The sequence below is a fragment of the Chlorocebus sabaeus genome, chromosome 16, assembly GCF_047675955.1.
Source record: "Chlorocebus sabaeus isolate Y175 chromosome 16, mChlSab1.0.hap1, whole genome shotgun sequence".
Taxonomy (NCBI): Eukaryota; Metazoa; Chordata; class Mammalia; order Primates; family Cercopithecidae; genus Chlorocebus; species Chlorocebus sabaeus.
Window position 1 is genome coordinate 63,852,994 of NC_132919.1, and position 242,236 is coordinate 64,095,229.

Below are 242,236 nucleotides of genomic sequence, written 5' to 3' on the forward strand. Positions count from 1 at the left end.
GAGCCTAGGAGGTCAAGGTTGCAGTGAGCCATGATCACACCACTGCACTGCAGCCTTGTAGACAGGGCTACAAGACTCTGTCTGAAATAATAGTAATGATAATAAAAGATGGAGGGGACAAACTATGGTACATGCAAAAACGTTATGCTAAGTGAGAGAAGCCAGACAGCAAAGACTACGTAGTACATGATTTATACAATTTCTAGAAAAGGCAAAACTACGGAGACAGCAAGCAGATCAGTAGTTGCTGGGGGCTGGGAAAGAGGCAGGAATTGACTGCAAATAGGGTCCAGGAGACTTTTGGGGGTGAGGGAGGTGTTATAAAGCTGCTTTGTGGCAACGTTTACACAACTGGATAAATTTGCTGAGGCTCATTGCCTCTACAGATTAAAAATGGAGGGAGGGACAGAAAAAGGGCTGAGAGAGGAGGACGAGAGAGAAAGATGAAATGAAGAGGAGGTGGCACTTCTCCCCCCTGCCTTTAAGACTTCTCAGACCAGGAGAGGCCCCTGCTTCCCCGACCCACCCTCTCCTGGGGGTCTCAAAGGGTGAGATTTTGCTGCAAAGGGGTGCCCTGAGCTGAATTAAGGAGTCAGTAGGGTTTTAGGAAGGCTAGGCTTGAATCACCTTAAAATCTGGTCCCACTCTTCTGATATGTTCCAGTTAAAGTGATGCAACTCTTGAAAACCAGTAGGTTCACCAGGCACAGCGGCTCACGCCTGTAATCCTGGCACTGGGAGGCGGAGGTGGGTGGATCACCTGAGGTCGGGAGTTTGAGACCAGCCTGACCAACATGGCGAAAACCCAACTCTACTAAATGCAAAAAAAATTAGCCAGGCATGGTGGCACATGCCTGTAAACCCAGCTACTTGGGAGGCTGAGGCAGGAGAATTGCTTGAACCCAGGAGGCAGAGGTTGCAGTGTGCCGAGATTGCGCCATTGCAGTCCAGCCTGGGCAACACAGCAAAACTCCGTCTCAAAAAGAAAAAAAAGAAAAAGAAAAAGAAAACCAGTAGTAGGTTCAACCAGGCAGCCTAGACCCAAAATCAAAGTTAAGAGCCATTCGAGTTGAAAATATCTCCATGATCTAAATAAAATTCCTAAAACCTCAAGTTCCTCCACTCAACAAACATAGCCTCAAGCTCTATGAGAAAATGAGCCATTTGAACTGAACTTTAAGGTTGACTAAAGATTTGTCCAGGATCCAGTACTGAGGAATGTATAAGAAGGGACAGTGCACATCTAAAAATAAGTTTTGTAGAGAGCTGAATGGAATTGGAGGTGGCCATGTAAACATCCTGACAGCTCGAATCCACAGTAGGATGTGACAGTGTTTGAGGCAGCTGAGAAGACCATCACAGGTTTACATCAGAAAATCATTAGGTTTTTGAAAACTGTACTCTTTTTTTTGTTTTTTTTTTTGAGATGGAGTCTCACTCTGTCGCCAGGCTGAAGTGCAGTGGCATGGTCTTAGCTCACTGCAACCTCTGTCTCCTGGGTTCAAGTGATTCTCATGCCTCAGCCTCCCGAGTAGCTGGGATTATAGGCACTCGCCACCATACCCAGATAATTTTTGTGTTTTTAGTAGAGACGGGGTTTCACCATGTTGGCCAGGATGGTCTCGATCCCCTGACCTCATGATCCTCCCACCTTGGCCTTCCAAAGTGCTGGGATTACAGGTGTGAGCCACGGCGCCTAGCCAAAACTGTACTCTCTCTACGAAACACTGTTTCAGGGGTTTAACCCAACCAGGAATGCTTTCCATGAGGTCCAGGGTGGGGTAGACATTGCAGGGCTGGTGACTAACCACGCTATCAATTTGATTTCCTGGCAGGAGTCTGCCTGCCATATGGAGCTTTTCATGGCTTGAGATTCCAAGAGGACAGCCTCATTTATTAAAAGGCAGTGATGAGGCCAGGTGCGGTGGCTCACGCCTATAATCCTAGCACTTTGGGAGGCCGAGGCAGGGGTATCACTTGAGGACAGGAGTTCACGACCAGCCTGGTCAACGTGGTCAAACCTGGTCTCTACTAAAAACAAAAAAAAATTAGCCAAGCCTGGTGGAGGGTGCCTGTAATCTCAGCTACTCAGGGAGCTGACGCAGGAGAATCACTTAAGCCTGGGAGGCAGTGAGCTGAGATCGAGCCACTGCACTCCAGCCTGGGTGACGGAGGAAGACTCCGTCTCAAAAAATAAAAAATAAAAATAAATATTAATAAAATAGAAAATAAAGCATTTCCCAATGGTATAAATGTCTAATACATCAGCCAAGCCCCACTTTAATCTACGCATTGTACCCCACAACCCAGGAGACCCAGGTGTCCCTCCACTGCTTTGGGAAGGGAGGCCGTGGAGGCTCAGAAGGAAAGAGGTCATTATTAGCCCTCAAGTCTCAAAATAGCCCTAGAACTCTCCACAGAGATGAGAGGTTGAGACAACGTTCTTCAGTCCCCAAGCCTGACTGCAAGATCTCGAGGGGCTCTCTGCAACCCTGTTGCCCACCCCACAACATTTTCTCTAGTGCAGGGAGGAGAGCTGGCATGGCAAGTTCTTCACCTTTGTGCCTCAGACTTCTCATCTGTAAAGGGGGGACAGTGGCACCTACCTGATGTCGTATTGGGAAGACTGAGTTAATACGTGTTAAGCAGTTAGAACAGGGCGTGTACTTAGTAAATAACACATATTTTGTTGTTATCATTGTCATGGAGGAATAGCGGGACAGAGGCAGTGTCCTGAGCCCCCTGCAGCCCCAGTATGAAGAAAGACACCATCCAAGGTTCCCCAAGTCCCTGAGGGAGATGCAGAAGGGCAGGACACCCCTGCATAAGCCAGCATGGACATAGATGATCGGGGACCAGATGCCCCTCCCCCAGCTGCGAAACCTGGACGCTCCATAGGACCTCAGAGGCACCTGGAAATATAGGCAAAAATCCCAACTGCACTAGAAAACCTTAACTGACCAGGATTTCCCTGAAATGGCTATAACTAAAGCTCTGCCATCAGCCGATGCAAGGAGACAGTTAAGGTTTTGCACTCCTCACTGTGTGGCCTTGAACCTTAGTGCCCCCAGTGTGTCCACCTCCATCAGGAAAGGCCTGCCCACCGTTCCTCCTCCTCCCCTTTCTCCAGCGCTGGCATCCTGCCTGCTTGCCTGGACAAGGAAGGATTAAGATATGCCCCTCAAATGGTGCTGGTTCTGGTGGGAGTGAAGCCTACAGTCTTTTCCCGGGGCCTCTTGGCAGTCCCAGCCCCTAAGATAAAGAAAATCAGGCCCGTCCTGAACATCTCAGTACTTTCATCTGGTGCTGGTCTTTCACAGCCCCCTTCATTTCCCTGCTGTCCTTTCCCCACCCTCCCTTCCGCCTGCCTTCCTCCGGGCCCTCCCTCAAGACACAATTCTTTGCCTTGTGCCTGCAATGGACTCCAGCCCTGGTGCTCAAGGCAGCTTGGCCAGGCTCAGGCAACTCTGTTCCAGGAAAGCCATGTGGTATGGCTGGCGGCTCCTCGCCCCTGTGGCCTCACAGGGCTGCCCACTGGGCCAGGCCAGCTCTGCCAGCACGCCTTCGAGGAGGCCATCTCTGGTGCGACAAGAAGAGGTTGAGAGAATGCTGTTCTCTGGAGATCAGCCGTATTCTCCCATTCATTCAAGGATCCAGGTGGCCAGAGCGGGGCGGGTTAACCCTGGAAGTGAAGGCTGGGCCCAGCGCCTGGCATACAGTGCTCATTGCTCAGGCCCGCCAGGATAGGCTTGGGGGCATCTGCCACCCAGCAAAGAGCCTGGTATGTAGAGGAGGTGCTTGATGTATTGAAATGAAATGAGCAGAAAGGAAGGAAACTGCCACCAGGGCTGTCCTGAGGCAGAGGGCCAGTGGCCAGCGCCCAGAGCCTGCTTCCTGCCTCTTCAGAGAGATACAGGAGTGTCCCTTAGTCATCTCTGGGCAGGCTTAGAACGAGGTTTAGGGGTAGCCTCCAGGCACCCGTGACGCTGTCTGAAATGCTTGCAGGTGGGTGCAGGGCCCTCGGGAGACTCGTCACCTGAGGAAGGCAGAGAGACGTGAGGACAGCAGGCACCAGCCACTGACGAGGGCAGCTCTGGCCACTTAGGTCCTCAGTCCCTCCGCTGCTCCCTCCCACCTGTCAAGCTAGTGACCCTGACCTCACCCCTCGACCTTTCTTCTCTCCCAAGGTTAGAGTCACTAGGGTCTGGGGGGGCCTCTCCCCCAATGTTTCTTGTGGTGTTGTGTCTGGAGTTGGTTCCTTCCAGTGGGTTCGTGGTGTCACTGACCTCAAGAATGAAGCCACAGACCTTCATGGTGAGTGTTACAACTCTTTTTTTTTTCTTTTTCTTTTTTTTTTTTTTTTTTTTTGAGATGGAGTCTGACTTTGTCACCCAGGCTGGAGTGCAGTGGCGTGATCTCGGCTCACCGCAAGCTCCATGTTTGCCAGGATGGTCTTGATCTCCTGACCTGGTGATCCACCTGTCTTGGCCTCCCAAAGTGCTGGGATTACAGGCGTAAGCCACCACGCCCAGCCTAGTGTTACAGCTCTTAAAGGTGGCACAGACCCAAAGAGTGAGGAGCAGCAGCAAGATTTCTTGTGAAGAATGAAAGAACAAAGCTTCTACAGAGTGGAAGAGGACCTGACTGGGTTGCCGCAGGGGGTTGGGTGTGTGTGTGGGCAGAGGAGACATAACTTTTATTCCCTTATTTGTCCCCGCCCATGTCCTGCTGATTGGTCCACTTAACAGAGTGCTGATTGGTCCATTTTAGAAACCTCTAACCAGCTACAGAGTGCTGACTGGTGCGTTTTTACAGAGCACTGATTCGTGCAGTTTACAAACCTCTAGCTAGCTACAGAGCACCAACTGGTACGTTTTTACAGAGTGCTGATTGGAGTATTTTACAAACCTCTTGAAAGAAAAGTTCTCCAAGTCCCTGCTTCACCCAGGAAGTTCAGCTGGCTTCACCTCTTACTGTGGCCAGTGGCAGGGCACTTAACTCACAAAGGGAGCTGTTCGGGCTGCAGGGTTAAACAGCGACTCACTCCAGGGTGAACCTCCCACAGGACTGGGGCTCCCTCCCCTGAGTGACTAGGCCCCCTCCATGGGTCCTGCCACTACTGGCAGAGAGGATTGCTGGAGGGATCCTGGGCTCCCTGGAGGAGGGATCCCTGGGCTCCACCGTAGTCCTGGACTCAGGCCAGCAGCTCATGGGCTCTCCCTAGGGCTCCTGTCTCAGGAAAGGGCATCCCATTAACCCTGCAGTCCAGGCAGGAAGCTTGGAGTGCTTCTTGACTCCCACTGCCTTTCCCCAGGCAGATCCCATCCCCAGCAAGGGCATCCGCCATCCCTTCAGTAAAATCTGGCATTCGTTTGCTTTCACAAAGAAACACTGGAAAGACAGGAAACTGACAGGGAAGGAGGGTACAGGCTGGAGGGGGATAGGCAGGGGCGGGACTTGCTCAACATCTATCTTGGAATATCATTTAGGTTTGAACTGCGTGACTGCCATTCATTGTCCACTCATAAAAGTGGAAACTTATTTTAAATATGAACAGGGCAACACACACACACACACACACACACACACACACACACATACACACAGAATCTGACCACTGCTGCAGTCCTGATCCCAACAAACCACCGTCTTGTTGTGCCTGATTTATTACAAGAGCTTCCGCACCAGCCTTCCTGCTTTCACTCCCCCATTTCCCATCCATTGTCTGTTTCTCATCTCCTAGCCAGAATGATCTTGTTAAAAGGTCAGCCCGATTAGCCATTCCCACTGACTTCCCACTATCCTGAAAATAATGCTATATTCTACCACTGCCTTCAAGGCCTTGGACAATCCGGCCCTGCCTCTGACTCCTTTCAGCCCCAGCCCATCTCGCCTCCTTGCTGGTCCCCTAAAGCACCAGGGACGCCCCCCTAGCCCTGGCCCAGATTTTTTTTGTTTTTGTTTTTGAGACGGAGTCTTGCTCTGTCGCCGAGGCTGGAGTGGAGTGGCATGATCTCAGCTCACTGCAAGCTCCGCCTACTGGGTTCACACCATTCTCCTGCCTCAACCTCCTGAATAGCTGGGACTACCGGCGCCCGCCACCACGCCCAGCTAATTTTTTTGTATTTTTAGTAGAGACGGGGTTTCACCGTGTTAGCCAGGATGGTCTCGATCTCCTGACTTCGTGATCCGCCCGCCTCAGCCTCCCAAAGTGCTGGGATTACAGGCGTGAGCCACCGCACCCAGTCTGGCCCAGATATTTTTATTGCTCACTGCCCCACCTCCTTCAGGCTGCGGTCAATCACAGTCCCTCTAATGAGACTCTCCCCAGCCACACAGGCCACACCAGCAGCTTCCCCCTGGTTCGCCCAACTGGCGTTGGTTAACCTTCCTTTGTTGGCATCTGCAGCTCAAATACCAGCTGAATGACCCAGCAGATGAGTAAAGGTCCTGCTGTCGATTCCGCCTCCTGTGGTTTCAGAGCCCAGGCTCCCTAAGGACACATGTGAACTTTCAGGCCATTAGAGGGCAGTTGTGATGGCTGCCTTGTAAGGACAGTGATGTGGAGCCCCCACCCAGGGCCAGCCTGGAGACATCAAGTGTTCACAGCCTAGAAACGTCGGTAACGCCTAGCGCTTACAGAGCCCAGAGACACTGTTCTAAGTGCTCTGCACAGATGACCTCCCTTGATCCTCACATATCCTTAAAACAACCCTAGGAGGTGGGTCCGGTTCTCCCCACTGTGCACATGTTGAGAGGTGTGCTAAGTTGCCCAAGCTTGCACGGCTGGCTGCTCAACAGCAGATGGCCTGGCTCCTGAGTTCTCATCCACATTCGAGCCCCCAGGAACAGAGAGAGGGAGGCGCAGGCCCAGAGGGGTGAGCTCCTGAAGATCGGCGGGGGGGTGGGGGGGGCCGTGAGAGTGTCCCCTAGAGGCCCAGAGACAGAAGCAAAATGGCCAGCTGCAGAAAACACCTGTGGTACAAGCTCCAAAATGACAGTTATCTCTGAAGGGACGGACGTAAAGAAGCAGGCTCACGACAGGACAAGGCAGAACCTTCTCTTTCAAGCCTCTTAAAGGTGTTTTATTTGTTTGCTTTTCTTTTTCCCTTTTAAAAACAATAATGGCACATTGAAAAAATCAACTACAGAGAAAGGGCCATGTCTTCGAGTCCATGTTCACATTGTCCCACGCTGTCGCACCAGGATGGGCTGCACACTTCGTCCTGGCTGGGACTGTGGCCTCTTGGAAGGGTGCTGGGCCACTCCAGGGCTCGGCTGCTGCTCCTCCTGGATCCACTAGAGGGTGGGAACTCCGGGCCCTCCCAGACTCCTGCTCCTCTGGGACCCCAGGACTCTGGCAACCCCTTCCCTTGCTCCAAACCAGAGCCAGGAGCTGGAGATGTTAGGGAACTTATTTTGGTCCCCACAGGGGACTCTTCCTGGGCAGAGCCCTCCCCCGCCCTGCAGGAGATGACACCCCAGCCCAGCCCGGCTCCCACCCTGGGAGGTTGGGGTGTCTCTCCCCAGTCTCGTCTCCAGCCCAGCAGACACCACACCTGTGCCCTGGTTCTCAGGCCCGACCCACCTAGGCCCCTCCTGCCAGGCCCCACAGCCACCCCAGCAGGAACAGGAGTGACGGATGCTCAGCCCCTTCAGCTGACCCTCACCAGGAACAAGAGGGCTCCCCAGTCCCCAGGGCCCGGCTCAGAAGGAAGGGGTGGGGGAGAAGGAGTGAGAGGGGGCAGGGTGAGGGGCAGAGCTGAGGCTGCCAGGTGGGAAGAGATGCAACAGATCTGCCCAAGGGGACAGGGGAGGCTCCTCAGGCTCTGCAAAGAAGGGGGTCCTGGGGCGCATATCAACAGGCCTGGGCCGGGGGCTCTGGGGAGAAAGAGGCTCTCGTTCTCCCTCCCATCCTACCTCTGGTTACTGTGGGGGCACAGGCCCAGGTGACAAGACCTCAGGCCCCCCCAGAAAGGGAAACGCCACACTGCACTCAGCTGGGTCTCAGCCCAGCCCTCATGGGAGGGTGGCACCCCACCAGTCCAGGCCCTGCCCAGCTCGGGTTCCCAACAGCGACTCCCAAGGGCACCCTTCCATAGGCCAACTGGACAGGCAGCTGGTGGGGGGCCAGACTGACCTAGGGCCCCAGCTCCCGAGCTCCTCCCGCCCTGGCCCTGCCCACGCGCCTGGCTCTATTCTTGCTGCTCATTCATTTCCATGTCTGACACCAGGATGTTCTTCTCAGTGGCCTCGGTGGGGCTGGAGCTGCTGCGGCTGTAGCGGGCACCCTCAAAGGCCCCGCGTTCGATGCTCTGGCGCCTCCGGTAAAGGATGAGGGCCGCAGTCAGCAAGGCCAGGAGCAGCAGCACCGCCATCAGCACCACCACCAGGGCCGCTGGGTTCTCTGGAAGCGCTGCCAAGGCGAGTGGGTGTGAAAGGTCAGATGGGTGTTAGGCCCGGCAGCGCTTCCTGCCTGCCCACCCGGGGGTATTGCCTTTCACTCACCTGATGGGGAGAAGCTGCTCTGCTCAGCTGTGGGCAAGAGGAGGGGGCCAGTTAAGAACAGCAGTGATCACCGTAATAATCACTTAAGTAAACATAGAAAGCACATAGGCCTGGGCCGGGAGGTCTGGGGACAAAGAGGCTCTAGTTCTCCCTCCTATCCTACCTCTGGTTACTGTGGGGACGCAGGCCCAAGTGACAGGACTTCAGGTTCCCCCAGAAAGCGAAAACGCCACGCTGTACTCAGCTGGGTCTCAGCCCAGCCCTCGTGGGAGGCCTAGATGTCAGCCCCTTCCCTAACTCACCTCATCTTCACTAGTACTCTAGGAGGTCAGGACTTTTTTCTTCTTTTTTGTGAGACAGGTCTCGCTCTGTTGCCCAGGCTGGAGTGCAGTGGTGCGATCTCGGCTCACTGCAGCCTTCGCCTCCAGGGTTCAAGCCTGCCTCAACCTCCCAAGTAGCTGGGACTACAGGCATGTGCTACCACGCCCGGCTAATTTTTATACTTTTTGGTAGAGACGGGGTTTCATCATGTTGACCAGGCTGGTCTTGAACTGCTTGACCTCAAGTGACCCGCCCACCTCAGCCTCCCAAAGTGCTGGGATTACAGGCGTGAGCCACTGCACCAGTCTGGGACTACTATTCTTCCCATTTTACATACGAGGAAACTGAGGCCACAGATTCTGCCCACGGTCACGCCACTGATAAGTGACATGGCCAGGACTTGAACTCCATCCATGCCCTTGACCATTGCAAAGTGACAGGGGGTTGCTGACCCCCTGAGCCTTGTGGTCTGGTTTGGATGATAAGCTTCAGGTCCAGTCCGTCCCACAGACTAATTTATCCTGGGGGGTCCCAGCTGCCCCCAGTCTGGTCTGTTCAGGCCTTCCCATCGGCTGTGTCCCCTGCAGATTGTGTGGCAGCCCCCAGCCCCAGCCCAGGACCCTCGGCACGGGGCGGAAGGAGGCTGAGCGTGGGCCTGCCCGGCGCTCACCACGAGCAAGCTTGCAGACGACGCCCATGGTGACGTTGGAGCAAGCACCGGGGCGCCACAGCCCGCTGTTGCTCTGGATCCAGTAGCAGCTGTTGTGGCTCAGCATGCTGGGGCCTAAGCCCGGGGGCCCCCAGTTGGAGTAGTTCACAGCTGTGTTGTCCTGCCAGACCAGGGTGCCTCCTGCGGGAAAGAAGGCGCTGAGGGAGCAGGGACAAAGTAGGGCAGGAGTAGGTGGCGGAGAGCAGGCCTGTTCTAGAACCAACTCCCCCTCCCCTGACAAGCCCCAGGGCAAGGCTCAGGGCAGAGTGGAGGGCAGCCCCCTATAGCCTGAGGCCTGATCTCCCCACCCCACACACAGGGCACCCACCTTTAGGGTTGAAGTTCATGCCCAGCCAGGCGCCCCGACTCTGGCCCTCATAGCTCTGCAGGTGCTCCCAGACAAACACGTTCTCCATCTCATCCAGAATAGACAGGACTGCCCCGCCCGCTGGAGGCAAGGAAGGCCCACATCAGGGCGGATGGGTCTCCGGGGCACAGAGCACCCCCCAGAGCTGCCCCAGCCCTCTTCTCTGCAGCCTGAGTGGAGGATGGTGTGGAGTCTGTGGATTCATGCGTGCGTGTGCACATGTGCGAGTGCGTGGGGGGCAGCATACGCACATAGTGTCATGTATGGTCTCTGCATGCGAGAACACGAGGGCGTCTTCTGCAAGTGCTGATGGGGAGAAAGCAGCGTGGGGATGTACTCATGGATCTGAGTGCCCACGAGAGGAGGTGCCACTGCCTGCCACGTGTGGGCTCTGGCCTGGTCACCCACCTCTCTGGCAGCGCTGTCGCGCCTCCTTGTGGCCCAGCAGCAGCTCCATGTGGAAGGAGTAGCAGTGCTCCCGGAAGGGGATCCACGCGGAGTCTGCCAGCCCCTGGGGACAGCTGCCATGGTAGCTTATTCTTCGGGGAGGAGGTGGCCCTGTGGGGGTACAGGATTAGGAAGTGGCCCAGCACCCTCCCCGGGGCCACCAACACCTTGCCCACACCCCGCCCTGGCAGGTGTTAGCAGCACTCACCACTGCTAACCCCGCACACAGCCCCCTGCAGCTTGGTGTCACAGCTGGTGGTGTGCCAGGCCCCGTCCACATCCACGTAGGTACAGCCCCCCAGCTGCTGGGGCTCCCCGTCCTGCCAGCCCACATAGTTCAGCGGCTCCTCTGAGACCCAGGAGTACCGCCGAGAGCCCTGGGCATGGGGGGCCATGGGGTGGGAGGAAGGGAATAGTCAGAATGGGATGCGGATAAGGCGGGGGGCAGGAAGGGGCGGGGAGGGGAACCCGGGCAAGGCGGGGGCCCAGGGCAAGAGTGTCAGGAGCCCACCTCCTCGCCAGCCAGCCCGATCCAGAGTGGTGTGCGCAGCCCTCGGGCAGCCTGCGTGAGGAAGGCCTGGGTGTAGGGGTCAGGCACGTAGGCCAGGCTGGCATTGCGGCTCTCGCACAGCAGGAGGGCATCGTGCCAGCGCAGCGGCTTCTGAAGCAGCCGGAAGGTGCCGTTGAGGTAGGAGAGTTCAGTGCCCGGGGCGGGGGGCAGCGCTGCTGGGGACGGGCTCAGGGAGGGGTCTACAGGGAAGGGGTCAGGATTCAGGCTGAGCTCTGCTTCCCTCACCCCATTCCCAGGCACAAGGCCAGGAGAAGGCCAGACACCAGGCAAAGACCAGGTCTCCACCAGGCTCGGTGCTTGGCCCAGACCAAGGCTCAGTAGATGTCAGCCCCGTTATTATTAATAATACTTGTTTGCTAACAAATGGACAGGGAGGCGAGGGCCTTGACCTCCTTCTACCCAAGGAACCCGGGGCAGAGGCCACCTACGCATGGAGCTAGAGGTGTCTTGGACCTGCAACGTCAGGGTCCTTGACGTCAGACATGCCAGCACTTCATGCAGCCCAGCACCTAGCTCTCCCCGTGACCCAACGAGCCCTCCATACCCCCAAATCTCCCTTCTGAGACCCGTGGGTGCTACTGCCTTTCCATCGTATTGGCACCTTGCTTTTCTGCCCATCTGCTTCCAAAGCAGAGCCCCGCTCTGCCAGGGACCATGATTCCTTCATCCTGGCATGGCCCCAGCATCCAGCCCAGTGCCAGGGCCCCCCTGGGGTTTCCCAGGTAACTGATGACACATACCCGTGCCCTTCTGGCAGATGAACCCATGGGTCTCCTCCGTGCAGCTCCGATCGTCCCAGCGGCCAGTGAAGTGGGCTGAGGGACTGTGCAGGACCACTGCGCAGCTGGTCTGAGGGGAGGGAGCTGCTCAGGGGAGCCCCAGCAGCTGCCCCCCTGTGCTACTGCCCCCAAAAGGCTGCAGTGTGAGCAAAGAGGCTGGAAGAAGGGAGACCCCAGGGCAAGGGGAGACACTGGGGCAAAGGCAGCCCCACAGGCTTAGGGCAGCGGGGTGCGGAGCAGAACACGGAGGGCATCCTCACCGGTTTGTTGCCGCTGGGAGCAGGGCTAGGGCCAGAGGGCTCCCCAGGTGCCCAGTTGGCATACATCAGAGGCTCCTGCTCCACCCACTGGAAGTCCCTCTGCGAGGCATGGAGGCCAATCCAAAGGTCAAAGGTCACATTGGGCAGGCTGGCTGTGATGAATGCTACAGTCCCCAGAAGACAGTTGTGAGTGACTCTGCTATAGCTATTTGTGGGGACAGTGTCAGAGGATACTGGGGGCTCCCCATAGGCTGGTCCTACCTTGCTCTAAGGGGTTTGTGATGGTGACCAGCTGGGCCTCTTGCTGTTCACAGGAGAACTGTGCCTCTGACCACTTCACTCGGCTCTGGGGGTCCTGGCCCTGGACCTGGAAACACTGTGGGGCAGAGGTGGGGATGTAATGGCCAGCCCCACCCTCCCATCCACAAACCCAGAAAGGCCACTGTGTGCCCCTCAGCAGCAGGTCCTGGGGGGTCTTCAAGGGCCAGGAGAGAACAGTATCTGAGAACCAGGACAGCTGGCTCTCCTTGGAGCAGCATCCAGCACCCTCCCAGCTTGGCACTGCAGATTCACACACACCTGCCCACACTCCAGGGGATCTTTAAATGGGAAGATTTCTTTGGGCCATCAAAGCCTATGACAACAGTGCCTGGGCCAAGCACTGAGAAGACGGGGACAAGGATTTGTCTTGCTTTCTGCTAAACACCCTTCCGAGTGTTGCTGACATCCATTGTCTTGCCCTTTGAACTTACATGATCATCTCTAGGATACTTTTTTTTTTTTTTGAGACGGAGTCTTGCTCTGTCGCCCAGGCTGGAGTGCAGTGGCGCCATCTCTGCTCACTGCAAGCTCCGCCTCCTGAGTTCATGCCATTCTCCTGCCTCAGTCTCCCGAGTAACTGGGACTACAGGCGCCTGCCACCACACTCGGCTAGTTTTTTGTATTTTTAGTAGAGATGGGCTTTCAGGGTGTTAGCCAGGGTTGGTCTCGATCTCCTGACCTCGTGATCCGCCCACCTCGGCCTCCCAAAGTGCTGGGATTATGGGCGTGAGCCACCATGCCTGGCTCTAGGACATTTTTATCTTTATTGTTGAATGATCTATTAGCGGCAGCTTCTAACTCTGTAATTTTACATTTCTTTTTTCCCACTTTCATTAGCTCCATAAGGTTTCAAAACAAACAAACAAAAAAACCCTAGGTAGGAAATCTTTCACCAAGTGAAGACTCTTTCTTAGAAAATGAATGATATCTAATGATTTTCTGCTCAGGGGCAGTGTGATGGAAAATAAAGGGTGTTGCCTGTAATCGCAGCACTTTGGGAGGCCAAGGCGGGCGAATCACCTGAGGTCGGGAGTTTGAGACTAGCCTGATGAACATAGAGAAACCCTATCTCTACTAAAAACATAAAATTAGCCGGGCGTGGTGGCGCATGCCTGTAATCCCAGCTACTCGGGAGGCTGAGGCAGGAGAATCGCTGGAACCCAGGAGGCAGAAGTTGCAGTGAGCCAAGATTGCACCACTGCACTCCAGCCTGGGCAACAAGAGTGAAACTCCATCTCAAAAAAAGAAAAAAAAAAAGAAAAAAGAAAAGAAAGGGTGTAGGGAAGCTTTGGAGTCATAAAGACAGGGGTGGGATTCAGGCAAGGGGGAGATGTCAGATTCCAGCTCTGATAACCTTCTGGCCTCCACTTGCTCTACTGTAAAGTGGTAATACAAAGCCTGTCTTTGGGGGTCATTTTAAGGATTAAAGATAACAGTACATGACACAGTAGGCACTTAACCACTGAGAGCTCTGACTATTAATAATTAGCTCCAGCACCAGCCTTATTGATGGAGATGGCAGATTTGGGGTAAAAAATTGTAAGCCCAGAAATAATGCAGATTTTGAGAGGGTCTGTCACAAGAAGTCTTTCAAGGATTTGGTTTCACAGAAGTAGTTTCAGAGCTATGCTGAGGCCCAACTTAAATAGCAAGTAGAATTCATCATGCACGTGGAAGCAGCAAGGTCACACCAGTACTAGCAAGAAGTGACAGCTAAAGGGAGAGGGTATTCAGTTCAGTCCAGCCGACACTCAGGACGTCCCTGCCATGTGCAAATGTATTAAAGGGTACGGCAGATGCTAGTGGCCCTGCCCTCCAGGAGCTTAAAGCTAGTGGAAGAGGCTGTCCCACAAACCAGGGGTCCCCGGCCTGTTAAGAGGTGAGCGGCGGGCCAACGGAGCATTATGACCTGAGCTCCGCCTCCTGTCGGAGCAGGGGCATTAGATTCTTTTTTTTTTTTTTTAGACAGAGTCTCGCTTTGTTACCCAGGCTGGAGTGCAGTGGTACGATCTTGGCTCACTGCAACCTCCGCCTCCTGGGTTCAAGCGATTCTCCTGCCTCAGCCTCCCGAGTAGCTGGGATTACAGGCACCCGCCACCACGCCCGGCTAATTTTTGTATTTTCAGTAGAGACAGGGTTTCACCATGTTGGCCAGGCTGGTTTCAAACTTCTGACCTCAGGAAATCTGCCCACCTAGCCCTCCCAAAGTGCTGTGATTATACCCAGCGCCCAGTCAAGATTCTCATAGGACTGCGAACCCTACCGTGAACTGCACATGCGAGGGATCTAGGTTGCGTGCTCCTGATGAGAATCTAATGCCTGATGATCTGAGGTGGAACAGTCTCATCCCAAAACTATCCCTCCCCTCCCCCAGTACATGGAAAAATTGTCTTCCAAGAACCCAGTCCCCAGTGCCAAAAAGGTTGGGGATGGCTGCCAGAAATGCTTTACCTCCATCCAAATGCTATAGGGACACAAAGAAGTGCACAGAACTAGTAAAGCCAGATGTGTGAGGGCAGGCAGTGAAGGAGTGAACACCCTAGCATACTTCCAGAGCTTTCCATAGGCCAGGCACAGTGGCGCACAACTGTAACCCCTGCCCTTTGGAAGGCCAAGGCAGGAGGATTGCTTGAGCCCAGAAGTTCAAAACCAGCCTGGACAACATGGGAAAATCCTACCTCTACAAAAAAATAGAAAAATTAGCTGGGCATGGTGACATGAGCCTGTAGTCCCAGCTATTCAGGAGGCTGACGCAGGAGGATCACTTGAGCCCAGGAGGTCGAGGCTACAGTAAGTAAGCCACGATCGTACCACCGTACTCCAGCAGTTTCTGAGACCAAGCAAGACCCTGTCTCAAAAACAAAAACAAATAAACTTTCCACATGGCAGGAGAGTAACTGGTATCTTGACAATGATGCATTACGAAAGCGACCTATTACATATATAAAATACATTGTTTAAAAAGTGAGTGGAAAAAGAACAAGTTTTTGGAAAAACTTTATAACATGAGAGATGCTCAAAAATATGATACAGAGGAAGAAGGGCTGGCTAGGAAATTATATTATTTAGTATGAGCTCAATTCCATGGAAAAAGGCAGGAAGGAGAATAACAAATATTGACAGCTGTGATCTCTGGATTATGTTGGGTGAGTTTTGGTTTCTCTTGTGTATTTTCCAAAGTTTTAGTAATACACATGCCTTAATTTTTTAAGGTAGAAGAGGTGTAATTTGTTTTTTTGTTTTTGAGAGTCTCACTCTCTCGCCCAGGCTGGAGTGCAGTGGCACGATCTCAGCTCACTGCAACCTCCTCCTCCAGGGTTCAAGTGATTCTCCTGCCTCAGCCTCCCAAGTAGCTGAGATTACAGGCGTCTACCACCACGCCCAGATAATTTTTTTGTATTTTTAGTAGAGACAGGATTTCGCCATGTTGCCCTGGTTGGTCTCAAACTCCTGACCTCAGGTGATCCACCCGCCTCAGCCTCCCAAAGTGCTGGGATTACAGGCATGAGCCACCGTGCCTGGCCATGTAATGTTCTTTTGAATATTCTGAGGAGGGCAGGAGATCCATGACACTAAGAGGCTAGCTGCTTTCCTCAGTACGACAAGGATTTTTGGATTATATTATTCAGTGTTAACTAATCTAATCTTCACAATTTAAGTGTTCTTAAAATGTCCTGCAAAGAAGCCATGGCTGGTTAATACCTATGACCCTGGCACATAACAAGGAAAATGACAACCTTCTCTTCCTGGTATAAACTCTTTGTCAAACGCTAGGCAAAAACAATGAAGGACTTATCAGTCCTAATAAATCAGTCTGTGCATGAAGAAATAACCACTGTGGGGAAGAAACTCACACTACGGAGGGAGTGTTTTGAAAACATGCTTAGAAATGCATCCATAGTGACTAATTTTAGTGCCCCAAGCTTTCCTACCTGCACACTCAAAACACTTGGAAAAAGAATTTTCTAGATGGGGTCTTGCTACATTGCCCAGGCTGGTCTCCAACTCCTGGATTCAAGTGATCCTCCCAGTGCTCAGCCTACCAGCCTACTAGCCAATTTTTAAACGAAAATGTTTAATTGGTAGAAGGACTAAAAATGGGGAGAATTATTTAGCAAGTCCGGCCAATGATGGATGAACTTTTTTCACTTCAATCTATTTGTCTTTGCGAGGCATCTTTAACCTATAGCAACCATGAAATGCATGTTTTGAAATAACTTGGATTTCCAACACGTTAGACCTGTGAGTCATGAGTCATAAAGTGTCAGACTAAGATTTTCTAAAAGCATGAAGTATATGCAATCACATTGCTCTTATTAAAATTATTTAAACAATAATTTTTTTGTTGAACAACCTTCGACTTTCATGAACTACGCAAAATATGGAACCCTTCAGGAATTTGCATAGCATCCTTTTGCAGGGCCATGCTAATCTTTTCTGTACTGTTCCACTTTTCATACATGTGCTGCCAAAATGAGCATATTAAATAATAATTATTATAATTGATCTTTTTTTTTTTTTTTTGAGAAAGGGTCTCACTCCATTGCCCAGGCTGATATATACAGTGGCACAATCACGGCTCATTGCAGCTTCCACCTCCCTGGTTCGGGGGATCCTCCCACCTCCCACCTCCTGGGTAGCTGGGACTACAGGTGCACACCATCACACCTGGTTAATTTTTCTATTTTTTGTAGAGACAGGGTCTCTCTATGTTGCCCAGACTGGTCTGAACTGTTGGGCTCAAGTCATCCTCCTGCCTCAGCCTCTCAAATTGCTGGGATTACAGGTGTGAGCGACCTCTCCCAGCCAATTAATCGCTTTTGAGTAAGCATTTAAAAAATGTTTTCATACCACTAGTAAAAAAAAAAAAAAAAAAAAAAAAAAAAAAAAGGTTTTTTTGTTGGTTTTTTATGGGGGGTTTTTTTGAGACAGAGTTTCACTTTTGTTGCCCAGGCTGGAGTGCAATGGCACGATCTTGACTCACCGCAACTTCCACCTCCCGGGTTCAAGCGATTCTCCTGCCTCAGCCTCCAAGTAGCTGGGATTACAGGCATGCACCACCACACCCAGCTAATTTTGTATTTTTAGTAGAGATGGGGTTTCTCCATGTTGGTCAGGCTGGTATTGAACTCCTGACCTCAGGCGAGTCACCCGCCTCGGCCTTCCAAAGTGTTGGGATTACAGGCGTGACCCACCACGCCCAGCCAAAAAGATGTTTTAAACTTAAAAGTATTTTAGGCCGGGTGCGGTGGCTCAAGCCTGTAATCCCAGCACTTTGGGAGGCCGAGATGGGCAGATCACGAGGTCAGGAGATCAAGACCAACCTGGCTAACACGGTGAAACCCCATTTCTACTAAAAAATACAAAAGAAACTAGCTGGGCAAGGTGGCGGGCGCCTATAGTTCCAGCTACTCGGGAAGCTGAGGCAGGAGAATGGTGTAAACCCGGGAGGCAGAGCTTGCAGTGAGCTGAGATCCGGCCACTGCACTCCAGCCTGGGTGACAGAGCGAGACTCCGTCTCAAAAAAAAAAGTATTTTAAAATCTTTAGCTAATGTTTTATACTCTTTTGTTCTTATACATATTTTACTATATATAATCTTAGTCATATTAGTATGGAAGTAGGTTTTATTTACACACACCTATTATACATATATAAGTTAAATGCACACACATATAGTTTGGTTATGTAAGCTCAATATTTTGTTTTACTAGTACGAGTTCATTATCAAAATCTTTGGCAATCAGGCCGGGCGCAGTGGCTTACATCTGTAATCCCAGCACTTTGGGAGGCTGAGGCAGGTGATCACCTGAGTTCAGGGATTCGAGACTAGCCTGGCCAATATTGTGAAACCCTGTCTCTACTAAAAATATAAAAATTAGCCAGGCGTGGTGGCAGGTACCTGTAATCCCAGCTACTCGGGAGGCTGAAGCAGGAGAACTGCTTGAACCCGGGAGGCGGAGGTTGCAGTGAGCCGAGATCGCACCACTGCACTCCAGCCTGGGTGACAAGAGCAAAACTGCTTCCCAAAAAAAAAAAAAAATCTTTGGCAATCACTGATCTAGAAAACTCACCAAAGTATTTGGACAACCTTGCTTCCCAGAGGTTTGGAAGGTGCTACTACACTGAGTCATTTTCCAAGGAGCCTGGCCCTGGTACTGGGGCCAGATGAAAGAGAAGTTGGTGGGTACAGGCAAGAGGCCATGAGTTTGGTGCTGCCAAAAGGCCAGGACTCCTGAGGCTCAGCCTTTCCCTGTTCACATCCTCTCCCCTGACTCCCTTGGGTGCCCCCTTGCCACCTCCTACCTTGTTGAGGAACTGGATCCAGCCAGAGGGGCAGCCCCCCAGAGCTGTAGTTGGCAGGTCTGGGAGCTGCGTTTCTTTGGTGACGTTGCTGCGCTTGCAGATGTAGGGCAAGGCTGTCAGGCACCTCTGGTCCCCCCAGTCCTCTGCGGAAAGGGGAGGGGAGGGCAGTCACTCCCAGGGCAGAGCAGGGCAGGGCATGGCTGGCAGCACACTCAGCCTCATGCCCTGAGAGGAGGCTGGGCAGAGGCTCAGGGCCTGTGTCCAGTTCCGAACTCAAGTCTTCTGGACCATGGAGACAGGCCCACCCCTCCTGGGTCCAGCCTTTATTGGGTTGTGGGAACAAAGAGAATGAGACTAATGACTTCTGCCCAGGCTCTCCCAACATCAACCCTCTGCACAGCTGACTGCGCACTCTGCCCCCACCTTGCCCTCACCTCGGCTGGCTGTCATGTACACGCACTTCTTGTCCTTGCCGACAGGCCGAGGTTTGCCCGGTGCCCAGGAGATGAAGTTTATAATGGAACCATCTGTCCATCTGCAATGGCATGGAGCAGAGGTAACTCCAGCACCGGCCCGGGCTGGGCCTCCACTGGATGCAGCAATGAAGGCCGCAGGAATGGGGGCAGGGAAGGGCCCAGGTTCTGGGGTTTAGTGGCTGTAGGCTGAGGAGTGGGGCTACTGAGCTCAGGGCAGTCAGAGACCCAAGGACCTGGTGCCTCCAGATAAGGCCCCAGCTGTCCCTGGACACTTGCTGCTCCAGAAAAGAAGCCTGAGGACTCCAGGGCAGGAAGCCCAAGGGCAAAGACAAGCTCAAATTCTGATTCCCAGGTGCTCCTGGTCCTTCCTGCCTCAAGCCCTGCAATGCATGATAAGTAGGCACCAAAGACAAAGAGGCCCCTGGATCATACGTTCTGCCCACTTCCCAAGAAGGCCTTAGTCATGATGAATGACCCCAGACGTAATAGGAGCTGCCATTATTTAGTAACTAATGTGCTGGATGCTGCATAAGAACTTCACATATGTTATTTCTAATCTTCACAAAAATCTTACCGGCAGGCCTCATATTCCCATTTTCAGATAAGAAAACCAAGCCAGGAAAGGTTAAGTCGCTTGCTCAAGGCCACACAGTCAGCAAGGGGCAGGGCTGGATTCAAATGCAAGTTTGTCTCTGTGCTGTGTGTGTGGACAGCCAGCCCCCTTCCACATCTGCTGCCTGCCTGGGTTCCTACCTGAAGCGCCCATCGCTCTCAGAGGTGTGCAGGCCGATCCACCAGTGCTGCTCCTGAGCCCGGGAGAACTGGAGAAGCCAGGCGGGCAAGTGTGGGTAGGCAGCCGCCTGTCCTCATCCCGGGCCTGCCCTCCCCCAGCCCGCAGCCCCCTGCTCCATCCAATGCCCACCTTCTGCAGGTTATGGCCCAGGAACTCTAGCTCCGCCTGGCTGTGTACGGAGGTCAGCTCAGCCTGGAACCACGTGCAGATGCGCTGCGCCTGCGCCCACGTGGAGTGGTGCTCAAAGAACTTGTACTCGGCCTCCTGGAAGCGCAGCCATTCCCGTCGGCCTGCAGGAGCAGCGCGGGCGTGGGAGCGGCGGCCAGGCTGAGGCTGCACGCCAGGCCCGGGAGGCTGCACGCCAGGCCGGGGCAGAGCCAGGTGGCAGCAGGCAAGCCTGCAGGCACACCGGACCCAGGCAGGCACCGCGCCAGGCCCCAAGCTTGCCTCGCCTCCCAGACGGAAGCAAACAGGGCTGCGGCTGCCTCCATCCAAGCCGACCCAGTCCCCCTTCTCTCGACCGGAACTCCTCATCCCCTCCGTTTCATTCAGGCCTGCTGGGCCTCACCCCAGAGTTGACACCCGCCCCCCTACGCGATGGGTAGTGGGATGGGCTGGGGGGGCCTCACCTTGAGAGCTGTCGTCGGGCTCCCGCACGTCTGTACCTAGGGGACAAGGACAAAGACACTGTGGAAAGGAGACCCTCCTTCTAATTCCTGGCCCCGCCACCCTTCGCTCCATCCCGTGTCCCCCAGCGCCACCCCAGCCAACCTCTGGGAATCTTGCATATCCAGTCCAGCTGTGTGTCGCACTGCATGGCCACCCACTGTAGGGAGGCCAGGTCCAGCACTGCGCAGCCCCGGATGTCGTCGTCGTCGTGCCGGCTCCGGTCAAAATTGTGGTAAGAGAACTGCAGGAGGCGGGTGGAGGGAAGAGAAATGTGAGGCGCAAGGTGCAGGCCGCCCCCATGCCCAGAACAGGTGAACAAGAGGCCTGGCCTGAGCTGGGATTTCTCACCTGGAGCTGGGTGCCCACTCTCGGACCTGCTTTCCTGAAGCTGGCTCCGACCAGGGGCCAGGCCCCCAGGAAAACCCGCCCACCTCCAGGCCCTGCCCCAAACAGACCCCGCCCACCAATCCCCTCCCACCTCACTGTCCCAATTACCCCAGGCCCCCTCACCCCTAGGCCATCGCTCCAGCGCCAACTCTGACCCCCTCTGGGATCCCGACGGTTCAGGCCGATCCAGAACCAGTGCTGCTCGTGGATCTCGGGTTCTGATTCACTTCAGCACAACCCAGGAGTGGGGACGGAAGAGATGGGAAGTGAGAGGGGCAGGGACTCGAATGTGCCTCCTGTCCCTTGCAGCTGTGACCGGGGCAGCCCCCAGGGCCTGGGGCCTCTCCATCTGGGCTTCACATTGACCCCCATCGATACACCGCTGAGGCCACTTCGATAAAGTTCTCCCCACAGACAGAGCTGGAGAGAGTTGCACTAAGCTGTCCACTCAGAGGGCAGTGGCCCCTCCCCTTCGTTTGGGTTCCTTTTGGGTGAGGGTGCCCTGCCCAGCAAGATTCTGCAGGCTTTTACTTTACAGAGTTTAGGGAGTTCAGATGAGGAGGTAGCAGGGATCTACCACTCTGGAGTTAAATAAACCTGGATTCAAGTATCGGTTCACCCATGAACTTGGGCAAATAACTTATCAACTCACAAGGGTCAGGGATTGACATCTATGGGTTGTCGGGAGGCTTGAGTGAGGATTATGTTTAGCACAGTGCCTGGTACGTGGTGAGAAGTGATGACCATGAGCTATTGTAATTATGAGTCAAATAATGTAATCTTGATGTTTGCTGAGAGGAGAGATCCCTTCAATTAAGCTATCAGGAAGCCTGGATCTGTCTGGATTTTCCCAGTGCTAGGGGATTCCAGGTGCTGATGCTCAGAGCCCAGGACAGAGACGGTGTCTCAGAGGGATGCCCATGGGTACATCCTCACAGCTGCGGCCTTTCTCCTCCTATCTCTCAGGAAAAACTGTTGATTGAGGAGTGTGGGTCATTGTGGGATGGTGTAAGGTGAGGGGAAACAGTTGCCAGGACCAGCTGGTAGGAGATTTTGCAATGGGGTGGGGGGTACATATGTAAGCTTGTGAGTCTGTTGGGATGTTGCTGGGGGGGTGATGATGAGCAATACACAGTCTCCTATGAGTGTGTGGCTCACACAAGCATGTTCTCCCAAGACGCCAGGGCACCATGGCTACTTGAGTGGGGACAAGATGGTCCTGGCACCAGCAGCAGATATAGGCCTCCCTGGGGTCACCCACACTCTGCCATCCCCACCCCACGCCCAATGAAACCACGGGTCTGTCGGCCACGCCTGCTCCTACATGTGCACAGGTGCCCTCCTACCACGCCTCAGCCCAGCTCAGTACCCGAAGATCTTGTTGAGCATGTTGGCCACAAAGTGCTCCTCCTCATAGCTGGCCAGGCTCAGCAGCTGGGCCCCCAGCTCCTGGCAGGCCCCCTGGGCCTGGACCCAGCTCTTCTTGTCCTGCAGCCGCTCGGAGCTGAACACCTGCAGGGGCAGAGTCCAGCTGTCTAAGCTGTCCCCACTGGCCCACCCTTCAGGGGGCACCTACTGTCTTTCCCACCATGGCAGAGGAAGGGGCTGGAGCCTCACTGGACAGGGGGCTCAGGCTAGCTAAGGACAATCCTGTTCATCTGCAGATGAGGTCCGGAGAGGGGAGCTGGCACAGTCACCTCCTCATGAGTGCCCCTGAGCCCCATCCCCTGACCAGCAGGGAGATCCGGGCTCTAATCCCAGTAGAGCCACAGCTTAATGTGGGTAAGTCCCTTCTTCTCCCTAGACTTCAGTTTCTGTGCATAATAAAAGACCTTGGACTCTGCCAGTGGCTCCCAAACCTAGCAGGATTAGAAATACAGACTACCAGGCCCAATCCAGACCTAATGAATCTAAATCTCCATCGTGACGCCTAGATTTTATTTTTATCAGGTTCCCCAAGCAATTCTTAAGAGCAGCTAGACTGGCCCCAACATTTGGGAACCTCTGAAATCAATGATCTGTGGTTCCCTCAATTCCTCAAATGGTTATTGAGCACCAGGCCTCCAGATTCCATGGACAAGTCCTCACCAGAAATCACCTGTCCACAGGCTGGTGTGTCTCTGGATTGTGGCTGGACCCACTGGGACCTCCACCCAAACGGTCTCTTTGCTCCTGTCCTCCCCCTGCCCCCCACCCTGCCAACAGGCCGCCCTACCTTATAGCAATACCGGAGTTTGGGGTCCGAGGCCCAGCCCTGGGGACAGGAGCCAGTGAGGCTGGGCGTGGGATCTGGCCCAGGCAGCTCCGGCGTCACTGGAGTGCCCAGGCTCTGCCGGCAGATGTAGCGGGCCCGGAAAGAGGTACAGTTCTTCACCTCCCACAGCCCCATGGCGCTGCCAGTGGCCAGGGCCACGCAGCCCCCACGGCTGTACCCTGAAGGAGAGGGAAGGGAGACCCAGGCTCTGAGAAGGATTCATAGTCCGGTCCTCCCTCACATCCCAGCAGGGCACCAGCACAGCCCTCACACTGGGAACGTTTGGCCACCTCTTCAGAGACATGCTCTCTGGGGTTGGGGCCAGGAGGGAGGAAGGGAATGGAGGCAGAGCCCTGGCTCTGGGTTCAATCACTGTGAGGACTCAGGCAAGCTGCTTAACCTCGCCGAGCCTGCTTCATCATCTACCTCATCAGGTTATTGAAAGTGTTAGAAAGATAATAAATGTGAAATGATAGTAATAACAAGCACTCATATTGCGCTCAGTATTCTAAACACTTTTTTAAATGAGCCCAGATACAGAATTTTTTTCTTTTTCTTTTTTGTGAGCCCAGATAGAGAAGTAATCTAGACACTTTACACACATTATCTCTTTACACCTATTAGCACTTTACACATATTTAAGACTGATGTCATCCCTATGAGAAAAGGATCATTATCCCCTTTGGACAGATGAGAAAACTGAGGCTCAGAGGATGCACAGCTAATAGACAGCAGAGTCAGGATCAGAGCCAGGCAGTTTGGTTTCAGAGCTCGTGCTCATAGCCACTACACCACACTGCACCAATGATCCATTTATGGGGCTGCCCTGGGGCTCGGTGCTAGCAGGGCCAGTCCACCCCCAACTCCCTCCTCACTTCACCAAGGCACGTTAAAGAAGGGGCTCACCGGGCTGGTCCCGGTTCCAGTGGGTGTACATGACTTCATCCCCACTGAGCCAGCGGAAGGAGCCGGTGCTGTTGAGGTCCTGCAAGGCCGTCCAGAAGTACTCGCCCTCCCAGTTGTAGATGAGGCTGCTGACGAAGGCCTGCTCGAACCTTCGGGAGACGGGCTGGTCAGGGCAGGGATCTCCCCCTATCCCAATCCCCCACCCACAGGCCAGACACCCTGCCCCGGAAGCTCGGGTGCTGCACCTGACCAGTAACTTGCTCAAGAAAGCAGGGACCCTTGGGAGCCCTGCAGCTGACTGATGGAACCCCCCCAGCTGCCCCTTCTACTCTCTGCACCCCTTGCCTTGCTGAAAAGAAAGTCGAGAAAATCAGACACAGCCAAGGCCTATCTTTCTCAGGTAACCAGCCCACACCTGTGCCTGCCCGGGCCCTGCTCAGGCCCCGCCCTACACTGGGATCACTTAACAAGTGAGAGTCATTCTTCTGACAAGATTTAAAAACACCCTGGAGCCCACTGAGGTTCAAAGGACTCCAGGTGCCTCTGGGCATGATGGCGGGATGCTACCCCGTTTGCTGGAGGGGCCACATTAGGCCCAGACATGGGCGAGGGCTAGTCCGGGCACCTGCCCCTCCTATACCTGTTGGTGATGGTGACCAGCTGAGAGCCGTGGTCGGTGCACAGGCGGCGGGCCTCACTGTAGGTCACTTGGTCTTCTCCCAGCCAGTAGCAGGATGGGCTGTGCCATGTCCAACCCTGGCTCAAGAGTGGACAGAAGAGGGGTGTCTGTAGGGAAGATGGCTCTCCACCCTCACCCATAAATCCTGTGGTGGGAGATGCCGTCAGGGACATCACTGAACGTGCTCAGGACAGAGGGGACTGGTTTGAGTCCTCTGCTGTGTTCTGCACCTCATTTCTCCACACTCCCCCTCCTACCATCACCCACAGCTGTGGAAGCTGGGGTGGAGGCCCAGCCCCAGCGTGACTGATCGGCAGGCCGCCAGCGACCGGCCAGTGACCTGGCTCGGGAAGATGAATGGCCCTTCAGGCTCCTCTCTTGGGCATTTAAACCAAGAGACACAGTGGGGAAATGACTGTTGGCTGGGAAACCACAGCTAAAAGCTGGGGAGAGCTACCAGGATGGGAGGGGATGGGCAGTCCTCGGGAGCCTGGCAAAGCTGGAGTTGGTGCAGGATGCTCCTGGCCTGTGGGTGGCAGAAGGGGCTCAGAGACAAGACCTTGGCAGGTAAGGCCAGCAGGAGGCAGGGCAGAAGAGAAGCAGATGTGGTATGTGTGGTGGGGGTCCCATCTGCCAGCAGGGGCTGTGCCAAGGCCCCTGGTGATCCTGGGGGGTTAACCGTGGACCCTCAATACTCCCCACACAAATTCCAGGCTGGCCTTTGGTGCCAGAGAAGTTGGTAATTCCTCTCTACCCCTCCCTTCACCTCTTCCCGGCCATGACACAGCCCCTGGGCCAAGCACTGTCCTTGCCAGTCCCCAGACTCTGCAGCTGGGCTCTGCTCTCCCCTCTGCTTCCACCCCACGGGGCCATGTCTGTTAGTGTTTCCTGTTCACTCTCTGGGGGAGGCTTTGGGGTCCAGGTGGGTGTGGTAGGGGCTTAATCCAAAGGAAAACAGAGTGAGGAGCCAGCCTGGCTGCCAGGGGCTGCTGGGAGGGGCCAAGGGCCAAGCAGTGTCTTTTAGAAGCAAGCTCCCCACACCCATCACAGCATTCGCACCCCTGAGGGTCTGTCACCCCCTCACACCCTCAGTCACTCACTTACCCCCCACTCACTTATACAGCTTTCATTCCTTGACCCGCCCCCCACCACCTCCCTGAACATCCTCTAGAAGCCCAATGGGGTTGGAAACACAAGGATGGGGAAGGTGCAGCCCCAGCCTGAGTAGCCTCTCTCCTCCAGGGGAGACAGACCAGCACACGCCCTGTGTCAGACTGCAGAGGAGGGGGAAGGCAGGACTGGGGGTGCACAGGGGCTACACTTCACTTCGGCAGCCACTGCTCGACATGACTAGGCTGGACTCTGAGGGGGCACTTGGAGGTAGACCAGCCCCCACCTCCCTGTTCTCTGCTATCTCAAGGAAGTGGCTTCCCTGATGGGGAGGGACTCAGGACTGGGCTGGGGGTGGGGAGCTCTGCTTCCTCCCAACAGCCCCCACCCACCCCATCCCATCCAGTATCACTCCTTCAAGAAAGGAGCAGTTCGGAGAGCTCAGGGAAGGGGGTGCCAACGAGGGGGCGATGCCATGTGAGGCAGCAGGAGTTCATCCACCCCTCCCTCCCCTGGTAGCCCCTCTGACTGGTGGCCCCACTCAGGGCAGCTGCAGAAACACCCTCACCTTCCGGCAGCCATGGTCCTCCTCGGCAGCGCCCTGGCTCAGCTGGCCTGCCTTCTTGCAGATGGACGGCAAGGACTGGTTACAGGGACTGTCATTCCAGCGGCCTTCCTAGGGACAGAGGGTGAGGAAGAATCTCAACCCCCACCTCCCCATAAATCTCCCAAATCCTTCTTGGAATCTGGTTCCTACAGCTAGACCTGTCTCTGACTCGCTGTGTGATTCCGACGTCTCTGTGTCCCAGCTGTGCAATGGGGAAGGCAGGATGAACCCACAAGCCTCACAGGGTGGATGAGAGCACAAGCAGTTCATGTGCAAACGCCTTGAAACTTAACAAGCATTGTCTAAATGGGAAAGGCATCCTGGCCTGTTGCGGTGGCTCAGGCCTGTAATCCCAGCATTTTGGGTGGCCAAGGTGGGTGGATCACTTGGGGTCAGGAGTTCAAGACCAGCCTGGCCAACATGGTGAAACCCCGCCTCTACTGAAAATACAAAAAATTAGCCAGTCATGGTGGCGCATGCCTGTAATCCCAGCTATTTGAGAGGCTCAGGCAGGAGAAGCGTTTGAACCTGGGAGGCAGAGGTTCCAGTAAGCCAAGATCGTGCCATTGCACTCCAGCCTGGGCAACAGAGTGAAACTCCATCTCAAAAAATAAAAAATAAAAATAAAAAAAGGAAAAGTATCCTTTTAAATTGATAGCTCATTTTATAAACATCAAAAACAAACTGGCTAAGATTGTTAGAGTATCTGATGGCAGGGGAGACAGCTGGGATTCCCAAGGCATCTAGGTAGTGCCTGCAGGGCCAGGGTGAGCAGAGGCCAGTGTGCCCAGACCAGAATCTCAGCTGATGAAGCTGAGGAGGAATTTAGTCCTCGGCCCCTGCTTCCGTCTTCGCCCTCCCCAGTATCCACAGGCCCCCAGTCAGCAGTATGTCTGCCTCTAAACTCCATCCTGAGGGCAGGCGTGTTTGTGTATCCCAGCACCCAGAAACATGCCTGGCACATAGTAGATACTCAATACGTAATTGTTTTAAAATCCTTAAATAGCATCCCCTAAGGCAAATGACTGCCACTACAGCATAACATCCTGTCTGTCCCTAGGAAGGGTGGTCTGTGTCTCTACGGCTTTCTCCATTTTTTTTTTTTGAGACAGGGTCTTGCTCTGTCACCCAGGCTGGAGTGCAGTGGTGTAATATCAGCTCACTGCAGCATCTGCCTCCCAGGTTCAAGCGATTCTCTTGCCTCAGCCTCTGGAGTAGCTGGGATTACAGGCATCTGCCACCATGCCTGGCTAATTTTTGTATTTTTAGTAGAGACAGGGTTTCACCATGTTGGCCAGGCTGGTCTTGAACTCCTGACCTCAAGTGATCCACCTGCCTCAGCCTCCCAAAGTGCTGGGATTACAGGTGTGAGCCACCGCACTCAACTGGCTGTGTCCCTTTTTAAAGGGTCTTTCTCCTCTGCTTGAAGCCCTGCATCAATTCCTTCACTTCCACCACATCTAAGCCCAAACCATGGCAAATTGTCATAACCCAACAATTTCTTGAGATGACAGGACCCTGGACTGGGTAGAGCACCGGGGGTGAAGGCTGGCAGAGAGCAGCCCTGCTTGCAAAGTATCTGCACATAATGTGGGTTCTGATGCCACCTTCTGGCAGGGAAGGGCAGCTGGGAGGAGACCAAGAATACGCCAGGCACTGCGCCTAAGGTTTCCCGAGAATTAACTCCTCTAATCTCACCAATGACCCTCTAGTAACTTGCCCGGGGTGACTTGGCTAACTGGAGGTGGATTCAAGTCCCAGCAGTCTCTCATGTGGAAGGGAAGGCATTGGTGGGGAGGAGGGGGACTGCTGAGAGGTAAGAGGTTCCAGGCAGGTACTGATAATAACTAGGATGTCCTTCAGCTGGGGTAGCAACTGGAGGTTGGGGGTGTATTTTGTGGCCCTGTGATAGGGAGAGGGAGGTCTCACCGGGCCCCAGATGGTGACACAGTCCTCCAGACTGTCCCGGAAGTTGTTGGGCTCAAAGGGGTGCCAGTGGGTGAAGCTCACAAGGCTCCCGTCAGACCACTCAAAATTCATCTGCAGTTTCAAATCGTTGAGGCCGATCCACAGCTCCTCCACCTCTGGGGGTGCAGCAGGAGAGGAGGGGAGAGAAGACATTGAGAGGTCAGCCTCAGCCACCAGTAGGGAGGAAGGAACATTTTCTGAGGCTCCTGGGCAGGATGGGTGGGGCAGTGGGAGGCCCTGCCCTCCACCCAGACACGTGGGCGGGCAGCTCCTCACCTTGCTTGATCTGCTTGGTGATGAATTCCAGCTCTGCCATGCTGTGGATGCTGACCAGGTCACCACCGCCCCGTAGACACGCCTTCTTGGACTCCTGCCAGCTGCGCTTCTCAGCCTGCAGGCGGTAGCAGTGGCCCTGGAAGGGCTGCCAGCTCGGCTCACACTCCACCTTCACATTGGCCCACCTGTCTGCAGAGACCCATGAGGCCGCTGCTCAGAGACCGAGCCAGCCAGTCTGGGCACCAACCCACTGGGTTGATGTCAACACAGTCGAGGCCTTCAAGTCACCTCCTCTTCGAACTCTCCCAGGTCAATCCCGGTCCCAACCACAGGTCTTGGAAATGCTAAAAGAGTAAAATCTTACAGGGCTGCTGGAGCCCCAGGGGCAGAGACCCAAGTAGTGGTGGCAGATTCCACCCAGGACAGAACAGTTCCTCTGACTGTATCTCAGAATACAACCGGTGGGCCAGGCATGGTGGCTCAGGCCTGTAATCTCAGCACTTTGGAAGGCTGAGGCTGGAGGATTGCTTGAGCCCAGGAGTTCAGGAACAGACTGGGCAACAAAGGGGAGACCCTATCTCTATAAACAATAAAAAATTAGCCAGGCATGGTGATGTGTGCCTGTGATCCCGCTACTCAGGAGGCTGAGGTGGGAGGATCACTTGACCAGGGAGGTCAAGGCTGCAGTTAGCCATGATTGCACCACTGCACCCCAGCCTTGGCGACACAGCAAGACCTTATCTCAATCAATGCATCAATCAGTCAATAAACAATGGGTAGAAAGTCAGGACAAACCAGCCCCATGAGCCTCAGTTTCTTCCTCTGTAAATGGGGTTTCCAGCTATGAGATTCAAGCTTGGCTTGTGGCCACCCTGCCTAGTAAATGGAACCACTGTTATTCTCTCAAATAACATTTATTGAGCACCCACTCTGTGCAGGTCTGGGCAGCCCAGGAGGGAGAAAATTGGGAAACGGGGCCTTGAGCCACTAATGGGGCCCAGGCAGGCCCAGCAGGAATCTGAGGTCTTGGTGGGTGGGCAGCCGAGAACATTAGAAGGTGCTCAAAGTCACTGCAGATCGGCCCCATCCCCCAGCTGGGGCTCCTTCTCCTGCTCCTTTCCCCCTCCAAACTCCTAACCCTGAACCCCAGGGCTGAGAAACCCACCCGTCCCAGGCCCTCCCTTGCCCCGACTTCCGTGCCTTTCAGGTTCACCTTCTAGGGGTTGGGGTCCGAGGGTAGCTGAGGCAAACGAGCTCTTACTTGGTCTTGGCAAGAGAAAACAGGACTTCACCAAACCACCCACAGTGTCAGGCTCGGGCAGGATTCTGCCTAGCCGGGCAGGAAAGCGCGCGCCCACTAGAACACGGCCTCAGACTGGGATTCCAGTGGTCCAGCCACACCTGCTCCTGGAGACCCGGCAAAGCTGGGCGGGCTGAGAGCCCGATTGGGCTCGCTCTCTGGCTCAGGACCTGTCAATCATCTCTTGTTAGCCAATGAGCTAAGACCTGAGGCTGGCGCCCCAGACAAGCGGATTTTAGTGGCTGCTGAGACCCCATGGGCCTCAGGACCCGGAAGGGAGCTTGGGAAATGTGGATGCTTTGGGGACGCGACGGCGCCTGCCTTCGAAATGACAGGACTTTAAGTGATGAGACCGGGAAAGCAGAACCCGCCTAGAATATGCCTCGTGCAGAGAGATATGGGCTGGGGAGAGGGGCGGAAATCCGAGGTCTTAGATCTGTCTGCAGTTCCGGGAAAACCCAGAGGACAGAGGACTTGGTGGGGGCCACAGATAGGCTAGGCATGCCCACACCCGGGCCTCCCAGCGGGTCCCTTCCTTCAGAAAGCTGCTTCTGGGAGGACTGGGCTAGGGCCCAAGGCTCCCTCCAGCTAGAGATGGGGGTGCCTTAGATCGGGCTGCTGACGTTTCAAGCTTCTGCTCCTGGCCCCTTAGGGAATGAGAGAGAAAGCAGTGGTCAACAGTCCTGAATCAGGCCAGAGCCGTGGCTCACACCTGTAATCCCAGCACTTTGGGAGGCCGAGGCAGGTGAATCACTTGAAGACAGGAGTTCGAAATCAGCCTGGGCAACATGGTGAAACCCCATCTCTAAAAATACAAAAAAACAAAACAAAACTAGCCGGGCGTGGTGGTGCACGCATGCCTATAATCCCAGGTACTCGGGAGGCTGAGGCGTGAGAATCGCTTGAACCTGGGAATGAGAATCGCTTGAACCCGGGAGGTGGAGGTTGCAGTGAGCGGAGATTGTGCCATTGCACTCCAGCCTGGGCAACAGAGTGAGACTCTGTTTCAAAAAATAAATAAATAAAAATAAAAAAGCTGGATGCAGTGGCTCACGCCTGTAATCCCAGCACGTTGGGAGGCCAAGATGGGCAGATCACCTGAGGTCAGGAGTTTGAGACCAGCCTGGCCAACATGGTGAAACCCTGTCTCTACTAAAAATACAAAAGTTAGCCGGGAGGTAATGATGCCTGCCTGTAATCCCAGCTACTCAGGAGGCTGAGGTATGAGAATCCCTTGAGCCTAGAAGGCAGAGGTTGTGGTGAGCCGAGATGGCACCACTACACTCCAGCCTGGGTGACAGAGTGAGACCTTGTCTCAAATAAACAAAAAACAAACAAACAAACAAACAAAAAAACAGTCCTGAGTTGATCATTGGCAAGACTTCCATGGTCAGGAGCAGAAATTTTGATCTGTAAGCTCTTTACTGTCTGTGGTTAGTGTTTTGTTTGTTTGTTTTGTTTTGTTCATTTGTTTGTTGTGTGTGTGTGTTGCCATGTTTTCTTTGTAAAAGTCTCCTCACCACCCCACAGCTTCCCAGGCAACTGCACAGCCCCTAACAATCTACACCATAGTAAACATCCACAGCCAACTACAGAAAAACTCCTTTGTGCCAGGCCGGATCTCCAGCCTTCCTCACAACAACCTTGCAAGGGGGTTGGCTTTATTCTCCATTTACAATGAGGACTCTGCACCCCAGAGACTAAGCTGTTTGCCCAGGGCCACACAGCAGTAAGGGGCAGAATCCCCAAAGCAGGCCCTGACCATTGCCCCAACTCCTCCACAAGGCCCCTAAAGCTGTTTCTGATCACAAACGAGAACCAGACACTCCCTGGCTTAAACACCTGTAAACTCTCCCCGAAGCCTACCCGGCCCCACCCAAACTTGGCCCAGCAGCCAAGACCCTGCAGAGACTGGCTGCAACCTGCCTTTTCTTCACCATGCCCTTTAAGCCAGGGCTTCCCAAACTGTACCTGTACATGAATCATCTGGGGATCTTGTTAAATGCAGGTTCTGATTCAATTACTCTGGGGCTGGCCTGACTGCGCATTTCTAACAAGCCCTCGGGGGATGCTGCCCCGCTGGTTGGAGGACCATACTTGAAGTGGTTAGAATCTACTCCACCCAAACTGCAACAGGCACCATCCATTTGTTTTTCTTTTTCTTTCTTTCTTTCTTTTCATTTTCTTTTTTTTTTTTTGAGGTAGGGTCTCATCTTGCTCTGTTGCCCAGGCTGGAGTACAGTGGTGCAAGCACGGCTCACTGCAGTCTCAACCTTGCAGGCTCAAGCAATCCTCCCACCTCGACCTCCCTAGTAGACAGGCATGCATCGCCATACTCAGCTAATTTTTAAAAAATATTTTGCAGAGACAAGGTCTCGCTATGTTGCCCAGGCTGGTCTCGAACTACTGAGCTCAAGTGATCCTCCTGCCTTGGCCTCCCAAAGTGCTAGGATTATAGGTGTGAGCCACTGTGCCTGGCCATCACTCACCATCCCTTAAAGCTGCAGTGTATTTTTTTTTTTTTTAATTGAGACGGAGTCTCGCTCTGTCGCCCAGGCTGGAGTGCAGTGACGCCATCTCCACTCACGCTGCAGTGTATTTCTAAGCCTCCATACCTTTGCATATGCTGTTCCCTCTGCCAGGAATGCCCTTCCCCCACACCTCTTTATATCTTTTAAACCTACACTCAATTTGAAAGGCCCAAATCAAATATTATTTCCATAAACCCCTCCTTAACTCTCAGAAACTGAATCAGTTTCTTCTCTATGCTCCTCTAACACTTATCCATATTTCTATAATCACTCATGACCTGGGATAGTCTAATTGTGCATTGAGATGTCTGTCACCTCCAGCAGACTGTGGTCTCTATGAGGGAACAGTATTGCCAGCATTTAACACAGATCTCAGCACATGTTCCCCAAATGAATTAATGACATATTCCAATTTGCTCAGACTTTAACTGAACAATGAAATAAGAGTCAGAGGATCAGAGTCCCCTTGTGCGGCGGTGGTAACCGGAGGAGAGGCTGGGCCTGCCACAGCTCTGTGGCTGTGTCCCTGGCCCTGGGAGCCCCTCCCCACCCTGTGGCGCAGTCCCTGGCTCACCTGGAGGGGTGGGCTCGGCTGTGGCATTGGGCTTCTTCTTGCACACATAGGGCAGGGCGATGCTGCAGTCGCGGTTCTGCCAGCCGCCCGAGGACTCAGTGCGGATCACTCCACAGTTCTCCTCACTGGGGTTGTCCGGCTGGTCTGTGGGGAGGGCAGGGCGCCAGCACCCCGGGAGAGAGAAGCTCACACGGTGGCTCCTGGGGCCCTGCTCAGAACCTCCTACCTCCCTCTGCTCCCTCGGAAGCCTGAGCCAGTTCGGGAAGCTTGGTGCTCAGCTCCGGAAGCCTGGGGCTCAGCTCCAGCTCCGCCCCAGACCACCGGGTCCTCCTCGCTTTTTAACCTCGGTGCAAATCGCCTTGAACCTTCTACCCAGCAACCAGTACCAGCCCCGCCCCCGCCTCCCCGGCCAGGCTGCTGGGTGCGCTGGCGCCCGCTGCCCACAGTGGTGGCTAAAGAGGTGAGTGGAGGCTGGCACCAAGACTTGCGGCCTGGAGCAGCGCCGCTCTGGATGGGCTAGGGGGGCGCAATCCAGGGAGGCGGGTGGAGGTCCGTACTTCCCCCATCCACAATGCCCCTCTGCAGGAGGACACGAGGAGAGGAGTCCATGGGAGGCCAAGAGTCCCCGGGGCCCCTAGGCTGCCCCACGCCCCCAACCTTGTGCCTCACCACTCTCCCAGTTGAGGTATTTGAGGGGCGAGTTGTCCGACCACTGCCAGCCTCCACTCGTGTCCAAGTCATTCAGGCCGATCCACAGGGTGGAGCTGTACCCAGTGAGGAGGCCTGACAGCAAGGGGGTACACTGAACAGAGGACTCCCAGCCCCAGCCTCCCGCCCTCCCCATCGCCCTGTCCTCAGCCCCCAAGCTGAAAGGACCACCGGGGCCCTCCAGAGGCGCAAGCAGGCAATCAGACTCACCGTTAATGTAGGTCTGCTCGTGGATCTCCGTGATGCTCAGCAGATCCGCACCCTGCTGCTCGCAGCTGGCCCAGGCCTCCCTCCACGACAGCGTGGACTGGAAGTTAAACTGGTAGCAGCTGTCAGTCAGCTGGTCCTTGTCCCAGAAGGTCTCGCAGTCGTTACCTGCCACCACGACAGCCCTCTCCTTCAGGGCCCTCCGGGATCCCTCCCCCACCAAAAGGCTGCACTAGTAGGGGAGGGAGCATTGTCTCATCCTGGGCCCGGGCCCTCAGCAGCAGCCTCCCTCCGGGATCCCTCCCCCACCAAAAGGCTGCACTAGTAGGGGAGGGAGCAGTGTCTCATCCTGGGCCTGGGCCCTCAGCAGCAGCCTCCCTCCAGGATCCTCCACCCCCGACTCCAACCGCTCTCACTCTTGATGGGACAGAAGCCCCAGCGCTCATCTTTGCCGTAGTCCTGGGTGGTGGCACACCACAGGTGACCGTCCTCGCGGCCTGTGCTGGTGCAACCGTGGAACCACTGGTTGTCATATTTGAAGGGGATGGTGCACGGCTTTCCGTGGGAGTTCCCCTGGATGGTGTAGACCTCTGCAGGGGGTGGAGAAGGGCCAGGCCCTTGGCATCTGTACACCAGAGGCTGCCCCGCCCCTCCAGCCTCAGGAGAAATCCCCTAAAACCCAGGGAGCTGGGTGTGCGCAGGGGTCGGCAGAACGTGGGAGGGGCAATGGCACCCCATAATGGCTTTAAGGCTCCTTCTGCTGTTGAGTCAGCCCAGGAACCAGAGAGAGGTCTTACCGCACACCTCATAGGGCTGGGAAGGGGCTCCCCAGTACCCCTAATGCCCGTCCAAACTCCAGCTGGGCGAGGGAGCCTCCAAGTCATCCACGGAGGGTTGAGCCCGATGGACTCTCTGCTCAGCTACCCAGCCCATGGGCTCTGTGTCTCCACAAAGTTCTATCTTGGAACTCAGGGAGTCTCCCAGGAAAGGCCCCCCAGGATGGGGCTGTCCACTACAAGAGGCCAGCCCCTCACTGGGTGACTCTGGCCCCATTCACCACATGCAAGACAGGCATGAAGACCCCATGGGGGCTACAATGGGGTTTCACCTGGAGAGTGGGCCTGGAGGAAGGACATTTTCATGTAATTTTATGTTATATACTTGTATACTATTTGAAGACTTTACAAGCGTGTATTTTGCAATTTTTACAAAAGTAAATTAAATGCTTTGAAGTTTTTCTTTTTTTTTTTTCTTTTCTTTTCTTTTTTTTTTTGGAGACAAAGTCTTGCTCTGTCACCCAGGCTGCAGTGCAGTGGCACAATCTCAGCTCATTGCAACCTCTGCCTCCTGCGTTCAAGTGATTCTCCTTTCTCAGCCTCCCAAGTAGCTGGGACTGTGGGCATGCTCCACCATGCCTGGCTAATTTTTGTATTTTTAGTACAGACGGGGTTTTTCCATGTTGGCCAGGCTGGTCTTGAACTCCTGACCTCAAGTGATCCACCCACCTTGGCCTCCCAAAGTGCCAGGATTACAGGCATGTACCACCACACCTGGCCTGAAGTTAATTTTCTTAATTATTAAAAAATGCTTCGTATTATAATTAAAGATGTGACTGCCAAGGGTCCACAGAAGCCAAAGGCCTTGTCACCAGGAATCTGTCCTTCATGGCTCCAGTCCCCTGGGCACTGGGGACCCCACCCTCTCGCCTGCAAGCAGCCCCTCACCATGGTAGGGCAGAGCACATAGGTCCTCCTCGCTGCCATAGATGCGCCACTGGCCACTGCGGGTCTGGTCACCACGCTCAAGGGTGCCAGGCTTGGATATGTTGCTGGTGCGGGCCCCCAGGAGCAAGGACAGCTGGTCACCCAGTGTACGACAATGCCAGCGAAGATTCAGTGCCTCCCGGTCACACTCGTACATGCCCAGAGAGGCCGTGGTGTTGGTGCCTGGCCAGCCTGTGCCCAGGCATTGCATGGTACCCAGGTTGAAGAGCCGATTTCGGGAGACCCACTTCCAGCGCTGGGCAGGGAGACTGGTATTGCAAGCTGGGGTGACTCTGACCTGCCCGCCCTGGGCCTCCAGGCAGCCCTGCAGTCCATGGCTGAAGATGAGGAAGATGTTGGGTTCTGGAAGGGAAGGCAGGACACGAAGGCATCACAGGGGCTCTCCTGGTTGGCCCTTGATGACCAGTGTGGCTGACAGGCACCTACCATGAGCCTTCACTCATCCGTTAAATCACTCAGTCCTCACTACCAGCCCTCTGAGGTGGAAATGAGTGGCAGTGCTATGCCCCTGTAGCCAGATGAGGCAGAGGCCTGCAGGACCACCTTTGTTCTAGCCCCTGCTCACCTGGAGGGAGGACCCAGGTGTCCCACCCCACATGTCCCCTGTATACTTTTCTGAAGATTTTATGAGGAGCGGTGGAGGCATTTACACCACACACCACACTCCACATTGCAACTTCAATCTCAATCTCTATTATGTGGTGTGGTTTTTCTGCCAAAATTCTTCTTTGGTCCAGAGGCATTTTGTCTCACCCTTCCCCCTGCCCCTTGCACTGGTGCCATCCTTTCCTCCTTCTTTGAGTCTTCCCAAACCACTCACTGCACCCCTGAACTATTTCACGCCTTAATTTTTAGGCAGCAATTTAACTCTTTGGCTTCCTCAACTTCTCCTCTTTCCACCTATCTCTTGGCTGAGCAGGCGCCCTCTGTAGAGGTCACTGGGGAAATCCGACCTGCCCCCGCACCACCACAGCACACCCACTTTACAGACTAAGAAATGAGGCTTCAATGCATAGAGACAGAAAGCAAATTAGTGGTTGCCTGTGGGTGACGAGAATGGGGAGTGGCTGCTAAAGGGCACAGTGCTTCTTTCGGGGGTATGATGAAAATGTTCTAAAATTAGATTGTCATGATAGTTACACAACTCTGTGAATAAACTAAATCCCAATTAAATATATGTTTTAATGAGTATATGAGTTAAATGGGTAAATTCTATATGTGAGTTATGTTTCAGTGAAGAAAAAGAAAGGAAGGAGCAAGGGAGGGTAGGAAGGAGGAAAGAGAAAGAAAGGAAGAAAGTAGGGAGGAAGGAGGGAGGGAGGGATGGATGGATGGAAGGAAGGAGGGAAGGAGGGAGGGAGGAAGGGAGGGAAGGAAGGAAGGAAGGTAAGAAAAGACAGACAGACTGAGTCTTAGAGACATGAAGTGACCTACTCCCAGTGTCACACAGCCAGTAAGCAAACCCAGATCTGTGGGACATCCACATGTTATCACCTTCCTCTTGTTCCCTGGCTGCCACTTACGTACACAACACACATATGGAGTATATCCAATCTCCAAAGAACTTTTGCATCCACTAGTCACTAGCTCCCCAGGATACTTTTCATGTCTTAAAATGATGAATCTGACTGCTAGTGTTTCTTTTCTTTTCTTCTTGGTTTTTTTTTTTTTTTTTTTTGAGACGGAGTCTTGCTCTTGTTGCCCAGGCTGGAGTGCAGTGGTGCGATCTCAGCTCACCGCAGCCTCTGCCTCCTGGGTTCAAGCAATTCTGCCTCCGCCTCCTGAGTAGCTGGGATTACAGGCGTGCACCACCACACCTAGCTAATTTTTTGTATTTTTAGTAGAGACAAGATTTCTCCATGTTGGTCAGGCTGGTCTCAAACTCCCAACCTCAGGTGATCCGCCCACCTCAGTCTCCCAAAGTGCTAGGATTATAGGCATGAGCCACCGTGCCCACCAGCTAGTATTTCGATTCTAGCTCTGCCACTGAATATGGGACTCGGGCAAAGTGCTTCACCTCTCTATACTGTTTCCTCATCTTAAGACTCTGGTAATGATGAAATGAGATAATATGTGTAAAGCATTTGGAACAGGGTCTGGCACAGTGAGAAGACTATAAATGGTCAGCATTATGCTATGTTATTGGTAAAGAAATTGGCTGAGGGTGGTGAAGGAATTTGATGACAAGAGTCATAAGACTGTTAAAGGAAGGAGCTGAAATGTGACCCTAGTCTCCTGGGTCCAAATCTCAAGTTCTTTCTCTTCCCCCATGCTGATCTTATCATCCTTCTATAGTCCATTCTCCAAAGAAGACAGTCAGAATAATCTTTTTGTTGTTGTTGTGTGTGTGTTTTTTTTTTTTTTTTGAGACAGAGTCCGGCTCTGTCGCCCAGGCTAGAGTGCAGTGGCGCAATCTCGGCTCACTGCAACCTCTGCCTCCCAGGTTCAAGCAATTCTCCTGTCTCAGCCTCCCGAGTAGCTGGGACTGCAGGCACACACCACCATGCCCAGCTAATTTTTTTGTATTTTTGAAAGAGACAGTGTTTTGCCATGTTGCCCAGGCTGGTCCTGAACTCCTGAGCTCAGGGAATCTGCCTGTCTCAGACTCCCAAAGTGCTAGGATTACAGGCATGAGCCACCGCACCTGGCCTAGAATAATCTTTTAAAGATATAAATCAGTCCTAGAAAAAAATTTCAAAATATTATTGGAGTGTTGAAGGTCATAGACAACAGTGATGAATTCAATGGCATAAGAACTTTTTTCCCAAAAAAAGATTTTTTTCATGGCAACATATAATGCCATCAGCAAGGTCAAAATTCAAATAAATGACAAAAATATATGTACCTTATTAGAGGCAAACAGTTAAGTCCACAATATTAAAAGAGCTTCTGGCTGGTCCAAAGGTGGTGAGTTATCTCAATTGGTTGTTCACATTCAGTTACAGACCAAACTCTTTGTTCTACTCTTTCCTCCTTTCTGACTTTACTAGTCTTAAAGAAAAGAAAAGAGAGAGAAAGAAAGGGAGAGAGAGAGAAAGAAAGAGAAAAGAAAAGCAGAGCTTCCACCAAAAAACTAGATACATGAAATTTAAGGAAAGTATCAACAATGCAGTAGAAAATGAAGAAGAGATATGAATAGAAAGCAAAAAAAGAAAGTGCAATTGCCGGCCGGGCGCGGTGGCTCAAGCCTGTAATCCCAGCACTTTGGGAGGCCGAGACGGGCGGATCACGAGGTCAGGAGATCGAGACCATCCTGGCTAACACAGTGAAACCCCGTCTCTACTAAAAAATACAAAAAAAAAATAGCCGGGCGAGGTGGCGGGCGCCTGTAGTCCCAGCTACTTGGGAGGCTGAGGCAGGAGAATGGCGAAAACCCGGGAGGCGGAGCTTGCAGTGAGCTGAGATCCGGCCACTGCACTCCAGCCTGGGCGACAGAGCAAGACCCCGTCTCAAAAAAAAAAAAAAAAAAAAAAAGAAAGTGCAATTGCCTTTTAAATATTTGAAATGATGGCCGGGCACGGCGGCTCACGCCTGTAATCCCAGCACTTTGGGAGGCCGAGGCAGGCGGATCACGAGGTCAGGAGATTGAGACCATCCTGGCCAACATGGTGAAACCCCATCACTACTAAAAATACAAAAAATTAACTGGGCATGGTGGCGGGCGCCTGTAGTCCCAGCTACTCTGGAGGCATGAATGAACGAATTTCATGCCTAGATAATAACCACAACCAGCCTATCTTTCTGCTCCTTGTTCCAACAGCCTGGAGCACAGCTCCTGTCACTGATGCTCAAAACACCAGCATGGGAGTGTAGGCTGGGGCAGGGACCCTGTCCCTCTGTCCCCTAACAGCACTGGGATGGGGTTCCTCTCTGGGCAGGACAAAGTGATCTTCCTAAAGTACCCCTAGGACAACTGCCACAGCTAATCTCTGGGTCCTCTGCCCTTAACCTGCTCCTTCCCTCCTGCAGTGAACTGAATTTAATTGTGAACCCGGGAGGCGGAGCTTGCAGTGAGCCGAGATCGCGCCACAGCACTACAGCCTGGATGACAGAGCAAGACTCCATCTCAAAAAAAATAAATAAAAAACAAACAAACAAAAATTTGAAATGACAGCCTCACTCATAGTAAAAGGGAAACAACAACAACAACAGGAGGCAGGTAAGTCTTCCTCCGGCTTGAATTACTTCAAAGATGATTCATCATTCTTCAAGTAAGATTCAGCTTCTTACTATGAGCCACAATTTAACATGATCTGGTCCTGTCTAATGGTCTGATCTCAAATCTTGTTACTCCACCTTGCTCAAGTCCCTTTGACCTCCTTGTTCTTCCTTGAACAAGCCTGGCTCTTTCCCGCCTCTGGGGCTATGCATTATTTCTTCTACTGGCATTTCACATTTCAAACAACAAAAAAGGGTAACATCTTTAGAGAGACTCTCCTGGCCTCCCAATCTTAAAGTGACCACAGTGACTCTCTATCATATCACTTGATTATACTGCTCTTCATGGCATTTATTATCTGATTTTTTTCAACATCTGTGTTTTCTGTGAGTCTGCATCTATTGACTGTTTTTTCTTTTGATTATGGGTCATCTTCTGCTGCTGCCTACTATCTGCAAATTTTTATTATATGCTGGACATTGTGGATAACATCATAAGGAGTCTGGACTTTTTTGTTGTATACCAAACGTCAGGGATGATATGTTAAAGGGAATCTGGATTTAAAAAAAAATCTTCCTATAAAGAATGCTGGGTTTTGTTATGGCAGGCAGTTAAATTACTAGTGGATTACCTTGCTCCTGTGGAGGTTTGGTTTTAAGCTTTGCTAGGGCGGGGTTGTTTAAGTCTTGCTTTTAGTCTTCAGATGTGGCTCTTAACCTTGGATTTAATCATAAGGTGAGGCCCTTCTGGGATTTCGAAAGAAAACCTTAGGTGATTACTAAGCCCCTCAAACTTGGTGGAACTTAAATTTTAAAGTCTGTTTCCTCAGCACCAAGTAGCAACTGAAACCTCTGCCTCACAGCTTCTGTTTCTTGCTGGGCTGCTTAGAGCCCTACCCTGCAAAATGCACAGTTCAGGAGTCACCAAGGATTTAAGGAGAATCTGTAGAAGGAATTTCTATGGCTCCTTCCTTTCCAGGATTTTCCCTCTCAGTGTTAGCCTTTCTAGTGGCCCCAAGCTCTAACCAGTAAAACTGCCACTTTCTGTGTTAGCTCCTCAAACCAGGCAGTATGCTCAGGGAAAAGCTGGTTAAATGTGCCAGGTTTACTTTTTACTTTCAAGGACTTTTTCCTCTCTATATCTGTCTGGTTTTAATTGCTGTCCAGTGCCTTCAAATCACCGTAATCACCATATTTTATGTTTTTCCCTTAGTCTATAAGCATTCTTGGCCAGAGAGTTAGACTGACAAAAGCTACTCTGCCAATTCCAGAACCAGAACTCGCTATCTGACATGCTCTTGTTTTCTGTCTTCTCCACTACTGTATCCCCAGCACCTACAGCTCTACCTGACACAGAGTAATGCTTAAATACTGAAGGAACAAATGAACACATGCACGAATGAACGAATTTCATGCCTAGATAATAACCACAACCAGCCTATCTTTCTGCTCCTTGTTCCAACAGCCTGGAGCACAGCTCCTGTCACTGATGCTCAAAACACCAGCATGGGAGTGTAGGCTGGGGCAGGGACCCTGTCCCTCTGTCCCCTAACAGCACTGGGATGGGGTTCCTCTCTGGGCAGGACAAAGTGATCTTCCTAAAGTACCCCTAGGACAACTGCCACAGCTAATCTCTGGGTCCTCTGCCCTTAACCTGCTCCTTCCCTCCTGCAGTGAACTGAATGTGTTAACCTCCAAAAATTCATGTGCTGAAATCTTTTTTTTTTTTTTCAGATGGAGTCTCGCTCTGTTGCCCCAGCTGGAGTGCAGTGGCACGATCTCTGCTCATTGCTGCAACCTCTGCCTCCCGAGTTCAAGTGATTCTTCTGCCTCCGCAGCCTCCCAAGTAGCTGGGACTACAGGCCTGCGCCACCACACTCAGAAAATTTTTGTATTTTTAGCAGAGTCACAGTTTCACCATGTTGGCCAGGCTAGGCTCAAACTCCTGACCTCAGGTGAGCCTCCCACCTTGGCCTCCCAGAGTACTGGGATTACAGGAGTGAGCCACCACGCCTGGCCTGTGTTGAAATCTTAACCCCTCAAGGTGATGGCATTAGGATGTGAGGTCCTTGGGAGGTGCTTAGGTCATTAGCAAACAGCCTTCATGAATAGGATGAATGTCCTAATAAAAGACACCCCAGAGAGACCCTCACCTATTCTACCATGTGAGGGTACAGTGAAAAGATAGCTGTCCACGAGGAAGTGGCCCTCACCAGACACTGAATCTGCAGGGACCTTGATCTTGGACTTCTCAGACTCTAAAGCCGTGAGAAATACATTTCTATTGTTTACAAGTCATCTGTTTATGGTCTTATGTTATAACAGCCCAAACAGACTAGGTCATCTTTCAGCCACTCACCAGAAACCAGAAACCAGCTCCAGGACTTGATCCATGCCTGCCCAAGCTTCCTTTAAGGAGTAGGTATCTGGTTCTCAGAAACTCTACTCCAGGCAGTACTAACAGAAAATGGCCCTTGGCAGGAGGTAGCTAAAGGAGGCTGGGGCCGGAAAAGGAAAAAATTATTGCTTGTTTTGTAGATGTTTCTCAGAGATAGGACAGGAGAATGAAGCTCAAAGCTTCACGTGAGCCCACAACAGCCCAAGAGGATGTTATGTTCCTCTCCTCCCCAGCCAGAAAATCCACAAGTGTGCTAAATCAATGCCAGGTGGGCTGTAGCAATTGTAGCAAACGGTGAATGAAGAGTCCAAAAGAGGCCCAGGTGAGTCGAGAGGGCCGCTTCCAGGGTCAGGCCAACCTCCCCTCACTTGACAGAGGAAACTGAAGCCCAGAAAGGGGATGGGATTAGAATGTCCAACAGAAGTAACTTTCAGGTCTCAGTTTCCCCCTTTGTCACATGAGGCACAACTTCGAGGCCCCTCCTCCCTCTGACATCCTAGGCTCTGGGTTCAAATCCACCCAACTTTCTGCTAGGTGCACGGCATGTTCCAGGCAATACTGGGACCACGAGGAAACTCGCAGCACCCTCCCTCCCCTCACAGGATTTGTAATCCAGTTAGAGGAGAACTGCTGGGCATAAGAGCAAACAAGCCTTTAAAATCCCAGGTGTCTGGGGGCGTTGCAAGGAGCTCTGTGCCTCCCAAGGGCCAAGAGACTCCGCTGGGCAGAGATCTGAAGACTGCAATGTGGAGGAGGCACTGAGTGAAGAACGCAGGTCACATTTTCTCATTTGGCAGCAAAAGAGGACAAAGGCACCCTCTTGCATTTTCTCATTTGGCAGCAAATGAGAAAAGGCTGAGGAATCAGAAAGCAGAGGAGAGGCGTGCAGGAGCTCTGCAAAGCAAAGGAGAGGCTGAGGGGGATTCCTGTAGGTGGATCAGGGGGACTCTGCCAAGCCAGGATCACGGGTCACTTGGGAGAGCATTTTCCACCCGAAGTGGCCGGTGGGCCTGGGCCCTCACTGAAAAGAGGCTCTTTCTCCAAGGCCTAGTGGAGGGGGAGTGCACGCTCAGGCTGGGCTGGAACTGCTGGGGAAAGAGAAAAGGCATGCTGAGAGCTGGCTCTGTGTTCTTTGTACCCGTGCTTCATCAAGCACATACAAAGCGGGCAGAGGGAGCTCAGAGTGCAGAGGCCTGATGCTCCCTCCCACCCCCACCTCCAGAGAGGGCCCCTCCAGCCTCACCCCCTCCCAGCCTCATCCATATGCATGGGAGCATCAGGTGTCAGTGCAGGGAGCAAAAGTGCCCCCCACAGAAGGTGCAGGGCCCCTCACAAGGATCTTGGGATTCTTCTCCCCAAGGACAAAGACCACTTTTATATTTTGTAGAATATCAACCCATGCCTAGCCCAGTGCTACGCATCAAGCTGTGGCTCAATATGTTCTTACGGAGTAAATGAAGAAATGAATGAACCTAGGCAGGGAGCTGTACACTGAGCACTGGCTGGGTGTGATTCATTCATTTATTCATTCATTCATCCAGCAATGATGTATTGAGAATTTCATAGATGCCAGCAGGGCATTAGGCATTGAGGGTACTGTGAACAATACAGACATGATCCCAGCCCTTATCACCATATGGTCTGGCAGGGCACTGGGCTCTACAACGAAGACATGGCAACGATAACAATCTGTGACCTCACTGAGCTGCCTTTATCTGCCCAGGAAACTTCCCATCCCCTTCTTGTTCTCCTTGTATCGTGTACCTCTGGCTATGTGGATGTGTGGGTGGGCACAAGGCTCACTCTTGAGCTGATGACAGTGTCTATCCCCTTGGCCATAGTGATGGGGCATATAACTCAAACAGGGCTGATCAAAGAACTCCCCTGGAACACATAAAGCTTTCTCTTTTTATTAAGATTGCTAGGTTGGGGCTGCCAATGGCCATGCTTCCTACAATGAGGCGATAATATATAAAGAGAAGCAGAGTGAAACAGGACAAAGAGATGGAAAGAGAAGGAAGTGAGCCCTAGAGATGCTGGATGTCCTGTCCCTGAATCCCTGAGGCTTTTTCCTCTATTCTGTGAATCACTTAAGATCATCTGCAGCCAGCTGGGCTCCTGCATTCCCTTTCTTAATGAGCTTGTCTGCATTTGGTTTCTGTCCCATTCTCCTTATCTCCTGGGAGGCTACTGCTCTAGGACCTCCTCTGACCTGTCAGACCAGCCTCTTGGGTTGGCTGCAGCACCAAGGCCATCTCAGAGGAGGTGCCTGGAGGCTGGACCCTCAGCCCATTCTCCTAATCATCCTTCTGGCTGCTCCCTCAGGTGCTTTCTTATCCCATACGGATGATAATCATTTATGAAGCACTGTAAGGGAAATTAAAAATGAACCAGATGCTGGGCACAGTGGCCCATGCCTATAATCCCTGCACTTTGAAAGGGTAAGGTGGGAAGACTGTTTGAGCCCAGGAGTTCAAGACAAGCCTAGGCAACATGGTGAGATCCCATGTCTACAACGAATTTAAAAATTAGCCAGGTGTAGGCTGAGAGCGGTGGCTCACGCCTGTAATCCCAACACTTTGGGAGGCCGAGGCGGGTGGATCACAAGGTCAGGAGTTCAAGACCAGCCTGGCCAACATGGTGAAACTTTACTAAAAATACAAAAGCTAGCAGGGCGTGGTGGCGCACACACCTGTAATCCCAACTACTCGGGAGGCTGAGGCACTTGAACCCGGGAGGTGGAGGTTGCAGTGAGCTGAGATTGCACCACTGTACTCCAACCTGGCAACAGAGTGATGCTCCATCTCAAAAAAAAAAAATAGCCAAGTGTGGTGGCATGTGTCTGTGATCCCAGCTACTTGGGAGGCTGAGGCAGGAGGATTGACTGAGCCGAGGAGTCTGAGGCAGTAGTAAGCTATAATCACGCCACTGCAATCCAGCCTAGGAATCAAGAAGATACGGCCTCTGCCCTCATGCGTTTATAATGAAGCTGGAGAGGCTGATCTCATGAAGCAATCCATGGAAAAGTTTAAGCCTGCACAGTTGGGGTGAAGGTGATAGATAGAAATGAACTTTCCAGATAAATGAAGTGTGATAGAAATATTTCTTTCTTTCTTTTTCTTTTCTTTTTTTTTCAAAGAGACAGTTTCACTCTGTTGTCCAGGCTGTAGTGCAGTGGCATGATCATAGCTCACTGCAGCCTTGAATTCCTGGGCTAAAGTGATCCTCCCACCTAAGCCCCCAGAGTAGCTGGGACTATAGGCATGCACCCCACCATGCCCAGCTAATTGTTTTTTATTTGTTTGTTTGTTTGAGATGGAGTCTTGCTCTTTCACCCAGGCTGCAGTGCAGTGGTGCGATCTTGGCTCTCTGGAAGCTCCGCTTTCCGGGTTCACGCCATTCTCCTGCTTCAGCCTCCCTGGTAGCTGTGACTACAGGCGCCCGCCACCATGCCCAGCTAATTTATTTGTATTTTTAGTAGAGACAGGGTTTCACCGTGTTAGCCAGGATGGTCTCGATCTCCTGACCTCATGATCCACCCGCCTCAGCCTCCCAAAGTGCTGGGATTACACGCGTGAGCCACCGTGCCCGGCCCCAGCTAATTGTTTTTACTTTTTGTAGAGATGGGGTCTTGCTTTGTTGCCCAGGCTGATCTTGATCTCCTGGCCCCAACCTCCTGATCCTCCTTCCTTGGACTTCCAAAGTGCAGGGAGGGTTTCTAGGTGTGAGCCACCGTGTCTACTTTGATAGGAATATTTCTGATGTAGGCCACACTTCTTGCTTCTCAGACATCCAGGTCATCACCTGGGAAACATGCCTGTGCTCATGGGCAACTGGGTTTTAAAGCAACTTGCCCTACACTGAGTAACCCATCTCCTCCCTCCCTGCTGATGGTCACTGAGGCCTCCTCTCCCATCCTGTCTGCTTCAAGGCACACAATGCTTTTGTGAAGTCGCGAGACTGAGTGCAAAGGCTGGACAACAGTTTGTGTCTCTGGAGCAAAACCCTCAGCTGTTTCTGCAGTTTCCCCGGACTCAGCCCATCCACAGAGGCAGCCAGAGGTCTGACCTCAGATAAGACGGCTGCTCTCAAGACATCACAGATGAAGGAGACAGATGAGAAGTTAATTCTAGCATGGTGCCTGGCATGCAGTGGCCTCTCAACAAATATGTGTTGAATGAGAGGCATGTCACATAAAACCCTGAAAGTTGCAAGCAGAGACAAGGACAAGGAAGGCATTCCAAGGACAAGGAAGGCGGTCCAAGCTGCCGAACCGCAGGAGCAAAAGCTGCAGGCAGGAACGCAGGCCCCAGCGACCACCTGGCTTAGCTCCTGGAAAGCTGGGGGCTGGAGGCCAGCTGGCCAGCCCTGGAGGGGACTCAGTTCCATCCCTGAGGGCATGGCAGGGTGGCCTCCAGCCTCTGAGCCTCTCTCCCTTCACTGCCCCTCCCCAGGCCACTCAGAGGCGAGGGGTCATCCCAGGGAGAGCCAGAGGCCGCCTGAAAGGGCCGCCAGCCAAGAGGAGCAGCTGTTTTCAATGAGCTGCTTAACCTCGAGGCCAGGCCTGGAAATGTCCCTGAATCAGCAGAAGCTGCCAGCCCCACCCTGCTAAGGGGCCAACTCTGGGGACCCAGCACCCCACCCTGCACCACGCCTGGCTAGAGACTGTGTCCACGTACATGCACGCACATTCGATTCCGGGCTGGACCAGGGGTGCATCGCTTCCATGGAGGAGGGAGGTTCACATGACATCGAAGCCCAATACCCTGCCCAACTGTGCCACATCCCCACGGACATGCTGAACTATGGCGGGTTTCCCTCTACCGGCCACTTTCCACTTTTCACACCCTCCTCCCTCCTCCCCAACAGCCCTTCCATCCCATCCAGGCCAAACTGCTTTCCTCCCACAGCTTAAAGTGCTTGTGCCTAAACCTACACACACAGCCCCAGTGGATGCGCTGTTGCTGTCACAGGCCACCCTTTGTAGAGCAGTGGCCGGCTTCCCACACCAGTCATTTCCAGAGATGCTTTTCTCCCCGCTTCAAATCTCTGTTGCAGACTGTGTATCCTGTGTTCCAGGAAGACATTAAACCACACTCTGGCAGGGAATGGGTGGAGAGGTGGGACTGTCCCTCCACCTACTAAATGCAGGGGGTGGTGGGGAAGGAGACTGTCACCTTTCCCGCGGTTTTGCTGATCCCCCCAGACTCCGCCCCGGGGGTGGGGGCGGGGTGGGGGTAATGCGGGCTGGGTGGAAGCCAGCCCCTGGGGTTCTCTGGGAAGGCAAATGCTGGCCCGCGCTGGCCTTCCCCTTCGCAATGTCATGGTGTTTGATCTCATCGCCTGATGGCTTTTGACTTCAGACCAAAGCATCACAATATTTTCGGCCAGTCCTCCCCCAGGCCCCCCTTGCCGGAAGAACTGGAGAGCGGCCGCGCGACAGCAAGCAGCGATCGCTCTCGCCTCCAACCTCTGCTCCAGGCAGCGCCCGGCCCTTTCCTCCCACTGGCTCTTCCTCACTGGGGGTCACTAGGCCTGGATCCTCAGAGCCGGAGCATCCCGGGGACGGGCACACCTTTCTCCCCCAACCCAGTGCCCAGGATCTGGGGCTCCCAGATCCACCTGCCCTTGGAGTTCTGAGTCTTCTCTGCTTCTGCTCCCCGAGGGGCACCCCTGCCCCCGGCATCGTGCGCCCCCAACTCCACGGAGTGCCCCTCCCCAAGCCGCCATTCGCTCTCAATCTGCGGTACTCCCCTCCCCTCGCCACCGTTAACCCCTTCCTCCACGAAGCACCCCTCCCCCCGACATCCTGCACCCCCCAAGGGGCGCCACTTCCTCCGTCACCGTGCGCCCCCCTCTCCACTGGGCGCTCCTCCCTCCACCGCCGTGCGCCCCTCAATCTGTGGCGCGCCCCGCTCCGCCGCCTCCCAGCCCAGCTAGACAAATGCCCCGTCTGCGTGGCCGCTGCCCCCGGCGCCGTCTGCGAGCCCGCAGCCAAAATAAACAGCCCAAGAGCCACTTCCTTCCCCGTGGGGGGAGCTTTCACGACGGCTGGCTCCAGTCGCGGCAGGAAGTGGCTTTCTGGGCCAGCACGATCCAACCTCATTGACCAGGCCGCTAAAGGCAGAATTCGGGAATGGGACCCGGAGCGCGGGGGCTGAAGCAGAGCCTCACCATGGCCACGCGATCTCTCGTGCCCTCGCGGGGACCCCATCGCCGACAGCGGCCACCACTCCATAAGGCAGGTCCGGAAAGCCTCTGCCGAGCCACACCTCTGTGCGGGGGTGTCGTGCGCCTGTCCCTTCTTAAAATCGTGGACAGGTTAGGACCTCCGTGCAGGGGTGTCGTGCGCCTGTCCCTTCTTAAAATCATGGACAGGTTAGGACTGCGCGCCTGGCTGATTGAGGACGAACCAGTGAGTGAGTGAGTGACTTTATTAGGAAACATTCACAGGAATTTGGGGGAAAGCACTTTTTTAAAATGTGGTTTTGACAGTGTCTACAAGGTGTGTGTGGGAGGAGTAACCGAAAGCTGAAATATTACAGGTGCTGCTCCAGTTCATTGCAGAGTCAACAAAAATGAAAATCTTTGGACCTTTCTGTAATTCACAATTTTCCATAGTGAAAATTTATGTTTTCTGAATTAAAAAAAAAAAAAAAAAAACTTAGATACCCCCACACATATAAAAGAAATGTGTAGAGAAATGTATTCAACCGGAATTATTAGTTCATGAGAAACTGAGGTTTAAAATATTAACAGGTAGGGCGCGGTGGCTCACGCCTTTAGTTCCAGCATTTTGGGAAGCCGAGGCAGGTGGATCACTTAAGGCCAGGAGTTCAAGACTAGCCTGGTCAACATGGTGAAACTCCCATCTCTAATAAAAATACAAAAATTTGCCAGGTGTGGTGGCGGATGTGGTGGTGCACGCCGGAGGAGACTGAGGCAGAAGAATCGCTTGAAGCCAGGAGGAGGAGGTTACAGTGAGCCCAGATCACACCACTGCACTCTAGCCTGGGGGACAGAGTGAGACTCCGTCTCCATGAAAAAGAAAAAAAAATTAACATTGCATTCAATTTCTTGATAATGGTCTTTCAAGTAACACTTGACAAAAAAGGTAGAGATTCCCAACAACCTGCACTGGAGGTCCTCACTGGCCAAGCACCCACTGAGGACCCAGGCTCTGCCCCTGGCCTCTCCATGCCCTGGACCTTTGCTTGCCATGAGTCTGAGCTTGTGAAAGATGTTTGTCGGTTGGGCGCGGTGGCTCACACCTGTAATCCCAGCACTTTGGGAGGCCGAGGCGGGCGGATCATGAGCTCAAGAGATCGAGATGATTCTGGCCAACATGGTGAAACATCATCTCTACTAAAAGTACAAAAATTAGCTGGGCGTGGTGGCGCTCGCCTGTAGTCCCAGCTACTCAGGAGGCTGAGGCAGGAGAATTGCTTGAACCCGGGAAGCGGAGCTTGCAGTGAGCCGAGATCGCGCCAATGCACTCCAGCCTGGGCAACAGAGCGAGACTCCGTCTCAAAAAAAAAAAAAAAAAGATGTTTGTCAAATGACAGAATGACCGTGAACAGGGGGATCTTAGAATTCATCTTGCCAATCCTTTAGAATGGGGAAACTGAACACAGAAAGATTAGGTGACTTGCCTAGGGATGTTCAAGGAACCCGGACCATGGCCTTTTTATTAGGTCTAAACCTCATCAGAGTCCTAAACAGCACTATGCCAGTATTTGCTTCTCTAGGCAAACCATATCATTTATGTCAATACCGAGAATGAAATGGCAAGTTAGTGATCATTACACCAGCACCACAAGCATGAACCAGGCCTGCCCCCAGCAAACTGGGACCTGTGGTCACCCTGAGCTTGTGAAAAGAGACACAAAGAATGCCAGGCATTAACCATGCGCTTCCAGGCACCAGACACTGGGTTCCAAGGCTTTTCATTAATCCTTATAACAACCCTCAGATGTAGGTAAAATTCTGATCTGCACTCAACAGATAAGGAAACTGAGGTATTAAATAACTAAGAGATTAACATCTTGATAACACAGTTAATAAGGGGAAGAGCTGGGAAGGATGGCCAGGCAGGCTTATTCCAGAATGGACTCCAGCTAGCCTCCGTATTTTAAATTATAGCCCACAGGCAAGCTGTGTTTGGCTTCAGGGTGTGTGAGAGAGATTACACATAAAAATGTGAATTTCCAGTCGGAGGCAGCATGCCTGCAGGGTGCCAGCCACAACAGCTGGTGCAGCTGCCCACCTGGAAGGGGTGTGGGCTCACCAGCTTGCCACAGTCTCCACCCATCCCTTTTGTGCCCCTACCATACACACATACTGAAGTGGAATGAGAGTGGCCATATATAGTATCACGCTTGTACCCTTGTTTTTCTGAGTGGCAAAGCATTCTTCAGTATCCTGGTGTCTATTAAGAATGATGGCCAAGCATGGTGGATCATGCCTGTAATCCCAGCCTTTTGGGAGGCTAAGGCAGGCAGATCACTTGAGGCCAAGAGTTCGAGGCCAGCCCGGCCAACATGGTGAGACACCTTCTCTACTAAAAATACAAAACTCAGCCGGGCGTGGTGGCGTGTGCCTGTAGTCCCAGCTACTCAGGAGGCTGAGGCAGGAGAATCACTTGAACCCTGGAGGCGGAGGTTGCAGTGAGCCGAGATAGTGGCACTCCAACCTCGGCGACAGAGTAACACTCTTGTCTCAAAAAAATTAAAAAATTAAAAAAAAAAAAAGAATGACAAGAGGGCTACATCTATTTCAAAATAAAACAAAACAAAAAATGTGCGTATTGGTGGAGTGGGGTCTGCTGCCCTGCAGACATGACTGATGTCAAATGACACTGTGACATGCTGCATAGGAGGCATGAGACACGTTTGAAACACAGCACAATATGACTGAGAAATCAAGGCACGTTTCCTAATGAGCTATTGCTCCACCCATTGGCGATTCCCTGCCCTCCTGACGTGGCAACATTCAAGGATCACTTGTTTGGTTCTAAAAGCAAAGCACGGCACTCTTTTTGAGACAGAGTCTCTCTCTGTTGCCCAGGCTGGATTGCAGTGATGAAATTTCGGCTCACTGCAACCTCCACCTCCTGGGTTCAAGGGATTTTCCTGCCTCAGTCACCCAAGTAGCTGGGATTACAGGCGCCCACCACCATGCCCGGCTAATTTTTGTACTTTTAGTAGAGACAGGGTTTTGCCACGTTGGCCAGATTGGTCTTGAACTCCTGACCTCAGGTGATCCACCCACCTTGGCCTCCCAAAGTGCTGGGATTACAGGCATGAGCCACCACACCCAAATGGCACTCTTTAAAGTCAAGTGAGTTTAGAATCGTTCTTGCTTGGGAACCTTCAAGATCTCCCTTTAAAATTCTAGCCAAAGATTAAACACTTGTCAACTTCTGCGATGACAGATCAGCCAGACCTTGCCCCCACCTCCAGGAGGCACCATGGTGGAGGGTTTGGGAGGGCAGCTCTAGAATCTGGACCTACCCAGGTTCACACCTCTGCTTGGATGCTTGCGCCCTGGGATTGGTTGCCTCATTTCCACGAGCCTCGATTTGGGAAGGACACGAATAAGACCTGTCTTGTGGGCTTCTGGGAAGACAAAGGGAGAGAAGGCTTCCTGTCCCTCTGTACCTGGGGAGCATGGAGTAATGGAAGGCCATTACTGCTTTTGATATTTAAGCAAGCGCCTCTGCCCAGTTTTGGGCAGTGAGCTCAAGAATCTGTTTGTGTTTCACAGCAGAGAGCCTGGGAACTAGGCTTAGCAGACAGTGCAATCTGGATAAGAAGAAACGATAAGAGGAAATACGGCCAAGCACTCCAGTGTGTAAGCTGCTCTTCAGAAGAATTAAAAGAAAAATAAACCCATGGTCCAGATGCAAAGTCCTCTCCCGACCCCAATTCCCATGGGTGCCCAATCCCTTGCAACCACCATTTGTTGCTGTCTTTGAACTCTGGACCCCTCCTCAGGTCTCCCAGGAGGGAGATGCAAGGAGAAGAGGAGGGTGTGTCAGGGAAAAGTACGGGCTCTCTGGAACGGCCAGGGCAGATGGGGTGTGTGCTCTTTCAGCCACATTCTGGTTCTGCAGAAATAAACTCCAAGGGCAGCTGTAAAGGGAAAATGAGGTCACTCGCAACGCAGCTGGAAGGGAAAGTGTGGAAAGAGGTGGGGCAGCGTCCACACCCCTTGGCCTGGCAGACACTGGGACAGGAGGAGTTGGCCTGGGACCCTCGCTAGGACCCTCGCGCAGTCACGCAACCTCCGCCTCCCGGGTTCAAGCGATTCTCCTGTCTCAGCCTCCCGAGTAGCTGGGATTACAGGCGTGTGCCATCACACCCAGCTAATTTTTGTATTTTTAGTAGAGACAGGGTTTCACCGTGTTGGCCAGGCTGGTTTCGAACTCCTGACCTCAAGTGATCCGCCCACCTGGGCCTCTCAAAGTGCTGGGATCAGAGGCGTGAGCCACCACGCCTGACCTGTTCTTCCCTCTCTAATATCAATAAAAAATTAATGGGGTTGTGAAGAGAACTCAGGCTCTAGATTCAAAGCTGGGTTTGAGTCCCGGTTCCTAAGCGAGTCATTGACCCCTGCACTCTCGGTGTCCTCCTCTGGTCAGTGGAGAAAACACGCCTCATGTCCACTGCATAGACCAATGACTGAGCACTGAGCAGGTACACTGAGCAGGTACCTTGTACTGCCCACAGGGTGGTTGGCAGGGCTGGCTGAGATCATGGATGGGACGGTCTCACCTTATGGCTCCTCACAAAGGGAGCTCATGGGTGTAGTCGCCCCAGTGGGGCAACCTTTTTGCTGGAAAAATTGGCAGCATCTATCAAAAACCTTCAAAAGAACGAACACTTTGACCCCAGATTTCATTTCCTAGGAATTTAACTTAAAGAAAGAATTAAGAATGTATACAAAGATTTAGCTACACAGCATTATTTATAAGAGCAATGATGGGAGAGCAACTAATGTCCAACAATCTAGTGTTGACTAAGTAAATGGAAATGTATTCATCTAATGGAATACTATGCACACAATAGAAACATATAAAGAGTATTTAGACACAGAAACACTTTGGGAGGCCGAGGCGGGTGGATCATCTGAGGTCAGGAGTTCGAGACCAGCCTGACAAACATAGTGAAACCTCTTCTCTACCAAAAAGACAAAAAATCAGCCAGGCATGGTGGCATGTGCCTGTAATGCCAGCTACGCAGGAGACTGAGGCAGGAGAATCACTTGAACCCAAGAGGTGGAGATTGCAGTGAGCTGAGATCACGCCACTACACCCCAGCATGGGCAATAGAACAAGACTCTGTCTCAAAAAAAAAAAAAAAAAAGCAAAAATGAATATATAGTATAACTTCATTTTTATTTTCTTTTAAATCAAGTAATGTCTAGAAAGACGCTTTTGCATTCTTGTTCTTAAAGGTGGGTGTCGAAATCGCCTGGGGAGCTTATTGACAATGCCAGTATGTGGGCCCTAGAGCAGGTCTACTGAACTAGAATCTTGGAGTGATGGAATATCTAGATTGTAAACAAGAGTCCCAAGCAATTCTGGGGTACACCAGGGTTCCAGAAGAACTGTACATACCCAGGTGTTAATAGTGGTTATGACTGACTTATGAGATCGCTGTTGATTTTTATTTTCTTCTCTTCGTATTTTCTACAATTAATGTATTTGGTAATTAAAAAGAGATGGAGGATATATGTGTGCATCTGTCCTTTGTTTCAAACATAACCCTGCGGGACTTGAACTCATATATGCAGAGTTGGACACTAAACCCAGCACATTTGGAGAGGATGAGCAAAGGAGTAAACCAAACAAGATCCTTCTGGGAGAGCCTCTAGATGGGTAAGACCAACCACCTGATCCTGGTGCCAAGGGGCAGACACTGCTGACAACGAAGAAGTGGGTACCTTCAGAGGCATCAAGTTGGCATAGGTCAAAAGCCACCTTTTCACCCTCACAGGGATCCACATTAGGCTTCAGGTCTGAGCAAGGAGTCCGTGTGCTATGATGCACACAGGGACACTTCTATCAGTGAAAATGAGAAATGACCTGCCCAGCATGGTTTCATCGCATCTATAAACCCAGAACTTTGGGGCTGAGGCGGGAGGATTGCTTGAGCCCAGGAGTTCAAGACCAGCCTGGGCAACATAATGAGACCCTGTCTCTTAAAAAAAAGAGAGAGGGACAGAGGAATGACCTAAATGTCCAATAGGGGATAAGTTATGGTTCATTCACACAACAGAATCCTATGTAGCCAACAGAAGTGTTGGGCAGAAATACATTGATGACATATTGCTGAATGAAAGAAGAACATTATGAAACAACATGAAAGCATCTCTATAAAGTTTTATATAGGGAAAGCCGGGTGCGGTGGCTCACGCCTGTAATCCCAGCACTTTGGGAGGCCGAGGCAGGTGGATTGCTTGAGCTCAGGAGTTTACGACCAGTCTGGGCAACATGGCAAAACCCCATCTCTACATAAACTACAGAAAAAAAAAATTAGCAGCTGTTGGTGGTGCACACCTGTGGTCCTGCTTACTCAGGAGTCTGAGATGGGAGGATTGCTTGAGCCCAGAAGATTGAGGCTGCAGTGAGCCAAGATCATGCCACTGCACTCCAGCCTGGGCAACAGAGCAAGACTCCATCTCAAAAATATATATATATTATATATACACACACATACATATTATATATATAAAATATATATAGTGTGTATATAAATAATATCTCCAGCCTGGGTGACAGAGCAAGACTCCATCTCAAAATATATATATATATATTATATATACACACGTATAATATATAGTGTATATATACATACAGATTATATATATGTGTGTGTATATATAATATATATATTTTTGAGATGAATGTATATAATGTTTCTAGAGGACCATTCAAAGGAACCAGACCTGGCATTCCTTGCTCATGTGATCCTGTCTCTTAGCCTCTCGGGCTCAATTTCTTTATCTGTGAAATGCAGGAATGTGAAGGTTTAAAATATGGGCTATATGGAATTATCTGATGCTGACCCTGGCTTACTTTACGTAAATGTAAATTTACTTACTTTATGTAAATTTACTGTCAATAAATGATAATGGGGTCTCCCATTTCTCATTTGTTGCACAAACATTATATGGAAACATTATAGTTTCTAAAAAGAAGGAAGCCTTCCAAAGGCCAATTCCCGAACTTACTGGCACCCTTCAGAGTTGCAGTCGAGTCACTTACCAGGTACTGTCATTTCATGTTCATAGAATTTTGTGTCCCGTTGTTTTTCGAAAAGCAAACGTGTACGACAGCGTTTGAACCCTCCACTCCTGCCTCTTCTGTGAACACTTGGCTAAGTCATAAAGATAAAGAGGAGAAAACTCGCGATAGCGGGCTATTAATGGAGACAGCACCAGGTGGTTCCCTGTAGACACAGAACCAGCTCCAGCTGGTGCCCCTTGAGAGTCTCTAGCAGAATCTCGGAGGCTGATCCTCGCCCGCAAGCACAAGCGGGGAGGAGTCCTACGCCCTGGCCTAACTCCCAAAGGAGGATCTGCGGGCTGTGCTGGAAACCACCACCAGAGGGCCCCCTTACCCTCCCAGGGAGGCTCTGACTGGCTGTGAGGAGTCACATGCTCATCCTTGGACCAATGACAGGACGGTACTGGGAACAGGACGTGAGTGCTGCTGGGATCACGTGACTGATCATAGGTTAAAGATGCCCACTGCCACTCCATGGCCCCAGGATACCAACCTGTTTATTTTTTACTTTTACTTTTTGTAAAGATGGGGTGTTGCTATGTTGCCCAAAGTGGTCTTCAACTCCTGGCCTCCCAAAGTGCTGGGATTACAGGCGTGAGCCGCGGCATCCCGGCTCCAGACATGTTTTTTTATTTTTCCAGACGGAGTCTTTCTCTGTTGTCCAGGGTGGAGAGCAGTGGCACAATCTCAGCCCACTGCAACCTCCATCTTCTGGGTTCAAGCAGTTCTCCTGCCTCAGCCTCTTAAGGAACTGGGATTACAGGTGCCCATCACCACACCTGACTAATTTTTGTATTTTTAGTAGAGACCGGGTTTCACCATGTTGGCCAGGCTGGTCTCAAACTCCTGACCTCAAGTGATCCACTTTCCTCAGCCTCCCAAAGTGCTGGGATTACAGACAGGAGTCACCACGCCCAGCCTCCAGACATGTTTGAAACAGAAAAATTTCATCTACAATCACCCCTGTTAAATAATATATTATGTAGTATATAGCATAGTACGTAAAAGAATCTCTTTTAATTCTGCTGTGATTTTTCTACCAATTTTATCTATACATCCAAAATATTTCCATTCATATATATACACACATGTAATACACGTATATAAACATAAATATACATGCACATATCCACACACAAACATTTTTGGATCTTTTTTCACTTAGTATTTCAGCAAAGGGATTTTTCTGTCCTTAAAAATATTCGTAAAAATCATCTTAATGATTGTATATTATTCCATGATATTACGTTTCATTTCATCATTTCCTAGCTATTACTTTTACTTACAAACATAATTTCCTAATTATAATGTTATGTTTAACATATTATTATGTCAATCTTTCCTGGCACTGTTGTGAGAGGTGAAATTGTTTTCCTAGTGATTTTAAACATTTTCCATTGGCTTATTAGACACAGGCATTTCCTCTTGGTGAGCTCTGTTCAGATCTTTTACAGTCTTATCTATTTTGACCTTAATTGCCTTAAAACTATTGCAGGTTCCTGCGTTTTTCTCATGGTTTTATAAGAGCTAGTTGCCATGTTTGTTACAGATCCCTTCCCTGTTTGTTGTTCTTTTTAAATTTTATTTGAAACCCTCACTGGTCACTGAGTACCCCTCTCCCACACTAAAGGTAACCACTCTTCTGACTACAAACAGCACAGATGCGTTGTACCTTTTACTTTGGTGTTTTTTTTTTTTTAGACGGAGTTTCACCCTTGTCACCCAGCTGGAGTGCAATAGTGTGATCTCAGTTCACTGCAACCTCCACTTCCCAGGTTCAAGTGATTCTCTTGCCTCAGTTTCCTCAGTAACGTGAGATTACAGGCACCTGCCACCATGCCCAGATAATTTTTGTATTTTTAGTAGAGACGGGGTTTCATCACGCTGGCCAGGCTGGTCTCGAACTCCTGATCTCAGGTGATCCACCTGCCTTGGCCTCCCAAAGTGCTGGGATTACAGGCGTGAGCAACTGCGTCCGGCTATTTTGGTGTTTTCTGTACATTGGGTCATACGGTATGAAGTAACGTCTGGCTCAGTTTGTGAACTCCATCCATGCTGTGGCATGCAACTGGAGCTTGTTCATTCTCATCGCTAATATTCAATTTTGTGAAGCTGCCACAATTCATTCTTTTTTTTTTTTTTTTTTTTTTTTTGAGACGGAGTCTTGCTCTGTCGCCCAGGCTGGAGTGCAGTGGCTGGATCTCAGCTCACTGCAAGCTCCACCTCCCGGGTTCACGCCATTCTCTTGCCTCAGCCTCCTGAGTAGCTGGGACTACAGGCACCCGCCGCCTCGCCCGGCTAGTTTTTTGTAGTTTTAGTAGAGACAGGGTTTCACCGGGTTAGCCAGGATGGTCTCGATCTCCTGACCTCGTGATCCGCCCGTTTCGGCCTCCCAAAGTGCTGGGATTACAGGCTTGAGCCACCGTGCCCGGCCAATTCATTCTATTGTTGGTGGACATTTGGGTGGTTTTCAGTTTGGCACTAGTTTTTAGTTTTTGGCTATTATGAATAAGGCTACTATGAACAACTTTTCTTTTTTAAGACTATGGTTAAAATTCCTTAGGTTATCTACTAAATACAAAGGGGAGGCCAGGCGCGGTGGTTCACGCATGTAATCTCAGCACTTTGGGAGGCCAAGGCAGGTGGATCACTTGAGCTCAGGGGTTCACAACCCGCCTGGCCAACATAGTGGAACTCCATCTCTACTAAAAATACAAAAATTAGCCAGGCATGGTGGCAGGCACCTGTAATCCCAGCTACTTGGGAGGATGAGGCAGAATAATTGCTTGAACGTGGGAGGTGGAGGTTGCAGTGAGCCAAGATCGCACTGCTGCAGTCCAGCCTGGGTGACAGAGTGAGACTTTGTCTCAGAAAAAGGGAAAGGGTACTTTTTTAGTGGAGAGATCTGGTAGACACCAGCTGAAACAAATGGTCAAAGTTAGCGTAAGGGAACAAACTGACATTGGTGTGATGGAATGGAAGGACACAACATCACCCGTGAATTCCCTTTCCAAAAACGTTTAATATGAATCCAGGAACGAGTAAACAATCAGACAAATTTAGACTGTGGGACGTTTTACAAAACAACTGGCCTGGGATCCTCAAAAATGCAATGCCATAAAAGACAACAAGGCCAAGCAACTATTCTAGATTAAGGGAGATTAAAGAGACATGATACCTAATTGAATCCTGAATTTTAAAACAGCTATAGGCCAGGCGCGGTGGCTCACGCCTGTAATCCCAGTACTTTGGGAGGCCAAGGCGGGCGGATCACAAAGTCAGGAGATCGAGACCATCCTGGCTAACACATGAAACCCCGTCTCCACTAAAAAAAATACAAAAAATTAGCCAGGCATGGTGGCGGGTGCCTGTAGTCCCAGCTACTCAGGAGGCTGAGGCAAGAGAATGGCGTGAACCCGGGAGGTGGAGCTTGCAGTGAGCTGAGATCCAGCCACTGCACTCCAGCCTGGGCAACAGAGCAAGACTCTGTCTCAAAAAAAAAAAAAAAAAAAAAAAAAAAAACAGCTATAAAGGACATTATTGGGACAAATGCAGAAATCCGAACATGGACTGGACTGCATATGAGAAAAAAAATTTGCATCGGCTCTATTTCTTGGGTGTGAGTAGATATTATGGTTACATAGTAGCATGTCTTTTAGTTGTTACAAGTATTTAGGTATGAAATGTCATGTCTGCAACTAACTTTTAAAGTTTCACCAAACAGACCCAACACACACACACACACAGAGAGTGAGGTAAGCAAATGTGGCAAAACGTTAACAAGTGGTGCTTCTAGGTGAAGAGTATATGGGTGCCCACTGTATTATTTTTTCAATTTTTCCCGTGGTTTGAGAGAGTATTGTACCATATGCAGTCCTCTAGGACCTTTTCTCCCCACTCAACATTATGTCTCTAATATTCACCCATGTTGTTGCAAATAGCTGGGGTCACTACCGTGTTACATTTCATTGTGTCTACTCTATAATTTATCCATATTTCTTTCCAAGTACGTTTTTGTTTTTGCTATTATAAACAGTGCTTCCAAGCTGTTTACAAATGATCAATGCCCTTACATACTTAGACCCTTCAGGAATGAGGTGAGGTTTTTATGGGGTAATACCAGAATCCCCTTTCCTTGGGGACCAAGGTGACTGCAAAGCTGCTTCCTCTTGAGTCCTTCCATTCAGCCAGGCTAGTTTGTCTGGGAGTCATTCTCCCCACTGTCAGACAGGTTCCTGTTCCTAGGTCTAAGGTTTTAGAGCAGTCGATTGCCTTCATCTTTCTTTTCTTTTTTTTTTTTTTTTTGAGACGAAGTCTCGGTCTGTTGCCCAGGCTGGAGTGCAATGGTGCCATCTCAGCTCACTGCACCCTCCACCTTCCGGATCCACCCACCTCGGCCTCCCAAAGTGCTGAGATTACAGGCATGAGCCATCACCCCCAGCTCATCTTTCTCTTAATGAACTTAAAAATTGCACCTACAGGCCAGGCACGGTGACTTACGCCTGTAACTCCAGCACTTTGAGAGGCTGAGGTGGATCACTTGAGGCCAGGAGTTTGAGACCAGCCTGGGCAACATTGTGAAACTCCGGCTCTACTAAAAATACAAAAATTAGCAAGACCTTGTTGCTATAAAAAAAAAAAAAAGAAAAGAAAAGAAAAGAAAATTAGGCCGGGCATAGTGGCTCACGCCTGTAATCCCAGCACTTTGGGAGGCTGAGGCAGGCGGATCATGAGGTCAGGAGATCGAGACCATCCTGGCTAACACAGTGAAACCCCAACTCTACTAAAAAAAAAAAAAATTAGCAAGGCTTGGCGGTGGACGCCTGTAGTCCCAGCTACCAGGGAGGCTGAGGCAGGAGAATGGTGTGAACCCGGGAGGCGGAGCTTACAGTGAGCCGAGATCGCACCACTGCACTCCAGCCTGGGCGACAGAGCGAGACTCTGTCTCAAAAAAAAAAAGAAAAGAAAAAAGAAAAAAAAGATTCATTAGCCATGTATTTGTCACTTAAAGTTATGTAAATCATCCATCATGTGGTTTCCAATTTGTTTTGCTACTAAAGGGTGTGGCTTAAGCATATAGTCCCAACTCAGGCGGCTTAGGCGGGAGCATTGCTTAAGCTCTGCCAATACTAGCTTTTCTGTTTTTGCTAGTGTAAAAAGAAAGCTAATTTCCCTTATTTCTAGTGATCTTTGCACTTTGTTTATTTATTTATTTGAGACAAAGTCTCACTCTGTTGCCTAAGCTGGAGTGCAGTGGCACAATCTCAGCTCACCACAACCTCTGCCTCCTGGGTTCAAGTGATTCTCCTGCCTCAGCAGCCCCCACTCTGCCCCGCCCAAGTAGCTGGGATTGCAGGCATGCGCCACCACGCCCGGCTCCTTTTTGTATTTTTAGTAGAGATGGGGTTTCACCATGTTGGCCAGGATGATCTCAAATTCCTGGCCTCAGGTGATCCGCCTGCCTCAGCCTCCCAAAGTGCTGGGATTACAGGCATGAGCCACTGCGCCCGGCCCAATCCTTGCACTTTCTAGGTGAAAGCTTGCTATCTGAATTTCCTCAAGTGTAATCAACTATAAACTGAAATTAAAGTTTCTAATTGTAATCCAGGTGTCCTCATAACATTTGTTTTTATTTTGCTTTTGAGACAGAGAGAGTCTTCTCACTTTTTCACGGAGGCTGGAGTGCAGTGGCACGATCTCAGCTCACTGCAACCTCTGCCTCCAGGGTTAAGAGTTCAAGACCAGCCTCAACCTCCCAAGTAGCTGGGATTACAGGTGCCCACTGCCACCCCTGGCTAATTTTTTTCTTTTCTTTTTTTTTTTTTTTTTGAGACAGGGCTTCACTCTGTCACACAGGCTGAAGTGCAATGGCACCACCTCGGCTGACTGCAACCTCTACCTCCCAGGTTCAACCAATACTCCTACCTCAGCCTCGTAAGTAGCTGGGATTACAGGCACATGCCACCACGCCCAACTAATTTTTGTATTTTTAGTAGAGACAGGGTTTCACCATGTTGTCCAGGCTGGTCTCAAACTCCTGACCTCGTGATCTGCCCACCTTGGCCTCCCAAAGTGCTGGGATTACATGCGTGAGCCACTGTGCCCGGCCGTCCTCATAACATTTAAAAGTAAAAATTCCTTTTCCTATTAGTGTGTTTTTTCTGGCGTGTCTCACATTAAGTTCTTATAACAGTTTAAATCCACTTCTGGAATTTTTTTCTAGTACATTGGACGACTTTTTTTTAATTCAAAACCGTATGTTTTTCATGACCATGACATCATGTAAAATTCTAGAAGGGTAACTCTCATTGCCTTACCATAAAAAAAAAAAAAAAAGTTCTTTGGAACACTTGTCTGCTTTCTTTTTTCATTTTCAACAAATATTTACTAAATAATACCAAATGCCAACCTCGAAGCTGCTCACACCTGTAATCCCAATACCTTGGGATTGGGAGGCTGGGGCAGGAGGAGCCCTTGAGCTCAGGAGTTCGAGACCAGCCTGGGCAACATAGGAAGACCCCCTACTAAAATAGTAGCAACAAAATAGAGTGGTGGTGCCGCCTGTCATCCCAGCTATTGGGAAGCTAAGGCAGAAGAATTGCTTGAGCCCAGGAGGTTGAGTCTCCCGTGAGTGCCACTGCACTCCAGCCTGGGCAACAGAGCAAGACCCCGTTTTAAACAAACCAGCAAACAAATAAAAACAAATGCCACCGTGGCCAAGGTACTGTGCAGGAACCTGTGCAGCAACAAAAAGGCCCTGCTCTGGAGGTGTTTGAGGGACGACAGCAGTAAAATGCTAGAACAGCTGTGGAAAGAAAGGCTCCTTCCAGCTGAGGGCAACCAGAAGGCCACAGGTGTGAGTTGGGACTCAGAGACAGCCCCCTGGGAAGCTGGTGCTCCTGGCAGGAAAAAAAGCCTGAGCAGAGTCCCAGTTGGGCAGTACTGAGAGCTATGGGTAATGGCAAGGAGCTCAGCTTGGCTTGCACAAGTGCTGAGAACCTGACCATGGAAGGCCAGGAATTCTCTTTCTTTTCTTTTTTTTTTTGAGACAGAATCTTGCTCTGTTACCAAGGCTGGTGCAATGGCATGATCTCAGCTCACTGCAACCTCCACCTCCCGGGTTCAAGTTAATCTCCTGCCTCAGCCTCCCGAGCTGCTGGGATTACAGGCATGCACCACCATGCCCAGCTAATTTTTGTATTTTTAGGAGAGACCGGGTTTCACCATGTTGGCCAGACTAGTCTTGAACCCCTGACCTCAAGTGATCCACCCGCCTCAGCCTCCCAAAGTGCTGCGATTACAAGCATGCACCACCACACCTGGCTAATTTTTGTATTGTTAGTAGAGATGGGGTTTCACCATTTTGTATTTTTGTATTTTTAATGGAGACGGGTTACCATGTTCGCCAGGCTGGTCTTGAACTCCTGACTTCAGGTGATCCGCCTGCCTTGGCCTCCCACAGTGCTGGGATTATAGGCATGAGTCACCGCGCCTGGCGGGAATTCTAAATTCAGAAAGTTTACATTGATTCAAGCTGTCCCTTAGCAGCACTAACATGGCAGCACTGCCAGCTCTGGACTGAGGGTGGAGGGGAGGACCCTGAGGGAGGAAACTGTGGATGTAAATTACATCACAAAGGCCGGGGGAAGAGAGTTTTCAAAAGTGTCCGTCGGTCCAGGTGCAGTGGTTTGTGCCCGTAATCCCAGCACTTTGGGAGGCCAAGGCAGAAAAATCGCATGCGCCCAGTTCAAGGCCAGGTCTGGGCAACATAGTAAGACTCTGTCTTTAATTAAAAAACAACAGGCTGGGCATGGTGGCTCACACCTGTAATTCCAGCACTTTGGGAGGCCAAGGGTGGATCAGAGGCCAGGAGATTGAGACCATCCTGGCTAACACGGTGAAACCCCGTCTCTACTAAAAAATACAAAAAACTAGCCGGGCGAGGTGGCGGGCGCCTGTAGCCCCAGCTACTCCGGAGGCTGAGGCAGGAGAATAGCGTGAACCCGGGAGGCGGAGCTTGCAGTGAGCTGAGATCCGGCCACTGCACTCCAGCCTGGGCGACAGAGCAACACTCCGTCTCAAAAAAAACAAAAATAAACAAAAATAAACTTAGCCGGGCATGGTGGCGGGCGCCTGTAGTTCCAGCTACTCGGGAGACTGATGCGGAAGAATGGCGTGAACCCGGGAGGCGGAGCTTGCAGTGAGCTGAGATCCGGCCACTGCACTCCAGCCTGGACGACAGAGCCGAGACTCCGTCTAACAAAACAAACAAAAAAACAAACAACAACAATAAAAAACCCAGAAAACAGTCCATCATAGGGAAGCAATTTTGTTTTGTTTGAACCAAGTACATCCTAACAATGAAATATTGAGTACCGTTAATGAGGCAGCTCTGTAGACAGCTATGACAAGATCGCTAAGAATACATAAAATAAAAATTATTTTGCAGAAGAGTTTAAAATATGGGCCTATTTGGTTAAAAGGAGTATTTACGTGTGTGCATATGCATAAAAAAATCAGAAGATTACCCAATGAACTACTACTAATCTTCACTAGAGAATCTTGGTTGGGAAGATTACCCATAGAATCTGCTAGTGATAGACTGTGGCTTGTGCTAGGGTGTGATCAGTGTAGGGGAGTGGACTTCACATTTTTTCACACTTACTTGTGTATGGTTTGAATGTTTTCCACTGAGCATGCATTTTTACTTTCCTTTTTTTGAGACAGGGTCTCACTGTGTTGTCCAGGTTGTGCAGTGGTACAATCATAGCTCACTGCAGCTTCCAACTCCTGGGCTCAAGTAATCTTCCTGCCTCAGCCTCTTGAGTAGCTGAGACTACAGGCATGCACCACTGTGCCCAGCTAATTAAAAAAAAAAAAAATTGTAGACATGGGGTCTTGCTATGTTGCCCTGGCTGGTCTCAAACTCCTGACTTCAAGCAATCTCTCCTCCCTTGGCCTCCAAAAGCACTGGGATAATAGGCATGAGCCACTACGCCTGGCCCATTCTTACAATTGAGGCTAATGAACAGCATCCATGCTGCAAGGTGAGGCCTAAGAAAGGTCACTTAATTTAGTAATTAGGGAGCCTCATTAGTGTGACCCTTGGGGGCAGTCTCTTAGACAGTAGGCTAAAGGCAACTAAAGGCAAAAAGGGGAGAGGTATGCCCAACCACCCCAGTGTTCCCTAGTCTGTCTTGGTTTTATTCCAGAGTCCCAGGAAGTTCCTTATCCTTCCCTAAGTGAAGATTAAATAGAGAAGTGTAAGGATGAAGAGGAAGGTGATAAAGAGGATGACAACAAATTGAGGGGTTTTGGGGGATAGGACCGTTGAGGATGGGATTTTTTTTTCTTTGGTGTCTCAATTTACTTGCAGAAAAACTATGATTACTTTTTGGCACTTACAGTAGTTAGCAAAGTGTCACGAAGAAGTAATGCCTCTGACTGAGGCTATTTCTGAAAAAGAAAAAGAAAAAAAGAGTAATAATGAAGTTACGGGTTTAGACCTGCTTCAATTTAAAAAAATAAAATGGGGCTGGGCATGGTGGTACACTTCGGGAAGCTAAGGCAAGAGAATCGCTTGAACTCAGGAGGCAGAAGTTGTAGTGAGCCAAGATCGCGCCACTGCACTCCAGCCTGGGTGACAGAAGGAGACTGTCTAAAAAAAAAAAAAAAAGTTGTGTCAGAGGTGTTTGAACCAGAGCAACTCCATCTTTAATAGAGGCTGGGTAAAATGAGGTTGGGAACTCCTGGGCTGCATTCCCAAGAGGTTAGGCATTCTAAGGCACAGGATGACATAGGAGGTCAGCACAAGACACAGGTCACAGAGACCTTGCCGAAAAAACAGCATGCAGTATAGAAGTCACCCAAATCCCACCAAAACTAAGAGGTGACAAAAGTGACCTCTGAGCCGGGCATGGTGGCTCACACCTGTAATCCCAGCACTTTGGGAGGCTGAGGTGGGCAGATCATGAGGTCAGGAGTTCAAGACCAGTCTGGTCAACATGGTAAAATCCCATCTCTACTAAAAGTACAAAAATTAGCCAGGTGTGGTGGCACATGCCTCTAGTCCCAGCTACTTGGGAGGCTGAGGCAGGAGAATTGCTTGAACCTAGGAGGCAGAGGTTGCAGTGAGCCAAGGTGGTACCATTGCACTCCAGCCTGGGTGACAGAGTGAAACCCTGTCTAAAAAAAAATAAAGAAAAAGAAAAAAAAAAAATAGGAGGTTGTAGTGAGCCAAGATCATGCCATGGCACTGCAGCCTGGGCAACAGAGTGAGACTCCGTCTCAAAAAAAAAAAGTGACCTCTGGTCATCCTCACTGCCCATTTTTTATACACTAATTATAATGCATTGGCATGCTAAAAGATACTCCTATCAGTGCCATGACAGTTTACAAATGCCATGGCAATGTCAAGAAGTTACCTTATAGGGTCTAAAAAAGGGAGGACTCCCTTAGTTCTGGGAATTGCCCACCCCTTTCCCAGAAAACTCATGAATAATCCACCCCTTGTTTAGCATATCATCAAGAAGTAACAATTGTATAAGCAGCTGAGCCATCCATGCTACTTCTCTGTCTATGGAGTAGCCATTCTTTATTCCTTTCCTTTCCTAATAAGCCTGCTTTCACTTTTCCCTATGGATTCGCCTCAAATTCTTCTTACATGAGTTCCCTCTCTTGGGGTCTGGATTGGACCCCCTTTCTGGTAACAGTTGCAGTTAGGATTTTTTTTTTTTTTTTTTTTGAGACAGGGTCTCATTGTGTCACCCAGGCTGGAATGCGATGATGCAATCACGGCTTACTACAGCCTCAACCTCCTGTGCTCGAGCGATCCTCCCATCTCAGCCTCCCCAGTAGCTGGGAGTACAGGCATGAGCCAGGACACCTGGCTAATTTTTTTCTTTTTTCTTTTTTTTTTTTTTTGTAGTGACTGGGTTTCATCATGTTGCCCAAGCTGGTCTTAAAACTCCTGGCCCTCCTCAGCCTCCCAAAGTGCTGGGATTACAGGCATGGGCCATCGTGTCCAGCAGGATTTTGTATATTGAAGACTGTGTTTTATCATATTTGGAAAATTGATAGTCATAGTCACGTTTTCTCTTCTTTTTTTTGCGGGGGGGGGGCTCTGTCGTCCAGGCTGCAGTGCAATGGCATGATCTCGGCTCACTGCAACCTCTGCCTCCTGGGTTCAAACGATTCTCCTGCCTCAGCCTCCAGAATAGGGACTACAGGCACCCGCCAACACGCCTGGCTAATTTTTTGTATTTTTAGTAGAGATGGGGTTTCACCATGTTAGCCAGGATGATCTCGATCTCCTGACCTCATGATCCGCCCACCTCAGCCTCCCAAAGTGCTGGGATTACAGGCGTGAGCCACCATACCCGGCCAATTTTTGTATTTTCAGTAGAGATGGGGTTTCACCACGTTGGTCAGGCTGGTCTTGAACTCCTGACCTCAAGCAATCCACCTGCCTCGGCCTCCCAAAGTGCTGGGATTACAGGTGTGAGCCACCTCACCCAGCCTTTCTCCTCTTAATAAAAATAGCAATAATTGAGGATTGTTTGCTAAGGAATTATTCTGTGCCCAGTAGTGTACCAGGCACATATCTCATACATTCAGGATCTCCTTTGTATGTAATTCTTATAATACCTCTACAAGAGGTATTGATTTTTCCCATCTTATACATGAAGACACTTGAGCCTCTGACTGAGGTCACATAGCTGGTGAGTGGCATCAATCCTGGTCCCACCTATCCTGTCCCTATCTACATTTCCAGAGGACGGAGGTGGGGATACACTGCGGACCATGCCCACATTCCTGCCTCATGTACAGGGGGAGGGGCCACTTCTCAGCCCCGCACCTGGCTGCCTTCAGGGAAGGCTGGGGAAGGCTAAGGCACGCTGGCTCTAGTGTTCCCTACATGTGTCCTCCTGAGGTGGCCCCTGGGAAGGAGATAAACAGAGAGGCCACCCATCGGATCTGGGATCTGTCACTGTGGGCCATGTCTGTGTGCTTGTCTCTCGTCTGCTGAGGTCATTCCAAGAGGCAGGGACCAGTCTCCCTCAGTGTCCTCCCCAGGATCCATGAGTCTCGAAGGAAGGGTCATTGGAAGGTGGGAAAGAAGAGGGGAGGGGAGGGGAGGCACGCCAGGCAAAGGGATCGCACGTGGGCAGAGGCCTGGAGGTGGAGAAGGCTGGGGCAGGACAACAGAGCAGAGGCACGGGGGGCCGAGATAACTAGGAAGAAGTTGGTCCTTCTGCTACCAACAAAAGCCAGAGCAGAATGCACAGTCGGAGAAAGAGAAACCGGGGGAGGGGGAGGCTGAAGGGAGCAGAGTGCAGGTGGAAGGGTCTGCGCTTCGAGAGTGCAGAGCCAAGAGGCTGGTGCCTGGGGGCCAGGAGGGCAGGGGGAAGTGCGAGAAAGGAACCAACTGGTAGAATTCCACAAGGGGCCACAGTGTGCAGTTGAGGGGGTCAACCCAATCTGTTTCCTAAAGGGCTGCAGCTGGTGGACCCCGGCAGTCCCCCAGTGTCACAGGTGCCACTGGACAGCCCTCATCCAGCTGCCGTTTACTGGTACAATCCCTAGCCGAGGAGTGACAGATCTTCAGGGCCCAGGGTGAGCTCCAGGAGCGCATCACCACCCCACTGGCCCACCCCACTCAGATTCACAGGACGCAGGCGTGGGAAAGCGGCCCCCTCCCACCTCACATAGGCCTAAACAGGAAGACACGCTTCCTATCAGCAGTGCTCAGGCCCTCCAAGTCCAGGGACTCCCACTGGAGACATGCTGGGGAGGTCTCAAATAAAGTACAGGCCAATGCCATCTCTGCTTCAGCTCTGCAGGGGCTCAGCAGACACCCACTGAATGAATGAATGAATGAATGAATGAATGAATGAATGAACAACCATGTGAATCCTTGACCTCAGGGAAGCTGGAATGCCAGGCTGGGGCACCTTGAGTCACTCACTTATCTATGACTTCTTGGAGGGAGTCCCTCAGAGATCCTGAGGACACTGAAGGCGGCTCGGTCCAGGTCTCCTGGACCCACAAGGAAGTGGGCAACCCAGGCACCCAGACCACTGACACGTGACAGAGGGCTGCTTGCTCCACCCTCCTCCTCAGGAGTCCTCCCAGTGGGACACATCGAGAGGTGTCCTAGAGGGCTTGGAGTTATGGGGGCGGGGGGAACCCACAAGGCAGAATTTTCCAGGCTTTCCTAACACACACACACTGACGGTGCTTCACGCGATGGAAGCGCTGTATGGTACTGGAGCATTCAGGCTCTGTAACCACTCCTGGGTTTGAACCTCACTGGTACCACCTTCTAGTGGTGTGGTGGCACAGCCTTGAGTGACTCCCTTAACATCTTTAACATTTTCACGCCAGGTGTGTGCAAGAGTGACACCTGCTCAGAGACAGGAGGTGTCCAAGAGCTGCTGCCAGCACAGCAGCCGGCACGGCACCCACCACATGCACAGCGCAGCCGTGGATGCCATCGCTCCATCCCTCCGGGGGTGTGAACAGTGCAACAGGATTCCTCCTCGATGCTTACACGGATGAGGAACTCAAATGAATATCCGCCTGAGAACTGCACGGCACTTCTGAAATCATCTCATCGGGCCAAGCCACAGTGCCCTGCGTGCATCAGAAGGCCAGGATTTCTCTGGTGTGAAAAACGGGGGCCCAAACCCAGGGTTCTTCCTCCCCTCCGTGTACCCTCACCTTGCCCAGGCAAACCCAGAAGAGAGCCAGGATCCCAGCACCAGACACAGCTCGAGTGGGCACCTCCTGGGCCCTGATGGCACACAGAAAGCCAGAGGGTTGGAGCAAGGAAAAGTGAGTTTTGCGTGGGGGAACAGTAAGAAGTTTCTGAACCCCACGACTCAGCAGGAACTGGGCCAGAAGTGTGGGGAGCTGGTCTGGCTGACTCTGGTCAGAGCCCCAAGCACCCGATGCTTCTGTCCCTGTCCTTTGGGGAGCAGCGACCTTCGCCACAGGAAGATTTCCTGAGGTCTCCTCACCCCATGACCTTGAGACTTGATCCCTGGAGCTCCTAGAAGCCCTTTTCCCTGCAACTAGCCCCTCATTCCTCTGCTCGGAAACCTCCAAGTGTCCCCTGGGGTTCCTCACAGCCAGTGTGCAGGTCCCTTCCCCATTTTGGCCTCTCAGACACCTCTTTCACCCAACCTTCTCCTCGGCCCAGCCAGCAAGCTTCCACATCATCCCCAGAAAAGCCCAGCCCGGTGGCCCCTTCCTGCCTCTCTCCAGACAGCCTTGGACACCCTTTGGTCCACATGGTCTCTCCTGCCTCCAGTCTCCAGACAGGAAGCATCCACACTCCAGCCTTTCACTTACTAGGTGTGTGACCAATGTAAATGATCAGACCCCTCTTAGCCTTCATTTCCTCAACTGCAAAAATGGTCCAACAATAGCCATCTCCTTGGATTGTTATCAGAATGAAATGGGAACTTGCACATGAAGCATTTGGCGTGGCTCTGGGCAGGCAGGCATCCCACCAATGGCATCCTGCCCCCCACGCAGTTCACTGTTCCACGTTTCATTCTCCCACAAGGTATTTTTTCCAGAAGATGCATCTTACACTCTTCTCTACCTTCTCTCCTCCCAAGAACTTGGCTCAAGGCTGAGCAAACTGAATGCTCCAGAAATGCAGTAATATGGCAACCAACAAAGAGGACTTCTTCCAGTGACAGGCTCCGTGGGCCACTCCACCAAAGTGAAGAAAAGATGGCTTCCACCATCACGCACCAAGAAGGCAGCGCCGCCTCGCTGTCCCCGCCCCGTGATCTGGGCACACAGGACTCCCCCCATGGTGGTCAGGAAATTTCCCACACGCAGCCCCTGACCTGCCTGGCATAAGCCTCACCCCCAGTAGCTCTGGCCTGCCACACCCTACCACCCACACACATTTCCTGGGGCCATTTGGTCCCTGGTGCTGGTGAATTCCTCCCAATGACAACGTAATTCACCAGGTACTAAGGGCTGCCAGCTCTTTGGGCAAGGACTTCAGCCCAGAGGCTCTGAACAGGCTTCCCAGGGGAGGGCCCAGTGGAATCTGACAGGGCAGGAGCAGGCACTCTCTGGGCAGAGGGCACAGTGGGAACCTGCAGCAGGTCCATCCTCCTCCTGCCCAGCTGCTTCTGGAAGACCTCACACTGCCTGCCACCCAGATCCAAGCCTCCTCAGGGTGTGGTCAATGCAGTGCCACCATGAAGGGGACCTCTGAGGCTACTCATCCCTGGACAGAGCCCCAGGGAGGGCGGGGCACAGAGACCAGGAGGAGAAGGGACACTCCAGGAGTCCTTGTCCTCCCTAACCGGGCCTCTCACCAGGCGCTTCCAGCTCTTTCTATGAAAAGCTCCAGGGGGAAAGGCCGAGTCAGCACTCTGGCCACAACTCTCTCCCAGGGCCTGGCTTTAAAGTGCGCTCTGGAGCTCTGGGAACCGCCATCCTCTCCAACCCTCCCCACTGCCTGCCTCCTGAGGCCCTGCACAGAGGAGCAGAGGAAGACAGGAGTGCGAGGAGGCAGGGGAACTGCCTATGAGGCCATCCTGCAGTGGCTTAGGGGGTTACCCGGCCTGGTTTCTGTCTGTCCGACATTCAATGCCCGGTGGGTGCAGAATTACCCCGGGGGCTCTGGTTGGTGTGAATGTGGGTCACCGTGGCCCCCACCTTTCCCATCTGGCAGATACGTGTCTTGTGCCTACGTCACGCCAGGCCAAGACAGCAAGCACGGGCCAGGCTAGAGGCCCCAGACTCTCCAGGGGGCTGGCTGTCTGGTCCTTGCACAAAACTGCAGACACCGCACGGACTGTCCCCATCCCCCAATTACACAGCCAGCAGGACCAAGCTGGGCCAGGAATGGGGCTGCAATCACCACCCTCCTGGGCGATTCCCGCGTTCACTCCAGCCGCCCCCACCCCCACTCCCCCAGGAAGTGGATCTTTCCTTTTAATGCTCAGATTCTTGGCGCGGGATCTGTCTGCCCCCACACTTCACTGTTACCCCTGAATAAGGAGCAGGAAGAGAATGGCACAGTTTCAGGGTTTTCTGATTTGTGTTTCGTTTTCTTTTGGTTGGGTTTTTAAATCTTTAGCAGCTCTTTTGCCGCTCAAGATCTGTCCCCTCTGGAGGTCCACCAGAGTGCTCAGGGCTGCCCACGCTACGCAACATCACAGCACGGCAGCGCCCAGCCTGTCGCTGCGTCCTGGTGGCAGAAGCCTCCTCACAGGGCTGCTGAGCTCACACGGGGCGGATGCCGCGCGCCACAAGCCTCCTCGAAGACTAAGTGTGGAAAAGAAAATATCAACGCCCACGAGATGCAGGGGGCGGGGGGAAGGTGGGGGAAACGAACCCTCGCGGATAGTTGGAAAGCCGTCCTAACGCATCAGTGCTGGGGCAGAGCGAGGAGACCGGGCCCGGGAACTCCCGGACAGAGCCCTGGCTCCCCGGGCGCGCCCTGCAGGTCCCCTGCCGAGGACGGGCCAGCGCCGGGTGGTCCGGGAGCGCCGTGCGCGGGGGTCCTCACGAGCCCACCCGCTTCCTCCGAGGCTGCTGGAGTCCCCCGGGCTCCCCTCCCCCCGCCGCCCGCCACATCTGGTTCCACTCAGGTCCTCCCCCACCTCTAGGCGCGCTCCTCCTCCCCTCTCCTCTCCCGCTTTCAGAAAAGCGGAGACGAGTTTTAAAAACCCAGTCACACACACACGCACACGCACACACGCTTCTGGAGAAAAGAGGGGGGAAAAGGAGGGAAAAGTCGAGAGCGGCCCGCGCCCCGGCGCTCCCCCAGCCCCGGCCCCGAAGTTGGCCAAGTTGGCAGCGCCTTACCCGGGAGGGCGGCGTCCCCAGGGGCGCCGGGACGGCCGAAGTGCAGGCCCCCGAGGAGCAGGACGCAGCGCAGCAGGTGACGAGACCAAGGCGCGGGGGCCGGCCGGCCGGGCCCCATCCCCGGGCGCAACGCTCAGTGGACGCGGGGACCGAGGGCGCACGGGCGCAACGCGCGGTGGCAGCCCCGAGGCTGGGCTGTGATGACCGCCCGCAAGGGGCTCGCGTCCTCCTCCGGGTCGGGACGAAGTGATGCCTCCCTGGGAGGAGGAGGGAGGAGGCAGCCCGGGCGGAGGGAGGGCGGAGGGAGGAGCGCAGAACCGGGGAGGAGGGTTTGAGGGGTAGAGGGAAAGGGAAGCGGGCAGCGTGGGAGGGGAAGGGGAGGAGGTGCGGGGCTGGGGCGAGAGCGTCGGGAGCGAAAGGGGTGGCGGAGAGGTGGATAGGCCGGGTCCAGGAGGACCCCAGCGTGCGCCCTTTCTCTTGCTGCTCTGTTTCCCAGTCTCCCCACCTCGCCTTCCCTCTCTTCGGTCCCGGCCAGGAGCCCCAGACGCTGCGTCACAACTCCCCGGCTGGCGCGGGCGGGGAAGCAACTGCAAAACTTTCCGCAAACTTCACGGCGTGGTGGGACCTGGGCTACGAGGTCGGGCCAGCCCGGGGCGGGGGCGTGCGGCTGACCCAGGTGGCCAGACCCGGGCCGCCAGCATCCGCCCCGCCGCCCAGCCATCCCGCCTCTTTCTGCCGACGTCTCCACAGCCCAGCATCCACTACCTCCATGCCGAGGAGGACCCCTCCCCCGGTCTGGTGGGGAAGGGGCGGAGCCCAGGGCCTGGCCACCAGGGCGAAGATTGGGGGAGGGGGAGGCAGGGCCCTTGTTCCGTGTGCGGAGCGTGAACAATTCTTGCACGTCTTGTTTTAGCATTTTCGTGACCTCTGTGTCAGTGTCCCCGGTGCAGGAGTGTAGCACTTTTGCTAGTTGGGGCTGCATCCAGAAACCTGGGGAAAATCTGTCCACTGGACGTCCCAGAAGACCGACATCATCACTCCCACCAACTGGACTGCTGGCCGGTAGCAAAAGACCAACTGGAAATTTCATAAAAGGTTAGACAATCCACAGTTACTTAGTGTTACGCAACAGGTCTCTGCCGCACAGAGCACGGACTGCGGAGTCAGGATGCTGGAGTCCAGCCCTGCCTCTCTGCGGATTCCCTGCGTGACCTTGGGAAAGCCTCTTGGGGTCTCAGGACATAGGGCAGGACTGAGACATTGAGACCCCAAGTGCAAGGAAGACACATTTCTCCTACCACGAGTCCTCAAAAACACTATGAAACTGTAATATGGGCCAGAAGCGGTGGCTCACGCTGTAATCCCAGCACTTTGGGAGGCCAAGGAGAGAGGATCGATTGACCCCAGGAGTTCAAGACCAGCCTGGGCAACATAGGCAGATCCCATCTCGTTTTAATATAAATTTCTTAAATAATAATAAAACTGTAATATAAATTTTATTATTTCCTGTCTTGCCCACATTGGTATGTCTTTTGGAAATAAATCTTTTTTCCTTTTCATTCCTCCTATCTTGGCTAAATGTTTCCCCGACTGCAGTGGGGGTGTTGGGTCAGAGATGCTCATTCGTCTCTTCCCATCTCTGCCAGGCCGAGGCTCTTGGCATACAGTCCAGTGGTAACAGAGCCTCGAAGCAGGCCCCCACTGAAATCCCCTAGAGGCCCCTGGAAAGGGTCCCATTAGCCACCCTTTGGTTAGCAGCTGGACCAACAAAGTCCCTGCACTCCATGGCTAGCTTCAGCAGGTCTGACAGGGCCAGGTCCCTTCTGGTGGCTGTGGCTCCACTGCCCCTTGGGACATGTCTTCTTGGTATGGCATGTTCTGGGATCTCAGTGCTCTGCACACAACAGGCCATGCTGGAGCTGCATCAGAGGTCCCCCTCTTGGCCTTCCCTCTTGCACAACCCTGTAATCTCCGAAGGATTTGAGGATTTGCCGGCTTCAGCTAAGCTGCTCTCTTGCTCTATCTGAACAGCCAGAACACAGGATACTCCTTCCCCTGAAACAGGGCTGGATTCCCCCTTCTCCAGCAGCTTGAGTAGGTTTCGGCATTTCCTGCCGGTCATCCCCACCCTCCTACTACCAGTGGCAGGACAGGAGCCCACTTCCTGACGTCACCAGTGCACAGCATGGGGCCAGAGTGTCCACCACTTGCCAGCACCCGGTCCCACCATGCCCAGCACACAGGAGGTGTGCTCTCATCTCTTCACCCACGGGTTCAACAAGCACCAACTGCTAGCCCTGTGCTAGCTGCTAGAGAAACACAGATGGGCAAACACAGTTGCAGCCCTAGAGGAGCCTCATTAAGTGGGGAAAATAAATGTTTTGCCATATTCCAGGCAAAGAAGACTCAATGGCTGAGGAGCACGAAAGTGTGCTGCACTCGCAGGGACAGAGGTTGGTTCAAGCCTCTAAGGCCCAGTTCTAGTCTCTGTCAAGGGTGAGACTTCCTCCTCCAGCATGACACGGTTCCACACTGTGTTCCACCGACTGTTCTGCTGATGTCTGCAGCCACCAACTGCTTTTGATCTTGACTTTGGGGTAGAAAGCAGGGACACATCTGGGAGATTCTCCTGTGGAGAATCCAGGCCGGTTCCCTACTGCGTAAAGATCCTGTGCAGGCTCAGTTGTCAACAGAACATGGTCACAGTCCATAGGAGTGTTGGGTGTTTCGAGCAGCATGGGGCTTTTGAGGAGCCCCTCATCAGCATCCAGACCTTCATCTGCTTCCAAAGAAGGGCTCGCATCCTCTGTGCCCACAGCCTCCTCACCATTCCTGTGCCCACAGTTGAACAGCTGTTTATTGAGGGCCAGTACGTGTCAGGCATCAGGCTAGATGCTGGAGACTTAGTGAGGTCTGCAGTCAGAGATTTTTGCCAAGGGGATTTTTGCCAAGATGGTATTCGCTATCGTGGAACTGAAACTGAGAATAGTTCTCCCCTAGACACTGACCAACTGTCAGCCAGCAACAGGTACGGGGGGTGATATGGTTTGGATCTGTATTCCCGTGCAAATATCATGTCAAATTGTAATCCCCAGTGTTGGAGATGGGCCGTGGTGGGAGGTGATTGGATCACGGGGGTGGATTTCTCATGAATGGTTTAGCACCATCCCCTTGGTGCTGTTCTCATGATAGTGAGTGAGTTCTCACGAGAACCAGTCATTTAAAAGTGTGCAGCACCTCTCCACACTCACTCTCTCACTCGCTCACTCCTGCTCCACCCATGTGAACTGCTGCATCCTTGCCGCCATGATTGTAAGTTTCCTGAGGCCTCCCTAGAAACCGAGCAGATGCCAGCATCATGCTTCCTGTACAACCTGTGGAACCATGAGCAAATTAAACCTCTTTTCTTTATAAATTACCCAATCTCAGATATTTCTTTTTTTTGAGACCAAGTCTCACTCCATTGCCCAGGCTGGAGTGCAGTGGTGCAGTCTTGGCTCACTGCAACCTCCACCTCCCAGGTTCAAGTGATTCTGCCTCAGCCTCCTCAGTAGCTGGGATTACAGGCGCCCGCCACCACACCTGGCTAATTTTTTTTGTATTTTTAGTAGAGGTGGGGTTTCACCATGTTAGCCCAGCTGGTCTCGAACTCCTGACCTCAGGTGATCCACCTTCCTCAGCCTCCTAAAGTGCTGGGATTACACGCGTAAGCCACCTTGCCCAGCCTGGTCTCAGGTATTTCTGAGAGAATGGTCTATTTCTATATTAGCATTACTCATTGGCAGACCCCCTGTGGGTCTGCTAATTTCATCAAAACCAGTTTACGCCAGGTGTGATGGTTCAGGCCTTGTAATCCCAGCTCTGTGAGAGGCCAAGGTGGGAGGATCACTTGAGGCCAGGAGTTAACAATCAGCCTGGGCAACATAGCAAGACCACATTTCTACAAAAATTTTTAAAATTAGCTGGGCGTTGTCATGGTGGTATGAACCTGTAGTCCTAGCTACTTGGGAGGCTAAGACGAGAAGTACTTGAGCCCAGGGATTTGAGACTGGAGTGAGCTATAATCACACCACTGGACTCCAGTCTAAGCGACAGAGTGAGATCCTGTCTCCAATCAATCAAACAGTTTAGTGGAAGGAGTATAGACTTTGGAGCCAGAGAAACCAGAGTTCAAATCCTGGCTTCCCCATTTCCCAGCTTTGTGACCTGCAGCAAGTTATTAATACTTTAACTCTGAGCTCACAATAATTCTTATTTGTAAATGGGGCAACTTGAGATGTTTCCTACCTTGTTAAATGTTAAGCGTAAAGCAATGGCATGGCCCCTGGATCAATGCGGATGTTCAGGGAATGTGGTCCCCTCCCTATTTCCCATCTTCCTTTGCCATTTGGACATCAGGGCGTCTCCCTTATTCCCTACCCTTCACCCTGCCTGTCTCTCCCCTACCCTCCCACTCTACCCCCCCCATGAGATCTGTAGAGATCAGTTTTATCGGATTGTAACATTGAGTTTTACTTTGCCTGGGAAAACAATACAACATCCTTGCATTTTCTGAACATCTCCATATTTAATTGTGTACAAAAATGGTACCCTAAAGTGTAAACTAATCTAGTTAGAAGCATGCTCACTTTGGCTAATAAATGTGTGTCCACAAACAGCTCAGCATGGGGCAATGGGGTGAGTCTAGGCCTGGGGAGTGGAGGTAAGTTGGAGTTCCAGCTCTGCCATTCACTAGCCACATGTCCTCAAGCAAGTCACTTCCCTTCCCTAGTCTCAGGTGCCCTGTGAGGTGTAAGTTTCCGTGTCATTACTCACTGTGCTTAGGGTTCCTCTGGGATTACTCTCCTCTTCTCTGGTTCTGTGGCTCAGCAGCCTCTCCAGCCAGAGGGTGCCCAGGGCAGCAGAGCACCCCAGCAGGCCAGGTCTACAACAGAAGCTTAGGAAAGGAGAACTCAAGACAGGGAGGGAAAATGCAGCTGGATGGCTAGGTAAGGTACGAGGCTATAAAGAAAGACTTGGGCCAGGCACAGTGGCTCACACCTGTCGTCCCAGCACTTTGGGAGGCTGAGACGGGCGGATCACAAGGTCAGGAGTTTGAGATCAGCCTGGCCAATATGGTAAAACCCCTTCTCTACTAAAAATACAAAAATTAGCCGGGCATGGTGGCGGGCGCCTGTAGTCCCAACTACTCAGAGGCTGAGGCAGAAGAATCGCTTGAACCTAGGAGGCAGGGGCTGCAGTGAGCTGAGATTGCGCCATTGTACTCCAACCTGGGTAACAGAGCAAGACTCTGTCTCAAAAAAACAACAAAAAACAAAAAACAACAACAAAAAAGACTTGGCCAGTCCTTGCCTTGCCTGAGGCAACTAGAAAAGAGGCAGTGACCCCAAAGGGTTCTGTATGACCTGCCCCACCCTGCACCTTCTCCAAGCCAGGGAAGAGGACTGGCCAAATGTGGGGCTGGCCCAAGTGGGTCTCACCCTCTCTTCTCCCTCGCTTCTGCATCTCAGATACCCAGGGCTCCACTCAGGCAATCCACTCCATCTGGCTACACCCTCATCTACACCACCAAGGATCGGAGAGGGGACTGGGCTAAAGAGGGAAGGAAGAAGGCAAGCTCAGGATTCAGAAAGACCCACAGTTCAAGATCTGGTTCAACCTCTTCCAAGGGGAACTTAAAGGAACTATTTTTTTTCCACATCCACATGACTGGGGAACTTTACGGTTGGTCTGTCTTCTCTTGACTGGTCCATCCCATTACAGCCCCAGCCCTCCTCACCCTTCATCCAGCCACAGTTACAACCTGACAAAAATTCCGCCCACTTTCTCTAGGTTCTTTCCCTTCTCCCTTCTGTGGAGAACACCTAGAAGGGCTCCCTGATCCCAGGAAAGCCTCTGAGTTTATATCCACTCACTTCCAACTCAAGGCCTGTATTAGAAGAGGAATTCTTAGGCCAGGTGTGGTGGTTCACACCTGTAATCCCAGCACTTTGGGAGGCTGAAGTGGGTGGATCACCTGAGGTCAGGTGTTCGAGACCAGCCTGGCCGACATGGTGAAACCCCATCTCTACTAAAAATACAAAAAATTAGCCAGGTATGGTGGCGGATGCCTGTAATCTCAGCTACTCAGGAGGCTGAGGCAGGAGAATTGCTTGAACCCAGGAGGCGGAGGTTGCAGTGAGCCGAGATGGTGCCACTGCACTCCAGCCTGGGCAACAAGAGCAAAATCCTGTCTAAAAAAGAAGAGGGATCCTTTAAAGGGACCCCAAATCCCAGCCTTTTCTCTTCCAAGGGCTAAGAGATAGTTACCTCACAGGAAGTACAGATTTCCTTTCCATGAGCCTAGGAATCTGGACATCGACTCTCACTTGGAGGAGCCACCATGAAAACATTGTAAGCTGTCAGCAGGGCCCTGGAGTAAGCTCAAAGCAGCTGGGCTCAGGGCTTCGAACCCCGGCTGCAACAGGGGTCACAAAGCAAATGCCTCTCAGATCCGCGATGGCTCCTGTCTCCATTGGGGAGGCTTGAGCGGGTCAGGAGCAAGCTAAGGGGAGCTCAGAGAGGGACAGAGGTTACCCTGAGGCACCACAGTAAGGAAAAGAGGGCATCGCAGAGCTGAGCTGAAGAACCAGCTATGCATGAGTGAGACTGAGTCCCCAGAACTTTCTACTGCCCTCCCCAGCTGGGGAGGCGGGGAGGAAAGGGAGTCACTGAGATGGAGCAGGATGCCACTTAGGGTTCTGCTGGGCCTCCTAAGCATGGAAATAAAGGAAAAGTCTTGAGTCCCTTTTAAAGGACATCCCAGGCACTTAGCTAGCCTTAAAAAGTCAATGAGAAGCTGGACACAGGGGCTCACGCCTGTAATCCCAACACTTTGGAAGGCCGAGGTGGGGTGATTACTTGAGGCCAGGAGTTGGAGACCAGCCTGAGCAACATAGTGAGACCGGGTCTCTACAAAAATAAAATAGCAATCTGATAAATATGAAGCTAAGTAACAGTCGTCTCACAAGCAAGTCACTTACAAGGTGTTTTGATTCCCCATATAAACTAAAAGATAACATCTTAACATATCTTCTTGAGATGTTTCCAGAAACCTCCACCAGATGGAAAATGCCTCTATTATTATACAGACCTTAGATAAAGGGGAGCTGGGGACTAAACTCTGACCACTGTTCTTTGCCACCAGCTAGACCAGTGTATAGCCTCCATGTATTTCTTGGTTTAAAATTTTGCCTGCAGCTTCTGCTATCCTGAAATGTAACCCCATCTTTAAAAACTCTTGCTTGTAAGCCACTAGGGAGTTCGGGTCTTTTTTTTTCTCTCTCTTTTTTTTTTTTTTTTTTTTGAGATAGAGTCTTGCTCTGTTGCCCAGGCTGGAGTGCAGTGGTACAATCTCGGCTCACTGCAACCTCCACCTCTCAGGTTCAGGCAATTCTCCTGCCTCAGCCTCCCAAGTAGCTGGGATTACAGGCATGTGCCACCACGCCCGACTGATTTTTGTATTGTTAGTACAGACAGGGTTTCACCATGTTGGCCAGGATGGTCTTGAACTCCTGACCTCAGGTGATCCACCTGCCTCAGCCTCCCAAAGTGCTAGGATTCCAGGCATGAGCCACCACGCCTGGGCTTAGGGAGTTCGGGTCTTAAGCACTAGCTATCTGTCCTCCTTGCTAAGCACCTAACAATAAATATGCTTTTTCCCGCTGCAAATCTCAGCATCAGTGCCTGACTTTCCTGCAGTGAGCAAAAGCAGACCCCAGGTGAAGTCGGTGATGGTGTCACCCTGACTACTCTACAACGGCCTCCCTGCCCTGGAACCGCAATGCCTCTGGGCCTGTCCCTGCACTGAGGACGAGGCTGAGCCCGGAGTCCAGGCCGCCTCTGAGCCACAGCTGTGGTTGGGCTGGCAACCCTGCATCTTCATAATGTCATCCAGGATGCTCCCTGACCTTTCCTTCTGTCTCCCCAACTCAGGAAGGACAGGCAGGGTGAGGTGTCCTCTAGTCTCAGTATCTGAGCCTTCTAAGCAAGGCCCAGTCCCTGCCAACAGCCTTCTGGGGCTCTCACTGATCCTGGCCCAGAGGAAGGCCAGGCTTCGCAGATGCAGAGCCTCCCCTGATCCATCCCTTCCAGCCCAGGCCTCTGGCAGAATAGAGCCTGGACCAGAACAGGAGCCAGGAGGCTTCATCCAGCTGGCCCACCACCTCCACCCTGTCCCAGGAGGCTGGCCCCACCTCCCACAACCCTCAGTGGAGCAGCAAATAGGAAACAGGGGCACCTGGGAGGCACTGCAGTGTTTTCCAGCTGTTTAGTGGGTGGTGATCAGCATTTTCAAAGTGCAGTAAAACACTTAAATGTCACAGTGCATTGCACATGAGTTAAGCCCTATGCTGGGGGATATGTTCCGGGTTAAGATGTTATCAAACAAATTTGAAAAACACTGCTGCTGAGGGCCTGGCCTGAGCCCCCTAAGCTCTATCCTGGCCCAGCTCTGGTCTGCTCACCTGACTGAGGAACTGCACCTGACACACTGCCTGGAGCTCCTCTTGGGTCTCACACCTAAGCTCCCTCACTCCACCTGTCTGGCTCTACTTCCCCTGCAGAGACATGGGCTGAACTACTTGGCCCCAGACTTCCTGAGGGGCAGCTCATGCTGCAACAACACGATATGGCATTTGGAGCAAGGGAGAGATGCACAAGGCGCTGTGAGAGCCCAGAGGAAGGCCGGAGGTGACGCCTAAACTGAGTTCTCCAAGATGCTCAGGCGGCCAAAGCAATGGAACGGCACTGGCAGAGGCCTGGATGTGTGAGATCATAGGGGCCCTGCAATGACACACATGGTTTGTGAAGCTTCTAAGGACCCTTTGCTGCTACGTTCCCCTCCTCATCCTAGTGAACTCTGCTTCTCTCTCAAGGCCCAGCTCAGTGCCCTCTCTCCATCCCCAGGGTCTCATCTCGCTCTTACGCAACTCCCCACCTCCCAGCTCCCACTCAGCTTCTCACCTGTAAGCTTCCTTAAGGCAGGAGCCAAGCTGAGGGGCCTTTTTATCGCCCACAAATCCCGGCCCAGTGCATTAACAGAAGGGCCCAACAGGTATGTCCGAGTGGATACATGAAGTTCATAGATGTGGCAGTTGTAGCTCAGAGTGGGAGTGCCTGGCTCAAGGTCACACAGCAAGTTGTGGAGTTGTGGTGTAAGGCACAGTCCTCACTCAGGGCTGTACTGTGATCTTGTTCTACGATGCCAAATCTGGGCACTTTTGTCCAGCTGACGTGGCAGAGAATGCTGGAAGAGGAGTATTGGTGTGAAGGTTGTGGGGAGGGTTGAGAGGGTCACAGATGCAAAGGAGCAAGGCCTTCCTGGATGTGCTGCCCAGAGGCAAGCCCTACTCTTAGGGCATGTGAGCCAGGCTGAAGGGCTTAGGTCTGACACTATGACAAGCCAAGGCCCTCGCCAGGGGGACAGCTATATCCTCTGGACATCTCTCCTGGGGTCTCCTGGGGCCACTGTGACATGGAAGTGGCCACCAGCCTCACCCTCTGTTTTATCCCACAACCCCTTTACGCCTTACAGCAACCTTAAGGAAGCCAAGGAAGAGGGTCCCATTCTCACCCACCCAATTAGGACACTCAGGAGCAGGAAGATGCAGTTTCTAGGGACAGGACAGGCTTATGGCTTCCTAATCTATGAGCGCGACAGGAGCATAGAGGGCTTACGAAATCGGCAGCACTGACATTCTGCAAAGCCACGCCTCCATTTCCCCATCTAAGTTCGCTTCCAGCCCAGGACTGCAGAGCCAGGACTGCTGCCCATGCTGGCTGGGTCTCCAAGTAGATTTCTTCTGAGGGCCATAAGCCATGAGGCAAGGGAGGGACAAAGTAAAGGGAGTCTGGGGGAGGGGAGCTGAAGCGCAGCCCTTACCCACAGCAGCCTCTTCCCAAAAGATTGGCACTCATAGAATCCACCTCACCCAATGTTCAAGCCTGTAGGCCCTTCCTCCCCAGTCACTCCTGCTCCACCACTGCTTGTACCAAACCTCTCTAGGCCTAAATTTCCACATGTAAAAGCAGAGAGTGGCTGGGCGTAGTGCCACAATGCCTGTAATCCCAGCAATTCAGAAGGCTGAGGTAGAAGAATCACTTGAGTCCAGGAGTTCAACACCAGCTTGGGTAACATAACAAGAGCCTGCCTCCAAAAAAAAAAAAAGAAGAAGAAAAAAACCTATCAAGTTGCCCCTTCTTTGCATATGCCTAGGTTGTGAGGCAACATGGCCGAGTAACTTCTTTGCAAAGCACAAGTGCTAGAGCCCCTTCTCTCTGCTACTGACCTCTGCTCCCTCTCCAAGCAGCCTTCAGGGTGAAAAGGCTTGGACGGCACATGGGGAGGCCACCACAGCTGCAGACTGCTTGCAAGGCTGGGGATACCACAGCTCTCTAGCTGGGCACTTCCCTCCACACCCAGGAGTCAGTCAACCAGCTGCTCTCTGACCCCCTCACCACCGGGTCTCCTGCCCAGCGCCTCACACATGTACACACACACCCCTTCACTGACTCCAGCCTGTCTCGCACCCCTGCTGGGCTCCCCCAGCACAATAGTCCTCTTGTATTCCCTGCCCCCACAAGGTCCCAGACCTGCTCTCAGGCCTGCCTGTTTTCCCAGCCTCTGGCAGGTTCCCCCCACCCAACCACAGAACTCAACAGCAACGTGAGTCCCTAGCCACTCCCCGCCCTTTTAACCCTCCTCGTCTTCTCTCCCAGCCTTCCAAGGAGTTGCAGTCCAGCCCTGGCCCTCCTCACCCCTCCTTCATCCATTGGGCCAGGGTGGAATCATATGCAGACCCAGGTCTTGGCCAGCTCCTCCTGCAGCCCTGGACCCCTCAGGTGAAAGGAAAATGTTAGAGTTGTTTTATGTTTTAAGAGAAGCCAAAGGGTGAGAAGCTTTGCCTGAAGGAGTGAATGTTTCTTGAGTGTATTGTTAGGTACTTGGGCAAGGGATATGTTGTAGGGGCCCTCCAGGTGCTCCCCATAAAGGCAGCATACGTATGACATCATATGCTGTCATCATATGCTGTCGGAGAGCCGACAGCCTTGTAGTTTTTTTCCCAGTGTAGAAAATAATAGTCCTGTCTTCCAAGTAGGTGAGTTCAGAAGAGGCCTGATAGCCACCCTCTCCAATGACCCCACCCTTATTGCGGTAGCTGGCTGGCAGGAAGGTTGGCAGGACTGTGTTCATCCTTCAGTGTTCATCCCGCCTGGGAGTCAGGTAGCCTACAGCGGTGTTCTCAAACTGGAGCCTGCATCAGCAACACCTGGAGGATGAAACAGCCTGTTAGGCCCCTCCCCTTCTGTTTCGGATGCAGTGGGAATGGGTGGGACCTGAGAGTGTGCACTTCTATAAGCTCCCAGGTGATGCTGACGCTGCTGAACACTTTCATCCATAGAGATGCTTCTCCCCAGCTCAGCCAGAAGCAGTTCTGGAGCCAGGGGAAGAGGAGACTGCTGACCTTGTAAGATAGGGGTTGATACTGAACCTCAAGCCAAAGGGGCAGTCTCTTCAAAGGTCTGCATGTGGTGAGTAGAAGGCTCTGAACCTCACATTAGTGAACTTGGGGTTCCACTACTGGATCTTGTGATCTTTTTTTAAACCACATTTTCTGATTCCCCTCTTATGAGCAAGCCAGGCACTTTACATATCTTATCTCTACTCTTTACTCCCACTATGCAAGGAGATATCCCTGAAGCTTGCAGAGGTGGGATGTGAACCCAGACCTGATGTTAAAGTCTAGGCTCTTAACCTTTCTGTGATTCTGCCTTAAGAAATGAGGCAAATAGCTTGGGCAATGAGAATGATGAAGGGAGGGAAGGAAATAGAACCCTTTTTTAGATAGCTGACATGTCCAGGTCTGCCACAGAAGTGGTGACATACAGGTTTTCCTGCTCTCCATCTAAAGCTACCCATCTCATACTGCAAGAGCCCAGTTCCTTCCCTCCTAGGGCCTTACTCCTGGATTGCCAGGCCTTCCCTGTCCTGTTCACTGCTGTATTCCCACCAACAAGCATCATTCCTGGCACACTTCAAGGTACCAAAGGTGTTGCATGAATCAACACATTCCCATGCCTGCAATGCCCCAAGACTCAGCCAGTTGCCAGGATTCTCCCATCTACACCTTAGGTGGTCAGGTCCCTGTGTGAAGTTGGAGAACTACAGTCAAATCAAGAGGCTGGGAAATATACTTCTTAAAACTGATTTTAATATCCTTCTTCCCTCCCCCACCCCACTGGGAAAAGGCTAAAACAATCTGGATGGGTTTAATTACAAATTAATACATACTGTCATTGTGTAAAGTAAATCAACATTGGGGCAACAAGGGACTATTGGAAAAAGTGAAACCCATATTAACAAAATATGTCATGGAAGAACCCCACTTAGTGATTTCACTGGCTGCTTGAAAGACAGTCAACGGAAAGGTCAATGTTCTGCATGTTCTCTGGGGCCTGCCTGTTCATGCAACGAAAGGAGGTCTTGCCCAGACTCAGCCAAGCCTAGTTAGCTCCAACCAGGCCCTAGACCAAAAGCAAGGGAAGAGGGCATCCTTTCAATAGGATAAGGGTAGAAAGGGCAGATTGACAGATAAAATCCTGCAGCTTCACTTAAAAGCCCACGGGGAAAAAGAAAGCAGGAAGTTACTGGGAAGCCTTAAAGAAAGATGCAGCATTTTCTCAACATTAAAAAAAAATGTTAAAAAATTAAAAAACAAACAGAAATCAACTACAAGGTCATTGGAGAGGGAGAAAAAAAGGAATAGAACTTCACTGTTTTCAGTAAGTTTGAACATGGTCTCGGCTTCATCCATGTCTTCATTATGCAGACACCATCCTCTCAGCACTGTGCTCAACCTGTGAGACCCTTTGCTTAGCAGCTTGAAGGAAATGTTTTTTTAAAAAGGTACTATACACTCATATATAAGTGCACACGTTTATATGTGCATGTGTATATACATATAAATTGCAATAAAGTAGTTTTAGAAAGCTGGGGGCACCAAGGCCTCTGGGGCTGACTTCCTTGCATTCAGAATTCCACAGGACAATACCTACCCAAGAACTTCTCTCCAATTTGAAACACTCCATCTTCCCTTAAGATCGCCTGATACGAGGAGACTGAGGCAGGTCCACAAAACAAACGAAGGTCCTAGAAAATGTGTCACCAGTGACATTGTTCACATGTGAAAGGAACACTAGAGTCATGAGTTATTTGAAGCTCTCTACCCTTTCTGACTCCCCCTCCCTGCCCAGAGAACTTGCAGGCCGGAATACTACATCTTTAAATATTTCTGGCTGAGCCCTCTCGCCACATATGTCAGTAACATTCCAAGCTGGCGACCACATGTTCAGGCTCTGGCTCCCTTCCTCTCTACTGAAGAGTGCTCTGCTGTTTCAAGGGCAAGGTGGGGCCACCCAGCTCCCATTTCAGCTCCATCTTCAGTTGATCATACATCTCAGAAACAACCAAATTAAAAAAGAAAATTGGTGCCAAAAGAATCTTCATATTTGAAACACCTATTTCTCCTTTTTTTTTTTTTTTTTTTTCCCTGAGACAGAGTCTCACTCTGTCGCCCAGGCTGGAGTGCAGTGGTACCATCTCGACTCACTGCAACTTCTGCCTCCTGTGTTCCAAAATTCTCCTGCCTCAGCCTCCCAGGTAGCTGGGACAAGGTGCATGCCACCACGCCAGGCTAATTTTTGTATTTTTAGTAGGGATGGGGTGGGTTTCACCATGTTGACATGGTGAAGAACTCCTGGTCTCGAACTCCTGACCTCGTGATCCACCCACTTTGGCCTCCCAAAGTGCTGGGATTACAAGCGTGAGCCACCACGCCCGGCCTGAAATGCCTATTTCTTTTGAGATTGTTTTTAAAATTCCATTTGATGAATTTTTTAAAGTGAGCTAGACAGTGTGTGTACATACACACAGAGACACACACCACCACACACCCACAAAATTCAGAGGCTTGGGGGAAGGTTGTTTGCTGCCAAAAGATCTAACAGAAGAAAGCTTATATGCTGATCAAGTTTTAATAACATGGTTAACAAGAAATGTACACCATTTAGCAAGCACACAAAGACTGTGGGTAGGAACTACTGATCCCTGGAGTGTCTGGCTCCCAAGCCCATCTTCTGCCTACCTTTGGCATAGCTTCATAGTTACTACATTCAGAGAATCCAAGAGGACTGCATGGACAGATGAACCTTTATTTAAAAAAATAGCACTTCAAATAAATTAAAAGGGACAACCGTCAAGTGTTCAAATTGTGAAGAAATAGTTGAAAACCTAGAGAGACTCCAAGCTGCAGTCTTCTAACCTCATTCTTTGTCCAATGGCAAACCCCCACACATCTCAGTACTCCCACTCAATTTTTTCCCTACTGAGATGAGGGAAGCAATTGCAGACAGGAGACTAGACGGAGGAGAAAGCTGCATCTGATTGGAATGAACATTGCCACGTACTTGCTAATACGGGTTTCACTTTATGACCAAATGTATTATTTCGAAAATAAAAAAGGGGAGAGGGAAGCTGCATGTTTTTAAAAATTGAAATTATTTAGGGATAAAACACTAACTCTAGTGCCTTTAATGGGCAATAGCAACTTTTTTCCTCCGAAGTCAAACACCATCCCCAGCTGAGCCTTTGTGCTACAAGCTTTTCAGGAGATGTTACCTAAACTTTATTAAAAGAAAAGAACAAGTTTAAATATAGACACTGGACTAGCCCAGTCTGTATTTTCAAGTCCACATTCTTCATCTGAAGCACTGCATCAGGGACCCCCCTGAGTCTGCATGTTTTCAAGTTCACAGTACATGGAACCAGTTTTTCTTTTTAATTTTTTCCTCACTCAGAGCAGCCACACACAGTGGCCGTTGACGCCGGAACCTCGGGCGGGGCCTTTTCCTATGAGGCCTGGCTGGAGCTGCCCAAGGTTTCTCCTCAATGAGAATCGATGCTGTCATGCTCTATGGATGGGAAAAAAGCAAGAAAATAAAAGCACCTGGTACAGGTTTCATCAGATCCATTCGGATTCGCTATGTTCCAAACCCGCTGCTGAATGCCATTTGTCCACTTTGTGTGTGTTGAACAGTTTGTGGCCTTGGAGTCTGTCTCAATTAGAAGAACTGTTATTGGACGCCCCAGAGGTTGATGCAATAGCAGCTCCAGCAGGGCTACTCGTAGAGACTGACTTTCGGATGTGAGGCAACAAGTAGGGATCACAGGCCAGCTGCTGGACATCAATGCGGTCCTCCTTTCGGTAGGCCAAGCATCGTCGAATAAACGCCTGCAAAGGAGAGTTTCTTGAAGATAGAGGCAGATAGTCTTGGCACCCCTGGAGGGAACCCTAAGGCTATTGGCTGCCAGAGCCCATAGCAAATATCTCCTAAAGAGAAGGAATTTAAGGCCTTCCCCAGAAACCACCAGGCAGACCCAAAGAAAACAAGGGAAGGAGAAGCACCAACAACAGTACCTCTCTGGTGCCACTGATTCCTTCCCAGACAGAAAGGGCTGAGCCATTACTGAAGGGAGGAAAAAGGAAGCATGACCTCTAAATACTCCTGCCCCCAAAGCACTAAGACCAACAGAAAAAAAAAAATCTCTCTTTGTCTTCGCTGGTTTGGATGGGAACAGTCTAACTTCATGGTCCTCCATCTACAAACCATGACCTCAAGTGAACTTCCTGCGGAAGTGAAAATTCTATCACCATATGAAGTGTCAGGAGACACACAACGGCTAACACTATGATGTGTCACAGGTGATAAAATCATTTCCCTATGTCGTAAAGGGAAACCTGAAAGGACTTGTATCCACGATAACACTGTAGATCCAAAAATGCAGTGAGTGGGGTTACACACGGAATTCCAGTTGACTACCAATATGGAGGCTATGCAGTTTTAGTTTCTGTAAGTCTTAGCATAAAGGCCCTTATATAGATTATCTGTCTTGTCCTGCTTGTTTTCTTCCTATTTTTTAGCTAGTTCTATTTAATGAGTTTCAATATAACTATTTTAAATAAATTAATTTTTAAAAATCTAAAACATCATTATTACAGAAAGTCCGTATTTTACACGAGGGTGACAAGGATGTGATGTGTCGGTACACACAGGTTCACTGGCTTTCTCAAATGGACTGCTCTGGCGGGGGATGTCAATGCAGAGGCTGTGCATGGGTGCAGCAGGCAGTACAAGGGAACTCTATACTTTCAGTTTTGCTGTGAGCCTAAAATTACCTAAAAAGCAGAGTTGATTTGAAACAAAATCTACAACATGAATCAAGCTATTGATTTTTTGGTTTTCCCCCATGTTTGGTAAACAAATTAATAATACAATGCCAATCCTGGCTTTTCAAAATCAAAGACAGGTACTGGCTTGGTTAAAGCATTTGGAAGATAAAAACAATTCATAGAAATGAACATAATGATCCTTGGCCTTTAAAAATGAACTTTTCTAGGTGAAAGGCATAGAATTGGAGTTAAACAGGTTACCTTGGGTTAAATATTTGTCAAACTTTTTTTTAAAACTTTTTTTAGAGACAAGATCTTGTTCTGTCACCCAGGCTGGAGTGCATTGGCATGATCACAGCTCACTGTAGTCTCAAACTCCTGGGCTCAAGTGATCCTCTACCTCAGCCTCCCAAGTAGCTAGGACCAAAGGCGTGCCCCACCACATCCAGCTACTTTTAAAATATTTTGTAGAAATGGGTCTCACTATGTTTCCCAAGCTGGTCTCAAACTTGTGGCCGCAAGTAATCTTGCCACCTCATCTTCCCATAGTGCTAGGATTACAGGTGTGAGCCACGGGACTCAGCCAAGTAAACTTCATTTACCTTGAGAATTTTCTCTGTAGCTGCCAGTGTCAGCTCTTAAAACAGCAATCAGCTCACAGAGTTTCCCTGATTAAAACCTGCAACTGCCTTCCCTCACACTTACCCTCACCCTCCTGCCTCTCTTACCACCTTTCCCTTTGCTCTGTGGACCTGCAAAAAGCTCATTCTCACATCTGAGCTTCTCTCCGCTAAAATGCTTTCCCCTGCAGATCTATGGCTCCTGCAAATCATGGCTCCCACCTTCATACCATTCAAGATACTGCTCAAAATGTCACTTCATCTTTGAGGCCTTCCCTAACCATGCCATCAAAAAAGAAGTTTCCACCTCCTCATCCCCCTACTCTGACTTAGTTCTTCATAACATGTGTCACCATCTGAAATGTATCCACTTTTTGTTTTATTGTTTTTCTCATAAGTGGCATATAAACTCCTTAAGGGTAGGGAACTGGTCTGCAGAGTTCACTGCTACATATTTGGTTTCACCTCCACTACTCAGAATAGTGTCTTAGTGTTTCATAGGCATTCAATAAATATTTGTTGTGGGAGGACAGGAAGAGAAGAGGGTAGGATTTGGAGAAACAGGGACACAGGAGACAATTCGTGGAAACATTTGGAGATACTTCTGTATTCTTCATAGCAAGTTCATCTAACAGTCTCTAAAATTTTGGAGACATTTGTTCACTATTTATTGAATAAACACAAAGATTTGACAAAAGTTATATAAAGAAATAGTCTTGAAAAACCTGACAGATTAGGAGAATTAAACATCTACCAGATAACATATTCAAGTCCCTCAGTGTCAACTCTGGGTGGCAGCTGCGGCACGGGTAGTAGAGCAGCTAGCTAGAGAATCTGTCAAGGGTTAGGTGCTACCAGTCCTCTTAAACCTCACAACCACCTTTTTTTTTTTTTTTTTTTTTTTTTTTTTGAGACAGGGTCTTACTGTGTTGCGGAGGCTAGAGTGCAGTGGCCATTCACAGGTGTGATCATAGCACATTACAGGTGTGCAGCGCCGCACCTAGCTACAAACACCTTTTAAGGAAGATGTTTTTGTCTCTGTTTTTATGGATAAGGAAAAGCAGCTTAAAAGGTTTAACTTGCCTAAAGTTACACAGCTACTACTGAGTGCAGAGCTGATACCAAAATTAGGTTAACCAGGCTTCAAAGCTGAGCCTCTCTCCAGCTCTCCCAGGACAGTCAGGAAATCAGCATTTGCCTTAGGGATGTGTTATGGGACTTCTCCCTTGCAGATTTGATTTCTTGGTTATGCAGTACTTAAACTGTTGAACAATGGGGACAGGGAGTAATCAGTCAGGAATTACAAACAACTGCTAAAGATGTTAATTCTTACCCTGTGACATGGCAGCTATACCACTTGGAAAAAGAGGCTCTTTCCCAACCTATGTCACATAGGTACGCTGTGAAGGAACAGCAGAGATCAAACACCAAAAAAAGAGATTACACTTGTAACTGGCTGGGCACAGTGGCTCACACCTGTAATCCTAGCACTTTGGAGGCTGAGGCAGGTGGATGGCTTGAGCCCAGGAGTTCGAGATCAGCCTGGGCAACATGGCGAAACCCCTTGTGTACAAAAAATACAAAAAAAATAGCCAGGTGTAGTGGTGCACGCCTGTAGTCCCAGCTTCTTGGGAGGCTGAGGTGGGAGGATCACCTGAGCCTGGGGAGGTCAAGGCTGTGGTGAGCCATGATGGTGCCACTGCACTCCAGATAGGGTGACAGAGTGAGACTCTGTCTCAAACTGACAACAACAAGACTTACAACTGCTCACTTAGAGTTTAAAAATGCTGAATGACCATAGCATCAAATGGGGCTGGCTACTACTCATCTAAGAAGAACTGGTTAATAGAGATAAATAAAATAGCGCAGAAAAAGTAGGCTATTAGAATTTGGTTTACAGATGTGGCAAGGATGAATGATTATTTATAGCTTCCTTTTCACCACTTCCCATTCTATGCTTCCTTTGCCCCACTGAGTTTGTTACGCCCTCACCAACTGCAACAGAATTTACTGCCTACCATTCGCTTGACATTTAACCCTATGTTGATATGGTTTGGCTGTGTCCCCGCTCAAATCTCATCTTGAATTGTAGTTCCCACAATCCCGTGTCGTGGAGGGACCTGGTGGGAGGTAACTGAATCATGGGGGTGGTTACCCCCATGCTGTTCTCATGATAGTTCTTACGAGTTCTGCTGGGTTTTTTTTGTTGTTGTTTTTTTTTTGAGACGGAGTCTCACTCTGTTGCCCAGGCTGGAGTGCAATGGCCGGATCTCGGCTCACTGCAAGTTCTGCCTCCCGGGTTTACGTCATTCTCCTGCCTCAGCCTCCCGAGTAGCTGGGACTACAGGCGCCCGCTACATCGCCCGGCTAGTTTTTTTGTATTTTTTAGTAGAGACGGGGTTTCACCGTGTTAGCCAGGATGGTCTCGATCTCCTGACCTCGTGATCTGCCCGCCTGGGCCTCCCAAAGTGCTGGGATTACAGGCTTGAGCCACCGCGCCCGGCCGAGTTCTGCTGGTTTTATAAGGGGCTTTTCCCTCTTTGCTTGGCACTTCTCCTTTCTGCTGCCATGTAAAGAAGGATGTGTTTGCTTCCCCTTCCACCATGATTGTAAGTTTCCTAAGGTCTCCCCAGCCATGCTGAACTGAGTCCATTAAACCTCTTTCCTTCATAAATTACCCAGTCTTGGGTATATCTTTATTAGCAGCATGAGAACAGACTAATACAAATGCCTTAGTACTCTTATATAATTTCTCCTACATGGGCATCAGCTTCCCAAATTAATCATAATCCCTGAATACAGATGAAGCTGGGTATCTTTCATGACATCCACATACCTACCTGTTCTCTCTCAACTGGAGCCTGCTCTCCCTCCCTTTCTAACTCTAGGGAGCCTTTCTGGATTAAAACACACACCTATCAACATTCCTTCTACTGGAACTGGGGATGGGGTGGTCAGGGTGTAAGCAATGTTCTTAGAAATATTAATTCATGCCTATCCTAATGTTTTCAATAACTCCTGAATTTCACACTGAAGAATCCATTCACTATTACCCAAAGAAATAATACAGAAAGCAAAGCAGTTGTTTCTGTTAGCCAATGGGTCAAACAAAACTTACCTTTGCTTCAGGTGTTACTACTGGCTTTGGCGGGAACTGCACTTCAGTAGCTTTAAGAATCGTATTCTCTTGTAGGATGTCTTGCTGAGACTGGTTATGGCCAAAAGGCTGTCACATAAAAACAAACAAATAAGGTGGGCCTCTGATGAAAATTAAAGAGAAAACAATTCAGTACCACAGGGAAGGAAAAGGAGAAGACATCTTCTAATATGAACTGCTGCAAGGAACTCTAGAGACAATCCCCTCTAGTTCTCTCACTTTATAGATAAAGGGGGTGAGAGCTCAGAGCATATGTAACTTGCTCACAGTTCAACTTCCAGGTCAAAGCAGAGTGGGGACCAGCAGCAGCCTCTCCTATATCCTAACGTTTTGCTAAGCTTTGCTCACACCAAAGAAAATGGAGATCCAGAGCAGGACCCAGCAACCTCACCTGCTCTGAGGGATACGTGAGGCCCTAAGAAATACACACCTGTGCCTCAGGACAATTCAAGAAACAGAAAAATAGAAGGAAAGGAAGTGAAAACCAAGAGGGGTAAGGAGAGAGCGGGAACAAGAAAGAGTTAGGGTTACTTAATGGTTTCATCTACACTGAGCTGCCATTTTCTAATAAACTCTTAAAAATAAGTTCAACTCAAGTCTCTCTATACTGGTTCTACTGAGATGTCTCTCAAACAGTTATTTCTAGATAATTTCTACTACTGTTATCAGCAGTAATTCAACAGTGTCAGGGAATGTAAATAATAATTAAGTCTACTACCTCTGAATAGTTTCCCTATTTTAGAGAGGTGAGATAGAAAAGAAAAGAAAAGAAAGACCAAGCAGAAGCTAAAGAGGAAAGTATAATCTGAATTAAGAGCCTGGTCTGGGCTGGGCACGGTGGCTCACACCTGTAATCCCAGCATTTTGGGAGGCTGAGGCAGGCGGATCACGAGGTCATGAGATCAAGATCATCCTGGCTAACACGGTGAAACCCTATCTCTACTGAAAATACAAAAAATTAGCCGGGATAGTAGCGGGCGCCTGTAGTCCTAGGTACTCGGGAGGCTGAGGCAGGAGAATGGCGAGAACCCGGGAGGTGGAGGTTGCAGTGAGCCGATAGTGCACCACTGCACTCCAGCCTGGGCGAAAGAGTGAGACTCCAACTCAAAAAAAAAAAAAAAAAAAAAAAAAGAGCCTGGTCTGAGGAATGTAATCAAAATATTAAGAATTCAAAGGAGACATGGGAACTCCCATCTGGTTTATACCCACAGCCTACCGGGAAACACTGAAACATACAAACACACAAAAACAGGGACATAAATATACAAGTGGATCCTAACATATACATGTATAAGGCATGTTCACAAGGAAAAACAAATATGACAATTCATTAGGTGTAGTTTACCACTTGTTGAAATGATATGTGACCTTGATCAGAGGTAACAATGAATACGTCCTGACACCATTTCCCCAGTATAGAAATATAAAGCATGCTTTCATTAATAATAGGCTCAATTAATGGGACGGTTGGCAATAAAGATTCTGGGGATATTTTGAGCTTGGGGCCCACAGGTTCTTGGGAAGATTGTATACTTTAATAAATATACGATTTATGTAAATCCCTATACATAGTATCAGAACAAATACATGTTCAAGATCTAATTGATAACAGCAAAAGTGCATGTTTTTAACAGCCCAGCAGAACTCATTAGGTACCCTAGGGTTGAGGATTTCTGCTTACGAATAAGGCTTGTATTTATTCTTTATTTTCTTTAAACCACTCCTTTCAGGATTCTATTTTGTATAACCTAATAATTAACTCCAAGAGACTAATCCATACCAAGGCACTGTATGTGTGTGCCACCCAAGAAAGAAATCAAGCTTCTCCGTCAACCTTCTAACTTACCTTCCTTCCATAAAGACACTGATAGAAGATCACACCCACCGACCACACATCAACTTTATTTGAGATCTTTGGTGGTTCTTTCCCAACCACAAAACACTCTGGTGGTAAATACCTGGGACAAAGAAGAAATAAAAATTCTTAGGATAATGATTATGTAAGTTTAAGACATGTACAAAAAGACAAAATAAAATAATCTTGTTGAAAACAGAAATATCTTTTTTTTTTTTTTTGAGACAGGGTCTTGCTCCATCACCCAGGCTGAGTACAGTGGCGTGATCATGGCTCACTAAAGGCTCAACCTCCCGAGCTCAGGTGGTTCCCCCACCTCAGCCTCCCAAGTAGCTGGGATTAAAGGCAGGCAACCACCATGCCCAGGTAGTTAAAAAAAAAAAAAAAATTGTACAGGTGGGGTCTCACTGTGTTGCCCAGGTTGGTCTCAAACTCCAGGACTCAAGTGATCCTCCCACCTCAACCTCCTAAAGTGCTGGGATTACAGGTGTGAGCCACCATCCCCAGCCAATATGTGAATTTTAATAGTCAACTTAGACCTACATGGAGAGTCAATGAAAAGACACTCTAGGCGAGGTGTAGTGGCTCATACTCATAATCCCAGCACTTTGGGAGGACAAGTCCGGCAGATCGTTTGAGCTCAAGAATTCGAGACCAGCCTGGGCAACACGGCAAAAACCCATCTCTACTAAAAATACAAAAATTAGCTTGGCCTGGTAGCACACCCCTGTAGTACTTGGGAAGCTGAGGTGGAAGGATCACCTGAGCCTGGCGGAGGCTGACTGCAGTGAGCCGAGATCATGCCACTGCACCCCAGTGACAGAGTGAGACCCCATCTTAAAGAAAGAAAAGACACTCTAACTTAGGGAGGCAGTAATGTCCCTACAGAGCATCAAAATACAGTTCTCAACTTCCTAAGAGTGGTAAATATCCTCACTAGTCCCACTTCACTCACTCTAAGCCTCCTTTCCCAGGGTCGTGCCTAATATAAGTGACATTTGACAAGTTTTAAAAAGGGGGTGGGGAGACACAAAAGAAGCACATTCCCTTTTAGGATAGCTTCATCAACAAATACTAAACGTAACTAGAAATGGCGTGGGTTTCATGTTGCCAAAAGGAGATGTCTCTAAAATAAATAAATGTTTTAAAAGTCCAAATGAATTCAGGACCCAGTACAGATATTTGAGGGGAGAGGTTATCCTACCTTCTTATGGTAGCCTCTTACAATTCCAATATCAAAGATGACAATAAAGTCCTAATTTTCAGAAGACACTTCTTTTCTTTTAGAGATAGGGTCTCACTATGTTGTCCAGGTTGCTCTGGAACTCCTGATCTGAAGTGATCCTCCCACCTTGGGCTTCCCAAGTGGCTGGAATTTACAGGTGCACCACCCACCACACCTGGCTCAGAAGGTATTTTATATTTCCTACTTTAAGGGTGATCAGGGGCTTACTGAAAAAATTAACGAATAGTGTAGCAAAGGCCAAACTAGTTGTTAGAACAACTCATTCCTTATCTAAATTCCTTCCCTCCCCACCACTGGTCTCTGAAGAAACTGTTTAATATGTAATAGCCAACCACACCAAATTGTATGGTCTGGAAGGTAAGTACCTCTTGTATTTAGGAAACCAAATAAATACAGCTGGAGTCTTAGCCACATCAAGGCTGGAAGGTAGAATTCTGAAGATTGCCGATTGATTTCTGAAGATTTCTTGCTAGCAAAATCAATCCTGTGGAAAATTCTGTATTTGGACCCTATGCTCATCCTGGAATACAACTTACAGATTGAAGGGGACCACATGAGTTCAGAGGCAAAATATTCCTTCTCTGATCCATCTCTACCAAATTTAGTTTCAGATGACAGCCTTTCTTTCTTTTAAAAAAAAGTTATAGTTTCATATTCTTGTTTCTTATTTTTTATTAGTAAGAGACTTCTTTTTTGCGACAGGGTCCTGCTCTGTTGCCCAGCCTGGAGTGCAGTGGCGTGATCTCAGCTTGCTGCAACCTCCGCTTCCCAGGTTCAAGCAATTCTCCTGCCTCAGCCTCCTGAGTAGCTGGGATTACAGGTGCCCGCCGCCATGCGTAGCTAATTTTTGTATTTTTTGGTAGAGATGGGTTTTCACCATGTTGGCCAGGCTGGTCTCGAACTCCTGGCTTCAAGTGATCTGCCCGCCTCAGTCTCCCAAAGCACTGGGATTAAGTAAGCCACTGTGCCCAGCCTAAGAAACATTTTTGGATGATTAAGACCTTTAACTAGATTATTATTTTACAATGAAAACTTTTAGCCAAAGCACACATTGAGAAATGAAATATAGGACTCATTAAGAAGGGAAAAAGGCAAAGAAATAAAGGAAAAAGAATTTGTAAAAAGAATAGATCTTCCAAGAGCTACTGAAACCGCCCTGAACCCTAGTTTTCATAGTTCTTGATTTTTCTGGGGGGGGGGATGGAGTCTCACTCTGTTGCCCAGGCTGGAGGGCAGTGGTGCAATCTCGACTCACTGCAACCTCTGCCTCCCGGGTTCAAGCAATTCTCCTGCCTCAGCCACCCAAGTAGCTGGGATTACAGGCGTGTGCCACCACGCCCGACTAATTTTTTGTATTTTTAGTAGAGATAGGGTTTCACCATGTTAGCCAGGCTGGTCTTGATTTCCTGACCTCATGATCCGCCTGCCTCAGCCTCCCAAAGTGCTGGGATTACAGTCGTGAGCCACCACACCCGGCCAATTCTTGATTTTTTTTTTTTTTTTTTGAGACGGAGTCTCACTCTTGGAGTGCAGTGGCGTGCTATAGGCTCACTGCAACCTCCACCTCCTGCGTTTACGCCATTCTCCTGCCTCAGCCTCCCAAGTAGCTGGGACTACAGGCACCTGCCACCTTACCCGCCTAGTTTTTTGTATTTTTTTAGTAGAGCCGGGGTTTCACCGTGTTAGGCAGGATGGTCTCGATCTCCTGACCTAGTGATCTGCCCGTCTCGGCCTCCCAAAGTGCTGGGATTACAGGCATGAGCCACCGCGCCCGGCCAATTCTTGATTTTTTAATACACATAACTTAAATATGATCTTGGATAAGTAACAAATATAACCTTAATTCTAAAATGATCATTTAAATGTATTTATAACTTTTTTTTGGCAGTGGCAGGGAAGAACAGGAGTTGTTGAACTCACCCAAATGCAGAAAATAAGTTAGCAAGAGTTTTTGTTTTTGTTTTTTGAGACACAGTCTCGCTCCATTGCCAGGCTGGAGTGCAGTGGCGCAACCTTAGATCACTGCAACCTCAGAGTAGGTGGGATGACAGGCATGCGCCACCATGCCTAGCTAATTTTTGTATTTTTAGTAGAGATGGGGTTTCGCCATATTGGCCAGGATGGTCTCGATCTCTTGACCTCGTGATCCGCCTGCCTTGGCCTCCCAAAGTGTTGGGATTACAGGCATGAGCCACTCACCAGGCCAGCAAGACTTTTAGAATATAAAAAGCCCTGTCACTTGATTGTACATGTCTGGCAAATCCCTTTCTAGGTCTCAGTTTCTCCATCTGTATGTGAATGAAATTAATTCTTCACCCAAATAATACGGAAAATAATAAGCATCCTAACTCACTATCAAGGATTTTGGGAGGAGAGTAAAAGACAGCTCTATGATACTAAACTGTGTAAAAAAAAATATGTAGTTGCATATTCCATCACAATCAAAATCCCCATACAAAAAACAAATTATTCTCAAGGCATAGTCTATGTGTCCCTTCTTTAAAATAACTATTCAGCCAGGCGTGGTGGCTCACGCCTATATTCCCAGCACTTTGGGAGGCCGAGGCAGGTGGATCACCTGATGTCAGGAGCTCAAGACCAGCCTGGCCAATATGGTGAAAGCTGTCTCTACTAAAAATACAAAAAAATTAGCTGGGCGTGGTGGCGGGTGCCTGTAATCGCAGCTACTCGGGAGGCTGGGCAGGAGAATCGCTTGAACCCGGGAGGTAGAGGTTGCAGTGAGTCGAGACCACGCCATTGCACTCCAGCTCAGGCAACAAGAGCGAAACTCTGTCTCAAATAAATAAATAGATAAATAAATAAGAGAAGTATTCAACGTAGTAGAGTTCTGCAACCACCAAATACTGCAAATAGTTAACTTATAATTTGTTATACCCTTCAGGATTATTTTTATCTGACATACTGAGGATGGTGATTATGACAATATTTCTACCAATTTGGAGACTCTTCAAACCTTCATAGAAACCTCTAACACTTAATCTTCTCAGAAGCTCTGTCTTACCTTAAATTATTAAAAATCTCAACTATAATCTAAAGTAGAAAGAACAGTAAAATGACCCCCTAAGTAAGCACCATCCAGCTTCAAGAATTATCAACATGTGGCCAATCTTCACCATTTTTCCCTACAGACTACTCTGAAGCAAAATCCCTTGCATCACACAATTTTTACTTAAATTCTAATCACTGAATTTTTGTAGGTAAACAACTATAGCAGTAACTATTTTAAATGCGAAAAAACTGTGCCTAAAAAAAAAAAAAAAACTATCAAACACAAAGCTCAAATCCAAATTCCAGTGAATTTATATAGCAGAGGTATAGACCTGTTTCCAGAATTTTCAGCAGCAGATATTTTTGTATCACTCAGTGACAGGAACACTAGCCCACAATAACCACCATAGTGAATAAACACTGTAAATGTAGCTTCTATTTTAAATCTATAATTTCAAAGTTTTAATTTAGGGACTGACTTTTTACTATAGGTACCATTTTCACAAGCAGTAAGGAGCAACAGAAACCGGGGCATTGTGTCCATGGTGTTATTGGCAAGCTTCATGATGAGCACAGGGCTGATGCTGTGTGTTGTGTAGATCATGCCCCTCTGCTTCCTCCTCTACCTCTGATTCCCAGACAGTCAGTACTGTCTGCTAAGGTCCAGGACCCTCCAGTTCCAAAGGTAAGTGATTTGACCACCTTCCCTGGGGTACAAATAATATGTGTTGCCCCTCTGTTGGTGCTATAGAGCCTTCTTTTGCAACTCTTGAAAGAAATCCCTCATCCCATTAAGCCATGAAGAGAGACTTGTATTTGGACTAAAAAAAAATTGGGGGCCATTCTTTATATACACCAATATGTGGCTTGTGTGACCACCTCAAAATGGAAGAGGAAGCTTTGTTAACACACTTTTATAACCATAGAGTTAAAGGCCTGAGTTTCAGGTATCTTTTATGGTTCTAATGGCCAAAGGTTATTGTAGGCAGAAATAGAAGCATAAAACTGGCAGGCAGAGCTAGCTCGGGTGGGGTGGCTAGGGAAAGACAGGTGACAAGAGATGGGAAGAAATGTGCCTCAAAAACTTTCAGAACATGGCTAACAGACACGGATAAACTTCTGGTAAATTGTGGTCACTTTTTCCTGTATAGATTTCATACGCGCTATAGTTACGTTTCATTCTGATCCTTATAACTCCCTACAGTCCAACATCCTCAGGCAACTCTTGAGACAAATCCCTTATCCCATTAACCCATGAAGAGAGACCTGTATTTGGACAAGAAAGATTTTGGGGCCATTCTTCATATACACCACATGGGCAACCTTGCTCTCTACTGACTTGCAAGGCCAACTCTGTGCAGAAAACATACATTGCAAGTACCTGGCCACATATAAGCTTTCCTTCTTCTTAAGGGTTTTCAAGAAAGGAAAGAAAAATTAAGACAAATTAATGTAAATACCAAGAGTCAAACTGCTGAAAAGATAGTAACGATTTGGGGAGAAAGTCTGCTTTGGTTTATGGATTTTTGCCTAGCAGATAGCATACAGCAATTAATTCATTATCAACACTTCAGCAGAGCAGAGCCACATCTCTATAGCCAACCTGGCAGAGCTCCTGGATACCTACCAATAAGTGCCAGCACCTTGTGATGTTAGCTCCATGCCATCCACTGAATTGTAGCTATCATCATCCATAATCTTCGAAAGACCAAAATCTGTAATTTTTATCTCTCCACATGCTGTACCATTTACTAAAAGAATATTACCTAAAAAATAAAAACCTTCATGAATAAGCAGAGACTTACTGATTAAGAGAAAAACCCAAAGTAATAGCAGATAAGAACTCAAACTCTTGCAAAAGCAAACATCCACATCTTGGGAATCAAGCAATCTGGACTCTGGATACTCAGGGAGAGCCCTCCGCATCTGCTGAAACTTCTATTTTCTAAGAATCACCTGCTTAATGTGCCAAAACCACCACTATGATGAACTCTGGAAATAACAATAACTGGCTAAAGTAAAATATCCTTCTTCACTTGGTCAAAAATGACAGGACACTTTCATCTGAACTTTCAGTGAGGATCTCTAAATTACCCTGTTTAGAACAGTACTTGGGGTGTGGGGGAGGAATCAAAGAAAACATGTAAGGGAACCAAAGCTAGCACCACAGCACCACCTACAGCTCCCATGGCAGGAAAAGTGTTGAATTCAGTTACGGAAAATTCATTCACAAAATAGCCATCTTTAAAAAAATTTCTTCATTATAATTAATGTTGTAGTCACCTGAGTTATATTAGAACATTAGAGAATAGTCAATGAGATGTAATATGCACCTACCAGAAGAGTAAAGCAAAGTTTACAATTTTGCAACACCAGAAGGTAAATGTGGACCATCTTCCTAATGCCCAAGCTAAGCTGTTAAGAGTTGTCTATAGAACATATGCAGATTTCTAAAACACAGCTGAAGATAATAATAAAAAATAGAGGTAAGGACTCTAGCTGCCCTGTACTCTTTGCTGATGACCATCAAAGCTAGATAATAACCATACAAAAAGATGAAAAATTCTGCTTGAAATTTATTGAAATGGGAGGCACATAAATAAAATAAGTTATTAATTTGGGGGCTCTTATCAAAGAGACCTGAAGCAGAGGAACTGTTACGTAGTATGAGTCATGGGAAAAATACAAAACTGAACGTGCCGGAACGGTTCTTTCTTAATGAGACTCACATCATGAACTGCCCTGGCTCCAAAGATAAAGGTATTGTTTCTCCAGAGTATTTAATCCAACACACCCTCCTAAACCCAGTCCTGCTTAGCCAGGACTCTTTTTTCCCACACCTACCCAGGCAATCAAAAGTCAGACGTTATTAGCCTGTCTTGGCTGCTGTGAATTTCTCTAACTTTATCAAATTAAAAGTCACTTATAAGACCAAAGAAAACCAACTAATACTGTCTCCTAGAAGTCAGACATACCTGGTTTGAGGTCATAGTGTATGATGGGAGGTTTTATTTCATTTAAGTACTTTAAAGCATTCACAATCTGCATGATAATGGACCGGGCCTCTTTCTCCGACATTAATTTGTGCTGTTTCAGGTAGAAGTCCAGATCATTTCCCTCACAGTATTCTAATACTGTACAAAACCTAAAAACAAATAAACCGACATTTAACCATGGAATAAGAGCAAGCAGATTAAGACTACCTAAATCAGTCCCAGGTGAAAACTTCACGTCATTAGCTTCTCACTCCTTTCTTCTTTGTTCCTTAAAATACTCTTCGATTCTTTATTCAGTATTAGCTGAGGGGTTTCTAGTAAGAAACTGCTTATTCTCTTGAAGAGTCTCCACACCCTCAATGTTGGAATCTGTTGTGCTTGGGTTCACCCATGGCAGACCTCTTCTTGAGTCTAGACTATAAGAATATCGATAAGAACTATAATGTATTTAAACTAGGTATCTTCTTGGAAGGGGGTCCTTTACACACCCATGTCACACATCCATGTCTAAACAACTAGAATGTGATCAAGTACACAATTCTCCCTTTTTTTTTCGAGATTCTGTCTCACTCTGTTGCCTACACTGTAGTGCAGTGGCGCAATTTCAGCTAGGTATACAATTCGCACTGCAAACATTTTAAATAACCCTGAGTGCTGACAATAAGGAAGAATCTAGAGTTTGCCCATGTCCCAAAAACTGACCACATATTATGTCTCCTGACAGCTTGGCACAATACTGCACTACAATTTTTCTTAAACATAAGGTGTAAAAGGGCTTGTAAAGTACAGCATCTACGGTTCTAACAAATGTATGCGGGCTCTCTTTCCTTCACTTATGTCAATATGTCATACCCAAACATAAAACCATATGCCATTTGTGGCATCACAGGTCATGTGCCTATCTTCCAAGGCATTATACTCTGAAGTAAGGTATCCTGAACTGTGTGAATATCCCTGAGGGATGAATACCTTTTCAAGTATTCTAAGTTGTGATAATGTGGGTGTATCAGTCAGGGTCTAGCTTGGAAAAAAAAAAAACAAAACCACTTGATCATTTAAAACAGAGAGACTTTAATTCAGGGAACTGATCATACAGATGATGGAAGAGCTGAGAAGACAAACTGGTCAGTGAGGCACCCTGGAGATCATACAGCAGGAAGCCATTAGCACCCTCAGGCGAGCGGGCCAGAAGGAAGGAGATGGTGAAACCAGAACCCAGGGTCACCAGGGGAAACTAGAATTGCAGGATGGGAGAGGAGGTGGAGACCCCCTCCCATTTCTGCTTCACATTGGCTGAAACCAGCAGGACACCAATGGACACATGGGCCTGGTAAACACAGCCTACAAGGACCAACCCCCCGAAGATACAGAGCAGCAAAAGGGCGAGGAACAGAACTGAGAGCAAACAGGTTTAGGACTAGCGCTATGGGCCACTGGGCAATTTGAGGCCTTCATAAAGCACTGCAATTGAATATGGACACACATGGTCCTGTGGACTCCACAAACCAAACAATATCTTAGGCATCTTACGAAACATAGCAGGGCATTCTAGCACTGTATCTGAAAACAAATGTCTGCTGTAATCCCAGCAATTTGGAAGGCAGAGATGGGCGGATCACTTGAGGCCAAGAGTTTGAGACCAGCCTGGCCAATACAGTGAAACTCCGTCTCTACTAAAAATATATAAAATTGGCCAGGTATGGTGGTGCACACCTGTAATCCCAGCTACTTGGGGGACTGAGGCACGAGAATTGCTTGAACCCATGAGGTGGAGGTTGCAGTGAGCCAAGATCATGCCACTGCATTACTGCCTGGGCAACAGAGCAACACTCCATCTCAAATAAAACAAAATAAAATAAATGTCTGAAATTTATAGATTTCTCTGACCTGAGATTCTGAAATCTGAAATACAGACTCATGCTCAATGAAATGATTCTTTGACCCAAATGCAAGTTGAAAATAAAGCCTCACTTTCAGTCAGGCACAGTGGCTAAAGCTTGTAATCCCAGCACTTTGGGAGGCTGAGGCGGGTGGATCACAAGGTCAGGAGTTCAAGACCAGCCTGCCCAGCATGGTGAAACCCTGTATCTACTAAAAAAAGAAAAAATTAGCCAGGCATGGTGGCGTGCATCTGTAATCCTAGCCACTCGGGAGGCTGAGGTAGGAGAATCACTTGAACCTGGGAGGCGGAGGTTGCAGTGAGCCAAGATGGCACCACTGCACTCCAGCCTGGGCAACAGAGCCTCAAAAAAAAAAAAAAAATTAATAATAATAAAATAAAGCCTCACTTTTAATACCCAAACAATTCTCAGAAGATGTTCTAAAAATCATGGTCTGACTTATTTTTGGTGAAAATTCATCATACATGCAATAGAAAGAACAAAGTAATCAACTCGAGAATAGTATAGAACCAACTCAATTTCTCACATTAGTTAAAAGTGTGTATACAATTCAAAACAGCAGATAATTTGAGTCTGATTTAATAGTTCAGAAAGGGGGGTTTACCTAGTACTGAAGAAATCTACTCAAAGCAAAACAGTGATGTCATGACCTGCCCCTGGTTTCCCAATCCTGCCCTCTAACTAGATCTTTTTAAAAAAATTCCACTCCATGTGAAACACACATGGCTAAGCTCAGTGCCAGGGCTATCCAAATGAGAAGAAGAAATCCCTGAGAGAATGGCCCAGGTCATGTTTCCAAAGGGAATTATAGTCCTCTTTGGGGTTATTTCTAAATGTGAGCCAGCGGTTTGCACAGCCATCTCTGAGACTGTTGGCTAGAACAGAGATGGCTTAAAACTCCTAGAATTACCCTGGGAGGCTGAGGGAACCTGGAGTCTAGACCTAGGACATATTCCGATTCAGTTCAGACTTCTACAGAGAAACATTTCCAAATGTTGAGATATATCCAACTAAACGGCTGGGTAAACCCAGAGGCACAGGAGCTTACCGATACCAAGTAACAAAATACAGCAATGACCGCAATTACCAACGATCTCAGACAAGCCATTTAACTTCTCTGGTCCTCAAAATCCTCCTATAAAACGAAAAGGCTGGACTCTGAGAACCCTTCCTATTCTAACATCCTATAAGCCTATAAGCCTGTATTTCAATATGTTGCACTGAGCCTTGTCTTCATTAGTGCCACATTTGTTGTCTCATTCTAGGATAAAATCACACAGCCAGTACTTTTTAAAAAAAGTCTGGCAATGTTCATAAGAGTCTCTGGGGTGAGCAGAAACTCTCTTGAACAGTCTACACTCACTAGTGCACGTCAGCGGCATGCTGGCACCAACTCATGTCAGTTTCCAAGAGCTGACTTAAATTTTCAAGAGTTTTGTGAGCGGGTTATCAAACCACTGGTAGGACAAACAGATAAGCAAAATGTGGTATACCCACACGATGGAATATTATTTTGTCATAAAAAGGAATGAAGTACCGATACATGCTACAAGGATGAAACTTGACAACATCATGCTAAGTGAAAGAAGCCAGCAATAAAAGTCCATATACTATATGATTCCATGCATATGAGAGTCCAGAATAGGAAATCTATAGAGATAAAACAGACAGATTAGGGTGAGGGCAGAGGGATGGAATAGTGGAATAGAGGAATAGTAGTAAAAGGTATGGGGTTTCTTTTGAGGTGGTGAAAAAATTCTAAAATTGGCTCTGGTGGTTGTATATATCTATGAATATGCTGAAAACCAGTAAACTGTATATTTTACATGTGTGAATCATATAGTATGTGAATAATAATTAAGATGTTTTAAAAAAATAAACAGGTGGTACATCAAAATTGGACACAGGAGGAATATCTACACTACGGAAACTGGCAAACATTACAAATTAGCCCTGTCTCTCTTCATACCAAGCTGGTTGTTAAACATTTACTGGCACACAAGTGCATGGTCCTTTGGCCTAGAGGTTTCTTACTGACCCAAATTTGAATTTATGTTTGATCATTTGTCCACAAATTAATATATTTGGTTCCCTCAGAGGGTATGTCCTAGACCCAGAGTTCAGCTCTATTCCATGAACAATCAACATTGCAAGAAAATAATATAACTGTTAAGGTAAAACAGCACAGCACTTACGAGTCAGTATCCAGTGAAAAGTAATCATACAGCTTAACTATTCTGGGATGATCCAGTTCTTTATGAATCCGGTATTCCCTACATGCATGCCTGTAAACAAAAGGGAAAATTAACAAGAAGGTATATTGGCCTACCTTTTAGAACTCTTCAAAGATCTTCCTAAATATTCAATCATTTCTCTATTGTCTCCACATGTTAATTCCATTCTGGTCCATCTGGTCCCTCATCTGACTTCTCTCTTGGCTCATCCTATTTTCTCTATTGGAATCTACCAAGCCATTGAGAAAATAATAGGTGCTCTGGCTTCGCGCAGTGGCTCACGACTGTAACCCTAGCACTTCGGGAGGCTGAGGCGGGTGGATCACAAGCTCAAGAGATAGAGACCATCCTGGCCAACATGGTGAAACCTCGTCTCTACTAAAAATAAAAACTTAGCTGGGCGTGGTGGTGCGCACCTATGGTCCCAGCTACTCGGGAGGCTGAGGCAGAAGAATCACTTGAACCCAGGAAATGGAGGTTGCAGTGAGCTGAGGTCACGCCACTGCACTCCAGCCTGGCGACAGAGCGAGACTCCATCTCCAAAAAAAATAAATAAATAAAATAATAGGTGCTCAAATATTTGTTAAGTGAACAGATGTCAACCCTTTTTATCCCTTTCAAGTTCATTCTATGATAATCACACCTCTTTTCCACTTATACTCAAGTATCATAGATTTTAAAATAACAAGGACAGTTATTTTCCCCCCTCCTCTAAAGCTGATACATGAAATCATATCTGTAAATGTATATATGCTGGAGTAACACCAAAGGGGTCATTTTTATCATGTAAACCCCTTAGGTTAAAGGATTATCTATTACATAAATCAATTAGCAGTACTTTGTAGTTTTTGTTTTTAAATTCTTCTTCTTACAAAAATAATTTAAGTGCTATTAGCTTTACTTTATTCTAATAAACTATGAAATGTGAGATTATGGAACCCCAGTTTTCTTGGAATGGCATATTTGATGCAGTCATCCACTGCATAACAACCCTTCGGTCAATGATGCTAAGCCACATATATGACAGGGGTCCCATAAGAGTATAACAGAGCTTCCCATGAACTGAGGAAGAAAAAAAAAAGTACAACAGAGCTGAAAAATCCTATCACCTGGTGACCCAGCAGTCAAGAGGTCACTGCACAATGCATTACTCATGCTTGTGGTGATGCTGGTGGAAACAAACCTACTGTGCTGCCAGCCATATTAAAGTCTAGCACATACAGTTATCTACAGTATATAACACTCGATAATGATAATAAATGAATACATAATTGGTTTATGTATTTACTATACAGCAGGCCCTTAAATAACATCATTTTGTTATAACGCTAATAAAAAAAAAAAAAGTCAGCTAGGCACCATGGCTCATGCCTGTAATTCCAGGACTTTGGGAGGCCGAGGTGGGTAGATACCTGAGGTCAGGAGTTCGAGACCAGCCTGACCAACATGGTGAAACCCGTCTCTACTAAAAATACAAAAATTAGCTAGGTGTGGTGGTGGCCACCTGTAATCCCCACTACTCAAGAGGCTGAGGGAGAAGAATCATTTGAACCTGGGAGGCGGCGACTGCAGTGAGGCAAGACTGCGCCATGGCACTCTAGCCTGGGTGATAAAGTTAGACTCTGCCTCAAAAAAAAAAAAAAATCAATTCCTGGTCGGCACCACTGTCCATGTGGAGTCTGTGTGTTCTTCCCCTGTCTGCATGGGTTTTCTCAGGTTATTCTGCTTTCCTCCCACATCCCAAAGGCACATGGGTTGGGTTCACTGGCATATCCACATGGTCCCTGTGTGTGTGTGTGTGTGTGTGTGTGTGTGTGCATGCACCTGCCATGCAATGGGACGGCATCCTGTCTAGGGTGGCTCCCACCTTGCCCCTGAGCTGCTGATATAGGCTCTGGCCACCCTCAACCCTGAGTGGGGAATGAGTGGGTAAATGTTACCTTGTTTCTATTAATCTTTCTTAAATTTATATAAAGCTCATACATATTTCAACGTTTAGTATTACAAGTGTTTTAGTCTTTATTTAGAAGCTGGGTGATGTTTTTGTGACCAGGAATATGCCACAGGAACTTAACTCTTGTTTATGTCAATTAGCCTATGGTAAAATTGGTTTTGTTACACCTTGTTTCCCTTAAAGTTGCAGTTTCCAAGAACCTATCATTGCTATTAAGCGAGGGCTTACTATACTGCACTTTTTTTTTTTTTTTTTTTTTGAGACGGAGTCTCGCTCTGTCACCCAGGCTGGAGCGCAGTGGCCGGATCTCAGCTCACTGCAAGCTCCACCTCCCGGGTTTACGCCATTCTCCTGCCTCAGCCTCCCGACTACAGGCGCCTGCCACCTCGCCCGGCTAGTTTTTTTGTATTTTTTAGTAGAGACGGGGTTTCACCGTGTTAGCCAGGATGGTCTCGATCTCCTGACCTCGTGATCCGCCCGTCTCGGCCTCCCAAAGTGCTGGGATTACAGGCTTGAGCCTCCGTGTCTGGCCACTTTTTTTATTTTTGAGATTGAGTCTCACTCTGTTGCCAAGGCTGGAGTGCAGTGGCGCGATCTCAGCTCACTGTGGCCTTTGCCTCCCAGGTTCAAGCGATTCTCCTGCCTCAGCCTCCCAAGTAGCTGGGATTACAGGCACATACCAGTATGCCCAGCTAATTTTTGTATTTTTAGTAGAGAGGGGGTTTCGTCATGTTGGCCAGGTTGATCTGGAACTCCCGACTTCAAGTGATCTGCCCGCCTTGGCCTCCCAAAGTGCTGGGATTACAGGCATGAGCCACGGCACCTGGCCTGCACTGTACTTTTTAATTATTTAAATTTTAGACACGGGGGTAGTGGCTCATGGCTGTAATCCCAGCACTTTGGGAGGTTGAGGCAGGCGGATCGCTTGAGGTCAGGAGTTTGAGGCCAGCCTGGCCACCATGGAGAAACTCCATCTCTACTAAATACACAAAAAGCAGCAGGGAGTGGTGGTGCGCACCTGTAATCCCACTACTTGGGAGGCTGGGGCAGGAGAGATGCTTGAACCCAGAAAGCAGATGGAAGTGAGCTAGATCACACCACTGCACTCCAGCCTAAGTGTGACAGAGCAAAACTCCATCTCAAAAAAATAAAAAAAAATTTTAGAATGTACTCCCATCTACTTATTAAAAAAAAAAAAATTGTAACTATAAAACAAACTCAGGCAGGTCCTTCAGGGGGTATCCCAGGAGAAAGCATTGTTATCATAGGGGGTGACAGCTTCGTGCATGTTATTGTCCCTGAAGAGCTTCCAGTGGGACAAGATGGAGATGGAAGAAAGTGATATGGATGGTCCTGACCCTGTGCAAGCCTAGGCTAATGAGAGTGTCCCTTAGTTCTTAACAAAAAAATGTTTAAAAAAAAAATTTAATAGAAAAAAGCTTATAGAATAAGGATACAAGGAAAGAAAATATTTTCATACAACTGTGTACAATGAGTTTTTTTAAAGCTAAGTGTTATTTATAAGAGTCAAAAAGTTTTTTTAAAAAGGCAGTTTCTACAGCAAAAAGGTTACAGTCAGCAAAGATTTACACTTGAAAAAATTTTTAATAAATGTAGTGTAGCCTTTGTGTACAGTGTTTATAAAGTCTACAGTAGTGTGCAATATTATCCTAGACTCTGACTCACTCAGAGCAACTTCCAGTTCTGCAAATTCTATTAATGGTACAGGTGTACCATTTTTATACTGTATATTTACTGTATCTTTTCTATGCTTAGATATGCTTACATACACAATTAGTAACACAATTGTCTATAGCAGGGGTCCCCAACCCAGTACAGGTCCGTGCCTTGTTAGGAACTGGGCCACACAGCAGGAGGTGAGCAGTAGGTGAATGAACGAAGCTTCATCTGTGTTTACAGCTGTTCCCCATAGCTCGCATGACCACCTGAGCTCCTGGTCTGTCAGATCAGCAGCGGCAGATTCTCATAGGAGTGCAAACCCTACTGTGAACTGTGCATGCTAGGGATCTAGGTTGTGTGCTCCTTATGAGAACCTAACACCTGATGATCTGTCACTGTCTCCCATGACCACCAGATGGGACCGTTTAACTGCAGGAAAGCAAGCTCAGGGCTCCCACTGATTCTACATTATGGTAAGCTGTATAATTAATTCGGTATATATTACAATATAATAGTAATGGAAATAAACGACACAATAAATACAATGCGCTTGAATCATCCTGAAACCATCTCTCCCCCCACCCCCGGTCCATGGAAAAACTGTCTTCCACAAAACTGGTCACTGGTGCCAAAAAGGTTGGAAACCACTGGCCTATAGTATTCAGTACAGTAACATGCTATACAGGTGTGTAGCCTAGGAGCAATGGGCTATACCATACAGCCTAGGTATATACTAGGCTATACCATCTAAGCTTACATTAAGTACACTCTGTGATGTTTGCACAACAAAATCACCTAACGATGCATTTCTCAAAACGTAGTCCCATTGTTAAGCAACATATGACTAACATGATTAGCATTTTTAAGGTACTTTTCTAGTTTAAAATCATTTCATAAGGAACAAAAGTGTACTGTATAGCCTGATATATTCATATTCTGAATTTTAGAACAACAACAGAATATGCTTACACAATATAATTACCAATACTATTTTAAGAATGTAGTTCTGGCAGGCGTGGTGGCTCACGCCTGTAATCCCAACACTTCGGGAGGCCAAGGTGGGCAGATCACCTGAGGTCGGGAGTTCAAGACCAGCCTGACCAACATGGAGAAACCCTGTCTCGACTAAAAAAAAAATACAAAATTAGCCGGGGTGGTGGTGGCGCATGCCTGTAATCCCAGCTACTTGGGAGGCTGAGGCAGGAGAATTGCTTGAACCCAGGAGGCGGAGGTTGTAGTAAGCTGAGATTGTGCCATTGCACTCCAGCCTGGGCAACAAGAGCAAAACTCCGTCTCAAAAAAAAAAGTGGTTCTTATTTACAAAGAGAGTAACTGTGATATTTTAAGTAATTCAGCACTATTTGGCTTAGGACATCTTGTTATAAGGCTAGTTGGAAAGGGGACACTTTCCATAGTATGGTAAAATAAAACTAAAAAAACAGTGATGTTTTCAGAAACGGGTAAACTACAGTATACCAAAAATACAAAGAAAGTACTCAACTAAAGAAAAGCTGAGGAAAAAATTAGGGGAAGTGGGGAAAGGGAGAAATAGGAATCTGAAAATAATTACATATATTTTTCCCCAATGGAAACTATTTGGGCTTAGTTTTCAAGCTGCCATTTTTGGCCATTTTGCCTCCCCTGATGCTTCATTTCATCATCTTTACGTTTTTCCAAAAAACGACTTGCCAGCACTGAGGCAGAGTGGTGTTAGAACACACACTACCCTGGGAACACAGAGGCCTGGCTCCTTGTTGTGGCTCTGTGGCTTCACCTCTCTGAGCTTCAGTTTCGGCATCACTGGACTGGATGTTTTGAAGTAAGCTTGCTGCAGACACTCGGCAAATGTAGCTTTGGCCTCCCCAACCCCCAATTCCACCAAAGTAGCTCCATACTTGTCTTTTTTTTTTTTTAATTACACACATATATTTAACAGTACAGTTTTACACAGAGTACTAAGAGCACTTTTCTTCATATTTTACAGAAGGGCTAGAAACATACAGATTTTCTTTTTCTTTTAAGACAGAGTCTTGCTCTGTCACCCAAGGTGGAGTGCAGTGGTGCCATCTCAACTTACTGCAACCTCCACCTCCTGGGTTCAAGCTATTCTTCTGCCTCAGCCTCCCAAGTAGGTGAGATTACAGGTGCGTGCCACCACACCCAGCTAATTTTGCATTTTTAGTAGAGACTGGGTTTCACCATATTGGCCAGGCTGGTCTCAAACTTCTGACCTCGTGATCCGCCCACCTTGGCCTCCCAAAGTGCTGGGATCATAGGTGTGGACCACTACCCCCAGCCCAGATTTTCTTCTTTTTTTTTTGAGATGGAGTCTTGCTCTGTCTCCCAGGCTGGAGTGCAGTGGCCCGATCTCGGCTCACTATAACCTCCGCCTCCAGGTTCAAGCGATTCTCCTGCCTCAGCCTCCTGAGTAGCTGGGACTACAGGCGTCTGCCACCACCCCTGGCTAATTTTTGTATTTTTAGTAGAGGTGGGGTTTCACCATATTGGTCAGGCTGGTCTCGAACTCCTGACCTTGTGATCCGCCTGACTTGGCCTCCCAAAGTGCTGGGATTACAGGCTTGAGCCACCGCGCCCGGCCCCAGCCCAGATTTTCTATTAGTAATCATACACATCACCAAATCTAGCTCCTAAATAGGATGCATTACAATCTGTTTAGAATTTAAAGGCTTAGGGGCAATAAGCAGGAGAGGAAAAAGTATGTACATTTTTGTTTTACAAAACTGACTAAAAAATACATTCAAGAAATAGTAAAGAGAATTTAATATAATCTTGTTGGGTGTGGTGGCTCATACCTGTAATCCCAGCACTCTGACAGGCTGAACTGGGAAGACTGCTTGAGCCCAGGAGTTCAAGACCAGCCTGGGCAACACAGTGAGACCCCATCTCAAAAAAAAGAATTTAATATGATCTCATGTGCCCTGAAGGAGGTAGTACCTGATTAAGAGGGGTAATCGCTATGTCCAAATAATCTCCTACATGGAGCTTCTGCAACTGCAGAGTCACAGAATTATCAGTCCCCTTTCTGCCAGCACACTTGCATTTTAAATTACATTCCTTATAATACTGCATTTGATAAAATAAGGGTGCTGCTGTCTTTGTTTCTGAGACAAAGACACAGTGGCTCATGCTTGTAATCCTAGCACTTTGGGAGGCCGAGGCAGGTGGATCACGAGGTCAGGAGAATGAGACCACCCTGGCTAACACAGTGAAACTCTGTCTCTACTAAAAATACAAAAAAGTTAGCCGGGCGTGGTGGCAGGCACATGTAGTCCCAGCCACTCGGGAGCCTGAGGCAGGAGAATGGCGTGAACCCGGGAGGCAGAGCTTGCAGTGAGCGGAGATCGCGCCACTGCACTCCAGTCTGGGCGACAGATGAGACTCTGTCTCAAAAAAACAAAAAACAAACAAACAAAAAGTTTAAAAATCCAGGGACTAAACAGATCACTGTTTTAAGTTATTTTTCACTCTAGCATGCTATAAATGTATAGCGCTCGACCCTTTTAACTTCTTGATTTTGTGCATTTTAGAGCAGAAACCAATTTCTCTTTTTGAGGTACAGAAAACAGAGTAAAAAAGAGGTGGCAAAAATTTAAGAATCAAAATGTCATTCAAAGTCCTCGCCAATTAACGGAATTTGAAGAGTGTCGCTGAATCTGTGCCCAGCTCTAAACCTGCATCTCTTACTTCATCAGCAAGGCAATGACTGAGCCATGTTCAACTTTCAACTTATAATCCAAGGGATCCATGTACTACAAACACAGAGACTTTAATGAGAAACTGGAAGAAACTCATCCACCAAAATGTCTTTTACTCTCTTATAAGTTGATATATATTTAGATTTTTCAAAATGCTTGCTTTTATGTTTAAAAAATTAGAATAGAGTATCATACAAAAGCATACTGACTCCAATACAAATTACTTCTACAAATAATTCTACATGAAATTTTTCCTACTGTAGAATTTTTAATATGTTATTTGAGGGAGTTTAAGCAGTTCAGAAATACTAAATTTTTAAAATAAATTTTTTAAATAAAATTTGTGTTTTTATAATGTAAAAGTAAAATATAATCAGTTTACTTTTTGTTTATGGTAGGAGGAGGAGAGGAATGAAGTGACAGAACGAAATTCAAAATACAACAAAACAAACATCTTTTATTTTCTTTTGAAATTTGCCTTCTTTTTTATCAGAATAAATGTCTTGATTCCAGATGGGACTGGGAGGTCATCCCCATGAATGGAAAAGCAATTAACAGACCTTACTAGCAGGGTTATAGCATTTTCATATTTTATAATGTCACAACACTGAAGTATACTACTTTTTAGTTTAATACTGATTTTTTAAAGCACTCATCAATGTCTGTTATGTGCTTGATGTAAGTCTCCTTTTAGTTCAAAGCAGTTAATGACATTTTGTCAATTCACCATTTTCTATAGCCTGAAATATATGACTATGATTTCATATCACTTAGAAAGCCAATTCTTTCAAAAGAAAGGTGGAGATACTTAAGAATTGTCCCCTCAGTGCTGCTTCCTGATTGGGGGGGAAAAAAAAAGAATTCCCCCCACCCTCCCAATGCAAGAATGGAGGCCACGAGAACTCACACAACCTCTACCCAGGGTGTCTGCCAAATGGGAAATGCCCCCTCCTCAGATGAGCTCAGGCACCATGATCCCCTCTCTGATGAGGAAACAGAGTAGAAAGGCACCAACGCCAGCCTGGAACTTGAATGGCAAAGAACTTAAGACAAATAAGACCATCCCCTTCACGTGCTCTCTGACATCCAATCCATACCCGCCACGACTCAGAGTGCTTGCCAACTGTTTGAAGGAGGGACAAGGCCCGGCTTCCACTCCTCACTGTTTCAAAAGGCTAGATGAGCAGAACGCCCATCTGCAGTTGCTGTGGTATCCAATACTAGAGTTCTCTGCAAGGTCAGCCAGAAACCTGGTTACTCAGACTAGGCAAAATACATACATGTCTCAGCACAGGAACTATGTTCTCGAGGTTGACCAAGGTTGGTCCCTAGAGGGCATTTTTAAAGAGAAGCATGTGCTGGTCTAACACCCTTAGGCATTCTTAGAGTCTCAACACAGTAGGGGCATTGCTCATTTATAACTGGTCAGAACAACATGTGCTTTCCTTCTCTGAAGTGCTCCTGGCCCCCTCACTACTGCATGCCACTCATCCCTACATGTCAAGTGACTGGAATGTTCTTATAATAATGTAACTGCCTCTCAGAAGCATCTGGACTGCAGCTGCCTGTCACCTAAGAAACACACGCAGGGTGCCACAGGTCATCCCTTCTCCCTCTGCTAAGCCCTGTTGCTCTTAATGTAGCAGGAACCTTCCCTTCTCCAGTGCTGTGCCCCACTGCCCATCTGTCTGGAACAGGAAGAACTTCTGGGTTCCTGATGAACAAGAGGTATAGAGCAAGAGTTGCCTTGGACCAGGCTAGAAGCCAACTAAAGGGCTACTTCAAAGACCACTGTTTTTTCCCTTCCAAATTATTATTTATTAAAACAAAAACAAAAAACAAAACAAAAAAACAAGGCTGCCTTTATAGAAACGAGGTGTTTATCAAAAAAGCCAGTCCCCTCCTTTCAGGGGCAGGACTTGTCTGATTCAATACTTGTACCAACAACAAGGAAACAAAACTAAGCCCAGTGGGGAACCTAATAGCAAATTAAGTCTGCATAGCCTCTAAAGCAAATGAGCCATGAACTCCAATGTTCAGGAGCTTGGGGGGATATAGGCAAAACCTGACATTAGTGGATCAAAGCAATTCACAGCTGTGCAAATAATAACAATTCATTTTAAAGAAGCCCCCTCTCCCCACGCCCCACCCCAAGTACAGATGAAGACTGCCACTAGTACTATTCTATAGAGAAGCAAGCACAGAAAGTGTGACCCTGAAGACTGAGAACTTTGAGATGGGCAAACTGCGACAGGGAGGAGAACATAGCACAGAGAGGCTGAACAAGTCAAACAGGTGCCACGAAGACACACCAGTTGCCCCCAGTCTCTTCCAGAAGGAAATGACTGAAGTAGCAGAAAGAACCCACCAGCAGCTCCCTAGGGTCTAGTTTCTACAGACAAGCAACCATGATTTCTTTTTTTTTTTTTTTTTTTTTTTTTTTTTTTTTTTTTTTTTTTTTTTGAGATGGAGTCTCACACTCGCTCTGTCACCTAGGCTGGAGTGCAGTGGCGAGATCTCAGCTCACTGCAAGCTCTGCCTCCCAGGTTCACGCCATTCTCCTGCCTCAGTCTCCTGAGTAGCTGGGACTACAGGCACCCACCACCACGCCCGGCTAATTTTTTGTGTTTTTAGTAGAGACAGGGTTTCACTGTGTTAGCTAGGATGGTCTCAATCTCCTGACCTCGTGATTAGACTGCCTCAGCCTCCCAAAGAGCCGGGATTACAGGCGTGAGCCACCGTGCCCGACCAGCAACAATAATTTCGAAGGCTTTATTTACTACAGCTATTTCTAGCCACAAAGGAAAGGAAGGTTAAGAGTACTGGGGCTTTGGATTAAGGAAAATCTGGATTTAAATACTAGCTCAGCCACTTCCTGTTACTCCAATTCTGTAAGCATCAGTTTCCTCATTGTAATACTGAGAATACATTTATTATCTTAGGGCAGTTATGAAGATTACATAAAACAAAACCAACAACAATGCATGTAAAGCTTGTAGCATAATGCTCAAACTACAGGTATTATTTAATTTTAAAAAGTCAGACACTCAAGTATCACTCACTTGTGGTAATTCTCCTTTTTCTCATCTCTCCAGTTTTTATTTAACTGGTGAATTTTCACAGCTACGTATCTTTGCTCTGTTAGATCAAATGCCTATAAAGAAAGAGAATAAATTATATACTGGGCAAATGTTAAGAATTACAGGCAACTGATGTGAAGCTTTAACATATAACATAATCAAAGTCCAAAATACATTATTAAATATATCACATACTTGTATCAGTCTTGCAACTATCTTCTTGAAACTTGTGATTAGATAATTCAGAAGTCTCCAGACACACTGGCACCAAGGGGTTTAGAACATAAAACCAGGCCAACACCACAAACAGAAAGATAGCCCCTGCCTTCAGAATCATTTCCTAACCATGCTCTTTCTGGACACCATCTACTCCCCGTCTGGGACCCGTCTCCCTTAGGTTGCTCTTGTCCTTCAGTTGACACTGGGACTTTACAAACTTCAAACATCCTGCCACTTTTGAAATCCTAGGGACACACACTGTCTGCCTCCTGGAGAAAATAACCCCTCACAATATACTTCTTTGGCATGATTATTTACAAAATAACCCTGTAATTTGGCATATTGTTTATTAAAATAAAAAGAGAAACAAGAACAAAAAACAGCCCTGCCTTTAGTCCCATCTCTATCTGCTGGGCAAATGAAAAGTGGTTTTGTTGTTGTTGTTGTTGTTTTTGAGACGGAGTCTCGCTCTGTCGCCCAGGCTGGAGTGCAACGGTGCAATCTCAGCTCACTGCAACATGTCTCTCGGGTTCAATTGATTCTTCTGCCTCAGCCTCCTGAGTAGCTGGGATTACAGGCACGCACCATCAAACCTGGCTAATTTTTGTACTTTTAGTAGAGACGGGGTTTCACCATGTTGGTCAGGCTGGTCTCCTGACCTCAGGTGATCTGCCGGCCTCGGCCTCCCAAAGTGCTGGGATTACAGGTGTGAGCCACCGGACCTGGCCGAAAAGTAGTTTTTAATTCCAACAATGGATGAAGTTAGTGACACCAAGTCACTTCTCCAGCACTGTCCAGAGGTAGGAACCGGCTTTCCCCAAAGGCCACCACTGCCGGCAAGTCCTGCATCAGCTAGGTAGTGCTTGCTATAGCACAGTGAAAAAGGTAACATGGATTTTTGAGGAAGCTGGGTGTAAATCATTATTTGATAAAGTAATCTTTCAACTGAATTGAAGATTTCCCTCCAAACAAAAGAATTTATTGCATAGCTCCTTTAGAATAGTTTTTTTTAGTTTGTAAAGTTCAGATTAAAAGCTTACTATTTCAGTTTCAACACTGTTATCACCCATCTGCTAATTTCCACAAATATACAAATACATGAAGGCAACAAGTGCAGAAAACAGTCCATAAATAGGGTGATCACTACTTTACAGATCTTTCTAAACGTAAGTTTCTCTAGGTAAGCACTGCATGTAGAGAGAGCTGCTTATAGAGAAACTTCCATCATTTATACCAAATTAAAACCAGTATGTTTAAAGTATAAAAACCACTCACTTCAGACATATCTTATTTCACAAAAACTGCAATATTTTTAATTTTTTTATCTAGACAAGTCCTCAATGTGTTTGCCAGGCTGGTTTTGAACTCCTGGCCTCAAGTAATCTTCCCACCTTGGCCTCTCAAAGTATTGGTATTCAGTATCATTTCCCATCCATTCTCTTTCTGGACACCATCTATTACCATCTGGGACCCATCTCCCTTAGGTTGTCTCTTGTCCTTCAGTTGACACTTAACAAACTTCAAACATCCTGCCAGTTTTGAAATTCTAGGGACACACTGCCTGCCTCCTGGAGAAAATAACCCGCTATTGGGTTAGAGGCAGTAGAAAGTGTTGGGTTAGAGGCAGTAGAGGCCATGCCCGGCCAAAAACAGAAACTTTGGAACTTTTTTCTTACAGAATCTTCAGTCCATCCACAATCATGAATACCATCATGGCTTCACAGCAGAAAATCATTTCAAATAATTTTTTAAAAACAGTAAATACCACCCAATTTGTAAGAGTACCAATGCTATTTAAAGCATAATTTTCTCTAACTACACTGCACTTCTAAATCCAAGACACTGTCACCTACCACTGACTTAGGAAAGGATTTTGGAGAGTGGAGAACAGCGAAAGAAAAACTAAATGCACACATCACCATAAGAAGTATTTAGATCTCAGAAATAAAATGTGTGGGGCTGAGCGTGGTGGCTCACATCTGTAATCCCAGCACTTTGGGAGGCTAAGGAGGGCAGATCACAAGGTCAGGAATTTGAGACCATCCTAGCCAATATAGTAAAATCCTATCTCTACTAAAAAAATACAAAAATTATCCAGGTGTGGTGGCAGGTGCCTGTAATCCCAGCTACTCAGGAGGCTGAAGCAGGAGAATCACTTGAACCTGGGAGGCAAAGGTTGCAGCAGTGAGCCAAGACCACACCATTGCACTGCAGCCTGGACGATAGAGTGAGACTCCGTCTCAAGAGAAAAAGAAATAAAATGTTTGAAGAAATATATTAGGAAAAAATACGATGATGAAATTACTAAAAGTAACCAGAAGGCACCAAGAACCAATTTTGATGTTTCAAAATTACATACACATCTAGGTATATGTCCAAAAGAATTGAAAGCAGAGTCTCATAGAAATATTTGGACACCCAAATTCAAAACAGAACTACAGGCTGGGCGCGGTGGCTCATGCCTATAATCCCAGCACTTTGGAGGCAGAGGTGAGCGGATCACTTAAGATCAGGAGTTCGAGACTGGCCTGGCCAACACAGTGAAATCCCATCTCTACTAAAAATACAAAAAAATTAGGTGGCATGGTGGTACACACTTGTAATCCCAGCTACTGGGGGAGGCTGAGGCAGGAAAATCACTTGAACCCGGGAGACGGAGGTTGCAGTGAGCCGAGATTGCACCACTGCACTCCAGCCTGGGCGACAGAGCAAGACTGTCTCAAAACAAACAAACAAACAAACCAAAAACAAAAACAACAGCACTATATACAATAGGCAAGAGATGGAAGCAACCCAAGTGTCCATCAACAGAGAAGGATAAACAAAATGTGGTATATACAATAAAATATTAAGTGACCTTAAAAAGGAAGGCAATCCTGTTACATGCTATAGCATAGATGAACCATGAGGACATTATGCTAGGTAAAATAAGCTGATTATGAAAAGATGTAACATGATTCCACTTCTGTAAGAAATCTAAACATAGTCAAATTCAGAGTAACAGAATGTAAAATGGTTCCAAGGATGAGGAGGAGGGGGAAAGGAAAGTTGGTTAATGGCTACAGAGTTTCAGTTTTGGAAGATGAAAAAAAGTTCGAGATCTATTTCACAAAAACGTGAATGTACTTTACTGAACTATATACTTAAAAATGGTTAAGATGGTAAATTTTATATCTATCTTTTTATGATAAAAAAATTACAAAGAAAATAAACTAAGAATTGACTTAAGAATGAACATAAAAATGAAGAAAGCAGAAAGAATGAAAGCAGACATTAATGAAATTGAAAACTAACGAAATAGCAGATTTCATCAACAAAACAGTTGATTCTTAGGAAAAAATTAATAACAACACTGACTAATCTCTAGCCTATCAATCAAGAAACACAAAAATAAAAATTTTACAAGAACAGAGAAGTAACTAGGATGTGGAATATCTATCTATCTATTTTTTTTTTTTGAAATGAATCTCGCTCTGTCGCCCAGGCTGGAATGCAGTGGCCAGATCTAGGCTCACTGTAAGCTCTGCCTCCTGGGTTCATGCCATTCTCCTGCCTCAGCCTCCCAAGTAGCTGGGACTACAGGCGCCCGCCACCACGCCCGGCTAATTTTTTGTATTTTTAGTAGAGACAGGGTTTCACCGTGTCAGCCAGGATGGTCTTGATCTCCTGACCTCATGATCCGCCTGTCTTGGCCTCCCAAAGTGCTGGGATTACAGGCATGAGCCACCGTGCCCAGCCAGTGGATAATATTTTTTAAAACTCTAGGCCAAGCATGGTGGCGGTAATCCCAGCACTTGGAAGACCGAGGGGTGAAGATCACTTCAGGCTAGGAGTTTGAGACCAGCTTAGACAGCACAGTGAAACCCTGTCTCTATTAAAAAAGAAAAAATATATAAACGAAATAGATTTCCCAGAAAAATTAAATTACCAAGACTGACTTAAGAGAGAGAAAATCTGAATATATCAATGGTTGTAGAAGAAACTGAAAAGACAGCCAAATGTTTTCCACTAACTCAACATCTCCCAGGTGATTTTTCTTTTCTTTCTTTGTAGAGGCATGGTCTTGCTATGTTGCCCAGGCTGGTTTCAAACTCCTGGGCTCAAGTGATCCTCCCGCCTCGGCTCCCAGAGTGCTGGGATTATAGACATGAGCTGCTGAGTCTGGCCTGCCCGAGAAGTTTTTATGAGTCAACTCTAACAAACTTTCAAGGAGCCAACAATTCCCAAGTGATGAAAAGGGTTCCAGAGCATGGAAAAAAGAGACTTCACAACTCTATCTAACGAGCTAGGATAATTATGACATCAAATTTTGACAAAGCTGCTTGCATACAAAAGGTGACTATGGGCCAATCATACTTATAAGCACAGATTAAAAAATACAAATAAGATACTAGAAGCCAGGTGCAGTGGCTCATGCCTGTAACCCCAGCACTTTGGGAGGCTGAGATGGGAGGACACTTGAGCTCTGGAGTGGGAGGCTGCAGTGAGCCGAGACTGCACTGCTGCACTCTAGTCTGGGTGTCAGAGTGAGACAATGTCTCCAAAAAAAAAAAAAAAAGGCACTAGAATATCAAAACCAGTACGGTAGTGCACTAATCGTAATACAGTTCTGGAGATGAACAGTGATGTAGTGATGTCAGTTGCACACATTGTAAAAGTACTTAATACCACTGAAACATATACTTAATAAAATCACAGTGGGGTGCAGTGGCTCACACCTGTAATCTCAGCACCCTGGGACGCCAAGGCAGGAGGACTGCTTGAGCCCCTAAGTTGAGACCTGCCTGGGCAATGTAGCAAGACCCTATCTCTACAAAATATTTAAAAATTAGTGCACTGGGCCTGTAGTCCCAGCTACTCAAGAGGTTGAGGCAGGAGGCTTGCTTGTGCCCAGCAGTCTGAGGCTGCAATGAACTATGATCGTGTTACCTCACTCCAGCCTGGGCAACAGAGCAAGACCCTGTCTCTAAAATAAATAAATAAAACCACAATTTAAAAAAAATTAGAAAACGGCAGAACTAGTTTTAACATTTTTATTTGCAATGAAAACTATTTTACTAAAAAGATTTCCCATATATAAATTCATACGGGCATAACATAAATCCTAACAGTTAAAGCTGTACTTCTGAAAGGTACAGCTGTACAACAAAGACTACTTAATAAACAATTCTATACTTCACAGACAGGTGCCAGAAACATGTAGAAAAATTAAATCCACATGTTATGGATCTGTGGCTATATTTAAAACATACTGAATCCCTCATCTGGTAAAAATCAACCTGGAGGCTCAGCAGCCTGTACTTCGCTGGCCCAACTGAAGCACTCTAAGCCAGAACACTCTTTCAGACTTCCAGGGCTAGTAAATGATATTAGAACACTTCTAAAACAAAAAGCAGGTTTTCCAATTTTAAAAAATCTATTCTTATTGGAAATAGGTTTGACACATCTATTCTGTACAAGAAATAAAGATAGCACATACTCTTTTCTAACAAATATGAGGCAGAAAGTACAGAACCAGAATAAAAATCATCATAATTCCACCACCCAGTATACTTCCTTCTTGTTTTTTAAATTTATAATTATTTATTTTTCAAACTTGAAAATGACAATACTGTATTCTGCTTGGTCACTTAGGTTTAAAAGCTGTTTTCCCAAAGATACAGGTTTTTAAAGTTTTTGAATTTCAACCAGTGGATACCAACCTATAATTATCAGTATTTTTAATGTTCTCCAAGTTGGTAAGAGCTGATAATTTAACCCCCAGTCTTTGTATCCAGTTCCTTATACTTACCTTGTAAACTTCACTGAAACCTCCTCTACCCAAAAGATGTAACAACAAATATCTGTCATTTAGCGTTGGATGATCTTTAAATCTGTGGAAACAGGGAACATGGAACACCCTGAGATCATGGACTACAGTCTTCCACGCTTGCCAAATTCCCAGAATATCTAACACATTATACATACAATTATAGCTTCTGTTGGTAGTTTGACAATCAACATCAACATGGCAAATACTGAGTATAAAGTTACACAGTTCAAAGAGGCAGTGTAATTACAATGAACAGCACTAGCTGCAGAGCCACAGGACTTGGGTGCTGGTCTCAGTGTAGCTACACTAGACCTTTCTTGCTCCTCGTGCTTTTTTCTGTCCTGCTATACAATGAGGGAGGGTAGATTAGAGTAGACCAGAGATTTTTAAATTGTGCTATTTGGCTCCTTCAAACTGTTCAAGGGCCACATGTTCTCACCATTTCAAAAATACATACAGTAAAATTCCAAGACACTTGCTATTTCCTTAAAAACAGATTTGATTATAAAGTGAGTCACATGTTCTATGTGCATTCATTATTCTCTCTTTAAGACAGATATAACTGTGTTCCCCATATTAGATTCTCTTGGGTAGTTTCTTAGTAATATGATAAAGAAATGACAAATTCTGGCAAAAACAAATTTAAAAATATTTGTACCTAGTTCCTGATCTTAAACAATCTCACTATTAATTCTGAAATTACTTTACATGGATTCTAAGAAAGTAGCATGCCTATTTGGAGAGACATTACTGCATGGTGGTTTGGATGAAAAAGATCCAAGTTTAACTCTTTGGTCACATTATTTATGAGTCCCTGGTCAAGTTAATTTACTTTCTCTAAGCTTGTTTTCTGATTGATGTATTAAAGATGACTGGGTTATCCTGCGGATTAAATGAGAGCACTAAGGGCACTTAGGACCAGGCCTGATACACAGAGAGTTCTCAGAAAGTGGTACCTGCTGTTGTCTGCCACTTTAACAGAAAGAAAGGTCCAAAGCTCATATAAGCCAAACAAAAATACACAAGCTGTGGCTTTATGAAAAAATGTTTCAGGGTCCAAAAAAATATGGGGAAAAAACAGATTACTTATAAAAGTCGCTTTCTACTTTCAACCTACTTTGCCCAGTTTCAATTCATCTACAGTTAATGTAATGAACTTAAGAGTCTTACTTAAAATGTCAACACCTGAATGGCCCTTAAAGGTCATTCAGAAACTGAGTGTCATCTCAACCCAATACTCTTTCCACAACACCACACGGTGACCCATCTTCCCTTTCTTAAGGCTCTGTAGGGAAATCTGAATATGCCACATATCTCAACCATTTACAATTACGAAGCCATATTGTTTTAGTAATCTCTACTCATGTAAAAATGCTCTACGTATACACATATGTACTTAATATATAAATTTAATACAATTGTATATTTAAACCAAGGCAAATCATAATTTTGTTTACAAAATTGTATTAGATGCTACAAAAGAGCTAAATACACTATGGAATCATTTATGTAACTTACATTAAGCAAACACATTATTCTAGACCATTCAATTCATGACATAAAATGCTTAGCAGTCTCCAACCCAAGTACCCCCAAGTAGCTTACTGTGAATTATCTTCATTATGTATCCTTTTTAGTTCCCTGATATGTAGATTTCTAACCCTTTCTAGCCTCTCCAGCTCTGCCTGGATCTCTGCTTCCTCCTAAAGCGAAAAGGAAAGAAATAGCACAGGGATCTTATTTCAAAAACAATAGCAAACATTTATCTTATGAAAGGCTAGAGGAAGATGCTTTGCATTGAAAGATTTCTTTTTAAGCAATAAGAATTTTAATCATAAAAATTAGCCCATAGAAAATAATAAAATTCAAACCATACAGAGGAGTTCAGTGAGAAAAGTAAAAGTTCTCTACCCTCTTCCTCCCTCCTCTCCATGCCCACTCCTGAGATGTAACCACTATTAAGTTTCTTACACAAGTTTCCAGGAATGTTTTGTGCATATATACACAGACATGGAAACATTTTTTACAAAAATCAGGTTATCTATCCAGTTTTCGTCTTTAAGTGTGGATTACACTTGGTGCCTTAAGTTCTACTTATTTTTATGTTTTATTTTTTGAGATGGAGTTTCACTGTTGTCGCCCAGGCTGGAGCGCAGTGGCGTGATCCCGGCTCACTGCAACCTCTGCCTCCCAGGTGCAAGCAATTCTCCTGCCTCAGCCACCCGAGTAGTTGGGATTACAGGCACACGCCACCATACCCAGCTAATTTTTTGTATTTTTAGTAGAGATGGGGTTTCACTATGCTGGGCAGGCTGGTCTCAAACTCCTCACCTCAGGTGATCCACCCACCTCAGCCTCCCAAAGTGCTGGGATTACAGGTGTGAGTCACCATGCCCAGCAAGTTCTACTTATTTAATAAGCTCTGAGAACCCAGTGGGAAAACAGCATGAAAACTAATATGTGAAATAAAAAACAAAAGCACACATACCAAAAGCAGTTCAGTAAATCCTTACTGACCATTATCACCCATAAACAGCATTGACCAATGTATGTGCTTCTGAATTTTAAGAGCTGAGCAATCTACATCTAAGATATCTCAGTGAATATCATCAATAACAAAATCTATATTATGTGCCTTTGTGTTTGAATAAGGTTTGGCGTAAGACTTTCTCTTTTGAGCTAGTTTAGGCAAGGAATAAGAGCTGCTATGTGATTTAAAATATGATTTAAAATCTTCACATCAATTTCAAAATCATCTGCTCTTATTATATATTAAAATTTTACTCCAAAGATAACCACTTGGGAAGCCTTATGATGTATACAGAATTATCTGCTCACAGATCACTGGGGAAAAAAAAACACTCTTATTGGGTTGCTGGAATTGACTTGAAAATGGAAAGATAGGCCAGGCATGGTGGCTCACACCTGTAATCTGTAATCCCAGCACTTTGGGAGGCTGAGGCAGGCAGATTACTTGAGGTCAGGAGTTCGAGACCAGCCTAGCCAACATGGTGAGACCTCGTCTCTACTGAAAATACAAAAATGAGCTGGGTGTGGTGGCATATGCCTGTAATTCCAGCTACTTGGGAGGCTGAGGCACGAGAATCGCTTGAGCCCAGGAGGTGGAGGTTGCAGTGAGCCAGGATCGTGCCACTACACTCCAGCCTGGGAGACAGAGTAAGACTCCATCGCAAAAAAAAAAAAGAAAAGAAAAGAAAATGGAAAAATATGAGTTCTACCATTAGGCTACAAGACATGACATGAAAGCAGTCACTCAAGCTTTCTGCTGCTATGTGCAGCTACTATGACCAGATAGCTTCAACCCCAAATGTAAACTAGGTATCACATTTCTCCAGGGAGATTTTCTCATTATACTTACCTTTTTAAGATGACCTAATCTGAGTTTGAAGATTTCTTCTTGTTCATGGTATTCTGCTAATGTTAATCTGAAAAACAGTGGTGAGTTTCAGTAAACTACTAGAAATCATAGTTTGCTTATTTAAAGAGAAATGCTCAAATATACTATAAGACATATTCAGTTTCAGTCTCAGTTAAAATGACTGAAAGACAGGTTATCTTGTAGTCCTCTGACAAGAGAAAACTTCTGTGATTTACCAGATATGATGTGAGGGAAGAACTTCAAAGCCAAAAGTCTAATTTGCAAAACATAAAAAAAAAGTGAGCCATATTTTTATATTATTTTTGAAATGAGTTTTGTCCCATATATTACTCAGATGAAAATTCATTCAGAGAGAGCCAAAAATTGTCTAAAAATCTTTTAGAGGGCATAACAATAAGCCAATGGATTTTATTATTCTTGTTAACACTTAAACCTTGATAGTGTAATAACAAAGAGAAAGATATAGCAGCAAATTAGAGTCTAGGATTTGGAGTCTGAGGACTAGGGTTTAAAGCACTACTAAGCCGCTGGCGATGTGACCTTGGGCAAGCAACTTTAACCTCTTCACTCAGTTTCCTGAAATGCAGCAAGTGATAATACCTATCTAAGAAAGCGTTGCGGCTTACATGATAATGTACACAGAATATTGAAAATGCTATTTAAATAAACTCTCAAAGGGCTGACTTGACGGGTATTCACGTGTTTCATGTTCCACCTATTCCAACAGCATCCTTATATCTCAAGAATGAACAAGTGGCCAGGCTGGGCGGCTCACTGTAATCCCAGTACTCTAGGAGGCTGAGGGGGAAGGACTTGGAGCCAGGAGTTTGAGACCAGCCTGGGCAACAAAGCAACACTCCGTCTCTGTGAAAAAAAAGAAGAAAGAAGTTGGGCATGGTGACACATGCCTGTAGTCCCAGCTACTCAGGAGGCTGAGATGGAAGGATTGCTTGAGCCCAGGAGGTTGAGGCTATAGCGTGCTATCATCATGTCACTGCACTCCACCGCGAGAAACAGAGCAAGGCTCTGTCTCTTAAAAAAAGAAAAAAGAAAGAAAGAAAATAAAAAAAGATGAACAAGTGAGAATTATTTTTTTCTTCCATCTCTACCTTTTTGGCATTCTAGAAGCATATACAGATATTTAACATTTTTAGATACCGCTGTTTAGATATATTCTACATAGCAGAAGAAAGAGGAAATATCTATCCTATCAACCAGAACAGAGTCTTTGAGGTCTAACTCAAGAAAAAATAGAAAGAAGAAGAAACTCACCTACTAGGGCTATCTCTTTACAGATGTAGAAATACTTGTATCTATTACTCCATTCCACACCAGCAAAAAACAGATAAATAAAAAATGATGGCTAAGAATTCTCTGTCTGAAACAGGTTCAGGGCCAAGAAAGGATAATATGACTCACTCCAAGACTCCAGAGGCCTACTTCTGGCTTCTGGTCAAAGTAAGAGCCAATTCACAGATACTCTAATTAAAAACTGGACTGACAGCCTTCTGGATTGGATTTTACACAGGACTCCAGATGGCAACTGCTTACATATTACTAGCCTAGATAGAATTCTAATTATTGTTCCGTGGCAAAGAAATAACCTATGCCTTCTTTAGCACTCCTAAGCGAATGGTTTTGTGCATTAGCATTAAATAATTTTCAAATAATACTAGAGGGAAAGTCCCTTCACAAAATAAACACAGGAGTCATGAAAGAAAACATTGGTCAGATTAATTAGCCTGGACAATCTTTCAAATCTGAGCCCCTACTTGGACTTGCTGAAAGGAAAATACTTTATATTTAAGACTCTATACTCTTCCCCTCTTCTCATTCTGATTATTGCACTTGACTAGTCTTTAAAATCAAGGGGAAAATGTTTTATAACATTTGGGCTGGGTTCAGTAGCTTGCGCTTGTAACCCCAGCACTTTGGGAGGCTGAAGTGGGTGGATCATTTGAGGTCAGGAGTTCGAGACCAGCCTGGCCAACATGGAGAAACTCCATCTCTACTAAAAATACAAAAATTAGCTGGGCGTGGTGACGCACGCCTGTAGTCCCAGCTACTCAGGAGGCTGAGGCAGGAGAATCATTTGAACCCGGAACACAGAGGTTGCAGTGAGCCGAGATAGCACCACTGCACTCTGGCCTGGGTGACAGAGTGAGACTTTGTCTCAAAAACAAAAAACAAAAAACAAAAAACTATTTGGAGTTATATGAATGAAGATGTTTTCCAAGTTCATTACGCACATTTTTATCGCTATACTTAATGTAAGTATTAGTTTATTCGTCTGTTCATCTCACCTAAGTAAATTGTGGGCTCCTAAGGCTGGGGCTGTATCCTTTAGCTCTGTATTCCCAGAAGAGGGCCTAGCATAAAATAAGCATTTAACACAGACTTACTAAACGAATATCAAGGACAAGACTTCCCAAAACATCAGATACGTATGGGGTGAGGATTGGTGTTAAGCCATGTTTCTCAGTAGAATGAAAGAAGATGCATTTCTAGGATGCCACAGACTTTTAACAATAATGTAATACAAGTATTATTATACCTGAAGTGGATTATGTGTTGTTTTTGTGAACTAATATGAAAACATAAAACAAATGACATATTAGTTGATAAGTTATATGATACACATTTTCTTTGAAGCTATCTTTGGATATGAAACAAACTTTCAGTTAAAGAGAAAGGAAGAAATGAATGGAGAAGGCAGGCATTTGTGCTTAGAATTTTCTACTCCTCCTATACATGGTAGCTATGTAAATATTGTTGAGTGACAAATAAAAAGATGACTATACTGCAGTTTAAGATACTGGTGTTTTCCTTATATTCCCAGAACAGGAAACAATTCTGATTAGATCAAGTTGTGGCTTATTGGGACAATATCCTTTTCTAACATAACAGGTTTTCGGGGCGCTTATCCTAAGTTTGCGACTATTAACGAAGTGCTCTTTTGACCAGTAAAGAGCATTCTTCTGTTTGAAATAGCAGCCAGGTAACTCCCATAAGATGACTAGTATACCACAACCTGGAGCCACATGTAAGCAATAATATCATTTCAGTACAATGATGTCTTATTTGTTAACCAGGAGTGGCCAAAAGACATGATGTCAAGTGACATTACTTTTCCCTCTCATTCAAAATGCCCTAAATAAAGAGCAGCTTTAAGAAAATCAATTAATTTTATATGGCATTTATATGAGTTGAGCAAATCCATTAATGTAACTGAAAAGAAGGTTTAAACCTGAGTGAACTCCAGAATTTACAACTATTGCCGGTGGCAATCAACAGGACATTTGTATTTGGGGGTGTGGTGTGGTGTCTCAGCGTTCACGTCAATAAAGAACATACGTTTCATTTTCAGCTCCATTGGTCTTGCTTTTCCGCTGTTTCTGCTCATTGGTTGCAGGAGGGGCCTGACCCATGGCAGGAGGTTTCCGCTTTGCTAACATTTTCCGTTGTCTTTCTATCTCTTCCCTCTGTGAATTTATCCTTTCCTGTTGCCTAGAAATATAAAAGATGTTGCACAAAGAAAGTCAAAAGTTTTACCACAGCTATGTAACACACACAATTTGTCACTTGTGTATCCAATTTCAGAAAAAATAAGCCCCTAAAGGTCAAGAAGAGATCTGATTTTAACTTCAGATTGGAAGGGCCAAACAATCGGTGATGGATGTTTTCTGGGAATGAGTCTGTGCTTTAAGACACTAGTTATTACTATTTTCAGAGTGGGCAGGAAGGAACGTATCAAATTTCTATTGTGACCTTATTTTCTGACTCAAAAGGAACAATTTTCTGATTCCTTTTCAACAGCTAAGAAAACAATTCTCTGATCTGAACCCATTAAAAGTAAAAATTATATTTTAAAAGTTGTAAAATGTTCCAAGTTCTTTTTTATTTTTCTTTGGATGAAAGCTTCTCAGTTTTGTGTAAAAAGATACCAAGTTTGTAGGATGCTAAAGAAAGTAAACAAGGTTTTCTTTAAACATCTATCCTTTATTCTAGTCTAAGGGAGCCATTACTACTCTACACATCAACCCCGCCCACTGATACAGTGACACCTAAATTAAGCTTTTAAAAGACAAATACATTCAGAGAAAGCACAATAAAGTCTTCAACTAGTAAGAACTCCTTAGGGAATAGGAACAAAATGAATTAGCATAAAACATATTTTACAGCGGCAGTTAATCTAACACCATTACCATTAGAGTATTTCCTAAGAAGATGTCAAATTTTTCTGTGATTAACTAGTTTACAAATTAGGGACCAATAAAAACTCCATTAAAAAAAAAAAAAAAAAAAAAACTTTCTATCATGTATCCTACCACCTAACAGATATTAAGGTTTACAGACTTGGTATATAAAAATAAACAAAATTGGGGATTAACCATTTAACAGGCTAGTCTTTAAGTCACCCATCATAATTGACAGTCAAATGATAGCTCCCTTCTCCTTCTCCCTCTACTGTGCTTTTCCTCTCATTCTCTTTTGTGGAAGCAACCTTCATTTTTGTGGAATAATAAAATCTTTTTTTTGAGACAGAGTCTCACTCTGTTGCCCAGGCTGTAGTGCAGTGGTACAATCTTGGCTCACTGCAAGCTCCATCTCCCAGGTTCAAGTGATTCTTGTGCCTCAGCCTCCCTAATAGCTGGGATTACAGGTGTGCACCACCATGCCCAGCTAATTTTTATATTGTCTTAGTAGAGATGGGGTTTCATCATGTTGACTAGGCTGGTCTCAAACTCCTGACTTCAAGTGATCCACCTGCCTCGGCCTCCCAAAGTGCTGGGATTACAAGTGTGAGCCACCATGCCTGGCAGAATCTAATTTTTAAAAACCTACTCTCAAATGGAAGTTGCTCTACCCTCTTCCCTGAACACTGTTTTCAGATCTTTTCCAGATTTAGTACAGTGTCTTTCGTGGAAGAACAAGCAGAAAACCAAGATTACTCTAGGGTAGATACCCACAATACAGCTTATTTGCACTTATCTAGAAGGGCAATGCTGTATGCAAGATTAACCTAATCAGAGTATTACAAAGCAACAACCAGTCACTTGATAATACTATGCCCTTGGCTTCAGGATGAGCCAGGTAACTGATTAGACATCAATTGAACAACAAAATGAAAATTATAATTCAAGAGTTTTCTGTTTGCCTGAAAATTCTTTTGGATTATCATTAGCTAGACCTCCTCATCTCTACTTGCAGAACATATATAAGGTTGGCTCTCCACATCCATGGATTCAACCAACTGCAGATTGAAAATACAGGGGAAAAAAAAAGGATGGCTGCACCTATACTGAATATGTACAAACTTTTTCCCTTGTTATTATTCCATAAACAATATGACAATTATTTACACAGCATTTACATTTATTAGGTATTATAGGTAATCCAGAGGTGATTTAAAGTATATGGGAGAATATGCATAGGTTATATGCAAATACTACACATTTTATATCAGGGACTTGAGCATTCATGGATTTCGGTATCTGAGGGAGGTCCTGTAACCAATTCCCCACAAGAGACAACTGTATATATCATTCATGGCTTGAAAGAAATCTGGGTTGAGACACAGAATCCTTAAGTAAAATCACAGTATTTCTTCTGGAGAAAACATTTACCTTAACTGAGCATGAATTTCCCAATTAAAAAACTGGTAAACATCTTTAGCTCATTTCTACCCCTTTCAGGGGCCATGAATGTAAGGCACTCTGAACTCCCTACAGATAAACATACAATATACAGTGGCTTAGTGGAGTGCCACAACATTTTGTCTTTGAAGATTAACAGTATTTTGCAAAATTGAGATTTTAGCAATCACCTTTATCAAACATAAAATAAAAACAATCTTCTATTATTTTCAAGGACAATTCGTATGTTTAATCTCTTCAGATTCACCAAGAAAGGATCCCCACAGCCATCATATATATAAACCATAACACAAGGGACACAGATTCCAAAACATCTTTAGGGAAATCCTAAACTGCACATTCTGAGAACAAGACTTTGAACATGAAAGTCGATGCACCAAAGATCAATGTTATGTATTTTAAGGATTCTCATATAAATTCTTGATGTTCTTGAAACTGTTTATTTACATCGAAGAAGAAAAGAATAAAGAGAGACTATCAGTGGTACTTCATGTAGATTTATTTTGGGAGTACAAAGTCTGGATTATGTCAAACTATAACTTCTCATAGAACAGGAATCGTGTCTTAGCAATCCATATATCCCCCAGCATGTATAACAGTGCCTTTCACAGAGTTGATCTTTATTTCTTGTATAGCATCAGTTTTAGAGATTGCTCGCCCTTCATCACCCATAGCAAGAGGCTATTTCTTCTATATTTTACAGAAGTATTGAGGACCCAATAAATCCATCTCACTCAAATCTAAATAACTCTATTTACAAAGCCATTGCCTGCAAAAGAAAAACAAGATAATCAATCTTCTGCACCATTATGGGTTGTGTCCCCCAAAAGATATATTAGTCATTAGTGCCTCAGGATATGACCTTATTTGGAAACAGGGCGAATAAAGATATTACTAGTGAAGATGAGGTCATACTGGACACGACAGGACCTTAATCCAATACGACTGGTATCCTTATGAGAAAAGGACTCACAGAGACGCACAGGGAAAGCACCAAGTGAAGAGGAGGCAGAGAATGGAGTTATACCGCCGCAGGCCAAGGAACACCTGGGGCTGCCACACTGCTGAAGAGGCAAAGAAAGATGTTCCCTAGAGGCTTCAGGAAGTATGGTCCTGCCCCACCTTGATTTCAGATCTTTAGATTCCTGAGGTGTGAGAGAATACATTTCTGTTACTTTAAACCACCCAGTTTATGGTATTTGTTACAGCATCCCAGGAACGGAAGGCGGGCGCCTTCAGCAACACTACCTTCTACACTTCAACTACACTAGAAGTAACGAGTAGTAAAGGTATTTTAAAAACTGTGGCCGGGTGCGGTGGCTCACACCTGTAATCCTGGAACTTTGGGAGGCCGAGGTGGGCTGATCACTTGAAGTCAGGAGTTTGAGACCAGCCTGGCCAATATGGTGAAACCTCGTCTCTACTAAAAATACAAAAATTAGCCAGGAGTGGTGGCATGCACCTGTATTCCCAGCTACTCGGGAGGTTGAGGCAGGAGAATTGCTTGAACCTGGGAGGCAGAGGTTGCAGTGAGCCAAGATTGCGCCACTGCACTCCAGCCTGGGCAACAGAGCGAGACTCCACCTCAAAAAACAAAAAACAAACAAACAAAAAGCACGTATTTCCAGTCATTATTTTAACAAAATTATTTAAAGTAATCTGTTATCTATTTCATCTCTGAGACATCTGAAACCTCAAAACTTCAAACAACATGTCAATACCCCAGATGGCTTTGTTGTTGTTGGTTTTTTTTTTTGGAAACGAAGTCTCGCTCTGTCACCCAGGCTGGAGTGCAGTGGCGTGATCTCAGCTCACTGCAACTTCCACCTCCCAGGTTCAAGCAATTCTCCTGTCTCAGCCTCCCGGGTAGCTGGGACTACAAGGGCAAGCCACCATGCCCGGCTAATTTTTGTATTTTTGGTAGAGATGGGGTTTCCCCATGTTGGCCAGGCTGGTCTCGAACTGCTGACCTTAGGATATCCACCCACCTTGGCCTCCCACACTGCTGGGATTACAGGCATGAGCCACCATGACCAGCCAGATGAGATTTTTAAAGATTCCCAGCATTTCATATATTCTGTACAAACTGGGAGCTGTGAAATGGTATACAATACCTAAAGATCTAATGTTTATAAAATCAACAAAATGAATGACTTTGTTATGGATCATATGACTGAGAATCAGATGGTTTGACATAAATTGCTTTAAAACGGATACTGGTTGGGAGGAGAAGGTGGGTGGATCACTTGAGGTCAGGAGTTCAAGACCAGCCTGGCCAACATGGCAAAACCCCGTCTCTACTAAAAATACAAAAATTCACCGGGCATAGTGGTGGGCGCCTGTAATCCCAACTACTGAGGAGGCTGAGGCAGGAGAATCACTTGAACTCGGGAGGTGGAGGTTGCTGTGAGCCGAGATCGTGCCATTGCACTGCAGCCTGGGTAACACAGTGAGGCTCTGTCTCAAAATAAAATAAAAATAAAATGGATACTGGAATTTGTCACACTTCAGAAATACCTGAACTAGCATTACAATGGTGTAAGCTTTAATTTCTTCCTCTAATTACATGCATCTTAAATGATCACAATTTTGTACACAGGTCAAATCTCCCCCCCCCCCCCGCTTTTTTTTTTTTGAGACAGGGTCTCGCTCTGTCACCCAGCCTGGAGTGCAGTGGCACAATCTTGGCCTCACTGCAACCTCTGCCTCCCATGTTCAAGCAATTCTCCTGCCTCAGCCTCCCAAGTAGCTGGGATTATAGGCGTGTGTCACCATGCCCAGCTAATTTTTGTATTTTTAGTAGAGACAAAGTTTCATCATGTTGGCCAGGCTGGTCTCAAACTCCTGGCCTCAAATGATCCGCCCATCTCAGTCTCTCAAAGTGCTGGGATTACAGGTATGAGCCACCACGTCCGGCCAAATCCCATTACTTTAATTTTGTTTATTTCAACATAAACAAAGTCTTAGTAAATAATTTTTATTGCCTTGCCATGGACTGTTTGAGACTTCTTTAAACAAAAAGTGGTGCACTGAATAACATTAACATTTAGTATTTAACATTACTTTCTCAGAAGTATGAAATAAGTTATTTTTTCAACAGATTCAAACATACTGTGGAAAGCAAAAATTACTAAACTGGCCAAAAAATATTACAAATCTGATATAAATTTCCTATTAGACAATGAATCTTCTGTTTTAGGAAATTAAAGATCACTCAAAAAAAGAACCAGGGAACAAAAAGAACAACAACAACAACAACAACAAAACGGTGTTAAGGGTCCTATTGAGGTTACATGTCATTATCTGATTCATTTTTTAAATGCCTTTAGGTTTGTCTCTTTCCATAAAACCTAGTATTGCTGCTAGTGTTCAGCTACTTCACCCACCAAATTACTTCACATATCTTGGAGTTTCTCATGTGCAGAACTGTCATCTCTGAGGTTATTAGATACAGCCTTTTACAACTGGAGAATTTCAATTTCTATACTGAATGAAATTAATTTATTAAAGCAAAATTTCAGGAACTAAAATACCTATAATTAATAGACATCAGCCAGAAACAGCTTTCCAAGAGAAGACATAGATTTCTTGCCATTTATATGGCTTAAAACAGTAAAACAGTGCTATCCACCTACAGTGAACAGTCCTACTTAGGGATTTCATTTACATAGTCTCACTTCCTCTGATTTGATGGCTCTACAGCAAAGTCATCATTTTGTACTCTGCCATACAGATTTCCAGACCCTCATGGGCATCAAGTTGCTTTTAGAATATGAGATAAAATATTGCTACTATCAGCAGTAAGTTCAATCACTTCTTTTTGTTTTGTTTTGTTTTGAGACAGGGTCTGGCTCTGTCGTCCAGGCTAGAGGACAGTGGTGCAATTCTCGGCTCGCTGCACCACTCACTGCATCACTCACCTCTCCTCCTGGGCTCAAGTCATCCTCCCACCTCAGCCTCCCAAGTAGCTGGGACCACTGGTGAGGGCCACCACACCCAGCTAATTTTTGTATATTTTGTAGAGACAGGGTTTCATAACGTTGCCCAGGCTGGTCTTGAACTCCTGGGCTCAACTGATCCACCCACTTCAGCCTCCCAAAGTGCTGGGATTACAGGCATGAGCCACGGCGCCCAGCCATAAGCACTTCTTAAAACTAATTACATCTCTGTACAAATTCACCATCTTTCCTGAATCAAAATCTAAAAAGACTGCCATCTAAATAGTAGCCACTGACAGGGCTGCTCAGTGCCACTACCACTACTAGAAGTCAGTGTAAGCATTAGGTGGCTTTGGCCACTATGTGGATCTTAAGTTTTATCTTCTTCTGATTCCATTTTAACAAATTTGGAAACTGGATGGTATGTCACTTCCAGGGCAACTTGCATTTCTTGGCCAGGATGTTATAAACAGGTATCATACCTCCATGTAACCGCTGTTTATACTGCCCTGATACCTCTGCTATCACCAGCCACCTATGCTTAAGAATGCAGAGTGAATGCTGCTCTAAATGTCTGGTGCTGGCCTAAGAAAAGTCTGTGCTTTCCTTTCAAGGTATTCTTTGACTTGAAAGCCTCTTCACACACCAAAATATACATACATGAAGAACAATCATGAAGCAAAAACATGCTTAATCTAAGTTGGAGGTTAATGTTTCACACATAAAACAAGGACTACTTACATGTAATTCAGAGGTGAGTTTTAACAAATATTATAAATAGCATCAATATTTGTATTTTCTTTCATGCATAAGTTTCTTATTTGTCTCATTATTACTCAAAAGTAGTCATATGCTTTCCAATTCATACCCAACAAGCTATTTCAGCAAAGAAACAGAGGAAGGAAGGAAAGGCAGTCTATAGAACCTTCTGATTCATCATGACTTGGAGATTAAAAAAAAAAAAGATACACCAAAAGATACTGCAATCTGAAGATATCTATATACATTTAAAGATCTAAGCTAATGGTAGCTAGTCACACAGTTGGAATTTGAGGATTTTAAATGTTAATTCCCTCCTTGGAATAAATACCTAAATGCTTCAAATCAAAAGTTATGACAAAGACAATGAATGTTCAAGATTCCAAGCTGCAGACAGGCACACGCAATGGGGCTGGCCACCACTGCCTTCCAGGAAGTGCCTCTCTGATGACTGGACACTGTCTCCTTAAATAATCCCAGGAACATGTCCTATAAAGTTCTTCAATGGTTTTATTCTGCTTTATACCTAAACTTAACTCAGGAAATTCTTTCTCAGGTCCTTTCACATTTCATTTTTCTATGGATCCAGAATAAATGCTCAACAGACTCTTAATGAAAATTCATTATATAATTAGAAAGATAGAAAGTCAGACCCTAAGTTTTTCTTCCTTGGCTTCAGCAATTCTGATTCTTTTAAGTTTTAATGCAGAATTCATTCTTTATTTTCTGGAACTCATTTTGTATTCCTGATTTTACTTGTGTCGTTTTTTTTCAGGACTTCACTTCATTCGATACATTTCTTTCCACATGTGGTGACTAAAAAACTAACTGAAAAGATGACTACCAATACTAGGATTATTAATGACTACAATTACAGAAAACCTAAAAAATCCAAACAAACTTTTCAATTCTCCATTTAATCATAACAATTCACTTACTTGATAAGATTCTGAAAAGCATAACCATCTGTCCACTGTTCAGTAAATGAGGCCCCATGTCGGACAGTAGTAAAGTGGCCCAATCTCAAGCGGTCTTGCATGCTCTTATCTCTACATGCCATCTTCTCTTGTTTTGACTTAGGGGAAACAGACAAAAAAAGGAATTCAATACCAATTAGCATGGATAAAGACACTTCTTAGAAACTAAAACTAAAACATTTAACATTATCAGGAAACATACTGTTGAAAACCATACGCTTTCTCACAACAGTCAATAATGACTCCTTGGATGACTTACTATTCCTATCCAAACAAAGTAAACAAGATAGAATAATGAAACAACTGCAGGTTCTTCCTTGGTAAAGCTTTCCCAATCTGTCTATGTGTGTGCGTGTGTGTTTTTTTTTTTTTTAAAGACAGTCTTGCTCTATCGCCCAGATTGGAGGGCAGAGCCATGATCTCGGCTCACTGCAACCTCTGCTTCCCAGGTTTAAGCGGTTCTCCTGCCTCAGTCTCCTGAGTAGCTGGGACTACAGGTGCGCGCCACCACACCTGGATAATTTTTATTTTTTTTTTTGAGACGAGGTCTCACTCTGTTGCCCAAGCTGGAGTGCAGTGGTACGATCTCAGCTCACTGCAACCTCCACCTCCCGGGTTCAAGTCATTCTTCTGCCTCAGTCTTCCAAGTAGCTGGGACTACAGGCACATGCCACCATGCCCAGCTAATTTTTGTATTTTTAGCAGAGACGGGGTTTCACTATGTTGACCAGGCTGGTCTCGAACTCCTGACCTCGTGAGTCGCCCGCCTCAGCCTCCCAAAGTGCTGAGATTACAGGCGTGAGCCACCATGCTTGGCCAATTTTTCTACTTTTTAGTAGAGACTGGGTTTTGCCATGTTGGCCACACTGGTCTTGAACTCCTGGCCTCAAGTGATCAGCCCACCTCCATCTCCCAAAGTGCAGAGATTACAGGCCTAAGCCACCATGTCCAGCCTGCCTAGGTGTTTTTAATCTTAAAGTTCAGCATCTCACATTTGGGCCACATCAATGCCTAACTCTTAAGCTGTTTCCCTATTTTCTGTTTCTTCTCTAATCTTTTCCAGAGAACTGCTGACAATTCATCTTCTCAGAACACCACTTTGCACACTTCCAGTTTGATGTTCCAAATCTTCCATGGGTCTTTGCCACCAAACTTTGGATCCAAACAAGAAAAACTCCTCCATGCGCTAGAAGATTGTATCTGCCTCCCTGCAGAATTCTTACTCCAGAACACCTTATATACTCCTGATTCCTGAGAACATCATTTATTGAACATAGGTTTATTTAAAAACAATTATACGTCATGAACTGTAAGAATGTTAAGTACAGAACATAGAAAAAAACTGGTGTTCACAGCCTACAGAGGCGGGGGGTTATAACCACTAAATATATTAATTGGTAATTCTAAGTACAAACTGTGGTAAAGAATTCAAAGGAAAAGAATAAAGTACTGTGAGAGATGATACCATGGGATAAACATCCTTGAGATGCCCTATTTTCAACTGACAGGCAATTTATAGCTGCAGTTTTCCATGCCCAGAACACATTCTTCCTCTTCTTTATAGCTTTCTCCAATTAGTCTCCTGACCTTGATTTATTTTAGTGAATTTCTTTTCTTTCTTTCTTTCTTTCTTTTTTTTTTTTTTTAAGAGACAGGGTCTCACTCTGTTGCCCAGACTGGAGTGCAGCAGTGCAATCACAGCTTACTACAGCCTCCAACTCCTGGCTCCAGTGATCCTCCCACCTCAGCCTCCTGAGTAGCTAGGACTACAGGTGTGTGCCACCACACCCAACTAATTTTAGTGAATTCTTAGTAAGTGCACTGCTCACCTGAATAGGTTTCCTTATATATGTGAATGCATCTCATTCCCCCACCCTCATGTAGACTATTACCCTCTGATGGCAGAACTGTGTCTTTTGTTTCTTAGATTCATGCAAACTGTTCTATTATGAGAAATTCATTCTCTTTTTTTATTACTGAGTAGTATTCCACTGTATGACCATATCATAATTCGTATATACAGTCACTTGTTAAGAGACACCTAGGATGTTTCCGCTTTTTGGCTATAAATAAAATTGCCATGAATATTCTCATACAAGTACTTTTATGGACATTTGCTTTATTCTGTTTTTAAAAAAAAAGATGGTCTCACTGTGCTGCCCAGGCTAGTCTCAAACTCCTGGGTTCAAGTGAACCTCGTGCCTGAGCCTCCCAAAGTGCTGGGATTACAGGTGTGAGTCACCATGCCCGGCCAACATTTACTTTCATTTGTCTTGGGTAAATGCCAGGAGAGGAACTGCTGGATCACAGGATTTAGTGCATATTTATCTCAAATAGAAAAATTGTCCAAAAACCTTCTGAAGTGGCTGTAATATTTTACATTTCTACTGGTGTAAGAAATCAGGCTGTCCCTTATCTTCACCAACCCTTGGATCTGTCAGGTTTTTTTTACTTCTAGTCATTCTACTGAGTATGTAGTACTATCTCACACTAGTTTTACCTTGAATTTTCCTGATGGATAATGCCATTGAGCATGTTTTCATGCTTGCCATTTGCATATTTTTATATACTCTTTTTTTGTAAACTATCTGCTCAAGTCTCCTGCTCATTTTTAATGAGCTGCCTTTTTATGATTAAGTTATAAGAGATTTTACGTATTCAAATTCTATGAAAGATAATATTGCACTCTATGATTGCACTTTCATTTGTGTGGTTTTTTTGGCTTGTTTTTGTTTTGAGATGGTCTCAGTCTACCACCTAGGCTGGAGTGAAATGGCATGATCTCAGGCTCACTGCAATCTCTGATTTCAAGTTCAAGTGATTCTCGTGTCTCAGCCTCCAGAGTAGCTAAGATTACAGGTGCACACTACCACACCCGCCCACTTTTTGTATTTTTAGTAGAGACAGGGTTTCATTCACCATGTTGGCCAGGCTGGTCTCGAACTCTTGACCTCAAGTGATCCGCCCTCATTGGCCTCCCAAAGTGCTGGGATTACAGGCGTGAGCCACCACACCCTGCCCATTTATGCTTCTTTATATTGCATCACGGTGTAGCAGATACTCAATAAACATTCCCCACTTAGAAAGTCAATAAGTAGGTACTACAATTTCAGCTCTTTTGGAAACAAATTTAAATTGTGTTATGTACTACTCCTAGCAAATAGAAAGTTCTGTTTTCCTGTGAGAACTCAGAGACAGCATTATGTTTACTTTTTGTAGTATGCTATTTAGAGTTTAGTACAACTGGCTGAATCTATGCTGATTTCCAGAAGTATTCTAAAACTTCAAAGAAATTATCTGGATTAGCATATATTTTATTTTTTCTCACTCCCAGAAAAAATTTTAAAAAGTGATTTCTCTTCTATAAAGTTGATTAATGAGTCAAAGAATGAAACAAAATTTTCCCCAGTATCTTCGGCCTCAATAAAATAATCCATCCACTTTTACTGAGACAGTGTTTACTCTCTTTTTAACAACATTCCAAAGATTTCAGGAAAATAAATCCCCAGTACATCTCAAACCTCTAGTTTGTTCTTGTAATATTGTCATTAGGAAGTATAGCCTTCTTAAAACTTCTAAGAAATAGGCCGGGCACAGAGGTGAGTGCCTGTAAACAGAGCAGTTTGGGAGGCCGAGACAGGCAGATCACTTGAGGTCAGGAATTCAAAACCAGCCTGGCCAACATGGCGAAACCCTGTATAAAAATACAAAAATTGGCCAGGCATGGTGGCACATGCCTGTAAACCCAGCTACTCAGGAGGCTGAGGCAGGAGAATCGCTTGAACCCAGGAGGCAACGGCTACAGTGGGCTGAGATCATGCTACTGTACTCCAGCCTGGATGAAACTCAGTCTGAAAAAAAAAAAAAAACAAAAAACCAAAAAAAACTTCTAATAGTTACTAACAACTAACAGAGATAAGTGATAACTAACCAATGAATATAATAAAGGGGACATCAGCCAATTAAGTAATCATATACAAATATATGACAACTTTAATTTTTTAATACACAAAGCATTTAATTATCACATTATTATATACATAAGTTACTCTAAATGCCATCTCTGAAACAAAAATGCAACTATTGTTAATGATTCTAATAGTAATAGGATACTCACATCAATTGATAGAATGAATATAAGAATTCAGGAGAGCAATACTCCAAATAAACTCAACTAGGACAAGCTGTCCCTGTTCAATATCACACTCAAAACAATGCACAGCAACAAAGCATATCCCAAATTAACACTCTGGATGCTTGGTCTGGTGTCCATGCAAGGAAAAAATTCTAATTGTCAAATCATGTTCCTAAAAAGCTCTACTTTTAAATATTTTCATCTCAAGTAAGGAATAAAAAGCCACACAATGACACACATTAAGTATCTTGGGATACAGAGTTTAGGCCAACATTATTCACTGACCTTTTCTATAAGGAGTTTCTTGCTCATTGTCACACATCTATTTAATCGTTCCTTGTATTTCTCTAGCATCTTTTGTTGTTCATCAATCTGCCGTCTCAAATCACAGTTGGCCTTCAATGAGAAAAAAATTTTAATTAGCTCCAAGCAAGAAGATTAACAGAAAAGCAGTTTCTACGGAGAGAAAAAAAAAATCATTTCTATACGTGGTTCTATCAAAAGCAAAATTAAAGTTCAAACAGGTAAGAAGTAACTATGTCTTAGAAAAAGTAAATAATTCATTCCTTTATTCTCTCATAATGTATCATCTATTTGTAAATGATAAATTGAATAACTAAGTTCAGCATGTTTTTCTACCGATCATATTTTGCTCCTGCCAATAACCAGTTACAGCTAATCTTGTAATCACAAACACCTAAGCGATCACAAAATAATTAAAAAAATGTTAAGGCTGGGAATCATGGCTCACGCGTGCAATCCTAGCACTTTGGGAGGCCGAGGCGGGCAGATGACTCAAGGTCAGGAGTTCAAGATGAGCCTGGCCTACACGGTCAAACCCCATCTCTAATAAAAATTTAAAAATCAGCCAGGCATGGTGGCAGGAGCCTGTAATTCCAGCTACTTGGGAGGCTGAGGCGGGAGAATCACTTGAACCCAAAGGCGAGGGTTGCAGTGAGCCGAGACTGCGCCACTGCACTCCAGCCTAGGTGACGGAATAAGACTCTATCTCAAAAAAAAAAAAAACAACTAAACTACAATGAATGTTTAAAATACAAAAAGTGATTAAGTACGTACAAAAAAATTACGGAATTTTATGTTTGCTTTGTTCTTTTTCTAGTCTTATTTAAGAAATATAAATTTACATAAATGTTCCTCACCAGAGAAGCTAGGCACGCCCATGCCCACAAAAGACAGAACAAACAAACAAGGTCCTGATTCAAGAATGCCAGAATGTAAATACACAGCTAATTTAGCTGTGGTCAGAAGCCTACAGTGTGGACTAAAAACTTAAAGTCTCCTGCAATAACAGAGAAGGAAAGAACCACTAACCCAAGGATGAATTTGACTTGTAAGTCCTGAATTTATTCCTTTTGTGTTAAAAAAAAAAAAAAAAAAAAAAAAAGATCTCAGCTCTTCTAGCAAATAATATTACCTCATAAAAACTCACTTAAATTATGAAAAAGAAAACCCTGTTATGTATTTCTAAAATAAAAGCACAAATAGAAGATATTACACGATACTCAATTTTTGAGACTTTGTAGCTTCATTAAAATGTTTTATCATCTTTTCTTTTGTATAATATAGCTTCATTTAAAAAGTAACCCATGGGAAACAGCTTCTGTCGCCAAATGTTTCTGCTCTCCTTACCAGCATAATTTCTTCCTGTTAGTGTTTGTACAGAACCATATTATCAAAGGCAGAGTGTAACTACATTTGGGTAAGTGTGATTACCAAATTCATACTAAGAAATCTACAAAGCAAAGATCATTTAATGTTTATGGAAAACCCAGTCTATTCATAAGGTGAGTGTTCCCTTGAAATCTATAATCAAATGTATGAAATCAATCAACTTCTTGGCAGTTATTTAAAATTTTAAGAATTCTAAGTTTTTGTGGCTTCTGACACTAATGTCTTCGAGGAGTTCATGTTTAAAGTAAGAGCTGGCCAGGCGCGGTGGTTCAAGCCTGTAATCCCAGCACTTTGGGAGGCCGAGACCGGTGGATCACGAGGTCAGGAGATCGAGACCATCCTGGCTAACACGGTGAAACCCCGTCTCTACTAAAAAATACAAAAAACTAGACGGGTGAGGTGGCGGGCGCCTGTAATCCCAGCTACTCGGGAGGCTGAGGCAGGAGAATGGCGTAAACCCGGGAGGCGGAGCTTGCAGTGAGCTGAGATCCGGCCACTGTACTCCAGCCTGGGCAACAGAGTGAGACTCCGTCTCAAAAAAAAAAAAAAAAAAAAGTAACAGCTGGTGGCTGGCACATGTGGCTCATGCCTATAATCCCAGCACTCTAGGAGGCCAAGGCAGGAGCATTGCTTGAGCCCAGGAGTTCAGTCTTGGCAACATGGCAAAACGCTATCTCTATAAAATTTTGAAAATTAGCCATGTGTGGTGGCACATGCCTCTGATGCCAGCTATTCAGGAGGCTGAGGATTGCCTGAGCCTGGGAGGTCGAGCTGCAGTAAGCTGTGATTGCACCACAGCACTCCAGCCTGGGAGACACAGCAAGACAGTTTCCTCTTTTTTTAAATAAAAAAAAAAAAAAAAAAAAAGCAGCTGGCTAGTAGCCCCCAATGCAGCCATACCCAACATCTTACTAAAATGGCAAAATTCAGTGACTGACGTCTGAAAGAATATACAAGACATGTAGTCTTTCCCCCACTGTCGATTCTCTAGATCTTCTAGAAGCACAAGTTCTAATCAACCTAAAAACAAGGCAGCTGCCCTCTGTGTCTTCCTTTTTTATTTACCTACTCCTTTAATACTGCTCTACATACAAATAAAGACTGCAACCGTCTGAAGACGATGGAGTAGAAGGGGCAGTGGTGAGTGAAGGAAACATATTGCTTCTTAGAAAACATAAGCAAACTTTTTTTAAAACTCCTAAAGCAGTAGCACGTTAGGATTCAAGTTTTTCTCATACTGTCATCTCAATCTTAAAGAGTTAGATGATGGAGAAAGGCACACCCACAATTCTTTCTCAGTCCAGCAGAGCTTCTCTGTACAAAACCCTGACAGATACTGGAATTTGGCAAAGAGCTTTTTACACCCACAAACCATTTCATTATAAATCTTCAATGGCAATTCAACCAGCACCCAAATGAATAAAAACAGGAATAAGAGCAACTCCATGCAAGTATACATATCTGAACAATGAAAAACAGAACACAGTGTTGAGACTACCTGTGGGTCTTTCTCATTCAAAGATGGAGAAAAGGAAATAAAAATAACAATAGTAAATAAAAACAACAAAAAAATTAGGCCCAAGGAATACAGAAAATCAGCTTGAAAACACCCATAGAAATCAAAAGAACATTTTAGAATTCTTGTCATATTTCATAAAATGCAAAAAGACATGATATCTAGGAAATAAGAACCAAAAACCCTAGATAATATACAGGATGGGATAAGAAAGTATATTACATGAGGGGAAAAGAGCAGGGAAATTTAAAATGTAAATAATAGGCCTGGCACAGTGGTTCGCGTCTGTTATCCCAGCACTTTGGGAGGCCAAGGCAGGAGGACTGCTTGAGCCCAAGAGTTCAAGACCAGCCTGGGCAACATAGTGAGACCCTGTTCCTACAAAAAATAAAAAAATTAGCCAAGCACAGTGGCACGTGCCTGTAGTCCCAGCTATTCAGGAGGCTGAAGTGAGAGGACTGCTTGAGCCTGGGAGATGAAGGCTGCAGTGAGCCGTGACAGTGCCACTGCACTCCAGCCTGGGCGACAGCAAGACACTGTCTCAAAAAATAAAAATATAAACAATAAAATCAAAATTCACATGAGCTGCAGTAAATGCCAGAAATATATGGAAGACAGTGTTTAATGAGATTCAGAAGTAAGAGGCAATCACATTAAAATGAGACATAACATGTTAGAAATAAAGGAGAGAAATCAGAGATTCAAGCTAAGAGCCAAGAAGAAACCAATATGAAGAGGGATAAAAGCATAGTTAGACATAATCACGCATTTTCCAAATAAAAATATATAAACCCACATATAGATACACCCTGGGGTAATATTTAACAAATTATGGTGTTTCCTGCTTTGGTCATGAACTTCTCTGAAATACTAAATGCTTGAAAAACTGAAGGAGAGACAGAGAGAGAATGTGTGTGTTATATTTGAGAGGCAGAATGAACAAAACAAGGGGTTATGATACAAAAATCCTGCACACAGTGTTGTCTTTTCATGGGAGGGCAAAAGAGAGAATTCTCAGGTCTGCAAGGCACAGAAAATTTAACACTGACAAATCCTTGCTGAAAAATAATCACTTAAAAATGTATCACCATCAACAGATAAAACAAAAACTATAAATAAAAAAAAAACTGTTGATAAGCTTTGAAATCAGTTGAAGAAACAAGTCTAACAATGACTACAAATTTGGTAATAAAGCTGTCTCTGCCTATACTCTATACATAAGAACTTAGTATCATATAAAGTAGTAAAAATAATTTAATAATAATAATATAAACCGAGCGCAGTGACTCACACCTGTAATCCCAGCACTTTGGCAGGACAAGGCGGGCCGATCACTGCAGGTCAGGAGTTTGAGACCAGCGTGGCCAACATGGCAAAACCCCATCTCTATTAAAAATACAAAAACAAGCCAGGCATTGTGGTGCATGCCTGTAATCCCAGCTACTTGGGAGGCTGAGGTAGGAGAATCACTTGAACCTACGAGGCAGAGGTTGCAGTGAGGCAAGATCACGCCACTACACTCTAGCATGGGTGACAAAGTGAGACTCTGTCTCAAAAAATAAATTAACTAACAATAATACAAACAGCCAAATGTAGTGGCACATGCCTATAGTCCCAGCTACCTGGGAGGCTGAGGTGGGAGGATCACTTCAGGTGGGGATTGGGGAGGGCACAGCTTGCAAGACTGTGCCACTGCACTCCGGCCTGGGTGACAGAGTGAGACCCTGTCTCAAAATAAATATATAAAATTAATAATAATATAAACACACTAGACTTTACTAATAAAGGCCAGACTTAGTTATGTGCTGAATTCCAGGTTTTATATAAAAAGGAGTCAAACTATACTATTTTACCCTACGTTTTTATTAATTACAGAAATATAATACAAGTAAAAAAATTTTGGAGGTCAGATCATCATGAGTACAATGACTTTTATTATCTTTATTATTAAACATACACCTTTATTCAAACAAAATTGTACCCGAAGCCTAATAAGAAAGACTGACAAAGGCAAGGCCGCCGATCCCCACCTCGCTGTGTCACGGTAGCCCTGGAGGTTTCAGGACCCTAAAGAGGCAGATTAACTACCACATTAGCACAAATATGTTTAATAATAAAGATTATTTATGTAATGTATATATCACATATGTATATGTATACATATACATATTATTTATGTAATACATTATCTAATGTATTACATAAAAGATTTATGTAATGTATACATTACGTATGTATATTATGTATACATATACACACATATATACGTATATCTCTCTCTACTTCAAACAGCTCAAAAAAATTACTGGAAAAAAAAAAAAAGTACCAAATGTTTAATCCCAATTAATGGAATTATGAGTGACATAATTTTCTGTATTTGGTAAAGAGCATGTATAATTTTTTTTTTTTTTTTTTTGAGGCAGGGTGTTGCTCCGTTGTCCAGGCTGGAGTGCAGAGCACGATCTTGGCTCACTGCAGCCTAGAGTTCCTGGGCTCAAGCATCTTCCCACCTCAGGCTCCCAGTAGCTGGGACCACAGGCACACCACCATGCCTGGCAAATTTTGTATTCTTTTGTAGAAATGGGGTCTTGCTGTGTCATGCAGGCTGGTCTCAAACCCCTGGTGGCAAGCAATCCTACTGCCTCAGCCTCCCAAAGTGGCAGGTATGAGCCATCATGCCCGGTCCTTTTTCTTATATTTTTCTTGAGACAAAGTATCACTCTGTCGCCCAGGCTGGAATGCAGTGGCGCGATCTTGGATCACTGCAACCTCCATCTCCCAGGCTCAAGTGATTCTCCTGCCTCGGCCTCCCAAGTAGCCGGAACTACAGCTGCTTGCCACCATACCAGGATAATGTTTTATATTTTTTAGCAGAGACAGGGTTTCTTTCCACCACGTTGGCCAGGCTGATCTCAAACTCCTGACCTCAAGTGATCCACCTGCCTCGGCCTCCCAAAGTGCTGGGATTACAGGTGTGAACCACCATGTCCAGCCCTTTTTACTTTTTTAAAATATGAGCCAAAAGGCAAAATGGGCTAAAAAGTCCTTTTGAAATAACTTATAAAATTCCACAATATTAAAAAAACTTCACTGGAATGGGAAAACAACACTTTATACTTATTCCCACGGTTCTAGATGAAATATAACACTCCACATATCTATTTCTCCAGTATAAATTCAATCATTAAATATACTACAGTATAAGATTTCCAATTTAAAGGTAGTGTTTAGAATGTAGGAACCGGGTTCCTACTCAGATTCCCTCAATTAAAGAAAAATACCAAAATGTTCATTATTTCATTTTGTTATTTGGCTATAGTAACTACTACTATGACATGTACATAATACAAATATACATAACAAATGATGCTTGCTATAAAATCTCTTACCACATTTTAATACTTACTCTTAATAAATCATCTATTCTTCCCTCCTTCTTCTCTAAGTCAGAATTCTTACTGTTTTCTAGTGCAGATATTTTTTCTATTGTGAGGTCGGACTACAGAGACAAAGGTAAAACAAATTTAGGATTAGTCTCAACATGTTATATGTCATCACACTCTTCTCATTACCTTTCTCGGAGTGGTGGAAAAAAAGCACTTGCTCACACAAATGGCCTAGAATCACATGGCTCAAGAAATGAAATCTGCTTGTCTCATCTCATTCTTCAAGTCCTCTGCTGGGTTTCCTATGTCCCACTACACCTACACTTCAAACACATGTTAATTCTGGAATCAAATGTATGAATTCTCACTACTGTGCACCGAACAATGTAGAAACATGTTACTCCAGTAATGAAACTAACTTTGAATAGAAAAGGATCTCATAGGAGACTTGACCCAAATGTCTAAGGAACAAATGCGCCATCTGGTGGAAACACAGAGCAATCAGAAGGGAAGAGAAGAAGCTACCTGAGTGCTCAACTATTTAACTGAACTGTACAAGAGCTGGAGGTGACTTAGATAAAATTCAAATGTGCTCCAGGGAGTTGTATAGTTCTTGAGATTTAAGAAATTCTCCTAGATTGCCAACCATCCTGTCTTGAAGGTAATATATATAGTATCAAAAGAGGCTTCAAGAAAACTCAGTATACTCAAAACTACAAACTGGAAGCTATAGCCACCATCCTTTGCAGATATAATCCTCAAATGTTCAGAATACTCCCTAAATTAAAGAGTTTCTGAACATAATTTAAGGAGTAAGCCATGTTGGTATCTCACATCTGAGAGAAGTTTAGCCAGGTAAAAATAAGTAAGCAGGAAAAGGAATACATTAACTACTTTCATAAATTAGGGAATTGACATTTATTGAAAACCTACTACAAGTACACTACTAAGAAACACTTTGTATACACTGTCTGAGATCATGAGAACCAACAACATTTTCACAGATGCTTTGTACTAAGAAAAACTGAGGCCCAGGACAGAATCTGAACTTAGGCCACAGTGCCAGAATCTGAACTGAGGCCTTCAAAGTGGAGGTACTTTTCTTCTGTGGAATACTGTAGGAAAAAAAAAAAAAAAAAAGTGTGCACTTTCCTTAACGCCATGCTTTAGCATAAGCATTTCTGCTACAATACATCAGAAGAGTAAAGAAAAGTTAAAGCACCTTCCAAAGGACTTTAAACACCCATAATGCAAGTTCTGAATATAATACACACAAATAATGAGGTGGTCAGAGAAGACAGAGAAGAATCACAGACTACACAGGTTAGCACTTATTCCTATACAGCAGTTATGCCCCTCAATTGATTATCGATCACCAACCTACCTGGGTCTGTCTGTGCTGGATGGAGATCTGTTTTTGGGAGCTGCAGGAATGCTCTGTGTTGCCAGATCCTGTAGATGAGGGACTGTTTTGCTGAGCCTACAATAAAGGTACATTACCAATTACAGGAAAGTTTGGCATCTTCTTCCACAAACACTTGTATTAATGCAAACAACTCCATAATTTATATCTCTACAATACAAACCCTTCTTATGAAAGTGAGAAGTCAGGGCCATGTGGCCAAGAAGAAAGTAAAACAATTCAAATATGAGACAAAGGGCTGGACACGGTAGTTTATACCAAGCTCCTGTAAACAGGTTTAAAGTATCAAATGCTTACAAATGAATTTTTTAAATATGAAAATTAGAAAAAAAAGTTATTCCTGTAATAACTTGACTTTTTCACTTGTATTTTCATATGCTTTAGTCAGAAAAGGGGAGTGATGCATCCAGTGCACAGGGGATGCACGTAAAGGACTGCAAACCACTATTCAGAATAGACTCCTAAACACAAACATTATCCATGAACACACAGCGGTCTAAAATCCAGGTTGATTTCTAATAGTCACTTGCTGACTGGGTATTCTAAGGCATTTTAAATTTATATGGTTTAGGTTCCATAATACAATTAACCTATTCAGGTTAATTATATTATATCCTCAATAGTACCTTTTTTTTTTTTGATACAGATTTAGCCAGGCGTGGTAGCCAGGCGTGGTGGCGGGCACCTGTAGTCCCAGTTACTTGGGAGGCTGAGGCAGGAGAATGGCATGAACCCAGGAGGCGGAGCTTGCAGTGAGCTGAGATCGCACCACTGCACTCCAGCCTGGGTGACAGCAAGACTCTGTCCTGTAAGTGTAATTATTAGTTCCATTTTACAGATAAATAAAATAAAAATCAGAGATATTAAGGACCTATGTGGGTTCACAGAGCTAGTAGGTAGAGGAACCAGAATTGGGGGTTGTGTCCACAATAACTGCTCTCAATGACCACAGTAGACTGTTACCACCAGCCTGTGAGCAAACTAGCACTTCCTACACACAATTTCATTGAAGGCCCACAGCAGCCTTATCAGGCAGCATTATTAATGCCATTTTAATGTATCCATTCAATGACTATGTATTAAGTACTCCCTATGTCTATGTCTAAGCACTGTGCTAAGTGCTAGGTGCACATGGCCAAGAGAAACCATAGACCCAGTCCTTACTCTGCCTTAATGAAGCTTACAATCCAAAAGAAGATTTACTAAACACTTAGCAAATATTTGTTGAAAGAAACTGTTGAACAAACAATCATATAATAAATACACAATCACAATTAGGATTAAGTGCTAAAAGAGCATGTAACAAGGCACATAACCTAATCTAGAGGGTCGGGGATAAACCCTTTTTTAAAAAAGTTTATGATTTGAGGCTGAGCACAGTGGCTTATGCCTGTAATCCTAGCACTTTGGGAGGCCGAGGCAGGTGGATGACTTGAGGTCAGGAATTCAAGACCAGCCTGGCCAACATGGTGAAACACCATTTCTACTGGAAATACAAAAAATTAGCCGAGTGCAGTGGCATGTGGCTGTAATCCCAGCTACTCAGGAGGCTGAGGCAGGAGAATCGCTTGAACCTGGGAGGCGGAGCTTGCAGTGAGCCAAGACTGTGTCACTGCACTTCAGCCTGGGCAACAGAGCAAGACCTGTCTCAAAAAAAAAAAAAAAAAGTTTATGATTTGAGGCTGGGTGCGGTGGCTCAGGCCTATAATCCCAACACTTTGGGAGGCCAAGGCGGGTGGATCAGCTAAGGTCAGAAGTTGAGGATCAACCTGGCCAACATGGTGAAACCTCATCTCTACTAAAAATAAATAAATAAATAAATTAGCTGGGTGTGGTAGTGGGCACCTGTAATCCCAGCTACTTGGGAGGCTGGGGCAGGAGAATCACTTGAGCCCAGGAGGTGGAGGTTGCAGTGAGTTGAGATCACGCCACTGCACTCCAGACTAGGTGACAGAGCAAGACTCCATCTTGCGGTGGGGGTCACTAGGGGAGCGCCAGGTCTATATGATTCCAAATAACTAAAAATGTTCTCTACTCAAGAATGCAGCAAATCCTATCTTTTCTTACTAATTAAGGGTCATCATTATGAACCTCAAGTATTATAATGCACTAGGATACAAGCATTCTTTCCTTCAGTTATCATTTGATTGCTCTTACAATCCTCTCCTTTTACAATGTGTTTCTATACAAATGACTGCTTGAACTATATTTATAATAAGAGCCGATAAGAATCAAATGATTAGACCAGGTGTAGTGGCTCACGCCTGTAATGCCAGCACTTTGGGAGGCCGAGGTGGGCAGATCAGGAGGTAAGGAGTTCAAGACCAGCCTGGCCAACATGGTGAAACCCCGTCTCTACTAAAACTACAAAAAAAAAAAAAAAATCCAGGCATGGGGGCAGGCGCCTATAATTCCAGCTACTCAGGAGGCTGAGGCAGGAGAACTGTTTTAACCCTGGAGGCAGAGGTTGCAGTGAGCTGAGATCGCGCCACTGCACTCCAGCCTGGGTGACACAGCAAGACTCTGTCTCAAAAAAAAAAAAAAAGAATCAAATGATTAAAAGACACTTCTACAGATTTCTAGATACATGGTATATTGGTTTAAATATGCTTACATCTGATTCTAAGTTTTCTTCCAGCAAACTGAGGGTGTTAGAAAGTGGTTTAGTGAGATACTTCTAAATTAAAGCTCACATAGGGCCGGGTGCAGTGGCTCATGCCTGTAATCCCGTCACTTTGGGGGGCCAAGGCAGACAGATCACGAGGTCAGGAGTTCAAGACCAGCCTGGCCAATATGATGAAACCTCGTCTCTACTAAAAATATAAAAAATTAGCCGGGTGTGGTGGTGCGCACCTGTAGTCCCAGCTACTTGGGAGGCTGAGGCAGGAGAATAGCTTGAACCCGGGAGGTGGAGGTTGCAGTGAGCTGAGATCATGCCACTGTACTCCAGCCTGGGTGACAGAGTGAGACTCCATCTCAAAATAAAAATAAAAAAGGCATATATATATATGGCCCAATGATAAGTAAAATGCAAAAGTTAACTGAGGAAGTAGGCAGTTAGGAAGTTCAAAGTGTGTGCACTTAACTTCCATGGAATACCATAAACAAAAAACAGTGTGCGCACTTTCCTTAACACCATCCTGCAGTATAAGCATTTCTGCTTCAATACACTAGAGGGTAAAGAAAAGCTCAAAAACTTAAAGCACCTTCCAAAGGACTTTAAATACCCATAACGCAAGTTCTGAATATAATACACAAAATGAGATACCATCAGAGACACAGAGAAGAGAAATCATAGGGATCCTCAGCGATCTCAGGGAATCATAGACTATCTAAGGTTAGCATTTATTCCTATGCAGCAAATATATCCCTCCATTGGTTATTAATCATCAGCCTACCCGGATCTGCCTGTGCTGGATAGAGATCTGCTTTTGGGAGTTGCAGGAATGGCTCTGTGTTGCCAGATCCCATAGAAGAGGAAGCTAAAAGGCCCTTCTACAGATTTCTTGATGTACGGTATATGGGTTTAAATATGCTTATTTCTGATTCTAAGTTTTCTTCTAGCAAACTGAGGGTGTTAGAAAGTGGTTCAGTGTGATGTTTCCAAATTAAAGCTTTCTGTAAAAATACACATATAAATAGCTCATTGATAAGTAAAAATGCAAAAGTTAACTGAGGAAGTAGGCAGTTAGGAAATTCCTCAGTTGGGAAGCAGAAAATCCTCATGAAAATGAAAACAATGTTTTCAAAAGGTAAAAGGTACTATACAATATAAGGACCTCATGTGACAATGCTCAGATCAGTTAGAGAAAAAAATGCTGTAACTGATCATTCATTCAACATTAAATGTGATCCTCTGTGCCTGGTCCTATGTTAAAATCTAGAAATGCAAAACTGGAAAACAAAGAGACTATGTTACAAAAAAAAAAAAAAAAAAAAAATCCACGTCAACAACCTATATTAATCACTCTGATCCCTCATTCAGTTAAGCTAAATACATTTTCAAGACAACCCCAACAGCACAAAAGGAAAAATCCAAGACAAAAAAACAATGCCTAATCATAGAGTTAACAGATAATTCAATAAACAACTTTAAAAGTAAAGTATCAGTTTAGCACTTGATTTTCAATATTTTATAGTATAAAATGACAAACTGCTTTGGTTTGTTTCATAAACTGAAACTCTGCATTTAGATAACTGGATTAAAGGTTCTTAAGATTAAAAAAAATAAAATAGGTTCAGAGAGGATCAAAAGGATACTGTAGCTACAAAAATTAAAAAGTAAAGAACATGAACAATCAAATTGACAAAATAAGATTATCAAAGTTTAAAAAATTTAATAGGTGAGTTAAATATCAAAATGGACACAGCTGAATACACAGCCAGTAACCTAAAAGACAATGTCAAGAAAATCTCCCAGAAGAGGCTGGGAGCAGTGTCTCACGCCTGCAATCCCAGCACTTTGGGAGGCTGAGACGGGTGGATCACCTGAGGTCAGGAGTTCGAGACCAGCCCGGCCAACATAGTGAAATCCCATCTCTACTAAAATTATTTTTAAAAATTAGCTGGGTGTGGTGGAATGTGCCTGTAGTCCCAGCTACTCGGGAGGCTGAGGCAGGAGAATCACTTGAACCCAGGTGGCAGAGATTGCAGTGAGCCAACATTGTGCCACTGCACTCCAGTCTGGGCGACAGGGTAAGACTCAATCTCAAAAAAAAAAAAAAAAAAAAAAAAAAATCTCCCAGAAGATAAAACAAAAGGTTAAACGGAGCACAAAAGAAAAGAAACGTGAATAGCACAGAGACCCTGAAACTACCTAATGGTTTTCTAGAGAAAAGAACAGAGGAAATGAAATAATCAAAGAAACAGTAAAATAAAATTTCTCTGAAATAAAAAACCCTTTTCATTATTAAAAAAAAAAAAAAAAAATCAACAAACTCAAAATAGGGAACTTTCTCAGCCCGGTGCACTGGTTCACTCACACCTATAATCCTAGCACTTTGAGAGGCCAAGGCAAGCTGATAGCTTGAGCTCAGGAGTTCCAGACCAGCCTGGCCAACATGGCAAACCCTGTCTCTACAAAATACATCAGGGCATGGTGTGGTGGTTCATGCCTGTAATTCCAGCATTCTGGGAGGTCAAGGCGGGTGGATCACTTGAGGTCAGGAGTTCAAGACCAGCCTGGCCAACATGGTGAAACTCTGTCTCTGCTAAAGATACAAAACTTGGCCAGGCACAGTGGTGCGCGCCTGTAATCCCAGCTACTCAGAGGGCTGAGGTGGGAGAATTGCTTGAATCCGGGAGGCAGAGGTTGCACTGAGTCAAGATCCATGCCACTGCACTCCAGCCTCAGTGACAAAGGAAGAATTCGCTCAAAAAACAAACAAATAAACAATCAGTTGGGTGTGGTGGCACACATCTGTAGTCCCAGCTATTTGGGGAGGCTGAAGTGGGAGGATGGCTTGAGCCCAAGTGGTTGAGGCTGTAGTGAGCCAAGATCAGGCCACTGCATTCCAACAGACTGGGTGACAAAATGAGACCGTCTTTAAAAAAAAAAAAAAAAAAAAAGGGAACTTTCTTCTTAACCTAAAAAATGACTACCTCTGAAAACCATACAGTAAACATGATACTTTTTTTTTTTTTTTTTTGAGACAGATCTCACCCAGGCTGGAGTGCAGTGGCACAATCTTGGCTCACCGCAACCTCCGTCTCCTGGGTTCAAGCAATTCTCCTGCCTCAGCCTTCCGAATAACTGGGATTACAGGTGCGCACCACCACGCCTGGCTAATGAAATACTTATTTTTAAAGAACTCACATTTTCCCTTAAAATCATGAACAAGACAAGGATGTCCCAGCTAGCCACTTCTATTCAAAATTCTACTGAAGGTTCTAGTCAGGACAATCAGGCAAGAAAATTAAAAGCATCCAGATTGGAAATGATGTAATACTATATTTGCAGATGGCATGATTTTGTATATAAAAAGTCTTACCAAAAAAAATTATTAGAAATCATGAGTCCAGGCCGGGCATGGTGGCTCCCGCCTGTAATTCCAGCACTTTGGGAAGCTGAGGCGGGTGAATCACAAGGTCAGGAGTTCGAGACCAGCCTGGTCAACATGGTGAAACCCTGTCTCTACTAAAAATACAAAAAATTAGTTGAGCGTAGTGGCGGGTGCCTATAATCCCAGCTACTCGGGAGGCTAAGGCAGGAGAATCACTTGAACCCGGGAGGCAGAGGTTGCAGTGAGCCGAGATTGCACCACTGCACTCCAGCCTGGGCGAAAGAGCAAGACTCCATCATGATAGATCAACATACAAAAATCAATTGTATTTCTATACTCTAGCAATGAGCAATCTGAAAATAAAATTAAGAAAACTATTCCATTTGCGATAGCATAAAAAGAATAAACACTTAGGAATAATTTTAACAAAATAAATATAGGACTATATATTGCAAGTTGCAAAACATTGTTGAAAGAAATTAAAGCATCCTAAATAAATACATATTTTGTGTTAATGGATTGAAAGACTTAATACTGTTAAAAAGGCAATACTTCTCAAATTGATCTACAGATTCAACACAGTTGCTATAAAATCCTATCTGGTTTATGTATAGAAACCGAAAGGCTGATCTTAAAAATCATAGGGAAATGCAACAAATCCCAAACAGCCAATACAATCTTGAAACCCAACAAAGTAGGAAGGCTCACACTTCCCAATTTCAAGACTTATTACAAAGCTACAGTTATTCAGACAGTATGGTCCTGGCATAAAGACAGGTGATATGGTTTGGCTCTGTGTCCCCACCCAAATCTCATGTGGAATTGTACTCCTCATATGTCAGAGGGAAGGGTCTGGTGGGAGCTGATTGGATCACGAGGGCATATTTCCCCCTTGCTGTTCACATGATAGTGAGTGAGTTCTCACAAGATCTGATGGTTTAAAAGTGCATAGCACTTTCCCCTTCACTCTTTCTCTCTTTCTTTCTTGAGAAGAAGGTGCTTGCTTCTCCTTCGCCTTCTCCCATTATAAGTTTCCTGAGGCCTCCCAGTCATGCTTCCTGTTAAGCCTGCAGAACTATGAGTTAATTAAACCTCATTTCTTCATAAATTACCCAGTCTCAGGTAGTTCTTTGTAGCAGTGTGAAAACGGGCTAATATAACAAACATATAGACGGAGTAGGATTTAGAGCCCAGAAATAAACCCCTTGCTGTGAGTCAGTTGATTTTTGAAAATGGTGCTGACAATTCAACAGTAAAAGCACAGTATTTTCCACAAATGGTGCTGGGACAATAGGATATCCACATGCAAAAAAAATGAAGTTGGAACTCCTTCCTCATACCACACAAAAAAATTAACACAAGATGGAAAAAAGACCTAAATATAAGAGCTAAAACTATAAAACACATAGAAGAAAACATAGGAGTAAATTTTCATGACTTTAGGTTAGGTGAAGCCTTGGCTACAACACTAAAAGCATAAGCGACAAAAGAAAAAAACAAATACATTGAAATTTTCTCAAAATTAAAAACTTCTGTGCTTCAAAGGACACTGTCAAGAAGTAAACTGACCACCCACAGAATAGAAAACATTTGCCAATTATATAGTTGACAAAGATCTAATATTCAGAATATATAAAGAATGCTTACAACTTAACAATAAAGGCAACACTATTTAAAAATAGGTAAAGGATTTGAATAGTGATCTCTCCAAAGAAGATGCACAAAAGCCCAATTAGCAAATGAAAAAATGCTCAACATCACCAGTTTTTTGGGGAATGCAAATCAAAACCACAATGAGATACCACTTTACACCCACTAGGATGGCTATAATGAAAAAGGCAGACAATAGCAAGTACTGGCAAGGACATGGAGAAATTGGAATGTACTGCTGCTCGGAATGTAAAATGGTGCAGCTGCTGTGGAAGAGCCTGGCAGTTCCTCAAAAACAGTTACCATATGACCTGGCAATTTCACTCTTCAGCATAAATCCAAAAGAAATGAAAACGTATGTCTACACAAAGTCTTATATACAAATGTTCATAGCAACATCATTCATAATAGCCAAGAAGTGGAAACAGCCTAAATATCCATCAACTGGTAAAAGGATAAGGCCGTGACCAACTGGCACCAAAAAATAATGATTCTATTTACTGATGTACACCCATGAAAATCCATGAAGCTATGATAATCAAAGAAGAGAAAGCTGTTTGTTACCATATGGCACAGCTATCGAACAACTCTCTACTTTAAAACTTAAAAAAAAAATTTAGAAGCCTCATTAGTAATTAAAAGGAAAGAACTAAGCATTTAGCCTGTCTTTCTAGTAGAACTGTATGTCAGTATAGAGCAACAGGCACAGATGATGAGAGGAAAGTTCTATTTTACAGATGTTAATAGATATGTTATAATGTTAATTTGGCTATCTAGCAAAATGTTAACATGTTTTTTAAAAATGCCTATTTATTTAGAGACAGGAGGTCAAGATTTCTGAACTGTATTTTAAAATACTTTGGCATAAAAAAAGCAAACTACCTTTTTAAAAAATCAAGTTGTGAAGAACATCTATATAATGTTAAAAGACACGAGTTTTAAGGAAACAACAGACTTGCCATTAAGGGAAAAAAAGATCCAGTAGACCCTGACGACTAGAACTGTTTCAATCTAAACTAATTCAATTCTCTTCTCTTCTCTTCAGTGAGTCCAATAAAATCATTTGGTTTTGCAATGCCCAACAATGAAACAATCATAATATTGTGAATGTTCCTTGTTTTCAAGTCTTAGAATAATTTACAAAGCAGAAAAGACTCAATTATAGTTAAAATAACAAACTAAATATCAAACACTTATACCGTAACAATAACTAAACAACCCAAAAAGAAAGAAAGACTGGGTGAAAGTTATGTTAAATTTGTCTTTCATAATGAGGAGTAAACAGATCTTACTTAAAGTTCATTAAATAAGGCCAGGCACAGTGGCTCAACCCTGTAATCCCCACACTTTGAGAGGCCAAGGCAGGAGGATGGTTCAAGACCAGCTTAGGCAACATAGTGAGACCCTGTCTCTACAAATAAATAAATAAGATTAAACAAGGAACATATTATTTGACATTAAAATGGTAATCATTAGAAAATCCAAAACACGAACTGTTAACAGTAGTTATCTCTGAGGAATCCAAGGGAAGAATTTCACTCTTCTCCATCTCCTCAATTTCTTGCAGACTATGTACATGTTCTATTTTTATAATTTAGGAAATTATTTGCTTATGATTTTCCCTGACAACATTCTCACCAATAGAGGAGGAAATGACCTTTTTCTAATCCCTCTACATTTTTCTTCTTCCTGAATCTTTATGTATGTTGTAATGTCATAAGGTTACAAGTGAGAGAGGTCAGTTCGGCTATCTTATTCTCTAGTCTGATATATATTGTCTTTGTACAAACAGACAGTCTTCATACTGGGAGCTAGTGTGGTGGTATAGAATGAGCACTGGACTGTGAGTCCAAATACTAATTTTTTTTTTTTTTTTGAGACTGAGTCTCACTTTGTCACCCAGGCTGGAATGCAGCGGTACAATCTCTACTTGCAGCTACTGTGGTGCAATCTCTAGTTGCAGCTACCCTGGAAACTGAGGCAGGAGAACTGCTTGAGCCCAGGAGTTCCAAGGTTATAGTATGCTATAACGGTATGATTGTGCCTGTGAATAGCCACTGCACCCCAGCCTGGGCAACATAGTGAGACCTCTCTCTTAAAAATAAAAACTCAAATTTCCTATGCTAAAACATAGAATTATGTAATAATTTTAAACATTTAAAAGATCAAATTCTTAATATTCTGCCACATGCTATTTTTACCAACACATATTTAGATATCTTTCATTAGTGTTTACACAGCTACCTCACTTCTTTTGTCAGCTGTATAGCATTCCACTGTACAAATGTATTACAATTCATTTAACCAGTCCCTCTATAAAGAATGCTTTTATGGCTGGATGCGGTGGCTCAAGCCTGTAATCCCAGCACTTTTGGAGGCCGAGACGGGCAGATCACGAGGTCGGGAGATGGAGACCATCCTGGCTAACCCGGTGAAACCCCGTCTCTACTAAAAAAAAAATACAAAAAATTAGCTGGGCGAGGTGGTGGGCGCCTGTAGCACCAGCTACTCGGGAGGCTGAGGCAGGAGAATGGCATAAACCCGGGAGGCGGTGCTTGCAGTGAGCTGAGATCCGGCCACTGCACTCCAGCCTGGGCAACAGAGCGAGACTCCGTCTCAAAAAAAAAAAAAAAAAAAAAAGAATGCTTTTACTAACTCATGCAACATATAATTACACTGAGTGCCTATTAGAGCAGGTCCTGTTCTGGGCATTGGAGATACAGAAGTGAACAAAGCAAAGTCCTTGACCTGATGGAGCTTACATTCCAGTGGGGGGAAGTCAGAAAAAAGTCTATCATAGTACGTCAGCTGGTGTAAGACTAAGGAGAAAAAACAATGCAGGGCCTAGGAGCTCAATAACAGGTGGGGTGGGCGGGGAGAAGTTGCTATTTTATAGTGTGGCCAGGGTAGGCCTCTCTAATAGGGTAAATATAAGCAGAAACCAGAAGGAACTGAGAGAGCGGGGCATGCTGATATATGGGTGAAGAATGTTAGGGCAAAGGCAACAGCCAACGCAAAGGCCCCGAGGTGAGAGCATCACTGAGAGACAGAGTATTTGAGAAAACAAGGTGGCTAGTGTGCATGGAATCTGATGAGAAAGGGAGATAGTAGTAAAACATGTCAGGGTGGAGAAAACAAACCATGCAGGGCCATTTTAAGGACTTTTCGACAGGGGAGTGGCATAACTGGACTTTCGTTTCAACACAATCACTCTGCTTTGCTGAGAACAGATTAAAAGAAAACAAAGGTTAAAGCAATGGGTCCAGTTATCTCAGTGGGAGACAATGGTTTAAGCTGGAGTGGCAGTAGTGAAGAGAATTAGAAGTGGTAAAATTCTGAACATAGGCTGAACGCAGTGGCTCATGTCTGTAATCCCAGCACTTTGGGAGGCCACGGCGGGTGGATCACCTGAGAGTAGGAGTTCGAGACCAGCCTGGCCAACATGGCAAAACTCTGTCTCTACTAAAAATAAAAAACCAGCCAGGCGTGGTAGCAGACACCTGTACTCCCAGCTACTTGGGAGGCTGAGGTGGGGAAATCGCTTGAGCCCAAGACGTGGAGGTTGTAATGAGTTGAGATTGCACCACTGCCCTCCAGCCAGCCAGAGTGAGACCCTGTCTCAAAAAAAAAAAGAGAGAGAGAGGGATGTTAAAAAGAAAATGAAGGTAGATAAACGAGTCTGAAGACAGAGCCCTGGAACACTCTTATGTTCAGAGATAGAGGATGTTGAGGAAAAATCAAGAATGGAAGCCAAGTGAAGACCATATGCTTAGAGAAGAAAGAAGTGATCAACAGTCGCTGATGAATTACGTCAGATGAGTTCTGATGCGAAGGTCATATCCTCTGAAATACTGGAAAGGAAACGGCTTCCAGATTTTTTGCATTGACAAACAATACCTCAATAAATATCTTTGTGTAATTTTATGGGAATGGAATTTCTGGACCCAAGGATATGTAAACTTAACATTCAGATACATTACCAAGTTGTCCACATGACTTCAACAATTTACAGACAGAATAAAACTGAATGTATATCTAAACTATCACCTACACCAAGAACTATCAAATTTATTAATCCTTGCCAATTTGCTAGGTCAAAAATGTTATCTTGTTTTATTTTGCACTTCTCTATGGCCAAAATTGAGCATTATTTCATGTTATTAGCCACTTGCCTTCTTTTCTTTTCTTTTTTTTTTTTTTTTTTTTTGAGACAGAGTCTCGCTCTGTCGCCCAGGCTAGAGTGTAGTGGCCGGATCTCAGCTCACTGCAAGCTCCGCCTCCCGGGTCTACGCCATTCTGCCTCCCGAGTAGCTGGGACTACAGGTGCCCGCCACCTCGCCCAGCTAGTTTTTTGTATTTTTTTGGTAGAGATGGGGTTTCACCGTGTTAGCGAGGCTGGTCTCGATCTCCTGACCTCGTGATCCGCCCGTCTCGGCCTCCCAAAAGTGCTGGGATTACAGGCTTGAGCCACCGTGCCTGGCCACCTTCTTTTCAAAAACAGTCTTTACCTACTTTTCTATGAATCTGCTTTCCTTTGCTGCTTTACACTTGTATATTAATACTAACCCTTTTACTATTTTCTTTCCTTATACTACTAAGCTTATATGCTGGCTGGTACTGCTGAGAAGCAAAGAGAAACAGAACTGTACCAGAGCATTTAGACTTCTGGTTTTCATACTGTTTCCATGTTCCTTCTGCATACATCATTTTGTTACTCGTCTCTGCTACCTCTTTGCATGTGAGAACAATGTGGCTACAGCATCTGCTACCCCTCTGATAGCAGAGTGTGTCAGCTGATAGCAGTAGGAGGTCCTTCACGTGCATCCACCACAAGCCTGCATAACCATATTTTTTACAGAAGATGGAAAGGGGAACAAGTTCTTGCTGACCAAATCTTGTATATTTAATTATGTGCTCACTACACGGTGGGCACTCAGTATTTGTGGAGTAAACAAAGGGAACTCCTCTCAAGTGAAAAAGAGGTCGTTTTATTGCCTTAAAAATGACCAAAAGATAAATAACTCCCTGATTATCCAAGGTTATTCCTGGAAAAGTAAGATCCAAGATAAAGATTTAACAAAGGCTGGGTGTGGTGGCTCACGCCTGTAATCCCAGCACTTTGGGAGGCTGAGGCAGATGGATCATCAGGTCAGGAGATCGAGAACATCCTGGCTAACATGGTGAAACCCCATCTCTACTAAAAATACAAAAAATCAGCTGGGCGTGCTGGCAGGTGCCTGTAGTCCCAGCTACTTAGGAGGCTGAGGCAGGAGAATGGCATGAACCCGGGAGGCAGAGCTTGCAGTGAGCCGAGATCATGCCACTGCACTCCAGCCTAGGCGACAAAGCCAGACTCTGTCTCAAAACAAAAAACAAAACAAAACAAAAAAAAAAGCAAAGATTTAACAAAAGTAAGTGTATGATAAACATTAACAATTTCGAAATGTGTGAATGACACATACATTCTCTAAAACAATACTATAGGGTACTGCATTCTCAAAGAAACTATTCCATACTGCTATCAGTCCCTCTTACAATATTATATAGGTCAATTATCCCATTTTTAAAGTATGTATATTTCCTTCGTTACCTGGGGATAGGACTATACTGTCTTCACACAAGAAGTTTCCCCATTCCTTTGATGATTAAGATCAAAACACTTCTAATATTAAACACTGAAATAAAAGTGAGCTCTATATACATTTAAGTCAGATTAATAAAAATAAGATAATGATTTATCTGTTTATTCCAGTGGGTGGTGAATAGCCAGAGCCTATCCCAGGCAGCTCAGGGTGCAAGCAGAAACCAGACCTGGACAGGAAGCCATTCTGTTGCACACACACACCCACACTCACTCAGACTGGGACTCTGTAGACAAACCACTGAACCTAACGTGCACATCTCTGGGATACAGGAGGAAACCAGAGTGCCCTGAGAAAACCCCACGCAGACACAGGGAAAACATGCAAACTCCACATAGACAGTGGCATCAGCTCACAGTGTCTGATTAACACTATCACGAAACGATGTTGAATGAAATGATGTTATTCAAGGAATGTTGTATCTCTTTCTTAAGGTAAAGCTATCATAACTATAAGACAACATTCCAAATCATGCACAATAGCTTCCTATCTGGTTAACTGTTTTATTATTTGTATTTCCTTTCCTTACCCACCGTTTTCAGCACCTTTTTGAACACAGTTGGTGTAGTGTGGATTGAAGACTTATAGATACCACAGGGCAAATAAACAGGAAACTTAGATTATAACTGGACAAAATGAACTGGTAACAGGGACAAAATTTGGATAAGTGGTGACAGTTCTGAAAGATGTCCCTGAAAGTAGAATAGGAATAGGGCGATGGGGCTTTCTGTTACTCTGGTACTCTTGGCAACAAACAGGTGACCCAGTAGGGCCTAGAAACCAGGAAAAATGACATTTGGTTCAAACTGCATTCATAGCGCCTTATGAAATGAGGTCAAACTTTCATAATACTCAAATTCTTGTTCTTCAAAGATGGAGAAAGAAGTAAGCTGAAAGGAGCAAACAGGTAGCCAAATATTCCTGAGAAAGCTAAGTGTACCAATACTCTGAAGGGGTGAGAAAGAAAGTGTGTACATAGCCCAAATACTACACAGGGCAAATGACCAGTAACCTTGCTGTGAGAATGCCTGCCTACATACTAAAACTGCACTGACTTGAGTATTAACTTACATAGATGATGGCTGAAACTTGGAGATTCTATTTTTAATTATATCTTGGTTACTAATGGAATTTGATCTGTATTTTCTTCTCTGTCAATCTAAGATGATGCTTTCCTTCCTTTCCATTGTGGGTTCAGGCATTGACAAAGCAGTCTCCCTCAGGAGTTTGAACCAACGGAGACTGGGAAAAACACAATACATTTAGAAGTGATGTAGAATTAGACATGTTTGGGAATGACGATAAGGGGAGATCACATTTTTAAAAAAAGTATTAGAAATGCCCTTATCTCTCTATCAAAATAATTAATCCAACTTCATCAAGGAGTGCTAGGGCAATGGCAAGGATCTGAATTAACTTAGGCTTTGTACTCACTGAAACAAAAGTGAAGCAGAGGCCAGCTCCCCTTTGTGCCAGCTGCTCTGTGTCAAGCCGAGGTTTTGCTAGCATCACTGACATGAGGGTTGGCAGAGCAGACTGCTCCTCCGTTGCCTCCTTTGCAGCACTGCCATCTAAACCATAGAGGGGCTGTTCTACTCGTCGCTGGAAAACAGTAAAGAAACACACAAATAACATGAAAAAGATAATCTGATACTGCCCAAACATGTAACAGGTTAAAAACAGTTATCAAATATAAGATGAATGATTTTTTTAAAAAAGGCCTCTCTAAAAATAATTATGGAGAGCATACCAACATTATCATTGTATTATAACCTATCTAAAAATGTGACTATCTTACTCAAATTCTTTGACACTATATTTTAATGGTTCTATATTTATGAGAGTCTGAATTTACATGTTACTTTGTAGAATTCTACAAATCAACCTCATAATGCCCTCAACCCTACACAAGAAATATTTCTATCCTGTAGGTAAATGAAAATTAAGACACTGTCCCGTGACTTTTCTTCTCTTTTCTTTTTTTTTTTTTTTTTTTTTGAGATGGAGTTTCATTCTTGTTGCCCAGGCTGGAGTGCAGTAGCATGGTCTCTGCTCTCACTGCAACCTCTACCTCCTGGGTTCAAGCGATTCTCCTGTCTCAGCCTCCCAAGTAGCTGGGATTATAGGTGTCACCACGTCTGGCTAATTTTTTTGTATTTTTAGTAGAGACAGGGTTTCACCACGTTGGCCAGGCTGGTCTCAAACTCCTGACCTCAGGTGATCCGCCCGCCTCAGCCTCCCAAAGTGCTGGGATTACAGCCATGAGCCACTGTGCCTGGCCTGTTCCATGACTTTATAGGTGAAGCTTATTTCATTCTCAATTCTATTCTCACGATGCAAAAATCTAAAATAAATACAAGCAAAACAAGTTCCACAGTATACTAAAAGGATAATACACCACAATTATGCATAATTTACTCCAGAAACCTAAAAATGATTTGACATTAGCAAATCTACTAATGTAATTCATTACATTAACTTTAGGAAGGGATAAATTAAGATTCTTCCTGTTGGATACCAAAAAGGATAAACACACTGTTAGGCAACTCTTAAAAGACTAGAATTGGCTGGGCACGGTGGCTCATGCCTATAATCCCAGCACTTTGGGAGGCTAAGGCAGGCGGATCACTTGAGGTCAGGAGTTCAAGACCAGCCTGGCCAACATGGTGAAACCCATCTCCACTAAAAATACAAAAATTAGCCGGGCGTGGTGGTAGGCACCGATAATCCAAGATACTCGGGAGGCTAAGGCAGAAGAATCGCTTAAACCCAGGAGGCGGAAGTTGCAGTGAGCGCAGATTGTGCCACTACACTAAGCCTGGGTAATAGAGCATGACTCCATCTCAAAAAAAAAAAAAAAAAAAAAAAAGACTGGAATTATCCACTTTTAATGCAATGAAGAGTATGTTTTTCAAAAATCAACATAAAATATCATAACTAATGGTGCTAACACTGGAGATCTTTTCATTAAAGCTAGAAAACAAGACAAAAGTAACATATTCTCATATTAAACGTTATAAAAGTTTTAGCCAATGTAAAAAAGAAAAAATATGAGGTAAAAATATTAGAAATCAAAGATTTTTAGTGTCATTTTTGGATGATATAACTATTCACAAAGGAAACCAACCAAATCAATGGAAAAATTACTATAACAATTAAAAAGAGTTCAGTAAGACGGACAAATACAAAATAAATACACTAAAATCGATAGCTTCCCCAACTGATTTTAATCAGAGCATGTAACAGAAGGAAAAGCTGATTCAAAGTAGCATACAAAAATCTGTAAAATACTTGAAAGCAAACTTAAGAAACATGCAGAACACCTATGAAGACAAACTATACAGCTTCACAGATGAATATTAAAAATGATCTAAATTAAATGGTAATATCATGTTCCTGGGTTCAGATTCTACAAACATCAAATTTCTCTAAAACCCAAGTTTAAGGTTTCAATTTTGTTTTTGGCCTTTTTCTCTTCCAAGGGATAGTCTTATGGTGGTACAGTAGTCATCTAGGTTCTCTCTCATGCTTTCTCGGGCAGTTGTTTTTGTGGGATTTCACAATAAATTCTAAGGTTCACTTAAAAAAATAATCATAATCAGCCACATAATTTTTCAGAAAGAGTGTCAGGGAAACTTGATCAGATATCGAAACATACAACAATGTTACATTAACTAAAACAGTATCATACAGATACAGAAGCAGACAGATTGACCAGTGGCACAGAATACAGAATTCAGAAACAGATCTATATAATATGGATATATAATTTGTGATTAGTGTGCATTTCATATCAGTGGGAACTTATTAAAAAGATGGTAGGACATTTGCGCAGACATTAGAAAAAAAGGGAAAAATAGATTCCTACCTTTCGTAACATATAAAAATTACAAGAAGAAAAAATAAACAAATGCTTTTAGAATTTTCTAGTTGTAAAGGACTTTTTAAACATGACATTAAAAATATAAACCATGGGTGGGGCACAGTGGCTCATGCCTGTAATCCCAGCACTTTGGGAGGCCAAGGTGGGCAAATTACTTGAGGTCAGGAGTTGAAGACTAGCCTGGCCAACACGGCAAAACCCTATCTCTACTAAAAATACAAAAATTAGCTGGGCATGGTGGCACGTGCCTGTTGTCCCAGTTACTCGGGAGGCTGAGGCATGAGAATCACTTGAATCCGGGAGGCAGAGGCTGCAGTGAGCCAAGATCACACCACTGCACTCCAGCCTGGGCAACACAGCAAGGCCCTGTCTCAAAAGAAAAAAAAAAATACACACATACACACACACACACACACACAAACACACACCATATAGGCATACACCATATGGGAACATCTAAGAATAAGAAAAATCCCGTAAGTCATAAAGGAAAAACACTGATAAATTTAACTACTTCAATTTTTTTACATCTGAATGGTAAAAGTCAACATAAAAAGAAAAGATTACAAACAAGCAAAAATATTTACAATATAACAAATCAATAATATAAATAATTTATTAAATCTTAACAAATAATGCTTTACCTATCAGTAAAACAAAAACCAAAAACACACAAGTATTTCAAAAGAGACATATGCAAAGGACCTGAACAAGCATTAAAAGAGAAATCCAAAAGGCCATTAAACATATGATGTTTAATATATATAACTAATGAACAAATGCAAGTTAAAACAAGGTAATTTTCTTTATGCAAAGGTTACAATGATAAAATTCAGTATTAGCAGGGTGTGAAAAAATTGGTACTCTCAAACTGCTAATAACCTTCTAGCAATTTATGTGATGACATTTTTAAATGATCATATTCTGACTTGGGAATTACAATTAGGGGATTTATCTGGGAAAAATTTGTAAGTTAATAAGTATGTATAAGGATGTTCATTACACTATTTATAGAACACAAATGTTTACAAGATATTGGTTAAATAAAGTAATACAATGGAAATAAGAAAACCTATTATATAAACATACGTGTATATCTCAAAAAGTCTAGAAAAATTTGCCCACCATACTCTCTAATAACAGTTCTTTTGGAGGGAACTTTCTATTTCACCATTTCTGAATTGTTGAACTTTCCTAATCTGCATGAATAAAGGAAATAATTTTCCTTAATCAGGAATAGTTCTTTAATGTTTTCATGTCAAAAAATAAAAGTAAAATGATCCTGACAAAGAAATTTAGTTTTTAAATCTATGAGTAGAGTCCTCCTCATGATCAACACTCCCACCCCACCAAATGTAACAGTTTAAACTCAGGCTCTAGAACACCTGTGATATCCATTGATGACAACATTCTCACTGCATGGGAGAATGAGCTGCAACAGTAAAATTAAACCTTCTGCCATATATTCAATAAATACCTGCCAAGGATTGAAAGATTTAAAAACATTTATGTAAATATCCTATGTAGGCTATAGCCTATCCTGTTTGAACCAACCTCTCCCTGGGGGAAAAAAAAAACAAACAAACTATACAGATAGGATAAAATATGGGCGAACAATAACAACAAAAACATTAAAAGCACTGAAGACTTGATTAAATATTAGGGATCTGCCAGGGCAAAATCTAAGGGAAATTAGGAACATCAGACAGGTAAAAGAAACACCAAAGCCACATATGACCTAAGGGCACCTGCAGATCTTCAATTTCCATTTTCAGGGCAACATGGTATCAAGCTGGTAGTCACAGACCAAAGCCCAGCCCACGCAAGGGAGAGGGTTCAATAGGAAACCCTTCCCACTTCAAGCTGGGCCTCCAAAGAGCTACCTACATTCTCAAGGAAAGGGTAAACCAGAAGAAAAATTACCCCCACCCTCAGATGGCTGCAAGGAAGTTGCCTTGGCAGTGTAAGAGTTGGGGGTTCTCTTGAGAAATGTTGACACAATCCAAATCAATATTTCCCAGTAGCTGAAATAAAGCAAACAAAATAAGCAAACTACACAAAATATAAGCTATAAATGCACTAAAGTGGTATATAAAAGAGGTAAAATCTCTAGGTACTCGGAAGGAGCAAATAAAAATTTTCCCTGTAGTAATACATCTTCATTCATCCTAGATCTTGAAGAAACCCCAAAAAAATTTTTCAAGAACAATGAGTACACAGTTAAAAAACAAAGCATAAAAGAAATAAAGCCATGAATAACAAGAAAAACAAGAGACACCAGAAACAGATTCATAAAAGCTTCAGATGCCAGAATTATCAAACAGATTATAAAATAACTGTGTCTACCATATTTTAAAAAATAAAAAACAGGCTTGAAAATATCTGCAGAAAATGTAATTCTTTTTCTTCAAAAGGCAGTAACCAATTCAAAAGGGCTAACAGCAAATTAGAAACAATAAAACAGGATCTGGGAACTGAAAGGCAAGAAGAAATTACCCATGATGAAGTATATAAAGACAAGAACAACAAAAATACAAAAAAAGAAGTCAAAAGGCATGGTAATAAAATTATAAAGTATAATGTATGGTTAATTATAATTTCATAAGAGAAGGAAAAGAAGAACAAATCAGAGATAATATTCAAAGAGACAATGGCTAATTATTCAGAACTAATGAGAGACACCAACCCGCAAATTCCAGAAATCCAAGAAATCACAAGCCAGAGAAATGAAATGACACATCATCATAAAACTACAGAACACCATAGCTAACAACTTTTAAAGCAGTCAGGGGGAAAAAAGCAGATACCGTCAAAGAAACAACAGGCAAATGACAGCCGATTTCTTAACAGTAACAATGGAGGGTTAGAACATGGTAATGAATTACTGCTCAATTGTGTTAAAAGAAAAAAAAAGCGAACCTAAAAACATACACAGCCAAAAATACCTTTCAGGAATAAGAGCAAAATAAAGTTATTTCAGTAAACAAAAACCGAGAGAGTTAATCCCTAGCAGATATCTTCTAGAAGAATACTAATGGAATACTTAGGCAGAAGGAAAGTGACCCCAGGTGGAAGGTGTAGGATGCAAAAAGGAAAGAAGTACAAAGAGGTAAATACACAGATAAACCTAAACGAACACTGATAGCATTAAACACTAATATTTTATGAGACCAAAAAAAGGCAAAATAAAAACATACACCACTACCACCAAATCAGTAGCAGAGTAAACAGTTAGTGTCCTGAGGACATGATTTTATTTGGTAGAGGATAAAGATACAATTGACTTCAAATTTTGGCATGTAGTAATTTATTTTTTTGGGGGGGGGGGGTTTATTTGAAATGGGGTCTCACTTTACGCTCCAGGATGGAGTGCAGTAGTGTGATCATGGCTCACTCCAGCCTCGATCTCCTAAGTTCAAGGAATCCTCCCACCTCAGCCACCTGAGTAGCTGGGACTATAAGGTGCATGCCACCACGCCTAGCTAATTTTTAAACGTTTGTTTGTTTGTTTCTGAGACGGAGTCTCGCACTGTCACCAGGGCTAGAGTGCAGTGGCGCGATCTCGGTTCACTGCAAGCTCTACCTCCCGGGTTCAAGAGATTCTCCTGCCTCAGCCTTCTGCGTGGGTGGCATTACAAGCACCTGCCACCAAGCCCAGCTAAGTTTTTGTATTTTTAGTAGAGGTATGGGTTCATCATGTTGGCCAGGCTGGTCTCGAACTCCTGACCTCATGATTTGCCTGCCTTGTAGAGACAGGGGTCTCACTATATCGCTTAGGTTGGTCTCGAACTCCTCAGCTGGAGTAATCCTCCCACGAGGGTTCCCAGGTCTCCCAAAGTGCAAGGATTACACGCGTGAGCCACCATGCCTGGCCGTAAGTGGTACTTTCTAAGAGAAACACCAAAGACAGCCTAGCTACTCGTAGAAGAGGAAAATAGAAAATGACTTAAAAAAAAAAAAATTCAACCTAAATGAAGGCAAGAAATTAAAGAAAAAGGAACACAGAACAGGCAGGATAAATAAAAAACACATTAAACGATGATATATCTAAACTTAATAGAGTGGTAATTATAATGAATGTAAATAGGATAATAGAAAAATTTTAGACTTAAGAGAAAAAAATCTAATTACATGGTATTTGCCAAAGAAAGAAAACATAATAATGCAAAGTTGACAGTATTAAGAATGGAAATAGTTATACCTCACAATGGTTTGGATATATTAAACATCAGATAAACCACATTTAAAACAAAGGGCTTCAGCCAGGCTCGGGGGCTCACACCTGTAATCCCAATACTTTGGGAGGCCGAGGCAGGTGGATCACTTGATGCCAGGAGTTCCAGACCAGCTTGGCCAACACAGAGAAACCCCAACTAAAAATACAAAAAGGTTATCTGGGCGTGGTGACACATGCCTGTAATCCCAGGTACTTGGGAGGCTGAGGCACAAGAATCACTTGAACCCAGGAGGCGGAGGTTGTAGTGAGCTGAGATTGTGCACTGCACTCCAGCAGAGGCAACAGAGCGAGAACCTGTCTCAAAAATAAAAATTAAAATTCAAAAATAAAGCAAAGAGCTTTAAAGAGATGAAGAGAATCATAATACATATAACAAAATTTAATATAAATATAAGAAACAACAACTTCCACAATCACAGTGAGAGATACGAATATACTCACCGCTCTTAATAATTGATAGAACAGCCAAAAATAAAAATACGTAAGATTTAAACACTGAGTTCACTTACTGGCAAAACTAAACTATTTTGTTTATGGATTCATACATGGATAGTTTGAACTACATGAAAACGAAAATGATTACCACAAAAACTAGCCGAGTGATCACTTCTGGGGTAGTGGGAGTTGTGATCAGGGAACCGCATGTAGGTTTCCAGCTGCTGGAAATAGTTTACCTCCCTATGTAACAATTACACAGAGTTAACTTTATAGTGATTTTCTGGGAGCTTTTTTTGTGAAGGATCAGATAGAAATATATTAGGTTTCACAGGCCACGTCAGTCTCTATCACATATCCTTCCTTTCTAAAACCTTTTAAACATCTAAAAATCATTTCCAGCTTGCCAAGTGCGGCGGCTCACGCTTGTAACTCCAGCACTTTGGGAGGCCAAGGCGGGTGGATTACTTGAGGTCAGGAGTTCGAGGCCAGCCTGGCCAACATGGCGAAACCTCGTCTCTACTAAAAATACAAAAATTAGGCAGGCGTAGTGGTGCACGGCTGTAATCCCAGCTACTCAGGAGGCTGAGGCAGGAGAATCACTTGAACCCAGGAGGCTGAGGTTGCAGTGAGCCAACACTGCGCCACTGCACTCTAGCCTGGGAGATAGAGTGAGACTCTGTCTCCAAAAATAAAATAAATTAAAATGAAATAAATTTTAAAAAATCAAAATCATTCCTAGCTAGCCAGCTGTGACCTGTCTTTTGCCAACTCCTGTATAAAAACTTTCATGTTTTACATACTTTTTGTATTTTTTATATTTAACACAAATACAAAATAATCTTTTACAGGAAAAAAGGTGAAAATAATTTTTTATCCATCTATTCTTCCCTGTCAGCACAATTTTGAACACCTATTGTGTCCCAAGCACTGTTTTGGATGCTGGAGACCGAAAATGAAATAAGACATTATTGCTTACATGTCAAGTGGGGGAAATTAGTTTAAAAATTACACCTTTATGTAACAAGAGACAGCAGTAAACGAAGAAAAGCAAAATCTCCTTTCTTATGAGATTAACATTATAGGCCGGGTGCGGTGGCTCACGCCTGTAATCCCAGCACTTTGGGAGGCCGAGGTGGTCCAATCACGAGGTCAAGAGATCAAGACCATCCCGACCAAGATGGTGAAACCCTGCCTCTACTAAAAATACAAAAAATTAGCTGGGCATGGTGGCGCATGTCTGTAGTCCCAGCTACTCGGGAGGCTGAGGCAGGAGAATTGCTTGAAACCGGAAGACAGAGGTTGCAGTGAGCCAAGATCGCACCCCACTGCACTCCAGCCTGGGCAACAAGAGTGAAACTCCGTCTCAAAAAAAAAAAAAAAAATTATAGTGGGAAGACGGGCAATTAACTAATTATAGAGTTGAAAATTAAAATATATAAATTACTAAATGAAAATTAAACTTATAACACACCAATGACAATAAATGACCTACAAAATAGACAATGAAATGGATAAACCTCACAAAAGCAACATGCAACAAAAGGAGCCAGACACAAAAGTATACACTGAATGTCTTTTATGCAAGATACAAAAAAAATTCATCTATGTTGTTAGAGGTCAGGCTAGTGGCTATACACAGTGGCAGGGAGGGGGTAACTGAAAGGGAACTCAGGGGGACTTCTGCAGCACTGGTAATATTTCTTGTGCTTGTAGAGTTTGTGAAAATTCATGTGAACTGTAGACTTACAATATGTACTCCTCTGTATATATAAATACGAATCAACAAAAAATTTAAGTATATATAAAAATGTATGGGTGTGTCAGGCACCAATAACTTAAGAATTAAAATAAAGTACAGTTAGGAACAAAGTGACAAGGTATGAGGGACTGCTATTTTAGAGAAGCTGGCTAACGGAGACCGCTCGGCTAAGGTCATTTTTGAGCAACAACCTGATGAAGAGATTGCTGATATCTGAGAAAAGAATGTTCCTGAAGAGGGAATAACAAGTACAAAGACTCTGAAGCAAAAGCGTTCTTCACAGAGCTCAAGGAGGCCAGTGTGACTGCAGTGGCATGAAGGAGAGGGAGAATGGCTGCAGATGTCAGAATCGGGTGGACGGTGGGGAGCACAGATCACGCAAGAGCTTTTAGGTCACATGAAGACTTCAGTCTAGGAAGTGTTGAGCAGAGGAGTGCTAGGATGTGTCTGAACATTTTAACACTTACTCGGGCTATTACATTCAGACTAGGTGAAACAAGGGCAAAAACAGGGAGACTACTTTGAAAGCTAATACAGTGAACTGGAAAAATAGAAAAGTGGTCATATTCTAATACATTTTAAAGGAAAACCAGGATTTTCTGATGGATTACATTTGGGGCATGAGGTTGTGACCTGAAAAACCAGATGGTGTTACCTGTCATTTACCAGGACAAGGCAGATTACAGGAAGAGCAGTTCAATGTTATTGTTATGGTAGGGAAGGGAAAGCAAGAGTTCGTTTTTGGACATGCTCAAGCAGTACAAGTGGAAATGTCAAGTAGACAGCTGGATACATAATTATTGGGGAGACCAGACCCATGTGAAGGGCTAGCAAGTTCATTCATCTCAAAGGCAGATAGATGTGGGTACTGATGCAAGGAGCTTGGCAAATCTGCGGTAGGAGCATGTGGAAATGCTCTTCTGATCGTTTCTATTTTCTCAGTAGCATAAAAAAGGAAGGCCATCAGTTAGTAGAAGAATTGCTGGAGATTTGCAGGAGATGACAAAAATAGGACATATTCATGGAGGAAAGGTAACTAAGTAGAAATACAGTAGGACTGGCAGGCAGTGAGAGGTACACATGAGGCCAGTGCTCATGACCTGAAGATCAGTCAGTCACCTTGGTGTGTGTGTTTTCCTCCAACCATGCTGAGTAGCCTAGAGGCAAGCAAGGAAAAGGTGGAGGATTAAGCTTTGGTTCCTATTTTAACACCTCATCTATACCCAGATTTGCATGATGATGAGGCTCAGCCACATTCATATAGCTGGCAAAAATATCTACAGATTATTGCGTTCATCTCTTTTGTCTTCAGGTAAGATTCAACCTAAACTGACACATGAGAGATGGGTGGTCACACCATTAAAAACCAAATGAAAAGGGGATTTCCGGAAGAAAAGAGTGATAGACAACACTGAGAAATTCTATAAAACATATCTGTCCCAAAAAGACAATCTGCAATCTCATTTAATGTCTGTTAAGACTTTAACTGGTTTGAAACTTAAGAAAAACAGAGACACAGGCCTCTTCAACAGTTATCTAACAAACCTCAACCTGCCCAAATTGGATCTATCATCAAACATTTCTAACATTTTAAACTATGGCAAGGATGGTCTGACACAATGGCTAATGCCTGTAATCTCAACACTTTGGGAGGTGGAGGCGGGCAGATCACATGATCTCAGGAGTTTGAGACCAGCCTGGGCAACATGGTGAAACCACGCCTCTACAAAGAAATAAAAAAATTAGCCGGGCGTAGTGGTACATGCCTGTAGTATGAGCTACTCAGGAGGATGAGTTGGGAGAATCACTTGAGCCCAGGAGGCGGAGGTTGCAGTGAGTCATGATCGCACCACTGCACTCTAGCCTGGATGACAAAGCGAGACTGTCTCAAAAAAAAGAAAAGAAAATTATATATATATGGCAAGGATGACACAGTAATAGCCAAAACTTCTTAGTTGTTTTCATAAGTTTAACTTATGTTTTCATAAGTGCTTCAATAATTACAATAATCCTAATGAATGAAGGTTTTTATGAGACAGTAGAGGGGGAGGAAGTACATTTTAAAATACTTTAACAATACAGAAGCCTAAATCGCCTAGGAAATGAGTATCATCACACAACTCTACCAAGGCAAAGAAAAACAACTTCCTAAAAATCAGTGATCTAAAATAAAAACTTCTGTCCCAGAGACCCTGTCTTCCAAGATCCCACCTGAGGCAATACCTAAGGCATTAGGGGATAGAGCACACTCTTGAGTAAGAAGTCTTACACAGTATCAACAAATAATGCGAAGACACCGAAGCAAATAAACATATTCCTACATTGGCTTACTCAGGAATTCTCAACCTCGGCACCACTGATATTTTGGATCAGGTAATTTTTTTTGCAGGGAGGCTGTTCTAACATTAGAGAATGTTTACCAGCATCCCTGACTTCTGTCCAGTAGATGCCTATAGTGTCATCCCCATACCTCCGAGCTGTGACAACCAATAATGACTCCAGTTATTGACAAATGTCCCTGAGGGGCAAAACTGCCACCAACTGAGAACCACTAACTTAGGTATGTTTTTAAGTCCTTCAGATCTCTCTTACAGGCTGGAAACAAACCTATCACAAATCTGTATAGCATTAGTTTTTCTAGTACATTACTGAGTAAGCTCTGGAGAAAACTCAATTATACCAGAAGCTGGTCAAATTTTAAAATTAAAAAAATCCTACAGGAACATACAAATTTGGCAAGGGAAAAAAACCTAATGTTTCGATTGGAATCAATTCTTTGATAGACTACTGAGCTGTAGGATTAGAGGTAATTTATTATATAGAGATATAGGATTGGCTCTTCCGTAAAAAGCTAATTTACTGATACAGATTTGAATCTAAGTAAGGGATTCATAGGTAAAACTATGAACTTTTCTCCCTAATGCTTCATTCCCTGTGGGTAATTAATGAAAGAGAAACTTTGCTTGAGTGTTTCTGGGCATCTTGTCTCCTACAACAGGTGTCAAATTTCTCCAGGTGAATGCTTACCGGTAAGGGATTGGATAAGGAATGTTGCGGTGAGGATCGTGCAACTGGTGGAACACTTCTGCCAGGGCTGGTTCCTGGCCCGCTTCCCCCAGCAAACTGGCCAACAGGGAAAAACGGATATGAATAATTCAAAACAGTACTATGCTTCAGATAAGGAGAGTAAAAGATTAATACACAAACAGATCTTAATTATATGGCCCCTTTAAGTTAATACATCTTACTCTAGAGAGAAAATGCCACACAAGTCAAATTCTGCTAACTTTTTAATGAGATTTTTAAGAAGGAGCTCCAGCAGAAATATACCAAGATATAAAGAAAACACGGCTAGAAAGCTGAAGGTATGCATGATTTTGAAAGGACATGAGAGAAGAATGTTTTCCCTTCTTGTCTCAAAATACACGAAGCAGAAATGCAGTGGTGCAGTGGATGTTAGTGTCTTTAGTAACCACTAATGATGGGTCAGGGAACTCACTACATGTTCCACTGGACTAAAGGGAGGAGGACAAAAGAAGAGTCCAAGTCATTCCACCTCAATCTTTGTAGACACAAAACCTCGTCTGGCCAAGAGAAAAATCACCTCATTTGTGAATTCTTATATCATCACAGACAAGACACATAATAAATTTAAATTTAGGAAGGCAGCAGTAGTTTTCTCTTATCGAGAGATGGGGCAGCATTAACTGATGAAGATGGGGAGAAAGGGAAGAAGAGTACAGTAAAGGCAAAACATTACTTTCTTTCTTTCTTTTTTTTGGGGTGGGGGGAGACAGGGTCTCACTGTCACCCAGGCTGCAGTGCAGATCATGGCTCACTGCAGCCTCGACTTCTCAGGCTCAAGTGATCCTCCCACCTCAGCCTCCCAGGCAGCCAGGACTACAGGTGTGTGCCACCACACCTGGCTAATTTTTCTATTTTTTTGTAGAGACAGGGTTTCCCCATGTTGCCCAGATTGGTCTCGAACTCCTGGGTTCCAGCGATCCTCCCATCTCGGCCTCCCAAAGTGCTGGGATTACAAGCATAAGCCACGTCGCCTGGCCAAAATATTACTTTCTAAAGCCTCAAATGAACACAAGGATTCAGGTTTTTTAAAAAAAATCACTACAGAGTTTGGTTTTTTGTTTGTTTGGTTTTTTTTGTTGTTTGTTTTTTCAAAAAATGTAACTTACCTCAAAGTAATCACTAATTTTATGTCCCCTAGGAGTGCCTTTCCCTGAAAATGAAACCAAAGTAAATACAGTTTTTCCAATACACATATAAACCATCATTCACTAAAATGTACTATACATTCAGTAACTACATACATTGCTATAAACCCAAGCGTCACCTTTACTTGTAACAAATGAGCCAAAATACCTTAGCCTAAGAACAGACTATTTCCTCCATAAAATAAAGGACTGAACAAGCAGTGAAAGGAAGAATTTTTCACAGCTTTAAGATTCAGTAATTTTTCTTGTCACTTTGGGAGAATTTTGCTCCCAAAGACAAAATGAACTATCTGCAGATTTTAAAAGATAAGAAGGATGCAACAAGACTGGGCTTTCTATTCCTTAGAATGGGAGAAAAAAAAGCCAAGCCATTTTTTCTTTCTTTGATTATATAAAGATATTTGGCATTATAACCATCATGTTTACAGATTTATCCCAGTGGGTTCCAATATTCAACTAAACAACTGCCATGGAAGATCTGTAGGCAGAAAGGACAGTAATGTAAATGAAGCAGTTCCAGCTGGCTGTCATTAACAAATCACTGATCTAACACAAGTTAGAGTTAAAACTCTGACATAACCTCTTTTTTGTACAATATATGCTTGGTGTAAAGAAAAACCTGTGGTTAAGAAAACTGTTAGCTTACAACAGGGAAAACAAAGAGTCCCCGAAGAACTAACACTGTTTTGTCAGGTGTGCATCAAATGACAAGTCTGTAATAAATAGTCTGATATTCCCTTAAGATACACAAACCGCCTTTATCAGGAATCCCTGTGTACAAACTAATTATTTAGTTTGAGTTAGAAAATTCTATCTAAGTACATTAGAATTGAGTACTTTTGTTGATACGAAATTATTACTACCTTGGCTAGTTTCATACGGTTCAGCTTTTCTTTTCCGATTTCGCTGGTCATTCTGCTTTTTCTCGGGAGTCTGTTAAAAACCATATACGTCACAATTAGCATTTTGGTAAATTTTTCACATTAGGAAAACAGCGAGTATACACAAAATACATAAACAGATATAACTGGTCCAGACAAGTCCTGAATCACTGTCTTCCTCTTAAAACTGAGTATAACAAAGAGCATTAGGGTCTAGAACCAAACCATCCACACAATTTTTGTCAAACTGCTTAAAATATCAGAGCTTCAGTTTATTCATCTGTAAATCAGAGGTACTACAAAACTTTCATAAGATATTTAATAGAGCACAAATGTAGGACAAATGTCCACCATACGTTAAGTTCTCAGAAAACTGCTGTTACAGTACTTCTACTTTAAATCCAATCTTTTTTCCAAAAAGGAGAGATCTGCAAAGTGCAAAGTAGGTGGCTACAGACTTACACTTAGACCCATCTACAGGCAGCTAGGTTATATGCCTTAAAAAAAAACAAAAACAAAAAACAAAACAAAAAAAACCTTGTGCATGAGGGCTGTGAAAAGCTAAGCAAATGAACAAAAAATCTTGACCAGGCATTGTGGCTCATGTCTGTAATTCCAGCACTTTGAAGGCTGAGGTGGGAGGATGGCTTGAGTTCCAGACCAGTTTGGGCAACACAGCGAGACCCCGTCTCTATAAAAATATTTTTAAAAATTAGCCGGGCATGGTGGCACCTAGCTATTCAGGAGGCTGAGACAGGAGGACTGCTTGAGTTCAGGAATGTCAGGTTACAATGAGCTATGACTGCCCCACTGCACCCCGGCCTGCATGACAGAGTGAGGCCATGTCTCGAAAAAAGTTGTAAAAATAAAATCAGTCAATCAATTTTATCTTCCATTTAAACAGGAACAATATTGCAAATTTCTATCCTTTATTGATGGCAACTAAGCAAAAATTTTAAAATATATAAGATCCACACATGATAATAATAATAAAAACTCATGAGGGCCACATCATAGCTGTATGTATGCAAGGAGCACACAACTCAAAGCGGAGCAATTGACACAGAGTCTAACAGCATCCAGGGAGTTAAGTAAGCAGTGCTATCTTTTCTCTGAGATGGGGGTCTCACTCTGTTGCCCAGGCTGGAGTGCAGTGGTGCCATCACAGCTCACTGCAGCCTCATCCTCCCAGGCACAAACAATCCTCCCACCTTAGCCTCCAAGTAGCTGGGGCCACAGGTACGCACCACCATGCCCTGCTAAGTTTTTTTGTAGAAATGAGTTCTTACTATGTTGCCCAGGCTGGTCTCGAGCTCCCAGCCTCAAGCAATCTGCCCACCTCCGCCTCCCGAAGTGCTGGGATTATAGCCTTGAGTCACCAAGCCTCGCCCAAAAGTGGAAGTATAAGTCTTGCCATGAACATAGCTTCTTACCTCTACTTCTTTATCACTCAAGGATCCCACGCTACACAAACTCTGGTTGGAAGACTCACTATTAAGTGGTCCCTGAAAGAAAAAAAAAATCATAAATAAATAAATTTTAATTTAAGAGGATAGCAAAACTGAAGAAGCAGCAGCCTGATGGTTGTTTTTTTTTTTTTTTTTGAGACAGAGTTTCACTCTTGTCACCTAGGCTGGAATGAATGCAATGGCATGATCTCGGCTCGCTGCAACCTCTGCCTCCTGGGTTCAAGCGATTCTCCCACTTCACCCTCCTAAGTAGCTAGGATTACAGGTGCTCACCACCACATCCAGCTAATCTTTGTATTTTTAGTAGAGATGGGGTTTCACCATGTTGGCCAGGCTGGTCTCAAACTCCTGACCTCAGGTGATCAGCCTGTCTCAACCTCCCAAAGTGCTGGGATTACAGGCATGAGCCACCACACTGGGCCAAAGCCTGATGATTCTGATGGCTAACTCAGGTCAGAGAAGGCAAAAGTTAACTGCATCAACTTCAAGCCAACCTGAATAGAACTCAACTGCAGCGCTGTACCCTCCATATTAAAATTATCTACCATTATTTTCATTTATTTTACAAACTCTGTACTAATGTGATTTTCTCTTCTATAGTACTTCCACATGTACCGAATTGTTTATGGAAAATAAACATGAGAAATCAACTCTCTTGGCCTCTTATAACAAAAAAACAGTACCTGAAAGTTGAGATGTTAAAGGGTATATTAAGAGTTCCTTATGAAGCATGGTCAAAGCTCATATGAAGGAAATGTTTTTCTAAGCTAAGCCTTATGGAGGCATGAATGCTAGCTCAAAAAAAGTTTACAGGAGACTGACACTGAGAATAACAGTATAAGGAAGCTCCACTACCTGCTCCTCAGTGGAAGCAGCGAAAATTATCAAACAACAAGCACTCAAAGTCTCTGAGTCCTAAAGGCAAACAGGAAATGAAGAAACAGGCTGAGCATGGTGGCTCATGTCTATAATCCAAGCATTTTGGGAGGCTGTAGTGGGGAGATCACTTGAGGTCAGGAGTTTGAGACCAGGCTGGCTAACATGGTGAAACCCCGTTGTTACTAAAAATATAAAAATTGGCCAGGCATGGTGGCTCACACCTGTAATCTCAGCACTTTGGGAGGCTGAGGCAGGTAGATCACCTAAGGTCAGTTCAAGACCAGCCTGGTCAGCATGGTGAAACCCCATCTCTACTAAAAATACAAAAATTGGCCAGGCCATGGTAGCTGGCACCCGTAATCCCAGCTACTCAGGAGGCTGAGGCAGGAGAATTGCTTGAACCCAGGAGGTGGAGGCTGCAGTGAGACAAGATCACACTACTGCACTCCAGCCTGGGTGACAAGAGCAAGGGTCCGCCTCAAAAAAAAAAAAAAACACAAAAAATTAGCTCAGCATGGTGGTGCATGTCTGCAATCCCAGCTACTCGGGAGGCTGAGGCGGGAGAATCTCCTGAACCCAGGAGGCAGAGGTTGCAGTGAGCCAAGATCACACCACTGCACTTTAGCCTGGGCGACAGTGAGACTCTGTCTCAAAAAAAAAAAAAAAAAAAGAAAGAAACATTTATTCAATAAACTCTACGAAAATTCAGTCAGAAAAGTGACAGTCTATGGAATCTGAACAAAGATCTCACTCCCGGCCCCACCAGCTAGGCGCTGGGTGCTGCAGCCAAGAACGCAAGTGTCCCCTTTCCCCAAAATCCAAGCCTGAGGGCTTTTTTTTTTTTTTTTTTTTTTTTTGAGACAAGGTCTTGCTTTTGCTCTTGTTTTGTTGTCCAGGCTGGAGGGCAGTGGTGCGATCTTGTCTCACTGCTACCTCTGCCTCCTGGGTTCAAGCGATTCTCCCGCCTCAGCCTCCTGAGTAGCTGCGATTACAGGTACACACCACCACAAAATCAGCTAATTTTTGTATTTTTAGCAGAGATGGTTTTTTTTTTTTTGAGATGGAGTTTCACACTGTCACCTAGGCTGGAATGCAGTGGCGCAATCTCAGCTCACTGCAAGCTCCGCCTTCTGGGTTCACGCCATTCTCCTGCCTCAGCATCCCGAGTAGCTGGGACTACAGGCGCCCGCCACCATGCACAGCTAATTTTTAAATTTTGTTTAGTAGAGATGGGATTTCACCGTATTAGCCAGGATGGTCTCTATCTCCTGACCTCGTGATCTGCCCGCCTCGGCCTCCCAAAGTGCTGGGATTACAGGTGTGAGCCACCGTGCCTGGCCCAAGAGATGGGGTTTTACCATATTTGCCAGGAGGGGCTCGAACCCGTGGCCTCAAGTGATTTCTGCCTCAGTCTCCCACAGTACTAGGATTACAGGTGTGAGCACTGCACTCAGCCCCGAGGGCTCTCTTTATTCCTGGGAGGGATGCAACTTCAGCATTTCTCATCCTGCCCTGACTTCTGTTGCTAAGGCTAGGTCTCGGGCAAGTACCATCAGAGGCAGGGGCTCCCTTCTTCTGCTCAATCCCTACTTGTGGAAAAGGGGCCCTTTCATAGGCATGACACACTGAGAATACTGGGAACCCAAAGACCCTTTTCCCCAGCTCATGGGACAGTGGTTCCACAACAGGAGAGACAAGCCAAGAGGACCCCAGGCTGCTGACCTGCCCCACACCCTCCTAGAGCTGGGGTAGCATTCACAGAAAAGCTTGCCATTGCCCCCACCTCTACCACTAGAACACTGGCTCAGATACTTTGCCTAAGGGAAGAAACAGGAACACAGAGTATCTCAAAGGACCTAACTTCACTTGCAGGAGTGTGACAAGTTTCAGTCTAAGGGTGTTCCCAAAAACAATGGGGGTTGTGGTACTAGGCAAGCGGAAAGAGGTTCCTGGATGTAAAGAAGATACAGCCTAGACTGCAGACTGGCTAGTTTGTAGGAGAGACCCAGGGCATAAAGCAGCCACAAGGAACCTTCCTTTTATAACTAATGACTAGTTCAGCAAGGCTGTAGAATACAAGATTGATAGACAAAAATCCATTTTTTTATACTTGCAATGAACAATCTGAAAATGAAGAAAATAATTCCATATACAGTAGCGTCAAGAGGAAGAAATAATTCTATAGTATAAACAATAATAATTTATTATTGTTTCGCCATGTTGGCCAGGCTGGTCTCGAACTCCTGACCTCAGGTGATCCGCCCGCCTCCACCTCCCAAAGTGCTGGGATTACAGGTGTGAGCCACCACACCAGGCCCCAGCTGACTTCTTTGTAGAAATTAGTAGGCAAATTCTAACATGCATATGGAATTGCTAGGAACCAATTCTGAAAAAGTAGGAAGGCTCATACTTCACCACCTAAAACAAAGCCACAGTAATCAAGACAGTACAGTACTAGCATAAGGTTAGATCAGTGGAATAGAATTGAGAGTCCAGGAATAAATCCATAATTGTGGTCAAATGATTTTTGACAAGGGTGCCAACACAATTCAATGAGGGAAAGAATAGTCTTTTCAGCAAATGGTGCCAGGAGTAGATAGCCACAGGCAAAACAATGAAGTTGTACCCTTGCTTCACATCCACATAAAAATTAACTCAAAACAGGCTGGGAACAGTGGCTCACTCCTATAATCCCAGCACTCTGGGAGGCCAAGGTGGGTGGACCCCTTGAGCTCAGGAGTTCGAGACCAGCCTGGCCAACATGGTGAAACCCCATCTCTACCCAAAATACAAAAAATTAGCCAGGCATGGTGGTGTGCACCTGTGGTCCCAGCTACGTGGAGGCTGAGGTAGGCAGATTGCATGAGCCCGCGAAAGCAGAGGTTGCAGTGAGCCAAGATCACACCACTGCACGCTGCACTCCAGCCTGGGTGACAGAGCCAAGATCGCTGTCTCAAAACAAAACAATTATGAGTAAAATAAGAACATGTTTAACACTTAATTTGAAAAGCAATTTTTTCCTATTTTTATGTTACTGCTGATATACAGAAATTATCAATTTTCATGGTTTTTAATCTTCATAATCATTTTCAGTCTTCTCCTTTCCTTTTTTTTGGAGATGGAGTTTCGCTCTGTAGCCCAGGCTGGAGTGCAAAGGTGTGATCTCAGCTCACTGCAACCCCTGCCTCCTGAGTTCAAGCAATTCTCCCACCTCAGCCTCCCAAGTAGCTGAGATTACAAGCACACACCACCATGCCTGGCTAATTTTTTTGTATTTTTAGTAGAGAAGGGGTTTCACCATGTTGGCCAGGCTGATCTGGAACTCCTGCCTTCAAGTGATCCGTCCAGCTCAGCCTCCCAAAGTGCTGGGATTATAGCCATAAGCCACTGCGCCCGGCCCAGTTTGTTCCTTTCGATTTAATTGTTTAGGTACAAAATCATAGCATTTGTAAATAACAAGGTTTTATCTTCCTTTCTATAACTTATACCTCTTATCTGTTTTACATTTTACTGCACTGAATAAAACACGAAACAATAATCATAAAAAACATTTTTCCGTTCTTCATTTTCATGGTAACACCTCTAAAGCTTTACCATTAAAAACTGTATTAACCCATTTATGCCCGAGGTTGCAAATTTTTTCTGTGAAAACTCAGACCTTGGTGATGACCTTGAGCAGTAGAATATAAATAACTCCCACAAGCTTAGCAACCCAATAATGAAACACTAAGCATAAATGGGCTAAGACCCCAAACGGACAAAACAATCTTGAAAAAGAATAAAGTTGGAGGTCCCACACTTCTTGATTTCAAAACTTACTACATGCCGGGCGCAAAGGCTCACACCTGTAATTCCAGCACTTTGGGAGGCCGAGGTGAGCAGATCACCTGAGGTCAGGAGTTTGAGAACAGCCTGGCCAACATGGTGAAACCCGGTCTCTACAAAAAATACAAAAATTAGCTGAGAGTGGTGGCAGGCGCCTGTAATTCCAGCTACTCGGGAGGCTGAGGCAGGAGAATCACTTGAACCCAGGAGGAGGAGGTTGCAGTGAGCTGAGATCATGCCACAGAACTCCAGCCTGGGCTACAAAGACTCCGTCTCAAAAAAAAGAAAAAAGGAAGAAAACAGGGAGAAAGTGTTATAGCGTTGAATTTAGCAACGATTTCTCGAATGTGACACCAAAAATAGGGATAAAAACAGTAAAAATACATAAAATAGGCATCAAAATTTAAAATCTCTGTGCATTAAACGACATAATCAACGGAATAAAAAGGAAACCCATGGAATGGGAGAAAATAATTGCAATTTATATATATGGTAAGGCATTAATAACCCAAATATATGAATAACTGCTACAACTCAACAACAACAAAATAACAACCCAATAAAAAAATGGGCAAAGGACTTGAACAGATATTTCTCCAAAGATATAAAAATGGCCAACGACCACATGAAAAGATGCTCAAAGTCACTAATTTTAGGAAACTACAACTCACAACAAGACATCACCTCATATCCATTGAGGTGGCCACTACCAAGAAAACAAAAAACCAACCAATTCCACAAAATAACAAGTATTGGTGAGGATATGGAGTAACTGGAATACTTGTACACTGTTGATGGGAATGTAAAATGGTGTAGCCACTGTGGAAAACTATGGCAGTTCCTCCAAAACAGAATTACCCTATGATACACCAATTCCATTTCTGGGAATATACCCAAAACAGTTGAAAGCAGGACCTCAAAGAGATAGCTGTGCAACCATGTTCACAGCAGTATTATTCACAACAGCCAAAAGTTGGAAGCAACTCAAATACCCATCAACAAATGAATGGATAAAAAATGTGGTGTATACATGAAATTCTACATTCTACAACATGGATAAACCCTGAGAGCATTATGCTAAGTGAATAAGCCAGTCACAAGAAGACAAATACTTTGTGATTACACTTAGACGAGGCACCTATAATAGTCAAATTCATAGAGACAAAGTAGAATGGTAGCTGCCAGGGACTGGGGGGGAAGGTAGACATGAGCAGTTGTTTAATGGGCATTTTAGTTTTCAATTTCTGAGGTTAAAAAAGTTCTGGAGATTGGCTGCAAACAATGTGAATGTATTTACTACTGAACTGTGCACTTAAAAATGGTTAAGATGGTGGGCCTGGAGCGGTGGCTCAGGGCCGGGCGTGGTGCCTCACGCCTGTAATTCCAGCACTTTGGGAGGCCAAGGCAGGTGGATCACCTGAGGCCAGGAGTTTGAAACAAGCCTGGCCAATATGGCGAAACCCCATCTCTATTAAAAATACAAAAATTAGCCGGGCGTGGTGGCGGGCGCTTGTAATCTCAGCTACTCAGGAGGCTGAGACAGGAGAATGGTTTGAACCCAGGAGGCGGAGGTTGCAGTGAGGCAAGACAGCACCATTGCACTCCAACCTGGGCAACAAGAACGAAACTCCATCTTAAAAAGGAAAAAAAAAAAAAAAAAAAAGGTTAAGATAGTAAATTTTATGTTACGTGTATTTTACCACAAGTAAAAAGTTGTTTTTAAAATTACAAAGTAGGAATAACTACTGAGTTTATCCAATTTTTTTTTTTTTTAATTATTATTGACTGGGCATGGTGGCTCACACCTGTAAGCCCAGAACTTTGGGCAGCTGAGGTGGTGGATTATTTGAAGTCAGGAGTTCGAGACCAGCCTGGTCAACATGGTGAAACCCCCATATCTACTAAAAATACAAAAATTAGCCAGGTGTGGTAGCACACATCTGTAGTCCCAGATACTTGGGAGGCTGAGGCAGAAGAATCGCTTGAACCCAGGAGGTGGAGGTTGCAATGAGCTGAGATTGCACCACTGCACTCCAGACTGGGCAATAGAGCAAGACTAAGTCTCAAAAAAAAAAAAAATTATTATTTATTTGCTGTGTTGTAAAGTAATAACAATAATAACTAACACTTACGTAGCACTTTTTAAAAACACAATCCTCAAAAGCTGACATTATGTAGCACTTTACAGGCAAGACATTCTATTCTATGTTAGTACATTTAATCCTCACAGTTTATAAAAACAGACCCTTGGCCGGGCGCAGCAGGCTCACGCCTGTAATCCCAGTACTTTGGGAGGCTGAGGTGGGCGGATCATGAGGTCAGGAGTTCGAGACCAGCTTGGCCAACATGGTGAAACCCCATCTCTATTAAAAATACAAAAATTAGCTGGGCATGGTGCCGGGAACCTGTAATCCCAGCTACTCAGGAGGCTGAGGCAGAAGAATCGCTTGAAACCAGGAGGCAGAGGTTGCAGTGAGCTGACATCACACCACTGTACTCCAGCCTTGGCAACAAGAGCAAAACTCCATCTCAAAAAAAAAAAAAAAAAAAAGGCCAGGCGAGATGGCTCATGCCTGTAATCTCAGCACTGCGGATGGCTGAGGCGGGTGGATCACGACGTCAGGAGTTTAAGACCAGCCTGACCAAGATGGTGAAACTCTGTCTCTACTAAAAATACAAAAAATTAGCTAGATGTGGTGGCGGGCGCCTGTAATCCCAGCTACTCTGGAAGCTGAGGCAGAGAACTGCTTGAACTCGGGAGGTGGAGGTTGCAGTGAACCAAGATCACACCACTGCACTCTAGCCTGGGTGACAGAGCGAGACTCCGTCTCAAAAAACAAAACAAAACAAACAAAAAAAACCCCACAAAAATATATTCAACTGATTTTTTACAAAAGTACAAAAGCAATTTAATAGGGTGCACCCCTGTGATTCCAACACTTTGAGAGCATGAGGGGGGAGGATCGCCTGAGGATCACTTGCTTGAGGATCACTTGAGCCCAGGAGTTTGAGACCAGCCTGGGCAACAAAGTAAGATCTGATCTGTACAAAAACATGAAAAAATTAGCCAGCCATGGTGGCACTGTCTGTAGTCCTAGCTCCTAGCTACTCAGAAGGCTGAGGCGGGAGCTCAGGAGTGCAAGTGCAAGGTTACAGTGAATTATGATCACACCACTGCACTCCAGCCTGGACAACATAGTAAAACCCTGTCTCTTTAAAAAAAAAAAAAAAAAAAAGGCAATTTAATAAATTACATAAATTGAAAAAAAGAGACTTTTAAATAAATGCTACTGGAACAACTAGATGCATAGGCAAAAACAAACAAACAAACAAACCTTGCTTACACCTTATAAAATATTAACTCGGGCGGTGCAGTGGCTCACGCCTGTAATCCCAGCACTTTGGAAGGCCGAGGCAGGTGGATCACCTGAGGTCTGGTGTTCGAGACCAGCCTGGCCAACATGGTGAAACCCCATCTCTACTAAAAATACAAACAATTAGCCGGGCATGGCAGCGGGTGCCTGTAATCCCAGCAACTTGGTAGGGCTGAGGCAGGAGAATCGCTTGAACCTGAGAGGCAGAGGTTGCACTGAGCTAAGATCACACCATTGCACTCCAGCCCGGGCAACAAGAGCAAAACTTCATCTCAAATAATAATAATAATAACAATAGATAAATAAATAAAATTTTAAAAGAGAGAAAACAAAATAGATCAAGAACTTAAATATAAAACATAAAACTGTTAGGAAAAAAGGGGAGAAAAATCTCTACAACCTAGAACTAAGCCAGCAGTTCCTAGACTTGACAGCAAAAGCTCTAACCCACAAAAGGAAACACTGATAAATGGAACCTCATCAAAAGTACAGAGTAAGACCCTGTAAACAGGATGAAAAAACAAATTACTGACTGTAAGAAAATACTTTCAAGCCACACATCTACCAAAGAACTTGAGATTAGACTATCTAAAGAATTCCAGTTAGAAAACTGGCAAAAAATATGAACAGACATTTTACTAAAGAGGATGCAGGCCAGGGGCGGTGGCTCACCAACACTTTGGGAGGCTGAGGCAGGCGGATTACCTGAGGTCGGGAGTTCGAGACCAGCCTGACCAACAAGGAGAAACCCCATCTCTACTAAAAAATACAAAATTAGCCGGGCATGATGGTGCATGCCTGTAATCCCAGCTACTTGGGAGGCTGAGGCAGGAGAATTGCTTGAACCCGGGAGGCGGAGGTTGCAGTGAGCCAAGACCATGCCATTTGTACTCCAGCCCGGGCAATAAGAGCGAAACTCCACCTCAAAAAAAAAAAAAAAAAAAAAGAGGGGGGGAGTAATGTACAGAAGGTTAATGAGGCCGGGCGTGGTGGCTCAAGCCTGTAATCCCAGCACTTTGGGAGGCCGAGACGGGCAGATCACTAGGTCAGGAGATCGAGACCATCCTGCCTAACACAGTGAAACCCCGTCTCTACTAAAAAATACAAAAAACTAGCCGGGCGAGGTGGCAGGCGCCTGTAGTCTCAGCTACTCGGAGGCTGAGGCAGGAGAATGGCGTAAACCTGGGAGGTGGAGCTTGCAGAGAGCTGAGATTGTGCCACTGCACTCCAGCCTGGGAGACAGAGCAAGACTCCATCTCCAAAAAAAAAAAAAAAAGATGGTTAATGAGCACAAGGAAAGATGTTCAACACATTAGCCTTTAGGGAAATAAAAGTTTAAACCACAATGAGATTTCATTACACACCTATAAGAATGGTTAAAATAAAAAATAGCAACAACACTAAACGCTGTCAAGGATGTGGAGAAACTGAATCACTTACATATATTGCTGGTGAGAATGTAAAAAGGTAAAGCCTTTTTTGTTTGACGGTTTCTTTTAAAACCAAAAATGCCGCCAGGTGCGGTGGCTCACATCTGTAATCCCAGCACTTTGGGAGGCCAAGGCGGGCGGATCATGAGGTCAGGAGATTGAGACCATCCTGGCTAACACAGTGAAACCCCGTCTCTACTAAAAAACAAAAAATTAGCCAGGCGTGGTGGCGGGCGCCTGTAGTCCCAGCTACTCGGGAGGCTGAAGCAGGAGAATGGCGTGAACCCTGGAGGCGGAGCTTGCAGTGAGCTGAGATCGTGCTACTGCACTACAGTCTGGGTGACATAGGAAGACTCCGTCTCAAAAAAAAAAAAAAACACTAAAACTTATCATTTGACCCAGCAATTGCACTCTTGAACATTTATTCCAGAGAAAGAAAAACATGTTGGTGTAAAAACCTCTATAAGAATGTTCATAGTAGCTTTATTCATAATAGCCAAAAACTGGAAACAAACCAAATGTCCTTGTGGAGGCAATGGTTAAGCCAAGTGTACTATATCCACACCATGGAACACTACACAGAAATAAAAAGGAATGGCCTATTTATACATGCAAAATCTTGGAACTTCAAGGAAATTATGCTGAGTGAAAAAAGCCAATCTCAAAAAGCTGTAGGCTGGGTGCAGTGGCTCACACCTGTAATCCTAGCACTTTGGGAGACCAAGGCAGGAAGACTGCTTGAACCCAGGATGTCAAGACCAGCCTGGCCAATATAGTGAGACCCAGTCTCCACAAAAAATTTAAAAATTAGCTAGCGTGGTGGTGTGCACCTGTAGTCCCAGCTGCTCTGGAGGCTGAGACGGGAGGATCTCAGCTTGAACCTAGGAGGCAGAGACCACAGTGAGCTAAGATCGCACCACTGCATTCCAGTCTGAGTGACAGGGAGAGACTCTGTCTCAAAATAAAAGGTTGTGTACTCTGTGACTCCATTTATATATATTACATTCTTGAAATAATGAAATTATACAGGAAAATAGGTTTGTAGTTGTCAAGGATTAAGGTTTCAAAGGAGAGTGGGTGGGTGTGGCTACAAAAGCGTAGCAGGAAAGAGCCTTGTGATGAAGTAGTTCTGCAACTTGACTGCAGTTTTACAACAAGCTACACATGTGATAAAACTGCCTAGAAGTGTAATACACACACACACACACACACACACACAAATGATTCATGTATAACTTCAAATCTGAATTAGTCCTATGGATTGTATCAATGTCAATGTTTTGGTTTTAATAATGTACTAGAATTCTACAGGAGGAGAGATGCAGGGTGCATGAACAGAACCTTCTTACACATTTTGTACAACTCCCTGCCAATCTCTAATTAATTACTCTGAAATAAAAAGATTTTTCTGAAGTGTTTGGGTTTTTATGTATTACTTATTACTGTAAAGTAATATATATTATGTATTACTTATTACTGTAAAGTAATAATAAAAAATAATAAACACTTAGGTAGCATTTGCTAGGGCCAGGTATATCAGGACATTTAATCCTCATAACAACCTGTTATGAGCTGAACTATGTCCTCCCAAAATTCCTATGCTGAAGCCCTAATCTCCAGTACTTTAGTATATTTGGAGATAGAAGCGTAAATCCAATAAAACTGGTATTCTTATAAGAGGACATCAGGACAAAGAGTGAGACAGAGCAAGTGAGCACGCACAGACATGTATGCACACAGAGGGACTACAATATGAGGCCACAGGAAGGAGGCAGACATCTGCAAGCCAAGGAGAAAGGCCTCAGAAGAAACCAAACCTGCTGACACCTTGCTATTGCACTTCTAGCCTCCAGAACTATAAGAAAATAAATTTCTGTTGTTTAAGCCATACACTCTGTGGTATCTGTTACGGCTGCCCTACCTTGTGAGGTAGCTGCTCTTATTACTCACTTACAGATGAGGAAAGCGTAAGAGAAGATCAATAAACTCATTCAAGGTCACACAGCCATTAGGAAGCAAAGTCAAGATCTGAACCAAGGCTATCTGGTTCAAAAAAAGTACTCCTCACCATTAAGCCATACTTAGTCTATAGGTGCTGTTACGACAGAATGCCTGAGACTGGGTAATTTTTTTTGGAGACAGGGTCTCGCTCTGTCACCCAGGCTGGAATGCAGTATTCCAATCCTGGCTCGCTGCAGTCTTGATCTCTGGGCTCAAGCAATCCTCTGGCCTCAGCCTCCCAAGTAGCTGGGATTACAGGCATGCGCCACCACGTCTGGCTAATTTTTGTGTTTTTGTAGAGAGGGGGTTTCACCACTTTGCCCAGGCTGGTCTCGAACTCAGGCTCAAGCACTACGCTCGCCTCCACCTCCCAAAGTGCTGGGATTACAGGCATGAGCCACTGCACCCAGCAGACTGGGTAATTTATGAAAAACAGAAATTTAATTTTTCACAGTTCTGGAGGCTGGGAAGTACAATGTCAAGGCACCAGCAGGTTAGGTGTCTGGTGAGGGTCCAGGCTCTGCTTCCAAGATTGTGCCTTGAACACTGTGTCCTCCAGAGGGAAAGAATTCCTTCATCCTCACAAAGTAGAAGGCAGAAGGGCAAGACGGAATGGATACTGTCCTCACACGGCAAGGTGTAAAAACAGACAAGGTTACGCCATTAAGCCTTTAAAAGGATACCTAGTCCCATTCATGAGAGGAGAAGCTGTCTTTACCTAATCACCTCTTAATACACTGGCAACACCTGAATTTTGGAGGGGGCACATTCAAACCACAGCACTGACTCTAGACATATTAATGAGTTTTTAAACACTGAACATGTCTGACATTCCTAGGATAAACTACTTGAAACAAAACAAAGGAATAATCTGCTGTGGCCATTTGCTAGCATTTTTATTTGAATTTAAACATCTATACATTCATAAATGAGATTAGGTTATACTTCTACTTTTCATGTTTGTCATTTTGCTGTCAGTTGTTTACTTCTATCTTATTATTCAACATGAGAAATATCTGCTTCTTAAAAGGTTAGGAGAGACCAGGAGTGGTGGCTCACATCTATAATCTCAACAATTTGGGAGGCTGAGGAGGGAAGATTACTTGACCCCAAGGGTTCCAGACCATCTTGGGCAGCACAGCAAGATCCCATCTCTACAAAAAATTAGAAAATTGCCTGGGTGTGGTGGCCCATGCCTGTGGTCCCAGCTACTTGGGAGGGCTGAGGTAGGGGAACTGCCTGAGCCCAGGAGGTCAAGGCTGCAGTGAACCATGTTTGTACCACTGCACTCCAGCCTGGGTGACAGAGCAAGATCCTGTCTCAAAAAATAAATAAATAAATAAAATAAAATAAAAGGAGAAACCACCAATACCTACAGAGTGGACTTTTGCCCCCTTAAGGCGGTATGGGGGAGAGGAGGAAGTAGTTTTACAATCACCTCAATTTTTTTCTTGGTTACAGGAGTCTATTCTGGTTTTGGTTTTTTTGTTGTTGTTGCTGAGATGGAGTCTCACTCTATTATTGCCCAGGCTGGAGTACAGTGGTGCAATCTCGGCTCACTGCAACCTCCACCTTCCAGGTTCAAGCGATTCTTGTGCCTCAGCACAAATTTTTGTATTTTTAGTAAAGACAGGGTTTTACCATGTTGCCCAGGCTGGTCTCAAGCTCCTGACTCAGCTGGATCCGCCTGCCCTCGGCCTTCCAAAGTGCTGCGATTACAGGCATGAGCCACCGCGCCCAGCCCCTGTTCTGATTTTTATGTCTTATTTCGTCAGTACTAATTCCTAGTGTCTTTGAAATTATTTATTCATTGAGACTTTCATATAACTAACAACATTCACTTCCAGTATTTTCTTTTTGTAAGTCCTCAGTACCTTTTGTTATATCCGATGTACTCTCCTTCATTTTGCCTTTTGTTTCCTAATTTTCCAACTCTTGATTATTTCCCATTCTTCTGTTTTGCAATGTATTTATTTCTTCTTGCATATTTATTGTTTTTTCCTCCTCTTTTCTAGATCTCCTAAAACCATAAATTGAATGGTAAATTCATACTCTGGTACATTAAATGCTTCTTTGTCCATATTATTTAAGTTTGACTATGTGGCATTTTATCTTATTTTCTTAGTAAAATAATCTGTTACTTGTCATTTTGCTATATAATAGCTATCTGGGAGAATGCTTACTAATATCCATGTCACTTGGGAGGGAAAATTATCCTTTAAAAGAGCCACCCACAGACTCAAAAAAAAAAAAAAAAAAACTAGCAAATTTTTTACATTAACTAGTCTGATATGTTAAATCAAAACTAATTTTGATAAGATCTCTCCATAAAAGCTCTACTGTTTATGACTGCCTCCCCCGTCTCCTTCTGATAATTTTCTAAGTAAAAAAATCAAATAGTTTAGAAGACGAACAAGAGTCAAGTTTCTTGTTTTTACAAGAGTACAGTTTGCAAAAATAAAGTAAAACATGTTTCTAATATACTTAAAATGTACTTTTTTTTTCAGAGGGGGATCTTAAAAAATACTTTAGTTATAAGCCTAGAGAAAATTCTGTGGATAAATTATAAATCCATGAACACTGAGGTTAAGATGCAAATGTTGACACCAGTCCTTCAGCACCACGAAGGAGGCTCATATAAACTAAGAAAAACTTGTAGAATAGAGGCCAAAGGTTAATCTTTCACTCCTGTAAAAGTTTAAATGTCAACATTTGCTGAGTTTCTAAAGTTTTCATTTCCTCCTTAGACCAAATTGGCAGCTTTCAACTGAGAACAGAAGACAAAAGTTAAGCCTGCCTAGGTATGAAGAAGCACAGCTGCCAACAAAGTCAAACTGCCCCATACTCCAGTAAAGAAGATAATGCCATTTTAAAAACTAAGCGTCTCTATGCCTTTTATTTTAGTCATTAGTAGTACTACCTTTTCACACCATACCAGAGTCAAAATAACAATCAAAATAGTCTGACTCCCAGAGACCTTACAACATTCCTAGAAGTGAAACAGATGTGAAATCTGTTAGGTTGTTTTCTTACTTGATGTGTATAAACAGAAGAGTTCTAGGTCAAGTGAAAAAAGTTTAACCTTTTTTTTTTTTTTTTTTTTTTTTTTTTGAGACGGAGTTTCACTCTTTTTGCCCAGGCTGGAGTGTAAGGGCACGATCTTGGCTCACCGCAACCTCCACCTCCCGGATTCAAGAGATTCTCCTGCCTCAGCCTCCTGAGTAGCTGGGATTACAGGCATGCGCCACCATGCCTGGCTAATTTTGTATTTTTTAGTAGAGACAGGGTTTCTCCATGTTGGCTGGGCTGGTCTTAAACTCCTGACCTCAGGTGATCTGCCCACCTTGGCCTCCCAAAGTGCTGGGATTACAGGCATGAGCCACCGCGCCCGGCGTTGTTTTTTTTTTTTTTTGAGACGGAGTCTTACTCTGTCACCCATGTTGGAGTGCAGTGGCATGATCTCGGCTCACTGCATCCTCCGCCTCCTGGGTTTAAGCAATTCTCCTGCCTCAACCTCCCGAGTAGCTGGGACTACAGGTGCGCACCACCACATCCAGCTAATTTTTTTATATTTTTAGTAGAGATGGGGTTTCACCATATTGGCCAGGCTGGTCTCGAACTCCTGACCTCATGATCTGTCCGCCTTGGCCTCCCAAAGTGCAGGGATTACAGGCATGAGCCACTGTGCCTGGTCAAAAGTTTAACTTTAATCATAAAAATGAGAATCACAGATGCTCAATCAATTCCCAGATTGCAGTTTACAGATCTAGAACCCACTGAATGAAGAGAAGGTCAAGTTTCCATGAGGATGACACTACTACACAGACAAAAATTTCTATGATACCATTAATTTTTCTCCTAGACATCCACAAAAGGACCTATGGCCTCTTATCAGGATGGCTATGTATTGGGGAAAAGGATTATCAACTAGACACTGGCTCTGAACTAGCACTAATTCCAGAAGACCCAACTGTCACTGTGGTCCACCAGTCAGAAGAGGATTTAGTGGAGGGCAGGTGATCAGTGGAGTTTTAGCTCAGGTTCACCTTTCAGTGGGTCCCTGAACCCATGCTGTGGTTATTTCGCGTTTCGGAGTGCGTGATTAAAACAGACAACAACTGGCAAAATCCCCACGTTACTTTCAATCTGGCAGAGAGCACTATACCCTTTTAACTCACAAAAATCATCTTCAACAACACCCCATCTCAAGAAAAAATTTTTAAAAGAACAAAAGAAACCTGACTTATTTCAAAACTGCCGCTGGGCAGTGGCACACTCTGGGAGGCTGAGGCAGGAGGATGGCTTGAGGACAGGAGTTCGAGACCATCGTGGTCAACACAGCAACACCTCATCTCTATTGAAAAATAAAAATAAAATAAAATAAATAAAAATTAATTAATCAATTAAAAAGCCAGGCGAGGTGGCTCACACCTGTAATCCCAGGATTTTGGAAGGCTGAAGCAGGAGGATTGCTTGAGGCCAGGAGTTTGAGACCAACCTGGGCAACATCGCAAAACCCCACCTTTATCAAAAATAAAGAAATTAGCCAGGCATGATGGTGCACATCTCTAGTCCCAGCAACTCAGGAGGTAGAGGTGGGAGGATGGCTTGAGCCTGGAGAGGTTGAGGTTGCGGGGAGCTGAGGTCGTACCACTGCACTCTGGCCTGGGGGACAGAGCCAGAACCTGTCTCCAAAAAAAAAAAAAAAGAGTAGCAAACATGTTTGAGTGGTAGAGATATAATAATGAGGTCAATTTTTTACTTCCATTTAACTTTGACCAAAAATACTGTGATTTTAAATGAATGATTCTGTGTAGTAGTAAACGAACAAAAATATCATCATATACCATCAAGACAAAGTTCTTTGAGACAGTCTTGCTTTGTCGCCCAGGCTGGAGTGCAATGGCATGATCTTGGCTCACTGCAACCTCTGCCTCCCTGTTTCAAGCGATTCTCCTGCCTCAGCCTCCTGAGTAGCTGGGATTACAGGTGGGCGCCACCACGCCCAGCTAATTTTTGTATGTTTGGTACAGACAGGGTTTCACCATGTTGGCCAGGCTGGTCTCAAACTCCTGACCTCAAGTGATCCACCTGCCTCAGCCTCCCTAAGTGCTGGGATTACAGGTGTGACTCACTGCGCCCGGCCAAAAAAAAAAACCCCACTTTTAATAAGTGACAAAACACTGTAAATAAATGTGTTTACAGGATGACTCTTTAAAGAATAATGATCCAAACTAGGTCTGTATGTATCAACATCTATCTGGTAGATCCCAAAATCATCTGCTGAGTGGAAAATGAGCTATTACAGTTCTCATTATTATAAAACTATGCAAACATTCCTTATATAACTGAAAATTAATCATTAAAGAAAAAACAAATCCTAAGAGAAAACAGTATGCTTCCAATACACATAGAAGCACTAGCCATATGCAACTACTATATATTTCATTATGGGGCCTATAATCTATGTTTTTAGCTTTCTCCTTAGGCTAAAAATTTCTCTTTTATCGGTTAAAATACTACAAATTCAGTATTCAAATTACAGACAGAAACTAGAAGCTCTGTACAAAATCCTGTAGCACATTCACAGTAAAGAAAACAAAGAAATAGAAAAATGAGAACAAAAATATAAAAATCAACATAATCTAGATTTAAAATACCCAAGAGGTATGTAACCTTGAAGAAAATTCAGTGACAAGTTTAGGTTTGTGGCTTTTTCTGTTGTGAAGAGACTATTACTTCACATATGAGGAAAAAAAAGAAAAAAAAAATCCGACTGCCATCTCCAGTAGAAACTGTGTAACAAAATCCCTCCTGGAACTGGTATAGTAAGATGCAGGAATCAATATTCCAGTTCTGGCTCTTGACTGTGGCAGACATCACTAAAACAGCCTTCCTTCAAGGCCCAGAAGTTAAGATAGTAACTTTAAGTTTGTATAACCAATGACTACCTCCTACATACACACACATCCTAGCACTGGTTCCAGGTTCTACCTATCTGTCTGGAGAAGACAGTTGGAAGAGTTTTCCACTAAGGCATGGCAATCTCATCTGTGACCTGCCAATTTCAAAAATTACACTACTAACCTATAATCAAATGATGGCAGTACATTTGGTATAACCCACACATAGACTCTCAGCCAGATAACTGTTACCTATGACTCTAAAGTACATATTTCCAAGGCACAGGCTCGTGGCTCCGAGTTAAACTAACTTGCAATTTAAATAGACACAGACTTGGATTAAAGCGTATTGGCTGGGTCCAGAGGCTCACACCTGTAATCCCAGCACTGTGGGAGGTCGAGGCGGGAGGATCACTTGAGCCCAGGAGTTTGAGACCAGCCTGAGCAACATGGCAAAACCCCATTTCCAGAAAAAAATAATAATAATTAGCCAGGCAAGATGGCATGCACCTGTAGTCCCAGCTACTAAGGAGGCTGAGGTAGGTAGATCGATTGAGCCCAAGAGATAGAGGTTGCACTGAGCCTTGATCGCGCCACTGCACTCCAGCCTGGAATTGGTATAATAATAAGATGCAGGAGTCAACATCCCACCCAACATTCTGGGTGACATAGCAAGACTGTGTCGCAAAAAAACATTGAAAACAAAGTGTAGTAAAAGCATTTTTAAAATGGTGTCTCAAAAATAAAAAAAAAAATAAATAAATAGAAAAAAAACTGGTGTCTTGAGCCGTACATGGTGGCTCATGCCTGTAATCCCAACACTTTGGGAGGCTAAGGTGGGAGGACCACTTGAGGCCAGGACTTCAAGACAGCTTGAGCAACGTGGTAAGACCCGGTCTCTACCAAAAAAAAAAAAAAAAGAAAGAAAGAAAAAGCTGGGTATGGTAGTGCATGACCGTAGTCTTCACTTCTTGGAAGGCTGAGTTGTGAGGATCACTTAAGTCCAGGAGTTTGAGGCGACAGTGAGCTATGATCGCACCACTGCACTTTAGTCTGGGCAACACAGCAAGATCCTGCCTCTAAAACAAAATTTTAAAATAAGAAATAAAACTGGCACTTTGACATATCAGCTGTGAGGTATACCGCAAGAAATCCTGACAGTGTTTTTTCTTGTAAGTGACATACTTTTAAAATAAAATCACGGCCAGGCAGAGTGGCTCACACCTGTAATTCCAACACTTGGGGAGGCTGAGTCAAGTGGATCACTTTAGGTCAGGAGCTCAAGACCTGGGCAACACAGCAAAACCCCGTCTCTACTAAGACTTCCAAAATCAGCCAGGCATGATGGCGCACACCTGTAGTCCCAGCTATTTGGGTGGCTAAGGAAGGAGAATCACTTGAATCTGCAAGGCGGAGGTTGCAGTAAGCCAAGATCACGCCACTATACTCCAGCCTGGGCGACAGAGTGAGACTCAGTCTCAAAAATAATAAATAAATAAATATAAAAATAAAAATACAATAGATTCAAAATTAGCACTATAATTTTTTTTTTTTTTTCAGGTAAGGTCTCACGCTTCACCCAGGCTCAGTGCAGTGGTGCGATCACAGCTCGCTGGCAGCCTCAACCTCCCAGGCTCAAGCAATCCTCCCACCTCAGCCCCCAAAGTAGCTGAGACTACAGGTTCATGCCACCATGTCCAGTTTTTTTTTATTTAATTTTTTTGTGGAGGTGGGGTCCTAGGCTGGTCTCAAACTCCTGGGCTCAAGAGATCCACCCACCTCGGCCTCCCAAAGTGCAGAGATTATAGGCATGAGCCACCATGCCCTGCCTAAAAAATTAATCTCATTTACTTGCATTTCCTCTTGACTAGGAACGCATGGGATGGTCCAAGGGTATGACCAACAGAGAACAGCTAGCCCTGACAGTTTAAAGTCAAATAGGTATGGGACTAAATCTCTGAACCACTGTATGAAACTGGGCAAATCACTGAAGTTATATTAGCTCTTCTTGAAATCTGTGGATTTCAAAAGGAAAAACCACCTACCTTATGGATGTTTCAAGGATTAAATAGTACTATATGTTAGGGATGAGGGTAATACAGTGCCTGAAATACAGCTGGTGATCAATGAAGATTATTAGTTACTTCTTTTCCCCTGTATGGGAGTCCTGCATGGACCATCCTTAACATGAAATTTTAACCAACTGACCAGTTTCAACCACCCTGCGAACTACCAAGCATGTACTACAACAAAATAACTTGCCACCCATAGGGGCCAAATTATTCAACAAGTCACAATATTTAAGATATAACTGGCCAGGCACGGTGGCTCACGCCTGTAATCCCAGCACTATGGGAGGCCGAGGAGGGCAGATCACCTGAGGTTAGGAGTTCAAGACCAGCCTGACCAACATGGAGAAACCCCGTCTCTACTAAAAATACAAAAAAAAAAAAAAAAATTAGCCAGGGTGGTGGTGCATGCCTGTAATCCCAGCTACTCAGGAGGCTGAGGCAGGAGAATCGCTCGAACCCAGGAAGTGGAGGTTGTGGTGAGCTGAGATCATGCCACTGCACTCCAGCCTGGGCAACAAGAGCAAAACTCCGTCTCAAAAAAAAAAAAAAAAAAAAAAAAAAAGACAGATAAAAGATATAACCAGGTCAGGTGCGGTGGCTCATGCCTGTAATGCCAGCACTCTGGGAGGCTGAGGTGGGTGGATCACATAAGACCAGGAGTTTAAGAGCAGCCTGGCCAACATGTCGAAACCCCATCTCTACTAAAAACACAAAAGTCAGCTGGACATCGTGGCACGTGCCTATAATCCCAGCTACTAGGGTGGCTGAGGCATGAGAATCACCTGAACCCGGGAGGCAGAGGTTGCAGTGAGCTGAGATCGTGCAACAGCACTCTAGCCTAAGTGACACAGTGAGACCCCGTCTCAAAAAAAAAAAAAAAGATATAACTAAAAAGTAAAAGCTTTGAACCACTCATGTAGATAAAAAATGTTAAGCCAAAGCCAGAAACTGAGGCCCTAAATTTATTTCTCCCTTCAATTTCCATTAGATTATAAATTCTATGAGGGCACGGGTCAATGTTTTTCTTCACTACTATATCCCTAACACAGTATCTACTACATAGATGTTTATAATGACATGCTTATGAACAAATTAATGTTCTTTAATCCTTTGCACCTGAATGCCTTCATCTATGAAAAAACACAAAATAATTTCTTCTGTTCTTGGGGAATGTTTTAACATTGCACATTATTTGATGCTATTATAAACGATTTGCTTTTTTTGTTTGTTTTTATTTCAACTGCCAATTGTTCATTGCTAGTATGAGAAATACAACTAGATCTTGCAAATTGACTTGTATTCTAGCTAAACTTAAATTCTAGTAGCTTTTTTATAGCTTACTTAGGGTTTTCTATGTGCACAATCATGACATCTAAAGAATAAATAGTTTTACTTTGTAATCTGTAAGATTATTCCTTTTACTTGCCTTATTTCATTGGCTAGGACCTTTGGCACATGTTTAATAGAGGTTGTGAAAACAATTATCATTGACTTGTTTGGAGTATAATATAGAAAGCATTCACTCTTTCATCCTAACGATGATGTTACTTATACATTTTTCATAAATGCTTTTCATCAGATTAAAGAAGTTCCCTTCTATTCCTTAGTTAGCTGAGAGCTTTTATCACAGAGATCATTGAAATTTGTCAAATGCTTTTTAGGTAACTATTACAAAACCACTTAGCTTTTCTCCTTTATTCTATTAATATGGTGAATTACAATGACTTCTAACACTAAATCAACTTTGCAACTGGGATAATCCAATTAGTTGTGTTTTTATCCACTGCTAGATTCAATTTTCTAATATCTTGTTAATCATTTCTGCATATATACTGAGGGATACTAAGCTACAGTTTTCTTTTTTCCTAATGTCTTGGTCTGGTTTGGTATCAAGGTAATGCTGACCTCAAAAATGTCTTGTGAAATTTGAAAAAAAAAAAAGAAAAAAAATTGTATTATTTTTCCTTAAACATTTGATAGAATTTACCAATAAAGCCATGTAGGTCTGGATTCTTCTTTTTAGAAAGACTTTGATTATTTGTTTGTGACAGTGATTGTGCCACCGCCTTCCAGCCTCAACCTCCTGGGTTCAGGCAATCCTCCCACCTCAGTCTCTCAAGCAGCTGGGACCACAGGCGTGCACCACCACACCTGGCTAATTTTTATTTATTTATATTTTTTGTAGAGATGAGTCTCGCTATTTGCCCAGGCTGGTCTCAAACTCCTGGGCTCAAGTGATGCTCCTGCCTTGGCCTCCCAAAGTGCTGCGACCACAGCCATGAGTTACCGTGCCTGACCTTGTGGGAAGACTTTTAATCCAATTTCTGTAATAAATATGGGGTTATTCAGATTCGCATTCTTTTTTTTTTTTTCTTTTCCTTCCAGTATTTTTGTGTTTCAGTATTTTTGTATTTTGCTATATTACCCAGGCTGGTCTCAGACTCCCAGACTCAAGTCCACCTTGCCCAACCAGAGTGCTGGGATTACAGGAGTGAGCCACCCGGCCTTGTTTTCTATCTCATTTACTTTAGCTCTCATATTATTTCTCTTCTATTTAGATTTCTCTTTCTATTACGGCAGAATGTTAGGTCACTGATTTTAGACCTTTCTTTTAAAGCTGAAGTTTCCTTCTAAAGCACTGTATTAGCTGTATCCCACAAATTTTGATATACTGTGTTTTCATTTTCATTTAGTTACAAATATTTTCTAGTATCCCACAAATTTTGATATATTGTTTTCATTTTCATTTAGTTATGAATATTTTCTAATTTCTTTTGCGAATTCTTTGACCCAAAGGTTATTTTGAAGTATGTTATTTCACTTTCAAATATTTGGAGATTTTCCAGATATCTTTTTCATTTCTAGTTTAATTCCATTGTACTCAGAGTAGACACTACATTTCAATCCTTTTAAATTTGTTGAAATGTGTTTTGCAGCCCAGCATATGGTCTATTTTGGTAAATGTTCCATGTGCACTTGAAAAGAATGTGGGCAGAGTGTTCTATAAATGTCAATTAAGTATAGTCCATTGAGAGTATTGTCCAAATCTTCTATAACCTTACTGATTTTTTGCCTGCTTGTTCTATCAGTTATTGAGGGAGATGTTATAATTTCCAAATGTAATTGTGGATTTGTCTATTTCTCCTTTCAACTGTCAGTTTTTGCTTCCACTCTGTTACTGGATGCATATACATTTAGGACCGCTGTGTCTTCTCAAAAAATTGATCCTCCTTTCTTGATGAATTGTGCTTTATTACCCCTAGCAATATTTTTCTTGTTCTGAGGTCTCCTTTGTCTAATAAAATCACTCTAGCTTTTTTATACTTAGTGTTTATACTTGGCTTTTTTAGACTTAGTGATACTGTTTATACAGTATCTTTTTCCATTCTTTTAAATATAAAGATATAATTATCCAGATGTGGTGGTACACACTTGTAGTCTTCCCTATTTGGGAGGCTGAGGCGGGAGGATCACTTGAGCCCAGGAGTTTAAGGCTGCAGTAAACTATGATCGTAACTGCAAAGAGCCACTGCACTCCAGCTTGGGCAACATAGGGAGACCCTCACCTCTTTGAAAAATAAAATCACAATAACAAAGGCCCGATCTAGGAAATTCATTGTAATAAAAGGTTTGCTAGTAAAAGCAGGATCCCATTATAGCAAATGGCACTCTAAAAAGTTCTGTAAGAAAGGCCCATAATAAGAATTTTGTTCTAATCTTTTATTTTAGAAATAAAGAAAACTTTGGAGAACTTGGTAAAATAAATTTTTCACAAGAAATAATTCTCTTTTTTTTAGACAGAGTCTCGCTCTGTCACCCAGGCTGGAATGCAGTTGCACGGTCTTAGCTCACTGCAACCTCTGCCTCCCAGGTTCAAGCAATTCTCGTGCCTCAGCCTCCCGAGTAGCTGGGATTACAGGCACATGCCACCATGCCCGGCTAATTTTTTGTATTTTTAGTAGAGACAGGGTTTTACCAGGTTGCCCAGGCTGGTCTCAAACTCCTAGCTCAGGCAATCCGCCCACCTCGGCCTCACAAAGTGCTAGGATTACAGGCGTGAGCCACCTTGCCTGGCCAACAAATAATTCTATACAACAAATGGCTCCTTCAGTTCTCATCCAGAGTATGTAACAATTTTCTCTTTGTTTTCCTTACTAAGTACTATCAGTAGGTAAAAAATAGGCTGGCACGGTGCCTAACACCTGTAATCCCAACGCTCTGGGAAGCTGAGGCGGGCGAATCACTTGAACCAAGGAGTTCGAGACCAGGCTGGGCAACATGGCAAAACACCGCCTTTTTTTTTTTTTTTTTTTTTGTAAGATGGAGTCTTACTCTGTCACCCAGCCTGGAGTGTAGCAACTCAATCTCAGCTCACTGCAACCTCCGCCTCCTGGGTTCAAGCGATTCCTCTATCTCAGCCTCCCGAGTAGCTGGGACAACAAGCGCACGCCAACAAGCCTGGCTAATTTTTGTGTTATTAGTAGACACAGGGTTTCACCGTGGTCACCAGGTTGGTCTCCAACTCCTGACCTCGGGTGATCCACCCGCCTCAGCCTCCCAAAGTGCTGGGATTACAGGCATGAGTCACCACGCCCGGCCAACCTTGTCTTTACGAAAAATACAAAAATTAGCTGGGGACAGTGGCGCATGCCTGCAGTCCCAGCTACTCAGGGAGGCTGAGGTGGGAGGGTCTCTTGAGCCCCTGGAGGTTGAGGCTGCAGAGAGCCAAGACTGTGCCACTGCACTCCAACCTGGGTGACAGAGAGAGAACATGTCTCAAACAAACAAATAAACCAAAGAAAATAGCTGATCAAGAGTTGAGACCTTTTAACTTTTGCTCCAGTATCAAGCAACACATACAGGTCCTACCTCACTTTTCCCCACATGAAATATTCTAATCATCTCTAGAAAAATCCTCTTCTAAAATCAGCTACCAAATAATAATACAGTATTCAAAAAGGGCTTGGCTGGGCCCAGTGGCTCACGCCTGTAATCCCAGCACTTTGGGAGGCCAAGGCGGGTGGAGAACTTGAGGTCAGGAGTTCAAGACCAAAATGGCGAAACCTCTATTAAAAATACAAAAAATTAGCTGGGTGTGGTGGTACACACCTGTAATTACAGCTACTCAGGAGGCTGAGAAAGGAGAACTGCTTGAACCCAGGAGGAAGAGGTTGCAGTGACCTGAGATTGTGCCACTGTACTCCAGCCTGGGCGACAGAGGAAGATTGTCTCAAAAAAAAAAAAAAAAAAAAGATAGGGCTTTATACGACACTATCAACTATGTTTAATTACCTAAATCTTTTAACTTTCTAATTCATTACATGGTGCTACTGCTTTCTCTCCAGGACCTAAAAAACTAGGAATTTTAACTTTTGATAATATGTATATTACAAATTAATTCAGACACTATCAACTATGTTTAATTACCTAAATCTTTTAACTTTCTAATTCATTACATGGTGCTACTGCTTTCTCTCCAGGACCTAAAAAACTAGGAATTTTAACTTTTGATAATATGTATATTACAAATTAATTCCAATATCCCAAAACCTGAAAGCCCTAAGGAATCTGTTATAGTGAACGAAATTTTACTTGCACTAGTACTTGCAGAATTTAATGTGAACCCTCATTTAAACCTATTTTACCCACACAGAATTCAAAAGAAATATGGACATTATCAGGTATAAAGGTTTGTTCTTCATATCTTCAGTTAGTCCAAGAGATAATAATGAGGATCTCTGAATTATTTTTCACTGACACAGTCTAGTTAAAATGTCAGACTGGGCTGGGCACAGTGGCTCACACCTGTAATCCTAGCACTTTGGGAGGCCAAGGTGGGTGGATCACCTGAGGTCAGGAGTTCGAGACTAGCCTGGCCAACGTGGTAAAACCCCGTATCTACTAAAAATACAAAAGATTAGCTGGGCATGGTGGCACGGGACTGTAAACCCAACTACTCAGGAGGCTGAGGCAGGAGAATCACTTGATCCTTGGAGGTGGAGTTTGCAGGAAGCCAAGATCGTGCCACTGCACTCTAGCCTGGGAAACAAGAGCAAAACTCTGTCTCAAAAAAATACAATACCATACCATACCACACCATATCATACCATACCATACCATGCAATACAATACAAATGTCAGATAGACTTGACTTTAGCTCAACTTTTATCAACTCCTAATAGATGAAAGGATTTCAACTGCCTGTAGTAAAACTTACCACAAACTATCTAAAGGTCTGATTAACAAAACTGGAGAAATAAAGTACTGCTTAATAAATTCAGTCTAATAATGGGGGAAAAAGCCTTTTAAAACATGGTCTCAAGAGTGCAAGGAATAACAGTAAAAGGTTGGGAATTAGATTTATTCCAGTCTCTTCCACAATGACTCTCCACACAACATCTCTAATAATTATGTACATAGCTTCTGCTCAAATACTTCCTGTAAGAGAAAAATACTGTGTAGAGAAAAACAAAGCAGTGTGCTTAATTCAGGTCAACTAACTACAAGACAGTGGTTTCTTTAACCTACTATGAGTCACAGAATGTTTTTTTTTTTTCTAAGACAGGGTCTCACTCTAGTACCCAAGTTGAAGTGTAGAAGTGCAAATACAACTCACTCTAGCCTCGACCTCAACCTCGAAGGCTCAGGTGATCCTCCCCCTTCAGCCTCCTGGATATAGGCACATGCCACCATGCCGGCTAATTGCTTTTATTTTTTGTAGAGATGGGGTTTCAGCACTTTGCCCAGACTGGTCTCAAACTCCTGGGCTCAATGGTCCTCCTGCCTCGGCTGCCCAAAGTGCTGGGATTATAGGCATGAGCCACTGTGCCCAGCCAAAGAACTTTTTAAGAATGTAATAAACCATGGACTCTTTCTAAAGACAAATATACATCCATATATATATATATACACACACAAATACTTTACAAATCATTTTACAGAGTTCAAGGACCCTGATGCCTGTCCACCCCTTGCCATATTTGACTATGGGAGACAAATTCCTCCTCTCCATGGAGAAGAATGTGGCTATATCTACTAATATCACAAATGCATATAACCTTGGAAAAAGCAATTTCACTTCTAGGGATTTATCCTGTAAACATAACTGAATGTGTGTTAAATGACATTATGTACAAGATTATTCACTATAGCACTATTTATATCAACAAAACACTGCTGTCCATCTAAGTGTCCATCAACAGGAAACGGTTCAGACATACAATGAAATACAAAGCAGCCTTGAAAAAAAGAACAAAGAAGCTCTATATGTATGAATGTAAAACAATTCCTGGAATATCTTAAGCACGAGAAGCAAAATGCACAATAGTTTATATAATATAGTTGCATTTTTTAAAAATGGAAGGGTTGAATATGTATATGTATTTGCAGACATAGCTCTCAAATATAAGAACCTTAATAACAGTTGTCTCTAGGAAGGAAATCAGGTGGATAAGGGAGAAATGTAGAAGATGTTTCACTGTATATCTGTGAAAGATTCTGAATTTTGTACTATATATTAACTAGTAAAAAATTTTAATTTTTCGGCCAGGCACGATGGCTCACGCCTGTAATCATAGCACTTTGAGAGGCAGAGGTGGGTGGATTGCCTGAGCTCAGGAGTTCGAGACCAAAGCCTGGACAACATGGTGAAACCCCGTCTCTACTAAAATACAAAAAAAAAAAAATTAGCTGAGCATGGCGGCATACACCTGTAATCCCAGCTACTCAGGAGGCTGAGACACGAGAATTGCTTGAACCTGGGAAGGCAGAGGTTGCAGTAAGCCGAGATCATGACATTGCACTCCAGCCTGGGTAACAGAGTAAGACTCTATCTCCAAAATAATAATAATAATAATAATTTTTAATTTTTTTTACCAAATACCTAGACTTCAAGGAACCTACAAGATTAATTCCTTAAAAACAAGCCTCGGCCAGGCGTGGTGGCTCATGCATGTAATCCCATCACTTTGGGAGGCTGAGGTGGGAGGATCACTTGAGCCTGGGAGGCAGAGGTTGCAGTGAACCAAGACTGAGCCACTGCACTCCAGCCTGGGTGCCAGAGTGAGATGCTATCGTTTTTTTAAAAAAAAAAAAAAAAGCCTCTGCCCTAGACTCTAAACTCTTTTGCTAAGCTTCAAATCCAAGCTATCCTGTACTAATCATTCTTTAATTTATTCCTAATAATATTGTATCAAAATTTTTCTGAGGTTTTTTTTTTTTTTTGAGATGCAGTTTCCCTCCCGTTGCCCGGGCTAGAGTGCAATGGTGTGATCTTGGCTCACCACCACCTCATCACGCCTGGCCATGAGGTTGTTCATCTACAGTAATCTTTCCTTTTGCTTTTTTGGCAATAGGGTCTTGCTCTGTCACCCAGGCTGTAGTGCAGTGGTGCAATCTTGGCTCACAGCAACCTCCGCCTCCAGGTTCAAGTGATCCTCCTGCCTCAGACTCCCAGTAGTTAAGGTTACAAGGGCCCACCACCATGCCCATACAAAAAATTTTGTATTTTTTTAGTAGAGACAGGGTTTCACCATGTTGGCCAGGCTGGTCTTAAACTCCTGACCTCCAGTGATTCACCTGCCTTGGTCTCCCAAAGTGCTAGGATGGGAGCTAGCCCCAAAGGCATGAGCCACCACACCCAGTCAATCTACAGTAATCTTAATTCTGCTTTCTGACCAATACATAATGAACAAGTTAATTATACTCCCTTATTCTGGGCTCATAATACCTTCCCATCAGCATATCCATCCTCAGCTATGTGCCATAGGCATCTGAGTCCCTGTTCGTCTGATTATAAATGCCTCAAGACTATACAATGCATCTGGGCCAGGCACAGTGGCTCACGCCTGTAATCCCAGCACTTTGGGAGGCCGAGGCAGGTGAATCACTTGAGATGGGTGGATCACCTGAAGTCAGGAGTTCGAGACCAACCTGGGCAACATGGTGAAAGCCCTTCACTATCAAAAATATTAGCCAGGTGCAGTGGCTTATGCCTGTAATCCCAACACTTTGAGAGGCCAAGGCAGGCAGATCCCTTGAGGCCAGGAGTTCGAGATCAGCCTGGCCAACAAGGTGAAACCCCATCTCTACTGAAAATACAAAAATCAGCCAGGTACAGTGACGCACGCCTGTAGCCCCAGCTACTCAGAAAGCTGAGGCACGAGAATCACCTGAACCTGGGAGGTGGTGGTTGCAGTGCGTCAAGATCATGCCACTGCACTCCAGCCTGGGCAACAGAGCAAGACTCTGTCTCAAACAAACAAACAAATTAGCTTAGGGTGGTGGTGCCTGCCCCTGTAGTCCCATGTACCGGGAGGCTGAAGTGGGAGGATCACTTAGCCCGGGGGGTCGAGACTGCAGTGAACCGTGATAGTGCCACTGCACTCCAGCCTAGGCAACAAAGACCTTGTCTCAAAAAAAAAAAAAAGTATACAGTACATCTGACTGATTTTTAAAAATTCTCCTAACAACCTAAATACAGTATAGATGTATAAAAGTTGGTTGAACTCAACTGCTGCAAAATTTGGACACTAACCTTTTGACACAGGCCGGGCATGGTGGTTCATGCCTGTAATTCCAGTGCTTTGGGAGGCCAAGGCGGGCAGAACACCTGAGGTCAGGAGTTCAAGACCAGCCGGGCCAACATGGTGAAACCCTGTTTCTACTAAAAATACAAAAAACAAGCCAGGTGCGGTGGCTCACACCTGTAATGTCAACACTTTGGGAGGCTGATGCAGGCAGGTCACTTGTGGTCAGAAGTTGGAGACCAGCTTGGCCAAGATGGCGAAACCCTACTTAGTCTCCACTAAAATGCAAAAAATAGCCAGGCGTGGTGGTGAGTCCCTATAGTCCCAGCTACTCGGGAGGCTGAGGTATGTGAATTGCTTCAACCAGGGAGGTGGAGGTTGCAATAACCTGAGATCAAACCATTATACTCCAACCTGGGCAAAGAGTGAGACTCCATCTCAAAAAAAAAAAAAATTTTGATACAGTTATTATATCTCTTTTCCTTCATCTTAACCAGACACAAGCAGGTCAAATGGCTTTTCAAAAGAAATTAACTGAGATGTGTTTTGTTCTAGCTAGTCAATTGTCAATATAATGGAGACTGGATAAGTTAGTTTGACGCTAGTAACTACTGCTAAATTTGAACATTAAATCTGGCTGAAGTTAATAACAGAAGATATCCTGAATTGGAGGATCCTGAGATCAGCTGTACCTTCAGATGATATTTTAATTCCACAATTAATCCTTAGTAGTCCTTTAGAGTCAGGTAGAACAGGAACTAAGTGATCAACAACACTGGCTGCAGTTTATGTACTAAAAGTCACATATATACGTTTTATAGAAGCAAAGTTATCAGTCATACAGCTCACATCCATTAAAACAGATACCAGCACCTTGCAATCTTTACGCAGGCAACATTACCAGTCCTCAAAGGACTGATTATAATACTATTTGAGGCCATACTCTTTTTTTTTTTTTTTTTTTTTTTTGAGACGGTCTCATTCAGTCACCTAGGCTGGAGTGCAATGGCCATCTTGGCTCACTGCTTCCTCCATTCCCTGGGCTGAAGCGATCCAGTGATAAGCATCATCTTTTATTACGACGACAATAAAATCTTGAGATTGTGTTCACTTAATCTGGTTGCAGCTGGTCTTTTGGGAGGGAATAAACTAGGGCCATCAATAAAATTCTCTTTGTAGAAAAAATTTTCTTAAATGAAATAAAATCCAATACTCAATTTTAAAATAAAATTCTAGCTGGGCATGGTGGCTCATGCTTGTAATCCCAGCACTTTGGGAGGCTGAGGCAGGTGGATCACTTGAGGTCAAGAGTTCGAGACCAGTCTGGCCAGCATGGTGAAACCCCATCTCTACTAAAAATACAAAAATTAGCCAGGCGTGACAGCACGAACCTGTAGTCCCAGCTACTTGAGAGGCTGAGACAGGAGAATCGCTTGAACCGACGAGACAGTGGTTACAGTGAGCTGAGATCGTAACCCTGCACTCCAGCCTAGGCAACAGAGTGAGACCCTGTCTCAAAAACAAAATAAAATACAGTAAAACTCTAGTACAGCAAATATGGACAGTAAATGTGTGATATTCTAAGAGCAACCTATGGTTTGACTAACATGAAAGGCTATCCTATGGCCGGGAGCAGTGGCTCACGCCTGTAATCCCAACACTTTAGGAGGCCGAGGCGGGCGGATCACCTGAAGTCAGGAGTTCAAGACCAGCTTGGCCAAAATGGTGAAACCCCGTCTTTACTAAAAATACAAAAATTAGCCAGGCATGGTGGTGAACACCTGTAATCTCAGCTAGTTGGAAGGCTGAGACAGGAGAATCGCTTGAACCTGGGAGGTGGAGTTTGCACCACTGCATTCCAGCCTGGGTGGCAGAGCAAGACTCCATCTCAAAAAAAAAAAAAAAAAAAAAAAAAGGCTATCCTGTGTAACTCGCCAAGTTACAAAATAGCTTAGTTCTTACTTACCGGGCCAATAATACTATTTGTAATAGTTGCAATTAGACCACCATTACTAGCTCATCTGCATCCGTTAACAGAATTTTTAAGACTTCTAAAGCTTTTGTAGAATGTGAATTAAAAGAACCACTATTTTCTAGCTGTCCCTTATCAATAAAGCCTGAGAGGAGGTCAACAAGAGTACAGTTTAATATGATCCAACAATTCGACTTCTAGATCTGCAGCCACAAGAATTTAAAGCAGGGACTGTGAGACTACAGCCATTTTCATAGCAGCAGCATTTGTTTTTTATAGCACTATTCACAATAGCCAAATGGTCAAAGTAACCCAAGGGTCCATCAACAGATGAATAAATAAGATGTGGTATATGCATACAATGAAATATTACTCATCCTTAAAAAGGAAATGAAATTCTGACATATACTACAACATAGATTAACCTTGAAGACACTATGCTAAGTGAAACAATCCAGTCAAAAGGACAAATACTGTTATGATTTCATTCACGTTAGTACCTAGAGTAGCCAAATTCACAGAGATGGAAAAACAGAATGATAGTTGCCAGGGGCTTGAGAGAGAGGTGGAGAATGGGGAGTTATTGGGAGGTTTTTTTGCTGTTGTTGCTTCGTTTTTTGAGACGGAGTCTCGTTCTGTCACCCAGACTGGAGTGCAGTGGCATGATCTCGGCTCACTGCAACCTCCGCCTCCCAGGTTCAAGTGATTCTCTTGCATCAGCCTCCTAAATAGCGGGGATTACAGGTACGCACCAACATGCCCGGCTAATTTTTTTGTATTTTTAGTAGAGATGGGGGTTTCTCTATGTTGGCCAGGCTGGTCTCGAACTCCTGATTTTGTGATCTGCTCACCTCGGCCTCCCAAAATAGTGAGATTAAAGGCTTGAACCACCGTGCCTGGCCTGGGAGTTATTATTTAATGGGCATGGAGTTTCAATTTGGGAAGGCGAAAAAGTTCTGGGCCGGGCGCAGTAACTCACGCCTGTAATCCCAGCATTTTGGAAGGCCAAGGCAGGCGGATCACCTGAGAGGTCAACATGGTGAAACTCTGTCTCTACAAAAATACAAAAAAATAACCCAGGTATGGTGGGTGCCTGTAATCCCAGCTACTTGTGAGGCTGAGGTGGAAGAATCACTTGAACCCGGGGGGCCAAGGTTGCAGTGAGCCGAGATCGTGCCATTGCACTCCAGCCTGGGTGACAGAGCGAGACTGTCTCAAAAAAAAGAAAAAAAAAAAAAAAGAAAAACATAAAAAGTTCTGAAGATGGATGGTGGTGATAGTTGTACAACCGTATGAATGCACTTAACGCCACCGTACACATAAACATGAATAAAAGGGTAAATGTTGTATTTTACCACAATTTTTAAAAAAAGAAGTTCAAAGTCAGGCGTGATGGCTCAGGCCTGTAATCCCAGCACTTTGGGAGGCCGAGGTGGGTGGATTACTTTAGGTCAGGAGTTGGAGATCAGCCTGGTCAACATGGTGAAACCCCATCTCTACTAAAAGTACAAAAATTAGCCGGACGTGGTGGCAGACGCCTGTAATCCCAGCTACTCGGCAAACCGAGGCAAGAGAATCGTTTGAGCCTGGGAGGTGGAGATTGCAGTAAGCCAAGATCGCACTACTGCACTCCAGCCTGGGCAACAGAGTGAGACTGAGTCTCAAAAAAAAAGCTGTTTAATAATAAATCTCTATCTCCCTCATCTAGTTAGGACTAGAAAACAGACATCATCCTTATTTTGAGACTATTTTTAGAAAAATGTTTCACCTTTATTTTCCTCGCTGTTGTCTTCAGAGAATACTTAATGGGCAAAACAAGGTACTTCTCTTGTTCCTATGGTATTTTTCTAACATCATTATTTCATTCTATGCAACCCATGTTCCCAAAAGGCTATATATATACAAAATGAAGGAAAGAATTTTGGCAGATTTTATCCTATAGAACCTTTGTTCCTGAAGGTTTATATTTTAACACCACCACTCATTCTTTCATACTACTAATACTTAACTGGAACTTTTGGAATTTATTATCCCCTATCTCAAATCTGGCTTCCTCTTTTTGTGTAGTTCATCAAACATAAAATTCTTAAATTGGAAGTACCCAGAGAATTGAAATGACTCCTAAGTTAACTAGAGCTAGCTAACTTCTTAGCAGATTCTAGTATCAAAGCTATATTATTCCTATTCCAATCCTTTGCAATATATGCAGTACTTTAGAAAAAGGATATGTTAAGAGTAAGATATGGGGGCCAGGCGCGGTGGCTCACGTCTGTAATCCCAGTGCTTTGGGAGGCCAAGACGGCCTCCTGATCTCATGATCAGGAGATCGAGACCATCCTGGCCAACATGGTGAAAACCCATCTCTACTAAAAATACAAAAATTAGCAGGGCATGGTGGCATGCTCCTATAGTCCCAGCTACTAGGGAGGCTGAGGCAGAAGAACTGCTTGAACCTGGGAGGCGGAGCTTGCAGGGAGCCGAGATCACGCCACTGCACTCTAGCCTGGGGACAGAGCGAGACTCCATCTCAAAAATAAATAAATAAATAAATAAATAAATAAATAAGTAAAATACTTAGCTAACCATGGCCAACATACTAGAAAGTAGATTCCAAACTAATCTCATCACATCTAGTAATAGCCAGGATCAAGTGAGGAACCTAACAATTTAAGACCCAGACAAGGTAGAGAGGAAGAATAGAACTAAGCCAAATTATCCCTAGACCCAGGTTTGAAATAAGAAACCACTGATAATATACCTTATTTGTTTTCCCTCTCATGGCCTTTCTTAAAAATAAAATTTTAAGAAATCTTTCCATTTAATCTGAATTTAACTAAAAGTAGACAGAGAACAAGAAATAAAATAAATGACTTTAAAGGCCAAGAGTGACAACAACGCCAATGCTAACCACCTATAGGCAGGAAGGAAGAAGGAAGCAGATGAGAAGTGAAAGTCACAAGGAGGTAAACTTTACAGTGACACAAGAGTTCACACACACTAAGTGTTAGTTTTATATTATTGACTGCAAAGCAATGAAATAAAGAATTACTTCCATAAGAAGCCAAGAATCCAGAGACACAAAACCAGAACTCAAAAAAATCACTTCTGCTGGGTGCAGTGGCACATGCCTATAGTCTCAGCTACTTAGGAGGCTGGGGTGGGAAAATCACTTGAGCCCAGGAGTTCGAGGCCAGCCTAGGGATGAAGTCCTGTCTCTAAAAGTTAAAATTTAAAAATAAAAAATGATTCCAATCTGAAGTCATTTGTAGATTAAATTCTAAAGAAAAATTTTTGAAATTAGTGCAGGCATGGTGGCTCACGCCTATAATCCCAGCATTTTGAGAGGCCAAGGCGGGTGAATCACCTGAGGTCAGGAGTTTGAGACCGGCCTGGCCAACATGGTGAAATCCCGTCTCTACTGAAAATACAAAAATTAGCTGGGTGCAGGGGCGCATGCCTGTAGTCTCAGCTACTTGGGAGGCTGAGGCAGGAGAATCACTTGAACTCGGGAGGCGGAGGTTGCAGTGAGCCGAGATCATGCCATTGCACTCCAGCCTGGCAACAGAGCAAGACTCCACCTCAAAAAAAAAAAAAAGAAAAAGAAAGAAAAAGAAAAATCAATGAAATTAAGCTATAATTTGAGAGGCCTGGGAGTATAGAGAGAGAAGAAAGTCAAAGCCCAGGCCCTGCCCAATGAGGGGAGTGTGGGAAAGCCACCCTATACATTAGAAGACCCATGGGCTACACCCTCAGGATAAGAGCGACTCAGCTCTTATAAAATTTCAATGTATAGGTTTATGTAGACTAGGCAAATTTAAAGAGAAAATTAATCAAGTGGAAGATAGGTCACAAACAAAAAGACAAGTAATACGAGAGACAGGGTAAGAGGCAGAGAAAACACAGTGAGGTCTAGTGTATGTTTAGCATGCCAGAGAAGACAGAGTAAGACAGAAGCAATATGTGTCAAGATAATGGCTGAGAATATTCTATAACAGGCCAGGTGTGATGGCCCACGCCTGTAATCCCAACACCCTGGGAGGCCAAAGCAGGTGGATCACTTGAGGTCAGGTGTTCGAGAACAGCCTGGCCAACATGGTGAAACCCATCTCTTCTAAAATACAAAAATTACTTTTTTTGTGTGTGGCAGGCGCCTGTAATTCCAGCTACTCGGGAGGCTGATACAGGGAGAATTGCTTGAACTTGGAAGGCAGAGGTTGCAGTGAAAGAGATCGCGCCACTACACTCCAGCCTGGGCGACAGAGTGAGTCGACTCCATCTCAAAAAACTAAAACTAAAAATAAATAAAGAGCCTAATGGAAGCCAGTGGACAACTGTGAACAATGGACTTTAGTTAATAACGTATCATCAATTGTAACAAAGACACTAATAATGCAAAACGTTAATAATGAGAAAGTAGGGTGAGGAAGTATATGGGAACTCTGTATTAGCTGCTCAATTTTCTGTAAATCTAAAAGTGCTCTAGAAAATATACAGACTGAGCATGGTGGCTCACACCTGTAATCCCAGCACTTTGGGAGGCCAAGGCTGGCACATCACCTGAGGTCAGGAGTTGGAGATCAGCTTGGCCAAAATGGTGAAACCCTGTCTCTACTAAAAATACAAAAAAAAAAAAATTAGCCGGCCGTGGTAGCATACGCCTTTAGTCCCAGATACTCAGGAGGTTGAGGCAGGAGAACCACTCAAGCCAAGAAGGCAGAGGTTTCAGTGAGCCGAGATCGCACCACTGCACTCAAGCCTGAGTGACACAGTGAGACCATGTCTCAAAAAAAAAAAAAAAAAAATTGTATATATATATACACACACACACACACACACACACATACATACAATTAAATATAGAATGGCAATAGCATGTGAATTGTGAGGGGAATAAATGGAGTTAAATCTTCAAGGTCACCAGTCTGGGCAAAATGGCGAAACCAAGTTTCTACAAAAATACAGAAATTTGCTAGATGCCGATGGGAGGCTTTTTTTTTTTTAATTTAAAAAAAGAAAAAATACAAAAATTATTCAAGTGTGGTGGTGTGTGCCTGTAGTCCCAGCTACTCAGGAGGCTGAGGCAGTAGGAGCACCTGAGCCCAGGAGGTCAAGGCTGCAGTGAGCCATGATCATGACACTTTACTCCAGCCTGGGTGACAGAGTGACACCCCATCTCAAAAAAAAAAAAAAAAAAAATCTTCAAGGCCCTTGTACTGACCAAGAGGAACACAAAAGTATTAACATTAATCTTTGATAAGTTAAAAATATGTGTTGTAATTTTTGTAGTAACCAAAAAAAGTAACCAAAACAGAAAGGGTACAAGACTTCCAAACTAGAAGAGGCAATAGGGAGCCTTACTATTAAGAGTTATGAATAAAAACAGTCTGGATTAAGGCAGCAGCAATTGGGGCAGAAAAACACTTCAGAAATTTCAGAGAAAGGGGCATGAGTTGGTACTTGACTACATGTGAAATAAGGAGGGAATCAAATAAATACTAAAGTAAATTAATCCACAGTTCCTTAAAATGCATCAGTATAAGTATAGGCCATTTCTCAGCATTCATGCTTATTGAGCATCGTCAGGCATGTAATTAAATTAAATGTAAGACATATAAACATTTTTTAAAAATGAAAGTGGTTTTGGTGTGTGAAATAGTTGACACTAGATATTCATAACTGAAAGCTTCTAATTGCTGCAATGAACTACATGAAAATAAAGGTATCAGTTGGTTAAATACTTTTTCAGAAGTCAAATCTGATTATATAACGTGATGTATCAGATTTAAAAATGTATAAAAGGGCACGGTGCTGTAATTCCAGTACTTTGGGAGGCCAAGGCAGGTAGATCACCTGAGGTCAGGAGTTCCAGACCAGTCTAGCCAACATAGTAAAACCCCATCTCTGCTAAAAATGCAAAAATTATCTGGGCATGATGGCATGCACCTGTAATCCCAGCTACTCAGGAGGCTGAGGCAGGAGAACTGCTTGAACCCAGGAAGCAGAGGCTGCTGTGAGCTCAGATCACGCCACTGCACTCCAGCCTGGGCGACAAAAGTGAAACTCCGTCTCCAAAAAAAAAAAAAAAGTGAGAACTTAAAAGATACTTACCGCTGGGCACGGTGGCTCACGCCTGTAATCCCAGCACTTTGGGAGGCCAAGGCGGGTGGATCACTTGAGGTCGAGAGTTCAAGAACAGCCTGACCAACATGAAGAAAACCCGTCTCTACTGAAAATACAAAATTAGCCGGGTGTGTTGGCGCATGCCTGTAATCCCAGCTACTTGGGAGGCTGAGGCAGGAAAATCACTTGAACCTGGGAGACAGAGGTTGCGGTGAGCCGAGATCGTGCCATTACATTCCAGCCTGGGCAACAAGAGTGTTCCAGTCTGGGCAACAAGAGTGAAACTCCGTCTCAAGAAAAAAAAAAAAAAAGATACTTGCTAAGGATTTAAATAAAGAACTCCTGCAGATTAAACTAATAAATTTTTATAGACATCTCCTTGTTGACTTGCTTTTTTTTTTTTTTTTTTTGAACAGAGTCTCACTCTGTTGCCCAGGCTGGAGTGCACAGTGGCACAATCTCAGCTCACTGCAACCTCCACCTCCCGGGTTCAAGCAATTCTCCTGCCTCAGCCTCCTGAGCAGCTGGGACTACAGGAACCTGCTGACTTATCTAGTCTTTCTAGGGCAGTTAACTTAGTTCTCTAGGAAACAATTCTTCTATTTTGCAATCATATTTCTCTTTTTTTTTTTTTTTTTTTTGAGACAGAGTCTCACTCTGTCGCCCAGGCTGGAGTGCAGTGGCATGATCTCAGCTCACTGCAACCTCCAACTCCCTGGTTCAAGTGATTCTCCTGCCTTAGCCTCCTGAGTAGCTGGGATTACAGGCACATGCCACCACGCCCGGCTTATTTTTGTATTTTTAGTAGGGACAGGTTTCATTATATTGGCCAGGATGGTCTCGATCTCCTGACCTCGTGATCCGCCCACCTCGGCCTCCCAAAGTGCTGGGACTACAGGCGTAAGCCACCGCACCCGGCCTGCAGTATTTCACTGGTTTATGTGATTGTGTATTAAACTGAATAATTACAACACATGTGTAAGTTATTGTAAAATGATCCTTGACGTGGTTACAATTCAACTGGTAGGAGCAATGTGATAAGCATCAGTCAGTATGGCTCATAGAGAATGGAGAATGCCTATTAATCCAGTGAATTGATTATGTACAGATTTGCTAACCACTATCCCTGTTATAAAAGATCTAAATTAACTTCTTATTGCTTTTGTTGTACTGTTGGAACAGTACCTGGCACACACTATTATAAGTATTTGCTACTATATTAGCATTGATACTTAAACTAGGTACAAGTAACAATGCATGAAAGGGCGAAATTCTGCCTACTTTACATGGTCTCCAGAACCGCTGAGACTACCTGTACTTAAACTGTCAAAAGGGAGCAGGGTGTGGAATATAAACGGCAACAGGTTGATTGAAAACATATGAATTCAAGATATAGTCAGTTTCACATTACTAGAAGTAGATTATCCAGTGCTTACAGGAAGAGATCTTAAAAAAGAGGTAGGAGAGGCCAGGCGTTGTGGCTCACGCCTGTCATCCCAGCACTTTGGGAGGCCGAGGCGGGCGTATCACAAGGTCAAGAGACAGAGACCATCCTGGCCAACTAACATGGCGAAACCCCGTCTCCACTAAAAATATAAAAATTAGCTGAGCGTAGTGGCCCACGCCTGTAGTCCCAGCTACTCGGGTTGAGGCAAGAGAATCGCTTGAACCTGGGAGGTGGAGGCTGCAGTTAGCCAAGATCATGCCACTGCACTCCAGCCCAACAAGACTCCGTCTCAAAAAAAAAAAAAAAAAAAAAAGAGGTAGGACAGCTCACATGTCAGGTCAACAAGACATAAAGAATTAGGAGCTGGGCGCGGTGGCTCACACCTGTAATCCCAGCACTTTGGGAGGCCAAGGTGGGCAGATCATGAGGTCAGGAGATCAAGACCATCCTGGCTAATACAGTGAAACCCCGTTTCTACTAAAAATACAAAAAATTAGCCAGACGTGATGGTGGGCACCTGTAGTCCCAGTTACTCGGGAGGCTGAGCTTGCAGTGAGCAGAGATCGTGCCACTGCACTCCAGCCTGGGCAACAGAGCAAGACTCTATCTCAAAAAAAAAAAAAAAAAAAGAACTAGGTTCACAACCCAGTTTAACCTTATCATCTCAAAACTGCTAAGACGATGGTTCCAGGTCCTCCTAAAAAGGGGCAGCTAGACTAGGGAGCCGCTATAGACTTTTCGGTGCACATTACACTACTTTCCCCTCATCAATTCACGAATGACAGAAAATGTCAATCTTTTAAACAAAAACCAAATAGTGCATCCCAAAATCCAAAACAAATGACCTTGGTTTAACATTATTATGAAGTAAATATGCTGAGAAACTGAGTACATATAAACACACTATGCAAGAAAATTAAAAATTTGCACTATGCAAGCAAATTAGAAATAAAAAATTAAAAACCAAAATATAGGTAATGAGCCACTTAAATATAAGTAATAGATGTGGAGATTTGGCCATTTTGTTTTAGTCTAAGTAATGCAGTGTGTATCTAATTTGCAGGTGGAAAAAAACTTGAAAGTTATACAACAGAAGATTTACAATAACCAGAAAGTTCAAAGACTGTAGCTACTTGTAACACTCTTGTCCACTAGGAAAGAATCCACAGTGGCACTGATTTTCTTCCTTCTATGGACATCAAAAAGTACTGAAAATGTTATGAATAGTTAGGAGAAACTCAAGAGACAGCCCAAGAGGCTGAACCAGTCCCACTAGATGGCGCCATCACAGGGAAGTCACTCTACTCTCTCATTTGGAGATGCAGGGGCTGAAATCTTTTTTGATCTTCAAAAAACAAAGCTGTCATCAACACAGTGATACTCTTTTTTTTTTTTTCTTTTTGAGATGGAGTGGAGTCTTGCTCTGTCGCCCAGGCTGGAGTGCAGTGGTGCGATCTCGGCTTACTGCAAGCCCCACCGCCTGGGTTCACGCCATTCTCCTGCCTCAGCCTCCCGGGTAGCTGGGACTACAGGCACCCGCCACCACACCCGGCTAATTTTTTGTAGAGATGGGGTTTCACCGTGTTAGCCAGAATGGTCTCGATCTCCTCACCTGGTGATCTGCCTGCCTCGGCCTCCCAAAGTGCTGGGATTACAGAGGTGAGCCACTGTGCTCGGCCCTAACACAGTGTGATATTCTCATTGAGAAATAAGGATCCGAAATGAGAATTCAAAGCCAGGGAGAGGAGTTTTTCCAAAAACACCCTTTTCTCCCAGTATCATCATCCCCTCCACACCCCCATTTCAAATCAATAGTCTGAGAGGTACAATGTCTTACCGGTAAAAGAAGTAATACAAAGGCTGGGCATGGTGGCTCACGCCTATAATCCCAGCACTTTGGGAGGCCGAGGCAGGTGGATCACCTGAGGTCAGGAGTTCCAGACCAGCCTGGCCAACATGGTGAAACTCCGTCTCTACTAAAAATACAAAAAATCAGCCGGGCATGGTGGCACGTGCCTGTAATCCCAGCTACTTGGGAGGCTGAGGCCTGAGAATTGCTTGAACCCAGGAAGCGGAGGTTGCAGTGAGCTGAGATCGCACCATTGCCCTCCAGCCTGGGCAACAAGAGTGAAACTCTGTCTCAAAAAAAAAAAAAAGGCCGGGCGCGGTGGCTCAAGCCTGTAATCCCAGCACTTTGGGAGGCCGAGACGGGTGGATCACGAGGTCAGGAGATCGAGACCATCCTGCCTAACACGGTGAAACCCCGTCTCTACTAAAAAATACAAAAAACTAGCTGGGCGAGGTGGCAGGCGCCTGTAGTCCCAGCTACTCAGGAGGCTGAGGCAGGAGAATGGCATGAACCCGGGAGGCGGAGCTTGCAGTGAGCTGAGATCCGGCCACTGCACTCCAGCCTGGGCGACTGAGCGAGACTCCGTCTCACAAAAAAAAAAAAAAAGAAGTCATACAAAATGGAGATTTTATTTTCCCAGCTCTGCAAACTACAGAATTAATTTTTTTCTTCAAGTTTCTTTGTTATGGAAAAAAAAATACTCTCCTGCTAGTCCTCAAGTAACAAATTCATTGTAATCAACAATACTAACCATGACTGGAAATATCAAAATTACATACAACTACTGAAGCCGGGCACGGTGGCTCACGCCTGTAATCCCAGCACTTTGGGAGGCCGAGAAAGGCAGATCATAAGGTCGGGAGTTCGAGACCAGCCTGGACAATACGGTGGAACCCCCATCTACTAAAAATACAAAAATTAGCTGGGCGTGGTGGCGGGTGCCTGCAGTCCCAGCTACTCAGGAGGCTGAGGCAGGAGAATCGCTTGAACCCAGGAGGCAGAGATTGCAGGAGGCCAAGATTGTGCCACTGCACTCCAGCCTGGGTGACAGAGCGAGACTGTCTCAAACAAACAAACAAACAAACAACTAATGGAATAAAAACAACTGGAAATAAAGCTGGGTGCAGTGAGTGGCTCATGCCTGTAATACCAACACTTTGGGAGGCCAAGGCAGGTGAATCATTTGAGGTCAGGAGTTCAAGACCAGCCTGGCCAACATGGTAAAACCTCATCTCTACTAAAAATACAAAAGTTAACAATGTGCTAGTGCCGCAGGCCTGTAATCCCAGCTATCTGGGAGGCTGAGGCAGAAGAAACTAAAAAAATACAAAAAACTAGCCGGGCGAGGTGGCGGGCGCCTGTAGCCCCAGCTACTCGGGAGGCTGAGGCAGGAGAATGGCGCAAACCCGGGAGGCGGAGCTTGCAGTGAGCTGAGATCCGGCCACTGCACTCCAGCCTGGGCGACAGCGCGAGACTCCCTCTCAAAAAAAAAAAAAAAAAAAAAAAGACTGGGAGGTAGAGGTTGAGGTGAGCTGAGATCCTGCCACTGCACACCAGCCTGGGCTAGAGAGTGAGACCCTCTCAAAAACAAACAACAAAACTGGAAATAGGTAAATTTCTTTTTCTGTACAGAGAACTTCTTTCTATGTTGAAGGCAGAATTTTCTATTAAACAGATAGGCTACTGTATTAAAGTTTTCTGATACCTTAGTTACATGATTTTAAGCTGGGGCTAGACAGCAACATGTTGAATGTCACTCATTCTTATCACTTATGCCCTACTCCATCAAAAGTATACTTGGATACAGCCATCAAGAACCTAAAAACAGAACAACAACCCTAATGACAAAGATCAGTGAGCTTAAACTATGTACAATTTGAATACAAACTTACTGACTTACAGGATGGGGGAGGGGGGGTGTCAGGGGACCATTTAAACAGACAGATCTGGATATTAGCCTTATGCTCAATCTTCAAGTGAAAAGACAAATCAGAGGTCATTTAGAGATCAATTTAGTATTCAAATACATTGCTCACTTCTACTTGAAACTACTTCACCTAGATCAGAGAGTTTACATTTGTACATGCAACTTCAATATACAATGTCCAGGAGTACAGCCACTCTAAAGTGCCACAAAAGTAAAACTGTCTAAGTAGCCAAAGAAATTAAGAATATGTAACAAATCCTGTGCTCCCAGAGCACCTTATTACAGCTGTAATACAGATCTCATCACAGTATCATCTCGCTCTCCCCAAACTGCAGATGTGGAGGTACTGTGCTCAAGCATCAGCCCTAACATCTTGCACGATGCCTAGCATACAGCAAGTCCTCAATATTTGTTGAATAAACAAAAACCATCAAGCTGGCTGGGTGCGGTGGCTCATGCCTGTAATCCTAGCACTTTGGAAGGCCAAGGCGGGCAGATCACTTGAGGTCAGGAGTTCGAGACCCAGCCTGGCCAACATGGAGAAACCCCGTCTCTACTAAAAATAAAAAAAAATTAGCCAGGTGTGGTGGTGCATGCCTGTAATCCCAGCTACTCAGGATGCTGAGGCAGGAGAATCACTTGAACCCGGGAGGCGGAGGTTGCAGTGAGCCGAGATCATGCCACTGCACTCTAGCCTGGGCAACAGAGCAAGGCTCTGTCTCAAAAAAAAAAAAAAAAAACACGAAACCCTATCAAGCTATCCCAGCTCACCAAAATGTGAGACCCATCAAAGAAGCCCATTTTTCCAACTAAACCTCAACACGCCTTCTCCTTGGAGAAGCTATTAACAGAGCACGAGATCAACACCCAGGTTACCACGAGACAGGATTTCTTGAAAAGCACAGAAAGAAATGTTGTATCACATTGGTTAAAGATCAAAAGCTCAGTCAGGCACAGTGGCTCCCGCCTGTGATCCCAGTACTTTGGGAGGCCGAGGTGGGTGGATCACCTGAGGGGAGCAGTTCAAGACTGGCCTGGCCAAGATGGTGAAACCCAGTCTCTACTAAAAATACAAAAACCAGCTGGGCGTAGTGGCGGGCGCCTGTAATCCCAGCTATTCAGGAGGCTGGGGCAGAAGAATCCCTTGAACCCAGGAGGCGGAGGCTGCAGTGAGCTGAGATCATGTCATTCCACTCCAGCCTGGGTGACAAGAGCAAAATTATGTCTCAAAAAAAAAAAAACTCAATAGCTCATACATTCACACACCTCAAGCCCAAGGAATGTGATCTTGGACCAATGAAGCTTTTAAATAAAATATTGTAAATATACTTTGCATACTGTATTAAAATCAAACATTTTACACATTGTAAAATCATCCTATGAGAGCAGAGGGGTGGACCAGTGGGTACAAAAGCACGCATAGGAAACTGTAACATTGCTTAACTTCATAGGTGCCCAATAATGGGGGCCTAATCTAGTATTATGCTCCTGCAACAAAAATAAAAACTAAGAAGGAAGAATGAAAAGAGCAACAAACCAGTCTGAGGGTGCAACCAGTAAAGAGTCTGCAGACTTCACAGAGGCCAATTTTTCAAAACTCTACCATGCAACTACCTCCAAAGTCCAATGTAACAAAGCTATGCAATGCTTTATAATTTTCTTTCTGAATGACTGACAAGTTTTAACAAAATATGGCATAGAATCTATACACACATCCTGTTAGTTTCCTTGTAACAAGAACCATGAGAAACCTCTCCTATACCAGCAAGGAAGAAGAAACATATATTCCCATATAGAACATTTTCAAACCTACTATGTTAAATGACTACTGGAATGACTAGTAGGACCTAAAAGTTCACTGAAATTAAGACCCAAATCTTCTCCCCTGCAAACTATCAGAAGGGCCTACCCAAGTTGCTCTTAATCATTTAAAAAATGTGTTTAAATCAGAATATGAATAGTGTTCATTATCATCATTTTACTCACCTTACTAACACCTACTCCAGTAAACCTGGCCTCCAGTAATTCCTGCCGTCGTGGGTCCAGGCTATGCAATTCTTCCATCATTTCTACTGAAAAAGAAAAAAGTAGGCTGTGAAACCATAAATACTAAATGTGAGGAGGCAATTTTTTGTAGAACAAAACTCATAGTAATTATTTCACTGAATGATCAAATGCAGTTAAATCTCAAGTAAATACAGCATACGAGTGGTAGACTACTATGTGCTGCATCAAACAGTAATACATTTAAAACATCTAAAGCAGCTCAGAAGTCCTCTTCTATGACAGACACTTATTCTTCCCTAGTTCTGATTTGATTTTAACAGCAAAAATAAACCCCTCAAACCCTTCATATAATCTCTGTAACAAAGTTGAGCACAGGGGAAAAAACAAAACAAGAACTAGCCTGCAAAAAGAAAATTCCTTCTATCAGCCTTCGAATCTAGCTAGTAAGTATCTTCAGATATTTATTTCCCACTCAGGAAATAGTCCTTAAACTAAAAATATAAACCATTGACAATAATTTCAAAAGAATATAGGATGAATCAGAAGCTACAAATAACTGCAAAAACACTATAATACAGCTCCTTTCTCTGAAGAGCTCACAGTAGCTCATGAGAAAAGGAATTAATTATTTTAAATTTAATAGAGAGCCCACGGTAAAACCATCCACCTCCATTCACTCAGGAAATTAATATACCTCCATAACAATCCCTTTAAAAAATCTTTTTCTGACCACTCCCTGCAGTAGGTTTCTCTTGATTCTGGACATCTGCTTTTAGCCCTCCTTCCAAGCAGGGAGGGGCAGGAGGACACCATTTTTAAACTTCCATAACCAATTAATGCACAGGCTACTTTCAGCAAATATGTCCATCCTTTGCAAGAGACCAACTCCTACACGACCCATTGAAAACCTCCCTTTAAAATTAACAGTGGAAAAGAAACATACATCATTACTTAGAACCCCTTCGAACACATTATTAAGTAGTTGGAATGGTTGGTGTGATTTTAAAGTTACTGAAAAAATGAATCGAACATTCTCCTCTGCAATCCAACAACTCCACAATCTCCAGTAACAACCCCCTTACAAGTCCTTCAGTTTCATTTCCCTTCCTGGATTGAGAGCCTGGGGCAAAGGGGAATGAAAAGGTGACAAATTAAAGTTTCACCCACACAAGCAAGTGCAGGTTAGAGACAGAATTAGGAAATTCTCAGAAAGGTTGAAATGCATCTTTATAAAAAGAAAAAGAAGGAAAAAAAAGACGGGGGAATGAGTTTCCCCCGTGGCCTTCCTCGCGTCTTGCCCTGCCCTAATCGAGGTCGGAATGGCAGAGGTTGCAGTCTCTCCCAAACCCCAAGGTCTCTCGCAACATTTCCCAAACCTATCCATCCCCAGGCCCGGCCCGGAAAATGACGCCCCGGCGGTTATTCCGTTTAATGTCAACTCATGTTAAGGAAATAGCCACTCCGTCTAATTCCAGCGGGGCCTTGGACTGGGATCCTCCCTGCAGCCAACAGCCGGGAAGCAGGGGCGACGGGGCCTGGTCCCGGCGCCCCTCGCCGGCTCCAAACTTTCCCCAACTCCAGGCCCACCTGTCACGGAGGAAGGGAGGGCCGGCTCTCGGGGGCGCCCGGGAGGTTGCCGAGGCCTCCAGCTGCCGGGGCGCCCCCGTCTCTCCTCCGGCCGCCGGCCCCAATCCCAGGCCGGGGCCGCCTGGGCCTCCCCCATCTTCGGCCCGGCCCCTCGGCAACCCGCAGCCCTCAGGGAGCCCCTCCCGCCTCAGCGCCCAGGAGCTGCGGTCCGGAGCCGGCCCCGAGCTGGGCCCAGGTCGCAGGCTCCTCAGGCCAGAGGGGTCCCTGGGACGGTTAATGCCCCAGGCCTGGCGCCCTCCCCCGCCCGGGGCTCAGCCTCTCACCTGCCGCCGCCGCCGCCGCTCCACGCTCCTCCCGGGAGGGGCCCCGACCCGACCCGGCTGCGGGCCGCTCCGCTCTCCCCCTGGGCAGGCCCGGGGCGGAGCCGGGGCCTCTCCTAAACGCCGCAACCCCCCGCCCGGGCAGCCGCCGCCGGCGCCGGGCTCCACGAGAGGGCGGGCGGGGGAGGGGGGGCACGAAGGCCGCAGATCCCCGGGCTCGCGTACAGAGCCAGGCGCCCGACGCGGGCCCGGGCCCGGGCGGCCGCGGGGGGCGCGGGACCGGCCTCCTGGCGCCGGACAAAGGCCAAGGGAGGCGCAGGAGGGCCCAGGCCGGGCCGGGAGGTGGGGGCCCGCTCGGCTGGGGGCCACTCGGGTGCGGCGCGGAGGGCGGGGGGCGTCGGAACCGCTGGTGCCCAGGACCCGCCTCCGGCCCCTTAATCCGGATCGGTTCGGTCCGGATTAGTAGTGATCGGTGTAAACACACTAGTGAAACCGCGTGTTTCCTCGCGAGATTTGCACGGCTGGGAGGCAGGGGGGGTCCTGGGGGGGTGGGGGAAGCGCCGACAGTGGGGGAGGAGGGGGAGGGGACGAGGAAGGTTGGGGGGGGGTCCCCGCTGCCCCGGCGCCCCGCCTCCTCCAATCAGCGGCCGCGCTGCCGGGCAGGGGTTAACCAGGGGACCCCGCGCCGACCGAGGAGGCCGCGCCTTGCCGGGCGGCTGAGGGCGGGCGACGGGCGGCGCCGGCGGACGGGCCGCGACGCGAGGGGAGGTCGGGCGGCCAGGGGCACCCTGCGACTGCCGGAGGCCAGAGGCCTGGAGGACCCGCCGCCGTCTTTGTCACCGGTCCCCGCCCCGCTGGACTTGCCCGGGCCGGGGCAGTTGGGCCGGCGCTGGAGGGGCTTGACCGCCCAGGTCCACCCATTCTCGGATCTGCCTCGCCGGCCCCGCGCCCGCCCAACCCCAGCCCAACCCCTCGGCTCCGCGAGTTTGGGTGAGAAGTGCGGCGGCTTTTCCCAGGGATGGAGTTTAGAAGACGCTAATCCTATGTGCGAGCGGCGGACCCCGCCCGGACTTCCCGGAGGCGCCCAGTTAGTGAGGCGACGGCGCCCACCTGCGTTCGCGGACTCGCGGCCGCCACTTCCCGAAGCAGCCGGCCCACCCCAGCCCCGCGCGGCGCCCCGGAGGGCGGGCTGCACTCCACGTACCTGGCTAGCAGAGCGTCTCCAGGGACAAAAGGTGCCCTGGGATCAAAGCCGAGCCCCCGCCCCCGCCGGGATGCTGCCCTCCGGAAGGAGGGGCGCTGCTCCCAAGGTACTGTCCCCGGGCACCCAGGGAGAGGTTCCATTTCAACCTCGGATGAAAAACACGGCCCTCCCAGGTACTTAGGAGGGTCTGAGGGTAAGTGCCAAGATGGAGAAACACGCCGGCCCCTGACAGAATATCTCCTGAGGAATGAGAACTATCTAGTGGGCAAGGAGGGCTTCCTGCATAGCAGAGGGCACCCACTCTGATCGCGCAGCGCCAAGGGGAAAAAATCACACTCTTCACCGGCTCCCCTGAGCCAGGACAGTCTCCGGTGCAGCCACCCACCTTGTAATTTTCCGCGGATGCTGCCTTGATCAGATGTCTGAAGATGACTTTAAGGACTACAAGCGAATCTCAAGGGGAAAATTCAGACCTTGAACAACAGCCTTGAACTTTTTCAGGGTTAGACAAGTACTCCCAAGTGGAGTTTCTGTCCTTATTTCTTCGTTCTTCTCTTAATTCTTCCTTATATTACCAGAACACAGACCTGCCAAAACGACACAGGATGGCGCTTTGCTTTTTGTTAGTTCTCCAACCTTCCAAACCCTTGGGGCACATTCAAGCGCTGTGGAAAAACTCCATTAAACCAAGAGTCATCTTACTCCAGATCCCAGACTGCTTGGGAAGTTGGACATGCATATTCCCAAAGAGAACAGTGTTGGAAGGGGAGAGGAGAGCAGCCAGGGGGGTAGAAGGTAGGAAAAGAGGGCAAGATGGAGGACTACCACTCGAGGCCAGCCTCTACTGCCTGATAGGGCGGGAGAACCTAAGAGCCCGTCCAAGGCAACACAAAAGCCAGTGAGGGTAGGTCTTTAATTGCAGCCAACGATCAAGAAAGCAACTCCATCAAATGACACTGCCTTTTTAAAACTTTTATTTTTTTCTGAGACAGACTCTCGTTCTGTCGTCCAGGCTGGAGTGCAGTGGTGCGATCTTGGCTCACTGCAACCTCTGCCTCCCGGGTTCAAGCAGTTCTCCCTGTGTCAGACTCCTGAGTAGCTGGGATTACAGGCACGTGCCACCACGCTGTGATATATAGATAGATAGATAGATAGATAGATAGATAGATAGATAGATAGATATTTTTTTTTTTTTTTGGTAGAGTCTAGGTTTTACCACGTTGGCCAGGTTGGTCTCCAATCACCTCAGGTGATCCGCCCACCTCAGCCTTCCAAAGTGCTGGGATTACAAGCGTGAGCCACCGTGCTGGACCAAATGACACTGTCTTAAATGATTTAATGTCTTAAATAGGGAAAGGAGAGTAAGAGAGAGCCCTCAACGGAGTCAGAGGTGTCTTGCAGCCTAGCTCTTTCCACAGACAAGCCTCATGGGCCTGTTACCTAACCTTTTCAAGCTCCTCCAACTGCTTCTGTGATGGAGGGATTTGGGCTAGAGGATTTTTTTATTTTTTTTTGAGACGGAGTCTCGCACTGTCGCCCGGGCTGGAGTGCAATGGCGCGATCTCGGCTCCCTGCAACCTCTTTCTCCCGCGTTCACGTGATTCTCCTGCCTCAGCCTCCCAAGTAACTGGGAATACAGGTGCACACCACCACACCCGGCTTATTTTTTGTATTTTTAGTAGAGATGGGGTTTCACAATGTTGGCCAGACTGGTCTCGAACTAACCTAGTGATCTGCCCGCCTACAGGCAGGAGCCACCGTATCCTGCCTATGATCCCATTTTTTAAAGTAATTTAGGCTGGGCGCAGTGGCTCACTCCTGTAATCCCAGCACTCTGGGAGGCCAAGGTGTGTGGATCACTTGAGGCCAGGAGTTCGAACCAGCCTGGCCAACATGATGAAACCCTGTGTCTACTAAAACTACAAAAATTAGCTGGACGTAGTGGCACGTGCTTGTACTTTCAGCTACTTGGGAGGTTGAGGCAGGAGAATTTGCTTGAACCTGGGAGGCGGAGGTTGCAGTGAGCCAAGATGGCACCACTGCACTCCATTCTGGGTGAGACCCTGTCTCAAAAATAATAACAATAAAATAAAAGTAATTATTTAAAATAATTATTGGGCCAGGCACAGTGGCTCACACCTGTAATCCTAGCACTTTGGGAGGTCAAGGCGGGTGGATCACAAGGTCAGGAGACTGAGCTCCCCTGCGGCCAACATGGTGAAACCCTGTCTGCACTAAAAATATTTTTTAAATTGGCTGGGCATGGTGGCGGGGACCTGTAATCCCAGCTACTCGGGAAGCTGAGGCAGGAGAATTGCTTGAACGTGGGAGTCGGAGATTGCAGTGAGCCGAGGTCGTGCCACTGCACTCCAGCCTGGCCGACAGAGCAAGACTCTGTCTCTAAAAAAATAATAATTGTTATTCTTGACAGGTCAGTGTAGAACAGGTGGGGCATCTGTGGTATGACAGAACTGGGTTCCAGTTCTGTCCCTTCACCTGTCCCAGGTTCCTCGTCTGAAAACTGTGACCCAGTGAACCTGATTTCATGAGCAGCTTTCATTAAAATTGAAATAATGTTGGAAAATGCCTTGTGACCATGCTTAACATAGAGTAGTCACTTAGCCAGTTATTTCCTCTCTTCTTCCTGTTCCTAACAAAATGGAAAAACGTTTGGTTGCTAGGAAAGGGCACTAAGGGGATTTTGTTGTTGTTTGAGACAAAGTTTGGCTCTGTCGCCCAGGCTGGAATGCAGTGGCACAATCTCGGCTCACTGCAACCTCCACCATAGACAGGAGCCAAGCATAGTGGTGTGCACCTGTCTGTAGTTCCAGCCTCTTAGGAAGCTGAGGCAGGAGGATTGCTTGAGGCCAGGAGTTTGAGTCTAGCTTGGGCAATATACTGAAACCTTGTCTCTTAAAAAAAAAAAAAAAAAGAAAGGCAAGGTGTAGTGAGTGGCTCACGTCTTTAATCCCAGCACATTGGGAGGCTGAGGCAGTGGATCACTTGACCCCAGAAGTTTGAGACCAGCCTGGGCAACATGCAAAATTCTGTCTTTTAGGCCGGGCACGGTGGCTCACGCCTGTAATCCCAGCACTTTGGTAGGCCGAGGTGGGCGGATCACGAGGTCAGGAGATCAAGACCATCCTGGCTATGGTGAAACCCAGTCTCTACTAAAAATACAAAAAAATTAGCCGAGTATGGTGGCCGGCGCCTGTAATCCCAGCTACCTGGGAGGCTGAGGCAGGAGAATGGCGTGAACCAAGGAGGTGGAGCTTGCATCCAAGGAGGTGGAGCTGATATCGCGCCACTATACTCCAGCCTGGGCAACAGAGCTAGACGCTGTCTCAAAAAAAAAAAAATTCCATCTTAAAAAAAAATACAAAAGCTAGTTGTGCATGTTGCCATATGCTCGTGGTCCCAGCTACTTGGCAGGCTGAGGTTGGGAGATCACTTGAGCCCAGGAGGTGGAGGTTGCAGTGAGCTGCGAACCCACCACTGTACTCCAGCCTGCGTTATCAGTGAGATTCTGTCTCAAAAAAAAAAAAAAAGGAAAAAAGAAAAGAAAAAAAATCTAGGCTATGCTCCCTGTATGGGAAATCTAGTCGTTATTTGGCAGAATCAGGCTTTGTAGGCCGTATTGTCTCTGTCGTAACTCCCAACTCTGCTGGTTAAAAGGGAAATAGCCACAAACAATATCTGAAAGAAGGATTATGGATGTATTCCAATAAAACTTTATTTGCAAAAACAGGTTGCTGGTTGCAACGTAGTTTTCCAACCTCTACATGATTCTCAGACTTTAGGTTGCATCATCACCACCTGGAGGGCTTGTTCAAACAGATTGCTGGGCCCCACCCCCAGAATGTTTGATTCAGCAGGTCTGGGGTGGAGCTGATATTTGCATTTCTAACAACTTTCCAGGTGAGGCTGGCCAATGATGGTCTGGAAACCACTTTGAAAACCTCTGAAGCTTTTCTCAACTCCCTTATGTCTCTGTACCTAAAACACTTTATCCCTACTGTAGATGTAGCGTTAAGCGTGTTGTATTAGTTTAGTGATTGGTGTGTGGGTCTCTGGGAGCCTTTCTGAATCACCTCCCTAGACTAGTGCCTGACGATAGCAGTTTGCTCCGCATTCATTGACTGAACTGAAACCAGAGGGTCATGGTCATCATCATTGTTCCAAGCCATAGATAGAAGATGAAGTCACCACCCCCGATCTCAGAGCTCATCAGAGTAGAGCTTGGGCTGGATCCTGCCCTTCTCTGCAGTGAGCAGTTTTGTCTCTGGAGCTCTGTGCAACCTGGAGCCAGCCCTGCCTGGGTTAAGAGGAAAAGGGACTCCCTCCCCACACCTCCACAGCCTGTAGGCAAACACACCAGGAGAGATGACCTGCTCAGAGGAGACCTTGAACCAAGGGAAATGAAATGAGAGTGGATTGGGGGCTTGTCTGTTTAAGTTTGTTATTTTTTGCTTGTAAGTGGACACTTTTACTTTGTGGTGTGGTGTGTGAATTTGGGGACTTAAATCTAGATGGCTGGCTGCTGCGGACAGCCACTGTTTCTGAATTACAGGGCATTTCAAGTGACCTGTGGTCAGGATGTTTTCTCTCAGATCAGGCAAAATCAGTTGGTCCTGATAATAACCAGGGGAGCCGTCCTTTCTCTATCTTGAGTAGAAGAAGCCACAGCTCCCGGGTCCCCCTCCCTCTTCTGACTGCCCACCTCCTGGCTTCCTTTTCTTTTTTTTTGAGGCGGAGTCTTGCTGTGTTGCCCAGGCTGGAGTACAGTGGCGCGATCTCGGCTCACTGCAACCCGGGCGTCCCAGGTTAAAGAGATTCTCCTGCTTCAGCCTCCCAAGGAACTGGGATTACAGACGTGTACCACCTCACCCAGCTAATTTTTTACATTTTTAGTAGAGACGGGGCTTCACTGTGTTAACCAGGATGCTCTCGATCTCCTGACCTCATGATCTGCCCACCTAGGCCTTGGAAAGTGCTGGGATTACAGGTGTGAGTCACCGTGCCAGGCCTGCCTCCTGGCTTTTATCCTGAGGGCACTGCAAGTAGAGCCAGGCGTGGGGCGCATGCATCCTTCCCAGCCTCTCTTTCCTGCTGGGCATGGAGGAGGAGGCACTGGCAGGAGCTCCCCACAGACAGGCGCTGCTTAGTAACGGGTTGGCTGCAAACTGCAGGCATGACAGTTACCTTCCTCTTCATGACCCCCAGGCCTGATGAGGCTTACACAGGAATTTCTTTGCTTTGTGAAGTCTTAAGACTATACTGCCAGGCGCAGTGGCTCACTCCTGTAATCTCAGCACTTTGGGAGGCTGAGGCGGGTGGATCACGAGGTCAGGAGATGAAGACCATCCTGGCTAACACGGTGAAACTCTGTCTCTACTAAAAATACAAAAAATTAGCCAGGCGTGGTGGCAGGCGCCGGTAGTCCCAGCTACTCGGGAGGCTGAGGCAGGAGAATGACACGAACCCGGGAGGCGGAGCTTGCAGTGAGCCGAGATCATGCCACTTCACTCCAGCCTGGGCAACAGAGCGAGACTCTGTCTCAAAAAAAAAAAACCAGAAATAAAAACAGGCCAGGCACGGTGGCTTACACCTGTAATCCCAGTACTTTGGGAGGCTGAGACGAGCAGATCACGAGGTCAGGAGATCGAGAGCATCCTGGCTAACACAGTGAAACCCATCTCTACTAAAAACACGAAAAATTCGCCAGGCGTGGTGGCAGGCGCCTGTAGTCCCAGCTACTCGGGAGGCTGAAGCAGGAGAATGGCGTGAACCTGGGAGGTGGAACTTGCAGTGAGCCAAGATCACGCCACTGCACTCCGGCTTGGGCGACAGATCAAGACTCTGTTTTAAAAAAAAAAAAAAAAAAAAAAAACTATACTGCCTAATCGTCCATGCCTCGCTCTTTCCACATTAATAGACAAAACCAGGAATAAGGACTGCTGCCACTCCTGCTCTTGATTCGGCTCCATAAGAACTGCCAAAAGGCCAGGCAGCATTTGCTGCTCTTCTGGGGTTCAGTTCTGAAAGGTGCGACCCTGCAACCTAGAGCACAGGGAAGTCAGGACAGCAAAGGAGCCGGGCTGAGCTGGCGCTGGCTTAGAACTCTCTGATACTCCCTGTTCCCGCCAGCTTGTTAGCCCAGCCTGCCAATCAGTTTTGCATCAATAAACTTTATGTTCTGAGCTTGGCCAGATGAATGAGAGGAGAGCAGCTAAAGACTGATCTCTGACCTTGGCACGTAAACAGCCTCCAGATTGGACTTGACAGTTAATAAAGGAAAGGCCCCGCAATTCTCTGATGCCTTTTGCCTTAATTAGATTGAGCATTCGAAGGCTATGAGGAAATCTTCCATTTGAAGAGAAAGACCTCACAAGACAGGAAGTCACTTCACTCATTCATTCATTCACACTGTCAATCATTCTGTCAACAGTCACTGGCATTTGTCAAACGCTGTATTACCTGTGCTCAGCACTGTGCTAACTGCTTTTGAGTCGAGTGGCTGCAAGAATTCCAGAAGTCCATGCCGTGCTCTTCTGGAAGACTGCACAGCCAGGCAGTCAAGAGCACAAGCTTCAGTTCAACACATCTGAGCTCAAATCCTGATTCTGCCATGTGACTTTTGGCAAGTTATTTAAACTCTCTGCCTTTAGTTTCCTCTTGGAGTAAATAGTACCAACCTCCACAGGTTGTCATCAAGGCCAAGTGAGACCATCTGTGTAAAGTGGGCAGCACAGAGCCTGGTGCTTGGCAGGCGCCTGGTGGCCATGAACATGACAGTGCCTGCACTTGGCTGAACTGTAGGGCTGAGAAGCCTCCCTTCCTTCTCTCTCTCCCCTCCCCCATCCCTGGCATGCTGGCAGTCACTGGGGAGCTGATGATGACTCACAATCCCTGCCCTCAATGATATTATAAATCTATTGTTGGCCGAGCACTGTGGCGCAACGCTTGTAATCCCAGCACTTTGGGAGGCTAAGGCAGAAGGATCACTTGAGGCCAGAAGTTTGAGACCAGCCCGGGCAACATACCAAGATCCCCTCTCTACAAAAACTTTAAAAATTCGCCAGGCATGGTGGTGTGCACCTGTAGTCCTAGCTACTGGAGAGTTGGGAGGCTGAGGCAGAAGGATCGCTTGAGCCCAGGAGTTCAGGGTTACGGCCTGGGTGAAAGAGGGAGACACTTGTCCCTTAAAAAAAAAAAAAAAACTATTGGCCAGGTACGGTGGCTCACGCCTGTAATACCAGGACTTTGGGAGGCTGAGGCAGGTGGATCACTTGAGGCCTGGAGTTCAAGACCAGCCTGGCCAACATGGTGAAACCCTATCTCCACTGATAATACAAAACATTAGCCAGGCATGGTGGCACAAGCCTATAATCCCAGCTACTCAGGAGGCTGAGGCAGGAGAATTGCTCGAACCTGGGAGGCAGAGGTTGCAGTGAGCTGAGATCACACCACTGTACTCCAGCATGGACAACAGTGGGAGACTCCCTCTTACACACACACACACACACACACACCCCAAAAAACAGGACAGCTGGGTACAGTGGCTCATGCCTGTAATCCCAGCACTTTGGGAGGCCGAGGCCAGCGGATCACAAGGTCAGAAGTTTGAGACCAGTCAGGCCAATATGGTGAAACCCTGACTCTACTAAAAATACAAAAATTAGCTGGGCATCATGGCACATGCCTATAGTCCCAGCTACTTGGGAGGCTGAGGCAGAAAAATCACTTGAACCTGGGAGGTGGAGGTTGCAGTGAGCCGAAATTGTGCCACTGCACTCCAGCCTGGGCAACAGAGCGAGACTCAGTCTCAAAAAAGAAAAGAAAAGAGAAGAGAAGAGAAATCCCTGAACCCTTTCACACTATATTTGTTCACACACACAGGTTTCCTCAGTGTTACCCGTGTTCATCACATTGATGTGCTGTTTCACTTCATGTGTGATGTGAACTTCACCCAGAGCAAGGAGAAAGCAGTATGTACTCTGAAAAGCACCGCCTTCACCCAAACAGCGCCTTGTCATGCATCTCAGAGCCCTTGGCCTCTGGGCCATCTCTTCACTCCCCCAGGGGTGCTCTGGAGTCTTAAGCAATCTGCTTTTCTTTTTTTCTTTTTTCTTTCTCTTTTGTTTTTTTTTTAAACAGAGTCTCACTCTTGTCGCCCAGGCTGGAGTGCAGTGGTGCGATTTCAGCTCACTGCAACCTCTGCCTCCCGGTTTCAAGCGATTCTCCTGCCTCAGCCTCCCGAGTAGCTGGGATTACAAGCATGCGCCACAACGCCTGACTAATTTTGTATTTTTAGTAGAGACGGGGTTTCTCCATGTTGGTCAGGCTGGGTTTCTAACGCCTGACCTCAGGTGATTCACTCGCTTTGGCCTCCCAAAGTGCTGGGATTATAGGTATGAGCCACCACGCCCGGCCTCTCTTTTTTTCTTTCTTTTTTTTTTTTTTTTTTTTTGAGAAGGATTCTCACTCTGTCACCCAGACTGGAGGGCAGTGGTGCGATGTCACCTCACTGCAACCTCCACCTCCCGTTCAAGCAATTCTCTTGCCTCAGCCCTCTGAGTAGCTGAGACTACAGGTGCCCACCACCATGCCCACCTAATTTTTTGTATTTTTAGTAAAGACAGGGTTTCACCATGTTAGCCAGGATGGTCTCACTCTCCTGACCTTGTGATGTGCCCACCTCGGCCTCCCAAAGTACTGGGATTACAGGCATGAGCCACCGTGCCCGGCCAGCAGTCTGCCTTTCACGTGCCACTTTTTATTTATTGTTTTTTTGGGTTGTTTTTGCTTTTTTTCTTTTTTGAGACAGAGTCTCACTCTGTCACCCAGGATGCTGGAGTGCAGTGGCACGATCTCGGCTCACTGCAGCCTCTGCCTCCCAGGTTCAAGCAATTCTCCTGCCTCGGCCTCCTGAGTAGCTGGGATTACAGGCACATGCCACCATACCTGGCTAATTTTTGTATTTTTGTTAGATACAGGGTGTCACCATATTGGTCAGGCTGGTCTCGAACTCCTGACCTCAGGTGATCTGCCCACCCCAACCTCCCAAAGTGCTGGGATTACAGGCATGAGCCACCATGCCTGGCCTTGTATTTATTGGTTTTAATCCTCAATTAGAAACCTCTTAGGCAATTGTCTAGTTTTTACTAGCTATCCTTAATTTTTGTTTTTAAGTGAAATCAAGTTTATTAAGTAAGTAAAGGAATAAAAGAATGTCTACTCTGCCAGGTGCAGTGGCTCACGCCGGTAATCCCAGCACTTTGGGAGGCCGAGGCGGGTGGATCACAAGGTCAGGAGTTCAAGACCCGCCTGGCTAAGATGGTGAAACCTCATCTCTACTAAAAATTAAAAGATTACCCAGATGTGGTGGTGGGCACCTGTAATCCCAGCTACATGGGCGGCTGAGGCAAGGAATTGCTTGAACCCAGGAGGCGGAAGTTGCAGTGAGCCGAGATCGCGCCATTGCACTCCAGCCTGGGCGACAAGAGCAAAACTCTGTCTCAAAAAAAAAAAAAAAAAAAAAGGCATGGCTGCTACTCCATAGGCAGAGCGGCCGCTATCCTTAATTCTTAAATAACCCAGGCTCGTGCTATTCAGTATATGCTTCCCACCACTTCCTAAAGGGACAGTGAGCATACAGGAGTTCAGAGTCCTTTGAGATCTCCTAGTTCAATCTCCTCAGGTTGCAGATAGAGAAACTGAGTCTCAGAGGTGTGGGGACTTAATCTCTCCTCTTGCCTCCCTCCCTAATCCAATAAACAATCTTCACCCAGATCGTCAACACGAACCCACAAATTTCACCAGTTTTTCTCTGCGGGAGCCTCCCCATTGCTCTCCTGGCCCTTCTTAGCAGAGAGCCTCATATCCTACGTAGAGAGAGAGGGGAAGTCATCAGACAGGAACGCCCCCACCAAGTTGCCCGTCTGACCTGTGGCTGTCAACATTGGGCAAAGACCACCCCCCAGGCCCTCACTCTGGGCCATCCACCTGCTCCTTCAGGACTCTGCCCTGCACCTCTCACCCCGGCTGACGTCATCACCTTCTCCTCCTCCCTCCCATAAACATTGCTTTCAACACACACTCATGCTCCCATTCTTCAAAACATTTATCAATTGTATGAAACTTTCTCTTGACCCTGCTAGTCACCCTTCCTTTTTGTAATTAAAATAATTTTTTTTTTTTTTTTTTTTTTTTTTTTTGAGACAGAGTCTTACTATGTCGTCCAGGCTGGAGCACAGCAGTGGTGCGATCTTGGCTCACTACACACTCCGCCTGCCGGGTTCACGACATTCTCCTGCCTCAGCCTTCTGAGTAGCTGGGACTACAGGTGCCCACCACCACACCCAGCTAATTTTTTGTATTTTTAGTAGAGACAGGGTTTAACCGTGTTAGGATGGTTTCGATCTCCTGATCTCGTGATCTGCCCGCCTTGGCCTCCCAAAGTGCTAGGATTACAGGCTTGAGTCACTGCGCCTGGCCTCTTTTTTTTTTTTTGTGACAGATTCTTGCTCTGTCACCCAGGCTGGAGTGCAGTGGTGCAATCTTGGCTCACCGGAACCTCCACCTCCCAGCTTCAAGCGCTTCTCCTTCCTCAGCCTCCCGAGTAGCTGGGATTACAGGCGCCTGCCACCACGCCTGGCTAATTTTTGTATTTTTGGTAGAGATGGGGTTTCACCATGTTGGCCAGGCTGGTGTTGAACTCCTGACCTCAAATAATCTGCCAGCCTCGACCTCCCAAAGTGCTGGGATGACAGGCGTGAGCCACCGCACCCAGCTTTGTTTTTTTTTTTTTTTTTGGAGACAGGGTCTCACTCTGTCATCCAGGCTGGAGTGCAATGGCAAGATCTCAGCTCGCTGCAACCTCCACCTCCTGGGGTCAGGCGACTCTCCTGCCTCAGCCTCCAGAGTAGCTGGGATTACAGGCAGGCGCCCGTCACCACACCCAACTAATTCATTTATTTATTTTTATTTTTAAAATTTTTTGGCCGGGCGCGGTGGCTCAAGCCTGTAATCCCAGCACTTTGGGAGGCCGAGACGGGCGGATCACGAGGTCAGGAGATCGAGACCATCCTGGCTAACACGGTGAAACCCCATCTCTACTAAAAAAATACAAAAAACTAGCCGGGCGAGGTGGCGGGCGCCTGTAGTCCCAACTACTCAGGAGGCTGAGGCAGGAGAATGGCGTAAACCCAGGAGGCGGAGCTTGCAGTGAGCTGAGATCCGGCCACTGCACTCCAGCCTGGGCGACAGAGCAAGACTCCGTCTCAAAAAAAAAAAAAAAAAAAAAAATTTTTTGAGACGGAGTTTTGCTCTTGTTGCACCACCACACCCGGCTAATTTTTTGTATTTTTAGTAGAGACGGGGTTTCGCTATGTTGGCCAGGCTGGTCTTGAACTCCTGACCTCAGGTGATCCACCTGCCTCAGTCTCCCAAAGTGCTGGGATCACAGGAGTGAGCCACTGCGCCCAGCTGCACCCAACTTTGTAAGGAAAAAATTAAGCTGAAAGAGGAGTTGAAAACATATTAACATATTCTTCACCTAGGTTTTTCCAATTAGCATTTTGCCGTCTATGCTTTCTCTGTGTATGGGGAATGTGTTTAATTTGTTGTTATTGTTGGAGCCCCGGAAAGTTTCAGGTATCTACTCTTTCCGCCCTAAGTACTGCAGTGTGTGTCTCCTACAGAGTTTCCCTCTTACCACACACCATTATCACACACAACAAATTCAGAGCTGCTATAGTATGTAATACGGGCCAGGCGTGGTGGCTCACACCTGTAATCCCAGCACTTTAGGAGGCTGAGGCTGGAGGATCACTGGAGCCCAGGCAGTTGAGACTGCAGTGAGCTCCCTGCACTGCATCCTGCATGCCAGAGTGAGACCTTGTCTCAAAACAACAATAACAACAACAATGTATTCTCTAATATGGAGTCCACTTTCCAATTTCCACATTTGCCCCCCAAATGTCCTATATAACTGTTTTGTTTTGTTTTGTTTTTAAGTGTAAATTTTTTTTATTTCAGAGATAGGGTCTTGCTTTGTCACCCAGGCTGGAATGCAGTGGTGCAATTGTAGCTCACCCACAGCCTCAACATCCTGGGCTCAAGCCATCCTCCTGCCTTGGCCTCCGAGTAGCTGGGACTATACCTGGCTCATAGCTATGTTTTAATCCAGACCCCAGGCAAGGCTGAGGCCAGGCACTGGTGATTGTGCTGTTTTACTCTTCCTTCCCATCCCAGTTTGACTTCCGGATCCCTCCCTCCACCCAGACGGCTCTGGTCAAGGTCAGGAGCCACTTGCACTACCAGATATAAAGGATCCTTCTCGCTGGGTGCAGTGGCTGACTCCTGTAATGCCAGCATTTCGGGAGGGCGGATCACCTGAGGTCAGGAGTTAGAGACCAGCCTGGCCAACATGGCGAAACCCCATCTCTACTAAAAATACAGAAATTAACTGGACGTGGTGGGCACCTGTAATCCCAGCTATTCAGGAGGCTGAGGCAGGAGAATTGCTTGAACCCTGGAGGCGGAGGTTGCAGCGGGCTGAGATGGCACCATTGCTCTCCAGCCTGGCCACAAGAGCGAAACTCTGTCTCAAAAAAAAAAAAAAAAAAAAAAAAAGGCTCCTTCTCTGTCTTCATTCTCTGTCTTCTGTCTTCATTCTCTGTCTTCAGCAGGGACCTGGCAAGAGCAGATTCCTCTGAGTTTCCAGGTCACAGCACCTTCCCATTTCCTCCCCAACCTGGAGATTTGTGGTTTCAAACACCAGTTGTGCACCGATGCCACCAGCATCCAGGGGCGTCCAACCCTGACCTGTCTCCCCCACTCCAGACCGTCATGTTCCACTGCCTTCTCCACACTTCCATGTGGGTGTGCCATGGTTACCTCAATGGATCTGAACAGAAGTCTCCATGTCTTCCCTTCTTCCCCAGCTCAGGAGCAGAACAGCACGACCATCACTGCCGTTTATCCTTGATAACAGCCTTTCCTTTTCCCCTTCGGCCCTTCCACCCATGAGTCCTCTTGGACCCACACGTCCCCATCCTCACCTCCATCACTGAAGCCTGGCCCCCATTCGGAGTCCGGAAGTATGGAGGGCCCTCCATGCGGCTCTCAGCTCTTGCCCCACCCCCACAGTACACTTTCCACAGTGCTAATCTCTTTAAAATGTAAATTAGACCTGGTCACTCCCTCCCTTAAAACCCTTTAATAGTTGCTCATTGGAGTGAAAAAAAAGTCTCAGCTCCCTCTGGCTTATAAGGCCCAGGCGGTCCAACCCTGCCGCCATCTCCAGTCTCCTCCACCATTCTTGCTGGGAACCCTCCAGGGCCTGCCTTGAGCTGCTTGAATGCAGACATTTTCCTGCCTGGGAGCTTTTATACTTGCTTTCACCCTGGCCTGCCATGCTCTTCACCCTGGAATCTCCTGTGGCTGCCTCCCCTCAGCCTTCCTGGCCTCCCAAATCTCCCAGCGTTCACTGTCCAGATCCTGCTGCCTGAAGCGCGCTGTCCTCTCCATCTGGGGTCCCGGGCTCTGACTGCCTCAGCTCAGGGTACATGCACGCCCTTCTCCATTCACTTGGACAAGGGCGGGGGTAAGGGATCATAATTTGGTCTGGATTCCTTCTCATAATATTCATTATTATTATATACATATTTTCTTCTGATTTTAAAATTAATTAAAACAATTTCCAGGGCCCCTAACAGCGTCATAGGCCTTATGGAGCAGCGGAACCTGCCTGAAGGTAGAGCTGAAGTTCCTCGGAAACCAGATGACCTTACAGCCTCTTCACTGTTCTTTGAGATGAAAGACAAGAAATGCAGATGAATGCTTTCTGCTACAAATCTCATCTCTCCAGGCTAAAGTTGCCAAGGAACATGCCATCACTGTAACTGCTAAAAACACAACGTATAACGAAATGCATCTTCTACACAGGAATCTGTGAATACAGAATAGCCCACAGAGGTTGACAGTTTGATTCTGTTCTCTGCAAGGTGTTAGAATTTCACTATGGGGGCCACTAGGACTCTGCTGTATTAATGATGTATATTCTGTTGTTTTTTGTTTGTTTGTTTTTTCAGACAGAGTCTCACTTTGTCGCCCAGGCTGGAGTGCAGTGGGTCGATCTCAGCTCACTGCAACCTCCCAGGTTCAAGCGCTTCTCCAGCCTTAGCATCCCGAATAGCTGAGACTATATGCGCTCACCACCACACCCAGCTAATTTTTGTGTGTTTTTTTTTTTGTTTGTTTTTGAGAGATAGAGTCTTGCTCTATCACCCAGGCTGGAGTGCAGTGGTGCATGATCTCGGTTCACTGCAACCTCCACCTCCCAAGTTCAAGCAATGCTCCTGCCTTAGCTTCCCAAGTAGCTGGGACTACAGGCATGCACCACCACACCCAGATAATTTTTGTGATTTTGTGTGTGTGTGTTGGAGTCTCTCTCTGTCGCCCAGGCTGGAGTGCAGTGACGCGATCTTGGCTCACTGCAAGCTCTGCCTCCTGGGTTCACGCCATTCTCCTGCCTCAGCCTCCAGAGTAGCTGGGACTACAGGTGCCCGCCACCACGCCCGGCTAATTTTTTGTATTTTTAGTAGAGACGGGGTTTCATCGTGTTAACCAGGATGGTCTCGATCTCCTGACCTCATGATCTGCCCACCTCAGCCTCCCAAAGTTCTGGGATTACAAGCATGAGCCACCACACCCGACCAATTTTTGTAATTTCTTAGTACAGATGGGGTTTCACTGTATATTGTCCAGACTGGTCTCGAACTCCTGACCTCAGATGATCTGCCTGCCTCGGCCTCCCAAAGTGCTGGGATTACAGGTGTGAGCCACTGTGCCTGGCCTATACTATTGTTTGTTTTGTTTTGTTTTCGAGAGGGGGTCTTGCTCTGTTGCCAGGCTGGAGTGCAGTACACAATCTCGGCTCACTGCAACCTTCACCTCCTGCCTCACCCTCCTGAGTAGCTGGGATTACAGACGTGTGCCACAACGCCCAGCTAATATTTTGTATTTTTGGTAGAGACGGGGGTTTCATCATGTTGGCCAGGATGGTCTCGAACTCTTGACCTCAAGTGATCTACCCACCTCAGCCTTCCAAAGTGCTCGGATTACAGGCGTGAGCCACCGTGCCTGTCCCTATTCTATTGTTTTTTTTTTTGTTTTTTTTTTTGTTTTTTTTTTTGAGACGGAGTCTCGCTCTGTCGCCCGGTCTGGAGTGCAGTGGCCGGATCTCAGCTCACTGCAAGCTCCGCCTCCCGGGTTTACGCCATTCTCCTGCCTCAGCCTCCCGAGTAGCTGGGACTACAGGCGACCACCACCACGCCCGGCTAGTTTTTTGTGTTTTTAGTAGAGACGGGGTTTCACCGTGTTAGCCAGGATGGTCTCGATCTCCTGACCTCGTGATCTGCCCGTCTCGGCCTCCCAAAGTGCTGGGATTACAGGCT

At 45.6% G+C, this 242,236-nt stretch overlaps 2 protein-coding genes and 1 non-coding gene across 16 annotated transcripts; all 3 read right to left on the reverse strand.

Moving 5' to 3' along the window:
• Positions 1-7,057: 7,057 nt before the first annotated feature.
• On the reverse strand, positions 7,058-72,963 carry MRC2 (mannose receptor C-type 2). Its single transcript, XM_008012192.3, has 30 exons — positions 72,509-72,963; positions 35,757-36,158; positions 34,449-34,622; positions 34,036-34,200; positions 33,787-33,900; positions 33,118-33,261; positions 28,713-28,901; positions 28,398-28,552; positions 26,430-26,537; positions 24,713-24,828; positions 24,073-24,221; positions 23,128-23,345; positions 22,282-22,424; positions 21,036-21,138; positions 20,628-20,766; positions 20,486-20,521; positions 19,986-20,146; positions 19,817-19,884; positions 19,022-19,122; positions 18,588-18,730; positions 12,223-12,337; positions 11,962-12,125; positions 11,663-11,771; positions 10,863-11,101; positions 10,560-10,728; positions 10,313-10,462; positions 9,866-9,985; positions 9,499-9,678; positions 8,508-8,534; positions 7,058-8,415 (listed from the first exon to the last, which is right to left on the reverse strand). The coding sequence occupies exons 1-30, from the start codon at positions 72,624-72,626 to the stop codon at positions 8,195-8,197; spliced, it is 4,440 nt and encodes a 1,479-aa protein (XP_008010383.3). The 5' UTR covers positions 72,627-72,963; the 3' UTR covers positions 7,058-8,194.
• On the reverse strand, positions 16,658-16,763 carry LOC119622270 (U6 spliceosomal RNA). Its single transcript, XR_005238931.1, has one exon. It is a non-coding gene; the product is annotated as a U6 spliceosomal RNA (small nuclear RNA).
• Positions 72,964-86,738: 13,775 nt separating the features above from the next.
• On the reverse strand, positions 86,739-226,066 carry TLK2 (tousled like kinase 2). Of its 14 annotated transcripts, none has more exons than XM_008012200.3 (23): positions 225,575-226,066; positions 223,644-223,729; positions 179,296-179,367; positions 177,845-177,914; positions 176,943-176,986; positions 175,777-175,872; positions 163,867-164,034; positions 149,100-149,195; positions 147,736-147,828; positions 141,407-141,517; positions 136,948-137,084; positions 129,010-129,162; positions 127,959-128,024; positions 125,635-125,701; positions 123,861-123,958; positions 122,235-122,316; positions 116,207-116,298; positions 105,756-105,845; positions 101,639-101,808; positions 100,291-100,429; positions 94,400-94,511; positions 92,515-92,622; positions 86,739-87,837 (listed from the first exon to the last, which is right to left on the reverse strand). In XM_008012200.3, the coding sequence occupies exons 2-23, from the start codon at positions 223,722-223,724 to the stop codon at positions 87,664-87,666; spliced, it is 2,319 nt and encodes a 772-aa protein (XP_008010391.1). In that variant the 5' UTR covers positions 223,725-223,729; positions 225,575-226,066; the 3' UTR covers positions 86,739-87,663. The 14 variants fall into 14 exon arrangements, with proteins under 14 accessions (XP_008010391.1, XP_008010388.1, XP_008010385.2 ...); XM_008012197.3 differs by having other exon boundaries at positions 223,644-223,726; positions 225,575-225,676; XM_008012194.3 differs by lacking the exon at positions 225,575-226,066 and adding an exon at positions 225,252-225,402 and having other exon boundaries at positions 223,644-223,726.
• Between the last annotated feature and the right edge of the window lie 16,170 nt (positions 226,067-242,236).

Coding starts and splice junctions, on each gene's coding strand:
- MRC2 (XM_008012192.3), bottom strand. CDS start 72,626: ATGGGGCCCGGCCGGCCGGCCCCCGCGCCTTGGTCTCGTCACCTGCTG. Junction 20,522..20,627: donor GATATGCAAGATTCCCAGAG/GTTGGCTGGGGT, acceptor CTTGTCCCCTAG/GTACAGACGTGCGGGAGCCC. Junction 10,463..10,559: donor TGTGTGCGGGGTTAGCAGTG/GTGAGTGCTGCT, acceptor GTACCCCCACAG/GGCCACCTCCTCCCCGAAGA.
- TLK2 (XM_008012193.3), bottom strand. CDS start 225,387: ATGGGGGAGGCCCAGGCGGCCCCGGCCTGGGATTGGGGCCGGCGGCCG. Junction 223,730..225,251: donor CCTCCCTTCCTCCGTGACAG/GTGGGCCTGGAG, acceptor TTTCTTTTTCAG/TAGAAATGATGGAAGAATTG. Junction 129,163..136,947: donor GCTTTTCAGAATCTTATCAA/GTAAGTGAATTG, acceptor TTATATTTCTAG/GCAACAGGAAAGGATAAATT.